This window comes from Pelecanus crispus, chromosome 2 (genome assembly GCF_030463565.1).
Source record: "Pelecanus crispus isolate bPelCri1 chromosome 2, bPelCri1.pri, whole genome shotgun sequence".
Lineage (NCBI taxonomy): Eukaryota > Metazoa > Chordata > Aves > Pelecaniformes > Pelecanidae > Pelecanus > Pelecanus crispus.
In genome coordinates this window covers 174,880,505-175,164,326 of record NC_134644.1, presented here as the reverse complement: position 1 = coordinate 175,164,326, position 283,822 = coordinate 174,880,505, and the positions used below count along the sequence as shown (strand labels likewise).

Below are 283,822 nucleotides of genomic sequence, written 5' to 3'. Positions count from 1 at the left end.
GATGAGGATTGGATGGGATGGATACAGGGATGGGATAGGGATGGGATGGAAATGGGATGGGTTTGGGATGAGGATGGGATGGGGATGGGATAGGGATTGGGCTGGGCTGCACAGCACCCTCCTCCCCTCCAGCGGGCGTGTGGGGGGCACCCGGCGTCACCCACCTCCCCGGCGGCCGGCTGGGTGGGTGTGTTGGGCAGCGGGGGCTCCACAGCCGCGTGCAGCATCACCTGCCCCAGGATGGGGGGGTACACGGACAGCCCCCACGCGTAGAAACACTTCAGGACGCTGGGGTCGATGTTCACCAGCTCGAAAAATCCTGCTCGGTACCTGCCCCTGGGAGAGCAGCGGGGTGGAGGCCCGGTGCCCGTGCTCACCACCACGGCCGCCGCGGGTGCCGCCGGCAGGGGGACGACGCAGCGGGGATCGCCGGCGACGCCGGTGTCCCTTCGCTCCAGGTACCGGGCCACCTTTTCGGCCACGGTATCCGTGACGTACTCCAGGTTGTACGCCCCTGGGGGACAGATCCGGCGTCACCGAAGCCGGCGAAGCCTCCGTGCCTCGCTCCCCACCCGTGAAGCTGGCGTCCCCCCCCCGCCGCCACGGCGTGCCCGTCCCCGCCGTACCTGGGCTGCCGCCCTGCAGGTGCCGCAGGATGCGGCCCGCATGCCGCTTGGCGTCCGCCGGCACGCATTCGGCGCTCAGCAGCTCGGGGTAGGCGCAGATGGTGGCCACCTGCGGGGATTTGGTCACCCCCATCCCGGTCACGGCCCCCCCTGGGGCACCCCCAGGGGCAGGATTCGGCCCCTTCACCCACCCCTGGTGCTGGGGGCGATGCTGTGGGTCATGGGAGCTGGCTGCGCCCCACGTCTGGTTTGGTGCTGCCCGGATTGACGCTCAATGGCCCCATGGTTGTGGGGTGGGGGGGTCTGGCTGTGGGGCAGCCCCCCCCCCCCCAAAGTGCCGGCAGCCGTGGGGCTCCCCGTTACCTGCCGGAGGAAGGCGGGGTGCTGGTAGCCAGTGGCAACCGCGTCCCCCGAATGGCAGTGGGTGACCTCCGTGAATGGCTTCTCCTTGCCCTTGGGGGGACACAAGACAGCTCGGGGGGGGGACACCGAACTGTCCCCCCTCCCATATCCCCCTCCTCGAATCCCTGGGGGACGTGGCCGTGGGGCTTGGGGGAGGGCACCCCTATGGATGTAGGGGGGGGACCCGTGGGGACCACGGGGGTCTGGAGATGTAGGGGGGGGACCTGTGGGGACACGGGGGTCTGGAGATGGAGGGGGGGGACTCGTGGGGACACGGGGGTCTGGAGATGTAGGGGGGGACCTGTGGGGACACGGGGTCTGGGGCAGGGGGACATAGTTGGCTTTGGGGACAGGGGTGGGTGGTTGTGGGGGGGCTGCAGGGGCACGGGTGGCCGTGGGGACCCCCCAGCCATGGGGGTCTGGGAGCATGGGGTGGCCGTGGGGGACCTTGGGTCCATGGGGGATCCCTGTGTGTCTGTGGGTCCTGTGGGGGTCTGGGTGGCCATGGGGACCCGTTGGTGGCCATGGGGGTCTGGGTGGCCATTGGGACCTGCGGGTGGCCATGGGGACCCATGGGAGTGTGGGACCATGGTTGGCAAAGGGGGTCTGGGTGGCCATAGGGACCTGCGGGTGCTCATGGGGGTCTGGGTGGCCATGGGGACCCGTGGGTGGCCATGGGGGTCTGGGTGGCCATGGGGACCCGTGGGTGGTCATGGGGGTCTGGGTGGCCATGGGGACCTGCGGGTAGTCATGGGGGTCTGGGTGGCCATTGGGACCTGTGGGTGCTCATGGGGGTCTTGGTGGCTATAGGGACCCGTTGGTGGTCATGGGGGTCTGGGTGGCCATAGGGACCTGCGGGTGGTCATGGGGGTCTGGGTGGCCATGGGGACCCGTGGGTGGTCATGGGGGTCTTGGTGGCTATAGGGACCCATTGGTGGTCATGGGGGTCTGGGTGGCCATAGGGACCTGCGGGTGGCCATGGGGGTCTGGGTGGCCATGGGGACCCGTGGGTGCTCATGGGGGTCTGGGTGGTCATGGGGACCCGTTGGTGGCCATGGGGTCTGGGTGGCCATAGGGACCTGTGGGCGGTCATGGGGGTCTGGGTGGCCATTGGGACCTGTGGGCGGTCATGGGGGTCTGGGTGGCCATAGGGACCCATTGGTGGTCATGGGGGTCTGGGTGGCCATTGGGACCTGTGGGTGCTCATGGGGGTCTTGGTGGCTATAGGGACCCGTTGGTGGTCCATGGGGGTCTGGGTGGCCATGGGGACCTGTGGGTGGTCATGGGGGGTCTGGGTGGCCATGGGGACCTGTAGGTGGCCATGGGGATCGGGGTGGCCGTGGGGACCCGTGGGTGCTCATGGGGGGTCTGGGTGGCCATGGGGACCTGTGGGTGGTCATGGGGGTCCTGGGTGGCCATGGGGACCCGTAGGTGGCCATGGGGATCGGGGTGGCCGTGGGGACCCGTGGGTGCTCATGGGGGTCCTGGGTGGCCCATGGGGACCCGTGGGTGGCCATGGGGGTCTGGGTGGCCATGGGGACCCGTGGGTGGCCATGGGGGTCTGGGTGGCCATGGGGACCTGTGGGTGGCCATGGGGGTCTGGGTGGCCGTGGGGACCTGTTGGTGGTCATGGGAGGGGTCCAGGTAGCCAGGGACACCCGCCAGTGGCCATGGGGGACCCATGGGGCTCTCACCTGGGCCAGCTCCTCCTCGATGGATGCCCCAGTGCCTGCCCCAGTGCCTGCCCCATTGCCTGCCCCACTGCCTGCCCCCTTACCCACCTCGTCGCCTGCCCCACTGCCTGCCTCGTTACTCTCCTCCCTACCTGCCCCCTTACCTGCCTCGTTACCCGCCTCATTACCCACCTCGTTACCCTCATTATCCACCCTGTTACCCGCCCCCTTACCTGCCTCGTTACCCTCTTCGTTACCCTCATTTCCTGCTTTGTTACCTGCCTCATTACCCACCCCGTTACCTGCTCCCTTACCTGCCTCGTTACCTGCCTCATTACCTGTCCCCTTACCTGCCTCATTACCCTCTTCGTTACCCCTCATTTCCTGCTTTGTTACCTGCCTCATTACCCACCCCGTTACCTGCTCCCTTACCTGCCTCGTTACCTGCCTCATTACCTGTCCCCTTACCTGCCTCATTATCCTCTTCGTTACCCTCATTACCTGCCTCGTTACCTGCCTCATACCCACCCCGTTACCTGCTCCCTTACCTGCCTCGTTACCTGCCTCATTACTGTCCCCTTACCTGCCTCATTACCCTCTTCGTTACCCTCATTACCTGCCTCGTTACCTGCCTCATTACCCGCCTCGTTACCTGCCCCCTTACCTGCCTCGTACCCTCGTTACCCTCATTGCCTGCCTTGTACCTGTCTTGTTACCCACCCTGTTACCTGCCTCGTTACCCTCCTCGTTACCTGCCCCCTTACCTGTCTCGTTACTCACCCTGTTACCTCCCTCATTATCCTCTTTGTTACCTCCCCCATTACCTGCCCCCTTACCTGCCTCGTTACTCTCTTTGTTACCCTCATTACCTGCCTCGTTACCTGCCTCATTACCCACCCCATTACCTGCCCCCTTACCTGCCTCATTACCCACCTTGTTACCCTGCCTCATTACCCTCTTCGTTACCTGCTCCCTTACCTGCCTCGTTACCTGCCCCCTTACCTGCCTCATTACCCTCTTCATTACCCTCATTGCCTGCCTTGTTACCTGTCTTGTTACCCGCCTCATTACCTGCCTCGTTACCCTCATTATCCACCCCATTACCTGCCCCCTTACCTACCTCATTAACCACCTCGTTACCTGCCTCATTATCCTCTTCGTTACCTGCCCCCTTACCTGCCCCCTTACCTGCCTCATTACCCACCTTGTTACCTGCCTCATTATCCTCTTCGTTACCTGCCCCCTTACCTGCCCCCTTACCTGCCTCATTACCCACCTTGTTACTGCCTCATTATCCTCTTCGTTACCTGCTCCCTTGCCTGTCCCCTTACCTGCCTCATTACCCACCTCGTTACCTGCCTCATTATCCTCTTCGTTACCTGCTCCCTTGCCTGCCCCCTTACCTGCCTCATTCCCCTTACCTGCCTCGTTCCCCTCCTCATTACCCACCTCGTTACCCGCCCCCTTACCCACCTCGTTACCTGCCCCCTTACCTGCCTCGTTACCCTCTTCGTTATCCTCATTGTCTGCCTTGTTACCTGTCTTGTTACCTGCCTCATTACCTGCCTCGTTACCCTCGTTACCCACCCCGTTACCTGCCTCGTTACCCTCTTTGTTACCTGCCCCCTTACCTGCCTCGTTACCCACCCCGTTACCTGCCTCGTTACCCTCTTTGTTACCTGCCCCCTTACCTGTCTCGTTACCCACCCTGTTACCTGCCTCATTATCCTCTTTGTTACTTCCCTCATTACCTGCCTCATTACCTGCCTCGTTACCCTCTTTGTTACCCTCATTACCTGCCTCGTTACCCTCATTACCCACCCCATTACCTGCCCCCTTACCTGCCTCGTTACCCACCCTGTTACCTGCCTCATTATCCTCTTCGTTACCTGCCCCCTTACCTGCCCCCTTACCTGCCTCGTTACCCACCTCGTTACCTGCCTCATTATCCTCTTCGTTACCTGCCCCCTTACCTGCCCCCTTACCTGCCTCGTTACCCACCTCGTTACCTGCCTCATTATCCTCTTCGTTACCTGCCCCCTTACCTGCCCCCTTACCTGCCTCGTTACCCACCTCGTTACCTGCCTCATTATCCTCTTCGTTACCTTACCTGCCCCCTTACCTGTCTCGTTACCCACCCTGTTACCTGCCTCATTATCCTCTTTGTTACTTCCCTCATTACCTGCCTCATTACCTGCCTCGTTACCCTCTTTGTTACCCTCATTACCTGCCTCGTTACCCTCTTTGTTACCCTCATTACCTGCCTCGTTACCCTCATTACCCACCCCATTAGCTGCCCCCTTACCTGCCTCATTACCCACCTCGTTACCTGCCTCATTATCCTCTTCGTTACCTGCCCCCTTACCTGCCCCCTTACCTGCCTCGTTACCCACCTCGTTACCTGCCTCATTATCCTCTTTGTTACCTGCCCCCTTACCTGCCCCCTTACCTGCCTCGTTACCTACCTTGTTACCTGCCTCATTATCCTCTTCGTTACCTTACCTGCCCCCTTACCTGCCTCGTTACCCACCTCGTTACCTGCCTGGCTACCTGCCTCATTCCCATTACCTGCCTCGTTACCCTCCTCATTACCCTCCTCGTTACCTGCCCCCTTACCCACCTCGTTACCCTCTTCGTTACCTGCCTCATTAGCTGCCTCGTCACCTGCCCCCTTACCCACCCCCTTACCCACCCCATCACCCGCCCCGTTGCCCTCCCAGATACCGGCCCCTTTACCGGCCCCGTTACCCACCTCATTAGCCACACTATTACCAGCCTCGTTACCCCGCCTCGTTAGCCACCCTATTACCCACCTCGTTACCCTCCCAAATCCTGGCCCCGTCACCGCCCCCCTCCTGGCATTTCCCCGCAGGGCGCCCGCAGCCACGGCCATGGGGGACGCCGGTGCCGACGCCGGTGCCTGGCGTCCCCGAGGACGCTCACGCCGTGGGACGCAGCCCGTCGGTCGTCCTGGTACCGGGAGTTGCCAAACGCCGGGTACCGGGGTTGGCACCGCCGACGTGGCACCGGGTGTCCCCACCGCGGTCCCCTGGGGACGGCCGGGCTCAGCCCTGCTTGCCATCCCCCACGACGTGGCTGCCGGCACCCAAGGGTGCCCAGCACCGGGCACGGTGTGTCCTGCGGGAGACGGACGCCGGCAACGTCGGTAAGGTGCGGCACGGCTCACCGGGTGCCCGGCGGCGTCAGTGTGGGGTGGTTGCTGTCACCCTCGGCATGGTTATAGGGTGCTTGGGGGTCCCATGGGTGCCCAGTATGGGTGGGGGGGTGGCTGGCATGGAGCGTAGGGTGCCCCAGTGCAGCCCATGGGTGCCTGCATCATCTATAGGGTCCCCGGTGCCATAGGGTGCCCCAGCGCAGCCCATGGGTGCCTGCATCATCTATAGGGTGTTCGGTACCATAGGGTGCCCCAGCGCAGCCCATGGGTGCCTGCATCGTCTATAGGGTGCCCCGGCGCAGCCCATGGGTGCCTGCGTCGTCTATAGGGTGCCCGGTGCCATAGGGTGCCCCGGCGCAGCCCATGGGTGCATCATCTATAGGGTGCCGGGGAGGTGGGTAACGCTGGGTGCCCCCCCATACCAGCTGGAGGGGAGGAGGGTGCTGTGCAGCCCAGCACCCCCCCCCCCCCCAATCTCATTCCCACCCCATCCCAGTCTCCATCCCATCCCTGTATCCATCTCCATCACCATCCCAGTCTCCATTCCAGCCCCATTCCCGTGTCCATCTCCATCCTGTCCCCATCCCAATCCCCATACCATCTCAGTCTCCATCCCCATCCCAATCCCAGTATCCATCCCCATCCATGTATCCATTTCCATCCTGTCCCCAACCCAGTCTCCTTCCCCATCTCCATCCCCATCCCCATATCCATTTTCATCCCATCCCCATCCCATCCCCCTATCTGTCTCCATCCCCATCCCAGTCTCCATCCCCATCCCAGTCTCCATCCCCATCCCAGTCTCCATCCCCATGTCCATCTTCATCCTGTCCCCATCCCAATCCCAGTATCCGTCCCCATCCATGTATCCATTTTCATCCTGTCCCCATCCCAGTCTCCATTCCCATCCCATCTCTGTATCCATCCCCATCTCCATCCCAATCCTCATCCCATCCTCATCCCTGTATCCATTTCCATCCTGTCCCCATCCCAATCTCCATCCTACCCCCATCCCAGTCTCTATCCCCATCCCCGTATCTATTTCTATCCCCATCCCATCTCCATCCCATCCTTCATCCTTGTATCCATCTCCATCCTGTCCCCATCCCATCCCCATATCAGTCTCCATCATCATCCCAGTCTCCATCCCGTCCCCATCCCTGTATCCATCTCCATCCCATCCCACCCCATCCCAGTCTCTATCCCTATCCCCATATCCACCTCCATCCCATCCTCATCCCCATATCCATCCCATCCCTGTATCCATCCCCATTCCCATCCCTGTATCCATCTCCATCCCATCCCCATATCCATCACCATCCCAGCCTCCATCCCAGCCCCATCCCTGTATCCATCTCCATCCCGTCCCCATCCCAGTTTCCATCCTACCCCATATCCATCTCCATCCCAGTCTCCATCCCGTCCCCATCCCAGTCTCTATCTCCATCCCTGTATCCATCTCCATCCTCATCCCAGTCTCCATCCCATCCTCATCTCCGTATCCATTTCCATCCTGTCCCCATCCCAGTCTCCTTCCCCATCCCCATATCCATCTCCCTCCCATCCTCATCCCCACATCCATCCCCATCCCAATCTCCATCCCCTCCCAACCCATCCAAGTCTCCATCCCCATCCCACCCCTGTATCCATCTCCATCCCAATCCACATCCCATCCCATCCCCATATCCATCTCCATCCCATCACGGTCTCTATCCCCATCCCATCCCTGTATCCATCCCCATCCCAGCCTCCATCCCATTTCCGTCCCAGACTCCATCCCCATCCCATCCCAGTCTCCATCTCATTCCCATCCCCATATCCATCCCCATCCCAACTCCCATAGGAATTCCCAATTTTCCCCCCTCACCCGCCCTCCCGCCCATCCCTGCTCCCTCCTCCTGCACCGGGGCACACGGCCGTGCCGCCACCCGCGCCGGCGGGATTCCGTGAACGGCACAAACGGCAGACGGGGGCCACGGCGGCGTTTATTGGGGCGGCCGCCGCGCCGAGGGGTGGCCGCGGGGACCCCATCCCGCTCCCAGGACCCCCCCGGCGGGGCCGGATCCTGCCCGGTGCCGAGGGGCCGCGGCGGGAAAGGGAAACGCGGAGGAGCCGGAGCTCCCGGTTGAACCCCGGCACCGCTCCCCGGCATGCCGGTGCCGTGGGGCGGCTTTGGGACGTGCGGCCGGCGCCCCTGGGCCCAGGGGGGGACGCGGTCACCTCGGCCCCCTCAGAATTCGTAGTGAGCCGGCAACCCGTTGCAGCAGACGGTGCTGGTAGAGCCGGGGCCGGTGTCCAAGATGGCTCCGCAGCCGCCGGGAAGGAACCGGTCACGGTTACGGCTGGTGCGAGAATCCCGCGCCGGGGCGGAAAATCGCGCCGAGGGCCCTACTCACACGGCGTTGCGCTTGCCGCGGTCGGCCAGGGAGTCCCCGACGTGGACCTGGGCGCCGAGGAGGCTGTCCCAGCAGCAGTCGCGGCGGTTGGTGACGGTGACAGCGTAGACGGCGTGCCGGCGGCCCAGGTCTACGCGCCACCACGGCTCCAGGTCCTTCCCGGTGTGGGCGCAGGAGCCGCGCTCCCAGTCGGCGTCGCCGCTCCCGTCTACGGCGTCGGCGGCCAGGCTGCCGGTGTTCAGCGTAGACGACTGGGCGACGGCGCGGCCCCGCGCCACGTTGGGAGCTGGAATTGCCGGAGGGAGCGTGGCACGACGCTGCCGGCTCCGGCTGCCGCCCCGCCGGCCCCTCGCCGTGAGCCCCTCACCTCCGGGCACGGGGAAGCAGCCCTGCAGCACCACCTCCGCCTCGCACAGCACCAGCGCGTCCTCCCGGCCGGGGATGAGGACGGAGACGTAGCGACCCGGCAGCCCGTGGCAGCAGACGGTGCTGAGCGTGCCGGGGCCGGCGTCGGTGATGGTGCCGCAGCTGCCGGGGAGGAAGAGACGGAGCTCAGGAGACAGCGGCACCGGTAACGACCCCGCCCCAAACACCCCGTTTTTGGCTCACAGGGTGTTGTCCCTGCCGCGCTCGGCCGGCGCGTCCCCGCCGTGGACCTGCGCTCGCCGCAGCCATCGCCAGCGGCAATCCTGCCGGTTCTGCGCCGCCACGGCCACCGCGGCGCGACGCCCGCCCAGGTCTACGCTCCACCACGGCTCCCGCTCCGTCAGCGTGCGGGCGCAGGAGCCGCGGTGCCAGACGCCGTCCCGGTTGCCATCCACCGCGTTGGCGGCGATGCTGATGTTGGGGAAGACGGAGGACCGGCTGGCCGGGCGCCCCAGCGCCGCGTTATAAGCCGCCAAAAAGCGGGGATCAGCACATCACCGGGGCGTCCCGGCGAGGCTTCGTCTCACCGGGAGCGCCTTTGCGGATTCTCCCACCGGCGAGGAACGGCGAAAGGTTGGGACTCACCAGCTGGCGGCAGGAAGCAGCCCTGGGCGGCCGCATCCTGTGCCAGGACCTCGCCGAGCAGCAGCAGAGCCCACGGCAGGGCCATGGCGCGGGGGCTGCGGCGGTCGGGGGACACCCAGATCGCCGGGGAGAGGGTCCCGCCATGGGGAGAAGGCGCCGATCCGCTCTCCAGCTGTATCCCGAGCTCCCGCGGGTCTCGCCGTCGGCGTTTACCACAAGACGCGCCGGCGAGGGGAGGCTGGAGAGTCCGCGCCGGCTCCTCTCCGATGCTCCGGCCACCGGCGTACCCTCACCGCCTCCCTGCTCCGGCACGCCGCCGGAAAAACCTAAAAAGAAGGGGATGAGGAGGAAAATTCCGGTGCCGCGGCCAGCCCTCGGCTTTTACCGCCTGTGCCGTGGGTTGTGCTGCGAGCCAGGGTCTCCTCCGGGGCTGGTGGAGGAGGAGGAGGGATGGAGGAGGCTGCATGGCGCCGGCGGCTCGCGGGGACGGCGCAGGCTCGGCACCCATCGCCACCGGTTAATGTTTAAAAGGGTTTTGGCAACGCGGGCGGGTGCTGCTTGCGGCGCGACATTCCCAAACCACGGATGAAACTGTGCCGGGAAGGGACGGCACGTCCCGCGGGAGCCCAGCGCCAGGAGGAAACTGGGGCGTGATGTTCTCCAGTTGGAAACCAGTTTTTACGCCAGCCCTGCCGGGATGGTTTCGGTTATCCGAGAGGTGCCGGTGGCAAAAACCAAACTGTTTTTTTGGGCGGGGGGGGCGAAGGGCTTCGGCCTCCCTGGGGCTCCCCGAGAGCTGGGTGCTGGGGGTAGAGCACCCAATTTTGGCTGGAAAGGGGGGAGGGAAGGAGGACGGCACGCCGGGGCTGGCTGCTCCGGCTCCTCGCCGGCGCCCTGAGCCGCTGCTCGCTGGGGCGGCGCGGGCAGGGTGCCAGAGCCGCGGCGGCGCCCGGCGATGCCGGTGAGTGCAGGGACATCGGTTCCCTCCCGGCACCGCGGCGATGGCCACGGTGACGGCTGCTCCCATTTCCACGGCAACGGACCGCCTACGTCACCACGGTGACAACCTGTTGCCACGGCGATGGACTCCCCCCCCCAGTTAGTACCACCTTCCCCGACGTCGGCGTAGTAACGACACCGCGACATCGCTACGGCAACGGCCTCCCCGATGCGGTGCGGGGGCCCGATTCGCTCCGCGGGCGCAGGCAGCAAAGTGTAGGCAAGGGTCGGGGGGGTAAAGGTCATGGCCTTTTATTAATTGCTTGATAAAATCCAGATAAAAATCCCTGCCGGCACAATAAAACGAGCCTGTGCTCGTTCCACCCCGCTTCTGGGCGTTAGGGTGGGCTCCGCGTGTTCCCCTTGCCCCGTGCCGGGGTCCTCGGGGGGCCGGCGCAACCCCCGGTGGCCACGGTGACGTCCCCCGTGGCCCAGCTGTCCCCGGAGCGGGGAGGTGGCCCCGGCGTTTCGCCTCCCGGCCTCACCTGCTGGCCAGGATCTCCTCGGTGGCCAGGCGGGCGAGGCGGTGGAAGTCGAAGGAGAGATATTTCCTCCAGAATCGGCGATCGCGGCCGTAGATCTGGGCAGGAAAACAGGGGCTGCCTGCGGGGAGCGGGCAGAGAAGCCCCCCGGTTAGGACGGGAACAGGCAGGGACGGGCAGGTGCCGGAGCGGAATAAACCCAATTCGGCACCCGATCCCCTCCTCTTACCGATGCCGTGAAATATCCTGGCGACGGCTCGGCCGGAAAACTTCTCGTCCTGGCGGATGGCGAGGAAATGGCGGATGTCGGCGCGGATCTGGCTTTCCCGCTCCCGCAACTGCGAAGGAAAAGACGTGGCTTGGGGGGGGCGGTGGGGTGGGTCGCGTCCCTCCTCTTCCTCACCCCCAAACCATCGGTCAGAGCCCGAAGCGGCTCCCAATAAAACGGGATTTGCTCACTTTAGCATCGCCGAGATCTTCCTCCTCCTCCTCTTCCTCCTCCTCGCAGGCAGGCTCAGCCTGCTCGCCAGCGGGCTCCTTCTCGAAGTAGTCGTTGAGCAGAGCCTTCAGGCAGGAGCTCTTCTCCTCCTCCTCCTCCTCAGGGTGAGGGCCGCAGGTCTGGAAGGCCACGCTGCGCCCCAGTGTCAACCTCCTCCCTTCCCAGTACCAAAACGGGCCCCAAACTGGGAGGGATGGGCAACCGTAGGGCCACCACGGAGAGGGCTGCAGGGGTTGGGTGGTTTTTTTCCACCCACGCTCACCTCCGGAAGGCCTGGAAGCAGGTGCGGAGTTGGCCAAGAGCCGTCTTTTCCCTGGCCACCACCCTTCGGTGGAGAAAATCACAGACGGAGTCCAGCTCCTGGTCGGTGAGATCACCGTAGGCGCGTAGGTGGAAGGACAGATCTCCAAATTCCACCAGGACCCCGCTCTTCCCCTCGCCGCGGCCGTCTGAAGGCACCAAAAGCTGGTTGAGCCGGCGCTCGCCGAGATCCGGCACCCACCGAGATGCGGCGGGCAGCGGCGCAGGAGGGATTTCTTGCCCTTATGAGAACGCCGGGGACGCCGGTACCTTGCCGCAAGCGCGGATCCCACTGGAGCTGGCGCAGGGCGCGTTTCACCAGCGCCACTTCCCAACCCATGGAGTCGCTCAGGGATACTACGTCGAATTCCAAGGAGCTGGCGTGGCTGTGGTCCCTCCCTGCCAGGCGCTCCCGGGCCAGGAAAACGGCGATGGGGGGAGAACTGAGGGCAAAAGACACCAGAAACCTGCTTGCCACCCGGCAGAGCCCACGCGGCGGGGGCTCTCCCCTGGCGCAGAGAACGCCGTGGCGTTCACACCGGTGCCTCGCGGCGCAGCTCGAACCTCCGCGCCACAGCCCGGAGCTGCCGGGGTCCCCCGTAGCACAGCAGCCGGCAGGAGGAGTAGGTGGGAGGCAGCAGATCCAGCCAACGTTGCGGGTGCAGCTCCAGGTAGCACAGGAGGGTCTCGATGCCTGCGAAAAAGGACGCCGGGGAGCTGCGGAAGGATCCCGATCTCCTTCGGGACCTTCGCCGGCCTCACTCGGCGCCGATTCCGCCCCCTCACCTTCCTCCCGTATGTCCAGGGACTCCACGGTTTGTTGGATGGGGATGGCTCGCTCGTGTTTGTAGCACACGCGACGCCGCTGCTCGCTCCACCTCGTCACGCCGCCATCCTCCTCCTCCTCCTCCTCCTCCTCCAAGAGCTTGGCCATTTCGGCGTCCTCCACCTCCTCGTCCTGCGAGGGATGCGTGACGCGGTGTGGCGTCAGCAGTCGGAGGACGGGCAGGCTCCCGCCTTCCTTTGGGAACATCCCGACTGCTCTCCCGCCCGTTTCCTGGCTAGATCCTACACCACGGCTCACCTCACCCCAGCTCTGGCGTTCTCTAAAATTCCTTCAACTGATTTAAGACGGCCACCCGACAATTAACGCGTTTTCTACCACGTTAGCTCGTTCCTTAACGAGTTAAGAAGCCGGGAAGGCCACGGGAGCGGGGTCCTCAGCCCCTTCCTCACCCTGACGACGTCCCGGTGTTTCTGATGCAGTTCCAGGCACTTGCAGGGAGAGAAAACCTTCTGCACCAGCTTCTTGATGGTGAAAAAATCCACCGTGTCGCCGTAAATGTGGCGTCGCAGCTCGTGGAGATCCCCGCCCTGGGGAGGCGACGGTAAGCCTTGGGGAAGATCCCCCCAAATTTAGGGGGAAATCCCCCCGCAAAACCCACGGGCAGGCCTTACCTCCGGGTCCAAAAAGAGATGGCAGTGAGCCGGCTCACCGTCTCGCCCCGCCCGGCCGATCTCCTGCACGTAACTCTCGAAATTCTTGGGCATGTTGTAATGCACGACGCCGTGGACGTCCGATTTATCCAACCCCATGCCGAAAGCCACCGTGGCCACCACCACGCGGAGTTGGCCGCTCATGAAGCTGTTCTGGACGCGGCGGCGTTCGGCGGCGGACAGGCCGGCGTGGTAAGCGTCCGCAATCCACTTCAGCGGGCGGCGGAGGTTTTTCTTTGCTGAAAGCAAGCGGGGAGAGAGGCTTTAGCGGCATTTAATTAGCGGTTTCTGTCGGTAAAAGCACAGCTGTTAATTAAATCGGGGATGGAAATGAGCAGCAAATGGTAGGAAACCCTGCCTGGGTGGAAATCAGCCCCGGGGAGGGGGATTTGTGGGCAGGAGCAGGGCTGCTGCTCCCCTGCAAAAAGGGGTGCGCGCTCCTCGTTAGCTGCCAAAAGTCGTCAAGCTCCGGCCGGTTTGGAAGCGGGATCGGCATGGGATCAGCACAAGCTCGCCCAGCTTCAACAAACATAAGCGGGCGAGGATCCCTCGGGGCCGAACGCCTTCCGGGCGCTCGCTAAGGCTCGGCCGCGGATCCACGTCGCGGATTCTTCGAGGGAGAATAAAGAATCCAAGCGGCAGCTACGCGGTTGGGAAAGAAAAACTCGGCGGGAGCCGTACGCCGAAGGCTGCCTGCGTGCTAAACGCGACACAGAGCTTTATTAACGACAGCTAATAAACATCTGTCGTTATCAGCTGTCGCTAGGAAAAAAAAAAAAACCCCAAAGCCTGGTTTTAAAGTCTCTGACGCAGGGCGGGGGAAGAGAAACGCTTTGCCGCTGTCAGGAGCTGCGCTCTGCGCCAGGGCAAAGCGGCCGATAGAGAAACCTCCGTGGCGAGTCCCACAAGCGCAGCTCATTCCCTAGGGATTCTCCGTTCCGGCGTGGATTCACCCAGACGGGATATTTTGGGCTCGCGCTCCGAGGCCGTACCGCTCACCCTTCGCTTTTTTCCTTTTGGCAGCGTCCTGCCCCGGCTCCTCGGCTCCGGCGGGCTCCTGGAGCGGGATTCCTTGGAGGCAGGTCCGGATGAGCGCCGCAACGCGAGCCGTCTCCTCCCGCCGCGTGCAGTAGACGATGATGGAATCCAGGCACCCAAAACGTTCGCCCCGCAGCAGGGAGATGAGGGCCTGTGGGCAGAGAAATTAGGGCGAGGGTCCCCCAAAAAGGGTCGGGGATCTTCCCTCCTACAAGATCCACCCCGACTCCAGTGTCGCGGCGATAAATCCCGTTTCTTTAGACCCGGTTCTTGTCCCTACCTGATCCCTGTCCCTGTCCATGGAAACAGAGAGGCGCAGGTTCGGGGGCACGGCGGCGGAGCGCACCGCTATCCCTTCCTCCGCCGGAATGCCGAGGTGTTGGGCCACGTCCCGCGCCGTGGCCGGGGTGGCGGTCGCCGTCAGCCCCAGGAAGCAGCGAACGCCCAGGCGATCCCGAAGAATCTGCCAAGAGGAAAGGGAAAAAATAATAATAGTAATAATAAAAGAGAAGCTGGAATGTTCCTTCTCATCCCGATGGGTTCCTTCCCCTCGGGATGCGCTTCCCGCTTCGCACCTGGCAGAGCCGGAGGTAGCAGGGACGGAAATTGTGGGACCACTCGGAGACGCAGTGAGCTTCGTCGATGCAGGCGAAGGCCACGGCCGGCAGGCGATCGGTGGAGGGCAGGCAGCTGGATCCCGATCCGCTTCCGCCAACCAGGGCCTCGGGGGACAGCAGCAGCACCTGCACCTCGCCCTGCCTCACCTGCACCGGGAACACCGGATTAGGGAGGAGAGAGGCACAAGGTTCAACAAGGCCAAGTGCCGGGTCCTGCACTTCGGGCACAACAACCCCACGCAACGCTCCAGGCTTGGGGAAGAGTGGCTGGAAAGCTGCCCGACAGCAAAGGACCTGGAGGTGTTGGTCAACAGTGGCTGAACATGAGCCAGCAGCGTGCCCAGGTGGCCAACAGCATCCTGGCTTGTGTCAGGAATAGTGTGGCCAGCGGGAGCAGGGCAGGGATCGTGCCCCCGTGCTCGGCGCTGGGGAGGCTGCACCTGGAATGCTGTGTCCAGTTTTGGGCCCCTCGCTCCAAGAAGGACACGGAGGGGTGGAGCGTGTCCAGGGAAGGGCAGCGGAGCTGGGGCAGGGTGTGGAGCACAGGGCTGGGAGCAGCGGCTGAGGGAGCTGGGGGTGTTCAGCCTGGAGAAGAGGAGGCTGAGGGGAGACCTGATCGCTCTGCAGCTCCTGGCAGGAGGGGGCAGGGAGGGGGGTCGGGCTCTGCTCCCAAGGAACAGCGATGGGACGAGAGGAGATGGGCTCAAGCTGCGCCAGGGGAGGTTTAGGTTGGATATTTGGAGAAATTTCTTCATGGAAAGAGTGGTCAAGCATTGGAACAGGCTGCCCAGAGAAGTGGGGGAGTCCCCAGCCCTGGAGGGGTTCAAAAAACGGGCAGAGGTGGCACTTGGGGCCATGGTTTAGTGGGCACGGGGGTGTTGGGTTGATGGTTGGGCTGATGACCTTAGAGATCCTTTCCAACCTTAATGATTCCTGGTTTTTACTTTCATTAAAAACTAATCCAGCCCCCAAGCCAGGAAACATGGAATTATTCCTCTCCCCTGAACTGGCTTAGTGGTGGAGTTGGCAGCGTTGGGTTAATGGTTGGACTGGATGATCTTAAAGGTGTTTTCCAACCTCAACAATTCCATGATTCTAAGGGATGCTTCACCTGCTTTCCCAGGGGAAAAACTGGCCAGAATTTGGCGCTGCAGCCATCCAGCGCTGCCCTCACCGGGATCACGCGACGGCACGGCAGCGCCGGGACACGCTGGCATGTACGGTTCTCCCTGGAGATTTTGCAGCCCCCATTCCCTCACCTTTTCCATCACCGCTTCCCGCTGGGCTTTGGTCATGTTGGAGTGGATGCAGACGGCTTTCAAGCACGGCGGCAGCCCTGAGACCTGGAAAGCGAATCCCGTCACGCGGCCAACGCTGGCCTCTAGGGACTTGGGGGGAATTTTTTTTGGATAGCCACCATTTTGGGCGCAGGCGAGCCTTTTACCGGCAGCGACGCGCGCCCGGCGGCGTCTTCGCAGGGGTTGGGGCGGGAGAAGCGGGACGCGCAAGCGGTACCTGGTCGTCCATCAGGGACACCAAAGGGGAGACGACCAAGGTGACGCATTTGGAGCGCTTGTGGTAGAGGTAAGCGGGGAGTTGGTAGCAGAGGGATTTCCCCATCCCCGTCGATAACACCACCAGCGTGGACAGGCCTGGCACAACGAGGGGTTGGGGACTTTGTTTGGGACAAACCGGCACGAGGCGGGATCACGGGTGGGGGAAATAAACCCACCTGAGAGGATCCGCATGACGGCCAGCTCCTGGCCCGGGCGAAAGGAGCTGTAACCCAGCGCTTTCAGAGCATCCAACACCTCCTCCGGGGTTTCTGAAAGGGAGGAAAGTGCCGTCAGGCGGGGAGCGGAGCGGCCAAACCCACCCGGAACGCTTCGGGGAGCCGTACCTCGCACCGTCCCCTCTGGCCCCGGGGCGTAGAGGGGCTCCACGGGCGCAGGGGGAGCGGGCGGCTCGTACGCCGGCCTCCGCACATCCAGGTAAGCTGCGGTCTCCGAAATCTTCTCGGATCTTTCCCGGTCGCTGCCTCCGCTCTCTGCCGGGGATGAAAGCAGCGGTTGGGACCCACAGGCAGCTTTGCTTCCCTTGCCTGGATGCCCACCGCGGCAGCAGGAGCGAGCGCGGTGAGCCTCGCCTGTATTTTAGGCCGGCGTTCCCGGAGGAGACGCATCCCGGCACAAACCCAGGCTGCCGACACCACCTTTTGAGCCCAAGCAAACCCTCCGGGGAGCGCAAAGAAACTTTCCCCACTGGGGCGGGGAAGGAAACAATTCCATGTCTCCAGGGAGTTCATCCCGGAGCCAGCCACAGCGTGTCAGCGGAGAGCGAGGCAAGCTGGGCAAGCCACGGGGCCTCACCGGAGAGCTCTCGGCAGACGGTGTTGGTCCTGCGAGCGACTTCTTCCAGCGTGGGCAGGGGAGCTTCCTCCTCTTCCTCGGCAGGGCCGCTCTCCTCCGGCAGCGGGCCGGCAGCCGTCTCTGCGGGCGAGAAGCGGATCCCTCCTCCACTTAAATCCGCGGCAAAGAAACAGCCTCAATCTTTTCACCCTCTTCCCGCAAAATTATCCCCCAAAATCCTTAAGCCAACAGCGGAGAGAAGCCACAGGGAGGTGGGAAAGCCCGACCGATGCGTCCCATCCTCCAGCCTCCGCTCCGGCGCAGCCGGATCCGTACCCAACCCACGGCTTTGCCAAACAAATCCCGGAATCTGGTGCTCAGAGCCTTACCTCGGCCCCGGCACGCCGTTGCCCAGTGCCCCGTCCCGCCGCACCTGAAGCAGACGTCCGAGCTCCGGTCGACGGATCCGCAGCCTCCTCCGAACCGCTCTGCTTTCTTCTGCCATTTCTGTTTCCACACCTGCGAAGCAGGACCGTCTCCAGTTATTTTTATACTTTTCTTTTTAGTAAAAGTCCGTTTTATTATGTTTTGCTTCGCCCCGGCGCCGGGCTTTTGCCAAAGCGCTGCATAAACACGCTGAGCTTGAAAAAAAAAAAAAATAAAGGCAAATTTCTTCCAGCTGATGTTTGCCTCCCCCAGAGACGATCCCAAAGGATTTCACATGAATTAAAGGGAAGATATTAAAAAAAGTTGAAGTTTTCGTTGCAGAGCTGAAGCTGAAAAGGCCGAGAAGTCAGGCAGCAGCGGGAAGGGCAGGGAGCGGAGCCGTGCCTCCTGCCTGCGCGGTGACAGAGCCGGGGACGACTCAAAAATAAAGATAAATTAAGTTAAAAGGTAAAATACGGAAATTCAAAGGACGCCGCGAATGCGAGAGAGAGCTGGAAGGGCTTTAAAATTCATCCTGGGCTGGATGAATTTAAATTTGACTGGAAACGGGTTCAGCGGTGAGAGCGGGCGAGCAGCGCGGTCCCGTCCGGCGGGAGCCTTTCGGTGACGCACCGGGAGACGCCGGCAGCGCCGAGGCAGCCACCGGGCAGGACGTTACCTGTTTGCGAAGGCGATTTCCCCGCAGGACGTAACGTCGGACGTGAGATTTTTTCTTCAGGTTAAGCCTGACGAAGTTGCCGTCTCTCTGCGGAGGTGCTCTGCGGGGTGAGAGGTCGGTCGCGTGCGGCGGCGGGCCGGGGAGCCGCGGGGCGTAATTACATAAGGAAATCAGGCGGAAAAAAACCCCCAAAATTACGCCTTCCCCCCACAAAATTCCTGACTTCACACAAAGAAGGAGGAATTAAGGCAAGAGCAGCTCGCCCTTTATAAAAATTAATAGGACAAAGCCCCCTTGGCTCCCTCAGCGTCCTTTTCTGACAGCGTTTCGGCACTTTTGAGCGCCACAAGGCATCGCCGCAGCCGGCGTTTGATTGAGTTTAATTACCAGCTTCGTTTCCGAGGACCCGAAAGGCTCCAGCAACCCCTCCGCGGGCTACGCCGAGGCAGGCGAACCTGCGGCAAAGCGCCCGGCAGCACCACCGGCATCGCCGGGAAGTCGGCAGGACCTACCTGGCAGCAGCGGTTCTGCGGGTGAATCCGGGCTTTTCCTCCTCCTCCGCCTCTCCCAGGAGGTTTTCCGAGGGATCCGACACCTTCGCCTTCTCCTTTTGGGCTGCCACACGCTCTTCCTCCTCCTCTTCCTCTTTGCTCTGTGTCAGCCCGCCGGCAGCGCCAAACGCTCGCTCAGTCGAGCCTCGGCGGCACCGCCTGAGCTTCACTGGAGCCGCCGCGCCATCTCCATCGTCTCCGCGTGGCCTTTTCCTCCCGGAATCTTCCACCGACGGTCTCCCAGCACCCTGCTCCGGCGGGGCGCATCCCACCTCTCCCTGCTCACCGTCCTGCGCGGCAGCCGGCATCGTCCCTTCGTCCCCGGGCGTCCCCTGGCACCTCCGCAGCCAGGCGGGATCCAGCGAGCCCAGTCTCTGCGCCACCGTCCGCTTCAGCTGCTGGAATTTATTCGGCGCCGGCGGAGGGGGCTTCAACCCCGCAGCGAGGATGATGGGGGCCAGCCCCGACACCGAGGGAGGAAGGAGGAGATCTCCCGTCTCGCCTCCCTCGCTCTGCGAAGCCTCCGCTGGTGGCAGGGATGTGGCTTTGTCACCGCTCTCCGAATTTGCCTGAAGTCTGCGGACAGTCGGGGTCCTTCTGGGAGTCAGGGTCCTCCTCGGGGTCAGGGGTGTCTCCTGCGGACAGGGGGAAGGACAGACGGGGGTCAGATCGTCCACCGAAACTCCGCACTCTCCCCCCCAAACCAAATGGGACCTTTGGTGGTGTTTGTGGGTGCTCCCCACACCCAGCTCCCCCCCTCTGCTAACAGCGGGGGGCTCTGGCAGGAGGGGGCCGCCATTTCGGGGGGGTCCGGCAAGAGGCAGCCGCCATTTGAGAGCGGCCAGAGAGGGAAAAAAAGGTCACAAGCAGCTTCGGAGAAGCTTCTTCCCGCGCCGCAGCGCTGATCCCCGGCCAGCCCTGACCTTCCCGGCAGCTCCCAAGTTGGATTTCAGCTTCATGCCGTAGTACTGCGCCGAGGCTTTCGGCACGGCGCGGTCGAGGCGGCTCAGCCCGGGGGTTTTCGGCTGCCGGTTCAAGTGCGCGCCCCAACAGCCAGAGTCCGGCACCTGCAACACCGCCGCAAACCATTAAATCCAAACCACGACATCCTAAACCCTGTTAAATCCAAACTTTTAAGTCCTAAACCTAAATTTCTGTCACGCAGACAATCTCCGATCCCTCCGAGAGGAGAAAGGAGCCGCAGAAAAGCATGATGTTATCGCACCACGGCGTCTTTCGGCCGCAGACAGAGCATCCCGCACGTTTCGGGGTGAAAACCGCAGCCCGAGGGGTTTTATCGCCTCGCCCCAAGCGCAGGGGTTGGCTCGATCGTTGCCTCGTTAACAGGCTGGTTAAAACGAGCCCGTGCTTTCAGCAGCCTGGATGCCGGCAAGGGGAAAGGAATTGCAGGCGTTCGATTTCCCAGCACCCTTATATGCGCTATTTGAGGCCAAATATAGGTGTTATACGCTGCTAATTAGAGAATTTTCCCCGCAAAAGTCAAATAAACCCCTTGATAAACAGGCGGGGTGAACCAGGCTTTGTCTGAAGGAAGGGACAAAGCAGAAACCCCCTGAAGCACTCGTAATAAAGCGAGTTTTGGGGTTCGAGGCTCCCGGAGACAAAACCCAAGGCCAAAGAGCGGGTTTCTCCGGTACCTGCTCCGCGGCTGGCGTCTCCGGCGTTGCCGGCTGGCAGGAGGGGCTGAGCCGGGAGAGATCCGACTCCTCGCTCTGCTGCTTGAGCATCTTATACTCCTTGTAGAGCCCTGCGACAGATGGTCGAGGCTGTTTTTTTGGCGTATCTGGTACTTACCGGGAAACCGCAGCAATACCCATGCCGGGAACCACCAACACGTGCCGCCAAAGACCGCCCGCCGCGACGCCAAACCACCCCGACGACGAGGGTCCGGCTCGGCGCGGGGGTTCCCCCCAACCGAGAAGCACCCACAGCTCCGGCCCAACGCTCCGGCTGCCCGCGACGGCGGGGGTCCAGCACCCAGGAACCTCAAATCCCCGCTCCCCGGATGGCACTCACGTCTGGTGTCCTCCGGAGCCGCCGCGATGTCGGCCTGCGAAGGCAAATGTGTTGGAGATGGTTATTTCAGGCTCCGGGGAAAACGAACGTTATTTTCTGCTACCGTAAGAGCGAGAGAGGGCTGCGATTTTTTGACGCTTTGGGTTTATTTTAAAGAAAAGCGCGGTCGGGGCGGCGGCACGCCTGTTTCTGACGGCTGGGCTCTCTGTTTCCCTGTGATTTCTTTGGGTGCGAGGGGTGCCTGACAGAAAAGCCTCCAGGCTCTGCCAAAGGGAGCCTCTCCTGGCTTTTAACCGTGTGGAAAAGGGGTCACGGAGGGCGGGTGCGGGGACCCCGGGGACCACCGGTGAACGGGCTCCCGCCTGAGGGAACGGCCCTCCCCCGGGGGGAAAACCCGCGAGGTTTCCCCGGTCCCAGGCCAGCCCCCACAGGGGCTGTGGGGGGGTTCCTGCGGTCCCAGGCTGGGGAAAGGGGCCCGATCCTGGGGACGGGGCTCCCCACTCCCATGGGCCTGCTCCCCCCGCCGCCACCGGGCACCTGGCTGGGCTTCCGCCGCCGCTCCCGGAGGAAGGCCGCTTCCCACCGCTTCAGCAGGGCCTTCACCTCCCGCTGCCGCTCCATGGAGCCCGGAGAGAGGCCCGGACCCCCCGGGGAACCGGCCCTGGGGCCCGGGCCCCACAGCGGCGGGGGGGACCCAGGCGCCCGGGCCTCAGAGCGGCGGGAGAGCGAACCTCCCGCTCCCGCCGCGCCTCAGCCAATGGGAAGGGGGGGAAAGCGGCGACGGACGGCGGTAAAAGCCAATAGGAGCGGCGTCACCGAGGCACGGCGTCGGCCCCGCCTCCCGCGGCGGGGGCTCGCTCGCTGATTGGCTGCGGGGCGGCGAGGGCGTTTCAGCGCGCATGCCCGGATGCGCGGCGGGAGCGGGGCGGCGGCGGGGCCCGGCGGGGAGCGGGGGGCTGCGGGCGCGCGGGTGAGTGGGCGGGGCCGGCGGGGGCCGCCATCTTGGGGGGGGCGGCTGGGGGGGGGACCCTGTGATGGGGGGGGACCCCGTGATGGGGCCTGTGGGGGGCGATGGGGGGGGTCCCCGTGGTGGGGGCCTGTGGGGGGCGATGGGGGGCCCCTGTGATGGGTCCCCGTGATGGGGGGCTGTGGGGGGGTCCCCGTGATGGGGGGGTCCCCGTGAGGGGGGGCTGCGGGGGGTGTAGGGGGTTGTAGGGGGCTCCCCGTGATGGGGGGCTCTGAGGGGGGTCCCTGTGATGGGGGGCCCCTGTGATGGGGGGCTGTGGGGGGTGTAGGGGGAGCCCCCCTGATGGGGGGCTCTGAGGGGGGGGTCCCCGTGATGGGGGGGTGCCCGTGATGGGGGGCTGTGGGGGGGTCCCCGTGATGGGGGGTCCCCGTGAGGGGGGGCTGCGGGGGGTGTAGGGGGTTGTAGGGGGCTCCCCGTGATGGGGGGCTCTGAGGGGGGTCCCTGTGATGGCGGGGGACCCTGTGATGGGGCCTGTGGGGGGTGTAGGGGGGCTGGGGGGGGGGTCCCTGTGATGGGGGGGCTGTGGGGTGCCCCTTTTGGGGGGGGTCTTCGTGATGGGGGGCTCTGAGGGGGGGGTCCCCGTGATGGCGGGGGACCCTGTGATGGGGCCTGTGGGGGTGTAGGGGGGGGCCCCTGTGATGGGGGGCTCTGAGGGGGGTCCCTGTGATGGGGGGGTGCCCGTGATGGGGGGCTGGGGGGGGGTGTAGGGGGCTGGGGGGGGTCCCTGTGATGGGGGGCTCTGAGGGGGGTCCTCGTGATGGGGGGGTCCCCTTGATGGGGGGCTGTGGGGGGTGTAGGGGCGGTCCCCCTGATGGGGGGCTCTGAGGGGGGTCCCCGTGATGGGGGGGTGCCCGTGATGGGGGGCTGGGGGGGGTGTAGGGGGCTGGGGGGGGTCCCTGTGATGGGGGGCTTTGAGGGGGGTCCTCGTGATGGGGGGATCCCCTTGATGGGGGGCTGTGGGGGGTGTAGGGGGCTCCCTGTGATGGGGGGCTCTGAGGGGGGTCCCCATGGTGGGGGGGTCCCCGTGATGGGGGGCTGGGGGGGTTGTAGGGGGCTCCCTGTGATGGGGGGCTCTGAGGGGGGGCTGTGGGGGGTGATGGGGGACTGAGGGGGATCCCCTTGATGGGGCGGTTCCCGTGATGGGGGGCTGTGGGGTGCCCCTTTTGGGGGGGGTCCCCGTGATGGTGGGGGACCCTGTGATGGGGGGCTGCGGGGGGCTCCCTGTGATGGGGGGGTCCCTGTGGTGGGGGCCTGGGGGGGTGTCCCCGTGATGGGGCACTGTGGGGGGTGTAGGGGGGCTGTGGGGGGGGGTCCCCATGATGGGGGGGCTGAGGTAGGGGGGCTGTGGGGGGGGTCCCTGTGGTGGGGGGGCTGGGGGTAGTGTGTGTGGGGGTCCCTTTGATGGGGGGGGTCCCCATGATGGGGGGCTGTGGGGGGGTGTAGGGGGCTGTGGGGGGGGTCCCTGTGATGGGAGGTCCCCATGATGGGGGGGCCTATGGGGGCTGTAGGGGGTCTATGGCGGGGGTGTCCGTGATGGGGGGCTGGGGGGGGGTCCCTGTGTTGGGGGGCTGGGGTGGGAACGCTGGGGGTTGCCCCTTTTGGGGGGGGTCCCCATGATGGGGGGCTGGCATGGGGGGGCTGGGGGGTGCCCCATTGATGGGGGCTGGGTATCGGGTGCCCCTTTTGGGGAGGGTCCCTGTGACAGGGTGCCATGGGGGGCTGGGCCAGGAGTGCTGGGGGGGGGGGGGGTCCTTGTGATGGGGGGCTGTGGGGTGCCGCTTTGGCGGGCGACTGGGTTAGGGGTCCCAACATGGGGTGCCTCTTTGGGGGGGGGGCTGGTTTAGGGGTGCTGTGGGGCACCTGGGATAGGGCTGCTTTTTGGGGAGGGGGGAGGTAGCGGCTGGCTCAGCGCTTCCCCCCCAAACCTCACCTGATGCCCGTGTCCCCCCGCCCTGCCCCCCAACTTCTGCCCGCAGCCCCTCGGCGCCGGGCGCCATGCACTCCCTCGTCTTCCTCTGCGCCCGCCGGCTGCTGAGCCACCGCCCCGGCGCCCGCCGCGCCCTGGATCTCCTCCCCGCCGAGCTTTATCCCGTCCTTTTCCAAGCCGCCTTCCTGGACGGGCGCACTTTGGCTCTTCGGGATCTGGTGGAGTCCTGGCCCTTCCCCGTCCTCAGCTTCCAGCAGCTTTTGGGCCACCGTGGCCGGCACCGTGGCCAGCACCCCTTCCTCGGCGAAAAACCCAGCAAATTGTGCGTCCAGGCCGTCATCCTGGCCGTCGTGGCGCATCTCCGCCGGGCGCTGGAGGACTCCTGCCACGACACGAGGTGGGTGCCGAGATGCCAAACTTCTCCCGGGACGAACACGAGCCGTTTTCCTTCCTCCTTGGGGAGACGGAGGTGACGATGCTCGTCCCGGCTCTGGGAGCTCCGGCCACGGTGGAGGAGGAAACCGCGGGTCGGTGCCGGGCTCGTTTAGCGCATCGGCAACGTGGGAAGGAAAGCGGGAGCGCGACCCTCACCCCGCCTCGGGGCTGGAGCGAGTTGCCGGATGGCTACGGTTATCCCGGGAGCCGGCTGCGCCGTTTTTTCCCTTCCCCAATTTCCCTGCTCGTTTATTCACCGTGGGTTGTTTTTGTTGTTTTCGCCTAGCGAGAGACGGTGCCGCTTGCGGGTGCTGGACATGACGGATCTGCAGGACGCCGACGCTGACCGCGGCCCGGAGGGGATGAGCCTGTGGTCCGGCACGGTGGCGTTGGCCAAAGCCTGCATTGAGGTTTCCAAACACCAAAGCGAGTGCCTGAAACGCGGTTCCAAACGGCGGAAAGGTCCCTCCGGCGCCTCGGCGGCCCCGCAACCCCTCGGCGTGGAAGTCCGCGCCGATCTCTTCGTCAACGGCACGTCCTTCGGCGTCTTGCGCGACGCCCTGCGGACCGGCGCCGCCGGCGCTTTGCGCCTCAAATGCCGGGATTTCCACGCTGAGGAGCTCTCCGTTGCCGGCACCGTGAGTTTACTGGAGTCCCTGGAACCCGCTGGCGTGCGGCGAGTGGATCTGCGCTTCAACAACCTGGGGCTGGCCGGTCTCTGCGCCGTTTTGCCGCACCTCGCCAGATTCACCGATCTCCTCAGCCTCAAACTGCCCTACAGCAACGTCGACGTCCGGCGCCTCGCGGCGGGGACGGATGCCGGCCTCCGGTGCCTCGCCGCGCAGCTGGGGAGGCTGCCTTGCCTCAAGGAGCTCAACTTGGGTTCCTCCAGGCTTTCGGGGAAACTGAGGCAACTTCTCGGGTAAGTTCCTGGCGGAGCAGGTCCCCAATTTTGCTCTTTTCACGCCTTGCAGGGGGGAATTCCCGGGTGCCGGCTCGCACGCTGGGGTTTGGGAGCTGGGTGGCTTCGCCGTCGTTCCCTAACGCGGTTCCTCCGGGAATCCGGGAACCGTCCCCGTGATCGTTCCGAGGGTTTAAGACACGGTTTAGTCCGGCGGCAGCTCCCTCCCGGCTCGCGCCCCGCGCGGTGACGGCCTCGGGGGGCTCACGGCTCGCTTTCCCCCCGCCCCGGCAGCGACCTCCAGGCTCCCCTGGAAAGTTTGGAGCTGGCTTTCTGCTACCTCCTTCCTGGCGACCTCGCCTTCCTTTGCCAAAGCTTCCACGCTCCGGCGCTGAGGAAATTGGATCTGAGCGGCCACGATTTTTCCGAGAATCTTCTCCAACCCCTCCGGCATCTTTTGGAGGAAACCTCAGCTTCTCTCTTCCACCTGGACCTCATGGAATGCCGGCTGACGGACGCTCGGCTGGAGGCTCTGCTGCCGGCGCTCTGCCGCTGCTCCCGCCTCCGTTGCCTGGGACTTTTTGGCAATCCCCTCTCCACATCAGGACTCAAAACCTTGTTATGGAAAACCGTGCTTCTCCCGGATTTACGCTTGGTCGTTTACCCTTATCCCGTGGATTGCTACAGCCGGGAGCTGCCCCGACCGCCCTCTGGCTGGCTTTTCGAGGACGCGGTGGACGAGGAACGTTTCGCCGCGGTGAACGCCGAGCTTTGCCGGATGCTGGTGAGCTCCGGCAGAGCCGACGCCGTCTGGACCACCAGCCTCTGCCGGCACGGCGCCCTCGACTACTTTGCTTTGTAGCTCGGGCGAAGCGCGGCGCCCGGTGAACCGCCGCGGCCTCGCCGCCGTCCCCCAACCCCTCCTTCCTCCCCAAATTTGGTGTTTCCTCCTCGTCCCGGTGCTCCTCCAGCCCCTTTTCCCTTTTATTGTCACCGCGCCACCAGCATCAGCCCCAACCGGGGGGACCCGGTGCCACCGGTAACACCGTGTCAGCGGGACAGCGTGCCGGCTATGGGCGGATCGGCGTCCAGGCTGTGCCGATTAATTAACGCCGGGAAACTTGGTTAATAAATCGCCGCCGTGTGGCAGCTGCCGAGGGAGCAGAGTCCCGGTAGAGACCGTAACCGCGGTGCTGTTTACAGGTAGACCCTACGATAACCCCGTGTTCCTACCTCGGCCCCCCAAGTTCCGGGGGGTGCTCGGGGTGAGGGAACGGCACAGCTCGGCCACGCGATTTAAATTTTTTATTTTTTAATAGTCGCAGGGGGTCCTGACTGCCGCGGCAGCACCCACCCTGCCGCGGTGAGCCGGCGCCGGGCTCCGCCGCCCCTTTTCCCATCGGCGTGAGGGTGCCAGGGACGACCGGGGGTCCCCGACTCAGCCCTGACGCGGGGTAACGGGGACAGCCGGCGATTCCCCGGCACGGCCTGCTCCGCCGGCGCGGAGCAGCGGCAACAATTCCTCGGTGAGCTGGTAGCGCCGCCCTTCCCAAATAAAATGAGTGGGGGGCTGTGCCGGCCCCCGACCGTACTCGAAGCAGGGGCTCCACTCAAAAGCCAGCGCCGAGCGCACCAAACCTACGCCGCCCGCTTTCGCCGGCGCCGGATGATAGAGCCGCCCGTTTTCCGGCAACATCGCCAAACTCTCCGGTTGGAACGGCACGGCCAGGCGCTCGCCGCCGCCGCAGTAGGAGAGGAGCCGGTTTTCGCCGGAGCCCGGCAGGAGTTGGGTGAAGACGATGGGACGATCGTCGCAACGCAGGAAATTCCGTTCCCGACCGCAGAGCGAAAGGAAAGGGAATTCCGTTTCGTACCGTCCGCTCCGGTTCGGTTCCAGCTGCTTGAAGAAGAAAGCGAGGAACCCTACGTCTGCCGGGACGGATGGACGGACGGACGTCAGCTCGCCCTTCCCCGGTAATTAACCCCCGGGGGGGGTAATTAGTCACGGGATAGGGGGTTGTTCGTTAATGGGACGCCATTTTGTGAGGGGGGAGATGGCGGAGGGAGGAGCAGTCGGCTCGGGAGGAATTACCGTGCCGGGAAGCGCAAACGGGAGCTATTAATAGCAAATGGGAGCTATTACTAGCCGGAGTTGCTTAATTAAAAGGTAATTAATATGCAAATAGTGCCCGGCGGCTGCTTCGCCACCCGTGAAGGCGCCAAAGCCGGGGGTCCCCCCTCCCCGACCCCGCTGCCGAGGGCTCGGCCCCCCCCGTTAAGGGTGAGACCCCCGTTAAGGGTGAGCTCCTGATTAAGGCTCGGATCCCAATTAAGGCTCGGATCCCAATTAAGGATCGGATCCCGATTAAGGATGATATGGGGAGAGCCGTGCCGGCGAGGCGAGGGGTTTCGGGGGGTCCCGGTACCTTTGAAGCAGGTGATGAAGTTTTTGACTTTGGTGTCATCCAGGAAAAGCTGTGGAAAAAGCGGGGAAAAAAATCCCTCAAAAAGCTGGCAGGTTCCAGGGTCTGTTTGGGATCTTTTTGGGATCTGTCCTGGGTCTGTCTGGCATTTGTCCTGGGTCTGTCTGGGCTCTGTCCAGAATCCATCTGGGATCTGTCTTGGATCCATGTGGGTTCTATTTGGGGATCTGCCCTGGGTCTGTCTGGGGTATGTCCAGGATCCATCTGGGATCTGTCTTAGATCCATGTGGGCTCTATTTGGGATCTGTCTTGGATCCATGAGTGTTCTATTTGGGATCTGCCCAGGATCTACCTGGGATCTATCTGGGATCTGTCCTGGGTCCATCTGGAGTCTGTCTGGGGTCTGTCCAGGATCCATCTGGGATCTGTCTTGGATCCCTGTGGGTTCTATTTGGGATCTGTCTGAGGTCCATCCAGGATCTGTCCTGAGCTCATCTATGGGTTTTTTTGGGATCTTTCTGGGGCCTGTCTGGGATCTGCCTGTCTTGGATTTGTTTGGGATCCATCCAGGGTGTGTCTTGGGTCTGCCCAGGACCTGTCTGGGATCTGTCTGGGGTCCATGTGGGTTCTATTCGGGCTCCATCTGGGATCTGACCAGGGTCCGTCCTGGGTCCATGTGGGATCTGTCTGGGGTTTGTTTTGGGTCTGCCCAGGATCTGTCCTGAGACCATCTGGGGTCTTTTGGGGGATCTGGCCTGGGTCCATGTGGGATCTGCCTGGGATCTGCCCTGGGTCCACCTGGGATCCATCTGGGATCTGCCCTGGGTCCACTTGAGATCTGCCTGGGATCTGCCCTGGCTCTGCCTGGGATCTGTCCGGGATCTGTCTGGGATGTGTCCTGGGTCCATCTGGGACCTGCCCTGGGTCCACCTGGGATCTGCCTGGGATCTGTCTTGGGACCACCTGAGATCCATCTGGGGTCTGCCCTGGGTCCGTCTGGGATCTGCCCTGGGTCTGTCTGGGATCTGTCCAGGATCTGTCCTGGGCCTATCGGGGATCTGTCTGGGACCTGCCCTGGGTCCACCTGGGATCTGTCTTGGGACCACCTGAGATCCATCTGGGATCTGTCCTGGGTCCATCTGGGATCTCCCCTGGGTCCATCTGGGATCTGCCCTGGGTCCACCTGGGATCTGCCTGGGATCTGTCTTGGGACCACCTGAGATCCATCTGGGATCTGCCCTGGGTCCGTCTGGGATCTCCCCTGGGTCCATCTGGGATCTGCCCGGGATCAGCCCTGGATCCATCTGGGTCTGTCTGGGATCTGCCCTGGGTCCGTCTGGGATCTGTCCAGGATCTGCCCTGGGTCCGCCTGGGATCTGGCTGGGATCTGCCTGGGATCAGCCCTGGATCCATCTGGGATCCACCCAGGATCCATCCGCGATCCACCCCGAAACCACCTTCGGGTCTTTTTGGGGATCCCTCTGGCATCTGCCCGGGGCCCACCTGCCATCTGTAACGGGGTCTGCCCGGGATCCGGCTGGGATCCGCCCGGGATCCGGTGCCGCCGCCCCCCCCAAGGACACCCCGTCCCCGTCCCCGCCCGGCCCGGCCCGGCCGAGCCCCGGTGCCGGTACCGGTACCTGTCCCTGGTGATCGAGGTAGTAGAAATACTCGCGGGTGCGGGGCCCCGGGCGCTGCCCCTGCCGGTACCCGGGCCCGGGCCCCGCCGCCCCGCTCGCCCCGGGACGGAGCCGCAGCCGCAGCGCCGGCGGCAGCCGCATCCCGGCCCCGACACCGGGACCGGTAACACCGACACCGACACCGGTAACCCCGGCCCCGACACCGGGACCGGAACCGCCGGGACCGGAACCGCCGGCCCCGCGCCTGACGCCGACACCGGAAGTGGCGCGGCCCGGCCCGGTCCGTCCGTGACACCGCTCCGGGCGGGGGCGGCCCCGGGGAGCGCGGGGGGGGGAACCCGGCCCTATGGGCGCCCGCAGCCCCTATGGGCGCCCCTATGGGCACCTGCAGCCCCTATAGGCACCCACGCACCCCTATAGGCACCCACGCACCCCTATGGGCACCCGCAGCCCTTATGGGCACCCACGCACCCCTATGGGCACCCGCAGCCCCTATGGGCACCTGCAGCCCCTATAGGCACCCACGCACCCCTATGGGCACCCGCAGCCCTTATGGGCACCCACGCACCCCTATGGGCACCCGCAGCCCCTATGGGCACCCACGCACCCCTATAGGCACCCGCAGCCCCTATGGGCACCCACGCACCCCTATAGGCACCCGCAGCCCCTACGGGCACCCGCAGCCCCTATGGGCACCTGCAGCCCCTATGGGCACCCACGCACCCCTATGGGCACCTGCAGCCCTTATGGGCACCCACGCACCCCTATGGGCACCTGCAGCCCCTATGGGCACCCACGCACCCCTATAGGCACCCGCAGCCCCTATGGGCACCCACGCACCCCTATAGGCACCCGCAGCCCCTATGGGCACCCGCAGCCCCTATGGGCACCTGCAGCCCCTATAGGCACCCACGCACCCCTATGGGCACCCACGCACCCCTATAGGCACCCGCAGCCCCTACGGGCACCTGCAGCCCCTATGGGCACCTGCAGCCCCTATAGGCACCCATGCACCCCTATAGGCACCCGCAGCCCCTATGGGCACCCACGCACCCCTATGGGCACCCGCAGCCCTTATGGGCACCCACGCACCCCTATAGGCACCTGCAGCCCCTATGGGCACCCACGCACCCCTATAGGCACCCGCAGCCCCTACGGGCACCCGCAGCCCCTATGGGCACCTGCAGCCCCTACGGGCACCCGCAGCCCCTATAGGCACCCACGTACCCCTACAGGCACCCACAGCCCCTATAGGCGCCCATGCACCCCTATAGGCACCCATTCACCCCTAGAGGCACCCATGCACCCCTAGAGGCACCCACAGCCCCTATGGGCACCCACGCACCCCTATGGGCACCTGCAGCCCCTATAGGCACCCACGCACTGCTACAGACACCCACAGCCCCATAGATACCTGTACTCCCTATAGATACCCAGCTGCCCTATAGGTACCCACGCCCCCATAGGCACCTGGGCCCCCCCAGGGACACCCTCACCCCCTATAGACACCCAGTCGCCCCTATAGACACCCACACCCTCTCTAGGCACCTGCCCGCCCCATGGACACCCACACCCCCTATAGGCAGCCACACCCCCTATAGATACCCATAGCCCCTATAGGCACCCACCCAGCCCTATAGACACTCATGTACCCCTACAGCCACCCATACATCCCTATATAGACACCCACACCCCCTATAGATACCCACCTGGTCCTACAGACACCCACAACCCCCCATAGACGCCCATGCACACCTGTAGGCACCTATACCCCCTATAGACACCTCATACTATCTATACACACCCACCCGCCCCTACAGACACCCATGACCCCCCCATGTACCTGTATACATGCCTATAGACATCCACACACCCCTATAGACACCCAGACCCCCTAAAGACACCCCTGCCCCAGACACCCGTGCACCCCTATACACACCCACCCCTATAGACACCCCATGTAGGCACACCCATGTGTCTGTATATACACCCATATCCTCCTGTGTGCCCCTATAGACACCTATGCACCCCTACAGACACCCACCCACCCCTACAGACACCCACGCACCCCCTGTGCACCCTATACACAACTGTACACCCCTATATACACCCCCTGTGCACCCTGTACACACCCCTATATACACCCACGGACCCCCTGTGCACCCTATATACACTCCTACATCCCTATATACACCCATGCACCCCCTGTGCACCCTGTACACACCCATATGTCCCTACATACACCCATGTAGCCCCCTGTACACACCCATACACCCACATCCCCCGTGCACCCTATATACATCCACGCACCCCCTGTATACACCCATACACCCCTATATACACCCCCGGGGATGTACATACACTGCCCCATGTATCCTATACTGCCCGGTACACCCTATAGTGCTTGTAGGGGGAGTCCCAGGCACCCATATACACCCTATAGGGCCTGAGTGTGGGGGGGGTCCCTATACAGCCTGGGCGGCGGTGGGCACCCGTATACACCCTATAGTGGCTGTATGTATGGGTGGGGGGTCCCTATACAGCCTGGGTGGTGGGCACCCATATACACCCTATAGTGGCTGTATGTATGGGTGGGGGGGGGTTCCTATACAGCCTGGGCAGTGGTGGGCACCCATATACACCCTAGAGTGGCTGTATGTACGGGTGGGGGGTCCCTATACAGCCTGGGCGGTGGTGGGCACCCATATACACCCTAGAGTGGCTGTATGTATGGGTGGGGGGTCCCTATGCAGCCTGGGCGGTGGTGGGCACCCATATACACCCTATAGCACCTATATGGTATGGGTGGGGTGTTCCTCCCTATGCAGCCTGGGTGGTGGTGGGCACCCATATACACCCTATAGTGGCTGTATGTATGGGTGGGGGGTCCCTATACAGCCTGGGCGGTGGTGGGCACCCATATACACCCTATAGTGGCTGTATGTATGGGTGGGGCGTCCCTATGCAGCCTGGGTGGTGGTGGGCACCCATATACACCCTATAGCACCCATAGGGCATGGGTGGGGTGTTCCTCCCTATGCAGCCTGGGCGGTGGTGGGCACCCATATACACCCTATAGTGGCTGTATGTATGGGTGGGGGGTCCCTATACAGCCTGGGCGGTGGTGGGCACCCATATACACCCTATAGTGGCTGTATGTATGGGTGGGGGGGGTTGCTATACAGCCTGGGCGGTGGTGGGCACCCATATACACCCTATAGTGGCTGTATGTATGGGTGGGGCGTCCCTATGCAGCCTGGGTGGTGGTGGGCACCCATATACACCCTATAGCACCCATAGGGCATGGGTGGGGTGTTCCTCCCTATGCAGCCTGGGCGGTGGTGGGCACCCATATACACCCTATAGTGGCTGTATGTATGGGTGGGGGGTCCCTATACAGCCTGGGCAGTGGTGGGCACCCATATACACCCTATAGTGGCTGTATGTATGGGTGGGGGGTCCCTATACAGCCTGGGCGGTGGTGGGCACCCATATACACCCTATAGTGGCTGTATGTATGGGTGGGGGGGGTTGCTATACAGCCTGGGCGGTGGTGGGCACCCATATACACCCTATAGTGGCTGTATGTATGGGTGGGGCGTCCCTATGCAGCCTGGGTGGTGGTGGGCACCCATATACACCCTATAGCACCCATAGGGCATGGGTGGGGTGTTCCTCCCTATGCAGCCTGGGCGGTGGTGGGCACCCATATACACCCTATAGTGGCTGTATGTATGGGTGGGGGGGTCCCTATACAGCCTGGGCAGTGGTGGGCACCCATATACACCCTATAGTGGCTGTATGTATGGGTGGGGGGGTCCCTATACAGCCTGGGCGGTGGTGGGCACCCATATACACCCTATAGTGGCTGTATGTATGGGTGGGGGGGGGTTGCTATACAGCCTGGGCGGTGGTGGGCACCCATATACACCCTATAGTGGCTGTATGTATGGGTGGGGCGTCCCTATGCAGCCTGGGCGGTGGTGGGCACCCATATACACCCTATAGCACCCATAGGGCATGGGTGGGGTGTTCCTCCCTATGCAGCCTGGGCGGTGGTGGGCACCCATATACACCCTATAGTGGCTGTATGTATGGGTGGGGGGTCCCTATACTACCTGGGCGGTGGTGGGCACCCATATACACCCTATAGTGGCTGTATGTATGGGTGGGGGGGGGTTGCTATACAGCCTGGGCAGTGGTGGGCACCCATATACACCTTATAGTGGCTGTATGTATGGGTGGGTGGGGTTCCTATACAGCCTGGGCGGTGGTGGGCACCCATATACACCCTAGAGTGGCTGTATGTATGGGTGGGGGGGTCCCTATACAGCCTGGGCAGTGGTGGGCACCCATATACACCCTATAGTGGCTGTATGTACGGGTGGGGGGTCCCTATACAGTCTGGGCAGTGGTGGGCACCCATATACACCCTATAGTGGCTGTATGTATGGGTGGGGGGTCCCTATACAGCCTGGGCGGTGGTGGGCACCCATATACACCCTATAGTGGCTGTATGTATGGGTGGGGGGTCCCTATAGAGACTGGGCATGGTGGGCACCCATATACACCCTATAGCACCCATAGGGCATGGGCGGGGCACCTATAGAACCCTACAGAGCTTGCGTGGGCCCCTACAGCCCCCGCGGGCTGCAGCCGGGCCCATACGGCCGCCCCTATGGCCCCTATGGCCCCTATAGGGCCCGCGTGCCCCCGCCCCCGCCCCCAGCCCTCACTCCGCTCCAGAGTGAACGAGCGGCGCCGCCGCGGTTTCCATACGTCGCTTTATTCACACGCCGGGGCGGCGCCGCTATACGGCCCCCGGCCCCGTTACACAGCTGGGACCCCCCCTCCCCCCGCCCCGGGGGGCCCCGACTCTGCGCCCCCTCCCCCCGCGCTCGGGGGAGGGGCCCGCAGCGGCCGGGCGGGGGGTGGGGGGTTGGGGTTTTAAATAATTTTCGCGGTTTTAATAATAAATAAAAGCTCGAGTCTAAAAATAAAAAAAAAAAAAAACGGAAAAAAGGCGGGGGGAGAAGAAAGGGAAATCAAGAAAAAAGGAAATTGTTTTTAGAAGGTAGTAAAAAAAAAAATTTTTTTAAGATCTAAAAGAAAATTTTTTTTGAAGATGAAAAAAAATTTCAAGATATAAACTTTTTTTTTACTGGAGATCTAAAAAAATTTTTTTAAAAGATCCATAAGATTGTTTTAAAGATCTATGAAAAAAATTTTTTAAGATAGAAAAAAATATTCTTATATCTTAAAATTTTTTTTAAAGATCAGAAAAAAAATTTTTTAAAGATCTAAACAATTTTTTTAAGATAGAGAATCTTTTTAATATCTTAAAATTTTTTTAAAGATCTAAAAAAAATTTTTTTAAACATCTACAAACTTTTTTTAAGATAGAGAAAATGTTTTTTATATCTTAAAATTTTTTTAAAGATTTAAAAAAAAATTTTTTAGAGATCTGAAAAACTTTAAGATAAAGTTTTTTTATATCTTAAAATTTTTTTTAAGATCTAAAAAAATTTTTTTTTAAAGCTCTAAAATTTTTTTTTAAGATATAAAAGAATGTTTTTAAAGATCTAAAATTTTTAAGATAGAGAAAAATTTTAAGATATAAAAGAATTCTTTTAAAGCTTTAAAAAAACTCCTTTTAAAATCTAAAAAAATTTTTTTTAAAGATCTATAAAACCATTTTTTTGAAGATCTATAAAAAATTTTTTTTAAAGATCTATAAAAAATGTTTTTAAAGATCTATAAAAAAATTTTTTTTAAAGATCTATAAAAAAATTTTTTTTAAAGATCTATAAAAAATTTTTTTAAAGATCTATAAAAATTTTTTTTTTAAAGATCTATAAAAAATTTTTTTTTAAAGATCTATAAAAAAATTTTTTTAAGGTAGAAAAAAAAATTTTTAAGATAGAAAAAAAATTGTTTTGGAAGATAGTTAAAAAAATTTTTGAACAACTAAAAAAAAAAAAAATTAAAAGATATAAAACCTGGAGGAAAACCAAAAATGAATTCAAGCTGCGGAAGGGGGGCCCCCCCGCCCCGCCCCCCCCGCGCCTGGCAGTGAGCAGAGCTGGGAGGTAGCGCTGGGTGCCCCCCCCACCCCGGGGACCCCCCCCCCCACCTCGGGCCCCCCCCACCCCGGGGACCCCCGCCCCCCCGTGAGATGCTTGGAGATGTGGGGTCCTGGCGAATAAATCCCTCCCTGGTCTGTGCACTCTGATGGGTGCCCCCCGGCGCCCCTGGGCGCCCCCCGCCCGTGGAGCCGAAGGCACTTGGGGGGCGCGGGGGGAGGGGGGCACCTCCCGCTGCCGGGGGGACCCTTCGGCTCCAGCGGTGGGGGGGAGATGGGGGCGTCGAGGGGGCGCAGGAGGAGCAGGGGAGGGTGGGCACCAAGATGGGTTGGCCAGCAGCAGGAGATGGTGGGCACCAAGATGGGTTGGGCAGCAGCAGGAGATGGTGGGCATCAAGATGGGTTGGCCAGCAGCAGGAGATGGTGGGCACCAAGATGGGTTGGGCAGCAGCTGGAGATGGTGGGCACCAAGATGGGTTGGGCAGGAGGAGCAGGAGATGGTGGGCACCAAGATGGACGCAGGAGGAGCAGGAGACGGTGGGCACCAAGATGGGTTGGCCAGCAGCTGGAGATGGTGGGCACCAAGATGGGTTGGGCAGGAGGAGCAGGAGATGGTGGGCACCAAGATGGGTTGGGCAGCAGCAGGAGATGGTGGGCACCAAGATGGGTTGGCCAGCAGCAGGAGATGGTGGGCATCAAGATGGGTTGGGCAGGAGGAGCAGGAGATGGTGGGCACCAAGATGGACGCAGGAGGAGCAGGAGACGGTGGACACCAAGATGGGTTGGCCAGCAGCTGGAGATGATGGGCACCAAGATGGGTTGGGCAGGAGGAGCAGGAGATGGTGGGCACCAAGATGGGTTGGGCAGCAGCTGGAGATGGTGGGCACCAAGATGGGTTGGGCAGCAGCAGGAGATGGTGGGCATCAAGATGGGTTGGCCAGCAGCAGGAGATGGTGGGCACCAAGATGGGTTGGGCAGCAGCAGGAGATGGTGGGCATCAAGATGGGTTGGCCAGCAGCAGGAGATGGTGGGCACCAAGATGGGTTGGGCAGCAGCTGGAGATGGTGGGCACCAAGATGGGTTGGGCAGGAGGAGCAGGAGATGGTGGGCACCAAGATGGACGCAGGAGGAGCAGGAGACGGTGGGCACCAAGATGGGTTGGCCAGCAGCTGGAGATGGTGGGCACCAAGATGGGTTGGGCAGGAGGAGCAGGAGATGGTGGGCACCAAGATGGGTTGGGCAGCAGCAGGAGATGGTGGGCACCAAGATGGGTTGGCCAGCAGCAGGAGATGGTGGGCATCAAGATGGGTTGGGCAGGAGGAGCAGGAGATGGTGGGCACCAAGATGGACGCAGGAGGAGCAGGAGACGGTGGACACCAAGATGGGTTGGCCAGCAGCTGGAGATGATGGGCACCAAGATGGGTTGGGCAGGAGGAGCAGGAGATGGTGGGCACCAAGATGGGTTGGGCAGCAGCTGGAGATGGTGGGCACCAAGATGGGTTGGCCAGCAGCAGGAGATGGTGGGCATCAAGATGGGTTGGCCAGCAGCAGGAGATGGTGGGCACCAAGATGGGTTGGGCAGCAGCAGGAGATGGTGGGCATCAAGATGGGTTGGCCAGCAGCAGGAGATGGTGGGCACCAAGATGGGTTGGGCAGCAGCTGGAGATGGTGGGCACCAAGATGGGTTGGGCAGGAGGAGCAGGAGATGGTGGGCACCAAGATGGACGCAGGAGGAGCAGGAGACGGTGGGCACCAAGATGGGTTGGCCAGCAGCTGGAGATGGTGGGCACCAAGATGGGTTGGGCAGGAGGAGCAGGAGATGGTGGGCACCAAGATGGGCTGGGCAGCAGCAGGAGATGGTGGGCACCAAGATGGGTTGGCCAGCAGCAGGAGATGGTGGGCATCAAGATGGGTTGGGCAGGAGGAGCAGGAGATGGTGGGCACCAAGATGGACGCAGGAGGAGCAGGAGACGGTGGACACCAAGATGGGTTGGCCAGCAGCTGGAGATGATGGGCACCAAGATGGGTTGGGCAGGAGGAGCAGGAGATGGTGGGCACCAAGATGGGTTGGGCAGCAGCTGGAGATGGTGGGCACCAAGATGGGTTGGCCAGCAGCAGGAGATGGTGGGCACCAAGATGGGTTGGGCAGGAGGAGCAGGAGATGGTGGGCACCAAGATGGGTTGGGCAGCAGCAGGAGATGGTGGGCACCAAGATGGGTTGGGCAGGAGGAGCAGGAGATGGTGGGCACCAAGATGGCTTGGCCAGCAGCAGGAGATGGTGGGCACCAAGATGGGTTGGGCAGCAGCTGGAGATGGTGGGCACCAAGATGGACGCAGGAGGAGCAGGAGATGGTGGGCACCAAGATGGGTTGGGCAGGAGGAGCAGGAGATGGTGGGCACCAAGATGGACGCAGGAGGAGCAGGAGATGGTGGGCACCAAGATGGGTTGGGCAGCAGCAGGAGATGGTGGGCACCAAGATGGGCGCAGGAGGAGCAGGAGATGGTGGGTGCCAAGATGGGCGCAGGAGGAGCAGGAGATGGTGGGCACCAAGATGGGCGCAGGAGGACCAGGAGATGATGGGCACCAAGTTGGTCGCAGGAGGAGCAGGAGATGATGGGCCCCAAGATGGGTTGGGCAGGAGCAGGAGGAGATGGTCGGCACCAAGATGGTTGCAGGAGGAGCAGGAGATGATGGGTGCCAAGATGGGTGCAGGAGGAGCAGGAGGAGATGATGGGCGCAGGAGGAGCAGATGATGGGTGCCAAGATGAGTTGGGCAGGTGCAGGAGGAGATGGTGGACACCAAGATGGGTGCAGGAGGACCAGGACATGATGGGTGCCAAGATGGGTTGGGCAGAACCACGAGGAGATGGTGGGCACCAAGATGGGCGCAGGAGGAGCAGGAGATGATGGGTGCCAAAATGGGTTGGCCAGCAGCAGGAGATGATGGGTACCAAGATGGATCCGGCAGGGTCAAGCAGAGATGATGGGTGCCAAGATCGGTTGGGCAGAACCAGGAGATGATGGATGCCAAGACGAGTGCAGGAGGACCAGGAGATGATGGGTGCCAAGATGGGTGCAGGATGACCAGGATGAGATGATGGGCACCAAGACGTGTCCAGCCCCGTCAAGCAGAGATGATGGGTGCCTAGACAGTTTTTGCAAGAGGAGGAGGAGATGCTGGGTGCCAAGATGGGTTGGGCAGGACCTGGAGGAGATGATGGACACCAAGATGGGTCCAGAAGCAGGAGATGATGGCTGCCAAGGTGGGTCCGGCAGGAGCACATGACAGGTGCCAAGATGTGTCCACCAGCGGCAAGCAGAGATGATGGGTGGCAAGATGAGTTGGACAGAACCAGGAGGAGATGATGGGCACCAAGACTAGTCCAGTAGGGTCAAGCAGGGATGACGGGCACCAAGATGGGTCCAGAGAAGCAGGAGGAGATGATGGGTGCCAAGATGTGTCCAGCTGGGCCAAGCAGAGATGATGGGTGCCAAGATGGTTTGTGCAGGACCAGGAGGAGATGATGGGCTCCAAGGTGGATCCAGGAGGAGCAGAAGGAGATGACGGATGCCAAGATGGGTCCAGGAGAACCAGGAGAAGATGATGGACATGAAGATGGTTCCAGGAGAACCAGGAGGACATGACAGATGCCAAGATGTGTCCAGGAGGACCAAGTAGAGATGACACGATGCCAGGATAGGTTGGGCAGGAGTAGCAGGAGACGATGGTCACCAAGATGGGTCCAGCAGAGATGATGGTCACCAAGATGAGTTTGGCAGGACCAGGAGGTGATGACAGGCACCAAGATGGATCCAGCAAGACCAGAAGGAGATGATGGGCACCAAGATGGGTCCAGCAGAGATGATGGTCACCAAGATGAGTTTGGCAGGACTCGGAGGTGATGACAGGCACCAAGATGGGTCCAGCAAGACCAGAAGGAGATGATGGGCACCAAGATGGGTCCAGGAGGACCAAGCAGAGATGCCGGGTGCCAAGATGGGTTGGGCAAGAGCAAGACCAGATGATGGGCACCAAGATGGGTCCAGGAGGACCAAGCAGAGATGCCAGGTGCCAAGATGGGTTGGGCAGGACCAGGACCAGATGATGGGCACCAAGATGGGTCCAGCAGCATCAAGCAGACGTGGCGGGTGCTGAGCTAGGTCCTTCGGGACCCGGCGGTGCCGACGTGCAGTGAGATGGGTCCGGCGCGCTGCCAGGGACGGGCACCGTGACGTGCGCGGGCAGCGACCTGCCTGCCCAGCTCCTCCAGCACCCTAGGGTGGGCAACCGGCCGCAACGAGCGACCCGGGGCACGGCAGCCCCCAAAGGGACCCCCGGCACCCACCCCTGGGTGCACCCAGCTCCGCCGCGAGCTGCGCCCCGGTCGTGCCCGCCGTCTCCTTGCCTACCGGCCGCGACTCTCCGGGCACTGGGACACTTGTCGCTCCGGTCCCCGATGCGCCACGTTCTCCGGGTGCTCGATGCCTGCTCAGCTCAACACCGGTGGCTTCTCCCGGCCCCGAAGGTGCTCCCTGCCCCACGGCTGCCCCATGGCTGCCCCACAGCTCTGCTCTCAGCCAGACACCCAACCCCAACGGTTGGCGGGGGACCCGTTCGACTCCCCCCATCCCTACCCAGCCTCCCCCGTCCCCCACGCCGTCACCCGCTCGCCCAGGTCCCCGCTGCCACCCACGGCCACGCAGGACACCCGGGCTGGAAACGCCGCCCATCCCCGGGGCGCTCCTCGCCTGCTCTTGGGGTGCTGCCGTCCTTGGGGACCCCCAAAAGCGGCCGATCCCTCCGGCCGGCGAAGAGGTGGGCAGTGAGATAGCCGGAAGGTCAGGCCGGGGTGTGGGGAACGGTTCCGTGTCCCCGCTGTAGGACGGGCGGGGTGGGCACGGAGCCGGGCAGGGTGCCGCGGCGCGGGGGACGAGCCACCCAGCACCCTCGTTCTGCGGGGTCCGGCTTTGTGCTCCTCGGCCGAGCGGGGTCGGAGGGGAGGGGGCTGAGGGGGGGGTGGTGGGGGTGGTGGGGGGGGGACTCGGTGGCGGCTGCTATAGGACGCCCTCCATGAAGCTGGTGTCAAGGTGCTGGATGAGCACCCGGATGAAGGACATCTCCTTGCGGGTGTTCTCGAAGATGATCCGCGGGTCGTCCGACTGGCAGCGCAGGCAGTTGGGGGCCATCACCATGGCCAGGTTATTGACGTCCATCTTGGTGACGGCCACGTTGGCCGGCTGCACGAAGACCTAGGGGTGGGAGGAGGAAGAAAGCGGCAGTGATGATGGCGTGGTGGGAGACGGGCGGAGGGACGGCGTGGACCTTCTGGTTCTTGGATGAGGTCGGGGCACCACGTGGGTAACCCCACAGCAAGTTGATCTTAAAGGTCTTTTCCAACCTAAACGATTCTAGGATTCTAGGATAAGTTGGGGAACCTGAAGCCACCTCAAGAGAGGCAACCAGGCTGGGTGGTAGCCCTGAGGTGGGACGTGGCGGGGGACACGGCAGGGGTCCCGGCTGTACCTGGAGGAAGCGGATGAGGTAGCACAGCACCGTTTTGTTGATCCTGGGCAGAGAGTGGACGACAGCGATGGCCGCCTCGGGGTTCTCGTAGTGGGTGATGCACTGCTCGTAAAATTCGTGGGGGATCAGCGGTTCCTCCAGCTCCCGGTACCAGAGCTTCAGCAGGGAGGCTGCGGAGGTGGGGACGGATGGACGGAAAAGATGGGGAGATGTGAGACCTTAGGGGTGGAGGGCCTGATTCTGCACCCCCACACACTGCCCTGGGCTCCTACCGGGAACGTGGGGGTCCTCCAAGCCGGTGGGGATCTTCCACTGGTCCACCTGCAGCTTGAGCGCGTTGACCTCGTCGATGTCACCGGGGACTCTGCGGGGGGAAGAGACGTCAGTCGCCAAGCAAGAGATGGGGACCCACCTGCCCAACCCCCACCTCGGGGTTTTGGGGGTCCCTCTGGGTGCATGCGGGGCTCAAGGAGAGCCATGAGGGCACATCAGCTGGTGATGGAGCCATTTTGGGACGTGGTTGCTGCCCCATAGGGATGTGGCATCCTGCTGCGACGTGGGGCTGCGTGCAGACCCCGACGTGACTTTGGTGGGCACCAGAGAACGGGCACGACCCTGCCGTGGAGAAATCCCTGTGGCCTTGGGGCATGGAGAAGTTGGGGGGCTGCTCTCTGCTTCGCGGGAGGAGAAAGGCACTCGTAGGGATGCGGGGAGGGGGGCAGCTGCCCCATAATGAGGTGACTCATTAGTTAGCGATAGGACGAGAGGAAATGGGCTCAAGCTGCGTCAGGGGAGGTTTAGACTGGACAGTAGGGAAAATTTCTTCACGGAAAGGGTGGTCAAGCATTGGAACAGGCTGCCCAGGGAGGTGGGGGAGTCCCCATCCCTGGAGGGGTTCAAAAAACGGGCAGAGGTGGCACTTTGGGACATGGTTTAGTGGGCATGGGGGTGTTGGGTTGATGGTTGGACTGATGATCTTAGAGATCCTTTCCAACCTTAATGATTCCTAGTTTTTACTGTCATTAAAAACTAATCCAGCCACCAAGTGAGGAAACATGAAATTATTCCTCTACCCTTAATTGGTCTAGTGGTGGACTTGGTAGTGTTAGGTTAATGGTTGGACTGGATGATCTTCAAGGTCTTGTCCAACCTCAACGGTTTGATGATTCTATGACTCATTATGGCTTCCCCCATGAGAAGGTCCAGGCTGCCACCCTCCTGGGGGTCTCCCTGCAGCCGTAGGTGGCTTTACCTGAAGATGCCCTCGGTCTGGTCCCCGTTGAGCGCCAGGACCTCCTCGGAGAGGCGGGTCTGCACCCAGGGCAGCTGCCGGTCGGGGTACCGCTCCTTCTGCATGTTGATGATGTCCTGCAGGGAGCTGCCGAACATGGAAGGGTTGAAGACGGCGTTCTTGGCGTGACGGATCTCCTCGATGTTTGGCTTCTTCAGGCCCTGTGAGAGACAAGAGAGGCCACCGGCGCCGTCAGGAGCTGCAGCCACGATGGGCATGCCGGGTCCTGCTCAACGCCAGCAACCCATGGCTGAGCTCCAGGGCTGGTTGCGATGCGTCCAGAGCCCATCACGTGGGAGATGGACATGGACATGGACAGTGGATGGAGCCATGGAAGAACTCCAGCCAACCTGGCCAAGGTCTCCAGTGGCACCACGTCCCAGAAACTCAGCACTGAAATGCAGCCGGTGGGCAGGTGCCTCCACCCGCCGTCTTCATTCAAAAGTGAATCCAGCCCTGGGGACTCTCTTTCCCCATGGTGCTTGGTAGGACCCCCACGCTCTGCCGTGGGGACATGGCCATGCCGGAGCATCTACGCCAATGAGCTGCAAAGGGATGAGGATGAGCCATGGCACTGGGAAGCTTCTGGAAAGCAGAGCACCGGCACCGTGGTTGGTTTCTCCGTGCCTGCTTGAAGCGCAGGCACCGGCATGGGACATGTGCGCGGCCATGGCGGGATGCAGAAGGGATGGACGCAGTGGACGTTGTGTGGTGGGATGCAGGGGATGGATGGAGTGGACATGTCCATGGTGGGGTGCAGAAGAGGAGGTGAATGCAGTGGACGTGTGCATGGTGGATGCAGAAGAGGAGATGGATGCAGTGGTTGTGTGCGTGGTGGGATGGGGAAGAGGAGATGGATGCAGTGGCCACAGGCATGGTGGGACACAGAAGGGATGGACACAGCAGCCCTGTCCATGGTGGGATGCAGAAGAGGAGACGGATGGAGCAGACGTGGGTGAGGTGGGATGCAGAAGAGATGGATGCAGTGGATGTGTGCGTGGTGGGATGAAAGGATGGATGGAGTGGTTGTGTGCATGGTGGGATGTGGGAGAGGAGATGGAGGCAGTGGTTGTGTGCATGGTAAGATGAAGGGATGGATGCCGTGGATGTGTCCATGGTGGGATGCAGAAGAGGAGATGGACACAGTGGACGTGTGCGTGGTGGGAAGCAGAAGGGATGGACACAGCAGCCATGTCCATGGTGGGATGCAGAAGAGGAGATGGATGCTGTGGGTGTGTGCGTGGTGGCATGAAGGGATGGATGCAGCCAACGTGTGTGTGGTGGGATGTGGAAGAGGAGATGGATGCAGTGGCCACAGGCATGGTGGGACGCAGAAGAGGAGATGGATGTAGTGGTTGTGTGTGTGGTGGATGCTGAAGAGAAGATGGATACAGTGGCCACATGCATGGTGGGAAGCAGAAGGGATGGACACAGCAGCCATGGGCATAGTGGGATGCAGAAGAGGAGATGAATGCAGTGGACATGTGCATGGTGGATGCAGAAGAGGAGATGGATGCCGTGGATGTGTGCGTGGTGGCATGAAGGGACGGATGCAGCCAACGTGTGCGTGGTGGGATGGGGAAGAGGAGATGGACAGAATGGATGTGTGCATGGTGGGATGCAGAAGAAGAGACAGACGCAGTGGCCACAGGCATGGTGGGATGCAGAAGAGATGGACACAGCAGCCCTGTCCGTGGTGGGATGCAGAAGAGGAGACGGATGGAGGAGATGTGGGTGTGGTGGGATGCAGAAGAGATGGATGCAGTGGATGCGTGTGTGGTGGGATGAAGGGATGGATGGAGTGGAGTGGACATGTGCATGGTGGGATGTGGAAGAGGAGATGGATGCAGTGGTTGTGTGCATGGTGGGACGAAGGGATGGATGGAGTGGACATGTGCATGGTGGGATGCAGAAGAGGAGATGGAGGCAGCAGCCCCATGCATGGTGCGAAGCAGAAGGGATGGACGCAGCAGCCATGTCCATGGTGGGATGCAGAAGAGGAGATGGACGCCGTGGATGTGTGCGTGGTGGCATGAAGGGATGGATGCAGCCAATGTGTGCATGGTGGATGCGGAAGAGGAGATGGACGCAGTGACCACAGGCATGGTGGGACGCAGAAGAGGGGATGGACGCAGTGGTTGTGTGCGTGGTGGATGCTGAAGAGAAGATGGACGCAGTGGTTGTGTGCGTGGTGGGACGCAGAAGAGGAGATGGCCACAGTGGCCACATGCATGGTGGACATGTCGTCCGGGTCCTCCATCATTCCTGTCTTTGCCTTCAAAGGTCAGCAGGATACGGCCATCGACGAGCCTTTGGTGAGCCTGGCGAGTGACGCGTCCCATCCCACCCACGGGAGACGTCGCCGGGACGTCCGCCGAGCCGCCACGGACTGAGGAGGGGTCCCGCCATCTCTCTTCTATCCCCACGGAATGAGGAGGGGGAAACTGAGGCAGCCGTGGCGACAGTGGGGCCACAAAGAGCCTCCCCCAGGTTGTTAATTAATCCTTCTCCGGGGTGTTTTATTAAATAAATCGGCCGCCGCCCTGACGGCAGCGATGGCCTTGGCGACGGACCCCGCTTGGCGAGCTGCCGCGGTGATGGAGAACTGGGAGGAGCGGGGGGTCCGATGGAAAAGTTCCCCCCCCCCCCCAAAAAAAAGCTGGGGAGATGGGAGCTGCTGGAGCATCCTTTTCAAATCCTTGGCATGCTTTTGCTGCCCAGATCAGTTCCTTAATCCTTGTTCAGTCCCCTGGGGATGGGTAGGCTTGGGAAGCACCTGGTGGACTCCAGAAGGTCCCCAGAGGGTCCCCAGAAGGTGCCCAGGGTGTCCCCAGAAGGTCCCCAGAAGGTCCCCATGGGGTCCCCAGAAGGTGCCCAGAAAGTGCCCAGAGGGTCCCCAGAAGGTGCCCAGAGGGTCCCCAGAAGGTCCCCAGGGGGTCCCCAGAGGGTCCCCAGAAGGTCCCCAGAGGGTCCCCAGAAGGTGCCCAGAGGGTCCGCAGAAGGAGCCCAGAAGGTCCCCAGAGGGTCCCCAGAGGGTGCCCAGAGGGTCCCCAGGTCCCCAGAAGGTGCCCAGAGGGTCCCCAGAGGGTCCCCAGAAGGTCCCCAGGTGGTCCCCAGAGGGTCCCCAGAGGGTCCCCAGAAGGTGCCCAGAAGGTCCCCAGAGGGTCTCCAGAAGGTCCCCAGAAGGTGCCCAGAGGGTGCCCAGAAGGTCCATAGAGGGTCCCCAGAGGGTGCCCAGAAGGTCACCAGAGGGTCCCCAGAAGGTGCCCAGGGTGTCCCCAGAAGGTCCCCAGAAGGTCCCCAGAAGGTCTGCAGCGATGGGCCAACCACGCTGGAGATACGCACAACACGCTCACCACGAGCGGCCGCGCGCTTCCCAGCGCTCTCCAGCTTCATCCCTCCTCCTCCTCCTCCTCCAGACCCCATCCCCAAACCCTTCGGCGGTCCCGGCTGGGGGGACGCTGCCCCCCATGCCCCACCACCCCACGCCCAACGCTTGGCCGGTACCTTCTTGGCTCCCGTCAGAGCTGCCTTCTGCAGCTTGTTGTAGCAGTACTTGGCGTAAGTGCTTATTGCCACCCCTGCAAGAGAAAACAGAGAGCGGGGCGCGGGGGTCAGCGCCGGCTCGCTGGGGGGGGGACATGGTGGGTGGGTGGGGGGGTGTTTGGCCCCTGCCAGGGTGGGGTGAAGCTCATCCCGGCTCCAGGAGGGGGTCAGGGTCCCCCCACCCCGCAGCCCCCGGGTGCGGGGCAGCGCCGGTGCTGCTCCGTCCCCGCTCCTTGGGGCGGGCGGGGTGGTTTGAGGAAGACGAGGTTTGCCCCCCCACCCCAACACCCCGCCTTGGCGAGTTGTCACCGCACCTTGCAGGGGGTGTCCCCGTAACTCAACCCGCTCCCCAAAGACCTTGGAGAAGCCCCGTAACTCAACCCGCTCCCCAAGACCTTGGAGAAGCCACTTGGAGAAGCCACATCCTCGTCCCCACCGAAGGCGGAGCCTCCTCGGCTCCGTCCGCCGGCTCTTGGGGTTGATTGGTCACCCCGCAGCCATCGCTTCCACCGCGTCCCCATCCCCGCCCCATCCATCCTCTCCTCCTGATGCCACCACGTCCACCCTCATCCCGCTCCGCGCCATCCATCCGCTCCTGATGCGCGTCAACAAGGAGATGGCACCCTCAACCCTTGGAGCATCCCCAAGCTGCCAACGGGCTCGTCCCAACGGAGACGCTCCGACATCCCGCCGCCGAGAAGACCCGGTGGTACCTTCTGGACCACCCCAGAAGATGCTGGCAGCCCCATAAATTCTTCCAAGAGCCTAAAAAATAGGCGAATTGAACAAAAAAAATGCCATCAGCTGGGATCTTCTCTCCTTCGGTAGCCTTGAAACCACGGCGCCAGCACCGGTCCTGCTGTCGGCGCAGCTTTTGCACCGCCGGAGATGCATCCTGAACCCGTCACACCGGTGAGAATGGTCCAGGAGCTAAAAATGTGCTTTTTTCTATTTAATATTGGTGCAAAAGAAGGGAAAAAAAGGGTTCTTGGAGAAGAGCCGGTGGCTGGCAGCTGCTCGCTGTCCCAACCGCCCCGATGGGCGCTTTTTGGTTAAAACCAGATTTGGAGAATCGCGATCATCTACTTTTCTCCTCCGTCCCAGATGCCGTTGTCTTCCAAGGGTTTCTCCGATGGTTTCTTTTGGCGCAGTAAATGCTTTGCAGGGGGCTGATGGATGCGTGTGGGGTGGGGTGGTCTTGAAGCCACCCCGAAGGAGGGGTCTTGGGGGATGTCCAGGACGAGGTGACCTCAAATTTGGTGCCCGTTCATCGAACCATGGAACGCTTTGGGTTGGGAAGGACTTTTGAAGGTCACCTAGTCCAACCCCCCGCCCCGCCATGGGCAGGGACATCTTCAACCAGAGCAGGTTGCTTCTTCGGATTGCAGCCCGGGAGACGATCGGCTTCCCGGGCTGCGAGCGCAGGTTGCCGCTTCGCGTCCCATTTGGCACCCACCAGTGTCCCCAGGTCCTTCTCCGCTCTCCATCCCTTCGTCGCCCGGCCGGTGTGGATACCGGGGGTTGTCCCCACCGCGGTGCAGGGCCTTGCCCTTGGCCTGGTTGAACCTCATGAGGGTCACACCAGCCCCGCTTCTCCGGCTTGTCCCACGTCCTTCAGGCGGGTCAACGCCACCGCTCAGCTTGGCGTCACCCCCAACTCGCTCCATCCCACCGCCTACGTCGTCGCTGAAGATATCAAGCAGCGACCGTCATTCGTGGATGCCATTAAAGCCGTTTCTGGGGGGGCCTCCGCGCGCGCGCCCCCGCCAGCTCCAGGTCCCAGCCCCACCATTGCTGGGAGCTCCCAGTTGAGGTCCCTCATCTTGCGCCAGGAACTTCTTGGTTTCATCCGGGATGCCGAGCCTTCACCGGCATCCCGCTCCGGTCAGCGAGTTCCCGGCAAATCTCCCCACCCCAAAACCCGGAGGGATTCCGGAAAAAGGGGCTCATCCCACGTCCCCCCCGCCCCGCCGGTGACGGCCGCGGCACCGAGGATGCTCGTGCCCGCCTCGGCGTCATCCACCGAACACCGAGAAGACCCGGCGGCATCTTCGGCGTGGCGCCGTCTCAGGGCGTTCCTACCTTCCCCTCTTGCCAATGACTATTAATTTTATAGATTTATATATCACGTTATTTATATGTAATATTACATATAGTCTTATATATTTACAGATAACATTATACATAACGCTATGTCTTTACAGCATTATAGATAATATTAGAAACTTGTACGTTACTTATATTATTTCTAGAATATATTTATAAAAATATTATCCATAATGTTACGCAGAATTATTTATAATGTTATCTGTATTTATGACACTGTAGATGATATTCTACATTTATACGCTATATTTCTTTATTATCTATTAGATTTACGTTACTCCTCTGCACGCTCAAGACTATATTATATATTTAATTTATAACTTTAACTACGTATTTAGAAATATAAGTTATAAATGTATAATATCTATTCATATCTAATACGGATCTAATATATATAAGCTCTGGAATGACTGTAAAGTGCATTTTAGCCGGTCTTGTCATGATATAAACTTTTCATTAGTCATATAATATATTAATCTAAAATATAAAATAGTCTATAGCCTATATTTGATAATATAGAATATTCTATATTCTATCATCTGTAATATATAATATATACTATGTATTAATATAAAATACTATATACTAATATACTATATACTATATACTAGATACTATATAACATATGGTATATATTATGGTATATAGTATATAGTATATTAGTATATAGTATATAGTATATAGTATATATTATATTAGTATATAGTATATAATATATAATATAGAATATGGAATATATAATATGGAATAGGAAACAGGAAATAGGAAACAGATAAGATGCAATATATAATGTATGCTATAATATAACACATAATATGAAATATGTAATATGAAATATATCATACTATATCATATATTATACCTTATTATGTATTATAAGATAGACACATTATAAGATGCCGTATCTTATATATCATACCTTATATAGCGTATCTTGTATATCATACCTTATATAGCGTATGTTGTATATGGTACCACGTATCGTATATCCTACAGCTTTCGCTGCGCCGTATCTGATACGCAATACGTACAGGGCGGATATCCCACGCTCCCAGGCCGGCTGGCGGGCACGGATGGACACGGGCGACAGGGCAGCCACGATCCGGTGCCGCCGGCCGCCCGCGGCCGTGCCTGTCCCCCCCTCTCTCCCGGGCGGCTCCGGCGCGGTCGGGCGCAGCCGACGCCGTTTCGGCACCCGGCCCCCTCCGCCCCGCGCCCCCGCCCCGGCCCCCGGCCCCCGCCGGCGGGGCCGCCAGGAAGGGCGGGCGACCGGGGCGCAGGGAAAGGAGCCCCAACGAGCGTGACACGGCCCCTACCATCGTGCTCTTCGATATAGGGCTTGGGTTTCTTTCTCAATTTGGATTTCTTCTTATTGGTCCTTTCCAGGATTTCTTTAATGTGCTGGGTCACTGGGAAACAAACAAAGCGATGAAGACACGGGAATGGAACGGGAGGGGACAATGAAAATAGGAGCGGCGAAATCAAATGCGAACGGAAATGAAAAAAATAAGGAAAAAAAACGACACGGGGACGGAAAAACGAAACGGGGACGGAAAAACGAAACGGGAACTGAAAAACGAAACGGAGACTAAAAAACGAAATGGGAACTAAAAAACGAAATGGGAACTAAAAAGTGAAACGGGAACTAAAAAATGAAACAGAAACTAAAAAATGAAACAGAAACTAAAAAATGAAACAGAAACTAAAAAGTGAAAACACTAATTCAACTAAAAAAGGGGTAAAAGAAAAGTGACTATGAAGATGGAAATGAAGATGGAAATGAAGATTGAATAAAATAAAAAGAAACGAAAGTGAAAGCAGAAAAGAAATAAAATAGAAATGCAAGTGAAGTGAAGCTGAAAAGAAAATTAAAAAGGAAAATGGAAACAAAAATGAAAATAGAAATGAAAATGAAAATGGGAATGGAAATGAAAATAGAAATGAAAATGAAAATGGAAATGAAAATGAAAATGGAAATAGGAATGAAAATGAAAATAAAAATGAAAATGCCACAGAAAAAAATTTAAAAATAAAAGTAAAAATAAAAAATAAGATGAAAATTAAGCTAGCAAGAAAAATAGAAATTAAATAAAATAAAAAGAAATGAAAATGAAAATAAAAATAAATAAAAAAGAAATGAAAATGAAAATGAAAATAAATGAAATGAAAATGAAATAAAACTGAAAATATAATTAAATATGAAAATGAAAAAAATTAAATAAAAAATAAATGAAAATGGAAATGAAATTGAAAAAAACAAAATGAAAATGAAAATAAAATTTAAAAAGAAAAAAGAAAAAATGAAAAGTGAAAAGAAAATTAAAAATACAAATGAAAACTGACAATAAAATTAAAAATACAAATGAAAACTGACAATAAAATTGGAAATCAAAATGGCAGTAAAGAATAAACCCCAGTCGGGCGACGGCTGGCGGGGCCGGGTGGCAGAGCACGGCTGGAGCAGAGCTGAGCGCAGGCACGCTGCTGGGGGCGCGGGGGGGACCCTCTCCCGGCGGTGCACCGCCTTTTGCCGCCGGCGCGCCGAATCCAGCGTGAGCGCGGCGCCGGCGCCGAAATGAGCTTGACACCTCCGCTGCGGGCAGGCTGGGGCGGGACACGGGCAGCCCCGGTTGTGCCGCCATGGCTGGGGGGGGTCTCCCCTACCCGGTGGTACCTACCCGTGTGCCGGCCCTGATCCGGCACGCCGGCACCGCAGCCGGCTGCCGGTCCTGCTCCGCCACCTTCGGGGATGCACACGGGGCTTTCTCAACCACCCTACGGCGTTCCCCGTCGACACCTCGCTTGGCTCCATCCCCTCCTGTCCCCAAGCTGGGCAGATCCACCACGGCTCCACGTGACACCGGTGTCGCCCAGACGTCCCTGCTTGGGTCGCTGGGGAGCTGGAGGGCCTCTGCCAAACCGGGTCCCGTCACCCGCGAGACGGCACCAGCGGTGAAGGAGCGGGGACGGCCGAGCCCAGGACTGGAGAGGAGCTCCTACAATTCCTACCCATTTTGGGGGCAAATAGCCAAAATTTGTGTCTTTTCTATCTGCCATGACCAAAAACCATCTCGGGAGCTGGGAATCAAGCTGGCTGCCCTTCCAACATGTTTTTTTTTTTGATCCGAAGCTACTCGAGAAGCCAAGAAGAAGCATCTGGAGATAGGGATGGTGATGGTGAAATCATAGAATGGTTTTGGTTGGAAGGGACCTCTAAAGGTGTCCTCACGGGCCAAGAGAAATTCCGGGAATTCTCTCGCTTACGGCCACCCCCAGTGGAGGTGACGCTGAGCCCACAGCAAAGGTGTCAAAGCTCATTTTGTCTCGGGTCTCACGCTGGATTTCCGTGCGCCGGGGAGGAAAGGCCGGCGGTAAAGGCACCACCGCGCTCGCTGCACCTCCGGAAGGGCTTTTGGATGAGCTCCTCGCCCACCTTTCAACAAGGAGACTCATGAATGCGAAGGGGGAAGGAACTAAATAATAAGAAATAAACGGGTTGCAACGTCAACGGGGGCAAAAGCCACCGGGCAGTGGTTTCTCTCTTACCTTTAGTGTCATTCACCGGATCCATGTGCCTGTAAATATATCCTTCTAGGTAGGAATGAAATTTGGGTGTGGGTGGGAAAAAGGCCAAACAAATGGCCATGAGCTCCCAGCCCCGGGCCAGGCTCTCGTAACGGAAGTTCTCGGTGGTCTGCCGGCACAGCTGGATGTAGAGCTCGTCTCTCAGACCCTGCATGCTCCAGCCTTTGGTGGCGATCTCCAAGGCCACGTTGAGTTGGTCCGTCTTGGCCCGCCGGTCCCCCATGTACATCTGAATCAGTTTAAATATCTCGCAGGCCTCTTTCTTGACGTTGCGGTCGTTGGTCATGATCATGGGTTTCTTGATGGACTCACTGCTCCAGGCCAGCATGTTGGCGATGGACACCTTCCTGCGGAAGAGCCCTTGGGTGTGCTTGTTGAAGTGCTTGGAGGCCCAGTTCTCAATGTCTGTCTCCGAGGAGGGCTTCCGCAGGTTGAAGGTGGGGAAGACACAGCTGGCGCTAGGCATCATGTTCCTGGTCTGTCTGCTGCTTTCGAACTGGGCACAGGCACCGAGATCCTCCGACTAGGAGACAACAGCCAGACAAGTCCATGTTACTAACAGCATGGCCACACCACCGAACCAACCAACCAACCAATCAACAAACCATCCAACCAACCAACCAATCAACCAACCAACCAACCAACCAACCAATCAACCCACCAACCAACCAACCAACCAACCAACCAACCAATCTACCAACCAACCAATCAACCAACTAGCCAACCAACAAATCAACCAACCCACCAACCAACCAACCAACCAGTCAACCAACCAAACCAACTAACCACCAAACCAACCAACCAACCAACAAACCAGTCAACCAACCAAACCAACTAATCAACCAACCAACAAACCAATCATCCAACCCACCACCGAACCAACCAATCAACCAACCAGCCAACAACCAACCAACAAACCAATCAACCAACCAACCAACCAAACCAACTAATCAACCAACCAACAAACCAACCAACCAACCAACCAACCAACCAACCAACCAACCAACCAACCAACCAACCATTGCAGCATTAAGGTCGCCCCATGCTTGCACCAAAAGCTACGTCCTGTCCAGGGAGCTGCTCCTCAATCCCATCACGGGCAAGCGGAGCTGGCCCGGTGCCAGCGGCCGAGGCGGGTCATGGCACTGGTCGGCATCAGGAGGGAGGGGACCAGCGGGGATAAGTGAAGCCACCCAAAAGCTGGCGTGCTGGACTCCCTTCACGCCTGGCACCTTGGTCACTCAGGCTTTGCAGTCCCGGACAGAAGCAGCTGGTGGCTTTTAGTAACGTGAGGGAAGCAAAGGGCTGGTGGCTTCGGGCTCCACCCATCCTTCGGGCACAGCGGGGAGGGGACCACCTGTAACCAGCCCCCAAATAATCCCCTCTCCCCAAAGTCACCTTCAAGCGTGGTTCTCCGGCAGTCACATGCGCAGGAGGAGGCTGGCGGCTCCTCCAAGCCATGAGCAACATGGATGGTGTTTCTTTACATCTCGCGTGCAGAGGGACGCAAGCTGCCCAGGATCTAACCTCACCTGCAGAGCACCCAGCTGGGAAGGACCTCTGCAGAGCAAACGGTACCCCTATGGACCAGTATCCTTCTACTACTGGAACCAGTACAACTTGCGGATATCACCCCAGGAGGTGGAGACACACCCAAACAGCTGATGACCAGCGTGGAGAAAGACAAACAAGGACCCTTGGGATGGACTGCTCCCTGGTCCTGCAGCCAGCCAACGTGGCTTCATCGTCTGTCAGCTCCCTCTTCTCCAAGTGCAAAGGCCGGCCCAGTGTCACCTGGGCTCGGTGGCCCTGGGGACGTGACCCGTGGGCAGGCAGGAGGCGAGCCCTTCCCTTGGCAGGAAAGGACATGCCACACCATCCAGAGGTGACGTTGCCGTCCCCACCATGTGTGGAGGAACCATGTTGGTGGCGCCGAGCAGGGACTGTGCAAGGTGACCACAACGGTGCTGCGGCCTTGGGGCTGGGGTTTAGATGAGGAACAGAAGAAGAAGAGCAGGAGGAGGAACCAAGGTGGAAAGAGCCAGGGCCACGTGGAGGTGGCAAGTCCAGGAGGGGACAAGGAAGCCACCCAAAGAGCCACCAGAGCTGCTGGTGGACGGCTGAGCCCCTGCTTCTTCAAACAAGCCAACTTTCTTGTCTCCTCAACTCAACAGCTCGTTCCTTCCTGTTGTTGAGGTCTCCTCTTTCCATTGATGTTGCTCAGCTCCCATCGTTGGTGACAACGGCAGGGACCTGGCCGTGGGGACACAGGAGCTTCACCCCCCAAGGGACCCAGCCGTGCCGTTCCTATGGAGGCCACATCACCCAAAAGGTCCTTCTGTGTCCTCCAACCTGCTGGTCAGCTGAAGGCACCTGGGGCTTTCTGGGTGGAAGGAGATGCAGCATCTCCTTCCATCTAAGGCTTCTCGCTCTGCAGCCATCGTTGCCGTGGCTCTTCCAAAAGCTGGACCACGAGCTGGGCCACCGCCACGCTGTTCATCCAGGGCACCCAAGGAGAAGCAAAGGACCACGTCTGCTGGGGACATCGGCCTTTTCCAGCCAAGTCCACTCCGGCAGCCAGTGCGGTCAAGCCAGGGAGTGACACAAGCAGCAAAACGTGATGAGACCTCTGCTGCTCGTGCCAATCTAAAATTAGCTTCAGCCCTAATTAACACAGTCCTAAATGAACTTGGGGGAAGCCTAGGGCTACAAAAAGGGGACAAGCAGCCGGACGTCGATGGCAGCTGGCCGTCACCTCCTGGGAAGGGGTGACCCTCCTTTCGGCTCGGGGATTAGGGGAACGCTCAAACCCAGAAGCAAACTCAAGCATGCTGTGGGGGAAGGAAGTCCTGGTGCCACGTGGATGGGGCTCGGACGCATCCCAGTGTGGGGATGCACAGTCGGTGACACTGGGCATGTCCCCATCGCTTGTGCCACCTCGTCACACCTCCGTGCGCTTCTCTCCTCTGCCAGGTCTCCGCATCTCCCCGCATGTCATCTTCAGTGTCATTTTGCTCTGGTTTTCTTCTCCGTTTCTGCCACATCTTGCTGTCATGGACAGCATGATAACCCTCCACACAAAGCTTCTTGCCAAGGCCGGCCGCAGGTCTGCGCCCACCACAAGAAGCTTCCACTTCAACCAATGTTGAAGGTTGCCCAGCCAATGGGGGCGTAGGAAACCAAATTAAAACCATGTGACAATCTTAGACATGATCATCGAATGGTTTGGGTTGGGAGGGACCTTCAAAGATCATCTAGTCCAACCCCCTTGCCATGGGCAGGGGCATCTTCCACTAGATCAGGTTGCTCAAAGCCCCGTCCAACCTGACCTTGAACACTTTCAATCCACAACTTCTCTGGGCAACTGGGTCCCACCACCTTGGCTGGAAATCTGCTCTTCCTGGAACGGGTGTCCCTGAGCTTGAGGACAACATCAGACAGGGTCAACCAGACAGAAATACCCGGGCAGAGGAGAAGAGTCCCACCACATCCTGAGCTCCATGCAGAAGGCACAGGATCACTAATGGTGGCAGCTATTCCTCCTGGCCAACGGGAGCATCCAAAGAGGATTTGGAGTTCTCCAGTTTGCTCTTTGAACCTCCTTGTGCAGCACCGAGTGTGCAGGGACACTCGTGCATGGGGGATTTTCTTCTGCTGCCTTTGGATGCGATGCCCCACCGATTTCCTTACACATTCCCATGGGCAAAAAAGCATTTACCAGATTATTTGCTGTTTCTTAAGTCCATGGCCAGGGTCCCTCTCCTCCTTGCTTGATACCAAGCTCCATCTTCCAGGCAGTTTCCCAGGTCGGATTGCTCTCACCCTGGCAACTATCCCCACACACGGCGTCATCATCCATTTTTAAAAAGCCATCGTAGCTTTTCCTAGCGTCCTTACGTCAACCCTCGATGCATCCAAAAGCAAATCAAGTGGTCTTCCTCTGGAAACCCTTGTCTTCACCTCCCCACCTCCGCAGCCCATCTCTGGGCTCCTCTGGCTGTGGGGACGTGGGCAGCGTTGCTGTCCTTGCCCAGAGCGGGGCACTCTAGGTCAGAGGGGCAGATTTTGGGTGTCGGATGCTGGAAGGGAAAGGACACGAGACCTGAAAGCCGGAAGCCAGGAGCTGCTGATGGGAAACATCTGACAGGCTGGAAGATGGGCACAGGGGATGCACAAGCTCCAGCAGATCCAGGTCAGAGCCCATGGGGGGGCTATCAGGAGCGGGAGGGCTACACCATCACAAGAATGGTCTATGGCAGCCCCAGGAGCTCCTCTGGGATGGGAGCTGGGGGCAGGAGGGGTCTCCAGGATCGGGGCAGCTCAGTCCCAGGGAGGGAACAGGCAGCTCAGAGCCCTGGGATGCAGATCCTGGAAAGCTGGTGTGCTTGTGGCTGTTTCATGCCAAGGTTTTGAGGGATCAGCTTGCCAAGGACCAACTTCTTTGAGGGACCAGCTTGCCAAGGACCAAATTCTTTGAGGGACCAGCTTGCTAAGGACCAACTTCTTTGAGGCACCAGCTTGCCAAGGACCAACTTCTTTGAGGGACCAGCTTGCTAAGGACCAACTTCCCTGAGGGACCAGGTTACTAAGGACCAGCTTCTCTGAGGGACCAGGTTACTAAGGACCAACTTCTTTGAAGGACCAGGTTACTAAGGACCAGCTTTGAGGGACCAGCTTGCCAAGGACCAAATTCTTTGAGGGACCAGCTTGCTAAGGACCAACTTCTTTGAGGGACCAGGTTACTAAGGACCAGCTTTGAGAGACCAACTTGCTATGGTGCAACTTCTTTGAGGGACCATCTTGCCAAGGACCAGCTTCTTTGAGGGACCAGGTTACTAAGGACAAACTTTAAGGGACCAGCTTGCTAAGGACCAACTTCTACGAGAAAACAAATCTGGCAGCCAGGTTGGCAGCGCTGTTGATCCCAATGTGCCTGGGAGGAGACTGAGGCAGGACCTGCGTGGGGTGCTGCCTGTGATCAGACAGGACAGCCTGCACTGGAGGGACGAAGCTCCTCAACTTACTTTCAGTCCACACTGGGAAAAACTCCTGGAAATTGCCTCGGAGTTACTGGTGGGTCCAGTGATGGGTTCAGCCACCGCTTGGATGGCTGGAGCTGGGGTGATGGGTCAAGACCCCAACTCAAACATGGCACTGCCTGTTCCTGCTCACCGTGAAAGCCAAGGGCCAGCGGCGCTGCTCCAGCACCTCGAACCGCTACGGCTGAGAACAATCTGGCGAGCAAACCCATTTCTGGCTGAGGACGCCTTTGAAAATGGAAGCAGGTGGAGAGAGCAGAAAGGGGCTGATCTTCTCGATGCCATTTACACACCCCGGCCACGTCCCCTCGCTCTGCAGAAGGGACATCCCTGCTCACATGTCTCCTCCAGCTGGATGGGGACCAGAGATGGCATTTTGGGCGTCTCCAGAATCCAGTGCTCTTGGAGGATGCTACGAAGCCTGGGCTGAGCCACCACAGGATTGCTAAGGGAAATCTCCTGCACTGCTGCCATCTGAAGCTGCTGTGATGTGAAATGCAAGGGGATCATAGAATCATCGAATCGTTGAGGTTGGAAAAGACCTTGAAGATCATCCAGTCCAACCATTAACCTACACTACCAAGTCCAACACTAAACAGTTAAGGGTAGAGGAATAATTTCATGTTTCCTGGCTTGGTGGCTGGATTATTTTTTAACGAAAGTAAAAACTAGGAATCATTGAATATGTCTGGGTTCTTCCTTTTCAGTTCACAGCTTTTAAAGAGGAATTTTAGACAGAGTTTTTTCCCCTTTCACAGAGAAAGCCGTGTTTCTCACCCACAAGTCAAGAACAGAAGATTTTAAGACACAAGTATCAAAGCAGAGTTTTGAATTGAAGGACTCGGTGCTCTGCACTCGGTGTTTCTCCCCCTCTCCCCCATCCTCACTAGGTCTCAGATAAGGCACTTGGGATTTCTCAGCGTCTTCCTAAAGTCTGAGGCTCTCCATGGTTTATCCTCACCAGCCTCACTGCAAAGCACCACCGTCCTGCTGAGTTATCGCAAAGCACATGAGCCCCGTGCGTGTGCCGGGAGCACCGAGCACAGCCGGGGATGGACATTCGGGGCTCCCCTGGGAGCCGGGTGGGTGCTTGGGGTCCAGGATCTGGCTCCCACCGAGCAGCAGCCAGACCGAGGGAGGAGAAGCAGCGCCTGAAGCCACGGCACAGGGCTCAGGCTGCCACGGTGCAGAGGTGCCTGTGCCGGTGCTCAGCGGTTACGAAGGTGCGGGATCGCCCGGCGACCATCCCGCTGGATCTGCAGCGGAGGCAGGGATTTAAAACGGCTTTACCAGAAGATGGAGCTTTAACTGGGAGGGTGGCGGGGACGCCGTGCTGCCGCGTGGTGTGGTCTGCCCAACCTGGCACGGCACCCAAGGCGGTGCCGTGCAGCGGGCGAGGGTTGGCGGCACGGGGCACACGCCGAAGCCCCCCAGCGCCGGGGATATCCCCGAGGACGTTACCTGAGATGGATGCAAGTAGGGCTCCGGGGAAGCCAGGTTGGTCTGCACGGAGACGCTCTTCTCCAGCAGGATCTGGGGGAAGCCCAGCTTCTCGAAGGTGTTCCTCTTCCAGTGCTTGTTCTCCTGCTGTGCCAACGCCTCGTCCTCGCTGAAGGCTCGCACCACCGGACCTGGCATGGGCAAAGGGAGGGCACCATCGCTCTCGTAGCCGGAACCGTCCTTTTGGGAATCCCAGCTGCTCCGTTGTTTCATGTGGTAGTGGGCTTGCTGGGCTTCCCAAGCCAGGCGTGCCTGTGCCAGGAAGGGCTCGGGGAAGCCCCGCGCCGCCTCCGCCTCCGCCGCCTTGCTCTCCGTGCGGTTCATGGGTGACCTGTTGGGTCCTGGGGTGGCTCGTTCCTCACCCAGCATCTGCTCGCCCAACACCTCCCGGTCCCCCGAGCCATCCGTGGAGGAGGCGTTGGGGTCGTGGGATAGGGAAGGCTTTCGGCTTTTCCTCTTTCTGGTGGAGGGCGAGTAGCCGGTGGAGGACAAGGTGTCCTGCTGGCTGGACCACGACATGGAGTCCTCGCCCTGGGCCACCTGGCCACCCGTTGGGCCAGGGCAGAAGTCGGGTCCCTCCATGCTGCTGTAGTCACCCGATTTGATCTCCAAGCGTTGGTCCCGGACCAGGCAGGGGCTGTGCTGCAGTGAGTAGGAGCCGCCGATGGGGTTGGGGGAATATTTGTGCCTCAACCCTGTCTTCATCTTGGGGCTGGAGCCTGACTGCTCGACGTAGACCAGTTGCCTGACATATTCCTTGCCGGCGGGGCTGTATTCCAGGCTCATGAACCGGTCGGGACACTTCTGTTTGGTGAGCACCAACTGCTGGTAGGGCGAGTTGGAGCCTTGCTTGGGCGATTGCAGGAAGGGGTGAGGTTTACGGATGGGCGATTTCTGCGGCGAGCCGGCTTTGTAACTCCCACTGGCTTCGTACTGCATGTCCACGGGGGGTTCGTCATAGATGGGAGCCTGGTACTCCATGGGGGGTTCCTCGTAGAGGGGGGGCTCGTAGGCGTAGCGGGGCGAGGAGGGTTGCGACTCGCTGGAGTGCTTGCGGTGCTGGGCTTGGAGAGGGGAGCAGAAGGAGTCCCCCCGGCCGAGCAGCGGTGAGCAGCTGCCCACGTGCTCAGCCCTCTTCAAGAAGGGCGACTGCTTCCTCTCCGGGAAGAAAACAGAGTTGTCGGTGTCGGGGGCGAAGGTTTGTAGGTTGGGTGACTGTTGGCCCCCCGAGGGTCGTCGCGAACGGGTGCCCGGTTGGTTTTCGGGCGCGTAGCCGTTGCCTTGGTGCATGAGGAAGCTGGGCTCGCGGTCGGTCACCTTGATCAGCATCCGCTCCTTGGTGCCGGCGTTCCATCGCAGGGACGACGTCCTGCGGGGAGAAACACAGCGCCGCCATCAGCGAGCGAAGGCCCCCATGCCCACAGGCGGACAGACGCCCCCGTACCGCTGCCCCGGGACCCCCCAGACCCTTGGCCGCAGCAGAGCCCAAAGGATGGACATGCCCAAGCACCCCAAACCTGTCCCATCAGGTGAAGAGCACGTTGGTGATGGAGAGACCAAGGTATCGCCACCATCCTAAATGCAGTGGCACCGGCCTGCAGCCCTCCCCAGCTCCCACAGACCTCAGCAACCCCCTGGTTGACTGGAAAGCCAAGCCCCGAAAAGTGATGACACCCCTTGGAGCAGGTGACAGCCCTGAATCAGCGCTCCCTGCTCGTGCCTTGGAACTCTTGGAGCCAAACGGCGACGGCGGAGCGAGCACGGCCATCCGCTCTGGGGCAGATGTACATTTGGGACAGTTTCATGGGTGTTTGGGCGCGCAGTCCTTGCAGGGAGCGGGGACTGATCCCACCATTGTCCCCACCTGGGACCGTCCCCTTGCTGGGTTCTCCCATCCCAGGGCGAGAGGGAGAAGGCGCCTACGCACAGCCGCATCTCCCCCACCTCTTCTTGCTTTCCATTCCTCGCAGCACCCAGGCTTAACCCATCTCACCCCTCCATCCAGCCCCCTGCCTGGGATTAACTCCTCTGGTACCCAGCTGGAGCTGAATTACATTAAAACCAGGAAAAAATAATAATCCCAAGCGTCGTTTCAATAGAAGTTGAAGGCAAAAACCTTCAGACTTTGCTCCCTCTGCCGCAGAGGGAGCCCACAGCGAGAGGACAGGGCAGGGGACGGAACCTCTGCCTGCAGTTTGGCTCCTGCGGGGATGCTAAATAGCTCAGGGGGGGCTTGAAAACAACCCCAAGCTGTGCAGAGATGTCCCGGCCCCACGAAATGTGAACCCCCATTGCCTTGTACCCCAAGGCCATGGGGCAGCTACTTCTGGCAGCGCTGGAGTACCGACACGCCGGGGCAGGGAGGGGAGGGACAGCTGAACCCACTGCCTAAACCCACGACACGTGGACACCTCGGTCTCCAAAGGGCTGGAGCAGAAGCACTGCAGGAGGTGAGAGCAGCAGCTGCCCTCCATCCCCTTCATCGCCGAAAAAAACATTAGGCCAGCCCTTGGATGGGATGAGCATCTCGGCACGGCTGCAAGGATGTGCACGATGCCCACGGAGAAGCAAGCAGGAGCCGGAACGGTGGTGGTGGATGCCCAGGGCTTCCTCTTCTTGATGCTCAAGCTCACTGCATCCCTCAGGCACTTTGCGTCCCGTGCGATGATGCCCTGCACACTTCCACTCAACGTCTTTCAACGTAGGACATCCTACAGCATCTTGCTGTTGCGTGACTTGCAGAGACTGTACCTGCACATCCCAAACCCATGCAGCATCGGGCTGGAAACTGCCTGGTGGAGCCTGCTTTGGTAGACACAATGTGCGCATGCGAACAAGTGCCAGTGGGGACCTTCTTAATTCTGAGATGTGAATAACCATCCCCAAATCGCCACCCGACAGGCAGCTTCTGCGGCAGTCCTGGTGCGAGCAGGGGTGAAAGCTCAGCCGGGCAACGTGCTGAGCGTGCCAGGAGCTCACCCAAGCAGGGCTCAGCAGAGACCAACTCATCCACAAGTGAAAAAATCCTGGAGCCTCCAACTAGAGCCAGGAGGAGACCTCCTTCACCTCTACCTGAAGTCCATCTTCTCGTTAAGGCATTTGATGGTCCTGGTGGGTAATATCTCCTCCAAACGACGATGCGTCCTGAAAAACTGGGTCTCCCTTCACTGATGCTCCAGCAGCTTGTCTACAGGTTCTCTGTTTCAACCCTAATTGCAATTTGCAATGAATCGAAGCTTTTTTTTTTCCTCTTTATTAATAATTCATGGGCAGAAATAATTACAATCTCAAGATAATGTCGGCCCTGCAGGATTAACTCCTCGGGACTGGGTTGCAGGGAGCTGTGCAAGCTGGGCAAGGCTGGCTGGGCTGGTCAAACCTTCCCCTCAGGGCTACTCCTGGGATGAGCAAGAAAGCCCAAGGGGTGAGGAGCAACTCAACCCTTCTCAAATGAATCCACCTCTCCTGGGGCAGCTCTGAGCTGGCAGATCATCCACCGCGGAAAAATGCCCCTCTATGGGAGGGCGGGCATCAAGGCTCGGACCAGCTCACTACCTCAAGTTACCACCTCCTCACAAAATAAAGTATCAAATACTCGGAGGAGCAAAACTTCAGCCAAGCTTGGGCTTCAGCCTTAGACATGTCTACGCGGCTCCAGCCTCAAAGGCAACGATCACTTCGTTTGGGACGTTGCCCACCACCTTGCCAGCGTGCTGCTGTCAGATGGGGAGTAGGAGAAAATAATTCCATAACATCATCATAAACTTGGGCAAGAGCCAGGAAACAAATCTCCCAGCAGTAGGATGTGACGTTGGAGCTGGACAGAGATGCCTCCATCCCCGTCACTCCCCCAAACTGCAGGCACACCAGGGATGTGGTTTGTACCTTGTTCTCCCCAAAATGTTGGGTGACCTTTGGGGACCAACCCTTGTCCTGTGCTCCATGGAGCCCATTGGTGGGAAATGTGCCCATTGGGAAGGGCAGGAGCCGGACACCACCGGCTGCAGCCTTGTCACCCATCTCAGGTTCGTTCTCCAGGGCTGTCCCAACCCACGGCATCTCCAATGAGGGACACCGTAACCTTACACCATGAAGAGTTGGTCCAAGAGTTGGCTCACGCTTCTGCTGCCATCCACATGAAGCAGTTGACAGTATGAGATTCTGAGTTACTGCCAACTCCATACCGGATCTCTTGAACCTGGTGACCCACCGCTTTCATCCATTGCAGGTTACCGGAGCCCCTTCTCATGATGAACTCCCAGAGATGAGGGAGATCGACGCCCAGCAGAAGAGGACCTTCCAACTCCTTTTTGGCAGCACAAACCATCTCCAGACGTCCCACTGCCACCACAGCTCTCAGAGGTCACGCTGAACAACGCGCCAGCCTTGGCTCCCGTTCTGGTGCCAAAACACCCCGTTTGACATCTTGCCCATTGCACACTTCTCACCACCCACCACTCTCAGTGGATCGCATGGATCCTGAGAGCTGGAGGCAGCTCTCTTTATGCCAAGTTACCACATTAAATAAGAATAAAACCTTCTCCCCTGCTTTTGTGGAAGCACATCTACAGCAAGATCATCTGCATCATGTCCTGAAGGCTGAAGATGGCTCCTTTTTTCTTCAAGAGGGCAGCAAAGCCACCAGCTCCGGCCAGCTCACGCTATCTTCCCCACTTCTACCTGCTTAAGACCGCGCTTTGATTTCCCTCTTTGCTACCCCAGTTTTCTCCAGCCTTTTCCACCTTGTCCAAAAGATTTCACGGCCACTGGTTGGGGGTGCAAGAAGAAGCTCTTCTGCCTCTGCATGACCCGGCGCAGCAGAGTGGCACATGGATCACCCCAGCTACCAGAGGTTTTTCATCTCCTCAATCCACGTTTCAAGTCCTTGGGAGATGCCATCCAGGCAGGGGACACTCAGGAGGAAGAGCAGAGGTGGTTTTTATGGAGGTGCTGAAAGCTTCGCCCATCTCGCAGGAGGGATCTGAGCTGGAGTTTGCTGCTGTCTCCAAAGCACAGGGAAGCACATTGTGTTATTAATTCCTCGCCGAGTCCCACGCTGGTACAGAAGATACCGGAGGCACCGTCTGCGACACGTCTGGGAGCACAGGCTGCTCTCCCAGTTCATTCCTCTCTCATTCTCAATTATTTTTTCACAGCCGCTTGTCCTTTCTGTCCTTCAGAAAAAGGTGGAGTGAGTCCAATTACCGTTTTTTTGCAGAAAAATGCCCACAAAGAGGCATATATAAATATCTCCCTTCATGAGGCTGTACCATGTCCTGGCACCCTGCTTGCTGCTTGCCCACGACTTTGTCTTCGCTCCACGGGATGTGGGGAACAATTTCTTCCTTCCCTTGCCTTAGCAGCCTTTTGAGTTCCTGAGGACTTGAGCCTCCTGCCAGCTTCTCGTCGTTGGAAGACCTGCGTGAGTTTGGGTCCCTCCAGACTGGTTGCTGGATCTCAACTACTCATCAAGCCCTTCCAGACCCCTGAAACTCCCTCCACAACTGTAGGGGCATGCCCTGAACAGCACAAACTACTGAGGCAGATGAAGGAAAGCCTTGCTAGGTCAGAAATGCCAAGAAACACTTGGCTGCATCACCCAGCATCAAGAAGCTAAAACAATGAGTGAAGTGAGAAGATACATCTGCTACGGAGAGCGCCAAGGACCGATTTCATCCCCCTCCTGCTCCCTCATTAACGGGCAGATTTCCCACCAGTGCTGGGGCGGCGAGTCTGGAGGCAGCGCGATGGGGGATTATGGCCCCACCAGCAATGAATCACTGTCCCGCTGCCTCATGGACATTAACCAAGGTTTCCTCTTCCTTCATTAATTATCTGACCACAGAGGACACTCATTTATGTTCACCATGGTTACTAACTGCGGTAATTACAGGTTGGATCACTTAACCTGCCCTGTGGTACCCAGCACATCCTCGTCACCTCCCCTCCGGTTCACGCCGCTGGCTAGGACCATGGTTGAGCAGCCACCAGGACAGACAGGGACTTGCATCTTGAGGATGATGAACTAGAAGAAGGGATGGATAATTGGACCAAGGCTGGGCAGGAGACAGGGAAATCAGCCCTGGAGAGATGCGGTGGAGCCGCCGGACCAGGACATTCCTGCTCAGCCCACGGGAGCTGCAGGGCACCAGTCCTGCGTTCCTCATATGCTTTTTGATGCTTTCAGTGCTGGCCTTCCCATTAAGCATAGGCATATACAGAATCATAAAATCGCTGAGGTTGGAAAAGACCTTGAAGATCACCCAGTCCAACCATTAACCTAACACTACCAAGTTCACACTAAACCAATCAAGGGCAGAGGAATAATTTCATGTTTTCTCACTTGGTGGCTGGATTAGTTTTTAATGAAAGTACAAACTAGGAATCATTAAGATTGGGAAGGACCTCTAAGATCATGAGTCCAACCATCACCCCAACACCCCCATGCCCACTAAACCATGTCCCCAAGTGCCACGTCTACCCATTTTTTGAACACTTCCAGGGATGGGGACTCCCCCACCTCTCTGGGCAGCTTGTTCCAGGGCTTGACCACTCTTTCTGTGAAGAAATTTTTCCTAATATCCAACCTAAACCTCCCCTGGCGCAGCTTGAGCCCATTTCCTCTCGTTCTATTGCTAACTACATGGGAGAAGAGGCCAACACCCACCTCACTGCAACCTCCTGTCAGGTAGCTGTAGAGAGCGATAAGGTCTCCCCTCAGCCTCCTCTTCTCCAGGCTAAACACCCCCAGCTCCCTCAGCCGCTGCTCCCAGCCCTGTGCTCCAGACCCTTCACCAGCTCCGTTGCCCTTCTCTGGACACGCTCAAAGGCCAGAGGATGATGGGGATGCGCAGCCATTCTCCCGCATTGGCAAAACTATTTGCAAAAGAGCAAGACTTCTCCAAAGCTACAAGAGATCAACCTGCTGGCGTTTCTTTGCCTATTCAGCTAAAAGGAGTGGATGCCAGCACCTGAGTAAAGGCACAAAACCAGGGAAAGATGGGGGGGTCATCTTCCCCCAACACCCTGAAACGTGGTGCTCCCCCAACGCCATCTGGGTCCCATCTGTGGTCTGGGTGACGTCTGGGTGACAGCGGGACCCACGTGGCAGCCGGAGCAGAGTCCTGGCCACGCTCAGGGATGCGGCAACACCGCAAAGCACGGTGCAAAGCACCGACCGCAGCACGGTTGGGGTTAGCCCTGCCTCGCGGGCAGCGAGTCCCACCGTTAACCTAGCACCGCCAAGTCCACCACTAAACCATGTCCCGTAGATGTGGGAGGTTTTGTATCCACGTCATTATGTTTTCCGGTGACTCCTCTTCTTGCGAGGACGCTCTCCCTGTCCTGCCACCGTCACCCGTGGGTTTTCAGCGTGCATCCTTGCCTGCAGACCTGGCAGCAGAGGAGCACTGGGGAGAAGGAGGGAGAGCTGCAAATCAAGAGCAGCTCCGTAAGGAAGAGCTGCCTGGTCTGATGCCCTTTTCCCACCCCAACAGCTTCCAAACTCCGAGCTAAAAACCCAGGTACCACAAAGCAGTAAGAGATGAGCACCAAGTGATGCTCTGCGCACCCCCAGGCTTCAGCTCTTCCACTGTCCCCAAATGGACAGGAATCCATCCCAAGGCCGGGTGTTTTAACTCAAACTTGGTGAAAGCACCTCTTAATTCCTGGATTTGCAGCTTGCGTTAATATTTCAGACAGCAGCCTGCATCTGGCAACAGCGGCTACGAATAAAAATCCCTGCGAAGCAGCCTTGCCCGTCAAATCATCTAGCCAAGGTAGAGCTTTCAATCAAAATATTAAGTAACAGCAACCAATAAACTTGAAAGCTCCATCGTACTGCCGTGGATTATTGCTAAACACTAGAAAGCATCGCTACAGACTAAATTGAATTTTCTGCCTGCAAAAGGGAACGTTGTGAAAGGCCTTTTTTGCAGCTAAATTGCCGCAGCCACCGTGCCCACGAGCAGCTCGGTTACTCCAATAAATGAGAAGCGATGCTGCCAGCGAGGAGAGCGAGCCCCGCCGAGGCTTAGCCACCCTCCTGGCACAGGAGCTCCTCCAAAAATTCCAAGTATTTCTGTTATCTCTGGCTTGGCACCGGGTTCCCTTTGCTATTTTCTCCTTGCGGGGAAGGCAAGCTTTTACTTACGACTCTGCGTACATTTCCATGACAAACTGCTTCCCAAATTCCTCTAATCTTCCATCACTGAAATCAATTTCTTTGCCAATTTGCATAATTTCCGCGGACTGAAACATTTCATTTATTTAGGGGAGGATTTTTTCCAAAGCACTCGAGCGACTTACGCTCTTAAATCTCCCCGCCTGCTCAAACACCCCCTCCCTGATCTTCTTCCAGCCTTTGGAAAGTCAATGACAGAGTTGAGAGGAGAAATCTCCGGCGCCGGGCTGCTGGACTCCGCGCGCTCCGTGCACGCTCCGTGAACAGCGTGCACGCTCCTTGCACACTCCTTGCACGCTCCCTTGCTCAGGAATTGCTTTGCTTCCAGCTGCTTTTGCTGGAGAGACACAAGCAATCCTCACCCTGCACCGTGTCTCTGCTGCAGGCAGGTAGACACCACCCCAGACGCTCAAATAGAATTATTTTGATGCCTGCGCTAATTAAGACCACCCACAGCTCTATTTACCTTAAAGACAGTCGTGACAACCACAACTATTTTTTTATGTCCTGATTTCTACCGCGATGCCTTTAACCTAGTCGACTGGCAGCTACACTAAATCGACACCGGACTAGTGAATAAATCACAGGTCACAGCTGGGCTTAAGTGCAATTATTTTAACAGCATCGTTCTGGCTTTTAAAGGAATGATATGACAACGCTTCTCCAAAGGAGATTTAAAAGCAAGAATATTCACAAAACCGACGTAAACACACACATTTTTTTCAAGATACGTTTGTTTCTCCCGGTGTTATTCAGACTTTGCAGATGAAGACTGTAATTTAGCGCTAAGGATTAAATGGGTTTTCCCCTCTCGCGGCAGAAAAAAGCCCTTAATTCGAATGATTAATTCAAATATATTGGTTTCCAATGTTCTGTTAAGGCATCGGGGCTCGCATCCACTGGAAAAGCACGGGATCCCTGGGCACCCCGCCACCGCCCCACCACGCAACCGTGTCCGGGCGCCGTCCCCAAGCTGTCCCCACCATCCCCGTGCCCTCGCTCTTCCTCACCTTCCTCCCCTGGCCACGGGAGCCGGGCGCATCTCCTCCCCGTGACTTTTCACCACCCTCCCGAGCTTAACGCCTTTAAGATCCCCCATCCGGTATTAAACTGGACCGACTGCAATTCCCCGGGGATGGGGATGAAGGACGCAGCGCAGCCCCCCCCCCCTTCCCAGCTGGGTACCGCCGCCGCAGCCGGTGATGGGCAGCCGCCGTGCCGATCGCATCCCGCTGCGAAGCCCGGGGTCAGCGATGAGCCGACGGCAGAAAACCTCCCTGTACCTGGCACGCTGCCCGGCGCCGCTCCGGCAGCACAAATATCTTCCTGCAAACACAGGCAAAGGTGGGAAGCTGGGAAGAGCCCGCCTGCTCTCCGCAGCAAGCCTCGAAGATATCCGCGCTCCAGATGGAAGCCTCCGATGATCCCTCCTAAACTTTCCAGCTAGGAAACTGTCCTTGGAAGAGCTGTCCAGCCTCTATAATTGTGCAAAAGCCACCAGAAAACTCAACTTTTTACTAATTTATAGCTAAATTAGAGAATAGGAAGACAGGATAAAATCCCCCATCCCTAAGACTTCATTGTTCTACATCTGCAAGTGTTGCTGTTCCCCAAAATTTGTACATTCAGAATCACACGCTTACAACCTATATGAATATCCCAGAGCTTAGATCGTACTTGAAATTTTAAATTCCTGCTCAAGCGCTCGTTGCTTACAGCTTTTATGAGATCAGGGGTCACTGCAGCTGTGCCCGCAACCCCACCGTGGTCTCTCCAATTGTTCTTCTACACTTGGAATCTCCGTTCCCATCTTTACCTTCATCCTCCTTGGACTTCATTTTTTAAGAAACCTGCAGATATGGTGAAAACCAATTCCTACAGAAAATGGTGTGAGTGAGATGAAATCTGCATCGTTGATCATAGAATCATCGAATCGTTGAGGTTGGAAAAGACCTTGAAGATCATCCAGTCCAACCATTAACCTAACACTACCAAGTCCACCAGTAAATCAATTAACGGGAGAGTCGCAATTTCATGTTTCCTGGCTTGGTGGGGCAGGACAGAGCTGAGCCATGGCTTGGGCTGAGCTCTCCTCGTTAGGCTGCACCCAGTACCCAAAGCCGGTGTAAAACCAGCCTGGCGCAGCAGGGAGCACCCTTGGGTTTGTGTTTTGTCGTGTGTTTCTCATCCTTTGACGTTCTTTCTCTCCTCCTTGACTTGACTTACTGCGCCTGCAAGGTCTCCCTCTCTTGTCCTCCTTCAGCTTTGGTTGGGATGGGCTGACACATCTCTCTGACGGGAAAAACCAAGAGGAACCGCAATTTGAACAGGTTTTATGCTTGTTGGAATCAGGAAATGGACTGATCTCGCTGCTCATATTCATGGACACCAGAAGTCACCCACCGCTCCCGGTGGGACAACGCGGGGGCTGACAGCTCTGGATGGAGCTGCACAGCAGGAAAACAGCTCCAGGACTTGTCAACCTCTTCCCAGGCTGAGCCGGGACTTGGTCTTTGCTCTGGACAGGATCACCCATCCGTGGAGGAGCCATGGAGAAGGTGCAGCTTTACCACCAACCAGACGGTGTCACAGCTACCCTCTGCTTTCTGTCTCCTGCTAAATAGCAGCGGTGGGATCATGAGGCCCAATCTGATGGATGCAACATAAGCCATGGGGTGTCCTGGAAGCCATATATCAAGCTTGGTCTTGCTGGGGGAAACTCAGAGTGATGGGAAGGCTGAAACCCAACCGTCAGCCCATCTCTGTTGACCGCAAAGCTTGGTTTGAAGGGTGTCTAAGCTCTCACAAGGCTCCGCCGCGTGTGACGATTTCATTCTCCAACTAAAATATTATTGAAGGATTTATACTTGTGACCAGGGCAAGGAAAAGCTACCTGGTCAAAATATTTTTTTTTTTTTAAATTCGTATTTTTTTTTAAAATGAAAAGAGAAGGCTGCAACGTTCAGGGATCGTCCAGTCCCTTGACTCTGGACGGCGCTATCAGATTGCTTTTAGCTTCAGAACCGCAACGCCAAATCTCTAAATGAAGTATCACCCACGTTCGCTGCCCGAGCGCTGCTAACTCCTCCTCTCTCAGAAAAGCTGCTCCCATGGCATCCATTCTAATTAGCAGCAGCGGAAGCTGAATCCAGACAAGAGGGAGATAACAAGTCTTCCCCCTGCCCCCACCTCATTCAATAGCACAGAATTTTTCAGACACCCTTTTTGCAGCAGCGAGGGGGAAAGCAGGGCTGTGAGACACCACCGAGATGACGAAAGCTCCCATTTTCCGGTGAAATAGCAGTGGTTTCTGAACATCACGTTGAGCGGAGCACGGTGTGGTGGACAGGTCTGCAGCCCACCCTGCAGACCTGATGTTGCAGGCCAAGAATCCATAGCAAAGGGATTTTGTGGGCTGTAGCTAATAAGGAAACGCTGAAATGAGCTTGGACGGCTGTCCCCAGCGAGCTGAGGGCTGGTAGCTCATTGCTGAAGGCCAGGTTGACCTTACTGAAGGTCTCATTAGCTTTGGTTACCTGCCACCCCCAGCCACGGCACCCACCTTGTCCTCTTGCTTTGTGATCGGTAAGATCTCATGCTACGCGGGGACAAGCCATGGTGGCTGGCGGGGTCTCCAGCAAGCCCCACGGGATCAAGCCTCATTAGGAACTGAGCAGGAGCAAGCACAAGATCAGGGTCTGCCAAGCCAACAGATCCGCAACGCAACGCGTCCTGGCAGGCGCGGCACGCCAGGCGCTGTGCATGGAGGGCACGGATGCCCGTGGGAAGCCGAACGCCAGGTCCCCAGGAGATAATCAGGGCTGCTCTCCCCATCTCAGCCATATGATTAAACCAATCGCCCAAAATAGCCTGTTTTCTGCAACCCAAATGTCACTGAAACAAGATGAGATTTTTCTTTTTTTTGAGAGGGAGGCGGGAACATGGAGAAGGGAACACAGAGAAGCCTTTATCATTAAGAGGAATTAGCTGCAAAGTACAAAGAGACCAGAAGTGACATTTCCTTAAATAGCAGATCAATAGGGGATCTGCTTTCTTTGTCTCCGTAAGCATGACAACAAGTTCCTACAATGGTGATTTTTTAGCTCTTGCCTATCCCGAGCAGATTTCACATGTCCCGGAGCGCAGCCCTCCCCGTTCGCTAAGCTGAAGCCCTTCATCCTCTTGGTATTTCCAAACCTGAATCATTCATCCCTGCTATGAACACCCCCCGGGCTCATTCTGCAGCCTCCTGCCACCTCCCCCCCAGCTCTTCCCCACCACAAGACCTCTCCTGTGTCTTTGACCAAGCTCTGGGACGTGATCAGCCACCTACCAAGGACTATGACAAGACCAATCTCCAAGCCCGGACGCTGGGTTTTGGGGTGATGTGCCAGACCATTCCTCCTCCCATGGGCTCACCTCCACCCAGCCCAAGAGATGGGTGACTTCAATTGCTACCATGGCTGTGGCAAGGCTGGTTGAGTAGCTTCTCCTCTTAGAGAAGAGCTTTTGGCCAGCTAGATCTGCTACCCCAGTTTGTCCGTGAACCACCAGATACTGCCATCAGCAGCACGCTGGCTTTGAAGAACAGGTCCTGGAAGCCAGAGCTTGGCTGTTTGCTGGAAGCCCTTCAGCAGGAAGGGTTGCTCTTGGCTCAGAGGGACACTAACAGGTCCATCGCTTGGGCACTACACACGCATGTTTGAGACGTTACCCAGCTCACGCTGAGGATGGTGGTTCACTTTTCAAAGCAAGACTGCAGTTCGGTGTTTGGCTGAGTGTAGAAAAAGCGCAAGGCTGTGGCAAAGAGCGTGGAGGAAACTGCTCCCAGCTCCACAGTTGGAGCTCCAAGTTATATTTGAGAAGGAAACACCAGCTGTTTCCTTCTGGGAAGTTATATTTGAGAAGGAAACACCAGCTGTTTCCTTCTGGAGAGGAAGGGAGAGACTGGGATTGCATCCCCTCTGCCCCACGGAGACTTGGGGCAGAAGTCCCAGCCCAGGAGGTTACAGCACAGCGGTACATCCAAGAACGGTGATGAACCCTCCAAGCCACTCTTCAGTTTTGCTCCAAAATACGGGATTTTAATCTCATGGCTCTCCAAGGAATCACTGGTATTAGGTCTGTGCCTCCTCATTACTTCTAAAGAAACCAGGCAACAGATTTACCTTTAAATATCAGGAACAGGCACATTTATTTACAGAGACGCCTTAAGCTGCGGTCTTAACTCACAGTCGTAAACGATGAAGCCTGAGCAGAACGAGGCGGCGGATAAATCGAGCAGCTGGCAACAGCACGTGTCCCTGCGCGGGACAGCTGGGATGGCCACCACGCCGCTTCTGCTGGGCAGGTGTCTCCTCGGCCAGCAAATGTCTGCCGGCACACTTGAGATGCGTCTTTGTTATCGTTGGAAGAGGAATGCGGTCTCGCAGCCGCCTTGGCTAAAATTGACACCGGCAGCGAAAGGAGCTTCGGCCCAGAGATGAGGAGCTCCTGTCCCCAGGATGGCTCTGGGTTGTGGGTTTCCTCGGGAAGCTGAGATGAATTCAGAGGTTGCAACCAGAAGGGATTGGAGACCTTCTCCTCCACGGTGTCGTGGCTGTATTTGTTCCCGCATACCCAGCGCACAGCCATGTGGCAGGAGCTGCATTCAAAGCCTGATGTGGTGGCTCCTCACCTCTGCCCCAGGCTTCTTCCAAGCTCCTACAAGTCTCCTTGGTTGTTGGCTGAGAGAGTTGGGGTTGTTCAGCCTGGAGAAGAGAAGGCTGCGGGGAGACCTTAGTGCGGCCTTTCAGTACTTAAAGGGGGCCTATAGGAAGGATGGGGACAATCTTTTTAGCAAGGCCTGTTGTGACAGGACAAGGAGTAATGGTTTTAAATTAAAGGAGGGGAGATTTAGACTGGATATAACGAAGAAATTTTTTACAATGAGGGTGGTGAAGCACTGGAAGGGGTTGCCCAGAGAGGTGGTAGAGGCCCCATCCCTGGAAACATTCCCGGTCAGGTTGGACGGGGCTCTGAGCACCCTGATCTGGTTAAAGCTGTCCCTGCTCACTGCAGGGGGGTTGGGTTAGATGACCTCTAAAGGTCCCTTGCAACCCAAAGCATTCTATGCTTCTGTGATTCTATGATTCGTCCCGAATTTGGTACCTGGCGTCACATAACCTCTTTGCCAACAGCACAAATTAAACCCGTTCCCTACATCCATGAGAAGGCACTATGGCACCAACAACCAGCTAGGCTGTGCCCAGATGGAGGAGGCCCTGTTTCACGGCCATGAACATGGTCAGTGGCAAGAGCTGGACACCAAACACTCCCATGGCTGGAGAATTAATCTAGCAACATCTGGAGCGCACAACCTGTGTGAGAGCCAAGAGATGAAGAGAACCATAGAAAGGTGGCAAACTGCAGCCATGTCTCAAAACAGAGGTCACCCAGAAGACAGACACACAACCAACTCCTAAACCTCAGGTGCCTGATGGGCCACACGAGGCTCTGCGGAGCTACGAGAGAGATGGTACCAGGTCTTTTAGAAGCCAACCCAAATTCTCTCCTCACTTCCATACTTGCTTTGCTAGACAGTCAGCCATGAAGTGACTCCTGTTGACCATGAGATGCTGAAAACCACGAGAAGATCAAAGGCCTCTTGAAACTCTCCTGGCTGGGAAGGTCCAGGACAAATTGAGGAAGACCACATCAAGAGCATTACAAGGATGCCATGCAGATGAAGCAGTTGCTGTCCTGCTCTCCTGACATGCCCCCAGCAGAAACAGGATCCACTCCTCCGAGCTCATGGGTTGGACATCCTACCTCTCTACCAAAGAGACAAAGCAAGAGGGCAGAGCTGGAGATACAACCAGGCACAGACACGAGTTGCAGTAGTGGCCACAGCTTCTCCAGCTCTGAAGCACAGAACAGGGGTTTCTCCACAGCTTCGAAGCGTGCACGTTGCCATCACTGCAGTTGGGAATAGAAACAAAGGGTGGACGGGCAGGGGCTCATGGGGCAGCAGCAAGCCCAGGGCCAGAGGAGCTGCTCCACCACTGGAGGACAGCCCACTGATCACCTCTGCTTCCACGTCTGACCTAAGAGTTATGGAACAAACAGAACAGCCAAGCCAAACTGGAAGTGTCCCTAAGAGCTGGACACTGTATACTCAAGTAAGCAGATTTCTCAACTTCTCCCAGAGCAGAGGAGCCTGCAGCAGGGGCCAGGGCACATTTGTAGATCTGGTTCTTCTGTTGGAAGTCTCCAAGAAATGAACCTCTCATTTCCCAGGGAGCAGAAAGGGAGAAGGTGGTCATTAATGGTTTGCTGCTGTGCTCCACGTCCAACACACTGCATTTCCCTCAAACAGAAAGCTCCAGCATCTTCCTGGTGGCCACAAAGCCCCCCCACCTGCACGTGGTACACGACATCCACCCGATCAGCAGTATGGAACAAAGAGGGTCACAGGAGCAGAGCAGCTGTGTGCTGGGAGAGAATCATAGAATCATAGAATCGCTTAGGTTGGAAAAGACCTTGAAGATCATCCAGTCCAACCATTAACCTAACACTACCAAGTCCACCACTAAACCAGTTCAGGGGAGAGGAATAATTTCATGTTTCCTGGCTTGGTGGCTGGATTAGTTTTTAATGAAAGTAAAAACTAGGAATCATTAAGATTGGGAAGGATCTCTAAGATCATCAGTCCAACCATCAACCCAACACCCCCATGCCCACTAAACTGTGTCCCAAAGTGCCACCTCTGCCCGTTTTTTTAACCCCTCCAGGGCTGGGGACTCCCGCACCTCTCTGGGCAGCCTGTTCCAATGCTTGACCACTCTTTCCGTAAAGAAAGTTTTCCTAATATCCAATCTAAACCTTCCCTGACGCAGCTTGAGCCCATTTCCTCTTGTCCTATTGCTTGTTACTTGGGAGAAGAGACCAACACCCACCTCACTACCCCCTCCTGTCAGGCAGTTGTAGAGAGCGATCAGGTCTCCCCTCAGCCTCCTCTTCTCCAGGCTAAACACCCCCAGCTCCCTCAGCCGCTGCTCCCAGGACTTGTGCTCCAGACCCTTCACCAGCTCCGTTGCCCTTCTCTGGACACGCTCCAGCCCCCTCAGTGTCCTTCTTGTACTGAGGCACCCAAAACTGGACACAGCATTCCAGGTGCGGCCTCACCAGCGCCGAGCACAGGGGGACGATCCCTGCCCTGCTCCCGCTGGCCACACTATTTCACCTCTGGCCACACCACTGCTGGCTCATGTTCTACCAATTGTTCTCTGGAGAGGAGACAAATTCAGAGGAGCAAGCTGAAGGTCTCTGATCTGAAGACCAGCTCTCGCAGCCTTGGACACTCCACCCCTTGACTGGCCAACACAGGGACAACAACAGAGACCTGGGATTTGTCCCACATGGGAAACAGAGTTATTGACAAAACCAACTGCATGGATTAGCAGAGTTCAACCCTCTCAACAGGACCATGGCAGGAAAAATGAGGACATTAAGCGACTGGGCTCCAGGGACCACCAACCAGAAGGAATAAAGAGGAAAGGGTTAAGAACAGTTATCGTAATTGCCTGTCTCGATGGGATTTGGATGCAAGGGCTTTCCTACAAAAGCGTTCGAGACAGACGGAGTAAGACGTCATCCTCTTAATGACACCCACTAATCTTCATTATATTAGAAAATCTCTCATAGCAATTGTTGGCCGGGAGCACCGAGCCAGCGCTGTCAAGGAAGCGGAAAAAAATCCCTGCCTGCTCCTGAGGATGCTGCTGGAGCTCCTGGGGCGACCCAGGCAGCTGAACCCCAAAGCTGCACTTGGGGATGACGACACCATGGATGAGGGTGGTTGCCCAGCTGAACCCCACGGGACCTCTCCCCCATCAGCCAACCTCCTGCTTCTCCGTCTGCCCGTACCCAGCCTTCATGCGAGGACAGCTGTCCTCTCACAAGCCACCTTGCTCCCACACTTTGTCCAAAAATCTGTAAGTCCTCCAGCTTCTCCCTTCCCAGCCAAAGGGGAGGAGGTGATGGAAGCAAGTGGACACATGCCCAGAAGGGAGCAAGCCACGGCCTAGGTCTCACCAAGCTTCCTCAGCCACGAGAGATCTACAGACACATTGTGTAACTCAATCCTCTGTCCATCTGCCATGTCCGCTGTCTGCCCGCCTCTTATCTTGGCCTTCAAAGGAGGCAACGTGCACTTACCAGGGCCTTGCGAAAAACCTGTGGGACTAACGCACGACTTGGTGAGGAGGAGAGGGTTGGAAGGACCTGAGAAGGCTGTTGGGCTGGAGACCTGATCTCCCACACGACTGTGAAGCCTCCAGGATCATTTCATGAACAGCATTTGGAAGCAGCTGGATTCCAGGGCTGGATCTGGAGGAGCTGGGGCAGCGTTGCTCTGATGGAAGCGCTTGAGGGCTCAGCCCACTCCACGATGGGAGTCTTTAAAGTGCTGGTTGGGTGCCAGCCCGTTTCGCAATCACCCCCTCAGCACCGGCATGAGCCCGTGGGAAGACCAGAGGTTCCCCATCCCTTTGCAACCTGGCCAAGGGTGCTGCAGCCTTTCCCGAAAACCTGTCCCTGAGCATCAGAAAGAGGTGTCTGGACTGCGGTCCCCCCATTTCAGGCAGAGGTACCTCAAGGGTCTTCCCATTTGCATGAGGGACCATGCGTCCATCCCTCTGAGCCATCCAGAGGTAGACGCCAACGTTGGGCTTCCAGGTGGCCTCCCCCGTGCCATGGGTGCTGCCCACCGTCGTCCCCTCAGCAACGCCCTTTGCACCTTCTGGGATCTGCCCAGCCTTTGTCCATCCAAAGAAGAGCTGCCAGCTAAGCTCTGGAGACGCTGACACCAAGATGCCTTTATGCAGGGTGGTTTTCAGAATGTACCATGCACCCTTCTCCTTAAACTTAACGTGGTTAATATGAAATCATCCCTGCCACGATGAGGTAGGTCTGGTGAGCTTTGACTTCTGCTTTTACGAGCGCCAGAGCAGCGTGCATGTGGCACTCACATGGTTAAAAAAAAAAAAAACACCCCAGGCTGTGTCAGTCTCGCTTGGCTGCCCCCAGACAGAGGGCACTTGAGAGCCCTTCTTCCAGAACAAGTCCACTCTCAACTAATTAAGCAAAGCTGCTAATTAGCTTCCTGGCTGGAAGGGATTGGGGGGGAGGGCGGCAAGGGCTGTCTGCGGTAAAGTTGGGGTTGGGAAGATGGAAGCATCTCCTGCAGCAAAGCACGTGCTGATGCAAACAGGTCATGTGTGCTAACCGCAGTGAAATTTAATCTTTTAATTGCTTGGGCAGCCACGGGCATCAACCAGCTGGTGGGTGGAGACCGTTGTCCCCAAAACCCGCCTCGTCCCTCGTTTCTGATTGCAGCCCGTCTCCGGCACCGCCACCCAGCTGGCGGCGGGTCAGAACCCATCAATAACCCCCTTCGCAGAAAAAAAAACTGCTCAGGATAGAGAGTGGCGCGTTCCTGTCACTGCTCCGTGACCCTGTCGCTGCCCCGTGTCCCTGCGTCCTGGTTTCTGCTGGGATAGAGTTAATTTTCTTCCTAGGAGCTGGCGTAGTGCTGTGTTTTGGATTTAGCATGAGAATAACGTTGGTAACACTGAGGCTGAGGGGAGACCTTCTCGCTCTCTACAACAGAGGGCCACAGAAATGATCCGAGGGCTGGAGCCCCTCTGCTCCGAGGCCAGGCTGGGGGAGTTGGGGGTGCTCAGCCTGGAGAGGAGGGGGCTGCGGGGGGACCTGAGTGCGGCCTTTCAGTACTTAAAGGGGGCCTACAGGAAAGATGGGGAGAATCTTTTTAGCAAGGCCTGTTGTGACAGAACAAGGAATAATGGATTTAAACTAAAGAAGAATAGATTTAGACTAGATATAAGAAAGAGATTTTTTACACTGAGGGTGGTGAAGCACTGGCCCAGGTTGCCCAGAGAGGTGGTCGATGCCCCATCCCTGGAAACATCCCAGGCCAGGTTGGACGGGGCTCTGAGCACCCTGATCTGGTTGAAGATGTCCCTGCTCATGGCAGGGGGGTTGGGCTAGATGACCTCTAAAGGTCCCTTCCAACCCAAAGCATTCCATGATTCTGTGATTCTATCTACCTGAAAGGAGGTTGTAGAGAGGTGGGTGTTGGTCTCTTCTCCCAAGTAACCAGCGACAGGACAAGAGGAAATGGCCTCAAGCTGCGCCAGGGGAGGTTTAGATTGGATATTAGGAAAAATTTCTTCATGGAAAGAGTGGTCAAGCATTGGAACAGGCTGCCCAGAGAGGTGGTGGAGTCCCCATCCCTGGAAGTGTTCAAAAAACAGGCAGACATGGCACTTGGGGACATGGTTTAGTGGGCATGGTGGTGTTGGGTTGACGTTGGACTGATGATCTTAGAGGCCCCTTCCAACCTTAATGATTCTATTCTATTCTATTCTATTCTATTCTATTCTATTCTATTCTATTCTATTCTATTCTATTCTATTCTATTCTAACACACTGATGTTTTAGTTGTTGCTCACTAGTGCTTATACTAAAGTCAAGGACTTTTCAGCTTCCCATGCTCTGCCAGGTGCACAAGAAGCTGGGAGGGGACCCAAAGTGGCCAAAGGGACATTCCATACCATACGACGTCATGCTCGATCTATAAACCGGGGGGAGTTGGCCGGAGGGCAGCGATTGCTGCTCGGGGACGGGCTGGGTGTCAGTCGGCGGGCGGTGAGTGGTTGCATCACTTGTTTTTCCTGGGTTTTGTTCCTTTCTTTTTTTGTCGTTGTTTTCCTTTTCACTACAATTTATTATTATTATTATTATTATTTTATTTCAGTTATGAAACTGTTCTTATCTCAACCCATGAGTTTTCTTACTTTTGCCCTCCCGATTCTCTCCCCCATCCCACCGGGGCGGACTGAGTGAGCGGCTGTGCGGTGCTTAGCTGCCGGCTGGGGTTAAACCACGACGGTCCTTTTTGGTACCCAACGTGGGGCTCGAAGGGTTTGAGATAACGACAGGTCTGACCAGAGCACGCTGAAATAAATTTGCTATAAGCATTCATGATATTAGTTTAATAGCCGCTGGTCACAATGCTGTTTTATTTGTCGGCACGGTTGTATTATGCAATTCCTCACTCGCGCTATGCATTCCCTGCGGTGCTGTTTATCACCTCTGGGAGATGGATCAGGATTATTTATGATTATTTACTATGCTGTGTAACATCGACTTACGATACGATAATATTACCAGTTAAAAAGCTCATTTGGTATTCGTATGCATCCACCCAGCACACAGAAGGGATGCTTTGGAGTAAAACCGGCCATGGGCAGGTTTCTCCGAGCTCACCCAGTGCTCCCGGAGAATATTCTGCTGGTGAGGATAAACACCAGATACCATTACCCTATTTGTTTCCCCTCCTAGAAAGCTTGTTTTTTCCCTCTCTTAAGTGGCAATTTATTCTGACACTCCTGGGAGGTCACTGCAGAAGCAGTGAATTACAGGGCAGGCAGGATGGCACACGGCCAGTGCTGTTGGGTGATTTTTCCGCTTGCGTGTGTCGCGAACCAGGACGGAGATGGCTGCAAACCACGCTGACGTGGACCGGCTGGCCAGCCCGTGCCGTCACGGAGCAGCGGGGAAGGGAACGCAGAGCATCGCGCTGGGGAAGGGAACGCAGAGTATCGTGGCCTCCCGGTCCCTGCTGCCAGCAAGGAAAGCAAAGCAAGAGCTAGAGGTGCTTCAACTCACCTGCACCTCCAAAAAAGCCCAGAAACTGGGGGTATTTGTCAAAGCCCAAAGCAACCAGGCAGGCATCAACTCCAAAACCCCCTAAATTTGACTGTAGTCAATAGATCTGCTGTCTTAAAGGTAGGAATTGGGATGAACGTGGTGTTAAAGACTTCAGGCCACCACTTGTTTGCAGGTCTGTATTAGTAAAAGCATCCAGTGCGGGCGTTTATCCTCCTTGGTCACACCTGATTTGATCTGGATGACGCAAGTAGGTACCAAAAACCCTACCTGCACAGGATGGGATGGGGTCAGGGTGAGACGGGTCTGTCTGGGTCTGTGGGGAGGCCCCAGAGTTTGCAGAACCTCACCACCACCTCCATTCTGGCAGGTGGTGACCAAGAGGGACATCTCCCAACTCACAGAATCATAGAATCGTTTAGGTTGGAAAAGGCCTTTAAGATCATCCAGTCCAACCATTAACCTAACACTACCAAGTCCACCACTAGACCAATTAAGGGTAGAGGAATAATTTCATGTTTCCTGGCTTGGTGGCTGGATTAGTTTTTAATGAAAAAAAACTAGGAATCATTAAGGTTGGAAAGGATCTCTAAGATCATCAGCCCAACCATCAACCCAACACCACCATGCCCACTAAACCATGTCCCCAAGTGCCACCTCTGCCCATTTTTTGAACATTTCCAGGGATGGGGACTCCCCCACCTCTCTGGGCAGCCTGTTCCAATGCTTGACCACTCTTTCCGTGAAGAAATTTTTCCTAATATCCAATCTAAACCTTCCCTGATGCAACTTGAGGCCATTTCCTCTTGTCCTATGCTCTGGGGCAGGAGGAGGTGGGTCAGCTAAGCTGCCTCCTTTGGCCACTGAGAAAAGGTGGCCAAGGAGCCATCTGGGCTGTATCAAAAGCAATTTCTCAGCCCCCCTAAATCCATCCCTGCTTGGGTTTTGAAGGCAAAAAGCTTGTTTTGAAAGCGGTGATGCATGTGCTGGGCCAGGCTCCAGGAGCCCAGTATACAATCGTTCTCCACCTCTGATCATCTACTCAGACATCATCAATTCTGCTGCTTTTTGCCCATGTCCAAGGCATTTGTGCACATCAGTACTAGTGAGAAGTCATGGTGTTCGTACACCTGAACCACCTGTGCAAACTCTAATAGGGGCATTTTGAGCTGTAACGAAGACAAGCACGACGCCGTATTCTTTCCTAGCAACATAAATCCATGAAAGCTGGAGGTGGTTGTTCGCTTTAGCACCTGAAATCCTGATCTGAGCAAGAGAAAGCACATATCTGTCTTACCAACAGATTCTGAAAAGCAGTTGGACCCACAGGCTGGAAGACATAGCTTCGTTTCTCAGGAGGCTTTCCCACCTCCTGGGCTCTACGGAGACAGCAGACTGAATCAGCTGGGCTCGCTGCGGCAACAGATTAAATCCATACCCACACAAACCTGCTTATATTCAATGCAAAAATCCTAGGAAAGAGCCTAGAAACCAGTTTGAAACCAGCCTAGAAACCTGTGGAGAGACGTTCAAGCCACCACCCCACTGTGATGGCAGGCGTTGGGGTGGACCAGCAGCACCGGGTGAGTCCTGCCCCTTCCCGAACCGATGGTGGAGCCTAATGAAACCCCACAGACCAGGAGCTCATCCTGAGGTGTGACCCCACCACCGGACAGCCCTGGTGCTCCTCCCGTCCTGCTCTAGTTTCTGGTCATGGGTAGGAGCCACTCAAACGAGGACCACCGCATAAAGGGGATGGATGGTTCCGAAGAACCATCGAAATATATCTTAAGGTTTATTTAAGGGTAGTAGTAAAGCTAAAAAAGGTAACACGTGAAGGGAAGGGGATGGGGAGGAGGAAGAGCACAAAAAACCCACCGGTGTCACTCGCTGCCCCATCCCCGCAGGTCAGCTGGTAGCACACGGGCTGTCCCACACCCCCACCGCACCGCCGAGGCCATGTTGCAGACCCCAACCCCGGTATCAGAGGGAAATTTCGGCTACCTGTAGTGGAGGAGTTGACCTTCCGCACTGTAATCCCGATAAATGTCATATTCTTTCTCAAACACTCCAGAAGGCGACGAACTGCAATACAGTAATAGTGAACAAGGAGTTACCAACGGTGACTGCGACGCGCGCATGCCCTTATTAAAGTCTCCCTTCACTTTAGGATTAATGCAGATGCACCCAGAGATGACCTCCTGGTGCCCACCGGTCTGGGTTCTGCACCTGGGACCTACTCCCACCTCCTCGCATCAAGCTTTGAGTCATTCATCAGTTGTTTAGCAGATGATGACCAAGCCCTCCATGGCTGCGGTCTCCAGCTTCATTTCAAACCCTGCAAACACTACATTCTCCTTTAAACTACGCTTATTTGTGAAGAACAGCTGTAGACACGCCTGGACAGATCCTACGCATCTCATAGCTTTGTCCCACCCATGGTCCTTTACAAGTGCAGCCCTTCCTCGTGCCTCGAGCACCGCTCTCGCTCCTCTCAGATGGTCAAAGCCAACACAGGCAGAGGCGACGAGGACCAGAAAAGCCCTTTTTGGCACATTTTCGTCTACCACATTGCAGTCGGTTACATCTGAACCTGCAGATCCCTCACTCCCAGAAGACGGAATAGGTCACAGCACCAACAGCTACCAAACTATTCCAAGAGACACCTTACCTGAGCACACTTGGTGGAGAAACACGGAAAAAAGCACCTGGAGGTGCAGGATGGCATTTACATGCTGTTTTTTGGACTAGCACCAGCTTAAAGCCTCTACTAGCAGAGCAAACCCACTCTTGCTCCACGTTCCCTTTGGCTTCATGCTTGCCCAGCAGCCTAGCATCCACGCCGAGACCCTCCAACACCTCCCAACGAGGCACATGACCAGTATTAGCCTTTGTCTAAGGGCAACGCTTTCCAATATTGTTTGAACTCCTTGCCAATATTTGCTTAATGAGCACAGGAAAGGTCTTTTTCTGCCTTAACAGTCCTTCACTGCGGGGATGTGCAAATAATCAGGCTCGTGCAGAAAACAAATGGCACTGAGCAAATTATTAGCCATTCGCTCCACAGCGAAACATAACAGCAAACATCTGGAGAAATAACTTCGTTTCGAGCAGTTTTCGAAGAAACAGCATTAAACCCCCGCTATGTACACATTAAGACGCTTGCGTTAATAGAATCCAGATCAGATGTTGGTTTCAGAAAAAGAAAAAGAAACAAATCTTCTTAATAGGATAGACCTCAAAAATTTTATTCAAGCAAGAGGCAATAAAATTAAGCTTCTGTCAAAGCTAGTTTTAATGAGACTTCTGAGCCCTGAAATTATGACTGTGTTGAATGGCTTAATCCCTTTTTCCTCTCGAGTGCACGTGAATGAGAGCACCTCCTCCCCCATGACGCCCAGTGTCTTCTCAAGAGAAAGGCATCAGCTCTCACGCCTGACGCTGTACCCAGATCCATGGTTACCAGATCTCCTCCCCCAGGGGCAAAGCCCTGGCTGGAAGGGAATTAATGATAAGGAAGCTTCCTAACGAAGAGCCCCGTTGCTGAAGGAGGAATACCTAACGTTTACTGCAGAGAAAGGCAATGGATGCTGGGAGAAGACCTCAAGGGTCTGCTTCAGGCAAGTTCCTGTGATCAAAGCTGAGCAAGGGAAAGACCCTCATGGCAAACAGGTTTCTCTTCTGGTGGTAGCATCCCTGCCCAACCATGACCCGGAGAACCTTCAAGTACTGTGTCATCTGTGCAAATCCCTGGTGCTGCGGGAGCTGAAAGGAGACTCCCCTTTTCTCCAGGTTTCCCCAAGAACCAAAGACTTTAGGACCACCTTAGCTTCCCTACGCAAAATCTGTCCATTTGCCCTACTTCATGGACCTTTTGGAAAGATCTGCAAGGTAAGAAAGGTCCTCCTGGGTCAGAGCAATGGTGTCTCCAGCCCAGTATTCTGCTTCAAACCATGGCAGCAAGAGATGCTGTTTATGGTCATGCTGCTCATGACCCTGGGTTGCTGCCTGCGGCCCATGCCCTTGTGCCCCCCCAGCACCCAGTCCCTGCGGTAGGGGTGACAGCAGGGAGGTGTCCTCCAAGGCACCCACTTCAGAGATGTTTATGGACCGGTTGTCTTGAATTTGTTTAATCCCTTCCTGAACATGCAGCAATATCAGCCTCCACAGCTTCCCACTGCAACAACTTCCAGAAGTTTTCTACCCTCTGTGCACCTCACTTCTTCCTCTCCCTTCTAAAAAAAATAATAAAAAAATTCACCTGATCATCAGCTCTTCCTTCTGGCCTCCTATTTTTCAAAACACTTGCAAATAAAGGCACCCAGCACATCTCCTTGCATCTCAGGGCAAACCTTCCTTGCTAAAGGCAATGAGAATCTGGGAGCAAAGAGGGGGATGAAGTCTCCTCTGGGCACTGGCTCCCAAAATCTCCGTCTCTTCTCACGCTCACCTGACAGGAAGATCTGAGGAGCACACAGCAGCACTGCAAACATCTGGCCAACCAGTTACCAGAAAATGAGCCGACCGTAAATTCCCAGTAACGACGTCAGCTGCTCCTTGACCAACGCGCAGCTGCTGGAATTTCAGACGCTTTCCAATCAGTTGGTGCAAAGGTTCTTCCAAACACAGCAAAGGCTGTTGAAGTGGCCGCAGAGTTATGCGGCTTTTAATATTCTGGCCGTGCCAGCTGGATGCAGGAGGTGAGGGATGTGTGGGCTCATAGGTGAATGGAGGTTATTCACATCTGGCTTCAAAACCTGGATGAAATATCTAAGGAGGGAGATTCTGCTCCCAATTCGGGATTTCGTGCAGCACATGGTACAGTAAAACCCTTGTCTTAACGCAACTCCTTCTGCGCTTTCTATCCCAATACGAATTTGAAACTGGAGCCCCAAAATGTGCCCAGGAGCAGGGACAGCCCATGAGACTGGTGAGATGAAACAGCTTAACATGGTTTGCTCTCAAACACACATGCTGACTTGACATACATTAACACCTCGTAATCTTTAAAGAAAGTTCTCTTTGGCTGCCACCTCCTCCTTTTGAGATAAATTGATTAAAACCTATGAGCAAGGCCTCACTGACATAGAATCCATGCTTTGAGCTACTGCGTGGTCCAAAAATGCCAGGCAAAGCAGTAAGATCGAGATCAGCTGGAGATCTTCGAATCCGTCCCACCAGCAGAGCCAGATCAGGAGTAAAATTGCTGGCAGCACGCTGTGGATGGCCTTGCTCCTCGTTCAGGTACTGATGAGTCAGACTTGGCTTCGTTATCGTCGCAATCAGCTCTTACCAGTGAAACTGCAAACGAGCTTGATGGCAAGGATCGCATCCATCTGCAACAGCACGAGCTGCAGGCTTCAAGGTCAGGATGAACACAGGAACGTAACTCCCGGGACATCCCCTCTGCAATTCTGCATCTTACAGGAGATGAAAACTTGCCCTTCTGCTGCCACCGCTAAGGTCCCACTTGCCATTTTTGGGGTGATTTTAGCAAGTTCTGAACAAAAAGATGCCACGAGGTCACAGCACGTAGACGGCCAAGACCAAAAAAAGAGCTGGCTAGCCGACCTGTGCCCCTAGAACTGGGGGTCTGGCTCATGTTGGAAAGAAATATCGTGCCACAAGTGTGACAATCAGGGAACTGGTGACAGGCTTCCATCACATAACCCATTCTGGAGGACAAAGGTGCTGAGGGATGCTGAAGTTCAGAGACATCAAATTGTAATGTTTTGTTTCATCTTTGATAATTGGAAGACATTTTGGAAGACCCATATTTGTGTTCTGGGTCTCAAGGTTACTGATGTTTGAGATGCAGAGATCTGCTCCATCTCTACTGAGAACCATGGTCAGGATGGATCAGGCATCTCCACACCTCCTGTGTTGAACAGAACAGGCAAGTAGGGTCGCTACACCTTCAAGGGGAGATTTTGGGGGTGAGAGGGCATTTAAAAGAAGCTTTCCTGAACAAAAAGCCATCTCAAGCATTGGAACAGGCTGCCCAGAGAGGTGCGGGAGTCCCCATCCCTGGAAGTGTTCAAAAAACGGGCAGATGTGGCACTTTGGGACACGGTTTAGTAGGCATGGTGGTGTTGGGTTGATGGTTGGACTGATGATCTTAGAGATCCTTTCCAACCTTAATGATTCCTAGTTTTTACTTTCATTAAAAACTAATCCAGCCACCAAGCCAGGAAACATGAAATTTTACTCTACCCTTAATTGGTCTAGTGGTGGACTTGGTAGTGTTAGGTTAATGGTTGGACTGGATGATCTTCAAGGTCTTTTCCAACCTCTACAATTCTGTGATTCTATGATTCTGTGATTCTATGGTTCTGTCTCCAAGGTATTACAGCATGCACCGTCCTCGTTTGTCTTGAGGCCAGGAGGGGAAGCAGCTGGTGCACATGGTCTACCCAGACCAGATCCTGCCTGGAAATGTGGAAGCTCAGCGTGAAGATGGTCAGGGAGCTGCCAACGGCTACGCTGTGTTAGTTGCGGAAATGATGAAGCGTCAAGGTAAGCACGATGTGTGCTGCCATCAAAAGCACAGAGACAACAGGCTGTGACATTAGTATGTCATTTCACGTTTGCTGAAGGTGCCTCTCCCTGAAGCTGTGATGTCTCGAGGGAGAAAGGGGTCAAAGATGCCACCACCCCACCTGGGGCTGGGTGAGGGAGGGGATTCACTCTGCAGAGAGGGCCCGTGTCCCCACGAGGTGGAAGAGGGACGGATCAAGGAGCAGCCCCCCATCCTGGTTGGACTCAACACACTAAGCCTTGGCCGTGTAGAGCCAAGATTTAATCCTTGGTCTTGCCAATAAATACAACCAGTCTCTTTTGCCTGGTCATTTTCCTGCTGAAACCTGGAGCCTGGTGTGGAGAAGGATCTCTGCAAGAAGCTGAGGGTGCTGCCTGGAGCAGGTTGGAGTGCTGCAAAATCCACCCAGCCTACAAAACCAACAGTAGCTCAAGAGTTGCCCTGCTTCCCCACCAGGCCAGGGGCTGGTTAGCTGGCAAGAGTTGGCTCAGATTTGGGAAACAGCTTAACTACAGGCAGCGAATCCCTCTGGGGAAGCAAGTGCTTCTGTCCAAACTGAGCAAAAATACCTCTTCCACTGCAGGAGCGTGGAAACTTGTCAAATCACGCAGACTCTCGGCAATCAGACTCACAAAAGCAAAGATCTTCATGGTTTCAGAAAGGGGCAGTCATGGGGGCTTAAAGCTTGCAGACCTTGAAGCTTGTAGACCTGAAAGCTTGTAGATATTAAACCTTGTAGACCTTGAAGCTTGTAGACCTTAAAGCTTGCAGACCTTAAAGCTTGCAGACCTTAAAGCTTGTAGATATTAAAGCTTGCAGACCTTAAAGTTTGTAGACCTTAAAGCTTGTAGATATTAAAGCTTGCAGACCATAAAGCTTGTAGACCATAAAGCTTGCACACCTGAAAGCTTGCAGACCTTAAAGCTTGTAGACATTAAAGCTTGCAGACCTTAAAGCTTGCAGACCTTAAAGCTTGTAGATATTAAAGCTTGCAGACCTTAAAGTTTGTAGACCTTAAAGCTTGTAGATATTAAAGCTTGCAGACCATAAAGCTTGTAGACCATAAAGCTTGCACACCTGAAAGCTTGCAGACCTTAAAGCTTGTAGACATTAAAGCTTGCAGACCTTAAAGCTTGCAGACCTTAAAGCTTGCAGACCTTAAAGCTTATAGATATAAAAGCTTGTAGATCTTCAAGCAGCACCACCAGGGCGATGTCTCTGCAGACAACGGTCCTCCTGGTGACCTAGACTTGGATGTACCATCAGCTATGGGCATGAAAGCCCCATGAGCATGATATGGCATGTGAAGAACGGCACAGATTGCTACCCAGACTTTGCTCAGGCCTTGCTTTAGCCCCATCAAATCATCATTTCAGTCTAATCGTGGGAAATACTTACTGGTGCGGAGCCTGGAAGAGCCCTGCTAGAAGATACAAACCCCACAGCTTGGGTTCAGAGGCACAGCACAGCGTGGAGGGCGCAGGCAGACCGATGCTCTCAGGAGGCGAAGAGGCTGTTGGCCTTCTCAGTGTAACTAAGGACTTTTGATCATCCCACCAACTTCAGCAAAACCAACAGCAAAAACCACCCTACAATTGATGCCCATGCATGCTGCGCTGCATTCGAGCACGGGTCAGATTTGTGCCGTCTGCAAAGTCCCACCAGCAAAACCCTTTTGCTGCTTCGTTCCCGCAACAGCGGGGTCACTGCATAGAAGAACTCATCAGCTCTGCTCCACCATCTCCATGTCGCTAACAGGCATGAAAAGCAGCAGCCCTAAGTCACTGGATGGAGACGGGTATCGCAGAAAGCACCTTAATCATAGAATCATCGAATGGTTTGGGTTGGAAGGAACCTTTCAAGGTCATCCAGCCCAACCCCCCTGCCATGAGCAGGGACATCTTCAACCAGATCAGGGTGCTCACAGCCCCGTCCAACCTGGCCTGGAATGTTTCTGGGGATGGGGCATCCACCACCTCTTTGGGCAACCTGTGCCAGTGTTTCACCACCCTCAGCGTAAAAAACGTCTTCCTTTTAATCCAGTGGCTCTGTTAGTTTGACCTTTGTCAAGCACAGTTCATAAGGCGCTGGCTTAAAAACTTTGAAGAAATAGTTTACTGCGGGGGCAGGCAAAGGGTAGGGGACAAATGTTCCATTACATCGCTGCCATGGGAAGCCGGGCTAGCAAGAATCTAACAATGCTGCTGCTTAAATATTAAATAGCTGGCAAGCCTGCCGCTGGCTCTCCAGCAAGCTCCACACCTGCTGCTTTCAGCAGCTATTCATTTATGCTGAAATCTTAGTTGAGTGACTTTTAATGACGCCCCTGAAATTCAGCTTGTCTTGGAGAAGCAAGCGCAGCCGGCTCGGCCACCCCCGGCTTTGTGCAACCACTGCCCCGTCCTCCCGCAGATCCCTGTGGAGATCCCCCACTTGGCTCCCACCGCGCTGCCTCTGGGCATCAGCAGCGGCTCCAGACTGAATCTTTGCCCTCCCTGCATCTCGACGGGCGTTTGGTGGGATGCACTCGCTCAGCCGTCGATTCCGGCGGAGACGGTCCGGCTGTGCCAGAGGATGCTGAGTTAGTGTGGACAGGGATAATTACTGCTGATGGGAAATAAAACCCATTTGATTCCAGATGAAGGCAGGTTATGAAATGGAAGTTGGATGGGAGTGGGGGACTGCTGCTCTCCCCAGCTGTGCTCACCCCCTCCCACGAGCGGCGCGATGCTGGGCACGGTGGATGTGTCACACCGGAGAGATGCAGATGCCTTAGCCCACGCTGTTCGCATGGAAAACGAATTGATCCCTCACCCATCTAACCTACCCATGGAAACAAAAAACTGGGGAGAAAGCGTGAAGGAAAGAGCCTCGCAAGTATTTGGGGGCTTGACAGTGGAAAAGCACCTCTGCCCAAATACTCCAAGGACGTTGGCCGCAAGGGAGCTGGAGCATCTCTGAAAGCTCTTCCGGATCACCCCACTTACACCCAAATACACTACAAGAACATCTTTAAACAGCTCACTGCGTCTAAACGTGGGCTGAGATCAGCATTAACACCCAACGGCTTGAAGCTCACCACTTTGGTCTTTCTCGGTGGTGAAGGTTACCCTAAACATCCATCCCGCTGGGAGAAGAGCGATCACCACTCCCACAGTGTGCACCCAAGGTATATTTGGGTATATCCCACCGCAGCTGGGGCAAAAGAGGAACCAAGAGTCTACTCCACCCTCGGAAGTGTTCAAGGTCAGGTTGGACGGGGCTCTGAGCAACCTGATCTGGTTGAAGATGTCCTTGCTTATTGCAGGGGGGTTGGGCTAGATGTTCTTCAAAGATGATCTTCCAAGATGATCTTCCAACCCAAACCATTTGATGATTTGATGAAAATGCACACTTTTCCGAGGTTAAAATACCTTTCCTCTATTGAGGGGTCCTCCTGATGCCTGAACAGCCTGTCTCCATCTCCGCTGGATGCCAGCATCTCCAGCACTCCCCGTGGTGGTGGGGACAGACAGACAGACAACACTGATCTTTTTTAAATTTTTTTTTGGAAAAAAAACACCTTCCAAATCTTGGCGTTGGCTAAACAAGGCTCTGTAAGGCCAGATGTGAACCTGGGTGCAGCTTGGCACAGGTCGGTGCTGCCCGCTGAGCCATAGCTGGTCCTTCAAAGCCTTCTGCTTGCAGCAACATCCGAGGAGGAGGAGGAAGGATGGTAGGAAAGCAAGCAACGGCTCTGCCTGGAGCACACCTCCAGGTACGTCGTGGGACAAGGGGGAAGGTCGGAAATAGCGCAGGGGAGCATAAATGCCACATCTGCATGGGCGGCACAAAACGCACGTGCTTCAAGAAAGACTCGGGGAAATAATAAGCCACGCAACTGCTGTGAATCGCCGTCCTCAACACGACCGTACGCAGAGTTTTTATGGGCAAAGCTGGCACCTATTTATCGTTTTGCCGGCTCCCCGGGCTCCGAGCGGGGCTCAGCATCAGACCGGCGTTGGGAACTGATTGGAGGCTGTTTTTGGCAAGATCTCTGTAGCAACAGCTCCATCAGCTGCGGCTGCAAACAGCTCTCGGGTGCTTTTCGCCTGGCACGGGCGCGTTGCCAAAACCGCCCGTCCTCGGAGTCTGCCAAAATAACCGAAGAGATGGAGGAGCATCCGAAAAGAGGCACGTGGAGCTTGATCCTGGCACCTGGAACAGAGGGAATGAGCTGGCAGCAATTGCCGCCCGACGTCTTCAGCTTCTTTGGTGCTTGATGGGAGTGAGTGGGTGTCTGGAGGATGATGCAGGAGGGAAGGGGATGCGTCGGAGGGGTTGGCGGTCCCCAAGCTGCAATTTGCCGATGCACGCCCCTTCCCTGCCTCCTGCTGCTCTGCTGACATCCCAAGCACAGCCCTGCTGATGCTGCAAGTCCGAATCCTCCCCGAGCAGAGCACCACGCCTGCTTGCCACGAACCAGGCAGCTGGAAACCATCGAGCATCCCTGGAAGGCATCTGCTCGCTCCCAGAGCAGAGGCCGAGTGCACCACGGCACCGCGTGGAAATGCTGCTGGCGCTGCCGGCAGGCTCAGCTGGAAATTTTTTTTTTTTTTCATAGAATCATAGAATAGAATCATAGAATCGTTTAGGTTGGAAAAGACCTTTAAGATCATCCAGTCCAACCATTAACCTACACTACCAAGTCCACTCTAAACCAATCAAGGGTAGACTAGACAAAACCATGTCCCAAAGTGCCACATCTACACGTTTTTTGAACACTTCCAGGGATGGGGACTCCACCACCTCTCTGGGCAGCCTGTTCCAATGCTTGACCACCCTTTCCGTGAAGAAATTTTTCCTAATTTCCAACCTAAACCTCCCCTGGCGCAGCTTGAGCCCATTTCCTCTCGTCCTATCACTAACTACTTGGGAGAAGAGACCAACACCCACCTCACTACAACCTCCTTTCAGGCAGTTGTGGAGAGCGATAAGGTCTCCCCTCAGCCTCCTCTTCTCCAAGCTAAACTGTCCCAGCTCCCTCAGCTGCTCCTCATAAGGTCTGTGCTCCAGACCCTTCACCAGCTCCGTTGCCCTTCTCTGGACACGCTCCAGCACCTCAATGTCTTTCTTGTATTGAGGGGCCCAAAACTGGACACAGTGTTCCAGGTGTGGCCTCACCAGCGCAGTCATATTTTCAGTCATATTCACTCCCTCCCAGGAGACCTGATGTATTCCTGGAGCTCCCTGGGTGCAGAGTCAGACCGAAGCGCAGGACCATGCCTGGCCCAGGAAGGCTCTCTGAGCATCCCTGCCTTTGCAACTTTACAAACTATAAGCACGTTACCCCTTGAATAAACCCCGAGTGTGGGAGCACACTCCTTACGAGGAGATAAATTGGAAGATTAAGGATTTTTCTTCCTTCTATTTCTGCCCCGATGCCATCAGTGCCCTGCCCAGAGCGGGTGCAGCGGTACCATCTGTCCTGGGGGGTTGAGGATGTGCAGAAGACATTACGGGCACTGGTTTTAGCAGTCCCAAAGCCCAGGACAGGCAGCAGTCCCACACTTCTGCCTTCACAGCAGGCTTACTCCAATGATTTCATAGAATCATAGAATTGTTTAGGTTGGAAAAGCTCTTTAAGATCATCCAGTCCAACAATTAACCTAACATTACCAAGTCCACTGCTAAACCAATTAAGAGCAGAGTCATAACTTCATGTTTCCTGGCTTGGTGGCTAGATTATTTTCAATAAAAGTAAAAACTAGGAATCATTAAGATTGGAAAGGACCTCTAAGGTCATCAGTCCAACCATCAACCCAACACCCCCATGCCCACTAAACCATGTCCCCAAGTGCCACGTCTACCCATTTTTTGAACCCCTCCAGGGATGGGGACTCCCGCACCTCTCTGGGCAGCCTGTTCCAATGCTTGACCACTCTTTCCGTGAAGAAATTTTTCCTAATATCCAATCTAAACCTCCCCTAGCACAACTTGAGCCCATTTCCTCTCGTCCTATCGCTTGTTCCTTGGGAGAAGAGCCTGACCCCCCTCACTACACCCTCCCGTCAGGAGCTGCAGAGCGATAAGGTCTCCCCTCAGCCTCCTTTTCTCCAGGCTAAACAACCCCAGCTCCCTCAGCCGCTCCTCACAGGATTTGTGCTCTACACCCTCCACCAGCTTCGCTGCCCTTCTCTGCACACGCTCCAGCACCTCAGCGTCCCTCTGGTAGTGAGGGGCCCAAAACTGAACACCATAGTCGAGCTGCGGCCTCACCAGTGCCGAGTACAGGGGAACAATCACTGCCCCAGTCCTGCTGCCCGCACTGTTTCTGACACAAGCCAGGGTGCTGTTGGCCGCCTTGCTCACCTGGGCACACTGCTGACTTTTTATAAAAAAATCACAACAAAAAACCCCACCAATGCTGCAAGCACCGAACCCCGGCACCCCCGCACCCCTGCGCCCTTGGACCCAGCTGGCGCACTGGTGCACCTACAATCGAGTTTGCATCAAAGAGACCAAAGCCCTCAGAGCAATTTTGTCAGGCTTCAAGGAGCTGACCCACTGCTGTCTTTACTCCTCCCAGCCTAACCTTCTCTGCAGAAGGAAAATTGGCATTGCTACAGCCCGGCTGCATCGAAGAGACCTCTGCAGATAAGCAAATGATCCTGTGAGTTCGTCATTACCGTCGCCTGCCTTTACGTCGCACAAATGGGACGCAAACAGGGTTTTTTTCCCAGCAAAAGCCCCTACGAATGCCTGCGCTTACCCTGGCTTATCTTGCCCCGGCTTATCAGAAGGCTCTGTGCTGATTTTGGGAAGAGGACAAACATTTCTCCAAGCTGACATCTTGCCTTCAGTGCTACGGCGTTTGCGCTGGCTGTCACGGCGCTCGCCAGCCTGCGGTTTCCCAAGGAGATGGTCTTCTCCTTGGTTTACAGCACCTCTGCGCATAGGAACAGCCTCCTCTGCAGTGGCAGGGCATTGCAGAGATGTACAGCAGCATCCCCGGGGAAAATCCGGTAGGAACATAGGAGCTTCCTTCTAAAAATTCAACTGGAGTCAGGTCACTGCCAAAACAGGACCATCAGACCCAACAGGTGAAGGCTGAATTCCCTGCAGCCCTGTGTGATGGACAAACAGCTTCTTCCACTGCTGTCAGGGAGGTCTACACACCTCCAGAAGTTAAGTCCCATTCCTCCAGATCCCAGGTTTTATGGATATGGAGGGTTTTCAGCTCTGTGTGACTTCTCTGGGACTGGGGGTCACAGCAGCAATGTCCATCACGCCCCAAACCCAGAAGCCAGGCTGCTGCTGCAACAGCAGCACCAGATCTGGACCACACATGTCCCAGCTGTGAACAGACCTTCAGCTATTTTTTCATAGCTGATATCCACCAAGCAATCCACAGCTGTGTAAAACAGATGAAGAGATGCCTGGTTGGCCATCGTAGGGTAGAGCATAGCTGACAAACCAAAGTGAGTGTCTGTGAAGACACAGTCTGAAGATGCAAGAGATGAGAAGGAAAACTGCAATGGCAACGCTGGAGCAAAGTCTCCTCCTTCCACTGCTTCCAACAGCAACAACGAGAAAGTGAGAGCACACAAAAAAGCAAGACTTTGTTGGGCCACCACAATGGGCACTCAACCCCCAAAACTACATACCCAATGGGATGTGTCATGTTCAAGCCACCACCAAGGCGCCCAGTACCGGTACAACCAGCTGCCCTTGTTCAGAGGAACATCTCCATGCTCACTCCGGCAATCCTTCCAAGAAAATAACTTGGGGAACTAGACACTTGGAGGCTGCTACCCTGGCCAGAAAGGAAACAGAAGGTTGCCCTTGCTGCAGATTTTAACATCTGGATTCACATGGGATGCCCGCAGCATGGAAGCGAAGTGACGGTAATGAAGTTGCTGCGTCACCTGGTGAAGCCACAGGTATCTTGACAGCTGTAGGACAACCTACATCAAAATAGTCACGTAAGTAGTTGTACTGACAGCACCTCTCACTGTTGGGTGCAAAGAGGAAGCGAAGAGGTCCTCCTCCTCCTTCACTGGTTTAGTTAACATAGTACCAAAGGCCTGTTATTCTGCTTTAAAGGAGCCTAAATCAATGATCGGTCAGTTTGAGTGAAAACCGAAGCAAGGCAGGTAGGTTTCCTATGATGTTCCCACCAGGCTTCACCGGGGTGGACTGAGAGCTTCAACCAGCCTCAGCCAAAGGCTGCTGTCCTCCCCCGAAAAAGGATGGAGCAGGAGGGAACGCGCACTCGTTCCTCAGCAGCCCCTGATTGCTTACACATCTCGAGACAGCTCGCCATTTAAACCAAGACTCATCCAGCCGCAAACCAAGCTGCAAGCACAGGTACAAGTTGCTCTTCTGCCCCGTCTGCAGAGAGACGTAGGTACCGAACCATCGCCATGGGTTTCCCATGAACGTCTGCAGAAGTGCTACAAAAGCAGCACCTTAACTCCTGAACTCTGCCGGTATGGGGATAATCTAGAAAGCTCAACCCAAATTAGTTTCTGAAATGGAGGAGGGCGATGGCATTGAGGGCTTGCATAGACATGGATCTACGGGGACTGAATCGCATGCCAGAAGTCCTGACAGGTAAAATCATACCTAGAAATTTTCAGAAAGCAAAACCTGCTCTAACCGAAAGGCTGACTGGTCCTGCTATGGCAGTGCTGCAGTCGTGCTGCTTCGGTATTGGAAGGGTGCCCTGAGGTCTCCCCAAAAACCTTCTCTTCTCCAGGCAAAGTTAGCCCAGCTCCCTCATCTTCTGCTCAGACATCATGTGCTCCAGCTCCTGACCATCCTGGTGGCTCTCCACTGGACTTGCTTGATCAAGTTTTTCTTGTCCTATAGAGCCCAAAACTACACGCAGTTGCCCAGCTGTGGTCTAATGAAGAATAATTGCTTCCCTTGATCTACTGGCTATGGGTCTGGTCCTACAGCCCAGGATGCTACCAGCTTCCCCTGCTACCAGTGCATACTGCTCACCCGCGTTTAGCATAGAGCTGCCCAGGATTCCTGGGTCCTCAGCAGAGCTGTTACCCAGCCAGCCACTGCCCACAGAGGGTTAATCCATCCTGGCTGCTACATCTGGCTTTGCTGAGCTTCAGGAGGGTCTTGCCAGCCTTTCCTTGCTCCTCCAGCCTGGTCCCTCTGAACATCAGCCCTGCCCTCAAGCAGAGCAGCTTGTCTACAGACTTGATGAGGGTGACTTCTGTCTCCTCCGCAGGTTATCGATAAGGATATGGAACAGGATAGGACCCAGGATGGGCCTGGGAGGAGCTCCCCTTGCAGCCAACCATCAAGTTGGGTATGAACTATTAACCACCACCCTCTGAGCCTGATGATCCAGTTTTTTACCCACCTAGTAGTGTCCCTGTCCCAACTTGGACACAAGGATGCCATGTGAGATACATCAAAAGCCTTGCTAGAGTCAACGCAGACGCTCCCACCATCCAGATACGTAGTCAGATCATCACAGATGGCAATCGGGTTGGTCAAGCATGATTCACCCTTCGTAAATCCATGCTGGCCATTCCCAACCACCTTTGTGTCACCCATGTCCACAGAAATGGCTTTCAAGGGGACTTGCTCCACAACCAAAGTAATGCTGACCAACCTTTAATTCCCGAGGGCTGTGTGCTGGTTGCTTTTTCCTCGGCTGCCACCCTTGCAGATGCCACCATACTCCTGCTAATGCCACCCTCAGCATGGCACGCCCTTGAGTAACCTCTTCCTTCCCAACCCAACCATTTCTTGCCTACCCCCTCACTTGCCTTCTATTTAAAAACCTGGCCAACATGGCCAAAGCCTGCACCTCTGCAAGAACCAATCTGAAGACCATAAGAGGCATTGGGAGACATATTTAAATCAAGATGAGCACTAGTTCGTCACAACTTAAGACAATCGGCAAGACTATATGGAGCCCATCTCTCCACAGCAGCAAAGTTGTACATCGTCTGTACCAGAGATGCACACTACATCTTCCTCCATGTGCTCCTCCTTCCATGAAAAGGAAAAAAAAATGATGATGGGGTTGGTGCAACCATAACTTTAGCAATATCCCTTTCTTTTTTGTAGGTGGACGAACAGCAAACAGCTGAAGCAAAATCCTAACTTAAGGTGTTTAATGCAGTCCAACCAATGATTCCAAATCAGTGCTGAGCATCTTCACATTCATGCAGATGATGAAATTATTGCACGTATGCCAAGACACCCTCACGGCACGCCAGCTGCTTGGCAGGAGCTGCCTGTGCACATCTCACCCCACCATGTGCCTTTGATATTGTGAATCCTCGGGCTTTGTGACATTTAGAGGCAGCAGTACTGCTGTACAGGAGCACTGTGTCCAGCTCTGGGGTCCCCAGCACAGGACAGACATGGACCTCTTGGAGCGCGTCCAGAGGAGGCCACGGAAATGGTCCGAGGGCTGGAGCACCTCTGGTATGGAGAAAGGCTGAGAGAGTTGGGGTTGTTCAGCCTGGAGAAGAGAAGGCTGCAGGGAGACCTTATTGTGGCCTTTCAATACTTAAAGGGGGCTTGTAAGAAAGATGGGGACAGACTTTTGAGTAGGCTTTGTAATGATAGGACAAGAGATAATGGTTTTAAACTAAAAGAGGGTAAATTCAGACTAGATCTAAGGAAGAAATGTTTTACGCTGAGGGTGGTGAGACACTGGCGCAGGTTGCCCAGAGAGGTGGTAGATGCTCCATCCCTGGAAACATTCCAGGTCAGGTTGGACGGGGCTCTGAGCACCCTGATTGAGGTGAAGATGTCCCTGCTCATGGCAGGGGGGTTGGGCTGGATGATCTTGAAAGGTCCCTTCCAACCCAAACCATTCTGTGATTCTATGATTCTGTGATTTGCATTTGTGGTGGGTTGACCCTGGCTGGACACCAGGTGCCCACCAAAGCCACTCTATCACTCCACCTCCTCAGCTGGACAGGGGAGAGAAAATATAACGAAGGGAGAGATCACTCACCAACTACCTTCATGGGCAAAACAGACTCAACTTGGGGAAATCAGTTTAATTTATTACCAAGCAAATCAGAGTAGGATAACGAGACCCCCCCCCAAATCTTAAAAACACTTTCCCCCCACCCCTCCCTTCTTCCCAGGCTTAACTTCACTCCCAATTTTCTTCACCTCCTCCCCACCAGTGGCGCAGGGGGATGGGGAATGGGGGTTGCAGTCAGTCCTAGCAGCTTCTCACAGAAGCCACACCTGTAGCCCCCCCCACCACTACCAAAACCTTGCCACACAAACCCAACACAGCATTAGACTAAGATGCAACAAAAATGCTATATACATTACGCTAAATGCAAACAAAATGGTTATGCCTCAATAAATGTGAATCGGAATGTTTATTCCAGAAAAAGGAGGCCTTGTAACACGTTAGTCTACTTTGAGAGACAATAAACATCAACACGGTCTTCTTACTGCAATGGGAAGAGATTGCCCCACTAACCCCAGATCTCTGTGGCTCTTCAAGGGAGCCTGAGGCTGCAGCTCAGAAATCTTGAATTTCAGATGCTGGAGCTATTCCAGAAAAATCCCGTGCACCAACAAACCTGGCACTTGTGCCAGAATAGTCTTCAGAAAAACAAGTTCAGCTCTTGCAGCTCCAGCCCATGTTGCCTGCACCAGGCAGATGATGCAGCTGTACCCTCACCACGGACATCAAGAGCTGGAGGGATTCTCACAGCCTGAGAGTTACTCTTGAGCCCTACGCTGCCCTGACCAAGGCAATTAAGACAGCTTAATAAGGTGTGTGTGTGGGGGAATCAAATTAAAATGCCACAAGATGAGTGGCTCCAATCCTCCTGCATCAACCCCGACATCAAGGACAAGGAAGGACATGGAACACAAGAAGGACATGGACCTGTTGGAGCGGGTCCAGAGGAGGCCACAAAAATGGTCTGAGGGCTGGAGCACCTCTGGTACGAGGCCAGGCTGAGGGAGTTGGGGTTGTTCAGCCTGGAGAAGAGAAGGCTGCGAGGAGACCTTAGTGCCGCCTTCCAGTACTTAAAGGGGGCCTACAGGAAGGATGGGGGCAATCTTTTTAGCAAGGCCTGTTGTGACAGGAGAAGGAGTAATGGATTTAAACTGAAAGAGGGGAGATTCAGACTAGATCTAAGGAAGAAGTGTTTTATGCTGAGGGTGGTGAGACACTGGCCCAGGTTGCCCAGAGAGGTGGTCGATGCCCCATCCCAGAAACATCCCAGGTCAGGTTGGACGGGGCTCTGAGCACCCTGATCTGGTTAAAGCTGTCCCTGCTCACTGCAGGGGTTGGGCTGGATGACCTTGAAAGGTCCCTTCCAACCCAAAGCATTCTATGATTCTGTGATCACCTGCCCAAATGCAGTTGGGATGCAGGACTCTGGGCTAATCCCCTCTTTGACTAATGGGATCTTGTATGAGCCTAATTATACCGGAGCCAGATTCCAAAACCGACTGCCAAATGCCTTTTATGACAATCGCTAAGTCAGATGCCTGGGCGAGGTTTTCAACGTGCTACTGAGATACAGCAGATGCTAAAAACTCCCATCATTTGCCATCTGGTGAGGCTGCACTACTTCATCTCAGCACACGCAGGGCACGTGCACTGCAAGGTCCATCGGCTCCGGTACTTGCAAAGCCCACGTTTCCCTGGCACGATGCTGATGCAACCCTCGGTGGACACAAAATGGAGCAGTGAACCTCAAAATTGCAGAGAGCATCAGGAGCACCAACACCAACCCTAAAGCATGAAATGCCAGTAGCTGCCTCTGTACCGCAGTGACGTACAAGAAGGAGCAGCACATCTGGAGGAGCGGCACAGCTGGAGGAGCGGCACAGCTGGAGCTGCCTCTCACCTCTCACCTCACTCGGAGCCGGCGGCGTTTGCAAAAGGCAGCTCGTCATTTTTTTCCTGGTGGGAGCCCTCTCCCAGTGTGGACCTTCACGCAGCTGGGGTGGAGGACACTTCGAAGGTGATTTTCCATTAATACCCTAAACTGTGGATTGCAAAGGCTCCAGTATAGACGCGAGTTTGCTTCTGCTTTAGCATGGGAACCTCTGGTAGAACAGCAAACATGTAATAACTTAAAAAAAAAAAAAATTAAGCATTTTTTTTCCCCCTAGGATAGGAAGTGGCACCATTTCACAGCGGCTCGGAGAGCAGTATTGCTTTTCTTTTTAAAATAAGGGAAAGTGGCTTGACTGAAATAGCACAGCTCGATGGCAAAGCCAGGAATAGAAATGAAATCCCAGCGCCTAATCCTCTGTTCTAATCACTGGCCTGCAAGGCTTCATACTCTTAATTACAGCCACTGCTTCTAATAAAAGTTAGAAGATGTTTTTCTTTGCAGTTATGTAAACTGTATTTTGGGTCTGACGATCTACGTAAGCACTTGGCTGCATTAGACAAATAGCCATCTAATCCAGAGTCCTGTTTTGCAGCGGGCAGGGGAGCATTCAAGGAGAGGATATTAAAAAGAAACAAGACCGAGGGCTTCGTCCCCGATTTCATCTTCCACCCTGGCTTAGAGCAAGAAATGCAAGATATGAACATTTTTCTCTAAAATATTTGAGAATGGTATGAGGAAGGAGGTTAAATCTTGAGATGTTGTTAGCTTTATACTGAAAATGCATTTTCCGCTCACCGTCGTCTCCAAATATCCGTGTACTTTTTCAGAAGGTTCATCACCTAAGAGCTTGGCTCGCGTTGTTATCGTTTTGACTGCAATAAGCGCGCAGGACTGGAGCACGGTGAGAGAATGGAAATTCATGAAGGAGCCCGTGAGACCTGTCGAGCCCAGAAGATGGGTTTCTGAACAGCACCATGTTAAACTTCTCATCTGGTGCAAAACCCACCCAGCCAGGTGGGGTAAGACCCGGCACGGCCGGCACTCGAACACCTGCGGCACTGGCAAGGGGTAAAGAAAACTGAAGTCAAAAGAAGTCGAGTGAGGCGGTCTCCTAGCTGGGGGAAGTCAAATACCCTGACAAAATGGGGATACTGAGAGATCACAACTGGAGAAGAGGGATGTCCTGAAAAGATGTCTAGATGTCATAGAATTCTCTAGAATTCTATGATTCTATGTCCATCATGCTCCGGCTGACCAAGGGCTTGACTGCTCCCTGCAAGGCAACACCCCATCCCTGGAAGCATTCCAGGTCAGGTTGGACGGGGTTCTGAGCAACCTGATCTAGTTGAAGATGTCCCTGCTCATTGCAGGGGTTGGGCTGGATGACCTCTAAAGGTTCCTTCCAACCCAAACCATTCTATGATTCTATAAACTTCTCTAGACCCCTGGCCAATGGAGCCAACACCAACCACAAAGTCCACTGGTTCAATACTTGAGTTTCTCTAACAAGGTGAGCAGAAGCAAGGTGGGTGTTGGTCTCTTCTCCCAAGTAACAAGTGATAGAACAAGAGGAAATGGCCTCAAGTTGCGCCAGGGGAGGTTTAGATGAGATATTAGGAAACATTTGTTCACTGAAAGGGTTGTCAAGCATTGGAACGGGCTGCCCAGGGAGGCGGTTGAGTCCCCATCCCTGGGGGTATTTAAAAGACCTGTAGACATGGCCCTAGGGACATGGTTTAGTGGTGGACTTGGTCGTGTTATGTTAATGGTTGGACTAGATGATCTTCCAACCTAAATGATTCAATGATTCTATGATTCTAAGCATCTGTGAAACCATTAAATATTCTCTCAATAGTTAAGAGAAGGCGGCAATTGTTGGCAACCTGGAGTAGGTGATCACAAGAGGTCACTCACCTACAAGGGCTCAAGACCCACCATCCACATGGATACCCAGCAGCAGAAATGGAGGTTAACCCAATTGACTTCCATGATCCTCATGACCTGCTTCACTGAGAGAAACGTAAATAAAGGCACGAATAGAATAGAGTATTTCAGTTGAAAGGGACCTACAACAATCATCTAGTCTGAGTTGCTCTTTGACCATCTATGCTCATTAGGAGAAATCCACGGTGATGCCAAGCATCAGCAGATGAGAATCACAACTGGAGAGCGAGAGGGCCGGGCTTTTGTCATGATGTGGGTGGGAATGACCCTGGCTAAGTTGATACCACGGGATAACACAAGACAAAAAGATGTTGGAAGACAGCGAATGTGGGAGCTTGGCTTTGTGTGCAGCCTCTGTGCAACGCGCAATCTGCTTGCAGCGTGTGAAAGCGATGGAGAAAGACGCATGACCTGGAAAGTGATTTCCTGCAGAGAGCTTTAATTACCGTCCAGAGCCCATTCCCACCCTGCCTCCCATGCTGCAGATGAAGCTGCCTGTCTCCCCCCATTCCCGATGGTTCTAATTAGCATCTTTCCCAGCATCATGTCTGACAAGGTTTGTGAGATTTAGGATCTCACGGAACCAGCAGAAGAGTATGAAGTGGGCGGGCTGCCTGGTAATCATTAAACCTTCAGAGCAACTCAGCTGTGATGGATGCAGCTCTTTGAAATGGGCTGCCTGAAGGCTGTTGGGTGGAAAAAGGAGTTTGAGCCCCAGCCCTGCCCACTCAGATGCTGGACTATCCCATGTCCTGAGGGCATGAATCCTTTTATTGGGCAAGGTGTGTCCAACAGAAGGTGAAAATGGGAAGCGAGAGAACACAGGAGAGCAAGGCGAACATGTGCTGCACCGAGTAGTAAAACCATATCAACCTTCTTCCACACTCCGTTGTGGAGGCCAAAGCAACAGCAGTTTGGAGCAGGTCTATATAGTTTAATTTATTACCAAGCAAATCAGAGTAGGATAATGAGAAAAAAAGCCCAAATCTTAAAGACACTTTCCCCTCACCCCTCCCTTCTTCCCAGGCTTAACTTCACTCCCAATTTTCTCCACCTCCTCCCCGCCAGCCCTCGAGGTGGCCCTGGAAGCCCATGCTGTGGTCTGGTGGTGCACCCCTGGCAGCGGGTGAAGGCTGTGGTCAAAGCATCGTCCATTAAAGGTCACCAGCTCGGATCTTGCTGGGTTTGTTTGATAAGGTGGAATCTCATGTCTGCTGAAAAATAACCCAGTGACCTCCTCTGCAAGGCTTACGGGGGCGGAGGGCAGACAGACATGAGCACGGCAAGGGGAACAGCAGGGATGTGGCTGTTCTGCTACAGGCAGCACATAAGAGGGGAAAAAAAAAAAAAACCATTTCAATAATACCTATAATTTCCTCAAATGTTCCCTTCTCCAGGCTGGCAGCATCCCTGTAGCAGCGAGCAGGGCTCCTCTGAGCCTGCTCCGAGGGCAGGCAGAGCCCGTGCTGGATCTCCTGGCCACCAGAACCAGGGGGGACCTTGGTGCCCTGACCTCCTGCTCTGCCCACTGGCTGTACGCACAAACGCTTGCACAAAACACCGCACGGATAAGACACCAGGAAGAAAAGGATTTGCAGTGGTATACTGTGGGTTGGGTATGGGATGATGTCCCTGCAGCGCTGGGGACTGGCAGGTGGAGGGCTTCCGGACCATCCTCTTCGCCCTTCAGTGATGGGAGGGATGATGCAGCTATTTACAGCTGATCTAGAACAGCGTAACGCAGACTATCAGATGCGGTAACAGCAGCCGGGGAGCAGACTCCAGGCTTCAACAATTTCCTCCTATTTTTTTGTTCCTGTAGTGGAGCAAAAACTTCATCAAATCATCGAATGGTTTGGGTTGGAAGGGACCTTCAGTGATCATCTACTCCAACCCCCCTGCCATGGGCAGGAACATCTGCCACTAGATCAGGTTGCTCAAAGCCCTATCTAACCTGACCTTGAACACTTCCAACGATGGGGCATCCGCAACTTCTCAGGGCAAGCCGGTCCAGTTTCTCACCACCCTCGTCGTAAAAATATCTTCCTTATGTCCCATCTAAACCTACCCTCTTTCAGTTTAAAACCATTGCTTCTTGTCCTGGCAAAAAGTCTCTGTCCATCCTTCTTATAAGCCCCTTTTAAGTATGAAAGGCCACAAGAAGGTGTCCCCAGAGCCTTCTCTTCTCCAGGCTGAACAACCCCAACCCTCTCAGCCTTTCTCCATAGCAGAAATGTTCCAGCCCTCTGACCTTGACCCAGAAGAAGCTCTTGACTCCAGGCCTTCACTCCAAGAGTCAGTCGGGGGAGCACATAGCAGAAAGGGGCGGGTCGATACAGCCGTCGAGAACCCAGCACATCCTTTGGAAAACTCTTCCCATGGTTAGTCGTCTCAGCATTAAATATTGACCAAGCTTTATGGACTTAACCCATAAAAACATTGTTTAAGCCATGGGTGGCCCTGTTCCAACCTCGGGATGTTGGCAGTACCAAGACACCCATTTCTAGATGAGCACGCCACGGAGGTGTAAAGGACACTAAATGCTGTTTCAGAACAAGTCCGTCCACGGCAGGCATGCAGAGGAGAAGGCTGCGCTTGCAGAAGTCACCTCAGCTGCTTGCGGAGGGTTTTCTAGACCTCACGAGCGGCTGCTCAGGAAGCAGAAACGTTCAGTCCTCTGGTACCAACAGATGGAGAAGGCAACAAGGAGCAGAGCTTATTTATTGCCGCTTTCAGAAATGCCAAAGTGGTGTTCACGAGCTACGTAGGTTTTATATGTATCCTCCACACTCTTCCTCTGCGGGAAGCCCTTAGCACTTGGGTTCATCAGCTGGAAGGGGACAAGTGGCACCCAAGCTGCCCGCTCCAGCAGTGATGGTCACACCCCTCCTCTGTCCAAGCTGCCCATGCCAATGCCTCGAAATACCCCTTCTCCGACCTCAAGGCAGGACAATTTGGCGTGTTGTGGTTTTTAAGAGATGGCAATCCAGAAGGAAGCCCGTCCTACAAACCTTGCCTGAACCTGCGCTGAGGCCAGGTCCACATGAGGGCTCACAGCCTGTGGAACCACTGGCAGCTTTCTGTCCCGGGTGGAGTGCTCCTAAATTGAGGAGAATCACTTGATCTTGGCACAGGGATGCAGCAGGCTCGTGCTCCCCCTCCCACCACGTAGCCGGTCTGCTGGTGTGATGTAGACCCAGCTGCAGAAGAGCTCCTTGACACTCAAGCCCTGAGATGGAAAGGAACATGCCCCACGTAGCCAGCACCTGCAGCATCCTCGTGAACCAACCTGCCGCCAGGCATGGAGATGTCATCCAACTGGGAAAATCCAACCTTCGGGTGAAGAAATGCTCTGGATTTCATGCATTACGCTACTGCTGGAGGCAAGATGTTGGGAAGGAAGGTCTTTGGCATCTGCTCGATGCTACAACCCTGCCGTATGGCTTTGTGAAGGCACCCCACGTCCTTCCTCGGTTTCTCCTCACAGCGGAGGCTTGTTTCGGAGGAGGGCTGAGAATCCCTGCAGGGACCTGGAAAATCCCTGTGCAGCAGATGCTGCAGAGACTTAGGTCATTGATCCACCTGCGCTCCAAACCCGAGCACGGCAGGTCTTCCCAATGCCTTCAGAAAAAGGATATAAATTGAGAGAATTGTGAACAAAATTGTGGTTTTGTTCACATGAAGCACAGCGAAACAGCTCCCCAGACACTCAAACCACGCATTTTCTAGGTTTGAGCCATCTTTTAAATTGCAGAACTGCTTTTTTTGGGCTCTTGCAGTCAGAAAATGGCTGCTGCCTGCACCAGGGAGAAGAGTTTGTGTTTTAAAGCCATGCATTTACCTGCAGCCACCCCGCTCTGCCCCAGACACCTGACAGGACCGATTACCATCACGCTTCGACCCCAAACACCTCTGCCGCATCCCGGGGATTGGTTTGTAAGGGAATACCCCTCAGCTATTTCAGCTCAGCTACACTTAATCCAGGAAGATTTAAGTGCTGCATTTTATCTTCTCTGATATCACGCCAGGCTTCAGAATCGGGGAGAGACCTGCAAGAAAAGTGAGTCTTGAGAAATAACTTGGGCACAATTTCACAGCAGATGGGACTTTGGTAAAGACCCCCTATTCTCAAAAAGTCCCGTGGGGTGGTCCAAGGAAAGCTCTCCTGATGGTCAGAGAAGGTCCACGTGCTTGTCCTTCAAGCCTCCACTTGTCACTCCTCCCTGGTGAAACCGGGGCAGAGATGCTGCCTGCTGGCGGCACAACCAAGTCCTCCGTGTGTGACTGCACGAGCTCCTCCGAGCAGGTCCTCTCTGCCCCCCCCGAAGCCTTCTCCAAGGATTTCAAGCAATGGGAAGATTCTACATGGACCAATAACCACAGACACTTTCAGACAGCGTAGAAAAACCCAGTGACCTGGCATAAAACTCAGCCGACATGCCGGCTGCAGCCTGCTTAGAGATTTCACAGCTGTCATGTTATGCTTTGTAGAAAAGTTACCTTTTTCGCCACTTTGCAAGGCAAAGTCTAGGGCAAGATAGCATAAGCAAGAAATTCCTGCTGGGAAGCGCTCTACCTTTGCTGACCACCAAGGCAGAGCTGCTACTGAGGTCCTGAAGATGAGCAGATGCCAGCTCACCGAGTTGAGACAACACAGCAGTGCTTCCTACCGCTGTCTCCGGAGCCAGATCCAGCTCCAGCTCCTAATTATAGCTACGTGCAAAACCCATCTCACTACAGCAGTGTAAGGCGAGTCCAGCGAGACCCAAGCGCTTGGCAACAGCACATTCCCTGCGGATGCAGGGGCCGACGGCATCTCCGACCTGCACACGTGTGATGGGACCGGCCCCAACTTGGTCCACTGCTGCACCGAGGACATGAGGAACGGACTCGGAGCAGCCTCCACCGTCTCCTACCAAACCAGGTGCTCTGGTTCCTAAATCCTCCCGTCACCGCAGGGTGTGGGGCACCTCTGAGTGCAAACTCCAATGAGATCAGTTGCTCAAGACTTGCCCACTTCCCCTGACCTCCTGTTTAAGACCAGACAAGTTCAGGAGGGAAACGCTTAGCCAGAAACCTTGTGGAAATGACTCTAAGACTTAATGTTATGAAACTGGAAGCAAGAGGTTCCACCAGATGACCTCCAGCGCTCCCTTCCACCCTTAGTTCTTCTTGGAAACAAAACCAAGCGCTGGAAAAACATCTTTTTAAATTGTCCTGCCAAGGAGACTTCAACCATGTCCCTGGTTGAAGGTGATTACTCAACCTGCCCCACACCACCCCGTTTTCTAGATCCACTCCCTCCGCAGCCTCACAAATAATCCCCTCCCGTTTCCTCCTTTTGATGCAAATGAGGTATTTCCAGTCATCCAAGACACCACGTGATGCCCACATCCGTCCTCATCTCAGACTTGTTAGGGTTGAGGCTCAGAAACACCAACCGCCCCACGCAGAGGTGACCCCGAATAATTGCTCCCAGCCCCGATATTGCACATACCTACCTCAGGGTCCCTCCTTGGCTGCCCACAGACAGCAAAGCTCAGATGCAGCCCTGGGTGCTGAGACATCAGTGGTCCCAGGAAGGATCTCCAACACCCTTGAGCCCTGCAAGCGCTTGAGCAGTACCCAGCAGGTCTGGCCTTGCCAAAATCAGTGCTCTAAGGTCATCCCATCCCTGGAAACATTCAAGGTCAGGTTGGATGGGGCTCTGAGCAACCTGCTCTAGTTGAAGATGTCCCTGCTCATTGCAGGGTTGGGACTAGATGACCTTGAAAGGTCCCTTCCAACCCAAACCATTCGATGATTCTTTGGTCCCTACAGCAAAGGGCTGCAGCAGTGCTCTTCATCGAGGAAGACTGAAAGCAAGCAGTTTGACCCTCACCTCCCATGGCTAGCTTTTATACACCCACCAGGTCAAAGCCATCGCTTCGGTGGGCAGCCAGCCACGCAGCATCAGAGATGTCACCGAAAGCAAGGCTAGAGGGATCTTGAAAGATCATGTAAGTTCAAGATCTGGCTCACTATCAGTCAAAATTTCACCTCTGCTCACCCAGGGCATCCATGGTGGTATACGTTCTAATGCTTACAAGAAAAAGATGAGGGTAAAATAAAAAAAGCTTCATCCACAGGGTCACTGAGAGCCAGCAACTGTCTGACCTCCATGGAGTGGCTTCCTACTCGTGCCTCAGGAATAGAGAGGCATGGTATTTACTGCTTCCTTCTACAGAAGCTTTCACATCTTCAGGTATTTAAGCCCCACAAGAAACGCCTGGCTCGTCTGTGCTGTAACACTCCTTGCCTGAAGCAGCTTTCCTAAGTTTTAAGACTCAGACAGGTACAGAAATGAATATATTGTATAGAAATACATTTTTTTTTTTTTTGGCTTGTGCCTGGAAGTCGCTCATGGTCAGAAACCAACGCTAAAATGCAGAGATACCCTGAATACTGAGAAGCCCGAGGCACAAACGCCTGAACTGGCTCTGCCCTTTGTAGCTGCTATCGCCGGAATCAAAAATCAATTTTTAATTTGCACAGCTCATGTTTGGCTTATCTGTCCTGGGCCTGAGAGCATCCGCCACTTCTGGAGATGAAATCTCTGCATCCATGCAAGCTTTCTTGCAGATCGGCATAAGCAAGCCCTCCTTCTTCATCTGCGCTTCGCTGTAGAAATCAGAGCTGGATAAAAGCCCGCGGTTGTCCAGCTACAGCCCATCCCCGGGGCCGTGGAGCCAACACCCCACCACAGCATCCCTGGCAGCTGCCTGCAGCAGCGTGCAGAGCCTGTGCATCAGCCTGTGCTTTACGCACTTCCACACCCATTCCACGTGGATTTAACCGTTCAGCTGCCCGCGCTACGCTGGCGCTTACGCCGATGTTTCTGCAGCTTCCCATCCACCCCATACCTGCTGGAAGTGCTGCATCTGCCAGGCTCAACCAGGCTCAACCACATTCTCCCCTTTCAACCCACAGCATCTCTCCTTCCCTTGAGGCAGCTGCAGCAAAGACCATGCCATTTCTGGTGGGAATAAGGTTATTTTTGCAGGCAGACCTCCCTCGTGGCAAGAGCTGCGAGGATGCGCGGTAGCGACAGACCACGCTGCAGCATCCTCACGCCCTCCAAGGGTTACCTCTGCATTTGGAAATCACTCCCTTAATATCTCCTGGTGACCTTGAGGTCTCAGCAAAGCTTTCCAGGCTTTCCAGCACGCCCAGTCCAGTTGCTCGGAGGGGAAGGCCAACGAGGGAATGTCATTTTTTCCAGCCAGGACATGAGGGTCAAGCGACTTTAATGCGCTTCCATGGGAGTGGGATGTTCAGCTGAGCTGAAGGGACAAGACCGTTGTGTCATCTCTAGGGATGCAGGTGAAATCTGTCCACTGAGCGGGAATATCTGCTCCCTCTAGTGGCATCTGTTTTTTAATTTTTATTTTAGTTTTAAAGCTAGGAGACCTGGTATCCGCTCTGTGCCAGCCCCCAGCAAGGCCAAGGCTATAAATTGCCCGGGCTGAAAGGACACGCAGCCCTCCAGCAGCCAGGAGCAAATCCACCCCATGGCTGGCTTGCTCTCCTCCACCAGCAAAGCCAGCAGAAGGTTTCCACAGGTTAAGCCTTTCTATTTGAGAGCCCAGGTGCAGTCTTCCCTCCTCCCACCCTACCCAGCAGCTTTGCATCCCATAATACACCTGCCCAAGCACTGGAAAAGGAGAGAGAACGTGTGGGTGGAGGACAGGAAGGATTAGTGACCTGCAGTGGCCACACTAGCTTCTGCGGTCCAGCACGCAAGCGCTTTGCGGAATGGACCCTCCCCCAGGAAGCCACTGATCCTGCACGTGTTCCTGCAGCAAAGCCCAGGCAGATTAAAACCCACCCACACGGTCCCTGTTAACCTTTCACGCTGCTTCGGGAACCAGCTCCTGCTTCACCGACCGCCTCCATGGCTGCATCCAAAGCAGCGTGGCCAGCAGGTCGAGGGAGGGGATTCTCCCCCTCTACTCCGCTGTCCTGAGACCCCCCTGGAGCACTGCGTCCAGCTCTGGGGTCCCCAGCACAGGACAGACATGGACCTCTTGGAGCGCGTCCAGAGGAGGCCACGGAAATGGTCCGAGGGCTGGAGCACCTCTGGTATGGAGAAAGGCTGAGAGAGTTGGGGTTGTTCAGCCTGGAGAAGAGAAGGCTGCGGGGAGACCTTCTTGCGGCCTTTCGGTACTTAATGGGGGCTTGTAAGAAAGATGGGGACAGACTTTGGAGTAGGCTTTGTAACGACAGGACAAGAGATAATGGTTTTAAACTAAAAGAGGGTAAATTCAGACTAGATCTAAGGAAGAAGTGTTTTACGCTGAGGGTGGTGAGACACTGGCCCAGGTTGCCCAGAGAGGTGGTAGATGCCCCATCCCTGGAAACATTCCAGGCCAGGTTGGACGGGGCTCTGAGCACCCTGATTGAGGTGAAGATGTCCCTGCTCATGGCAGGGGGGTTGGGCTGGATGATCTTCAAAGGTCCCTTCCAACCCAAAGCATTCTGTGCTTCTATGTTTCTATGGCTCACAAAGCTCTGGAGCGGGTGCAATGGGCTGCTACTGCCCATGGGAGCACTGCGGACCATGCCTTTCACCGACCTCCAGGTTCCTCCTGCCACGAGGTCTGGAGAAGGCTTAGTGATGGGGAGTTTAAAAAAAGACAGAGAAAACAATGTTCTCATGGACAGCTGGGACCAGTTCAGCCCAAGGGCTGGGAGCACCGAGCAGCTCGTTTGCCAGCTGTGAGATGACCTGTTGGCCAACCCCACCAGGGAGAGGTGGAAAGTCCATCCTTGGTGCTCGCTGCATAAAAAAATATGGAGCTGCAGGAGTAAATACCTGAGAAAGAAACAGTCCCTGAGCCCAGCCTGCTGCAACACGGAGCGCTCCCCCGAGGGGAGCCCGTTATGAAACAGCAACTGCAATCCTAGAAACAAAACCCAATGATTCCGGTCTGCACACCCCAAAACAGCCTCCCAACAGTGGTCGCCCTCGTTCCTTGTGCCCAGGATGACTTCCCCTGCCCATCCAAACCCAGGCATGGGAGATCCAAGCGCATCGGATCCCTCCAAGCGAGGGCAAGTGCCCAGAACCCCTGGGCAGATGCAGGCAGCACCTCATTTATTTCTCTTGATGCTTGGCATCATCTACGCTGCTTGCAAGAAGGACACGTGCCAGGACAGGTCACGTGCAGGAAGGCAATAAACCACCTGCAGCTCAGCAGCGTCGAGCTGGGTGGAAGAAGGAGGAATTGGGCGACCCAGAAGATGCTGGGAAGGTGAACCCAGGTGGGATGGAGGTGTAGGGCAGCGAAGCAGATTTACAGATCTGGGCAAGAAAAGTGTTTGGCACTAGGAGGGAGGAGATGGGAGGGAGAGGAGATCTTTGCTCACACGTGGGTCAGCCAGCATGACAATAGGGCCCTGGGAGAAAGGACGAGCAGTTTCGGCACAACTCCTGGAGTCCCTTGGTCTTTATCCCGAAACTCTTCAAGAAAGGCATTATTCTGCCATACCTGTGCAACGCCCAGCGCAGAGGGGTGGGAGAAATATATTCTCCATCTCAGCTACAGTCAAACGAAGCAAGACATGGGGTGGGCAGGAGGGTTATGGCCATTCTGGATGCTAGTACTTTCATTTGACAAAGCATTCCCACTCCAGAGGGAATCTGTATTCGCCACGGCTGAGGATTTAGTGTTACCAGACGCATCCTGCACAAGCAGTCTCTGATGGATGACGTTACCTGAGGCCAGAAGCTAGAAGTAGGGGTGAGAGGCAGGGTGCAGTAGGCTGCTGCCTGTAGCTGGTCATAGAATCATCGAATCATTGAATGGTTTGGGTTGGGAGGGACCTTTCAAGGTCATCCAGTCCAACCCCCCTGCCATGAGCAGGGACATCTTCAACCAGATCAGGGTGCTCAGAGCCCCGTCCAACCTGACCTTGAATCTTTCCAGGGATGGGGCATCTACAGCCTCTCTGGGCAACCTGGGCCAGTGTTTCACCACCCTCAGCGTAAAAAATTTCTTCCTTAGATCTAGTCGGGATTTACCCTCTTTTGGTTTAAAACCATCACCCCTTGGCAGGGCTTGGTATTTTTGGGGATGGGCAAGCAAAGACTGACTTAAATAGCCAGCAGCGTACCCTGAATGACCCAGCTGGACCTGGCCGCTGTGGGCAGCCGTGTCTGCCACCCAACATCCTTATAATTGAACATCAAAACCGTCTACCTCTCCCAACAGCACCTGCCTTGCGAGGAAAGATGCCATCCCCACACTCAGCGATTTTATCAGAGGATCTCCCAAAAGCTCGGCGAGATTAAGCCTACCCTCATGGGCTAGACACGCGGAGGCAAGGCTGTGTCTGAGGTCCCACATGAAAGCACTTGCTGAGCTGGGAGTTCCTGTTCCCGTCCTGCGTGGCCATGAGATCACCCAGCCGCAGTTTCTGTGCGCCAGCTGTAAGGAAGCAGAACTAGTTTGCGAGCAGAAATCGCGCTGCTGATTGCTCGCCAGTGACGCTCTTCGGTTATTAACGTTGTAAGAGGCGTCACTGAAGAGAATACAAATATATTTAAGTAATGAACCGCCTGATTTGCAGCTCGCAAGCCATAAAAGCATGAAACAAAGAGCAGCAACGCAGATGTCTCAGGACGTTGTCCATATGCAGCTGGACCTTAGAAACTGAGCACTAACTCACTGTTCAGTTCGAAGCTTCTCCTTTATAAGAGAAATAATCTCTGCCAGGAGCTCCGCAGACCACTGGATCAACCCATGGCTGCGGCATGAATCATGCTGCCTTAGTAGGGAGATCTTATCCAGGGAAATCATGTAAAATGACGCCACTCTCTAAAACCACGAATTTCAGAGGACAAGAAATTATTTCTCTAACGTACCTTTCCGGAGGGAACATCTAAGGTGCCCGTAACAAGGAGCAACACCTTTCACAGGTGTTTATACCTCTTCCTCCTATGATCGTTTTATGGATGAGCAAATGTGCTCTCTAAGACTTGGTGCACAGACCCATGAGCAATCTAGCTAGAGGAGCCCGCCGTAAAATACCCCTACGCAACAGAAATAAGGAGCTGCAGGACAAGGGCTCTGCTCTCTGCTCTTCCACAGCGCTGGGAGGCTATCAGGGTACCCGAACTTGCAATTTTATTGCACCAACCCGTCACTGAGCTCAGTCGCACGCGCTTTTGATACGCCGGCAGAGCCAGCCTTGCTTTTACCTTTCCGTTTCTTCTTTCACTATGGCATACTGGGTTGACTGACGGCTCGACCTCTGCTCCTGCACCTTCTCGCTGCCCTCCAGCTCCTGCTCCAGGGAGGAGCTGGTGCTGCCCTCCCTGCTGACATTGCTGCTTCTCCCGGGGCTGTTCTCCGTGGAAGCCCTCGGCGACTCCGTGTTCTGCTTCAGGGTCTGCAGCTTGGCCAGAGGGATGATATCGCAGTTCTGTGGCCGGTGCCACACCGTCCTCTGTGTGGTGGCATTGTAGTAGTAGAAACGGGAGGTGTTGGGGTCGAAGAGCTCCCACCACTGGTTTTCATTCGTGCGTTTGATCCGCACCCCAGCGGGAGGGTCCCACACGCACTCCCCCGTGATGAGGTTGGCGTACATGCGCTCCCGGGTTCGAGGCTCGATGATTTCCACCCATTCCAGCCTGAAGGAGAACAAACAGAGAGAGAGAGAGACTTCAGCTAGATGATCTTTAAAGGTCCCTTCCAACCCAAACCGTTCTGATTCTATGATTCAATGCTTGCAGCAAGCGCTCGCAGCATCTGGGGAGGCGGGATGGAGAAGAAGAACGGCTTGGGTGAGGACAGCAACTCTTTCTTCCTCCCCCGACAACGCTGAGTCCCGCAGCAATATTTACACTAAAATAGAGTATTTGCAAAGGGCTGCAAACCAGTCCCCGCTTTTCAGCTCCCAGGGGAATTCAGCAAGCCTGCAAGCCAGCTAAAATAAACGCCTGGGTTACAGCACCCCAGCATTGCCCCGGCTCACGGCTTCCACCCCGAGCCCTCTGCGTTTCACAGTCTGAACTCTTCGGGGCACAGACCCGGCGGCTGCAGCGTGCCCGGCACGACGTTGGCAGTGAAAGGCAGGGGGGAGGCGAGAAACCGGAGAGACAGAGCCCAGCCGGAGGCACCAACCTGGCGATCAACGCACTTCTTCTGCAAGGCCACCCCGCAGCTCTGTGCTGCCGCCCAGACAACCAAGCCCGGCAGCATTTGTCCATGCAAGACCTGCAGACGATGGCTTCAACCCCCTGCAGCCCAGCTGGAGCGGCGCTGCTCCCTGGCATGAACCCCGGTGTGCCGGCGTCGGGCTCCCGCACGGCTCTGCCAACGCCCCTTCCCTCCGTCTCGATTTCAACACTCGGCAAAGGCGCCAGCTCTCCGGCACGCGTGTCCCACCTCCGGCATCTTCCCCGAAGCACCCGCCCCGACACACCTCGACTCAGCGATTACCACAGGCTGCTTCAACACCGAAACCCAGCGGTGGGAGGGACGGAGCCAGCGAGGAACAAACAGACCCAATCATGTCCTGGGCTCAGAGGAATGGAATGGAATGGCATGGAATGGCATGGAATGGAATGGAATGGAATGGAATAGAATAGAATAGAATAGAATAGAATAGAATAGAATAGAATAGAATAGAATAGAATAGAATGGAATGGAATGGAATAGAATAGAATAGAATAGAATGAAATCGAATCGAATCGAATCGAATAGAATAGAACGGCATGGAATGTAATAGAACGGCATGGAATGGAATAGAATGGCATGGAACGGCATGGAACGGAACGGAATGGAATGGAATGGAATGGAATGGAATGGAATAGAACAGAATGGAATGGAATAGAATGGAATGGAACGGAATGGAACAGAATGGAATAGCATGGAATGGAATGGAATGGAATGGAATGGAATAGAACAGAACGGAACGGAACGGAACGGAACGGAATAGAATAGAATAGAATAGAATAGCATAGCATAGAATGGAATGGAATGGAATGGAATGGAATGGAATGGAATGGAATGGAATAGAACAGAATGGAATAGAACAGAATGGAATGGAATAGAATGGAATGGAATAAAATGGAATAGAATGGAATGGAACAGAATGGAATAGCATGGAATGGAATGGAATAGAATGGAATGGAATAAAATGGAATAGAATGGAATGGAACAGAATGGAATAGCATGGAATGGAATGGAATGGAATAAAATGGAATAGAATGGAATGGAACGGAATGGAACAGAATGGAATAGCATGGAATGGAATGGAATGGAATAAAATGGAATAGAATGGAATGGAACGGAATGGAACAGAATGGAATAGCATGGAATGGAATGGAATGGAATGGAATGGAATGGAATGGAATGGAATAGAATAGAATACAGTAGAATACAGTAGAATAGAACAGAACAGAACAGAACAGAACGGAATGGAATGGAATAGAATAGAATACAGTAGAATAGAACAGAATGGAACAGAATGGAATAGAATGGAACAGAACAGAATAGAATAGAACAGACAGAATAGTTCCAGCTGGAAAGGACCTACAGCGATCATCTCGTCCAAACGCCTGACCACTTCAGGGCTGACCAAAAGTTAACGCGTGTTATTAAGGACATTGTCCAAATGCCTCTTCAACACTGACAGCCTTGGGGCATCGGCCACCTCCCTAGGAAGCCTGTTCCAGTGTCTGACCACCCTCTTGGTATAGAAATGCTTCCCAATGTCCAGTCTAAACCTCCCCTGGCGCAGCTTTGAACCATTCCCACGCGTCCTACCATGATACCGGGGAGAAGAGATCACCTACACGCTGCTCAGTGCCCACCCCGTGCACATTTATTGAATCAGGAGTCGGCCTCACGTTGGTGCCTGCATAGAGTATGGAGCTCATCACCAACATATGGAGCAGAAAATGAGGTTTAACCTTCCTCCCATCGCCCCATCCCCTGCTGAGCTAAGGACCAGGCACCGTCAGCCCAACACGGTGACCCAGCTCACTCAAACACAGCAAAGGCGGGTATTGAAATCATAAAGCGGTAAACGGAGCTTAGAAATGCAAAAGAGGATTAAAAGGCGGTGTAATCCCAAAGAACAGACAATTTAGCTGATTTTTCAGATTACCCCAAACACTGCAGGTGTCACCTTTTGCTAATCCGGGGGATACCCGAGGCTTACAGGCAGCCGCACCTTACTCAAATTCTTCATTTTTGTGTGGGCTTATGTAAAAAGATACAAGGGATGTTCGTAGTAACTAAAATTTCTTACTTGGAATTTGTCCTTGTCTGCATTTACAAGTCCGTTAAGAAAGGTATAGAAATAGATAAGGAAAAAAGAAAGCCCCCTGCGTGCTAAGCGAAGCTTATCAAACTAGGTGGCATTTAAAACTGACACATTCGGTGAGTCAGACGAGTGACAGATCGCATCTCGCCACCTTTTACTGGGAGCGAGTTCCCTGCGGGGTTTTCAGAAATGCCCAATTTGCTCAAGCACTTGCAAGAAAATAAGTTCTCAGGGGGGCACTTACCTGCCCCCAGGTAGCCAGAGACGCTGGCAGCCTGGCCCCAAGCCCTCTGGCTGGTCCAGCTCATCTTCCAACTCGATTTAAACCACTGGATTGAAAAAAAGGAGTGGGCTTTTCAGGTGCCAGAGGTTCCCAGCTTTGCACAAACATATCTAAATGACAGAAACGTCCCCACCTCTTCTTGGCACAGAGAGAAGAAGTTGCAGTTAAGCTTTTCATAGAATAGAATCCTAGAATCGTTTAGGTTGGAAAAGACCTTTAAGATCATCCAGTCCAACCATTAACCTACACTACCAAGTCCACACTAAACCAATCAAGGGCAGACCAGACTGAACCATGTCCCCAAGTGCCACCTCTGCCCGTTTTTTGAACGCTTCCAGGGATGGTGACTCCCCCACCTCTCTGGGCAGCCTGTTCCAATGCTTGACCACCCTTTCCATGAAGAAATTTTTCCTAATTTCCAACCTAAACCTCCCCTGGCGCAGCTTGAGCCCATTTCCTCTCGTCCTATCGCTAACTGCTTGGGAGAAGTCTCTTTGCAGAACAGAGACTAAAAGCACTCGGAGAAGCGCAAATCCTATACCATGCCTCGTCTCATTCTGCAAAACCTAACAAGTAGCTTTAATGCGGCATGACAGTACAGCTGGAGGCCAGCTCAAGCTTTGCAGAGGTAAATATTTTCTCCAGGTTTCCACTGAAGGCTTTAATGCGGGTCTGAGCGTGATGCACTGACCCAGCATTTTCCATTGAAATGATTTTGGCCCTAGATCGACGTCAGCGCTTGGCTCCCAATTTTAACGCTTCTCTTTGACCACCTCGGTTTCAACCGATCTCCACGGGGTTAAGGGCAGCTGCTTCAGCAGGGCTTTGGATCTTCGTACCAAGAAGATATTGGACTATCTGCATCAGGGAGGAATAAAAAGTCCTTCATCCAGTGTCCCTCCAGGGTGAAACGAGAGCTCAAGTGCTCCACAGTTATCACAGGGAAGCAAAAATAAAGTAGACTAGACTACGATAGGCTAGGACAGGATAGACTGGGATAGGATAGGATAGAATCATGGAATCGTCCAGGTTGGAAAAGACCTTTAAGATCATCCAGTCCAACCTAACATTACCAAGCCCACCACTAAACCAGTTACGGGTCGAGTAGCAATTTTGTGTTTCCTAGTAAAAACTAGGAAAGGATAGGATAAAAAAAAAAAAGCTGCGTCAGGGGAGGTTTCGATTGGATATTAGGGAGAACTTCTTTACTGAAAGAGTGGTCAAGCATTGGACCAGGCTGCCCAGAGAGGTGCGGGAGTCCCCATCCCTGGGGGGGGTTCAAAAAATGGGTAGACGTGGCACTTGGGGACATGGTTTAGTGGGCATGGGGGTATTGGGTTGATGGTTGGGCTGATGATCTTAGAGGTCCTTTCCAACCTTAATGATTCCTAGTTTGTACTTTCATTAAAAACTAATCCAGCCACCAAGCCAGGAAACATGAAATTATGACTCTCCCCTGAACTGGTTTAGTGGTGGCCTTGGTAGTGTTAAGTTAATGGTTGGACTGGATGATCTTCAAGGTCTTTTCCAACCTCAACAATTCTATGATTCTATGATTCTAAATAGGATAGGATAGGATAGGATAGGATAGGATAGGATAGGATAGGATAGGATAGGATAGGATAGGATAGGATAGGATAGGATAGGATAAAAATAGCCCCCTGGGGCTTGAAAAAGATGAAGCTCTCTTTGGACCCAACAGAACTGGATCATCATGGGCTATAAATCAGCCAGCGTAAAAGCCTGCAGCATGCCAAAAGAAAAAGTTAGTACATTAAGGAAACGTAGGACCTTTTGTCCTAGAGCCCTTAATTTCCTCTTGGTTTTCAGCGTGAATTATCAGCTTAATAACGTCGGGCAGTGTCTGGGCTACAGGTCCTCTCTCTCCACGTCATTATTTTCCCTCCCTGTTGGAGAAGAAGAAATTTAGCATTCACATTTCTCCTTTCTCCCCAGTCTTTTAATTTACTGGGGTAATTCATCAACTCAAACAGCTCAATATGCTGCACCTTCACAAAGCAGAGGATCAATAGCCAAGGGCCACCCTCCTCAGTCCTGTGCTGGGCAGCAGAAAGAGAGAACAAAAATCTTCCATCAGATACACAAATCTGAGATTCATCTGCCTGAAAGTCAAACAAAATCCACGTGTCTGGAGCGGCTGGACCTGTGGCACAGACAGAGAAGCTGATGTACCTATGTGATAGCAAATTTGGAGAAGAAAACCCACAGGATTAGGAGACAGGGCTCCGATAAAGGCATATTTTATTCCAAACCCTATCTTATTTTTGCAAAAAACCTCTCATGTTGCATTTTTTTTCCTCAGAAGCACAAACCTCAGGGCTAAAATTCCTGAGTATTTGCCCAAAATAGGGTCCATGCACAGTATTTCCCAGGTATAAGGCCAGCAGTGGGGATAACAGGTAGGGGTGCAACGTGCCGCTGCTGTAGGTTCAGCACAACTAATCTGGGTACCAGATGCAGTCTTGGCCCAGAATTACCATCGTTATTTACTGCCTCAGCCAAAAAACCCTCCTCGATGGGTAGTAGAGAAGTCTGCTGCGAGCTCCGGTAGCCAAATTGACTCAAGACCTATCTCACCATAGCACTGTGCAGCGCAGTAATCTAAATTTAAATAGCCTGTTAATTATGGTCCAAGACAGTGCAGACCTTATTGCTGTTGGGTTAAAGGGATTTATAACCGATGCAGGAGAGTGGAAGGTGCCCAGGGAGCCTCAGACTGACGGTGCTGTCTAGAAAACCTCCGCCTCATTGTAAAGGAAAGGCTCCAAAAAGCCTCAAGACTTACCCAAAATCCATTTTTTTCCCTGCACTGTCCAGAAAAGGAGCCCAGCTGATGCTTGGATTAGATTTCTGAAAATGCAAAGCCAGCTGAAATGAACCCTGGACTTAGTTTAACTTCGTAACTTTATTCAAAAGCCCACGAAAATCAACTGAACTTCAAGTCGCAGATGCCTTATTTTGCTGTTTAAGGAGAAGATCCTCACCCTGAGCTTCCCCAGGAAGGAGATTCGGTCCTACAGCGATGATGTTGTGTATTTTCTCCTCCACCCCAGAGCAATTCGGGATCGGAGACACAGTGAGAAAACCGGGAGAGAACAAATACCCCGCCTCGCCTCGTTGCTGTACAAACCCTGCAAGGACATCCCGCTGTTCACGTCCTCCGACTCATTTTTTTCAGTTGTTTCCACCACGCGCCCCATTGGTTTAATTGTTGTGGCATCAGTTGCTGCGTACTTAATGCACGGCAATGCCATCTCCTTGGAAAACCCTTTTTGGTTTTTTGGGGCTGAATAATGCCGAAGGATGCTCGGGGGATGCTGACGGTCACCTCCGCATGCAATGAGCGCAAGAGCATCCTCCTGATGGACCACAGGCGTGTGCGGGATGATGAACATCCCATGCCCGTGAGGTTGTGGCTGTGATGATGAACGATGGTTCATAACCACAACCCCGAGGCACGGGGGCCATCAGAGGGCTTCCAGCGCTCGTATTGGGATAGAAGTTGGGTTTTAACGAGCCAGAATCTGTATCTTGATGGTTAACGTGGCCTCAGAGAGCCACGGAGGCTCTTGGGTGACTTGGGTGTTGCTTGCTGAGTGACCCACTGATCAATACCACCCATGCCTCGTCCAGACATCATTCCAAAAAGCTACCTCTGCATCCCTCCTGACACCACAGCAATTAATGCCATGAGCCAATCCGATTAGGAGAAGTTGAAATTTCTAAGTATTTTACACTTAAAACGACTTGGAATTTATTGGTAAGTGCAGTTACAAGGGGAAAAATAGCTGAGCAAGCATCTTTCTGTATCAGAGAGTAATGGGGTCAGAAGCCTGCATCGATTCGGCAGGCATCTCGGTCAAAAGGAAACGGCTCAGAGCAAGGACCTCCCGTGTAACTGGAGGGGGAAGAAGCTGGAGGGTGGGTTTTTTTTAACTCTTAAACCCTCCAAGAAGGAGCAAAGTATGCCCAGGAGGATCAAGCAGCACCAGCTTTACACAGACCTGAGGCTTCAGCTTAACACAGCAACAGCAATTCAAATTCCCACTCCTTGGTGAGGTTTTGGAGGCCTGGCCCAAGCCTACCCTAGAAGGGTGAGAGCAAGGCACTTGGAAGCAGCTCTACAGCACTTGGGGTGCTCTGCTCCCCAAGTCTCTCACCCCTGGGTGATGGCTTTGGCATGGTGGTGTTCCAGATCCAAAGACGTCCAAGAACCAAAATCCCCCCGGTTAGTGCACAATCCCACAAAGATGACGATCCCCATCTCATTCCCACCCTGAAAATTAAAATAAAAATTAAATTAATCATAGAATCATCAAATGGTTTAGGTTGGAAGGGATCTTTCAAGGTCATCTAGCCCAACCTCCCTGCAATGAGCAGGGACAGCTTCAACCAGACCAGGTTGCTCAGAGCCCCATCCAACCTGACCTGGAATGTTTCCAGGGATGATCTATAACCTATACTACAATCTATACTATGTTGCTTTGATTCTTAAATGCCCTGGCTCTCAGCAGGACAATTAGGTTTATTATGCGCATGTTATTTTGCAGGAATATTTTATTTAAAAAAAATTCTTTAAGCCACCAGGAAAACGTAGTTCCTTGGTGCCAAGCCTTAGAAAGTCCAGGCTGATGAACGCAGGCACAGCGCAGACACAGAATTGCTGAGCGTCAGCAATAACACTATATTAACTGTAGGTAGGTTATAGTCAGCAGAGTATCAAAGTGTTTGGGAGCTGGGACTTGTTTCTGCACTAGTAATTTCAGTGCCAATGAACATTTTTACGAAAATACATCATTAACCCAAAAGGTGTAATACTTCCTCGCTAACTGGCCTGACAGATGCAGGCAGCTTGAAAAAATATCAGGGCAGGCTACCAAAGGAGCAGAGCTTCTTGCTACGGCAGCTGGAGCTGGCAGAAAAGCTTTGAGTGGGATGGAGTTACCAAAAAAAATCCAGCCTTTCCCACCGAGCAGGAGTTACCTGCTTAGGGTGCAGGTGCTGAACCAGGGAGTTGGTAAATGAGGATGCAACGTGCCATGAGGGTTGGCCAACGCGTGGATCCTTAGCAAGCCCTCAGAGACCAGGCAAACAGCTTCTGCTTCTCCACTGTTTGCTCCCCCGGAAAGCCAAACCACAAAATGGCTGTGCTGCCTACGCACACTGGTCCTCACCCTCCCTCCTCCTGCCAAGGGAGTCATGCTGATAGATGAACCCCAAAATTGGTCATGCTCCCCCCAAAATCCCAAGCCAACCGTGGTATAGCTTGACTCCAGTTGTCCTGCATCCACCACATCACAGTAATGGTCCCTGGGCAAATCTCTTCTGGGATGGTCACAAAATCATTTCAGTTCCCCTCCCTTGTAGGGAACTAGGTTGAACCACACCACCACATCTTCTACGTGGGGGTAGAAGAGCAGATGCTGTAGTTCAGTGGGCACAGAATCATTGAATTGTGGTTTGGGTTGGGAGGGACCTTCAAAGATCATCCAGTCCAACCCCCCCTGGTATGAGCAGGGACGTCTTCAACCAGATCAGGGTGCTCAGAGCCCCGTCCAACCTGACCTGGAATGTTTCCAGGGATGGGGCATCTACAGCCTCTCTGGGCAACCTGGGCCAGTGTCTCACCACCCTCAGCGTAAAAAATGTCTTCTTATCACTCCTGGAAATCGCGAGTGCATCAGCCAGCAGGAGAGCCTCGCAGCCAGCATCTCCGCTCCGTTTCCCTGCCACTCCCTACTGAATGGAAGTTTTGTTTCTCTTTTTCCAAGCTCTAGGGTTCGAGATCCCGCTCTCCCGCCGCGGGAACGGACCCCCGGCTACCCGCAAAACCAACGCTTATTAACTTCTGACAGCCTCATCGTGCACCCCACGCCATAATATTCCTGCCGTCGCCTGGCGCTGCGATGGTTACATCATGTCTAATCTTCGCCGCGTCAGCCCGCTAACCTTCCCCTGACATTGCAAAGTCAGTCAGATCCCTTCCCCATCAAAGCAGCGCGGCGTTAATACACGCAGCCGACGGCTCTTGCCTGCCGGAGCAGGATTTTCCTTTTTTTATTTTATTTGAAAGGGATGAGCAAAGACTCAGGCCAACAGACAACTGATTCGTTTTGATAGAAAAGTTTATTATTTCCTAAGGTGGCTTGAGAGTTCAATCTCTGCCTTGTCAGCACTTTCCTCCTCACTGAAATTACTGCAGATACATGTCAAGACGGAGCAGAGGTCTTTCTTTGTTTTCTCCCACTGTCCTGAAATAGCTATTGCCTAGCAGGGGATGCAGCGCTGCTGGCAGTCACGTGCTGGATTTCTTTCCAGATCCTTACAAGCTGCAAGGTTCGGGGTATTTATGTAGTTACGGATCAAGGCCAGGAGCTGCCGGAGTATCAGGCTGGATCCGGAGCTCTGATTTTGCCCGACATTCCCCCCGCTCCCCATATAGATGGATGAAAAATGGGACATGAGCCGGCAATGTGCGCTCGTAGCCCAGAAAGCCAACCATCTCCATGGCTGCATCCAAAGCAGCGTGGCCAGCAGGTCGAGGGAGGGGATTCTCCCCCTCTACTCCGCTGTCCTGAGACCCCCCTGGAGCACTGCGTCCAGCTCTGGGGTCCCCAGCACAGGACAGACATGGACCTCTTGGAGCGCGTCCAGAGGAGGCCACGGAAATGGTCCGAGGGCTGGAGCACCTCTGGTATGGAGAAAGGCTGAGAGAGTTGGGGTTGTTCAGCCTGGAGAAGAGAAGGCTGCGGGGAGACCTTCTTGTGGCCTTTCAATACTTAAAGGGGGCTTGTAGGAAAGATGGGGACAGAGTTTTTAGGAGGGCCTGTAGCAATAGGACAAGGAGTAATGGTTTTAAACTAAAAGAGGGTAAATTCAGACTAGCTCTAAGGAAAAAATTTTTTACGCTGAGGGTGGTGAGACACTGGCCCAGGTTGCCCAGAGAGGTGGTAGATGCCCCATCCCTGGAAACATTCCAGGTCAGGTTGGACGGGGCTCTGAGCACCCTGATCGAGGTGAAGATGTCCCTGCTCATGGCAGGGGGGTTGGACTGGATGACCTTGAAAGGTCCCTTCCAACCCAAACCACTCTATGATTCTATGATTTTATGGGTAGACTAAAACGTACCCGCCGTATCCAGAGATCTCCACCAGTTCAAAAGGCAGCAGCACAACCTACGTGTTGATGTCTGAAGAGATGCAGGAGCGGTGGGTAAGTGCAGCTGGAGATGACTGCTCTCACCTCACCGGCTTTGTGCATCAAACAAGTTCAAAAGCTGTGTGCTTTCGAATTCATGGAATCAAACCGCTGCTTTTAGAGGATTGATTTTTGTTTTAAAAACATCGATTATACAGAAACACTTTCCTAAACTTACAGCTTTGTCACCTCAGAGATGGCTCTCAAAAAGCCAAAGTGTCTTTTTCAGATCAGTCCTCATCAGTAAATCTCAAAATTTCAAACTTTTTGCATGCAACCATGTCCTCAAGCGCTCACTGACTGCTCACAGCACCTCCAGATTCAAACCATATTCTTTTTTAGGAAAAACCATTTGTAATTTGCCTGAGTAGGTAGGATGGAAAGGAACCATGGAGGAAAAAAAAAAAACCATAAAAGCAAAGTGCCAGAAATTTCAATCTCATTTAAGAAACCAGGAAAAGCGGTGAAGAACCAAGATCACAAGGACGTGACGGGGATGCAGAGCTTGCTCTAGGGTGCTGTTGAGTGTTGAAGGCCACCACAAAGACAAGGATGCTCAGGAGCTCCTAAGGGCGAGCAGGGGCTCAGATCTACCCTTAATTTAGTGGTGGACTTGGTAGTGTAGGTTGATGGTTGGACTGGATGATCTTCAAGGTCTTTTCCAACCTCAACGATTCCATGATTCTATGATTCTACATAATCTCGGACTAACTCTATCATCCATAACCATGGCCAAACATGGTCCCAAGCCATACTGTCACCGCTCTACCTCCAGTCGTACCCGTTTTGTAGGATAAAGACTGGCACAAACTAGACTTTCCCAGAGCAAGCCTCTCCTACCCTCCCAGCAGACCACTGCAAGCAGGAGGTTGATCACCCTCCTCCCTACCGCTTACCATTTCCTTCTAGACCAGATGATGAGCTCCAGGGGAAAACACTAAGGAAGCCTTTCTACAAGTGCCAAAGTCTGTCCTACTCAGCGCGATCCTCAGACATTTTGTATTTATTAGATTGGAAGTCAGATCGGTTTTAAGTTTTTTAGAGTTAGATAGGAGCTACGCTGCCCTGAAGTTAACAGAGTATTTCATTATTGCGTTCTCCGACAAGTTTGGGCTCTGCAGGGCATCGTGCCCATCCACTGGAGTTGTCATCTTCAGTCTCGCAGATATCGGGACCCAACTACCCCAAATTACTTCTTGCCTTTGGGAGAGCGCCAGTTTTTACACCAAGAAATGCTGAGCCTCACCGAGAAGCATCCCCCTCCATGCGCACACACCCTTCACCTGCAGAGGAAGCTTCAAGTAATTAGTGCCACGACAGAAAGCTCATTAATGAGAGTGACACAGTGAGTCCTGATCCTGCCTACAGGTTTTTGGGACTGTTTGTATGAAGGAGAGGAGTTCCTCGAGCAGTAGGACGCCGTGGATAAGACCGCTTTGTGTGCCAACCTCCACAAACCCCAAGTCTCCTACGTCTCCAGCAGTCTGCACACCCCTGCTGAAAAATTACTGCCCTAGAAGATATTTTTGGGTCCAAAGCCAGAATGATCAATGTCTTGGAAAGACGTGAAAGAGAAGATGAAACTCTTGCCCCCAGGCTTGTAAGTCTAACTCGGTACCTCCAGCTTCTGTTTCTGGTAATAAAATGAACAAAAAAGACATTCCAGGAAGAAATGGAGCTGCAGTTTGCTGCCCACGGCCGCGCTGGAGGAGGAAAGCACACTGCAAGATAGGGACAGAGTAAAGAAATGTATAAATAACTTCTCTGAGTTGCACAACAACCACCTACTCTGTTCAGAAATTTAAAAAAAAAAAAAAAAGAGAACAAAAATCTCATACTGCCTCTCTGGCAGTGCGGTTCAACTTGCAGCAGAAAAAAGGACTGGGAAAATGAGCATAAATAAATGATCCCCAGCAAGCCTGGACTTTTTCTCCTTCATGCCCTCCAGCGAACGAGGGCAGCTCGAGGGACCGAAGGAAGCAAGGCAGAGCCGGGGAGCCCAAGCGACTCGCTTGGGAAAAGACGAGATGCCACCTAGCAAGGCTGCGAAAAAGCACTGAATCACTATGTTTCATAGAGTGGTTTGGGTTGGAAGGGACCTTTGAAGATCATCCAGTCCAACCCCCCCTGCCATGAGCAGGGACATCTTCAACCAGATCAGGGTGCTCAGAGCCCCGTCCAACCTGGCCTGGGATGTTTCCAGGGATGGGGCATCTACAGCCTCTCTGGGCAACCTGGGCCAGTGTCTCACCACCCTCAGCGTAAAAAATGTCTGCCTTGTATCTAGTCTGAACCTACCCCCTTCCAGTTTGAAAGTTTAAACCTTTAAACAAGCGGGATCTTTTTCTTTTCGACACCAGCCTGCCACACCATAGGTTGAAAGAGCTTTGAGGGTCCTTTTTCCTGCTGCATGGGGGGGGCTTAAAGGCATCCCAGACACCTTTTGCTCAGTGCTGCACCATCCCTGCCATCCCCTTTGCCGTTTAAAGCCTGATGACAGCACTGAGCGGAAAACCGTCGTGTATTTTAGTCGTTTGGAGGGAGTTTGGCAGCTGAAAAACGAGCGGCAGGACGCTGCGGATCGCTCGCCCTTCTGTAAGACCACCAGCGAGCCAGGTTTGAGAGACGCCGTTTTGGACACCCCTGCTCACACAGCTGCTCTGGAAGAGGTACACATGCACGTAGGGGCAACGCGGCATGGCAGAACCGACGGCTTCTGCTCTAAACCTCCCCCAAGTCCTCTGGTGCCTTTTATTTGCTGGAGATATGAACATGAGATTTGCAGTTCCGGAGTAATTTGCAAACTAAATTACAGACACTAAGTAATTCCTGGCCCCGGTTAAACTGGGGCAACACGTATTTAGATAATGCCATCGCTGCAGGCGGTTCACTTGAAATGCTTTCTGAGAAAGCTCCTGGGCCGCTTGCTCCCAGCTAGCCAGGCTCTTCTTCAGCACTTCTGGAAGCCAAACCATGGAGGAGTATTTTTGCATAGGGCTAAACCTCCCAGCTCTCTCTGCCACCTTGACACCGGGAACTACAGCTCTTGCCAGCTCCTTTCTTTTCTGAAGAAACAGATATCTGGATAACCTGGAACGTTGCTTTTAAATATTAATATCACAATCACTATGGGAACTGCAGAGATCTTGCCTAAGCCTTTGCTTCTTCGCAAAGGTGTGCTCAAGCAACAAAGGGCGAGTACAAAGGAAATTAGTCTTCCCTAATCATGGGCGAGCTGTGAGGAAAAACCTTGTAAAAGGCAGAAGGAGCAAACCCAAGCGCTGCCGTTTGTTCCAGGTTTGCTTCATGCGCAGAGGCTGCCTCGCCCACGCAGGGCAGGGGAACGTGCAGCTCCCTCTGATCCAGGGAGAGCATCATTCCAACATGCCGCCTCCTCCCCACCGTCAGCCGGCTCCACTCAGGAGCTGAGACCCAAGAGGGACGTCTGATGGTCTCCAGCGTTGGACCGAGCACCACCTCAGGGCTTCCAAACCAGAAAACCCATCCCCGCTGCAATACCTGACTTCCACTGGGAATCAAGATCCCTGAGATTTGGGATGAGATTCACCACCGGAATGGATTCACCACCGGAACAGGCTGCCCAGAGAGGTGGTGGAGTCACCATCCCTGGGAGCGTTCAAAAAACGGGTAGACGCGGCACTTTGGGACATGGTTTAGCCTAGTCTACCCTTGATTGGTTTAGTGTGGACTTGGTAGTGTTAGGTTAATGGTTGGACTGGATGATCTTAAAGGTCTTTTCCAACCTAAACGATTCGATGATTCTATGATTCTATGATCCCAGGCTTAAGAGCAAGGAACAGTCCCCAGGAGGGCAGGAGGCTGCCTCGCAAGTATTTCTACTCGCAGACACTCCCGCAGAGGTTTCCCAGCTCTTTTTTGCCCCGAGCGTAGATAAAGCAGCATATAACAACTTTATGTTGTAACCCGCCGCCTGATCTAACCCCACCGCTCGCTCACACAAGACCAACAGTTGGATGAAGCCAAGCAGCCTCCTGAACTTCAGCCTCTCTCAGCTACTGCGCTGTATATACAAAAGATGTGTCCCGGTAGGAAGACAAGAGGAGGTAGTTTGCATTTCTATCTTTTTCCCTGTTCCCATAGAAACTAAACTAAAATGCAGTTGGTAAAAGAAAATTAAAGCTTCAATAAAGGAATCTGCTAGGAAATGGCATGTGAGCGGGTGTGGGGAATAGCTGATGGATAAACAAGGAGAGAAAAAAGCAACCAAAACCAACGCCATAGCAGGAAGACGAAATTTAAATACGAGGGGCGTTCCCACATTAAAGTCTTTCTTATTTGAGGATAAAGCTGAATGAATAAACTATGTCAAGCTGAGAGGTCGGAAAAAAAAGCTTGAAGATGTCACAGATGAAATGAACTGTAATGAGATGGTGTCTGGTCATGAGTTTTGGGTCTCCATGCCTTAGTGGTAAGACGGTGCTGAGGGTCAGCAGGGATCCCAGAGGAATCCCAAAGAGCTGTCACACGTCACCTTCCCTATCCCGGGTGTCAGGAATTACTGGAAGGGAATAAACAGGACAGGGAGCACATCACTGGGAATGTCCACCAAGAAGTGCTCACATCTTGCACGACAGTCTGGAATGCAAAAGTCCCAAAGGAGCGTAAAACATGGCCAAAGATTATTTTAGATCGGCCCAGACATTGCTGAAAATCCAGTTTCACATTATACCTAAAAAGTAATGCAGAGAAGAGGACTAGAAAATGATTACTCTTTTTTTTTTTTTTTTTTCCAGGATGCCTTTTACTGGTTGCTCTGGAGTTATCAGGCAGTAGGTTTAAAAGACAACTAAAGGAAATTACTTTTCATAGCACATAATTAAGCTGCGGAATGTATTCAGCAATGCAGCCAAAACCCATAAATAGGTTCAAAGGAGAATTAGACGAGTTCAAGGAGGACAAGCCCATTGGTAGCTATTAAATCGGATATTCCAAGGTTAGGAAATCCCCAGAAGCAGCAAGGTACTGGCGGGAAGGATCACCCTGCTCTGCCCCGGACATTTTTCCCCCTTCCCGGGGAAATCTTTGCCGTGGAGAGTGGAGTTGAAGCCGAGTGAAGCTTTTCTACCCCTCCCGTCGCCCACCATCCCATTTTGGATCGATGACTTTGGCTTCGTTACATCCCTTCTGGCCTAGAGGACACAGGGATAAGACATCAGCTCACACAGAAAAAACCCCGCGGCTTCAAAGGACAGCTTCAGAAAGAGGATAGGATGGATCCAATTTCTTTCCCTCTTATCAGAGCAAGTTCGACTGCTTTCTGGCGAGTACCGGTGCTCCCAATCCGAACTTCACAGCGCAAGCGTTAGCTATGCATTATCTCCTTTAAACTCAAAAAAAAAGAGTCTAGAAAGCTGCCAGAAAGCAGATAACACAAACAGGCAGAGATGAATCAAGTATCTGCATGAAAGCAGCAAATTCGCCGGGCTGACCTCAAGCTTCTCAAAGCAGCTCCAGCATTTTAGCTGGAGGCTTATGTGATCCTCTATCTCTCCATACACCAACTAATAACTTTTTTAGCTTGTCGGCTTGTTTCAACCAAGTTGGAGAGGTCAAGGTCTTGAGGATATCAGCCTCTAAGAAGTTGTTTTTTTTTTTTAAAGGAAAGAGGATGGCTGAGGACAGAAGGACGCAGATTGTCTCTTTGCTGAGGGCTGGAGAGCTCAGCCCGAGCGATGTGGGAGAGGCAGCAGCACCAGGCTGAGCCGGCCGAGTCGTTTGCTGCCATTGCCCGTTCAGAAAGGGTGGCAAAGAGAGCTGGAGGGTGCCGAGGGATGAGCTAGAGAGGGAAAAAGCAGGAGCAGTTCCCAGAGAAGGGGCTGGGACACATAGGATACCCACCTGTGCTCCCAGGTATGCAGCCAGCATCATCTCCAGGATGCTAAGGTTGCATTCCAAAAGCAACCGTGCATTGCTTTATAACAACCTTTTCATTTACCGAAGGCATTTCCATTCATCATAGACCTGCACCGAACACCCAGAAGATCCGCCAGCCCAGCAGAAAAAATTTATTATCAAGTATCCATGCCTTTTTTTTATTTTACATCTCTAAGACCACACGGGTTTCCAGCCAAACCAGATCCAAACCAGTGGATCCACACCACATCTTTCCAGCCAAACCAACTAGCAAGACGCCTTACGCTAACTTCTCTTACACCTTAGTCACTTGGAGATGCCCCAGCGCCAGGGTTTGCGGGGCAGTTTTGGGACAGGCAGAGTTGGTTTTCCAGGGTGGCTCTCGCCCAGCCTCCGAGGTGGGACCGAGGTGGGTGCTGGGTGAAGCTGCATCTCCTCAAACCAACGTCGCAGATGGTTTCCACCTTGAAGATGGATCATTTTGGATGGTGGCTTCATCTGTGCTGGCACTGTAAGAACATGCCATATGTGTCTCCCCAAATCAGGTCTAGACATTAGTACAACTTTAGCGTCAGTGTTGTATTCACAAATCCAAATTTTCAGGGCTGAAGTTTCTAAAAATCAGACTGAAGATTACTCGAGCACTGGGACTTGCCAACACTGTCTCTAATGCTTCTTAAAAAGAAAAAAAACCTTATTTTGTTTTTCCAATCAAAGTCTTCAGAGGAAAGATGATTAATGTGTTATTAATAGTAATAATCTCTTTGCGATATTGGAAGTGTGAAATATTGAGTGGAATGCTTTGAACTTTAAGCCGTTTGCCAAAAGCCTATGAACAAGCAACAACCTGTAGCAATTAACAAAAAATCAGGAGTGATCAGAACTGAAGGCAGAAACTTACCCCCCCGCCCCCAAATTTCTGCAAAAAGAAATTCTGCAAATCTCAGGAGCCCCCATTTCAATTCCGAGATCATGAAAACAAGCACATCAGGGGCCGTATAGCAAACACCACAAAGCTGAGCTCTCAGCCAGCAAAGTCTGTAAAAATATTGGCAAGCATGTTATTTCTTTTTTCCCCCCCCAAATTCCCCGTGGCTCTGCGCCCAGCTGCGCCGCTGCCCTGGCAGAGAGACTCGTGCAGGCAGAGCCGAGTCCTTGCTGCGGCTCAGCTAAGCTGGGTCTTTTTTTCTCGCCTGTTTTTGCACGGCTTGCTCCACGCTGACGCTTTCTACGTGCTACCAAAGCACAGGCGCTAAAGCTGGGACGTCCCTTGTTTGTGATGGTTTGATCCCAGGGGACAGTGATCCTGTCCTGGGTATTTTCTTAACCCTGCAAGACCTGCTACCCTAAAAGTAAAAGTTCTTTTTTAAAGGGAGGGGAAAAAAAAAAAACAAACCAACCTAAAACCTTCTTCAGGACAAATAGAAAGGGACATGCTCCAAGATACACAATGCGGATGGAGGACTGATAAGGAAGAAATTGTTTTATGATGAGGGTGGTGAGACACTGGCCCAGGTTGCCCAGAGAGGCTGTAGATGTCCCATCCCCGAAAACATTCAAGGTCAGGTTGGACGGGGCTCTGAGCAACCTGATCTGGTTGAAGATGTCCCTGCTCATGGCAGGGGGGTTGGGCTGGATGACCTTGAAAGGTCCCTCCCAACCCAAAGCGTTCGATGATTCCAGGACTGATACCCTTGAGCACAAATGCAGGAGGCAGCTCCGGGGCCAGGAGGATCAGCATCCCTAAAGACGGGGGCTGAACAGATTTAGGGGGGAAAAAAAGCCGAGTTGGGGCAGCGGCAGAGCTCTCGCCTGGCAGCTGGGCAGGCAGCGGCAGGGCAGCGAGGGAGAGGAGCAGGCAGGCATTCCAGCACGGGCGGTCGCAGCTGCTGAATCCCGACCCTCCTCACCACGTGTGTGCAAGGCACGCTTTCCTTGAACTGCTTTTTTCTTTTTTTTTTTTTAACTTGGCGATTAAGAAAAACTTCATTTCGATGCAGCTGTAATTTCAACTGGACCCAATCCTGAAAGACAAAGACTTGATTTACTGCTTCAAAACTAAACAAGGTAAAGCCTTGATGGAAAAAAGCCCAAGTGTGGGTGGGGATAGCAAGCCCAAGTGACGGTCTTACACCGGTGACAACGTGAGAGACCTTAAATGAGCAGGAAATTTATGACCGCAAGCGCTGCCCAGCCTGCTGTAAGGTGTCGCACGGCGATGTCAGTGCCACTGCAAGAGCAGGGTCCCCAAAGTCATCGGGGACTGAAAGCAGCAGGAAAAGGACAAAAATTCCCCCCAAGCAGTAAAACGTCACTTTTTCCTCCTTGCTAATTCAAGCGGTGTCAGAGCACAAGAGGTTAATACCGTTGTACAGATTTAACGTGGGGAAATGAAAGCTGTTTCCAGCATAGGATTGCAAGCCTGTAAATACACACCCTTAAATATTTAACTTGCAGCTGTGGTACAGCAGGTTGCCCCCCCCCCGTGCCAAGTTTGTCCTTTCACAAGAGTCCCCATGACAAGAACAAGAGCTCCCGGGAGGAAAAGGAGAATATTTGATAATGCCGGAGAACAAGGAATAATCCGCAATCAACTAATTTTCTCTCTAGCACTAACTAGCCTTGCACGGGTGTCTGGAAAAAGATTGTTTTCATGGATTTGCTAAACCAAACCGCACGTTGCGGAGAGCAAGTCTGAAAGCACACCCTGTGCTTTTGAACTCCGAGATATTTCAGAAACTGGAGGTCTGCGAACGACTGACTTAGGGGAACTACGAACAGCAGATCTGACATACAGAGAAAAATATGCATCCTCCCTGCGGGCTTGCCAGAGCAAGATTAAACATTGGCACAGCTCAGCTGGGGTCAAGTGCCTGCCTCGCAAATACCAAGCAAGGTCTTTGGGGGGTTTTTGCTTAGGGCAAGGCAGAAAGACCTCATCCTAACTCACGCATGAGCCTGGGCAGTCGGAGAGCAGGGCTGGAAGAAGCAGCAGCTGCTTGCGAGCAGGTGATTCGCCCCGTTTTGAGGCCAAAAAGCGGCCACCTGTCATAGCCCTGACATCATTTGATTTCCCATCGCGGCTGGGCTCGGGACAACGGGAAGAACCGAGGAGGAGGAGGAGGAGGAGGAGGAGGGACGGTGATTTGGGATGACTCACGCCAAGTGGGGCTGCAGAAAGCCCGGGGATAAAAAAAAAAAAAAAACCAAGCAATCCTTGTTCCCAGGACGTCAACTCAAATTTAACCGTTGCAGTTGCTGCATCCTGCAAACGCAGAGTTGGACCCTGAAAATCCCTGCGATGATTGGAGCAATTAGAGCCTGTAAGACAAGATGCCCTTTCTGAACGACGCAGAGAGATTACCAGCAAGAGCCTGCTCCCACCTAAATATCAGATAACCTCTCGGTCCTACTCTGATAGGAAGAAAACATTAGGAAGCAGCGCTCCCCCTCTTCCCGACAGTGATGCGGTGATATTTATAGGACTAGGAGATAACGCTGTAAACCATGAAGTCCTCGTTGCTTCAAAGCACCAAGACGGTAGCCCTAGACAGTAAATCTCATTTAGCAAAAGAAACGCAGCAGAGAGAAGCTTGCTGCACGCAGGTTGACCCAGCGCAAAATCCCTCCATCCTTTGCAGACAGGCAGGAGCAAATTCACAACCGTGCACTGGATCCGTGCGACGGTCGGGGTTGCTGCTCCTCAGCACCCATCTGCCCAAGCCCCTTCCCTAACCCCGCCATGCACCGTTATTTCGCTACCAGAACAAGCGGTAGAAAACATCATGCCTCGATCGTTCCTCCAAACACAAGCACAGACAAAAACCAGAGGCAAAACGGAGGGGAAATGCCTGTTACCCGCACTGAAACCTGGCCATATGTTCTGCTGTTATAAATCACTCCGAGAGCATGCCTCGTGCCCGGGCGCAGAATCCAATTGCTCGGCACAGTTGGTGTGAAATCTGTCATTTAGGCTGCCAGGATGATTTAAAAGTGAGTTAGAAAAAAGCAGGTTGCCCCCCATCTCCCCCTTCCCCCAAACCTTCTCCCCATCTAGGAGAAATACGGGTCCACACCACCTCAGCGGAGCCGTCATTCCTTACATTACCCCTTCCCCTGCCCTCCTCCAGGACCATTCCTGCTCCCAAGGGGATACAAATGCCTTGCATTTCAAGAGTTCAGTTTAAAATTCTCCCGGTGTTTGCACGCACTTTGCGACCACTTGAAGGAGATACCCTGTGAGATTGGCTTCTCCTCCGTGCCGTCACTGTGCCAGCTGGAGTTAATGCAGCGGCCGAAGGGCACCCCAAAACCAAGAGCACCCATGCTACGCAAGGCAGAAAAGCCCAGACAGTGAGAAGAAAGACATTTCATAAAAAAGAAATTTTTTATGATGAGGGTGGTGAGACACTGGCGCAGGTTGCCCAGAGAGGTGGTGGATGCCCCATCCCTGGAAACATTCCAGGTCAGGTTGGACGGGGCTCTGAGCAACCTGATCTGGTTGAAGATGTCCCTGCTCATGGCGGGGGGGTTGGGCTGGATGACCTTGAAAGGTCCCTCCCAACCCAAACCATTCGATGATTCCATGACTCTATGATTCTATGCCGCTGGTAAATCAGCAGTTTGAGCATCCAGAGCGCCCAGAGCATCGTGCTTTGAGAGCCACTGACGGATCTATCCTCCATGAACGCATGCTGCATGTTGAGCCGGTTCCCCCCAGGATGCTGCAGAAACCACCCCTCTAAATATCAACTGCGGTGCTCAAAGGGTTCACACAGGCACTAATGACAGCTTCTTCCCAAGTTTTAAAGGCTCTTCCAATACGCCTAGTCCAGGACTAGGCCGGTTTATAATCTAAGAAGGAGATGCCACGGATGCACATGGGAGGGAAGAGAATGGCATCAGGAAGAATCAATGAAACCAAGCGTTCCTGCCCAATCTGGAAATCCAGTTTGTTATTTCTGATATGATAAAAGCATAGAAGAAAAGCAGTCCAACTTAGAACATGATTAAGCTGTTTGGATGAAAGATGGTACTAAAGGGTGCTGGATTCCTACCTCCAGTGCACGCACCTTCTCATGCTGTATCCTAAAGCCCCTGCATGAGGAAATAACTCAGCGTCACACCGTGAAACTATTTTATTCCTTATACAACAAGCTGAAAAGCAAGGGTACCCTTCTGCACCATGTTTTCCAATCTTCTCCCCCTTTCTATCAGCCTCACGCGCAATCACTCTGCTTCGAGATAATGTAAACTACCCCAAAAAAGTGCCAGAGCAAAGCGGACTGGCCATTTTCAGAGACTTTCCACGAGCGCTCTTGGATGAGATGACAAAGTCAATTTTTATGAAGTGTACGCAGCAAAGCCTGTGAGCAAAATTGCATTCTCCTTTCTCTCTCTTAGGGGAAAAAAAAACCCCGCAGCTGACCTTAAGGATAAACTGAATGCTTGCAAGACAGGCCTGAATAACCTTGCAACTTAAAAAAATAGAATGCCAGAAATAAAAGTGCGGTTTGCTGGTCCTAAAACTTGGATATTTAACTTTGAGACATAAATCAGGGATGTCACTAAATAACATTTCACCTAAAATCGCTACTTTTATACACAAATCACGCTAAATCAATGCAATGAAATGAAATGGCTTTCATGTTTCGCCAGTCCTTGGAACAAACTTTGTAAAAGGAAACCTGCCCGAAGAGCAAAACCCCATCCCAAACTAAACAACCCACCACGAGAGAGTGACTTGGCAGGTGCGAGAGCATTTGCTGTTTCCAGAGTCGCCTCTGGCAGAAGCAGCGGATTCCTGAGGCTCACACCCTTCGGCAGGCAAACGTGACAACTACAGGATAGCCCTCAAAACTTGGCCTGGACGGTCAGCGAGGACGAGGAAGGCTGCTCCCTGCTATAAATCTCAGACGCTTGTATTACGGTAGCTTCCCAGAGGCCCCTATATCCAAGAGAAAAGGAAACCTCTGCCGTCCCAACAGGAGCAAGGCCGTGCAAAAAAGAAGGAAGAAATTTAAGCCAAGAATGCAGCGAGTTTTCTGCAACTAGGGAAAATCGTGTGCGTCTTCCAAAAAAAAAAAACCCAAATAAAACCCCCAAAAGAGCAAGAACACCCCTCTTCCCTGCTTCTCAAGGTCTCAGTCCTTATTCTAGGTGGGAGATGGAAAGCTTGCAGCACGGGAGTTACAACCCAACGTCATGTTTCCCTGTTTTTATAATATTTTAGGCTGGAGTGGACCTCTGGAGGTCACTTGGGCCACCTTCCCTTCCCCCCCCAAGCACAGGTGACTTCAAAGTTATCCTACTCAGGATCTTTTTCAGTCAAATTCTGAAATCTCCAAGGACGGACATCTCACAGACTTTCTAGGTGACCACTCGCAGGTGCAAATGACCAAATTGCACGGTGCAGCTGTGCATTGCCTCCCAACCTTCTCCTGCACACCGTCCATGGAAGACCCTCATCCTCTTTTCACTACCACCCCATTAGGTAGGGTGATGACAGTTGGATCCGCTCTCAGCCTCCTCTCCAGGCTGAAGAAGCCCAGCGCTCGTTAAAAGCTCACATTAACGCGGTGCCCTCTAAGAAGATGCAGCAGACCCATCTGGTCCTCAGCGAGGAAGAGGCTTCTCCCCCACACCAATTATTCAACGCTTGGGACGACGTTCCTGGAATGATCAGGCTGCAGCACCATCTGTTCAGCTACGCTGGTGCAGGGGTAAAGCTTCGCTTGTGCACGACAGCGCTTTCCTGAGCTTGGTCTGATGCTGCTTGCAGAAGCTGGGAGATCTCAAAGATCTCGTTGCTTTTCCGTTCCAAGCGCCGCAGGTACCTTTCCGTGCTATATTTGTTAAGAACCAGCAGTACCGCATAGATCTCTGCTATCCAAAGATGTCCATATGTAGTTACGTTGTCCCAACCCACTCCAGCAGAGAGAAAAGGAAGAAAAAACCAGCAGCGACATCACTTCACAGAGCCTTGGAAAGCACCCAGATTGCACAACACGTGATGCGGCACAGGAAGCCCGACCAAACACGCAAACAGCTCCGGCATGCTTCACGCTCTTGGTTTCATGTCTTAGCCTTCTTTCCCATTGCACCGAGCACTTTGTGGGCAAGAATCCCATTTTGAAGATTAGAGCTGTCCTCTGCTGTTTCCAGCCCAGACAAATTTGGCTTCCCCCCGCGCCTCCCTTCTCCAGCCCTTAAAATGGTTTCTGGCTGGCCAACTGGAGAAGAGTTGAGAAGGCTTGCCATGGGCACAGCCGCCAAGGACTGCATGAGGTTGGATGAGCTCATTTTAGTTATCACAGTGAATCATAGAATGGTTTGGGTTGGAAGGAACCTTAAAGATCATTGAGTCCAACCCCCCGCCTGCCATGGGCAGGGACATCTTCCACTAGGTCATCTTGCTCAAAGCCTCATCCAACCTGGCCTTGAACACTTCCAGGGAGGGGGCATCCATGGCCTCTCTGGGCAACCTCTTCCACTCTCTCACCACCCTCACAGGAAAGAATTTCTTCCTAATATCTAACCTAAATCAACCCTCTTTCAATTTAAAACTGTCACCTCCCTGATAAAGAGTCCCTCCCCATCTTCCCTGTAGGCCCCCTTGAAGTACTGCAAGGCCGCTGGAAGGGCTCTCTGGAGCCTTCTCTTCTCTAGGAGGAACAACCCCAACTCTCTCAGCGTGTCCTCAGAGGAGAGCTGCGCCAGGTCCTGATCATCTTCATGGCCTCCTCTGGACCCGCTCCAAGAGGTCCATGTCTGTCCTGTGCTGAGGACCCCAGAGCTTGACGCAGTGCTCCAGGGGGGTCTCAGGACAGTGGAGTAGAAGGGGAGAATCCCCTCCCTCGACCTGCTGGCCATGCTGCTTTGGATGCAGCCATGGAGATGGTTGGCTTTCTGGGCTGCAAGTGCACATTGCCAGCTCGTGTCCAGTTTTTCACCTACCAGTACCCCCAAGCCCTTCTCTGCAGGGCTGCTCTCAATCCACTCATCGCCCAGCCTGTATCCAGGAAGGAGAGGAACAGCTCCTACAGCGGCAAGCAAGACGACTCTTCCATGCATCCCTCTGTCCTGTCTTCATAGACATGGGAGTATCTTCTTGTCAAACATCAAGCCTCCAGCCGTGCAGAGGAAATAACAAAACCTTCGCCTCCAAGAGATGCTCTGCAGCTTCTGGAGCAAGGCAGGAGGAGAGGTTAATGCCTTCCAGTTCTGACTACCTTAATACTCATGCATCCATGAAGTCTCAAGACCCGAGAAGGTGGCTGCGGCCTCCTTGGGTGAGTGCAGAAGTACGTATTTCATAAGAGCTGTGCCCTCAATCCCAGCTGTTTATGCCATTTATGGAGATTTTGTGTTCATCCTATTCAAAAGCGTTGCCTGAATCTACAGGGCACATAAAACATTTAGTGTTTGACAGCTCTAAGGATCAAAATTCTTCAGAGGACTCGCTGCATTATTTCCAATCGGGGAAAAGTGCAGAAACCTGCCATTAAATCCTGTTCTCTGGGGCCTGAAGGTGGGCTGTGCATTACCATAACTACATGCCTATTTGTCAACAGCCACATACTGGTTTCAAAATGATATATTGTTAGCGGCTTGCTTTTGTTCCTCCTCCTCCCCCAAATTCTAGAAGAGCTACAGCCGTGCACAGAAATAAAAGAGGGCCGTTTGCTAATTTGGTACTAAAACAAAAGGCAAAAAAAAAAAAAAAAAAAATACAGAGGCCTCAAACCTCCCAGTTTTTTCATTCAGCTTGAGCTATTCAAGGCTTTTAGTACACTGCCAGCTCTGCCTGCTGCTGGGCACCCTCAGAGAAAGCCCTCCCCATATGCTACCGAGCAAAACCGATGCCTACATCATTGCAGCCCCAAAAATTAGCGCTGCGGCTACTGGTGCATGGAGTGGCGGGGTACCCTCCTTTGCTATCGCATCTCCCACTCCTGCTCACGCTCATGCTCCTGCTGGGGCTGTCCTGGCTGCACAAGAACTGCTTTTGGTTTTCTTTTTATAAGATGGATGATACCTCTGATTTCTTCCAAGAGGGGATCAGCAGCACTTGGTGAATTGCAGCGACCCTAAATGTGAAAAAAAAAAAAAAAACCCAAAAAACCAAAACCCCCTACAAAATCCTGACTCCATGCTACAGCATTAAAGGCAAATGCTTCTGAAATAGAAAAGCTGGGGTTTTGATCCTACAGTAGCACTAAAGGGCTAAAAAACTACGTCACGCCGCCTCTACGACGATAATCATCATCTTTGGTGGGCCCCGATCTGTTGCAGTGAGGTGGCAGATAAGAAGGGCCCTGTGGCAGGGCACGTTATCACGTAAGCTATTAACGATAACAATGTTTAATTACCTTAATCCACTTAATAACACATTTTACTAAAATTAGCCAGATAAATTGCTCCGATAGTACTGTTTGAGCTGAATTATGCTCAGATTCCTGGTATTTAACCCCCTTCTCTGGGCATCTGAATAGAGAGCATAGCTGTTCGGGGTGGGAATGCGGAGGAATGCTTCTTCCGCAGCATCTGTAGATCGGTGAGGCACTCCTCTAATCTCCTGCAAACTGTTCCAAACATTCCCTGGTCACTAACAACTGGTTTTGTCCTTTGGAAAGACAAAACGAGAAGAGTAAGCCCATGCCAAGTTTCATTTGCTCGGGACTAGGAGCTAAACAAGCGTTGATGAAGTGCCACACAACAACAGTTCCTGCTTTTGTTTATACAGCACATACTGGCCAGTCCGCAGTAATAGATGAAGCGTCTGCGCGCGGTTTCCAGCGGGAACAGATTGGTCTGGAAAACACTCCAGCACTGCGTTTTCATTCGCCAGCGAAGAATCCTGAAGCACATGGCGTGGAGGTTGGCCAGCTCCCCCAGACAGACGACCTGGGCAGCTGCCAGAGCATCACTCAACATCCCATCGCTGGTATTCTGTTTTTTTCCCGGGTCATTCCCCAAACGCTACGCTGCACCTCGTTGGGGTCGCTTCGTGGTTTTTACCTAGGCTGCACCCAAAGAGACGCACGCGGAGGTCTGCGGCAAGATAAAGAACGTCAATCCGCTTTCCCTCTGCTGTTGCACAGATGGGGAGCAACAAAAAACAAGCCTGAAAACCCAGCTTAAATCTTTGCAGCTTCATGAAATTTCCATATCTTATCAGGCTAAGCCTAGGTCCTAGCAGCAAGGACTCTCTCTGCCATGCAGGAGATCCTGGTTTCATCACCTGGAAGCTAGACCAAAGAGGGCATTAAGCTCTTAAACAGACCTCACATCGTTGCGAGTCTGTTTTCTTGGCCATAAGGCAGAGAATTGAGGACATTAAGCGAGGAAGTAACCCAGAAGATGATCAGTGTGACAAGATCTGGCTGAACACCCGCTCTTGGTCACTGTGAGAAGAGCCAAAGCTGCCGAAGCCCCGGATATTTTCAGCCTCCGGAGCTATTCGCAGGCAGGCACAGCTCCCGGCTTGAACTCAGCCCGTGCCCAGCAGGCAGGCAGTCCAAAGAGCTGAAACACCGTGTCCTACTGCCTGTTCCCAGCATCTTGTACCGACTTGTAAGGCTTCCCCCACAATTTATGCACGCTCTTCGCCATCACGTCAAAGCCACAGTCTTCCAGTTCACATTTAACCCTTTAGGAATCATACGATGAAGTACGCAAATGGGCATACAGCTACATTTCGGAAGGATCTTTCTAGCAAAGTGATGCTGAACTTTAACACTCAAAGTCAGCAGAGTTTTCCCTCAGACTCCTCATTTGGAAATAAGTCCCGTATTCCCGTCGCACCCTTCCCTGCAGCATCTTTTTCAGAGAGTCCGTGGGAAGGCAGCTTAGCTCTGACAAAGGTCTTGCCAGGAAGGCACACTTCCCTGCTCTGCTTTCCCCATATCCCATGGTTACTTCGCTGAATTTTTCAGCTAGTATCATCATTTTATTGTGCATTTGTCCTAGCCCTACAACAGCAGGCACAAATCTGCAGCCAGGCGGTCAAGTTCATAGAATCATTGAACGGTTTGGGTTGGGAGGGACCTTTCAAGGTCATCCAGTCCAACCCCCCCGCCATGAGCAGGGACATCTTCAACCAGATCAGGGTGCTCACAGCCCCGTCCAACCTGACCTGGGATGTTTCTGGGGATGGGGCATCCACCACCTCTCTGGGCAACCTGGGCCAGTGTCTCACCACCCTCAGCGTAAAAAATTTCTTCCTTAGATCTAGTCTGAATCTCCCCTCTTTCAGTTTAAAACCATGACCCCTTGTCCTATTGCTACAGGCCCTACTCAAAAGTCTGTCCCCATCTTTCCTACAAGCCCCCCTTCAGCACTGAAAGGCCACAAGAAGGTCTCCCCGCAGCCTTCTCTTCTCCAGGCTGAACAACCCCAACTCTCTCAGCCTTTCTCCATAGTAGAGATGTTCCAGCCCTCCGATCATTTTTGTGGCCAAATAACCCCATCCCTGCACCTATCCTAGGAAAAAAAAAAGACGGAATCAGCTGGCAGAGTTGTCATGCACATGTAGCGACACTTATTCACCCAGAAGTTATCAGGACTGGAATCATATCATCAAAACTCACGTGTTGTATAGAAAGAGCTCCCACACCTCCCAGCACCCAAAAGCACGAGTGGAATTACATAGGCGCAGAAGAGAGCAAGCTGTCCCCTGTCTATCAGGAGGCTGAACTGACCCAAGTGCAAACCAGATTGTATACATTTTTCTCGGAGAATTCCAACACGGGGAGGAAAAACAGGTGACACAAAGACATGCAAGGAAAGCGGTAATGGTAGCTGAAGGTACAGTGTTTTACTGTAATTGTATTACAAAAATAACTATATCCAACCACCCTGATTGCCATAGGACAAAAACACAGAAGATGGAGAATGAAGTGGTTTATTCAAATGCTGGGGAAAAAAAAAAAAAAAATCTGTTGCATAGGAATGCAAACCGGTACAAACCAAGTCTTTCCCACTTATATGAAGAGCCATTTCTCCCTGGCGGAATGAGAATGGAAAAATACTTTCATAATTCACAAAGAAACATTTTTCATGATAACAGCCAAGCATTGCAACAGGGGCCCCCGCGAGGCTGCAGAATCTATGTTTGGAGGTTTTCAAGACCCAACTGTACAAAGCCCGGACGAATTCAACACTGACCCTGCTTTGAGCAGAGGTTCAGCCTGTCCAACCTGAACAATTTTGAGTCCACAACACACCAGACAGTCTTTGTAAGGAGAAACAAGCCACCACTTAGGATAGCAGGAGAGCACAGCAGCAGCTGCAGGTGAAGACTATGTTCAAGAAGGAAGGGTTGAGGGTAAGGAACTGTAGAATCATAGAAGGGTTTGGTTTGGAAGGGACCTTCAAAGATAATCTAGTTCCAACCCCCCTGCCATGGGCAGGGACATCTCCCACTAGATCATCTTGCTCAAAGCCCCTTCCAACCTGACCTTGAACACTTCCAGGGAGGGGGCATCCACAGCTTCTCAGGCAACCTGGTTAGGCAGAAAGCATGATCTGTCTCTGGGAAGGAGCCTCTGAACTGGCAGCGTTGAGTGCTACGGCATGCCAGCAAGCATTATGGTAACCAGCGTTTCCTTTTGGAGCCTTTGGATCATGGGAGCTCTCATACTCTGGTAAACTTCCAGGTCTCTCAGTGTTGTTTAATCCCTAATCTTCTGCAGCTTCATTATGCAACCACATGCAAAACACTTCCCTTTTTGTCTCCGTTTCCCTCTGCTTTTTGTGGTTTAGCCATTCCAGAAAAAGGCAGGAAGCGTAGTGAAGACCTGACCAGGCTCATGCCCTGGTCTCTGCCAGCTACATGGCCATGGAAAGCCCGTTCACCTCTGTGTCAAGGCCAGGCATGAAATAATCCTCCCAAATTAATTTACAATGCCACTTAAGACACCTGCTCATCTTCAGGGTGCATAGTTTATTATAATAAACTGCTGAGTTATTTCTAGTTATGTCAGGTATATCTGAAATACTGAAATACTCAGAAACCAGAGGAAGACTGGGTGTGCTCATGACCCCCTTTTATTCAACTGCTCTTTATTCTGTGGCTGCAACGGGGATGCAAAGCAACACGCTTAGAAGCAGCCAGAGAAAGTTGAAGCCCACAACAAGGGTTTTAGCCATGGTTTCCTGCCGGGAAAGGCAACACAAAGCCAGAGTCCTTCCCACGATGGTCCTTCAGCTACCCAGATTCAAAACAGCCAAGCCAAGAAGTCTCGCCTTCGAAAAAAACCATGCGCCTCACTGGGTACAACAATTAATTGCAGAGCAGCATTTTTATGGAGATGCAGCTACGGCAGCAGTCATCGGGTACTTGAGAACAAACAAGTCTCCCCGTAGTTGCAAGCCTTTCAAGTTGTCCTTTGGGGTTTTTTAGCTTACACATCCCACAAGCTGCATGTTCTGGTTGGGCACAGCATGTGTAAGAGGACAGAAGTTAGGTAAAACATAACTTCTGGAGAAGATGACAGCAGAGCACAGATGTAAGTGAAGGTTGGCTAGACGTGATCATTTATTCCTGCGACCCCAAGGCCTGAACCAGAGGTGGGGAAGAAGCAGCTACAGGGACAATGTATAGAGTCCTTGCTGCAACTTGGAGGAACCAGTTCCTGTCCTTCACTTCTCCCCACTAGCGGGATGACGTCCATTAGCACGGCACTAACTACTTCAGAATAGACCTATTAAGGGATCTCAACATGTCTTAAGGCAGTACAACACCTCTTCCCATTCCCATGTAGCTTTTCTGACACAGTTAATTGGGTTTGACACTGCTTTCTACAGTGCTTGAGGTTGTCAGGGCACTTTGGTCCACCTATGCAAAGCCGAATCTGCTCCCAGACGCTTCAGCAGCCAATATACCCAAATAGAAAGGGACCACCCCATTGCTGGGGTTCCCCCAGCTTTGCCACGTCACTTAAGGCACATCAACCCTCACGGGACCTACTCTGCCTTGTCTAAATAGACGAAAGCCACTCACTATGTCTGCACTGCACCAAGCACGGCAGAGGTCCAGGCTCAAGCTGTGCACCCCAGACGCTGTCAAGCAGGAGACGTTGCAGCCAAATTTCGATCTAGCACAGGAGCCAGCAAGCAGAGGAGGGACACGGTGGCAGCAGCAGGTATATCTCATGTCCCTTGTTTCCCTTCCGTCGTTCCTCACTGGTCCTATAGCGAAGCCACAACACCGCATGTCGCAGCGACGTGCCGGGTACCAGACTGAAGTCTATCTCCTTACTGCAGACACTGCAGGAGGAGAAACTGGGTTAACCAGATCTCAAAGGAAAACAGCCAGCAGCTGCCAGTGAAATGAATATTTAAAAAAAAGGGATCTCACATGCCACAACCGAAAACTTCAAACTTATCTCTTAGTCCGACCTTTTGCATAGCTTAGGCCTTCAGACTTCCCTGAACTAGTTTTAACTTCAAAATAGAAATACTACCGCTTAAAGGGCTTTTCTTACGGAAGTATTTCTTCCCTTTTAGAATTTGCTAATGGAAAGCTTGGGAAAAAAAAAAAATCTGACCTCCATCCCAAAATTTGAGTCTAATTCCTAGTTCAGAGAATCTAGTCTGAAAATTTGGACCTGGTTGTCCATCAGGTCAGCACAGCAGAGAGCCACGGGCATCGGACAACCATCAGCTGCGGGTGTCTGGATGCTGGCAAGCAGTGAACCCCGATTCGGAGCGTGAGGCACAGAAAGTCATGAAAAAACAGCTCACAGAAGAGAAATCACTTCTCCGGGTCCCCAAGTCCTGCCACCAGCAGCAGCAGTTTACCACGTAATCCAGGTCCAGTTTGTTCCCTCGATTATTCACCACTTGTCTTCAATCCTCCCAGAATTAAAGCAATAGCAGATCAACTTTCCCTGTATCTGCCAGAATCGGAGGTCAACGTGACCCATAATCCTCATGCTCATGCTAATGGACCCCACGGTGCCATTAAATCTTTATTAATCATTTGCTATCAGCCAATACATTGCTTTTGCCCAAACACCAGGTTGCCAGGACAAGTTACCTGGATCCTTCTGTTTGCCCATTTAATACCTTGGCACAATATTAGCTTTTATATAGACCTTCTGCTTTCCTCAATTTCCAAGACTCACTGAAAAATGCTGGTCTGAAGAGCTATTCCTACAGTTATATGGTCCCAGAAAAGGTTGGACCAGTGATCTTTTGAGGTCCCCTCCAACCTGGGCTATTCTATGACTCTATTTGCCATAAATTATCCAATTTTTTTTAAACGCATCTAAACTTCACCTCTGTCTCCGTCTTCCAAACAACACCAGGCTAAATTACATTAGAAGGAGGCCGAGCTCTTCTGCATCTTCTGCGTTACCACCAAGTATATCCCTCGCATCAAATAATAGGCCCGTACCGCGGTTAAGAACAAGTTTTGTACACGTTGGCTAGCCACAAAGCTAACTTCTCAGCACTAATTTCTCCCTCTGCCATTCTGATCTCTTGAGTCAGTAGCTAATTGATAATTCTGCCCTATCATTTCTCCCTTCTTCCTCATCGCTGCATTTACCACCTTAATTAACGTGGCTATTTTCCTTCTACACCGGACTGTCTTTAATTGCTGCAGCCTTCTCTTTGAAAGCTTTAAAAAACATTTTTTCTGTTCAAACCGTCGTAGGCAGCCGACTGAAACCAGACCTGCTGCCAGGTGGGTTTGTTCACCAAATACCTGAGCAGCTCTTGATCACCTGGCACCCAAGCAACTACTCGTTAACTGATCAGTTCCTGCCTCATTATCCATCCAGACGAAGTCTTACAGGATTCCCAGGGACTAACAGGGTAATTTAGCTATAATTTAGATATTCTAAGGATAGCGAGATGCCTTCAGCACATCCTCGGGGATGTGGCAACCGAGGCTTTTTACCTGTGTGCCGTGGATAGAAGAGGCGTCTTCCGAGGCACCGAATCTCACGTTAAGGCAACAGTCTGGCAGACAAACAAATGCTCTGTTAGGACACTCGCCCGTCTGTAGATGCCAACCACTGCAGTCAGGTGAACCATCCCCCTTTTCAACATTTGCTATGAGTTGTCTTAAATTTGCTACTGCAATTAAAAGCAGCAATCACTACCCCCAGGGGGAACGAATGACGGAGGCGATTTAAACTCATTTAGCAAAACCAGCTACTAAAGAAAGTTGCAGCCAACTCCTGAAAGCGGTTTGCTTCATTTTTGTTTGCTTATTTGTTTTTAAAGGAGGAGGTTGGGGATACCCATCCTCCCCCAATAAACTTTGCTCCCTGCCGCTTGCTGTCTCCCATGCTTAGCTCAGCAGGCAGCTTCTTCTCTCACCACCCCTGAACTCCCACTGGGGAATAGGGGCGGAGGCAGCATTTTTCTGGCTCCCCAGCCTCACCCATGGGGCTAATTAATATTCCTTAAGCACCACACCCCTAATTACAATAGACTAAGTGAGCACAAAAGTGCTTTGGTCTCAAAAGTTTGACTTGGATTTTTCCTGTGAATTTACATTCCGCAGAATACCCATTAAGTCCGAGTTTTTAATTACGGCATCCAAACCTCTTGATTAGAGTACAAAAAACCATCGACTCTGAAATTAGAGCACAAAAACCTCATTCCCCTAGTCCTGCAGCGGAGCAGTTCACCAAGACAACATTTCTATCCGAAGGAAAGGATGCCACTTCCCAGACAGTGACACACACTCAGCCCGGCAGTGAAAGAGCTTGTATACGAGATGAAAGCTCGCCTTATTAGAATAAATTAGGATGGAGCAGATTTAGCAATGCTAGGGAGGACCTGGGGCAGCTCTCGATGTTACAGGCTGCAATATAATAGCTGGCCAGAGCTGTATAGCCCTTTTCAGAAGATCACGTGTGATGGGCTTACGCGGTGCAATGCCTCCAGGACCGTCCCGTGCGCCCTGCGCTTGCACAGACCGTGGCCCTTGACCGCATCCGCCGTCTACGCAGGGCATGGGATGGGAACAGAGCCGGCAGTGTTTCTCCGAGCCCTTTTGAGTGCTTCCATGCAGTCGCAGCAAGCGAGGATGGAAAAGAGCAATAAAGGGCAAGGCTGTCCCTCTGCCAGGGAATGCTTTCAATAGTCCTTAACCACTTCTTAAGCTCGCCTTTGCCGTCGATAGCTGTTGTATATAGGAGTTGGCCACGTGAGCGCAAGCTTTTAATGGGGAGCAAGGCGTACGAAGGAGTATTTGACATTCTGTTACTTCACTTTAAGCACAAAAACCCAAACTGTGAACCTAATCAAAATACCAAAAAAAGAAAAAAACCCATGGAAACCAGATAATCAGCAACAGCAGGCAACTTTTGCTCTGCGAGAGTTTAAGCACGGCAGCGAAGCTCAGTCCAGAAGCCCATCAGCCTCCGCTGTCAAAACTGCTGACAGATCTCCATCTGCCCAGGAAAGGAGACTCTGGATGTCCCCTCCCTCCATCGTCCCCGCTCTCCCCAAGGCTTTACAGCTCGGTTGTTGACAGCTTCAAAGAGGGAAGCCCGTGAATTACAGCCTGCTCTTGCTACAAGCCGCATGGCACCAGGTAGCCTTTGGGGCAGCACAAAACCAAGAGAAGACGAGTTTCAATAGGATATTTTATTATCTAAGTTTTCGCATCCAGAAGCGTGACTGAGCCCGGCAAAGCAAAAGAAAGTCACATGCACGAAACGCACTCGCGTCAAACCTGCTATTAGCGCCATCAGCGACGTAAGGCTGTTGTATCTATAAGCCTGATGCCCACCTCCTTCCGTAGAGACGTTCCGTCATCCCCTCATCTGCCATCTCGCAGCATCCCTCCGGGCTACTCAGGAGACGAGTCTTCAGGGCGACCTTCTTCTTCCTTTTGGTTGACGACGCATCCACCTGAAGGGTCTAATTTGGGGTGCTTTGCAGACAGGCTGCGAAAGCAAGTCGTTGCGTGCCTCCCCGAGGAGAGCGAGTGGGCAGGCTATCTCCAGAGGGCCTGGCAGAGAGCCCTCCCCTCCGAAGCCGTGTGGGTGATGGCACTGCCCTCCCAATCCAGCCTCCCCCGGGGTTTTGCAACAGAAAGAACCACGGAGAAGCTGTTTGCTGGAGCCAGACGGCTCTTTCAGAAGAGCTTAATTAGTTGGGTTCCTAAATACGTGACGCTTAGACGGGAAACAAGGGGTTGCTTTTTTTTTTTTTCTTTGATTGGGCTTTTCTTTCTTTTTTTTTTTTTTCCCCAGAAAGTTTGCAATCTACCCACTTCAGAGCCCATTCACAATACGCCTGCTACAAGAACCTGAACAGAGTAATTATAAACAGGAGGAGACCGCCCAGCAGCCACATGAGTTATTTCCCATACACTTACAGAGCCCTAATCCTGATGCTTTCACACAACAGGACCTGCCTCAGATCTGCTTTTTTTCAGAAAAAAAAAAGGAAGTTAGAAAAAAAAGAAAAGGGAAGCCTGACCTCACCGTATATTAGTTTTGAACTCGCAGCTGTAGCAGATGGCTTGCAAAGGGGATGAAGAATAGTCCCCGATTATAAAAGGAAGAGAAAAAGAGGCCTGACACGGGAAGAGGTCCTCCTGCCAAGCCAGAAACTTAACTCTGGAGAAGGCAAAACCCCATTTTGCTCAAGCAGAAGCAGTTTGGAGAAGAACCTAGACAGCCTCAGAGCCATGGTGTAATCAACACAAGATCTGGGCTTTAAATCCTACATATTTAATATCTCAGGCAAGTAGTCAAGAAATGGCACTGTACAATCCATTTTTAATGCTCCATACTCTTCTCCCCGATGTCATCTTCCGCCTAAAAAATTTCCCAAGTAACAATTTATCCTGAGTAGTTTAATATTAAAGTAAAATTACAATAGAGGAGGGATTCTGAGCGTAATGATTCTCCCAGCTAGAAGTGCACATTTCATAAATGAGTTATTTTCTATTGATTGCTTTAGGACTGCTGAAAGTGGCTCTTTCATTCTTTGAAGTCAGAGGCATGCCGGGGCGTTGATACTAGCCCGGGTTGGACACCATGGCCTGGCAGCTACTCCTTAAAAGCCACCGCTTTTTTCTCCCCGTCCCACTCAAGGACATCCCTCCATCCTACCTCACCCCCACTCTGTCCCCATCAGACCGAACGATGACCACCGACCGCTGTCATTCAAACCAACCTCCTCCTCCTTCTACATTCAATCCATTTCAATCATTATTTTAACAGGGCCTGTAGCGATAGGACGAGGGGTAATGGTTTTAAACTGAAAGAGGGGAGATTCAGACTAGCTCTAAGGAAGAAATTTTTTACGCTGAGGGTGGTGAGACACTGGCACAGGTTGCCCAGAGAGGCTGTAGATGCCCCATCCCTGGAAACATCCCAGGTCAGGTTGGATGGGGCTCTGAGCACCCTGAACGAGGTGAAGATGTCCCTGCTCATGGCAGGGGGGTTGGGCTGGATGACCTTCAAGTGTCCCTTCCAACCCAAACCATTTTATGATTATCCATACACCACAATCCCCTAAGTTAATGCTGTAAAGAGCAGCTTATTAGCTCTTCTGAGCCTAAAGTTTGATATCACACAGACACCATGGTGATCCTCCTGCCTTGCTGTTTTTTTCCACTGTGATCAGGCAAAAAAACCCGCAACCCAACAGCGGCAGCACAACCACTACAGCTTTTTCGCTTATTTCCTCCCATGGGAAGCACCAGGTGGCATTTTCAACAGCTTAAGATGCCAGGAGGTAAGTTTGTCTCATTTTATGCAGCACCAGTTGCCCACCCTTTACTTCTTTAGGACCATATCTCAGATCCTGCAGCTTCTCCTGCATTGCAGAATTCAGGAATGTGCCATTTACTTTGCCAGGTTTTGCCAAGATTTATTTTAATCATGCTCTGATTAGGCCAAATGACTTACTATCACTCAAAGACTAGTCTTGAACTAATGCTTGAAACTACTATTGCGGTTCCATTTGTCTTCAACTCACCAAACAGCTTGGAGAAAGTCGCTCTGAGTAATGTCTCCGTTTCCCAAACCGTAACAACTGGGAAAACCCTGACCTAGTTGGCAGGAGTGTGGAGAGCCTGCGCTCTTTTTTTCTTTTTAATGATTTAAGACAACCCAAATGCAAGGCACTGGAGAGATGGGAATTCCACAAAGTCATTAAGAGATTACCAGAGGGACACCTTGAAAGCTACTTATCAGTATTTTTCCTGTAATCCAAAATCCCTCTATCAATTTACCAAAAGCCTAATCAAACAAACTTTACATCATGCTTTGACAGTTGCCAAACTGAGGTTTGTAGACAAGGAGAGGGCTCTGAATGAAAGGGGCTCCTGCAACCAACAGCAAAGGCAAGATGAATATTGACTACCCAACATGGCACAAACGTAGAGGAAAGCGGCTGTCTTTTTAGATGAAGGTCTCAGATCCTGAATTTAATTGTGCTGGGAAATGCAGATGGAGCCTCATGCCTCTCCTCTCACCATGGGCTTCCACATCCCAAACTAGCTGAAGTGTCCAGACACCTTCAAGTGCGATAAATACAGATTGTACCTTGACGGAGCTAGACAAAGAGTGCACGAGCGCAGCAGACTGCCCCAGGGTAAGAAAAAAGACAGACCTGGAGGCTGTTCTTTTTAGGTCCTTCCTAAACCACTAAGGGGAATCAGGGGAAAAAAAGAGTAGGATAGGATAGGATAGGATAGGATAGGATAGGATAGGATAGGACAGGACAGGACATTTTCAGTTGGAAGGGACCTACAGTGATCATCTAGTCCAAATAAATCACGACTGAAGAGTAGCAGTGAATTTGTGCAGTGAAGCCTGTTCCTACCATAACGATGTAGGACGTCATGAGGGTCTGCTGCCCTTTTGCCAAAAGCAGAGCTCAGCCTGCTCACTCCCTGCATGGGCATTTAGTTTTGCTCCATTCTCATCTGCCACCGAATGCAGTGGCGAGGCTTGCAGCGCGTTATCGCTACCTCTCCCCCTTGTCCCACACACTGGGATGCTTGAGCCCTCCGCCGGCCACGTTGAAAAGACTTCTCTCCCTTTGAAAAAAGGGCTGTTTGTTCCCACATGGTGATGGCATTCGGCTTCAGGGCTGGACCCTCTCCGCAGCGGCTTCGGCAGACAAAGGCTGAGCCAAAGCTCCCAGCTCGTCACCAGTGCCCACGTAACCATGTTACAGACCGACCTTGTTCTGGGGAACGGCAGCAAGTTCATGCTCTCGTGACTCGGAAAGTTTGCTGGGCTGAACATCTGCCTGATGTACACTGACACTTTCAGGGGGGGAAGGGGGGAAAAAAAGAAAACAACCAAGTGGGAGGATTTCAGGCATCCAGCTCTGACTCGCGTTCGACCTTCTTCATCCTTCCAGAAAATATGAAAGCTCTGGGGACAAGGAGTCCCACCATAGGTTTGTCAACACCTACTGCAAGGGATTTCATCCTCTACTGGTACCTACTAATTGCTGAAGAGTAATGGACGCGTTAAAGTGCGTTTGGAGAGAGCTTTACTGTCTGAGCTTTGCAATGGGAAGAGCTGCTGCATTTGTTTGCCACAGTTTATTCATCTGTAAAATAACAATATCCCCTACGGCATAGAAGACCATGACAGACAGTCATAAAATCCTCTAGCTGAAGGTCAGAAAAATGGTCCAGAATGTCTCGGTGCTGAAAAGCTGAAGCAAGGAGCATCAGAGCTGAGGGACAAAGCCTTCGCTGATGAACAAAGCCAAGCCAGGCTGTCCAGGTTCACTGGCCCTCCCAAGAAAGGTCAGCTGTCACTTGATTTTCCCATCCTGCCCCATTCCACTCAAGGCTACATCCTCCACAGCGGAGCTGGGAAGGAACTCCCATCCTGACCTCAACCCCTACCACCCCGAGCCTGAGGTGGCTTGAACCAAGAAGGGCAGGGAGGATTTGGGCAAAGACACCAAGTTGTGAATTAGCTGTTAGCGAGCTGAGACCCAGGTACCCCTTCCCTCCTGAAAACTGTTTTAAAGCAAGGTAAAGCAACATCTCAGAGATTACCAGCTCCTAGCTGTGTTGGTCACACGTCATCTGGACCTTATGTGGTGCCTCTTATCTCCCTTGCACTAATGTCCATTCAACAGCCTCTCCACCCACCTTCACGGGGTCTGGTAGCATGTCTAAGACATTGTAGAGCAGTAGACGGCTCCTGCTCTGAAGGGCTTGAATAGACAGGATCAAGCAAGTGGAGATAAACTAAGTAAAATGATTAACACGGTTATAGCTATTGTTTTCTCTGGGATGCTCGCCTTGGTAAATCCACCTGGTAGAGTCCACCCACCTTCACAGAGCCTGGGATGAGTCACGGTGTCCACACAGTGCCCTGGTAAATCGGAGAGCTGAAGAACGGGTAACAACTTTGCCCCTTTGCAGATGGAAGTGGACCAGGGACTTGGCCACTGACCGGCAGTGGAGTTTTGGCAAGTCGGGCACATGCTGCCTTCCAGCTCCTTGACCCATTTCTAGCCCTGCTAGGATTGCTGCTGCCTCACTTACCTTTACATTTCCCTCAGCAGCTTACAGTACGGCCACCAGAAGAAAAGCATGGGCCAGCACCCCAGCAACCCCACAAATAAATGTGCTGTTCTTTGAGGGATTTTTATTTTTATTTTTTTGGTTTTTAATAGAGACATTTTCCAAGCAATGTTCTACAATCTTAAATCCAGCTGACAAATTCAAAACTCCCTGACATCTCTGTAATTAGCTGCAGACTGCTGACTTACAGTTTGACAAACAGTGCTATATTTGCTCTGAACGGCTGTGTTCTGCATTGCTATTTAGTGTTATTCACTTTGAAGTACTATCCTTCACCCCGGAAGCTCAAGCCGTGCAGACACCAAAAAAAATTCTGCACCGTGCAGGATGGGGGTCAGCACTTTGCAATTTCCTGATCTTTTCTTTCCTTATCTTTTATTTTATTTACATTCACATGCAAGCGAGAGACAACAGGATCCAAATCTCTCCCTAACCATTTACGATTCTGAAGCCAAGGACTGCATTGTATGAGTAGTTTACTGGAGGAAACCAGTTTCCCAGGAGGCATTTGACTGCAAGAAACCAAATTCTCCAGGGAGAAGAGCAGATTCTTGTTTAAGCACCTCTGTTTATCCCTGTGCACACTGCATCCCTGTTCACCAGGCAGTGGTGCACTGATCACCCCCTCCCTTCCCATTCACAATTAAGAAGTACTGCATCATTTCTATGACCTATTTGCGTGCCAAAACTGTATCTCGGTATTATAGCTGTATGTGATCAGTAACGGGCCCTGATCTTGTTTTTACAGATAACCAGGATGGGGTTACTTCTTTCCCCCTGCTCCACGTGAATGTCACGGTGTCAGCAAGGGGAGGGATGTGGTGGGATCATTGAATCATCAAATGGTTTGGGTTGGAAGGGACCTTTTAAAGGTCATCCAGTCCAACCCCCTGCCATAAGCAGGGACATCTTCAACCAGATCAGGTTGCTCACAGCCCCGTCCAACCTGGCCTGGGATGTTTCCAGGAATGGGGCATCTACCACCTCTCTGGGCAACCTGCGCCAGTGTCTCACCACCCTCAGTGTAAAGAATTTTTTCCTTAGATCTAGTCTGAATCTCCCCTCTTTTAGTTTAAAACCATTACCCCTTGTCCTATTGCTACAGACCCTACTAAAAAGTCTGTCCCCACCTTTTTTATCAGCCCCCTTTAACCACTGAAAGGCCGCAAGAAGGTCTCCCTGCAGCCTTCTCTTCTCCAGGCTGAACAACCCCAACTCTCTCAGCCTTTCTCCACACCAGAGGTGCTCCAGCCCTCGGACCATTTCCGTGGCCTCCTCTGGACGCGCTCCAAGAGGTCCATGTGTGTCCTGTGCTGGGGACCCCAGAGCTGGACACAGTGCTCCAGGGGGGTCTCAGGACAGCGGAGTAGAGGGGGAGAATCCCCTCCCTCGACCTGCTGGCCACGCTGCTTTGGATGCAAATGCTCTGCCCTACCACCTGGATGACAGCAAATAACAGCTGGACCTCCAACTACCCAGGATCTATCACTAATGAATCAAACACCGCGAATGTCAGTGCTTGGTATTACTTGCAGAAGCAACATGAGACCAGGAACAGCAATAAATCAAAAGTCTAGTGTTTTATTTCTATCAATACTTACTGACTAAATGTTCAGGGTCACGATGCCAGCCCACTTAAGCGTGGACTAAAATATTAAAGCACAGCTGAGTCTGCACCTGAATCCTCATGACCTTCCTCCCATCTATCCATTCATTTAGATCACTTAGACTATTTCATGCTTCTGCTTGATTGCCAGAGAAGATATTTGCTGCATAACCTACGCTTTCAAATCCAAAGCACTGAGCACAGATTTGGGTCAGAGATATGCCAAACTTCCCTCTACTCTCCAGGTACAGCCATTACCCAGCTGGCCAGCAGCCATGTGAGCAACGTGCATTTTCTTCCCATATGCAAACATCAGGTGCTACTGGAAAAGTCCACCAGAAATCATAGATTAATAGGAAAAAAAGAAAACCAGACAAACTTTTTGATATAAGAGAAACTGGGTATCCATGTAGAGATTCCCCCTGCTTGCCAAATGCCAACTACAAAAGATGTGACTTGCTGGTGGCGCAAGTTTTCCCAGTCCAACTATGCCACTCATAGAATGGTTTGGGTTGGAAGGGACCTTTCAAGGTCATCCAGTCCAACCCCATGCCATGAGCAGGGACATCTTCAACTCAGTCAGGTTGCTCAGAGCCCCGTCCAACCTGACCTTGAACGTTCCCAAGGATGGAGCATCTACCACCTCTCTGGGCCACTCAGACTTACTGGATCAAAGAAAGGGTCAGAATCGCTTCTGAAACTTTTATATAATGATTTTAATGAAGGCAATAAACATTCTCAAGAGTATGCAAAGATCCAATCCATTTTTTGAGAAGATCAGGATTTTTTTCAAAAGCCTGAAAATACTTTCTAGCAACAAAGCCCATGAGCTTTCCTGATACATTCAGCATGCCTAAATCAACACACCTTAAAGGGATTTTGCTCCTGAACCAGCTTGTCCTTGGTGTAGCATGTTTGAACTCAACCATTAAAAAAAGTGAGAGCTGTTCCGAACAGCTTCTTCCCTTTTACATAATATTTACAGTGCAGGACTGGAAGTGGGAGAGGTCAGAAAGCGCTGGGCCACCCAAACAGAGAATATTTTATTCATGCCCATTACATGACATACTTCAGACTTTGGTGGTTGCAGAGCATCATCCCCTGCAGAAGTTCTGAGGAAAAACTGTATTCACAGATGGCGTAGCCCCTGAGGAAAAGAATCTTTTATTAACACCCATAACAGCATCAGTGAGCGTATCTTTTAAGTTTTATTATGCAAAAACGCATCCTACTCTAATACCACAGGGGTTAGGTTCTCCATGGCAGAGTTTACTGGTTTCATAATTTTATTTCCACTTCAGCAGCAGGAATAAAAGAAATACCGTACGTGAAGCGCGAAGAATCAGAAGGGCAGAGAGTTGAAAGAAATCAGGTTTTAGAGGAACCCAAACAGAAACTAAGCACTAGGTCTGAGGAACCCCAAGTTTCTTCTGCAAGTCAGCGTGACTTTCCTGCAGCACAGCAAGCCCAGCCCAGCCGCCAGCAGCAGGGTTATCAGGTCATCAATATATATAGAGGTATGTTCTCCATACAGTGTTGTGAATACACACGTGACGTTTTTTTTTTTTCCTGGATTTGCTGTTTCTAGATCCTAAGGAAACCCCGGCTTCGTTGGATGATACAAAGAGGGAGGAAATAGCGCCAGCTACGCTCCTGGCACACAGCCCCGCACACTTTGGCTTCTTAGTGGTACATAACAGCATTTATTGTAGAATAGCTACGCTGACATTAGGTTTAATATTGAGGTGAGATGGCTCCCCTCCAGATTAACAAAGCCAGCAAGCAGCTCAGACCCCAGGCTAGCCAAGCGAGCAGGAGATTTCCTAAAAACAGGGCTGTTCTCGACAAAACTGGGTGCTTTATGTTGACCTCAGCATTCAAAGAAAGCAGCCGACAAACAAGGCACTGCCCTGCTAAAAGCAGGAGAGTCTCCTTAGTGGCACTTCCGACCACGCACCTCCAGTTGCGAGCGGCAGCTCCCCTGCTATTTCAACAGGTCACGAAGCTATCAGGGATTCAAATCTCTACAGAGGGTTTGCGCTATCCTGATTTCTTTCTCTGGATTTGGTCTGGCAGGGCAATTATAGGCATCTTGCAAAGGCTTAATCCTTAAATGAACTCAACTCTGGTTTTAGTTTCCCGCAGAGCCTGGCGGGTGCCTCTCAAAGAAGTGCTCCCTGTTAGAGCAATCAGCAGAGGAGCCGGTCGTATCACTTCGTGCCAGCGATGCCGAGATGTAGACAAGCGCTCAGTTAAAAAAAAAAAAAAAAAAAAAAAAGCTGATGCCATCAAGCTATCACTGCTCAACGCGATCCGAAGCCAGGAATACAAAATGGAAGTGTTGTTGCACGGTCTCACCTCTCTCGCAGGCAGGTGATTATCAAACCTGAAGCTGCCAGACAGGAACCAGGTCCTGGTTCCAGTCTTAATGAAGAGGCGAGGAGGGCTAAAGCAACCACATCCCATTTTCTAGTGGCTCAGCAGGTCATTACTAGTCCAAGTACATAAGCGTGGCAGTTTCAGCACTGCAGTAAGTCACAGACTTATTCTGATGCAATAAATCCCTTGAAAGAAAGAAAAAACAACTTTGGCTGGGAACTAATCTTCTTTGATAAGAATCAGCGTGAGAACTGGAAGCTCCAGTAACAACTAGTCGACGTCTATTTATACAAGACATCCGTGCCAGAGATCTATAGGGGAACTGTCATTTGAAAGTATGCACAGAGAAAATCTCCACTAATACGCTCATTTCAGTAAATGAAGATTTGGAAAATACAGTTTCAGCAGTTTCATGAACCTCTGTCTAGAAATTGTTACCGCATACTATGTTTTTATCATCGAACTATGGCTTTCAGGTTATAACGATCTCTGCGACGCTGAGGCTACCATCCGATTATTTGGAAACAGGATGAGTTTTGCAGCCAAGGCCAGGTCTCGCACTGGGCGTCCATCCAAGGCTCTACCATGGGCTTGGGTGAACTCCAGGCACTCACTACTTCATCTTCATTTCCACAGCTGTAAAGCAATGACATCCACCCTCCCATCACCCTTCAGACAGGGGCTCAGGTTGGAAACCCAGCTGATCAGGCCTTTCAAATGAAAACCAAAGGCAGACTATGAATTACCAGGAGCTGGAAGACAGAACCCTCATAGTAGGCTCATTTAGGACACAGAAAACCAGCAAGATAAGAGTATAAGCATCTTTGACTCAGTTGATTAGGCACAGGTTTGTAGGTTGACCATTAAAAAAGAAAAGCAGAGATAGGTTTGAGTTTCTACATGAAATAGTTGGGAGCTTGCTTCCAAAACTTGATTTTGCCGTGACCATGGAAGTGGAGCAAGAAATCCTCAACACCTTTCCAGCCAGCACATGCAGGACTATGGCCTTCAACCTTGCGCCAGCATGTTCTCTACTCTAACCATGGCTTTATCCTCCTGCATCTCTAACACCATGGGGACCACCTCCATTCCCAGCACACACCATCTCCAGCCACGCATCTGCCAGGCACGGCGGTGCGTGCCCCCGCTGCTGTCCTACACGCTCTCACAGAGCTTTCTGAAATGAGAAAAGCCACCCAGAAACTCCATCCAGTTGGACCAGCCACAAGAATTGCCTCAAGAGTCTTGCCTTTGGCTTTAGAGAACTGCCTGCTGCTTTGATTAGGCTTCCTCTGCCCACACTAATCCCTTTCTCCCATCATTTCTTCTTCCTTCAGGTAGATTTACCAAGGCGAGCATCCCAGAGAACACAATAATTACAACTGCATTAAACATTGTGCTTAGTTTATCCCCACTTTCTTGACCCTCTCTATTCAAGCCATAAGTTCTTCAGAGCAGAAGCCATCTACTGCTCTACAATGTCTTAGATGTGCTACACTGAGCTCCACACCCAGACACATCCATCGCCGACACAGTTAACAGCAGTTACCCTCCGCTGCAGCTCTTTGAATATTATGAATAATAATTCAGATCATTCCTGAGGCAGACAATAATATTCCAGCTCTACCACCTGCAGCTGCACGATGTATTTCATTAGTAACTCAAAACATCACCCGCCTCTGAGCCAATTACTTTATTGTCCGCATTAGCTTCATATCCCTGCTTGGAGCCGAGCGTACTTCAGGAGAATAGTCAAAGTCAAATGGGTTCTTCAGTGCTACTATTTTCCCCTTTTAGAAGCAGATCACCTCAAATTAAGATACTGGACCTGACAAGACAAAGTCATCCACTGAAGAGTTGAGAGAATTGGGGTTGTTCAGCTTGGAGAAGATTCTGGGGAGATCTTCTTGCAGCCTTTCAATACTTAAAGGGGGCTTGTAAGGAAGATGGGGATAGACATTTTAGTAGGGCCTGTAGCGATAGGACGAGGGGTAATGGTTTTAAACTGAAAGAGGGGAGATTCAGACTAGATCTAAGGAAGAAATGTTTTATGCTGAGGTGGTGAGACACTGGCCCAGGTTGCCCAGAGAGGCTGTAGATGCCCCATTCCTGGAAACATCCCAGGCCAGGTTGGACGGGGCTCTGAGCAACCTGATCTGGTTGAAGATGTCCCTACTCATGGCAGGGGGGTTGGACTGGATGACCTTGAAAGGTCCCTTCCAACCCAAACCTTTCTATGATTCTATAAGTGACCCTTGGTACCTGGAATCTTTTGGGAATCCCTGGAGTTCACCACCAGCTTTCAAGTGTAATTACTGAGAGCACCAAGCTAGCCTGGGAACGGATTTCCATCACTCAGAAAAATCAGCATAGGACAGGATTTCCAGCAGTTTGGTCAACAGAACTGAAAAGACTGAAGGCAGCAAGGGGACACGGGTGTGCTCAGGCTGCAGAAGGCAGCGATTCCCCCAACAGACCACGCTTTCCAGAAATGCTGACATAGCCAAGCAGGCATTACAGTACAAACGCTCCCTTTGAATGACTTTTCTACTTAGAAGACGACAGCAGCCCAGGTTAGAGATGTTAGCTGCAGAGGGCTTTCAGTCTGGACGCCACAGCTGAGCTTTCATACCATCCATGTGGGTTTGCGACTACTGCAAGGGATGGGGCACCGGAGAAATCCTCTATACAAAGAGAAGAGACTTTTATAAATTGCAAAGGTGAGGTGGAACAGCCACAGCCATTGTTTCTGAACGCTTTTTGATTCTTTCCCACTGAAAAGTGGACAGAAGAATTACCTTTTATGACACATGAGCATACAGGGTCTACACTCAAAAAATGACTGATCTCCATCTGAAACGTGGGTATTTTTGACGAGAGCTCTGCACTGTCGTAAATCAATCCCAGCTAGTAATGATTCATCTTGCTATCCAGTAGCTACACCTTTGATGTTTTGTTATTCCCTATAAGCCTCACCACTCTCCTCCTGCGAAGCCATAACCTTTTGATCAACAAATATATCAGAGGCGAGATCATGTGCTTCTGGCACAGAAGCGCCCTCAGGTCTAAAATAAGAGTTGTATTTTTAAAGTCAAAAATATGTTGAAAGTCCTAGATAATTTCAGGAGTCTCCAGCATCAGGTAGGTGTTGGAAAAAAAAAAAAAAAAGTGCTTCAGATTCCTACTCTGCATTTAGGCTTTTAGACTTAAAGTAAGATCCTACTTTTAGGCGTATTTTGATTTGGTGTTTTGGCCAGGGATGAGAAGACAGAGGAATCGGACCACTGAGATCCAGGTTCCCCTGCACGCTTTATTAGCTGTATTCATAATTCTCCCGAGCGAGGCTGGATCGAGCAGCTCCGCCGTATATATTGCTGTTTATTTCCCTGTTAAGTTATGAATTCATAAACACTTCTTCCACTCTACCCCGACGCCGTGAATGGCAAGGGAGCTCCAAGGAATTAACAGGAAATGGGGTTTAGGTTCAATAATAAAACTCAAATAATCAAATAGGAGTTATGCGCCAACATTTATCGTTAACTTAAAATTACCCTAGACATTCCCAAGCAATTGCTATTTCAGTGCTGCAGCATTTTCATCCTTGCAACAGGAAAATAAGCTCCCTGCAGCGCTACGCTTTTCATCCCGAATATGAATTGCCTCCTCTCCCTCACCTGCTGCCCAGGTGCTTACCATTGTATTTATGACAATCCATTCTCTGTATGTGCCTGGCGTTCAACAAGGACCTCAAGTATCTCCGTACAGCCAAATAGATTGTATCCAGGTCCCAAAAGAGGCAAAAAAGTTGCCGCATAACTGTGTCAAAGCACTACAGGACCCAAATTTAGATTTTTTCTGTAAATGAGGGGTTTTGGGGGGTTTTGTTTGTTTGGTTGGTTGGTTTTTTTGGGCAGTTTTTTATTTTTATATATAGAATAATTAGGTAGGATGAAACGATGAAGCAATTTTGAAAATTCTCTTACTAAAACTATAATGAAAAATATTGAAGAACTGTAACGTGACTATAGAAATGACTAGATCCTTTAACTCTATTCTTACAGTTCAACAGCTGAACACAGCATAAATAATTTTCTTATTTTAAAGCTAACTTCATTTTTAAGGGTAGCCTTTTTTACAATTGTTTCTTTTTACCTTGACGGTTTCCAGCGTTATTGGATATTAGCTGCTGAGTTGAGAGACCACTTCATCTCACCATTCACCGTAAGAAATCACACAATAGTTCTCGGAGAGCGTGATAAAACATACAACCAATTTTGCAAGGTGAATAGTCCACTCAACGTTTCCACTCTAGCAGATATTCAGCAGCTGCATCTCCTACAAACAAGGACAGCACCATCCCGTAAAGGAAGGCTGGAAGAAAACCAAGGTGAAGCATGCCAGCATTGCACACATGCTCAGTACACACTACTGTGGTCCTCGGACTACTCAAGAGGAGTCACCGGAAGAAAAGCTGACCCCAGATGTGCAATCAGGAAGAGAAGCCCACAAGACAAGCTTAAATAGTATCAACTTACACATTTATGAAATGCCTAGGAAGGGGAAAGAAAGGAAGAAGTCACCCCAAAAATCCTATTTAATTTCCCGGTAACTTTAGTGCAAGAAATGGATGCTCCAAGCACCTGGGGGCTCTGGGGCTCTGAGCAACCTTACCACAAAGAAGCAGCAACCAAAGCCCTCCAGATACATATATACCATCTGATGCACTAAATATTTTTTCAACCCAATCGTTCCAAGCATCCTTCTGGCTTGCACGGATCCTGAGGGTCACCCCTGGCTCAGTCTATTCTGGAAACTGTTAACTCAAGTATCCACGTGGCCTCTCAAACGTCTTCATGTTCTTCACAGAAATGGAAACAAGAAATAAAACTAAGAAATGCAAGACAGCAATTTGAGCACTAACGGGTGCTGGACAGATCTGGCACATCCAAATGACGGATTTCACTGGTGTATTGGTGAAGATGGGGTACACTCTGATGAGCCAGAACAGCGGTCCTGCTAGCCCCGTACTTTCCCAACGGTGGCATCGGGAGATGCTATTTAAGCACGGCTTGGTCACCATCTCCATCCCCTTGTACTCCCCTCAGTCATTGCAAGGTTTGAGCAGACATCCTCACCTGTTCCCACTGTCTCTGAATTAAAAAAAATCCATTTTGAAGCTCCTGATACTGTCTCCACAGCCTTCTGTGGCGATAAAGGTCTAGAAATGCACTACCCACTCTAAAGGAAGTCCTCTCACCCACGCCAAACGTGTCTCCTACTAATTCATGTGAGGTACCCCTGGTTCCAGTGCCGTGGGGCTTCGAGCAGCTCTGCATTCACCTTACCACCACCCTCCTGAGCCCCAAAACACCCTATTCCCCCCCACTACCACCCAACTTCTCCATAAGGGGAGGAGCCCCAGCCTTTTCACAGCCTCTTAAGAGAGCTGCTTTACCCCCTCGGTCATTCTCATCACCTTCCTCTGTACAGACGGATCTCTAGTAATTTGCTAAAAAAAGTGCAATTAAGCCTTTACTCAGATTGTTTATTGCGTTAACATCCAATACCTAAATGCATCTATCTTGTATTTGATTTCTTCTCTATTTCAGCGAGAAACTGAATGTCATAAATAAATTTTAAACTCTGTCCAAAAGTCAGGTCCAGATAATTCCTTTCGGTGGATGCACACGTGATGCACCGGGCACTTTCCAGAATACAGAACAGGAGAACTCCTCCCCAGGGTAAGATCAATCTGAAGAGTTCATACACCCAAAAAGTAGACTCCTGCACCCTAGAAGAGCTTTTTCATAGAATCACAGAACAGCTGAGGTTAGCAGGCACCTCTGGAGGTCACCTAGTCCAACTCCCCTACTGAAAGCAGGGGCAACCAGAGCAGATTGCCCAGGATTGTGTTCAGTTGGGTTTTGAACATCTCTAAGGATGGAGACTCCACGGCCTCCCCGAATTATTGGTGAACACCTTCTACCAGTTTCCCTACTGATGAATAACACAGATAGGGATTCTATGACTTTACATCTGAAACCTTAAGCTTCAAAGCACCCATAACAGCTTCACAGACAGACCTTCAAGACAAGTTATTTAAGTTTGTGGGAAGGAGCGAATTGTTGTATTATGGGGCACCCCTTTCACAGGTGTAGAACGATGAAAGCTGGAGCAAACTTATGAAATAAATTCAGCTATGAAAATCTGAGACCAGACTCGGTATGAAATGAACATTTGATACAAATACCAGCTTTTAAGGGTCTCGGAAATCCAATCCGTGTTACAATTACCCCCAAGTGTCACAAAGATAACTGAAGTTAGAACTAGCTTTCCCTTCTTCTAGCCTCCACCTTGCACTTCTGACAGATTCAGGATATTGTTTCCCTCTTCCAGAGCGGTTCCACAGTTCAGAGACAGCCTCCAGCCACCTCCTTTTGTCCTGTTCTGGGACATTCACTCCACCGACGAGCCTCCTGTCCCAGGCGGCAGCCACATCGATCACCACGAGCCTCCCTCCTTGCAGAGTGGTGCTGGGTTTTGATAGGATCTTGGGTGCAGGAAATGAAAGGGCTATTGTCAAAGGTCCCCGAAAACATCTGTCTGAGCACCCACTCCTTCAATGACCCTCTTGTTTAATCCACCACGTCGTGCTCTGCGGTCCAGGCTGCATTACGAGACATTCCAAGGGGGTGAGGCAATATCTCAGAGGTTCACAAGTTTCTGCTTCTGTGCCCTTCAGCCCTGCTTCCTTCTCGCCTCTCATCCGAGAAAGGCTTCTAAGCTTTCATTCTGCGAACTAAGACTTGAGATATATTTTGAGACACTCACTCAAGCGAGATCACAGCTAACATTTGAGCTGCAAATTTTAACCTTTCTACAGTGCCTCCCAGAGAGTCTGAAAAGGCTCTCAAGTAACGCAGCTTCCTCAGCCCAAGTTTCCTATTTGTTTTTGATCTCCACTTAACCTTTCGGTTATAACAACTGGAATGTCGAGAGGACAAGGAATCAAATATTCAGGAGTGCCTTTTGTCTCCTCCCTCCCGTCACTAATCACTGTTAATCATCACCGCACCAGTAAACATTTAAGGAAGTCGGCATGGTCTCGTCTGTCCGCCAGCTGAGAAATACCAGTTATATAAAAGGAGAGCAGTACCTTGGGCACGCTGGGGCTAGAGTTACTGCTGTTGCTTGGCACCATGTCTTTATTTTGAGATAAACTAATTCAGACCTTTGTTTAAACACATAGATGCATGGCAGGGGGGGGCACGGGAATTAAAGCAGCACGCTGCTCTCTGATGTCGCCCAACTCCACCAGTTGGCAGTGAGAACATGGGTTGATGGTTGGACTGATGACCTTAGAGGTCCTTTCCAACCTTAGTGATTCCTAGTTTTACTTCATTAAAAAATAATCCGGCCACCAAACCAGGAACATGAAATTAATTATCACTCGACCCTTAATTGGTTTAGTAGTGGACTTGGTAGTGTTAGGTTAATGGTTGGACTGGATGATCTTAAAGGTCTTTTCCAACCCAAATGATTCTATGATTCTATGCCTCTCGTTGGCTGGTGCCTCCAAATTCCTTCTGCACTGCTCTCGTGTTTTGCTTCCTGGAGCTCCTCAACTGAGCCTCCGCGCTCTGTGGCAGGTACCATCCGTTGTGATGCTGGTTAAAACAAAGCGATTCAAAGAAATATAGTGCGGCCTTGGAACCAAATCCAACTGCTTTGTGTCCAAAGCTCACGCTTTAATCAAAAGCCTGCTCTCCCAGCAAGACCTCAACATCCTTTGGTCTTGCACCAGCCTTCTCATCCCGTTAGACCAGTACTGCCATATGTGAAGGGTGGAAGGTGAAGGTAGCCAAATGCCAACCACTGAAGAAAGAGGAGATGCTACATGAATTTTCAGGCTGAATTTGATGATACCGCACACAGACCCGTGCCAGCTTTGGTCACCAGCAACAGGGCTGACAGGATATAGCAGACAGAGCTCAGCAGCAGGGATTATTTATCACCTGGCTATTCCTACCAGTAAATTTCAGAGGCACCACCCAGCATCTCAGATACACGGATCATTAGGTTAGGAAACCTATTCAATTCCTTTCAACTTCTACTATATCTAAGTGCCACAGAACGCATACGCACGCAGTAAATACCCAAGAGTGGGGCTTCGTCGTTAAAACCAAGGTCAGTCTGCATTGCGCGTGCTTGGGGCGCGGATCTGGAGCAGAAGGGTTTAGTGATGCCAGGGCTGAGAGCTAGTCACCATTTGAGACGTGTCCCCGTCTCTCTGAAGGATTCCTTCCTCCTTCCAACTTACTGACTTTAAATATCTGCCGCGCAGCACCATTACATCATCTTGGCAGGTCACCGGCTAAGCACCCGCTCTCCGTCCAGCAAGCAGCGCTCCCATACCACTTTAGAGAACTGAAGCGGAAAGGGAAGGGTAATAAAACCATAGAGGATCGTTTCTGCTACTCCACACTGATGATGAGGACCGCCTCTCAGCTGCATAGGCCACTGCAAGTCGAAAGCAGCGTTTGCAAGCCAAGGACAAATAAGGCTAGCGAATCTGTTCACAAGAACAGATATTTTTTGGCTTTCAAGAATAATTTGCAAAGGTGCAATTTAGATACCAAAGGACTGAGGTAAGGGTGTGTCTCTGGGAAAGTGCATGGCGCTTTCACCACTGCTGATACCCAGTTTTTACCTAGGCTCATTCAACAGGGTTCTCAATTTTCAGCATCACCACAAGCCAGCAAGGATGAAAAGGAGGTTTCCACAGAAAGGAGGGTTCCACTTCTAAAACAGCGGCAACCGAAATAATTCTTTGAGTTGAAGGCATCTTTCAGAAAATAAGCAAGGTGGACTCACAGCTTTTTGGATTATATCTAGTTTTCCCTGTGGTCCAGATACCTTTACTCCACTGGGTTGCTTGCACAGGGGGAACTACTATGCAAAAAAATAATAATAAAAAAGTAATAATCCTCAGTATTGACCCACTCCTTAGGTATGTTTGTGACCATAAAGCAAATTTCCAACCTGAAGAGTTTCTCACAAAATAGCAGGTCATGGGAACCATGACAGCTTGCAGATGACAAATCCTTTTTCAGACATGTTCCTTCAGCTGTGCCCGCTTGCCTCCTTGCAAAACTGTGATGCCAATGACAAGAGTTTAACTATGCTAATACTGTACACAGGAAAGTGTGCTCGTATTTTTAGAAAGCACACGAGGACGTCAACACTTTCTTTTTTTTTTTTTTTTTAATTTTATTTTAAACTTTAGTTCACCCAACTGGAGGCACAGCTAAGAGATGCTACTCCATAGAAGTTTATATGCACGCAGTATGGCAAGGGCGGGTTGTGAAAGCATTATTGCGAGCACCACAGATTTACAGCATTACTCACAAAGGACAGAAACCCAAGTGATTCATGCTTGTCTTTCTAGAAAAGCAGCTTAAGTCTCCTTCCCATTCTCGCATATCTAGGACAACATGTTCATGAAGATCTCATTGCTTAACTCGTCCTGCACTGCTCATCATAACTTCCGTCCAAGATGTTGGACTGTATTTGCTGGTAGAGATACGAGTTCCTCAAAGTAAGAATCAGCCTCAAAAAAAAAAAAAAATTAGATGCTACTGAAGAATAGGTCAATCACAGCAGAAAAGCAGCCTCATATTCCCGTTGTTCTTCTAAGCAAAGGCTCTGAACTTCATTTTGCAAGATGTTGAGCTCTTACTGAATCACCAACCCCACAAGAGCAGCCCCAGTGTTGAAGAGAGGGATGCTGGCAGATTTTCAGTGCTGTGGGTCTTCCCATTAAGACACCCACCTTCATTCCAGTCCTCACAACATTTGTTTGTTACCCTGCAGTGTTTAAGCTTCTCCGACATCATACTGTGGGACGTACGTCACAGGGAAAGAAAGGCAGCGTGACAAAGGGAATATTCATCTCCGAAGGTTGACAGGGAAGGAAACCCACTTGTCTGGTTGGTTCTGGGAAAGCATAGGACAGCAGTGAAAATGTTAAAGTTTACATTCATGAATTTCACATTTGGAGCCTGCTCCCTCTATAACAATAACATCTTGTCACGTTGCTTTTTAAAATTCATTGACCACTTCCCAGACTCAACCGACTTATTCTGGGTGAAGGTGGTAATTTTAATAAAAAGAAACTCAAAAAAGCCAAACCAAAATGCTTAAGATAAATTAACTGAGAAGTCAACAGGAGATGACTCCATGACATTCCACTAGCCCTTTTCTCTGTCATCCTCTGGGAGGGACGGCTTTGTAAGTAAACTCTTAGTCAGAAAGACACACAAGTGCTTCACAAAACAGTATTACAAAAACCATATTACAAAACCTCCCAAGAAACAGGGAGGGGAGTAAGGCCCAGTCCACAGGCAGAAGGGCTACCATGACTTCACTTACTCTGAGAGCAGAGATTATTGTAAACCCTTCTTAATTAGGGCTTTAGTCTGCTAATTCTATTTAATAAAATCAGAGTTTATATTTGGTTCTGTACCTCATAAAAAGGGTATTGGGAGAAGTTCTTTCCATCTGTGCAGGATCAAAATGGACATGCAACTTCTGTGCTGAGAGCACAGCAGCTGTCCAGGTGTTTTGTGCACACAACTGGCTTCAGCAGTTGAGTTTTTCCTTAAAATCAAGGACAACCCATCAGGATGCGGAAGTCCATGACAAAGACTTCTGCCACTGCCAGAAGATTCAGCAAAGGCGTCCTCAATCATTACACTTCAGTATCATCAGAAGAGACTTTACCCAGTCCTGAGATCTGTGATTTCCAGTCGTCACTTCAAGTCAATAAATGCCAGCCTACAGAAGAGCAGCCTTACGATCGTCGTCTTCCTTCCTCCCTGTATTCTCTTCCTCACCAGGAGCCCCTTCTTACCCTGTCTCACGGGAGCATTAACAGTTTTTGTCTGCTGATTTTTCAGCTGAATCAGGTCCCCAGCAGATATACCGCTTCCTACACTAACACGAGCACAAGGGACTCCTCTTTGCCAACCTCTGTAGGCTGGCTTCAAGACATCTTGAGGCTGCAGCTTGTGGAAAATCAGGTCGAGGAGATCAAAACTTCCAGTGAGCCAAGCTTGTATCACTGGTGTTGGTATCTTCAGTGGCGAGCCAAGCTTGTATCACTGGTACTGGTATCTTCAACAGAAAAAGTAAGCCCCAAACCAAAACCCAAACTGTTTTGTAGCCTCTGAGGTCTGCAGTCAAGAGCAAGTGTCTCCAAGTGACTAAATGTGTTTAGTATCTGCCCTCTTTCTGCTATCCTTCCAGAACAAGAAAAAAATCCCAGACTCCAGTGGCCCCAGCCTCCCATCCACCATCATCAGCATCACCAGATGCCCACTCACAGCCACACTGTCCCTCCCAGTAGGGTTGGCCATCACCAAGGCAAAGAAGTTACAACCAAAATCACAGAATCATAGAATGCTTTGAGTTGGAAGGGACCTTTAGAGGCCATCCAGCCCAACCCCCCTGCAGTGAGCAGGGACACCTTCCACCAGATCAGGGTGCTCAGAGCCCCGTCCAACCTGACCTGGAATGTTTCTAGGGGTGGGGCCTCCACCACCTCTCTGGGCAACCTGGGCCAGAGTTTCACCACCCTCAGCGTAAAAAACTTCTTCCTTATGTCTAGTCTAAATCTATCCTCCTTTAGTTTAAAACCATTATTCCTTGTCCTGTCACAACAGGCCTTGCTAAAAATATTGCCCCCATCTTTCCTATAGGCCCCCTGTAAGTACTGAAAGGCCACAAGAAGGTCTCCCCGCACCCTTCTCTTCTCCAGGCTGAACAACCCCAACTCTCTCAGCCTTTCTCCATACCAGAGGTGCTCCAGCCCTCGGACCATTTTCGTGGCCTCCTCTGGACCTGCTCCAAGAGGTCCATGTCTGTCCTGTGCTGGGGACCCCAGAGCTGGACACAGTGCTCCAGGGGGGTCTCACCAGAGCAAAGAGGGGCAGAATCACCTCCCTCGACTGGCTACTGGGGAGTCTGGTGCAGTTACTGGCTATTTTGGTTAAAGCCTGCCATACAGGTTGCTCGCTACTGAGGTTGTGCCTCTTTGAAGCTAAACGAAGCATCAGAACTCGTCAAGCTCTGATGGCCCGACTGTGCAAAACCCAACAGATGTGGAGACAAATGCCCAATCCACCAGCAGACAGCCAGGAGGCCTCACTCTACCAGACCTCTTCTGCTTATGACACAGCTGCTGTCTCTCAAGCAGCAAACAAACACAAGGGATGATTACAAGCTGCTGAAGAGTAATTTTAATTATCTCCTAGTAATCTATTAGCAGTACATTAGGACAGCTGAACAACCTCTTTTCGTTTCAGGGCCAACTAGAGTCCTACTAGTTGAAGAAAAGCTCAGACAACCCAGCCCAGGTTTCTTGTCCCAAGCTTCAAAACAAATAGATGCTTGTTTGCCCAAGGCAGAAAACTATTACCTGCCCACCTTAAATATTAGCTAGAAAGTATGCTGACCTTTACAGTTGCCATGACAGCTATGTATTGAGAGTTAGGTCATATGCCGTGATGGGGACAGTTGCTAGAAATAGTTTAATATCATCAGTATGTTAGACGCCCATTGCAGTTCTGCCACTTTGCTCGGCACACAGGAGCCTGTCACCGTGCGTCAAGCTGCCTTGGCCATTGACTGCGTTTTAAATACAGGAAACGTAGCACAGCGGTTCAGCTGTCCACAATGCCGTCCTAACACCAGCTCCGTGTAATTTGCAGAGGGTCACTGCTGCAGTGCTCCTCCCAACCTTGAATCTTGCAGAGAGATGATGTTCAGCAAAAGCAGCAGCAATTATTTTGGTTTTGCGACAGTTTGGCATCGTTATCCCCCAACACAAGACATCACCTAGCTTTTCCTCCCTCCACGGTCATTTAACTCCTCCAAAAAGGCACCGAGTTCAAGAGGAGCCCTCAGTAAAATGCTGCTGTTGCAATTTAAGAGCAGTTTTTCATAGAATCATAGAATCATTTAGGTTGGAAAAGACCTTTAAGATCATCCAGTCCAACCATTAACCTACACTACCAAGTCCACACTAAACCAATCAAGGGTAGACTAGACTAAACCATGTCCCCGAGTGCCACATCTACCCGTTTTTTAAATACTTCCAGGGATAGGGACTCCACCACCTCTCTGGGCAGCCTGTTCCAATGCTTGACTACTCTTTCCATGAAGAAATTTTTCCTAATTTCCAACCTAAACATCCCCTGGCGCAGCTTGAGCCCACTTCCTCTCGTCCTATCGCTAACTATGTGGGAGAAGAGACCAACACCTACCTCAGTACACCCTCCTTTCAGGCAGCTGTAGAGAGCGATAAGGTCTTCCCTCAGCCTCCTCTTCTCCAGGCTAAACAACCCCAGTTCCCTCAGCCGCTCCTCATAAGGCCTGTGCTCCAGGTTTGAATTTTGTTCAAATCAAACTTTTCGCAGAAAACACAAACACTCCAGCAGGAAGCAAGTCTGTCGGTCACATTGCTTCACTCCCTGGTTGCATCGTCAAAAGCCCGTTGCTGCTGGGGGACCGCATCTCACCCCGAGGGGAGGGAGCCCAGGGTCCACCACACTGGAGGAACCTCAGCAGAAGGGATGGCAAGTTGTCATCTTTGCCTCAACCAAATCCCAAGGCCACAAGACTTCAGCTTTTTAGAGAAAGGCTGCCAGAATGAAGAGACTGCGATAACGATTTAAGAGCACAGCCTGTTAACCTTAACAGAATGACTTTTTACGGGGAGTCCTACAGGTTTCTTCTCTGTGCCTCATTTGTCCAACTATACAACGCAGGATACGCCGTGCCTTGTTTTTCTCCCCCAATTTCTATTATTACCTAGGAAGACTGCTTAAGAAACTGAGTTGAGAACCAGCGGAGGATTTAAATGCATGCTCTCAATGGCATAAATTATCTTTTCATTTTCCTAAATTCAGTATTACACAAGATGACTTTTTGAAGAGTGGCTGAACTCCTACGGTTACTGCTTAGAGGTGGAAAAACAACAACATTGCACAATTTCACAGTTAGACAGGGTCACCTTTCTAAGAAGCCACGCAAACACAAATTAAGATATTATGTGCAGTTAGATACCTATTCAGCATTGCGTGCAACATCAGGAGAGCCAGTAAAACAACTTCACTGATGCGGGGGAAAAAAATTAATCCCCCAAGGAAGTGCTATCCAGTCCACAACGAGTCTTGTTTTCCATCTTCCTTCTTTAAGGTCAGATTTGCAACAGGCTAGGAGGGACAGAAAGGAAGCAGCATGCCGAATGGCGACATTAAAATGTAAGCGCTCAAAAATTTGGACGGCGGAGACACGGTCGAATATGCAGTATTCGTTTTTTTATACCCTGTATGTGTAGCAAACAAGAAAGAAAAAAAAAGCATAGCATCACATAAAAGACCACAGCAGAACAAACAGTTTAGACTGCATTAGAAGCCACAATGGACGCTTGCCAAACCTAGCTTGCTCGATCGTAGCTAGCCATCCCCGAGCGGAGGGTGGTGGTGGTGGGATTGCGTTTCCCTTCATTTACAAGGTCAAGGGGATTCTGCCCAACCAACCATGCTCCGCGCGTGATCTCAGAAGGGCTTGAACCCTGATTATCAGCGCTGCCGTGCAGACCTGCAGGGAGTCACCCAACCGGCTACATCGGCTGGCAGCAGCAGACAGCGGGTTTCCAAAGCAGAGGACGTTGACGGCCATCTCCTACCACTCCAAGTCAGCAGGAAGCTTCCTGGCTGGTGACAACCCGAAGGAAGAGAGAGGATGCTGGGATCATGCCAAGACAAACCAAGCATGGTTGCAGGGGGTTGCTTGGAAACCTCTGAAAACTGCATTGAAAATTCAGATTTTGATAAAGCACATCACAGTAAAACAAGCAGACGTTTTGCTTTAAATCAGGCTTTCCCAGAGCCAAGGCACACTGTCGCCGCTGTCTTCCCATTCCCCTCCACTCCTGCTGCTTCGCAGGTCACCTTTGGGCCTGAATGCTTCAAGGTTTTCACAAGTTCAGTCGGCAAGCAGACAGCTGGGTACCTGCCTACAGTGGCAAGTCTTTCTAGATGGTCAAAACCACCCAGCAGAATAATATTTCAATAAAAGATGGTGATATATGAAAGGTACAGGCTGAAAAGAAAAAGAACGAAGTTACTGCGGCACAGCGCAGCCCTGGCATCTAATCAGGGAGACAGATGAAGGCAGCAATCTGTCTCCTTAAGATATGCACATTTTATTTATTTTTTTTTTTTACTGCTGCATAACTGTGTTTGAAGATGCTCGTAAAATGGCTGCAGCACGAGGGGGCTGCACCAGGAGCGTCCCTCTGCAATCGCGAGGGAAGTAATGAGAAATTCCATCATTAGCAGTGTTTAATTGCCAGTAGCCAGAACACTCCTTAACATCCATTATTAACTTTGTAACATACCTGTGAACCAGGATCATAAACCAGGTTTTGCTTCAGAGCTTAAAATCCCGCTGCAGCTGTCATTGAGGGTAAGCTCAGTAAGTCACCTGAAATGTCACGCACGGATCTGCTGCCGTGCACGGTTTGTGCGCTCCCCAAAACACAGTCGACCGTGTGGGATCACACGCACGAGCCCATTTTAGCCCACCCCTCACAAACCTTCAGGTTACCTTCTACACCAGATCATTCCTCTTGGCTTGCAGTTGCACTAGAGACTCTCCAAAAATAAGTTTATATAGAGATCGGTAGCAGGGCAAAACAACGCTGCCCATCGACATACCAGAAGCAAACGGGCAACTCCTCTCCCCATTCAGTGCAAGAATCCAGGTTAAATTCCTCCCATCTTCAAGGCTCAAAGCGACTCCACGCCAGCCTACACCAGTCTTCGTTCCCTACCACATCAAAATCTGTCTCCTCCTACTCCATCCTATTTATTTTGGTTTCCCAGCTAGCCCATCGGCTACCCTACACACATCATGTTCCCATCTCCATCGCATGGAGCCATGCCTTCCCCGTATTAAAAGTCAAGTTACAAGGAGCTGAATTACTCAAGTCTGCTCCATCCTACTTCTTCCCTCAAAACACCTCTTGAATGGTGAATTCCTCCATGGAGGGATTACGACAGTATTTTTCCTCAAGGCAAACGGGATGGGCAACCACAGACAGGAGTCGTTTGCAACCATTCTAAGAGCCAGGGGAACAGATATTCAATAATGACTTTTGCATGCGTGACTCAAAAAAAAATCTAATTGCGGATGGAATAGCAGAGCAGCGGTGAAAAGCTCATGTTTTTAAGAAATCAAGAAACCTTCACCTTCCACCCTACCACCAACATGCACATATAGCCTCACAGCTGAGAGAAAGCCTTCAAAATCCCCGCTTTGAAGGCACCTCACCCAGCAGGGACAGAGCCTCAAACCACCCTCCCAAGAGGCTCAGCACTGTATTATTCTCGAGGAAGCAAGCTTACAGCAATCAAGGATTTTATCATTTAATCACAATTTGACAGAACCGAGAAGTCGTTTCACTGTGGCTCGAATGACGATCGGAGGACATTCTTTGCATAGCTTATGTTTTCACTGTGTTTTTCCAAATCCCACACCCTGGATTTTCATTTCAGCCTCTTGTTAACGCGTGGTTACAGCTCACAGTGGTCAAACAACTTCCCCCACCCACTAAAATAGCCAGAAATTAATGCTTTTTTTTTTTTTTTAAACAGGGATTAGCTGCTAGCAGTAGTCTCTCAGCACGATGGTTAATTCCCATCAGGATACAGCAGAGCTCTATCAACAATACGCTGCCTGAAAGACTCAGCAAGGTACCAGCAGTACAAAGAAGATGTAAATAAGTTTGCATATGCAAGCATCAAAGACTCCACGAGATCCTGAAGCGTGAAAACATCTTTTCCCTGCAAGATACCAAAGGAATGGTCGCGAGACCAACGGGGGTGGGAGGACAGGAGAAGAGTGGGGGGAAATGGAAAACAAAACAAAACAAAAAGTGTGACTGTAGCAGCAGCTCAACAGTTGGAGAAAAATCAAGGTAAGAGAACAGTAGGAACAGCAACTTGGGCACAAGGAAAGCAGGCAGGCCAAGAGCATTGGGAAGAGGAATACTCAGAAAAACCAAGGTAAGAGGAGCATCGGGACGAGGATTATTCAGAAAAATCAAGGTAAGAGAACAGTAGAAACAGCAGCTTGGGCACAAGGAAAGCAGTCAAGCCAAGAGCATCGGGACGAGGAATATTCAGAAAAATCAAGGTAAGAGAACAGTAGAAACAGCAGCTTGGGCACAAGGAAAGCAGGCAGGCCAAGAGCATCGGGAAGAGGAATATTCAGAAAAATCAAGGTAAGGGAACAGTAGAAACAGCAGCTTGGGCACAAGGAAAGCAGGCAGACCAAGAGCATCGGGAAGAGGAATATTCAGAAAAATCAAGGTAAGGGAACAGTAGAAACAGCAGCTTGGGCACAAGGAAAGCAGGCAGGCCAAGAGCATCGAGAAGAGGAATATTCAAGCACCCACAGCGAGATGCAAGACAGCTCGTGCAGAGAACGACCCAAAAAATGGTGGGAGGAGAAGCAAACCCACAAGGCTGTTCCCAGAGGAACGGGACAGAGGGACCTGGCACTGCAAAATGAGAGGCAGCTTCACGAAGGTCCTCATCTGCAGATCGAGTTAGCACACCTCTGCAGTGCCACTGGACTCCAGCGGCTGCAGGAAAAGCGGTCAGGAAGGTTTCTTTTTGTTTCTGCAGCTTTCTGCCAGAACACCACGTCTCTTGTCCCAGGGATGAAGGCAGTCGAGGGGGGTTTCTGCTAGAGCTGAGAAGAAGGACGCAAAAGGTGTGAAAAAGCAAGAGAGTAGAAATGGAGCAGAAGAAAGAAGTGGGAAATAAAGGCAGAAGGGGGCAAATTTTCCAACAAATCCCACACAGCTGCCGACTACACTTCCCAGACCTCCCTGGCCTGTTACAACTACAGGGACAGCCCAGCAAAGCCTGGCTTAGCGGCCGCATATACAACAGGCAGGAGCAGAAACAAAGGTTGAGTGGAACGCTGTATTTTAAAGCCTCAGAAGGGGTAAGATGAAGAGAGGGAAAAAAAAAAAAAAGGCGGCAGAACAAGGTCTTCAGGGAGAAGGAGCCCAGCAACTGTAATGAGTTTAAGAAAATTGCATCACTGGTGGTATTTGTAATGTCTGCTGCTGGAGCAAGGCTGAGCCAACAACCTAGAGAAATATGTATCCCTAGGAGCGTAATCCTGCACAGCGGCCAGATGCGACAGTTTATCCATTAGGCATTTTCCACTCAACGTTGACATTCAAGATGAGGGTCTGGTTCTACGGCATTATAGGTAGCAAAACCATGTCATGATAGATCTGCCAAGGTGGGAGGTTACCAAGGGTAAGAGAGACTCAAAAACCTTCCAAGAAAAGAGGATATCAAACCAGCAGACTTGGGTCTAGTAATCTGCTGGGCTTTTTACGCCAGAGGTAGACACAGACTGAACTTGAAGAACGTACAACCTTGAGAGTTTTACTGCAGTGGATCGCGTCAAAACATGCTAACGAAGCTGCAGGCAGGTTAACGGGTTGAGAACGGGGACTGAGGGAGTCACGGTAGAGTAGCTGACGCACCATGCGCTTTATGTTCAACTCGCTCTGCACAAGAGGCCCCGTGCATTGCTACGGGCACATTTGCACGAGTACACACCACGGAGCACTGACCTGCTAGACCCTCGGTCTAGCTTGCCATCCCTTAAATGCTTTTTAGGGCTATATCCCAACAGACATGAACAGGTCTATGCTATAGAAAGACGCTGGCTAGAATCCAGCATTAAAGTTACAGCTGTACACACACAAGCCAGCTATGAAAGAGCCTACACCTCAACGAGAACATGTTAAAACTTGGGTTAGTAGAGGCCGCATGGGTAGACAGAGGGTCAAAGGAGTCTGTATCGGGTTTGCACGGCACGGTTTTTGAGAGCTGGGGGGGGGGCTACAGGGGTGGCTTCTGTGAGAAGCTGCTAGAAGCTTCCCCTGTGTCTGATACAGCCAATGCCAGCCCGCTCCAAGATGGACCCACTGATGGCCAAGGCTGAGCCCATCAGCAACGGTGGTAGCACCTCTAGGACAACAGATTTAAGTGGAAAAACTGCTGCACAACAGCAGCAGGGAGAGAGGAGTGAGAATGTGCGAGAGGAAGGACTCTGCAGACACCCAGGTCAGTGCAGAAGGAGGGCAGGAGGTGCTCCAGGCACCGGAGCAGATTCCCCTGCACCCCTGGTGCAGCCCACGGTGAGGCAGCTGTGCCCCTGCACCCATGGAGGATAATGGTGGAGCAGAGATCCACCCGCATCCGGGGAGGAGCCCACGCCGGAGCAGGGGGATGTGCCCGGAGGAGGCTGTGACCCCATGGGAAGCCTGTGCTGGAGCAGGCTCCTGGCAGGAGCTGTGGCCCCGTGGAGAGAGGAGCCCACACCGGAGCAGGTTTGCTGGCAGGAATTGGGACCTCATTGGAGACCCACGCTGGAGCAGGCTGCTCCTGAAGGGCTGCACCCCGTGGAGGGACCCACGCTGGAGCTGTTCGTGAAGAACTGCAGCCCGTGGGAAGGACCCACGTTGGAGAAGTTCGTGGAGGACTGTCTGCTGTGGGAGGGACCCCATGCTGGAGCAGGGGAGGAGTGTGAGGAGTCCTCCCCTGAGGAGGAAGGAGCAGCAGAGACGACGTGTGATGAACTGACCCCATCCCCCACTCCTCACCACCCTGCACCGCTGGTGGGGAGGAGGTAGAGAGAAATTGGGAGTGAAGTTGAGCCTGGGAAGAAGGGAGGGGTGGGGGGAAGGTGTTTTAAGATTTAGCTTTTATTTCTCATTATCCTACTCCAATTTGCTTGGTAATAAATTAAACTAATTTCCCCAAGTCGAGCCTGTTTTGCCCGTGACGGTAATTGGCGAGTGATCTCTCCCTGTCCTTATCTTGACCCACAAGCTTTTCGTCATATTTTCTCTCCCCTGTCCAGTTGAGGAGGGGGAGTGATAGAGCGGCTTTGGTGGGCACTTGGCGTCCAGCCAGGGTCAACCCACCGCAGAGTTTTAACCCTTCTCCCGGGTGAAACCACAGCTCTAGCTCTGCTGGTCCAGCAAGGCAGCCTGGTACCTCAGCACTTTTGAAAGTGTGGATTTACTGATCAAGTGTAGCACCCACACACCAGGCAGCTAAAACACGCCAAGAGACCCAGCGAGTCTCCAGCTTTATGAATGTGCAGATGAGTAACGCATACACAAACACTTCCAAGATGCGTCCAAGGAAAGCTTGAGACCTAAAAAACATAGCCCAACCATCATGGGACGCGGGCGTTTTTTATGTCAGGGCTTTACCCACTCCTGGGCAATGGAAAAAAAAAAAAAAGAAAAAAAAAAAAAAGAGATCACCAGTGGTGTAACCTCACAGAAAGGTATGAGATATGGAAGACTAGTTGCACTTACAAACACATCCCCATCCCCAGGCATCCATCTGAACTTGTTGAGATGTCAAGTCACTAGAAGAATAGCTTTGGTCTGGCCAGAAGCCCGTCTAGCCTGGCACCCTACCACCAAAAGCAGATGTCTACACGCTAGTAAGACTAGTGCAAGCACATAGCAATTCTTTAACATATTAGTACTACGCTAATGCAACAGGAAAACCTGTGGATAGGACAAAGTTTACGGTACATGAACAGTAAAGGAAAGGAGGAAGAACAGCTGACTGTCTAAGGTAGACAGAGTAAAATAAGATTTGGTCTTATACCATGTAATAGTAGGTGCCCTGGAAGTCATCACATAGCTGTCAGTACAATTAATTGCTATTTATTCAGTGCCAGAGCAGGTAATGATTGCTGCGCTGGCAAGTGGGTAAGCCAAGTGATGAAGAGTTGTGGCGGGGGAGAAATACTCCGGAGCCAGCAGAGATGAGGAGCTGACTCAAAACTTTGGGATTTGTGGTTAAGAGTTACAGACTGGAAGCTAGACTGCAAGAGAGGCTGCTGTGGGATAACCAAGCTGTAAAGCAAGGCTAGTCATTGAAATACCTGCAGTACCAGTCAAGTCAGGAACTTCATTTTGCATAAGGCATATTTAAATAGTTATTTTTAAGTCTTTAGGACTCAAAGCAGATTTTTTTAAGCTAGGCCACCACATTATTTTAAGACGGCTCATCAGAGCAGAAAACTGAGCAGGACCAGCAGATCGCAAATTCAAGACAGTATCAACAGAGGCGGTTAAGTCGGTTCTTTGAGGGAAACAGGCTGACACAGAAGCTGGAGTGGTCTCGGGTGCTCATAAAGAAGATCCATTAGATAAAACGTTTTTAGCAACTCAGGTAGTGATGAGCTCCTCCACAGCAAAGCCACCGATCAGCTTCCTAGTAGAGAGTCCACTTCCCTCGCGGCCACTCCATTTAAAATGGAGTTACTCCCAACCCAAAAGTCAGTAGCTTGATTTTAAGGGAAAGTCATTCCTGGCCCATTTTCCCCCCAAACTTTCTTAAACTCTTAACGCCCCAAAACAAACACTCAAAGATACAGAAGGCCAAGCTCCACCACTCTGGAGAACAAAAAAACCCCAGCCAAACAGGAGAGAAGCTGCTCTTGAACTGGAAGAGTTTCAGACAGTGCACCCATCACTCACATCTTTGAAGATCTGGAGCTCTGGACTAGAGAAACAGGGAAATTATTGTTACACAAGTGATTAATTTTCTATATTGTCATTTTTGGAACGACAGTATTGAAAATTGTTACCTGTTACAGCAATTTTGGTATAACATAGCCAAGGACTGCTAGCAATTAGGATCCGTTTTCATTACGTAGGACTGACAAATGACCCGAGCCTCAACTCCCACATATTATACGTGGTGAGAAAGAAAGGACTACAGGCTACCAAATCCTTCTTCTGAACCTGCTACCTTTTTATTCAATCCTTCCTAGTTCTTTGTAAGAGTCCTCAGCGATTCACAGCATCCTCCTCTTTCAATAATAGGTGCCTAGAACAAAGAACCAGAAAGGCTTGATTATATGAGCGATGCCTTATGTGAGCAAATCAGGCTTCTGTCCCTGTGGGAAAGCAAAAATTTCTCTTCTATCCGTGTCATCCTTGCAACCAACATGGCCAGGGAAAATAGGGCAGAGGAAATGAAAGGATCCCTTTGAAAGGCTGCAGAAAAACAGGTAACCAGGTTAAAAGGATGCTATGTAATGGAATTTTTCAGAATGACAAGAGAATTTGGACAGAATGGCTATATTTATCATGGTTATCGGTGCAGCGGTGATTCAAGCTGGATGTTACTACGCAGCGGCTGAGTCACAGGGACTCTCCGTGGAAAGGCTCTTAACCTGCCGCACCACCGCGGCAATTCAAAGAGCCCAACAAGCTTCCTGCGGTTAAACAAAGTCGCAGTACTTTGCTGACAGAAAGCCTGGGTGCACACAGCCGCAGCGCAGCTTTTACGGAGAAGCTACTTAAACCGGCAGCTATTGTGTGCCCGAGCCTTACGGTTAAAGCCTTTAATCCAGTAATACCACCCTAAAAAAGTTTGGGAGCTTGCTTTAAAATGACAAAAGCCAAGCAGGTCCCTCGAACCCGAACAGCGAGACAGTAAGATAAGGCAAGGTCTGCGGAATCAGCCAGACCTGCAATTTGCTCGCTGATTAGATCCCTTGAGCAGAGCACTGCAGCAGGAAAATTAGTCAAATCATCGCCCAGACGCTACTTAGCGACTTGAAGGAAACGCTGCCTGTTCGTTGCCTTTCAGGATAAGCGATCTTACCGCAATGTTTTCTGGAGCTTGAGGGACGACAGTTGTTATTTAGGCATGAACAAGATGTCGTCGTCTTCAGAACTTGCTTCGCCCGTCTTGCACGGTACGGGTTTCAGACGACGCTCGCAACGCACAGTATCAAAGCGCTCTTTGCGTACACCTCTCGCACAGTGCAGTGGAAACATTTACCACCAGAAACCATCAGGACTTGCAAAGTCTGAACTGCTCTGGGTGTTCTCCAAGGGAGTAAAGCAAGTTTATGTAAGTGTCAACAGAGAAGGTCTGTAGTCAGCTTGCATTGGCTACAAAAATGCCAAGGTTTTGGTATCGAGATGTTTGAGAGGAAGTTTATCTAATGTGGACGCGATCAAAGAACATACTGCTTCGAAAAACAATAAAATGGAAAAAGAATAGGTGCTGCTAGCCAACAATGAAAAGCAAAATGAATAACTCTGTAGATTCGAAAGGCTATTCTGGAAAAAATCCAACAAAAAAACCCCTTTTGAAGCCATGACACAGTCAGAAGTCCCTACTACTCTGCTGTATTTTCATGAAAGCCTTGTACCACCTGGGCCTCCAGATGAGATCCTCAGCTCCTTTTATCGACTTGTTTCTCAACACCTAGAAGAGCAGACCACCACCAGTTCTGGGCCCCTCAGTACAAGAAGGACACTGAGGGGCTGGAGCGTGTCCAGAGAAGGGCAACGGAGCTGGGGAAGGGTCTGGAGCACAGGGCTGGGAGCAGCGGCTGAGGGAGCTGGGGGTGTTCAGCCTGGAGAAGAGGAGGCTGAGGGGAGACTTTATCATGCTCTACAACTGCCTGAAAGGAGGGGGTAGCGAGGCGGGGGTTGGTCTCTTCTCCCAAGTAACTTGCGATAGGATGAGAGGAAATGGGCTCAAGCTGCGCCAGGGCAGGTTTAGATTGGATATTCAGGAAAATTTCTTTACTGAAAGAGTGGTCAAGCATTGGAACAGGCTGCCCAGAGAGGTGCGGGAGTCCCCATCCCTGGAAGTGTTCAAAAAATGGGTAGATGTGGCACTTTGGGACATGGTTTAGTGGGCATGGTGGTGTTGGGTTGACGGTTGGACTGCTGATCTTAGAGGTCCTTTCCAATCTTAATGATTCCTAGTTTTACTTTCATTAAAAAATAATCCAGCCACCAAGCCAGGAAACATGAAGTTATTATTCTACCCTTAACTGGTTTAGTGTGGACTTGGTAGTGTTAGGTTAACGGTTGGACTGGATGATCTTAAAGGCCTTTTCCAACCTCAATGATTCTATGATTCTAAATGGGACTACAAGTTAAACTGAGCATTCAGTTTGCAGTAAATCTAGTTATCTGCGCTCCACCAGCAGCAGAAGCGTCAGCAGCGTCAACAGCCTGACCAGTCACTAAGGATAACTTCTTCAAAAGTGGCAGCAGCAGGAGACAATCATAGAATCATAGAATGGTTTGGTTTGGAAGGGACCTTAAAAATCATCTAGCTCCAACCCCCCCTGCCATGGGCAGGGACATCTTCCACTAGGTCATCTTGCTCAAAGCCTCATCCAACCTGGCCTTGAACATTTCCAGGGAGGGGGCATCCACGGCTTCTCTGGGCAACCTCTTCCACTCTCTCACCACCCTCACAGGAAAGAATTTCTTCCTAATACCTAATCCAAATTGACCCTCTTTCAGTTTAAAACAGTTACCCTTCATCCTGTCATTATACTCCCTGATAAAGAGTCCCAGAATCTGCAGAAACAGGAGAACCAGACGGTAAAGTTACATGCCAGGGGACCTAAAAGTTGATGAGGAGCCAGAAGCATTAGCACGTCTAAAGGGAGATCTGCTCTCGATACGGCGGCACTGCTGCCCAAGACAGACCAACTTTAATCAATGAAAAGTCCTTCTGTTGGTTGAAGGGACTGGCTCTGTCAAGAGCTGATGTCTACTTCTGTCTGCCTACAAGGAGACCGACTCCCTGGCCCAATTTAGGGGACAAACACCCCCGCCCAAAGGCACATTTAAGCGAGCAGAATGCAGATGCAGTGAACAGGCTGCATCTACCCACTGATACAGGCCTAAGAGGAAATTTTGCCTCTCTGCAGTCCGCCCCGAATGGAACTTTTAGTCCCCCCCAACGCCACTTAACACCACACACGTGTGCCGAAAAAGGGGAAAATTGCATTTTACCTGCAGTCCCAGAAGGGAAACCAATGAAAGCTTCATTGCCAAGCAGTAACAAGCTACTAAGTGGCATCAGCTGCATTGGCTTTCAGAAACTGGACCTCCCAGGCCTTGCACCTTTGCTAGACAACACCACAGACTGCTCTGTGCGTCTTCTACAAGCACATTGAACATTTTGGCTGTGCCCTCTACCCCCATAGACTCTTTCAACACAGTCCAGTGTTTTGAGGGAGAGGAAAACTAGTCTCAACCCTCAACACCATCACAACTGAGATACCATAAACCCAAATGCTTGTGCTGAAAAGAACAGAAACTCATCAAGAACCAGGCAAGTCCCTGCTCACAAGTTGAGGCTAAGACTGACGGATGGCATGGCACCCCAAGCACGCAGAAGAGCTCTGCCCAAAGACAGATACCCCGGCAGTCCTATCTCTACTGAATAAGAGATCTCCAGTCCTAAAAAAAAAAAAACAAAAAAACCAAAACTACTTCAGCTCGCTGGGCATTAAATTTCAAAGGAGAAATAGGTACTGCCAGAAACGCTGAACATGGGTCAAGCGCGCTTTCTGCACAGCTCTAAGCAATACCTTCACCGCAGTCGGTACCAGCATCGTTTCACCCAACGTGCCTGCTCAGCTCAATTCAGCCTTTCCAGACATTAATTGCTCAGAGCAACATCCGAGCTGGAAGGAAGCTTGCCTGCCAATCTGAACGTCAACGACCTGTGGTCTTAAAAGCCACGGTCACGTGGCCTAAATTGTAGCTAAAAATGAGGTGAGATGATGAGTAAAGAAGAGGAAGAAAACTTCTTAAACATCAAGGGTTTTTTCTTAGCACATTTATAATTTATTGTTGCTTAGGCTGATAAATGGCACTAGTACCAAGTACCACAACCAGAGGGGAGTGTGGTTGACATGTTTAGTATAAAACGTCCTTGTTCCCTGATAATTGGGCAAGGCTAGAATTTGAGGTGGGGAGACAGGTAGACATCCACCGAGATGTATCCTAAAGCAGGGGCCCCAAAGAGATCCCGCCCACTCCTCTGTTTTTCTCTTTGCACTTGAAACATGAAAAAAATAAGTCCCACGGTGGCTTTAAATAGAAATAAAATTTACACACTGTTAACAGCCAAAGCACAATGTGAGAGCCAATAAGCAACTCTACTATGGTCCAGCCATTACTCCAAGTGTACTCTGTATATTCTCAGAAATTTATTTATAAAGCATTTTCTCTTTCCTCCCTCCTTGTACAATGGACACAGAGCATGACAGTTTTTAAATGACAAATCAATACAGAGAGCTCTAAAAACCAAATCATATTACAGTTGCATTAGAAATTTTCTTGGACTGTGGCTCATGAAGTATTGAATATTTTCAATTACTCTTCTTTCTCCTTCTCCAGCTGACATAAGAGTTCCTGAGTCAGATGTAAAAATCTGCTCCAAATGTTTTCACCCTGTGGAGCAGTTTAAAGCCTTTTCTTTTTTTAGCACATAAAAGAAAATTGGCGAACAATAAGGGAATCTAAACCAGTGGTTGCAGTAAGTGCATCACACAACACTGGTAGACCAGGTTGGAAGAGTTTCCATTTAACAACATCTGTAGTCCATTTATCTCCAGGATTGTGAAGGCATCCCTTCGAAATATACTTCAGTACAGTGGATTAAAGGATTAGAAGCTAGAACAATAGTACAGCTAAACTGGAGCTCCTTCCTCCAATTTAAGAGCTGATCTGAGCTTAGGGAAGAGAGTTTCTTGACACCATCAAGGACCATGGCTTAGGAAGGCAACCTTGGGCTCATCTCCCCAGGAACCATAAAAGCACTAGTCAGAAGGCACAGGTCAGACTCCACCACCAAAGCAATTTGAGCTGTAGGTCACGATGCAAGTGCCTCCTCTTCCTCCATCCCATATCTCGCATTAGTAGTCACCTCAGCAAGCCGGACACCCACAAGCGGGTCTTTCCTCTCCCTGGAAGCCTACCAGGTTTCTAAGCTTTAGGCTCTGAAAAGTATGAGAAGATATTTCAAAGTACCAATAAATTGGTTTTGGTGGTTTGTTTGGTTTTTTTTTTTTTTTAAATGTACAGAGGTTCCTCAGAACCCTTCCCACCCCTTTTCTCATTTAAGAGATGTGCTTCGAGCTGTCCTGCCATCTCACCTCCCAGGCCCTAGAACAAAGGGGTGCTTAGGAGAAGATGGCTAGGAGATCCCACGCACTTTGTCATTTCTATTTCCGTGTCCTGCCACACTTGGATTTTAACTCAAGTTCTTTATGTCTTTTGATCTTCTGTATCAAACGGCTTGCTGCACTAAGACTTCATTATCTTTCCTAGCCAAAAATACCCCGAGTATCTCAACAGCTCTGCTATGAAAGGCAGCATTTAGTCTTCAGGAGAACAGACTTTCAAGGGAAGAAAGTAGCGTATAGCTTCAGCTACAAGCAACATCAGGAGAGCTTTGTTTTAATCTTCCTCCCCCACTGATATCGATCCGGATCTACAATCAAGGTAGCAAGCGCAGAGCCCAACTCGTAACGAGTTCTACTTTGTCTATTTAAGTTTTATTCATTTCGCCTTTGCAATGGTGCAATCACTGTAGGTTCAGTCTGATGGCTTTTCTAAAGCAACAGAGATACTTAACCTTCAAATAATTCCCTTCACATTACAGCCTTTTATTTTTCCCCTCCTTGTTCATCCTTGCAAACTCTTCAGTCAATGCTGGGGGGGGAAAAAAAAAAGCAATAAATTGGACAGTGCTGTGCGTTACTTCCAAGCATTCAATAGACAGATGCTGCTTGATACTCTCTTTAAAATAATACCCCCCAACTGCAGCTAGCATCCAATTTTTATCACTGAATACCAGCACTGGACTTTTTGCCGTGGCTGGATACCAAGACTTTGTTGCTTCCAGCTTTGAACGTATACGAAACATTTCCAGGCAAAGCGTTGGTCTACAGTACAAAATTCCGTTCATTGAGAAGGATCAGGAACATCTGCCTCTGTTCTGGGGCATCCTCAGACTATTTTTCTGGACTTCAGTATGACCGGCCTCTCCCTTCGGCCTCTTGCCCGTTAACGCACAGTTCGCTTCTCTCTCAACTCTTCAGGATGAATGACAATACCTCTTCCCCGACCTCAAGTTTTTCCTTTTGAGTTTTTGATTCTATGAAGTAGACGGAACAAGAGCTACAGGATCCTCAAATACTAACGCCAACTAGACGGTTAATAGCAGCTCAGAAAGAGCGAGGGAAATGCTGAGAGCACAGCTACTTCCAGCAAAATAACCCGCCACGCAGCAAAGCGGAGATGAGCACACAGGAGTAACCCTGGGCATTTCACCCTGAGAATCGGAGTAGAGTTGGCCACGTTATTTCCACTCCCTTGAGTAGAAAATCGCAACCGCACAGAAGGCGGCTAGCAGCGATGTCGATTTGTTAACCTGTACTACTCCCTGCTCAGACAGCTCTTCTTCCTATGTGACATATGGAAACCTTCTAACATTCACCTGAAGTCCTCCACTGTTCTTAGTTTTTGCTTATAAAGCAATCATCCTTCGCATTATTTCTAAGCTGAGAGGATGTTATCTTTCATACGATTGACTGCATGAGCAGATGGAAAGAGCGTTTGCTAAACAGTTTAAATGGCGCTTCGTGCAAGTCAAATTACTCCAAGTCACAGTTAACTCCAATCATCCGGTTACCCACGCCAGGCTTCAGCTGGAGCCTGTCTGCAGACCTCTGGGGCAAGACAGAAAATTATTTTTCAATAATTTTTTCCTCCTACACCACCCCTGCTCACCCTTCTAGTTTTGACAGTGCTTGTACCGAGGTATATGCTGTTCTTGCTCCAGTAGTTTCTACTGTATACCTTACTGACGCAAAAAGGGGTATTATACATTTACGTTACCAGAGCCAATATTTGCCTCTGCTCCAAAAGACCCATACAAGATTCTCGCTTACAAAGTTTGTCCGGTCCACTCTAGATCCTACCACTTCAGGCAAATCTCCAGGGTAGCAAGTCTTAAGCTCATATATTTCTGCGCTGCCTAACCAAATACCTCAAAGGCATTCCTAATTGCATGACTTTCCAGGACAAGAATGGCTTAAAAAAAAAAAAAAACAACCAACCCACCAAAAAAAAAAAAACAACCAAACCCCAGAAGAGACATTAACTCTACCTATATTCGTCCTGAATTAAGTTCTGCTTGAATATTTTTACGTTCCCTGCTTTCACTATTGTACCCAAATGATTTCTCTCAGAGTTGCATTAAAGAGGTAAAGACAATGCATTAAATTCAAGTATCATTTAGGAACCCAGCAGCCACTTCGGAACTGAAGTGCTGCCCGCGTCCTCATCGCAACCACGTTGAACTTCACCGTGTTTCCCGAGCCTGCACTCCGCTTCATTCCTCATCACTATCAAAAAGCCTCTATGTTCCCTCTCGCTGCACGCAACTTTGATGCGTAGCCTGGAGCATCCTCTCCCTCCTTCACATCCATTTTTCTTCATGCTAGTTTATGTCCCTCTGTATTAACGCTACGGTTATGCTGGTTTCCCCCCGCATCTTCACTGTGCCAATCAATCCTGTCTCCCTGATACACCACCTTGTCCCTACTACTTATTACCTCTATAGGGCTTAAGTAATTTATTGCTCATTTCTTTCTTATCTTGTACTTGCTGACCCCTGTTCTTTGACAGGCCTTTGCAGGTTTTCGCAGCCCTCTTGGACATTTGCTCCCTTCTATGCCTAAAGAGAAGGGAGCAAAATAGAGTCTAAACACCTAAATAGTCTCTAAACACCTCTTAGGGATGTATTAGAAAGAAAAATATGATTACACAACCCTGAAATGGGTAGGTCACTCAGTAAGGACGCTGCCCGAGTCAAAACAGGCTTAAAATTTCACATAGCCTTAAGTTTTTACTGAGCTAAAACCAGTTAAGTTAAAAGGTAGCATCAGAAAACTAGCTCAAACAGTCATGTCTTGCCTTAAAGGGCGCTATGGAGAGACGTTCTTACAGTTTCATAGTCCAGGGAGCGCAGTTTTTAATTGATTGCCATTGATCGCTGCAGTTAATTGGATCTTGCCTTCCAGCAGCCAATTCCTCGCCTTCCTGGCAAGAGGGTTCATTTTATAACATGGCTGGGATATTTACTAGTACAAAACACTCTCTGGATATACAGTTGAATGCTACGGACCACGTTACCTTGTCCATAACTCCTAGTTTGTGTCCACACTAGAGGGCTAATGGGAAAGGGAAGGTCTCCTTCTACCTCCTGGAGGGAGCTGTGCCTTTGCCTCCCACAAAGGCTGCCTTTAAAAAAAAAAAAATTACAGGCGATAACCAGCCTTTGCATAGCTCCAGGATAAAGATCTTCCAAGAGTCTACTCACAGAAGAGCGTGGCAATTATATTTCAGCAAACTGTAGGATTAAAATATCACTTAGGGAATGGGAAAATAAAGGATACTTAGTAATATTTAAGATCCAGATATTTAAACCATTAGGAGATATTCACCTCAAAGATATTTAAGTTCACGGGCTCCCAACACAGTCGAGATATGTACTAGAGCTTTGTTAAGAGGACACTAGGATCACCAAAAGTGCTAGCTTTTCCTTTGCGCCATCCTGCCAGAGTCCAGTCCCCTTAAAATCTCTATTGTTGCTCACAAAACCCTTTGCAGCTACGTAAAGTCACGGACCCAGAGCTGTGGTTGCTGCGTACCGATCTCCCAGGACCACAGAAGATGAAGACAAGGTCCGCTGTCAGGAGACAGGATACTGGGCTAGTAAACCTTTGCTCCGAGTTGGTGTAAACAATCCTATTTCAGCTCCTTTCCCTCCGGAATTCATGCCTAGGGCATTCCATCTCAGACATTGCTCCCAAACACGTAAAGAGGGTTCATGCTGGATTCCCAGCTGAAGTCAATCTCCATCGTGGCTCGGCGTTGACACCGTACGATACCGCGGTCCCTCACACCTACCGTCCCGCCAAGAGGTGTGGGAATCTGCAGCTAAAAAGCAGGGCAGCTGATACTACCCAAAACGCCACTTCATTCCTCGTTGCGGGGTGCAGGGACTGCGCCCCGTCTAGGGCAGGTGGTTGGCCTTCAGGGTACCAAACTTCAGGGTTTTAAGGCCTCCGTGATGCAATTCTGCAACAGCACAAGTCCCACCTGAGGCAGTTTTGGTTTTTAGGGTTTAGCCACGATATACTGCAATAGGAGCAAGCTGCGTACCATAATCATACAAATGCACTGGAGGAGCACACTAACAAACGTGGGAGACATTAATTTCAATTTTGTTATCTTAATGTGGTATTAGTACCTCTTTTAGTAATTTCAGTCAACAGATTACCAGAAAGCTTCTAGCCTTTCAAATCTCTGGCTAAAAATCATTTAATCTCTCTTTGTAAAACAATCAGCACAGCGAGACAGAGCTAGAACTCACCCCAAATATTCTTAATTTCAGCGCCACATCCTCAAGATGAACACAAGTCTCTCATCACTTTGGGATAAATCCCTCGCCTGTATTCAGAACTGTAGGTCAGCACTTTGAGCGCTGACTTTAAGTTGTCAATATACTGAAGGATCAAGGGGGGAAAAAAAAAATATTCTAGAGCTAAGGCAGTATTTTGTTAAAAAAAAGATCCCACTGCTAGGCAAGATCCCACGCAAAATTGAGTTGAATGGCTGGGGACCAGATGAAAGTAGTTACGTGACGGCTGCTTTCCTGCCATGCAGACACTTAAGCCGAAGGCCCACCTTGGGATGGGACCCGAAAACACCGAGATAATCCCGAGGGTTAAATGATTTCTACCATACAGGATAGTCTGAAATGCATTACAAAAAGAGAAAGCAAGCACTCGTATCACAGTTACGTGGGTGGAGGGAGATACACGAGTTATGGATCACCTTTAATTACTTGGATGTGCAGATCTGCAGCCTCCTCCGGTAGCCTCCGTAGGTCCCTTTTCCAAGCTCACAAGTTCTCCAGAATGAAACCAACTCCAGGACATCTGTTCATGGCATTAGCATATTAAATACACTGCTCTAGCCTCAATTTTCCCCATTTGGGTATTCTGCATCTTTCCTTTCGGTGAAAGGGAGCAAAGAAGGGAATGAGAATTCAAGTCTTAGCAGTGCGATCCGAAACAGAGAAGGACTACTCTTAAGCTCAGTCTATTTAGCTTTGAAACTAGCTTGTAGCATCTAACCCCAGGGTGCCAAAATGCAGTATTTTTGTTTTGGTTTTGACTGTACGGGCAGCTACGCATCACATTCGCAGTTCTCCACGCTAATGCAAAACAAGCATGCTTCCGTTCCGAAGGCTTGCCTTGTCATCAGTCACTGGTAGGGTGCTTCAAAGCATGCCATTATACTACGAGATACAAGACTTATCTGTAGGGCCCGAGCAGACTTGCTTTATATGTAGGTATTCCTGCAAAATCATACCCCAAAAAAGGTTGCTTTCTCCCTATTTAAAAGTCTTAACGAAAGATATTTGCACTGCACAGGGGGAAAATTTATACAGTGTTATCTGCAAGTGTGTTTTTAGCCATGTTATCCGCATGCTCTAAGTGCAGATGGAGACACATATGCCAGGAGTATCCAAAAGTACCTATAGAGATTTTTATATCTTCCCTGTTGCTAAAAGGATAAGGCACCTCAAGATTCAAATGGCGACGGACCCCTCCATTTCATTATAAGACACATTGATTCACTAAAGTAACGTGCTTGAGGAACAGTCAGATAACGCCCGCAGCGGCGCACGGGCAAGAGCCGATGGAAAGCTCATCCGTATTCAGGCAAGATCAAGCAAGACTGCTTACGATACCACAGCCCATGAACTCCAGCCAAACTTCCCTTCGTGTTTTTGGAGCACTATCTCTAACCATCTTTGATCCACTTCTGGAGCAACTTTCAACAGATTCCCGTTTAATAGACGGGAACGTTCACAAGCACGCCTATCGGTACCAGCCACGGCGAGACGAATATAACCTGTGGCTTACAGGACCGGATCAGAGGCTTCTACGTAGAGGAGCATCCGACAACAGAGGGTTCTGCTGCCAAACCTGTTCCTCCTGCACACCAACCTTGGTTTCTACCAAGGGTTTGTATTAGCCTCCTGTTTGGAGTGTCATCTTTCCAGAATACAGTCTGGGGGATTGTGGAGATGACAAAACAAGCCCTGGTTTCCCCCCCCCCACTGCATTATCCTGTGTTCCTCCTATAGTCTTCTCCACACAAGGCCTCCTCACCCTCATTCCATGCTCTGCTTTTAGTAGTGAACGGTCAACCTTGTTCCCAGACCTGACTTTTCATTCTCCAGCACAAGGCCCTACTGTTGGACACCGTTAAGACAATTCATAGAAGAGTTACTTTTGTTAGGAGTCTTGCCTCAGCTTGGAAGCCATGGCAGTGAAACGGAACGGTGGGGAACATCAGCATTAGACGCAGAGGTGACGGAGAGGTACAGGGATTTGCCAAGAAATCATTTCTTCTTAAGAAAAGGCTACAACAATCAAGTCATTGAATTTCTAGAACACATTTTGAGTAAGGCAGACATTGCAGCTGCTCGGTCCAGGTGGCTTTAAAACCCTGATCAATACATTCAGAGCAAGGCTCTTCGCCTATTCCCACTTCTATTTGTAATGAAAAACCCCGTCCACGCACCTTCTCCCTTCCAGCTGAAGAAGAAAGGTACATTGCTTAGGCGAGCTCAACTTTGACAGAAAAATAATTACTGCAGAGGCACTTGTCATGGTTTGAAGTTCTAGGCACATTACTTACCTTGAACAAAACCCTAGAGAACTTCCTACTAAAAAAAAAAAGTCTAAACCAGAAAATGTGCTAAGGTGTTCTCTAAATCACTGGTTTGTTGGTTTTTGGTTTTGTGGTTTTTTTTTTTTTTTTTTTTTTTTTTTAGGAGGGATCTTTTTTGAGCACATGCTCCACCTACTTCCACACATACGATCCGCTGCGCTGAACAGTCACACTACAGTATAGATTCCTCAAGGTGACATTAAGGAGACGTGCGATATGCGGAACTAGAAGGGGAGAAGAAAGGGCTTCTAAATGAAAGCAGCGGTGATGTATTCATTTGCAATTTTTTCCTTACAGCAGCGCTGTTGGGAGATCTGACAGATTCAACAGCATCTCTTGAAAATGGCACAGAAGGTGGAAGTAGGGAACCAAACGCTCTCTGCAGCCTTGGGTGGGGTGGGGGGGTGGTGTAATGAAAGCCCTTTTAACCTGAAGTTTAAAAAAACCCAAAGAGCTTCCTGTACGCTTTTGCTACCCCACTGCTGAATTTCATCAAGCCACACTCAATTAGGGAAACACTCATCATGATGCAAGCTACTCCGGTCCTGGCATCATCCGCAGAGGAGACTGCAAGTCAGCAACGCGAGACCTCCACCCCAGCTGAGCCTGAGCAAGCAGAACAGAGCCTGCGTCAGGAAGCTCTGTCAGGAAGCTTCGTCAAGGTCTGGCACCTCACTGGCAGTGCTGCACAACTTCTGAGGAGCAGCTGGATTGCCATCAAGGCAGCTCGGAGCACAAGGAGAGCAAATGTCGGCCTGCAGCCTTCTCCAGAAACGTACCTTTGGTGGCCACTGCTCAGCCAGCCCCAGTGCAGAGCTCCGGATGGAGATCCTTCTAAATTGCATCCCTTCGATACTTAAAGGGGGCTTCTACAAAAGATCATAGAATCATTTAGGTTGGAAAAGACCTCTAAGATAATCCAGTCCAACCATTAACCTAACATTGGCAAGTCCACACTAAACCAGTTAAGGGTAGACTAGACTAAACCATGTCCCAAAGTGCCACGTCTACCCGTTTTTTGAACCCCTCCAGGGATGGTGACTCCACCACCTCTCTGGGCAGCGTGTTCCAATGCTTGACTACCCTTTCCGTGAAGAAATTTTTCCTAATATCCAACCTAAACCTCCCCTGGTGCAGCTTGAGCCCATTTCCTCTTCTCCCAAGTAGTTAGCAATAGGACAAGAGACCAACACCCACCTCACTACAACCTCCTTTCAGGTGGGGACAGACTTTTTAGTAGGGCCTGTAGCAATAGGACAAGGGGTAATGGTTTTCAACTAAAAGAGGGTAGCGTTAGACCGGACATAAGGAAGAAATTTTTTTATGAGGAGGGCGGTGAGGCACTGGCCCAGGTTGCCCAGAGAGGTGGTGGATGCCCCATCCCTGGAAACATTCCAGGTCAGGTTGGACGGGGCTCTGAGCACCCTGATCTGGTTGAAGATGTCCTTGCCCATGGCAGGGGGGTTGGACTGGATGACCTTGAAAGGTCCCTTTCAACCCAAACCATTTGACGATTCTAAAGGGCAAGTCCCAACGCATAATTCTGGATGAAAATCCTTCTAAATGGCAAATCCTGCCTAGTGCAAGGAAGCAAAGAAGCACCTTCCTGCTCTCTCCAAAGCCAGACAGAGGGAAAAAAAATAAAAAACACCTGAGCTCAAACAATCCTAGTGCTTTGATATTAATCCTGGATGTAGACTGAGATTATGCCTGCTCTTATTTGCCAGAGCAGGCCTTAGGTAGAGGTCAAAAAGTCAAAGGGAAGGTTTCTTAGGAACTGGAGAGGCAGAAGAAGCATCGCCTTTCAAATAAGCATTGAGATGCATTGCCGCAAAGGAGAAAGGCAAGCAACCCACCGGGGATGTTGCAAAGGGGACGGGTTTCAAATCACTCAGACCTCAGTCTCCTTCCCACCTTGGAAAGGAAAACCGCATAAAAAAAAGAAAAAGCAAGCTTGCCGCGTGAACGGCTCCTCTAGGCGTTCAGCTGCCAGCGCTGCAGATGTCCTTGAGAGACAACCACCAGAAGGCCAAGGTAGCTACTGCGACTTGAGCAATCTCTTGTCCTCCTCCCCATGCTCCCTTTTTGCGGGCTGCGAGGGACCGTGGGGGGCCAGCCTGCTCCCTTCTCCGTACAGCCACTGGATTTAACTCCAGGAAGGGCTGAAAAGATGACCTCTACTCCAAAAAAACCCAAACCCGAAGCAGCAAGTAGCAGAAGTCACGCTTAGTCAAGAGGATGCAAAGCAGGGAATCAGAGTCCAGCAGCCTCAGCAAACAACCTCCTCCGTGCTCATTTCACCCAAATCCCACTACTTTTCTGGGAAGTGGAAGAAAACCACACGCCTTGCCGAGAGCCTGCTGATCTGGTCAGAGATGCATGCACACAGATCCCTCAACTCCTCCGCTCCAAACAGTGATTTTTCTGCCTGGTGGTTTGGGTTTGTTTTTTTTTTTTTTCCCCCTTCCCCCTAATTCTTCCCAAATGTTCCTGACCACATTAAATGTTGCCAGAATAAGAGGCGTTTGTGTTTTTGTTACATTCTCTTTTTTTTTAAAGCCTCAGCCACCGCCACGCACCAGGCACGCGGAGAAGGCTCTACAGGATTTCTCCTGCCCCTGCCTTTGAGGGGACGCGGATTCACAGATGCACACGTTAGATTAAAGGGAGCAAAGAAGCTTATGAAGCAGCACAACAGCATCCAGAAAGAAAACTTCAGGTCGGCAACAGGATTCAGAAAGTATTTAAGAGACAGCTTAATTACTAATAAACCCGATGATACATCCGTAGCGCCTCCAAAGTCTCGCGTGCATGCTCGGTGTGCTGCTTGGCCAGCTTGAGACGCGTTCCTCAACGTGAGTAATTTAACAGATGGACACAAAAAAAAAAAAAAACCCACCCTCCACCCCCAGCATCCTGAAAGGAAGCAAGACAGGCTCTTCAAGAAGCAGCATTTTTCCCTTTCGAGTCCATGTGTAACTCTGCATCTCAGCACGCTGCCAGGGAGAGCGCGTTGCTGTTTCATTTGTAGTCTTTTAAAGGATTTAGACTTCAAAAGAGGGACTGTTTGTCTAAACATCGCAGACAGATGGTGGGTTGACTCTAGTAACCTGCGTTCCACCATTATTTAAACACACCCTATTGTCCATCCTTCTCTTCTAGAAAGCAAACCGCCCCATTGCAGTCAATAAGCGATTGCACTTTTCCGTCTAGCGCAATGATCTCTCCCGTGCGCAAAGTGCTCTCAGGCTTGCGAGAAGCGCCACAGAAAGATCAATAAAAATCATAATACTATAGCTTCAATTCGCAGAGTAAGTAACGTTTCTGGATGGCAAAAAGCTTGGGTTTCCAAACACGTTGCCCGTGGAAGTCATTTACATTCAAGCAGAGCGCAGAACAGAGAGGGAAGATCAATAAAAATGCAGCGAGGCAGACAGAGAAATGTCATCACCTCGGGAAGAGGCAGCCCAGAAACCGCGTGCATCTGACAGGAGCACAAACGGACCAGACACGTGTGTTTTCTGTAGGGGCTACACCATAAGGAAGGCGTCTAGCTTCAACGCAGAGATTTTTCTATACTCCTCAGCGGTAAAGAGGAAGGGGACTGCACGGTCAAAACCGGTCGCGGCCCCGAGAGCTGAGATCCCAGGCTCCAGTATCACTTTACTGCACGACTTTCGACACATCGAGGTCTCTTTTCATCTGTAGAACGGGAACAGCATGTCACATGCTTATTTTTTGAAATATATATACGTGTGTATATGCATATAAGCAGATGCAGAATATGCCCGTCCTCAGCACTACGGCAAGGTCAGAAATCCTGAGTTTCCATACGCGACGCTGCATTTTTATCCAACGTTTGCTGCGGTTTTTACTCTATTTTATAATCCCAGTCCCTACGCGCAGCACTGTTAGAAGAGAAGAGCAGCCTGCGAGCCACCTTTAGGTCGGGTATCGACTGATCCAGGGCTGGCTAAGTCACCGGTGGCCCAAACACCAGCAAGCCCCCAGGCACCCTTCCTCTACGCCACATCCAAGCCCAGATATCGCTAATCCCCTGCTCCTTACACCCCTCCTTCCCTTCCAGCAAGGCCTTTCTTCCCAGTCAAACCGTGTTTTAAAAAGTCAGCACTAACGAGCAAACTTTAACATTAACCAGGAGTCAAAAAGCTCTGCTCCGTACCAGAAACATAACTTACAATCAACGTTCAATCCAGGAACAAAACCTTCTAGGATCACGCTGTCGGTAAAATACAATAAGCAAAGCCTTCTCCCTCTGACAGTCTATTTCAGGCCTCATTTGCTGCAAGTTTTACGAGATGTTAATCAACAATCAAAAATTTCCACATCTTTCACCGCAGGAAGAGTGGTTTCTGCTCTCTAAACTACACCATCGGGTTACTACTACACGTCACAGTTAATGAGCCCTCTCTGCCCGTTTCCATCTCCTTCCCATTTATTCTTTAGAAATACTTTACCAATTTGAAAACATTTTTTTTTTTTTTTTTTTCATTTTCATTTGAGAGCGCAGAGATGAGGATACCCAGTTGCCTGCCAACCAGCCGGGACAGTACCAAAAGTCAGAGCGATGCATTTGGCTCCCTAAAAATTGGGCATCCACAAGGACCGCCTCTCGCAGAGCTGTTTGCGAGGATGCTTTTAAAGGGCAGGAGCAGCCCCAGCAGCAAGAGGAGGAAAATAAATACAATCACCAGATCTATTAAGGCCAGAGAAACAGGCGAGGGATGCAGAATTTGAGAATCGAGGCACCTTAGAATCATAAAATCATAGAATCGTTTAGGCTGGAAAAGACCTTTAAGATCATCCAGTCCAACCATTAACCTACACTACCAAGTCTACTCTAAGTCAGTCAAGGGTAGACCAGACTAAACCATGTCCCAGAGTGCCACCTCTGCCCGTTTTTTGAACACTTGCAGGGATGAGGACTCCACCACCTCTCTGGGCAGCCTGTTCCAATGCTTGACCACCCTTTCCATGAAGAAATTTTTCCTAATATCCAACCTAAACCTCCCCTGGCACAGCTTAAGCCCATTTCCTCTCGTCCTATCGCTAACTACTTGGGAGAAGAGACCAACACCCACCTCACTACACCCTCCTTTCAGGTAGTTGTAGAGAGCGATAAGGTCTCCCCTCAGCCTCCTCTTCTCCAGGCTAAACAAACCCAGTTCCCTCAGCCGCTCCTCATCAGCCCTGTGCTCCAGACCCTTCACCAGCTTCGTTGCCCTTCTCTGGACACGCTCCAGCACCTCAATGTCTTTCTTGTATTGAGGGGCCCAAAACTGGACACAGTATTCCAGGTGCAGCCTCACCAGCGCCGAGTACAGGGGGACAATCACCTCCCTGCTCCTGCTGGCCACACTATTCCTGATACAAGCCAGGATGCTGTTGGCCTTCTTGGCCACCTGGGCACACTGCTGGCTCATGTTCAGCTGGCTGTCGACCAACACCCCCAGGTCCTTTTCTGCCAGGCAGCTTCCCAGCCACTCTTCCCCAAGCCTGGAGCGTTGCATGGGGTTGTTGTGACCCAAGCACAGGACCCGGCACTTGGCCTTCGATTCTACCAGCACAATGTGGCTCTTTCACCGCTAGCCAGGAGCTGGTAAATGGAGAAAGCCAGCTTTGAGGGTTCCTGCGAACAATTTTAAGGAATAACGACTGGTTCCAAGGGCACAGTGCAGATGCTGTCTAGGGAGAGTGCTCCGCTGCTTCTCCTCAGCACCTGGAGCGCATTTATCCCTCGCTTGCTTCTTGGCAACTGGAATTAAAAATAGCCAGCCTGGATTAGTTGCAAAGTGAAAAAAGTATTGCAGCAGAAATGTTTATTGTTGAGACAGAGGAGGAAGAGGAAAGGTCTAGGTTCAATGCGTTATCTAGAGCATGTAAGGAAATAATCACTGAAGCAAAAAGGCAGGAGGGAGAGCATGGCTGCCAAAGACAGGAACAAGAAATTATTTTTTAAAGCTACTGGAAGGAGGAGGTCATCGTAACACGTGCGGTGATCTTAATCAGTAGCCAAGATGAAGTTCCTGCTGATACTTATTATCTGGGGCAAACACGTCCAAACAAGCAAACCATAAAAACGCTGTGGTACAGCAACAGTGGCTACAGTCAAGCCTAAAAATCCTGCCCCTGATGATTTACGATCCGTCCCCCAGAGCCAGTCCCCTCCGCGGCTCTGCCGCACCGTCGGGGAACTTGCGGCCCTACCGGATTATTCATCAATTTTTACTCCTGGAATCAGCCCAGTCCCCACAGACTTCTCAGTTGTATTTAGTGGTTTCATTTGGGTTTGTGGCTTTTTGCTTAAAGGTTGTCAGTTAGGGGTTTTGTTTGTTTGTTTTAAATAGTGTCTATTCACAAGTTACCAGAGGTGAGCTTCTAAAACCTTCATCTTTCAGAAGAGGAACAACACACCACAAGTCTTTGGTCTTAATACGAGTTGATTGCCAGAATGGTTTGAGGATTGAGCCTTGCCCAAACCGGTCTTAAACCAAGATACCTACTCATGAGACGTGATGTCTGCTATCTAAATTATAGTTTACCTAGAAACTTACCCAGAAAAACCTGCCCTGGATCTTCAGCTTCACCGGCCTAAATGCAGATTGAGCAGTCAGAGCAGGCTGACCCAGGAGAAATAATGGTCAGGTCAGTTGACCTGAAGAAGAAGCCACACCAGGACTCTGCTGGAAGAGGGATTTGGGAAGCCGCTCCTATCTAAAGCGATTACTTTGCAGGGGGGAAGTGGTCTACACCAACACGCTGCATGTTTCTATGGCTCAAGACTTCAACCCCACGAATGTTTCCCGGTTGACAACCCCCATGTGGCAGCAGGAGCTGACGGCATGCAGCTGAAGGACTTCGTTCAAGACCAAAGTACCTTCTGTACCTTCAAATCCAGGTACAAGAACCTGGTGGATTCACCTAATCCTCCAGGACAGCTCCTCGTAAGGCTTTAACCAAGCACAAAGTTGAGACAACTCCTTCCCTGGAGCTCTGCCCAAGAATGTCAAGGCTTTATCCTTAGAGAGGACCCACATGATGCAACAGGCCACCTCCACCTTCCTGCTAAAGAAGGGTCACGTTGGTCCACATGAGAAGATCTTCTGATGCTTTGCCCAGTCTAAGCTGAAATATTTCAGCAAACAAGACTCCGTCGTTTCTCTAGGAAGAAAGGTTTCACAGCAAAGTTGAGTCTGTCAGGAGGAGCCCAACATGCAGCCTGGACATCCCTTATCCCTCCCTGGAAGCGTTCAAGGTCAGGTTGGACGAGGCTCTGAGCAACCTGGTCTAGCAGATGTCCCTGCCCATGGCAGGGGGGTTGGAACTAGATGAGCTTTAAGGTCCCTTCCAACCCAAAAACCCTTCTATGATCCTGCCAGGACAGGCTTAAGGATTTTGGAGACTTGGAGTCCTAACTGAGAGATGAGTTGTACATATCACAACCACAGGCAATAAAGGCAGCTTTCAACTGCTGAAAGCCACGGCTCTAAAGATAAGAGCTAGGTACAGACAGGCTGCTGAGATTGTCCCAGATTTGACTGTTTTTGGTTTTTTTCTGGTTTGGGTTTTTTTTTTTTTTTTTTAATATTAAAGAGGTGGAGGAGCAGCTCTGTAAACCGGCAAGCAAAACAAACATGCACCAGATCTACGACCGGCGGCACGGCGCTACCGAGCGGCTCTGCCCTTGCGCGGGGCTGTTTGACAACACACGCCCAGGAGGTCTGATGTCAAACCGATCGCGCACGCGCAGCTGTTATTCTCCTATTTTTCAGAAGCCGGGCATGCAGAAAAAGCAAGCATTTTCCTTAAGAATAATTTTTTTTAAAAGAATTATTTGTATTTTAGACAGGATCTGGGCTTCGACTACTTTATCTAAAGCATCCGGAAACCCTAGAACTAGCTTCTCCAACCCATCATCTTTCTCTACCATCAGGTCTAAGCCCTATATCCTTGCTTCCAGATGATGCTATCTTACCACCCATATAGTTATAACCCACAATCACAAGTCCAAAATGCCCAATATAGGCTAGGAAGAAGGAGACAGAAGGGATATACTTTTAAATCAGAATAAAAAGCTGGCCTCGCTATCCACACAACCTACATCGTCTCACTGCTCTTATGTTGCCAGGTTCGTTAGCGTACATAAACAGATCTTCATTAATCTTCATAAAGCTGGTCAAGAGTAGCTCCAGCATCACTGTCAAGTTTAACCGCTGCAGCAGCTGTCTAGGACTAACCATAAAAACCACTTTGTGGTTGCAACCAGGGTAGAAAGCGCGTCCCGTCCCAACAGGACGGGAGCAGCAAAAGTATTTCCCCAAAATCAAAATAAAAACTGCACACCCACCAACCACACACTCACCAACCTGTGTATGAGGAAAATTCTTTGTGAAACGCAATGTCAGTCAGGATTTGGACAACCTTCAACAGTCCAGACTCAAGCAGTCTCTTTCTTCTTCTCCGACCCCTCCTCGCTCCCACCACCGCAACGCAATGCACCGGCAGCAAGTCCCACGGCACGTGACGGCGGGACCCTGCCAGCACAGACACAGCTGGCACCCAATTTAACCACATTTATCCTCCTGTGTCTGTTCACCCACCTTTTATTCAGCTGCAAGCTACGGAGCTCTGGGCTCTTGGCCAACCGGCTGCACCTCCCCTCCCTCAGAGCTGCAGGTTACAGGGGACTAGGGCATTTCTGCTTCTCTTATTAGGATAGTTAATGACCTAATTTAAGCTATGGAGAGTATAACCAGGAATTAGTTACAGGCTCCTCCAACTGAAGTTCACAATAAATCACAGAAATTCAGCTGCAAGCTCTTCTCGGGCACCTTTGTATCAGCAATATTCATTTTACCCATTTTATCAGGACAGCAAGTTTGCTCCCTCCCCTCTTTTTAAGCCACTGACGATTCCTGACGTCTTGCTAGCAGCCTCCTTTGAAAAGCTCCTTTGAACCCATCTCCAGCTCCTTTGGAAGAGAGCTACACGAAGACATCTGGCTCGCAGACAGGCTAGACCTTGGTTTTGTCTTGATCTGCAGCACGAAGAATACAGCAACCATAGATTTCAGCGGGAAATACCCCGCCAGCGGCTCCTGTAGCATCAGTGCAAAGACTTCCCTAGAGATCGAGGGCCTCGACATACGCCTTTCTTCCCAAAGGAAGAGCACTGAAATTATCTCTCCCAAGGGTATTAGCGTAACTCAAGTCATTGGGATTCACATTAAAAAGAGCCATTTAGACTTGAAAGCCATCCCAAGCACTGGCGGAATGAGGTGCGCTGCCATCAGCGATTCAAGAACTCCAGCACAGAGTTAGATTAATCCAAATTTTAAGGCTGGGAAGATGCTCCTGATAGTACATACCGTCCAAGACACACAGAAAGGAAGTTACTGGTTGCCGATGGGCAAAAGATCTACAAAACCCCACGGGAGATGTCTGCGTTTCCCTTTGACCGGAGGAAGGGTAACGGCGCTGGACATCTTGAGCCCTCCCTCTTGCACCTTCCCTAAGCGATGGGGAAGAAATATATAGCTGTGCCCTTCCAAAAAAAAAAAAAAAAGTGTACGGCACGGAATGATACGCAGTAACAGAATTACCGGGGCATTTATCAGCCAACGTAAGATCGCATCTTGCAAGCGTAAGCCAAGATCTCACATCCACAAGCACCAAATACCAAGTCCTGCCAGTCTCCCCCTCCCCAAAGCCGGCAGCGAGGCGGTTTGCAGCAGCCAGACGACGGAATCACGAGGGTGTTGGTTCCCCCCTCGCGCCAAAGCAATCAGCTCTCAACGTCGCCGCAAACGAAGGCAACAGATTTTTTTTTTTTTTTTTTTTCCCCTTCCTCCTTTCCAGCAAGGTGCAATCACGCTGTTTTTAACGATCATGTGGTATATTAACATTCAGCCGCAGCTACCGCCTGGGCAGACGCTTCATGGAAGGAGATCAACCAACCATCCATGGACGGCAGCGGCAACGGCACGGCCGCCCACGCCGGCCAGGCAGCACGAAGCACAGCGTCACACCTTGCCTACCACCGGACAGGATACACCCAGCCGGAATCACACCCCTGTCCAAGCCACCTGCTGCTTGCAGGTACCCCAGAGCTCACACCAAGCTCCTTAATTTAATTTATTTTCTTTTAAAAACTATTTTTTTTTTTTTTTCTTCCCCTCCTTAAGCCCACCCAGCTGCGTGTGCCAGGTGAGGTACTGGAGCGCAGCAGCTGCGGGTTTATCTGTAGAGGTCACCCAAGGGTTGATTAAACTGCTATCGCCAAGGAAGGAGGGAAAAAAAAAAAAAAATTTCCCATCCTGCAGTTTTTGCAGCCGGAGAATGCAGGTCTGGGGAAGCAGCAGAGCAGCGCAGAGAGGAAAAAAAAAAAAAAAAAAAAAAAAACAAACCCAAAAAACCAAACCCATCCAGCGGCTTGCCATCCACCGCACATGTGAAATAAATAAACCCCATTCCAGCACAAACACCACAACTCGGCCATTTCTCCCCTCGTCCAAGACCAGTGCATCCCCCCCAGCCCCCCAAAATCTCTGCAGGCAGCCGGATCCCTGCGCGCACCCCTTCCCAGCGCATCCCTGCATCCACACCCACTCCCACGCCACCCTCTGTGTGTGTCCCCCCCCGGGCACCCCCCTTCACCCTGCCACACCTTACACCCCCGTAAAAATACCTCCCGTGGCTGCACCCCGCGGGGTGGGATCCAGCCCGTTCTGTAACCCCCCCGCAGAGCGGCCACGGGGACCAGGGTGGGATCCAGCCCCTCCACAGGGAGCAGGGTGGGATCCAGCCCCTCCAGATCCCCTCCACGGGGAGCAGGGTGGGATCCAGCCCCTCCACAGGGAGCAGGGTGGGATCCAGCCCCTCCAGACCCCCTCCACGGGGAGCAGGGTGGGATCCAGCCCCTCCAGACCCCCTCCACAGGGAGCAGGGTGGGATCCAGCCCCTCCAGATCCCCTCCACGGGGAGCAGGGTGGGATCCAGCCCCTCCACAGGGAGCAGGGTGGGATCCAGCCCCTCCAGATCCCCTCCACGGGGAGCAGGGTGGGATCCAGCCCCTCCACAGGGAGCAGGGTGGGATCCAGCCCCTCCAGACCCCCTCCACGGGGAGCAGGGTGGGATCCAGCCCCTCCAGACCCCCTCCATGGGGAGCAGGGTGGGATCCAGCCCCTCCATAACATCCGTATGGGCAGCAGGGTGGGATCCAGCCCCCCCACGGGGAGCAGGGTGGGATCCAGCCCCTCCAGACCCCCTCCACGGGGAGGAGCAGGGTGGGATCCAGCCCCCCCCATGGGGAGCAGGGTGGGATCCAGCCCCCCCCCCTTTGCCAGCGCACCCCTGGAAATCAGGGTGGGGTTGGGATCCTCCCCCCCATCTTCTTTCTGCAACCACAGGGAACCAGGTGGGTGCATCCACCCCCCCCCCCGCCCATACCCCAAAAGGGGAAGGGGTGCAGAGTGGGTTTGGGACTCCCCCCCTCCCCAAACCCCACGCCCCCACAGAGAGCGGGGTGGGGTCAGGATCCAAACCAACACCACGCAGAGCAGGTGGGGACGGCCCCCCTCCCCCAGAACCAAGGCGATGCTGGCACCCATCACCCCAAATTAAGCCACCACCCCCCCCCCCCCCCAAAATACACTTAGAAGGATGAGGAGGAAACACCTCTTCCCCAAAAAGGGGCACAGATACCCCCAAGGTGGTGGTGTGGGGGGCAAACACCCCTCAGGGAACCCCAAAGAGGTGGGGGCACCCCCATAAGCCCTATGTAGATCTATATGGAGGGGGGGGGGGCGGGGAAGGACCGCCCCAGGGGTAATAAAAAAGGGTCCAGACCCCCCTCAGCGCTCCCGGGGGGGCCTTGGCCCCCCCGGGAGCGCTGAGGGGGGTCTGGACCCCTTAGGAAAGGGGGAGCAGCCCCCCAAATGGCCCCCTCCGTAGGCCTCAGGCCCCTCAGAGGGCTCAAGCCCCCCCTCAGAGCCACTCCCCCCCCCCCCCACCCCCCGCTCCGCGGTGCCGGTTCTCACCTCTCCGCCATGTTCCCGGCGGCCCTACCGCTCGGCGGCAGCCCCGGCGCCGGTTGGGTCTCCCATAACCCCGGTTGGGCCTCCCATAGCCCCGGTGAAGCGAGCGACGGAGGGAGCGACCCCTCCACCCCCCCGCCCGGCGGCCGCCCCGCCGCCGACTGAGGCCGGCGCTCACGCCGCGGCCCCGCCGCGTCCCGCCGTCACCAGCGACAACGGCGGCGCCGCCAATGGGGAGAGGCGGAGGGGGCGGAGCCGGCGGGCTTGAGCCACGCCCCCTCCGCCGCCGCCTCGCCCCGCGCGGGGAGGGCGGGGCCAGCCGCGGGGGCTGACGGGAGCTGTAGTTCGGCGGCGGCGGCGAGCGGGGGCGCAGCGGACCCCGCGGTGGCCCCCCCCCCCCATAGCCCCCCCTGCACCCCACAGCCCCCCCTGCACCCCCTGCACCCCACAGTGACCCCCTGCACCCCATAGCCCCCCCTGCACCCCATAGCCCCCCCTGCACCCCACAGTGACCCCTGCACCCCATAGCCCCCCTGCACCCCACAGTGACCCCCTGCACCCCATAGCCCCCCCTGCACCCCACAGTGACCCCTGCACCCCATAGCCCCCCTGCACCCCACAGTGACCCCCTGCACCCCATAGCCCCCCCTGCACCCCATAGCCCCCCCTGCACCCCACAGTGACCCCTGCACCCCATAGCCCCCCTGCACCCCACAGTGACCCCCTGCACCCCATAGCCCCCCCTGCACCCCATAGCCCCCCCTGCACCCCACAGCCCCCCCTGCACCCCCTGCACCCCACAGTGACCCCCTGCACCCCATAGCCCCCCTGCACCCCCCTGAACCCCACTGTGACCCCCTGCACCCCATAGCCCCCCCTGCACCCCATAGCCCCCCCTGCACCCCACAGTGACCCCTGCACCCCATAGCCCCCCTGCACTCCCCTGCACCCCACAGTGACCCCTGCACCCCATAGCCCCCCTGCACCCCCTGCACCCCACAGTGACCCCCTGTACCCCATAGCCCCCCCTGCACCCCACAGTGACCCCCTGCACCCCATAGCCCCTCCCACACCCCATAGCCCCCCCCGCATCTCTCCCTGCAACCCACAGTGACCCCCTGCTCCCACTGCACCCCCCTGCACCCCACAGCACCCCACATTGACCCCCTCTGCTCCATAGCCCCCCCTGCACCCCCTGCACCCCCTGCACCCCACAGTGACCCCCTGCACCTCATAGCCCCCCCTTGCACCCCACACTAACCCCCTGCACTCCACAGCCCCCCCTGCACCCTCCCTGCACCCCCCTACACCCCCTGCACTCCACAGCCCCCCCTGCACCCTCCCTGCACCCCCCTACACCCCCTGCACCCTATAGCCCCCCTACACCCCACAGTGACCCCCCTGCACCCCACAGTAACCCTCTGCACTCCACAGCCCCCCCTGCACCCCTCTGCACCCTCCTGCACCCCACAGTGACCCCCTGCACTCCACAGCCCCCCCTGCACCCCCCTGCACCCCCCTGCACCCCACAGTGACCCTCTGCACTCCACAGCCCCCCCTGCACCCCACAGCACCCCCCTGCACCCCACAGCCCCCGTGTCCCCACGCCCCCCCCAACCTCCACCCGTACATACGTGCCCAGTCCCTCCCTGACCAGGGACCCCAGACCAGGGTGGGAGGGGGGGACACACCAGCCCCCTGGGGCCATGCCAGCGCTGCCCGGTCTCCCCAATTTGGGGGTCCTGGCTGCATTTTGTCCCCTCCAGTTTAAACTCTTCTCTTACCAGCCTGGTTTCACCTCGTTTAATCCACCTCCCACCACCTCGCTCCTCCATCAGAGGTTTCCTCACCCTGACGCCCACCGGCACCCCTCCACGCCGTCCCCCCTGTTCCTGCAAAACGGGGCGGCACCCCGATGGCGTGAGCACCCCAAAGACGAAGCCCAAAAATGGTTGGGGACACACGCACACACATCCAAAGAGGGACACCTGGGTCGAGGACACCAGGAGAGCTTGGAGCAGCTTTTGCCCCACACCCAAATATTTGGGGATTGAATTATTAAACCAATTGGGAGAAGCAGCTCATTGACTTCAATTTGTCGGGAGGGGACGAGTTCGGTCGCGGTACAAAACCACCCACAAAACCTTTTATTACCTTTCAAGCCTCAGCGTAATTCCTGACTGGCAAATTTGAAGGGATTTGGCCGACTGGCCTCCTGGGTGTCTCACCACGATGGCGTTGGCACCGGCGTCTCCAGCGCAGGGGTGCCCAGGCCTCCTGGGTGCTCATCTAATGCTCTTTGCCATGGCCGTGACACCTTGCCGACGTTCAACCGGTGGTTTTTTGGAGAAGAGAGACCCAAGAACATCATATTTTCTCCGCCAACTCCGTTGTGATGTCCACGGTGCAGGACAGAACCTAGGAAATGGTGAGTTATCAACCTTTTGGTGTTTTCCTGGTGGCTTCTTTCTCCTGCTGCTTCAGATTGACATTGCTCTTTTGGTTTTTTTTTTTTTTTTTGTTGGGAAACATTTAGTTTTCGGTGCTTGTTTTTTTTTTTTTTTCAATTTTGTCTGATTTATACAGAGTAAAAAAGCAGTTACCTCCTTCCCCTCGGGCACCCTCATCCAAGAAAGACCATTGCCGTCATCCTTGCTTATGCCAAGGAGAAATCATAGAATCATAGAATCATAGAATCGTTGAAGTTGGAAAAGACCTTTAAGATCATCCAGTCCAACCATTAACCTAACATTACCAAGTCCACACTAAACCAATTAAGGGTAGACCAGACTAAACCATGTCCCCAAGTGCCACCTCTGCCCGTTTTTTGAACCCCTCCAGGGATGGTGACTCCACCACCTCTCTGGGCAGCCTGTTCCAATGCTTGACCACCCTTTCCATGAAGAAGTATTCCCTAATATCCAATCTAAACCTCCCCTGGCGCAGCTTGAGCCCATTTCCTCTCGCCCTATCGCTAACTACTTGGGAGAAGAGACCAACACCCACCTCACTACAACCTCCTTTCAGGCAGTTGTAGAGAGCAATAAGGTCTCCCCTCAGCCTCCTCTTCTCCAGGCTAAACAACCCCAGTTCCCTCAGCCGCTCCTCATCAGCCCTGTGCTCCAGACCCTTCACCAGCTCCGTTGCCCTTCTCTGGACACGCTCCAGCCCCTCAATGTCTTTCTTGTATTGAGGGGCCCAAAACTGGGCACAGTATTCCAGGTGCGGCCTCACCAGTGCCCAGTACAGGGGCACAATCACCTCCCTGCTCCTGCTGGCCACACTATTCCTGACACAAGCCAGGGTGCTGTTGGCCTTCTTGGCCACCTGGGCACACTGCTGCCTCATGTTCAGCTGGCTGTCGACCAACACCCCCAGGTCCTTTTCTGCCAGGCAGCTTTCCAGCCACTCTTCCCCAAGCCTGTAGCGTTGCATGGGGTTGTTGTGACCCAAGCGCAGGACCCGGCACTTGGCCTTGTTGAACCTCATACAGTTGGCCTCGGCCCATCGGTCCAGCCTGTATGTGCACCTGGAAACCAAGGTGATTTGGTCCACGTGCTCTTCATCGCAACCTCAGAAGAGATCTGGTGAAGGAACTGGATTAAAACCAGCCCCGAAACACGTGCCTGGATGTGCTCAACGTGAACGTCTGTGTGATGGGATGGGCCATGGAGCAGTTTTGTGGTACATCCAAGACAAGGCTCTGCTCTCAAATAACAGCTTTACTGGGGGACACCATCCCCTGCTTCAGCAGGGTCACCTTGTGTGACCTCAAGGATCTGACCTCAGTGGTGAATGACCTCAGCAGCGACTGGATCAGCCTCAGTTACTCCAGGCTCTGCCCCAGTAACCACCAGTTTGCAGGGCATCCGCTGCCGTTCCTTGGAGGACCCGCGTGGGCTTGGCAATGCATGCAAGGAAAACAAACTCGAAGACCAGAAGGACCTAACACAACTTTTCCCCACCCAATGCCATTCCTCCCATTCCTGGACCACAAAGTTGTCCAGGACCCTTGCCCCCAACCCTTTGGAGCTGAGGGTCTAACCGCAGCTCCATGACTCCCACCCAAAACGTTGGGACAGCAGAGCAGAGCTCGTCACAGGCGGCGGAGCTCCTCTTCTCCACATTCCCGCTTACATCCTTGGGGAAGGATAACGGCACCATGATGCACGTGATGATCACGCAAGCCCATCTGCAAATCGGTCTTCTTCCTAACAAAGCAGCAATGGGTGGAGGGTTTAGCCAGGTTGTCCCCAGCCAGGGTTGACTCCTGCTCCCAGGACCGCTGACCCATGGCACCGTGCACAACCTACCTTTGGTTTAGTTTCATCTCTACATCCACGCTTTCTGAGAAAAAGGATGGAGAAGGTAAAAATGGCTTGGAGGGACAGAATCGCGTGACTGTGCCACCCGTTGCTCCAGGGACCAGCTCAAAACACTCGTTTGCAGTTAGGAGCTGGACGGCCGCAAACTGAGTCTCCTTCAGCCCACCTTGCTCCCCTGGCTTCGAGCAGGTTTCTCTGCCTAGCGTGGCTCAGCAGATGCATCCCACGGCAGGTCCTACAGAGAACATTGTTTCTCCTTCAACTCTACTTTTTCCAACAACTGCTGCGGAGCCTGCCTCCTGCTTCCTGACGGATCTTGCAGGCATCGGGGAAAGGGCTTCACCGGCATCCCCATAGCTGGTACATGAGGTGAGTCTGCGGGATGAACCGGAAATTTCCCATTTTGCTCTTCTACTTTTCACAAGCCGCTTCTTCACCCCGCCACCTACCTCGAGCTGGAGAGGGGACTTCTGGCTCCCACACCCAAACATGGACAATTTAACAGCACCAAGAGGGAGCAGCTAGAGATGGAGACAGCCACTCTGGGGGCATGCTGTGGTCCCAGCAGCCACTTGCTAAGAACTCAGAGGATCACAGAACGGTTGAAATTGGAAGGGACCTCTGAAGATCATCTGGTCTGAGCCCCCTGCTCAAGCAGGGCCACCTAGAGCCACTTGCCCAGGACCGTGTCCACACAGCTTTTGAATGTCCCCAAGGATGGAGACTCCACAGCCTCTCTGGGCAACCTGTGCCAGCGCTTGTCACCCGCAGAGTAAAAAAGTGTTTTCTGGTGTTCAGAGGGAACCTCCCGTTTTTTGGTTTGTGCCCATGGCCTCTGATCCTGGCACTGGGCACCACTGGGGAGACCCCGGCTCTGTCCTCTATGCACCCTCCCTTCAGGTGTTTATAGACATTGCTGAGATCCCCCTGAGCCCTTGGAGCACAAATCCTGTGAGGAGCGGCTGAGGGAACTGGGGGTGTTCAGCCTGGAGAAGAGGAGGCTGAGGGGAGACCTTATCGCTCTCTACAACTGCCTGAAAGGAGGGTGTGCTGAGGTGCGGGTCGGTCTCTTCTCCCAAGTAACTTGCAATAGGATGAGAGGAAATGGCCTCAAGCTGCGCCAGGGGAGGTTTAGATTGGATATTAGGAAACATTTCTTCACAGAAAGGGTGGTCAAGCATTGGAACAGGCTGCCCAGAGAGGTGGTGGAGTCCCCATCCCTGGAAGTGTTCAAAAAACAGGTAGACGTGGCACTTTGGGGCATGGTTAAGTGGGCATGGTGGTGTTGGGTTGATGGTTGGACTGATGGTCTTAGAGATCCTTCCCAATCTTAATGATTCCTAGTTTTTACTTTCATTAAACACTAATCCAGCTACCAAGCCAGGAAACATGAAATTAACTATTCCTCTCCCCTGAATTGGTTTAGTGGTGGACTTGGTAGTGTTAGGTTAATGGTTGGACTGGATGATCTTAAGGGTCTTTTCCAACCTAAATGATTCTATGATTCTATGAGCCTTCTCTTCTCCAGGCTGAACAGTCCCAGCTCTCTCAGCCTTTCCATAGGAGAGGTGCTCCAGACCCTCATCATTCTTGTGGCCCTTCGTTGGACCCTCTCCAGTATGTCCATGTCTCTCTTGTACTGGGGAGCCCAGGACTCGACACTGTGCTCCAGGTGTGGCCTCACCAGTGCTGAGATGTGCTGGCAATGCTCCTCCCGATGCAGCCAAGGACACCCCGTTAGCTTGCTTTGCTGCAACGGCACATTACTGCCTTGTGTTCAACTTGGTGTTCACCAGGACCCTCAGAGCCTTTGTTGCAGAGCTGCTTTCCAGCTGGGTGACCCCCAGCATGTCCTGGTGCCTGGAGATTCCTCCCCAGGTACAGGATTTTGCACTTCCCCTTGTTGAACTGCATGAAGTTAGTTAGCGATAGGATGAGAGGAAATGGGCTTAAGCTGCACCAGGGGAGGTTTAGGTTGGAAATTAGGAAAAATTTCTTTACGGAAAGGGTGGTCAAGAATTGGAACAGGCTGCCCAGAGAGGTGGTGGAGTCACCATCCCTGGAAGTGTTCAAAAAATGGGTAGATGTGGCACTTGGGGACATGGTTTAGTCTAGTCTACCCTTGATTGGTTTAGTGTGGACTTGGTAGTGTAGGTTAATGGTTGGACGGGATGATCTTAAAGGTCTTTTCCAACCTAAACGATTCTATGATTCTATGATTCTAAGTTCCCATCAGCCCATTTCTCCAGCCTGGCCAGGTCACCTCTGGATGCCAGCACAACCCTCTGGCCTATCAGCCACTCCTCCCAGCTTGGCGTCACCAGCAAACTTGCTGAGGGTACGCTCTGCCCCATCATCCAGATCATTAATGACGATGTTGAACTGGACCAGCCTGCAGCCGAGGCCATTCTGCACCCTGCGTACCAACACTGCCACGGCTCCAATGAGCCAGCTTTCCAGCACTGGAGCAGGTCCAAAGCCCTGCGGCACGCTCTTCTGTGTCCACCCAGCAGTGATGGGCTTTGCTGTGTGTTTGCAGAGCGGCCGTGCATGGCGTGAGATTGATTCTGCTCCATGCAACATCCTGTGCCAGTGCTGGGAGTCACCTTCTGCTAAGGCCAGCAGAGGCCACCCAGTCCACAGACCATGTCTAACCCGGGAAACTGGGTCCCCCAGAGTAGGCTGGGGAGATGTCATGCTGGGAACAGAGATGGTTGAGCAGCTCTGGGGTCAATGCAATGGAGAGCAACGTTCTACCGATGCAAACAGCCCGGACCCACACGGATACACCTGGAGCCATTAAGGTATGAAAGAAGTTTCTAAATAAGGGTTTCTGAATATGAAGCGGACAGACTGAACATGGACAGTCATCAGATATTTATAGAATCATCAAATGCTTTGGGTTGGAAGGGTCCTTTCAAGGTCATCCAGTCCAACCCCCCTGCAGTGACAGGGACATCTTCAACCAGATCAGGGTGCTCAGAGCCCCGTCCAACCTGGCCTGGAATGTTTCCAGGGATGGGGCATCTACAGCCTCTCTGGGCAACCTGTGCCAGTGTCTCACCACCCTCAGCGTAAAAAATTTCAGCCCCTCTTCCTCAAATAGTGGGATTTTGTCTAAAAAGTAAGAAGATATGGGTCCTATTTCCTAGCCTTCTGGGTTTTGATTACCACTTTTTACCCATCTTTATTTTGCAAGCTGAAAGCAGGAGATTTATCGGTTTCCCACAACCTCAGATGCTGGAGCTCTGCAGCAAACAGCAAACACCTGGGGACACAGTCACAGCAGAAGATGCAGGTGACCTGCACGTTTTAACCCAATGGAAATGTGAGTATCTGGACACATTTTGAATAGTGAGAACTGTGTTGAATTTTAAAGCTTTCCTGTAATTAAATAACATACCTTCAGTCCCTGCAGCATCACTTGAACATGATCAAACACACTTTAGGTGCCCAGGGAATGGCAGTTGTTAGAATTTTACTTACAAAAAAAAAAAAAAAAAGCTTGCTTGTTCTCCATAAAAAGTTGTATCACAGAGGAAGAACAGATGCATCAATACATCCCTGGGGCTTGCAGGTAAAGTGATGAGCTCTGAAGAGCTGGGTAGGGCAGGCAAGACGCCTAGCTGAGGATACCAGAACCCAATGTCATGGGGATGGGAAGCACGGAGCTGTCGGTTCAGACTGGTTGTAAAGCACCCAGCGTGCTGGTGGCGTGGAGACACTGCCCAGGATGCCCTCGTTACTTGAGGCGAGAGGATTTGAAACCCCGGTACAGGATGGTGGTGGACCCAGCAAGTGAGCTGCAAGTACCAAGGAGGGGGAAAGAAGGAGGGGAAGGTTGGAGGCATGTACAATAGCTGAGAAACTAGGACACATCTGGAGAGAAGATGGGGCTTGGAGTCCTGCTTGCACTTCCAGCCCCGTGCTCAGGGTTTCTGCAGGGTTTCTTCTGGCTTGGTGCCTCAGCGTCGCTTGGGACGGCTGGAAGAGTAGATCTCATGGGAGAAGCATCCACTCGCTCACTGATAACCAACACTGAAGATGTTAAAGATGTCCCCACTCATTGCAGGGGGGGCTGGACTAGATGACCTTTAAAGGTCTCTTCCAACCCAAACCATTCTATGATCCTATGAACACGCATAAGCAAGAGAGGTGGGCCAAGCTCAGGCAGGCTGCACCTGCCTGCTCCTGCTATTCAGGCTGGATGGTTCTGGCATGTCTGCATGGGCCCAGGATGATGCTGGAGATCAGCTTTCCCAGGGAGGGGGAAAGTAACTGCAGGGACGTGGCTGCCTCCGTGTAGCTGCAATACCCTGCACCGCCCTTGCCGGGGAGAACGGCAGAGCGGTGTCCGCAGTCCCAGGATAATCCTCTTGAGTTTCCAAGGAGAACACACCTGAGCAAGGAATGGCTTTGTCTTCTCTTCTAGTTTCATCCTGCACCACTGGGAGACCCTGGAGACACCACAACCTGTTGCCCAGTGCTGGCCCCCTTTCCCCAGTGCGCCACAGCGCACAGCCCCTGCTCGCCGACCAGCCCCCCGAGATGCCGATCCCTCAGCTGCAAGCTGCAGCTCCCCCAAGCTCATGACCCTGAGCCCTGGCTCTGGGTTTTGGCCTCTGCTCGTCCCTTCCAGGCCACGGCTTCTCTTCTCTCTGTGTTGGTGCTTTCTGGGAACCTCGAAGCAAATTGCTCTGTCTTTAAAACCTTGTGACGAATGCAAGATGCCAACATCTCAGGCCCATGCCTATCCGCTGTCTCCGTTCCCATGGAAACAGAAGACTATTATGTTTTAATATTTTTAAGCTATATAAAGACTCGAAACATCTTTCAAACCCCCAACGATTAAACAAGAGAAGCACCCTTCCATCAAGGTACATTTGCAAAAGCTGCAGCAGCACCAAGCCCCCCGCCCCCCCTTAACAGCTCCACCCCAATTACATTTATATCCACATCTCCTTGTCACATGCAGTGTCAAAATATTCTGCATGCGCTGGGAGAGGGAGGCTCTGGGATCAGCCAGGGGCTGCGGGACGTGAAGATGTGGGCATGCCCTTGAAGGCAAGCACAGGGACAGCTTTCTCCACCTCTAACCCGGCCAACGGGATGGCTGCTCCCTGCCCAGGAGGGTTCAGAAGGAGCATCCTCGTGGTGCCCAGATCTACCTTGTCAGACGTAAATGCAGCTCACTGGTGTCATTCACATCTGCATGTCCCTGCACCCAGCTCCTGGCTTTATCTTGATGGGCTTTACCTCTTCTGGACCCAGCTTGCTTACCCCAAGCCCAAACCAAGGCGGGATGCAAGCAGCAAAAAGTTGTGCCCATGGTAGGACAAAGGGAGAGGGGCTGAGGAGGTCCAGGATGTCCTGCCATCCCAAATGGTCCATCAAAGGGCCTCCAAGCACCACATCGATGTCAAAGATGTGACCCTCGCAGTGTGCTCAGGAGCCTGGGACGTGTCTGCTCAGAGCAAGGGGCAGCCGAGAAAACAGCACAACCCCCCATGCCTTGTGACTCGCTGCCACCCACGGTCACTGCCATCGCCACGCAAGAGGACATCGCAGAGGGGGACTGGAGGTGAGCATGCTGCACGGGGCTGCAGGCCTGAGGCTGTTGTGGCCTTGTGGGCGGTGGAAAGGTCTGATAAATGCAAGGCTTCACAGATTCAGCTGAGGTGGGTGCTGGACTCCATAGGAAGGTGGGGCAGTCTTCTGGGAACCCCTATGTAGACCAAATGGGGAACATACAGATAGGGGTAAAGTGGCCCATGGACCTCCCATGTGGGTCAGCTGGGGACCCTACGTCAAGGTGACCTGGGCACCCTGCATCGGTTGACCCGAAACCTTACATCAAGTTGGGGACAGGGACACAGGACCCTGTGTGGGTGGCCCTGGGACCCCGTAGTGAGGGAAGATGTTTTCATGGGGACTGCCCGGCGATTGGGCTGGGGACCATCGCAAGGGGGGGACCATGACAGGGGACCCTGCATGGGGTGTCCTAGGGACCTTGCAGCATGGATGGAAGGTGACGTGGACACGGGAAGTGGTGGGGGCAGTGGCTTTGGGATGCCTCAGCAAGTGGGGGAAGATGCCAGGACCCTGCATGGTTGGTCCAAGGTCCCTGTGCATGAGGAACGGTGACATGCGATGGGCACAGGATGTTTGTGCTGAGCGGTCTGTGGCACCCAGCAGCACAGTTGTTTGCTTTTGAGAGTTTTGGGTTTTGTTGTTGCTGTCATCACCATTTTTTAGCAGCATTTTGTCTTTGTGTGTCCCCTGCCCCCCCTTCTCCCCCCCCCCACTTTATGTTTGGTGTTTCCTTGCCTTTTTTTTTTTTTTTTTTTTTTTTGAATTGATTCTTTTCTCTCTTTCCCCTCTATTTTTGGCAGTTTTTTGTGGGCTCATTCGTTGATCTTAACAAATTGATTAGGCAGGGCTTTCTAACCAGCTTGTTTTTTTATCTTGTTTTAGCAGCCTTTTTCCCCTAGAAGGGCTTTGCGGGGTGGTTTTCTTGTTGGCTTTTATGCCACTGGAGTTTTATGTATTTACTCGAAGTGGTATGATGTGTGGGGGTTTTTGTGCCTTTGGTGGGTTACTTTTCCATCTCCAGCAGTTGCTGGCAGGGTCTGTCGACATATTTATTGATTGCAGCTTTTTTTGGGGCGGTGTTATTTAATCAGGGCATTTTCCCTCCATCTTACCCCTCTCAGTCCCCTAAGTGCTTTCGTGTCAGGAGCAAGGAAGACTTATCCTGGGTGGAAGGGGATGAGGTTAGACAATACTTTACCAAAGTGGACATAAATAAGTCTGTGGGTCATGATGGGAAGCACCCATGAATGCTGATGTCACTGGCTGATGTCACTGGCAGATGTCATTGTGATGCCACACTCAATAATGTCCTAGGGAGTGGGAAGGTGCCTGAGGACTGGAGGAAAGCAAATGGCACTTTCTATCTTGAAGAAGGGCAGGAAGGAGGACGTAGGGAACTGCAGGCCAGTCAGCCTCACCTGTATCCCTGGGAAGATGGTGGAGCAGGTGAAACCATTTCCAGGCATATGAAGGACAAGAAAGTCTTCAGGAGTAGTCATCATGGCTTCATTAAGGGAAAGTCATGATTAACCAACCTGATAACCTTCTGTGATGAAATGACTGGCTTGGTAGGTGAGGGGAGAGCTGTAGACATTGTCTCCCTAGACTTTAGTAAGGCTTTCAACACTGTCTCATAAGATCATACGATCCTCATACAGAAGCTGATGAAGTATGGGCTCATTGGTGAGTGAGGTGGGTTGAAAACCATCTGAATGTCTGGACCTGGGGTCTAGTCTGAGGCCAGTAATTAGAGGTGTACCCAAGGGCTCAATGCTGTGTCAAATCATAGAATCATAGAATGTTTTGGGTTGGAAAGGACCTTAAAGATCATCTAGTTCCAACCCCCCCTGCCATGGGCAGGGACATCTTCCACTAGGTCATCTTGCTCAAAGCCTCATCCAACCTGGCCTTGAACACTTCCAGGGAGGGGGCATCCATGGCTTCTCTGGGCAACCTCTTCCACTCTCTCACCACCCTCACAGGAAAGAATTTCTCCCTAATATCTAACCTAAATCGACTCTCTTTTACTTTAAAACTGTTACCCCTCATCCTATCGCTATACTCCCTGTTAAAGAGTCCCTCCCCATCTTTTCTGTAGGCCCCCTTGAAGTACTGCAAGGCTGCTATAAGGTCTCCCCGGAGCCTTCTCTTCTCCAGGCTGAACAACCCCAACTCTCTCAGCCTGTCCTCATAGAGGAGGTGCTCCAGCCTTCTGATAACCTCTATGGGCCTCCTCTGGACCTGCTACAGCATGTCCATGTCTTTCTTGTGCTGGGGGTCCCAGAGCCGAGCGCAGTACTCCTGTTTAACATCTTCATGTGCTTAAGCTGTGCCAGGGGAGGTTTCGGTTGGATATTAGGAAAAATTTCTTTACGGAAAGGGTGGCCGAGAATTGGAACAGGCTGCCCAGAGAGGTGGTGGAGTCACCATCCCTGGGAGTGTTCAAAAAATGGGTAGATGTGGCACTCTGGGACATGGTTTAGCCTAGTCTACCCTTGACTGGCTTAGAGTAGACTTGGTAGTGTAGGTTAATGGTTGGACTGGATGATCTTAAAGGTCTTTTCCAACCTAAATGATTCTATGATTCATTAGTGGTCTGGATGATGGAGCAGAGCGTACCCTCAGCAAGTTTGCTGGTGACACCAAGCTGGGAGGAGTGGCTGATAGGCCAGAGGGTTGTGCTGGCATCCAGAGGGACCTGGCCAGGCTGGAGAAATGGGCTGATGGGCACCTCATGCAGTTCAACAATCACAGAATCATAGAATCATTTAGGTTGGAAAAGGTCTTTAAGATCATTGAGTACAACTGCCAAGTCCACCACTAAATCATGTCCCTAAGCACCACATGTATATGTCTTTTAAACACTTCCGGGGGTGGGGGCTCAACCACTTCCCTGGGCAACCTGTTCTGTCAATGCTTGACAACCATTTTGGTGAAAAAATTTTTCATAGTATCCAATCTAAACCTCCCCTGGTGCAACTTGAGGCCATTTCCTCTCATCCTATCACTCGTTACTTGGGAGAAGAGACTTACACCCACCTTTCTGGTAGTTGTAGAGAGCGATAAGGTCTCCCCTCAGCCTCCTTTTCTCCAGACTAAACAACTGCGGTTCTGTCAGCTGCTACTCATAAGTCTTGTTCTCTTGACCCTTCACCAGCTTTGTTGCTCCTCTTTGGACATCCTCCAGCACCTCAATGTCTTTCTTGTGAGGGGCCCAAAACTGAACACAGAATTCGAGACGTGGCCTCACCAGTGCGGACTACAAAGGCACGATCACTTTCCAAGTTCTGCTGGCCACGCTATTTCTGGGGAATTGCAAAGTCCTGTACCTGGAGAGGAACCACCCCAGGCACCAGGACATGCTGGGGGTCACCCAGGTGGAAAGCAGCTCTGCAGAAAAGGCTCTGGCGGTCCTGGAGAACACCAAGTTGAACATGAAGGAGCAATGTGCCATTGCAGCAAAGGGGCTTAATAGTGTCCTGGGCTGTATCCTGCTGGAGAAATGTTGCCATCAGGTTGAGGGAGGGGAACCTTCCTCTCTGCTCAGCACTGGTGAGGCCACACCTGGAGCACAGTGTCGAGTCCTGGGCTCCCCAGTACAAGAGAGACATGGACATACTGGAGAGGGTCCAACGAAGGGCCACAAGAATGATGAGGGTCTGGAGCACCTCTCCTATGGAAAGGCTGAGAGAGCTGGGACTGTTCAGCCTGGAGAAGAGAAGGCTCAGGGGGATCTCAGCAATGTCTATAAACACCTGAAGGGAGGGTGCGTAGAGGACAGAGCCAGGGTCTCCCCAGTGGTGCCCAGTGCCAGGACCAGAGGCCATGGGCACAAACCAAAAAACGGGAGGTTCCCTCTGAACACCAGAAAACACTTTTTTACTCTGCGGGTGACAAGCACTGGCACAGGTTGCCCAGAGAGGCTGTGGAGTCTCCATCCTTGGGGACATTCAAAAGCTGTGTGGACACGGTCCTGGGCAAGTGGCTCTAGGTGGCCCTGCTTGAGCAGGGGGCTCAGACCAGATGATCTTCAGAGGTCCCTTCCAACTTCAGCCATGCCATGGCACTGTAAAATCAGGAGAGGAAGTCCGTAAGCTGGTTCTGTTGGAGATGATGACTGTAGCTGGCAGATAATTGAGGAAACAGAGGCTGGGGTCATCAGAGCAAGGGTGGAGGTAATGGGAGCAAGAGAAGTCTTTGGAAGGACAAAGACGGAGTCAGCAAAGGGTCGACCTGAGGCACCTGCAGGCAAAAGAGCAGAACCTGGGAAGTAAGCAGGAGGAGCAGGAGCTCTGTGTCAGGTCACAGAACTATGGCATCATGGGACTACTGGTGGGACAGCTGATGTGACTGGAGTGCTGTGATACACGCATACGGGCTCCGCAGGATAGACATGCAGGGGGCTGGCTGTTGTGTGAAGGAGCAACTAACCCGTCTGGAGATGTTCAACGGGACAGATGAGTCGCTGTCTGGTCTGCCTAAAGGCAGCTCAAGTGCATGTTTTGTGGTTTGTTCCCCAGGCGAGCAGTACTTGTTTCTGCTGGGGCTCTTGTGCCTACTCTCCTGCCTGAGCATCGTTGTGGCCATGAGGTTTCCTGCACACCATCGTTCCTGGTGCATGGAGTTGCCCTTAGTGGGGAAGGACTTGGAAAAGGGTGGTGTGGACTTGGAGGGCTGCAGGTTGCGCTCTGTGGAGATTTCAGTGTGAGACAGCGAGCAGAAGAGCGTGTTGTGTTTTCTCAAGGATTCCCTTGCTGCCTGTTGCAAACTCTTCTTCAGAGAAATGTGTGGGAGCCCTAAAAGCTGGTGCAGATGAATAGTTGTGGAGTGGGAGAGTGGTTGGACGAGGGATGCGATGCTTTCTGCAGCCCCTTCCTTGCCTTTGTGTGTGCAGAGTACAGGGGAGATGCCTCGGGCAGTGGTGGTTCCCGTGGGGAAGGCAGCTGAGCCCTTTGTGTCGGTGTGCTTCAGGTTATGGAATGGGGACATGGAGGTCAATGTTAAATGCCTGTTAGGAAATCACACATTGTTCCTTCTCCTTCCCTTCCTCCTTCCTTTCTTTATGTTTTGCTAATTCCAGCTTTCCTTTCTGCTTCACAGAGACTATTCCTTGTCAGGGCTGGAGAGTGGTGCTGGGGAAGGGAGTTGGTTAAGAGTGTGCTGAAAGGGGAAGATTGCATCAGAGGAATGGCTAGATGAGTATTATTTTACCCAAGCCTTTGTTTGGGCAAGTGAATGGCTTGCATCAAGTGGTGGAAGGCAAAAATGTGCCAATCTCTGTTGGTGGTGACGTATTTCCCAGGAGGCGTCTTGGCACCTTGGGGCACTCATGCACAGCCGTCTCCAGTGATCCCTCTGCTTGTATTGCGATGGGAATGCTTTGCAGGTTTGAAAGAGGCTGAGCACTGCACCATAGGGCACCCATGCTGATGGCCTCTTGAGCCCTGGACCTGGAGGGTCACACTCAGAGTTGCGGTCAAAAGCTCGATGTCCCGGTGGAGACCAGTGACGAGTGGTGGCCATCAGGGGTCCTTTTTGGGCCCAGTGTTATTCAAAATCTTTGCCAGGCCCACGGACAGTGGGATTGAGTGCACCCTCAGCAAGTTTGTGGATGCCACGAAGCTGAGTGGTGTGGCTAATGCTCTAGAAGGAAGGGATGCCGTGCAGAGGGACCTTGACAGGCTAGGGAGGTGGGCCTGTGCGGACCTTATGAAGTTGAACAAGGCCAAGTGCAAGGTGCTGCTCCTGGGTTGGGACAATCGCAATCATGGATACAGGCTGTGCGATGAGTGGATTGAGAGCAGCCTTGCAGAGAAGGACTTGGGAGGGTATTGGTGGATGAAAAAGTGAATGTGAGCCAGCAATGCATGCTCGCAGCCCAGAAAGCCAATTGTGTCGTGGGCCACATGAAAAGAGGCATGGCCAGCAGGTCGAGGGAGGGGATTCTGCCCCTCTACTCCACTCTCGTGAGACTGGAGTAGTGTGTTCAGCTCTGGGGCCCCCAGCACAAGAAAGACACGGACCTTCTCGAGGGGGTCCAGAGGAGGCCACGAAGATGATGAGGAGCTGGAGCAGCTCTCCTCTGAGGACACGCTGAGAGAGTTGGGGTTGTTCCTCCTAGAGAAGAGAAGGCTTCAGGGAGCCCTTCTAGCGGCCTTGCAATACTTCAAGGGGGCCTACAGGAAAGATGGGGAGGGACCCTTGATCAGGGACTGTAGCAATACGATGAGGGGTAACGGTTTTAAACTGAAAGAGTGTCGCTTTAGGTCAGATATTGGGAGCAATTCTTTCCTGTGAGGGTGGTGAGAGAGTGGAAGAGGTTGCCCAGAGAAGCCATGGACGCCCCCTCCCTGGAAGTGTTCAAGGCCAGGTTGAATGAGGCTTTGAGCAAGATGACCTAGTGGAAGATGTCCCTGCCCATGGCAGGGGGGGTTGGAACTAGACGATCTTTAAGGTCCCTTCCAAACCAAACCATTCTATGATTCTATGATTCTATGCTCTCCCTTTCCTTATCTCAACCCATGAGCCTTTTGTGGTATTTTTTCTCCCCTTTCCAGTTGAGGAGGGGGAGCCATAGCGATAGAGCGGCTTGGTGGGCACCTGGCGTCCAGCCAAAGTTAACCCAGCACACATGAGTAAATTGCGTTGGAGGCATGGGTAGAAGTGCATTAGCGTGTCCAAGCCTTTGTGTAGGCAAGTGAAGGGCTTGTGTCACGGGCTGAAAGGCCACTGGGTGCCAGTGGGTGGTGGTGCTGAGGACATACTTCCTAAGAGAGGTCTTGTAACACTTTCCCACCCACCCTGATGGACTACTGAGCCCTGACCTTGTGCTGGGGGAGGCTGGATGAGCCTTGGGAGAAGAAAAGCAGAAGAGGTGTCCCAAATGAGCTGAAGCTAATGTTTTGTAGACTGTGTGTCAGGTGAGCAGTGCTTGTGCTGAGGAAGATGAAACAAGGCAATAAGGAGTGCTGTGCGACTGGGTGTACGGAAGTCCCCAGGGCCTGACAGGTCGCATCCATGAATGGGGAGGGAGCAGATTGATGTCTTTGTGAGGTTGCTCTCCATTAGTTTGGAAAGGTCATGGTGCCTGTGGGCAGTTCCTAAAGACTGGAAGAAAGCTCATACCCCTCATATCTTGAAGAAGATGAAGAGGGAGGATCTGGGAAAGCAGAGGTTGCCTACTGTGACCTTGTTTCCAGGTAAGGTGATGGAGGAAATGCTCCTGGAAAACACTGCGAATCCCAGGAAGGACAAGCAGGTGATGGGGAGTGGTCCACATTGATTTACGAAGGGGAAATCATGCTTGACAGACCTCCGTGTCTTCCACGTTGAGGTGAGTGGGTGTTGGGACGAGGGGAGAGCAGTGGCTGTTGTTGAGCTGTACTTGAATGAAGCCTTTGTCAGTGTCTCCCATTACATGCTCCTGGACAAACTGTGAAAATATGGGTTGCATAAGTGGGACAAGAGGCCATGGGCACAAGCGAAAGCAGATGGAATGCCATGGGTAAAGAATGCAAGCCTTTTTCAGCGTGAGGGTGGTCAAAGAGTGGAGGGGGTGGTGGAGTCTCTGTCCTGGGAGATACTGAAAAGGTGACTGGCCATGGTCATGGAGAGCCTGCTCGAGCTGACCCTGCTTGAGGAGGTTGCATTGAACTAGGTGATCTCCAGCGTTTCCTTGTTATCTAAATGATTCTGTTTGTTGTGATTGTGCTTGCTGTGCTGGCCAGCGAGTTGTGCTGGGAAGAGAGTTGTTGAGGTGTGTGCTGCTGTGGGGATCTTGCGTCAGAGGCCTGGGTAGACGTGCATTAGCGTATGCAAGGCTTTGTTTGAGCAAGTGAAGGGCTTGTGTGGTGGGCAGGCAGCCCTGCTTTGCTGGTCTGTGCTGTTGTTGTTGCTGGGGTCATACTTCCTAAGGGAGGTCTAGTGTCCCTTTTGCACGCATTGCAATGGCCTGTTGAGCCCTGGCTTTGTGCCGGGTGAGGCTGGAAGAGCGTTGGGAGAAGAAAGGAAGAGGAGGCATCTGAGGCTGGCATGCAGAACATCTTTATTGAGGCAAAAGAGTGAAAAGGCAGGAGCGCCGAGTGGGGCAGAGCCAGTCTGAGGTGCAAGTAGGGCAACCATAAGACAAAATCCTTTGCGTGAGTGGATTGTGCCAGATCGCCGAGGTCTTCCTGCCCCGCAGTGGGAGCGGCACAGCAGAGGTCCCCGGTGGTCTTTGTCTTGTGAGAAGGTGTTTGCAGCAGAGAGTAGTTAACGCAGCAGAAGGGGCGACGCCACGAAGGAAGTGGGAGAAGAGGAGGATGTACACGGGCCGTGTTTCCAGGCAGCCCGTGCTGGCCCCTTCCCTGCTTCCTTGCTTGGTGCCTGAAGAGGAAGAGGTGTGGACGGCAGGTCCGCGTGCGAGCAAGAGCGCGTCGGTGCGTCCTCAGTCCATGAAGTGGCTCCCAGGGGGTGGGTGGCTGGTGTCAGGGGTGGTGGCGAGGGCCCTTAGCAGGGGTAGCAGGCTCTTCTGGCGCCGAAGCAGCCCAGGCCTCCGAAGCCGTAGCCGTAGCCGAAGCCGCCGGAGATGGGCACTCCCTGGGCGCTGAGAGCGCTGCCCACGGCAGCCGATGTGGAGGATCCGACGGCGGTGTTCTGGGGGAAGGAGCTGAGGATGGGCCCTGGCAGGGTGACCAGCACGGCGGGAGGCTGGATGACAACGCGGGAGTCCTCGCACTGCCTGACGCAGGGCTCGTTGCAGCTGTTAGCCAGCGGGGTGGGTCCGCAGGGGTTGCAGAGGTCGTAGCAGGCCATGTCTGTGGTGCGGGGGGTCCCTGGAAGAGAGGGTGTTGAGGAAGCGGAGGGGCGTGGGGGTGCGAGGAGCGGTGCTGCAGGAGGGCAGGGGAGCGTGGAGGCGTGTTGTGGGGCTGTGGGGAGCGTGGCGGTGGGGAGGCTTTGTGGCTGGTGAAGGTGTGGGCAGAGGGTGGTGGGAGAGAGGGGCCAGGTGGGGCAGGAGAAAGGAGGAGAAGGGGGTTGGGGCTCACCTTGTTGACGTTGGAGGAGAAGGGGTGAGGAGAAGTGTGTGAGGGAGAGAGGCGCTGGTGCGTCTTTTATGCTGGTCCGGGAGGGGCGGGCCAGGCTTTGCGCATGAGAGCCTTTTGCAGCAAGCAGCTTTTGCGTGCCACAGCCTGGGGAGTAATGAGGTGGGGCGTGTCTTTGTTGCCGCAGTTCTGCAATTTCATGTTCTCCTCTTGAGGATGCGTCCACTTGAGCCTGTCGGCAGCTTTTAAGTGCGAGTATTAGAGGGCAAAGGCTTGGTGTTGATGGTGCGTGTCAGGGCGGGCAGAAGACCTGACCAAAGCATAGGAGAGGTGGGGTGTCGTCTTGTCAGTGAGGTCATGTCATGGCATTTGTGTGGTGTGGTTTGTGGGTGCGTTGTGAAGAGGGGCCCCATTTTGTCGCAGGCCTGTCAGGCTGGTGTGGGCTCTGGAGGTGTGTGGGGCGTGAGGGGCTGCCTCTTCCATGGCGTTCGGTCCCGCTCCACCTTCCTGCCAGCTCACTAAGCCTGTCTTTAGGCTTGGCCTTTCCCAGTCGTTGGGTGTGCCGTGTGGGTGCCCTAGTGGCCCTGTTGCTTGTAAGGTTGTAGGTGGGAGAAAGGAGCGTGCCTGTTTGGGCTTGTGCGCGTGTGGGGCCTTCCGTGGGGGTGGCAGCGCAATGAATCTGGTGAAGGATCTAGAGAACAAGACTTTTTAGGAGTGGTTCAGCAAACCTGGGGTGTTTATTTTGCAGCAAAAGAAGGCTGAGGGGAGCCTTATCGCTCTGTACAAGTTCCTAACAGGAGGTTGTAGCGAGGTGGGTGTCAGTCTCTTATCCCTAGTAACAAGCTATAGGACCATAGGAAATGGCCTCCAGTTGCACCCGGGGAAGATTAGATTGGATGTCAGGAAAATGTTTGTCACCAAAAGGGTTATGAAGCACTGGAACCAGCTGCCCAGGGAAGTGGTTGAGTCAGCATCATGGGAGGTATCAAAAAGATGTGTAGACATGCTGCTTAAGGCCATGATTTAGTGGTGGACTTGGTCGTGTTAGGTTAATCATAGAATCATAGAATCATAGAATTGTTTAGGTTGGAAAAGACCTTTAAGATCATCCAGTCCAACCATTAACCTACACTACCAAGTCCACACTAAGCCAATCAAGGGTAGACTAGACTAAACCATTTCCCAGAGTGCCATGTCAACCCGTTTTTTGAACACTTCCAGGGATGGGGACTCCACCACCTCTCTGGGCAGCCTGTTCCAATGCTTGACCACCCTTTCCATGAAGAAATTTTTCCTAATATCCAACCTAAACCTCCCCTGGCACAGCTTGAGCCCATTTCCTCTCATCCTATAACTAACCACATGGGAGAAGTGACCAACACCCACCTCACTACAACCTCCTTTCAGGTAGTTGTGGAGAGCGATAAGGTCTCCCCTCAGCCTCCTCTTCTCCAGGCTAAACAACCCCAGTTCCCTCAGCCACTCCTCATAAGCCCTGTGCTCCAGACCCTTCACCAGCTCCGTTGCCATTCTCTGGACACGCTCCAGCACCTCAATGTCTTTCTTGTATTGAGGGGCCCAAAACTGGGCACAGTATTCCAGGTGCGGCCTCACCAGTGCCCAGTACAGGGGAACAATCACCTCCCTGCTCCTGCTGGCCACACTATTCCTGACACAAGCCAGGGTGCTGTTGGCCTTCTTGGCCACCTGGGCACACTGCTGCCTCATGTTCAGCTGGCTGTCGACCAACACCCCCAGGTCCTTTTCTGCCAGGCAGCTTTCCAGCCACTCTTCCCCAAGCCTGGAGCGTTGCATGGGGTTGTTGTGACCCAAGCGCAGGACCCGGCACTTGGCCTTGTTGAACCTCATACCGTTGGCCTCGGCCCATCGGTCCAGCCTGTCCAGGTCCCTCTGCAGGGCCATCCTACCCTCCAGCAGATTGACACTCCCACCCAACTTGGTGTCATCTGCGAACGTACTGAGGGTGCACTCAATCCCCTCATCCAGATCATTGATAAAGATATTAAACAAGGCTGGACCCAAAACAGAGCCTGGGGAACACCGCTCGTGACCGGCTGCCAACTGGACTTAACTCCATTTACAACTACTCTCTGGGCTCGGCCACCCAACCAGTTTTCTACCCAGCAAAGACTATGCCCATCTAAGCCGTGAGCTGCCAGCTTCCCAAGGAGAATATTGTGGGAGACGGTGTCAAAAGCTTTGCTAAAGTCCAGGGAAATGACATCCACAGCCTTTCCATCATCTACCAGGTGGGTCACCAGGTCATAGAAGGAGATCAGGCTGGTCAAGCAGGACCTGCCTTTCATGAACCCATGCTGGCTGGGCCTGATCCCCTGGTTGACCTGCACTTGCCTGTTGAGTTCACTCAAGATGAACCTCTCCATAATCTTCCCCGGCACCGAGGTCAGGCTGACAGGCCTGTAGTTCCCCAGGTCCTCCTTGCGGCCCTTCCTGTAGATGGGTGTCACGTTGGCAAGCCTCCAGTCATTAGGGACCTCCCCTGTTAACCAGGACTGCTGACAGATGATGGAAAGTGGCTTGGCAAGCTCCTCCGCCAGCTCCCTCAGTACTCTCGGGTGGATCCCATCTGGCCCCATAGACTTGTGAGTGTCCAGGTGCCATAGCAGGTCATTAACTGCTTCCTCCTGGACTATGAGGGCTCCATTCTGCTCCCCATCCCTATCCTCTAGCTCAGGGACCTGAGTACCCTGGGGATGGCCGGTCCGGCTGTTAAACACAGAGTCAAAGAAGGCGTTAAGTACCTCAGCCTTTTCCTTGTCCTCAGTGACAATGTTCCCCCCCGCATCCAGCAAAGGATGGAGATCCTCCTTGGCTCTCCTTTTATTGCTAACGTACTTGTAAAAGCATTTTTTTATTATCTTTTACAGCATTGGCCAGATTGAGTTCTAGCTGGGCTTTTGCCTTTCTAATTTCCTCCCTGCAGGACCTGACAAGATCCCTGTACTCCTCCTGAGTTGCCCGCCCCTTCTTCCAAAGGTGGTAGACTCTCCTTTTTTCCCTGAGTCCCGGCAAAAGCTCCCTATTCAGCCAGGCCGGTCGTTTTCCCTGCCGGTTGGTCTTACGGCACGTGGGGACAGCCCGCTCCTGCACCCTTAAGACTTCCTTCTTGAGGAAGGCCCAGCCTTCCTGGACCCCTTTGCCTTTCAGGACTGCCTCCCAAGGGACTTTCCCAACCAGGGTCCTGAAGAGGCCAAAGTCTGCCCTCTGGAAGTCCATCATAACAGTTTTGCTGCCCCTCCGCTTGGCATCACCCAGAATCGAGAACTTTATCATATTGTGGTCGCTAAGCCCGAGACGGCCTCTGACCTCGACATTTCCCACAAGCCCTTCTCTATTAGTAAACAGCAGGTCAAGCGAGGCACCTCCCCTGGGAGGCTCGCTTACCAGCTGCATCAGGAAGTTATCCCCCACATGCTCTAGGAACTTTTGGGACTGCTGCCTCTCTGCTGTATGGTATTTCAGGAAGATGTCTGGCAAGTTGAAGTCGCCCACAAGAACAAGGGCTAGCGATTGCGAGACTTCTGCCAGCTGCTTATAGAATGCCTCATCTACCTCTACATCCTGGTTGGGTGGTCTATAGCAGACTCCCAACAGGACATCCGCCTTGCTGGCCTTCCCCCTCATCCTCACCCATAAGCACTCAACCTTGTCATCACCACTGTCGAGCTCTATGCAGTCAAAACACTCCCTAACATACAGAGCCACCCCACCGCCTCTCCTTCCTTGCCTATCCCTTCTGAAGAGCTGATAGCCCTCCAGTGCAGCACTCCAGTCATGCGAGTCGTCCCACCACGTTTCTGTGATGGCGACTATGTCATAGCCATCCTGCTGCACAAGGGCTTCCAGCTCCTCCTGTTTGTTGCCCATGCTACGTGCATTGGTGTAGATGCACTTGAGCCGAGCTATCGATTTCGCCCCCAATGTTGCCATGCTGCCCCTGGGCTCCTCACTAGCGGGCCCGTTTATATCCCCTTCCCCTTCCCCCTTCAAACCTAGTTTAAAGCCCTCTCAATGAGTCCCGTCAACTCATGGGCGAGAATCCTTTTCCCCTTTGGAGACAGCAGATCTCCATCTGCCGCCAGCAGGCCCGGTGCCGTGTAAACCTCCCCATGATCGAAAAACCCAAAGTTCCACCGACAGCAATATCCTCTGAGTCACCTGTTAATCAGGTGAGTTTTCCCGTTGCTTTCAGCACTCCTAGCTGCCACTGACGGGATAGAGGAAAAAACTACCTGCGCTCCCAATCCTGCGACCAATCGCCCCAGTGCCCTGAAGTCCCTCTTCATTGCCTTAGGACTTCTATGTGCAATCTCGTCACTGCCCACCTGTACAACCAGCAATGGGTAATAATCGGAGGGCCTCACGAGGTCAGGCAGTTTCCTAGTAACATCCCTAACCCGGGCCCCAGGGAGGCAGCAGACTCCTTGTCGTGTGAGTCTTGTTTCTTGTGATTCTGCTTGCTGTGATGGCCAGGGAGTCATGCGGAGAAAGACAGTTGGTCAAAGGGGAGCAGAATGAAGCCCTCATAATCCAGATGCAATGGTTAGCGACCAGCTGCCCCACTCTAGACACACACAAGTCTATGGGGCTGGATGGGATCCCCCCAAGGGTACTGAGGGAGCTGCCACAAGTGCTCACCAAGCCACTTTCCATCATTTCTCAGCAGTCCTGGCTAACCGGGGAGGTCCCAGTTGACTGGAAGGTAGCAAATGTGATGGCCATCTATAAGAAGGGCCGGAAGGAGGACTGGGGGAACTACAGGCCTGCCAGCCTGACCTCGGTGCCAGGGAAGGTCACGGAGCAGATCATCTTGAGCGTCATCAGGTGGCACATAGAGGACAAGCAGGTGATCAGGCCTGGTCAGCATGGGTTTATGAAAGGCACGTCCTGCTTGACTAACCTGATCTCCTTCTATGACACGATGACCCGCTTAGTGGATGAGGGAGGAGCTGTGGATGTTGTCTGCGTGGACTTTAGTAAAGCCCTTGACACCGTTTCCCACAGCGTTCTCCTGGAGAAACTGTCTGCTCATGGCTCGGATGGGCGCACTCTTTGCTGGGTAAATACTGTCTGGATGGCCAGGCCTAAAGCGTTGTGGTGAATGGAGTGAAATGTGGTTGGCAGCCGGTCACAAGTGGTGATCCCCAGGGCTGAGTATTGGTGCCAGTTCTGTTTACTATCTTTATCCATGATCTGGGTGAGAGGATCGAGTGTGTAGCCTCAGTAAGTTTGCAGATGACGCCAAGTTGGGCGGGAGTGTTGATCTGCTCGAGGGCAGAAAGGCTGTACAGAGGGATGCGGACAGGCTGGATCGATGGTCCGAGTCCAGCTGTATGAGATTTAACAAGGCCAAGTGGTGGGTCCTGCACTCGAGTCACAACAACCGCATGCAACACTAGAGGCTTGGGGAAGAGCAGCTGGAAAGCTGCCCGACGGCAAAGGACGTGGGGGTGTTGGCTGACAGGCGGCTGGTATTTAAAAGCCATGTACAGGTGGTGTTTAGTGGTGGACTTGGTAGTGCTGGGTTAATGGTTGGAGTACATGATCTTAAGGGTCTTTTCCACGCTTTTGCGTGCCACAGCCTGGCGAGTAATGAGGTGAGGCGTTACTTCCTTGGCACAGTTTTGCCATTTCATGTCCTCCTCTTGAGGACGTGTCCACTTGGTCTTGGCGGCAGCTTTTAAGTTAGAGTTGGTATTTGGCAGGATTTTCATGGAAGGTGCGTGTCAGGGCGGGCAGAAGATGCAAACCAAGCCTAGGAGAGGTGTGGTGTTGTCACTGAGGTCATGCCATGGCACTCGTGTCTTGTGGTTTGCAGGTGCATTGTGAAGTGGGGGCCCCATTTCGTCGCAGGCCTGGCTGGCTGGTGTGGGCTCTGGAGGGGTGTGGGGCGTGAGGGGCTGCCCCTTCCATGGTGTTTGGTCTCAGTGTTGCAAGAGCAGGACGTTGTCCTGGCAGCGCTACTGTAGAGCTCGCAAGTCCTGTGATGTTGCAACACTTGCACACTCCCCAAAGGCTCGTGTTGGCCTCTCTGTAGCACTGCCCTCAGCTAGGGTTGTCATGTTTGCAACCTTGGCTCTGGCGTGACGCAGTGCTTGGTTTCTGCATGATGCCTCCAAGGAAGAGCAATGAAGCCGGTGAAGGATCTAGAGAAGAAGACTTCTGAGAGCCTTTGAGGGAACTGGGTGTGTTTATTTTGCAGCAAAAGAAGGCTGAGGGCAGCCCTTATCGCTCTGTACGAGTAACGTAAAAGAGGTTGTACCAGGGTGGGTGTCAGTCTCTTATCCCTAGTTACAAGCTATAGGACCAGAGGAAATGGCTTCAAGGTGCACCAGGGGAAGTTTAGACTGGATGTCAGGCAAAATTTCTCCACCGAAAGGCTAATCAAGCCCTGGGACTGGCTGCCCAGGGAAGTGGTTGAGTCACCATCATGGGAGGTATCGAAAAGAGGTGTAGAAATGGTGCTTAGGGCCATGGTTTAGTGGTGGACTTGGTCGTGTTAGGTTGACGGTGGGGCTCGATAATGTTAAGGGTCTTTTCCAACCCAAATGACTCTCTGATTGTACACGGGGCACCCTGCAAGGGCAGGTGAGTTTCTGGAGAGCCCGTGAGTGTGGCGAGAAGCAGAGGGCGAGTGGGAGCGTCAGGCGGGGAAGGCTGTTGAAGGCAGGGTTTTTGTTGTGGTGTTGGGGTGAGCTCTGAGGGGTGAGGCCATTTCTCTGCACAGCGTGTGACAGGCAGAAAGAGGATTTGGAGATTGGCGAGGGGAGTTGGAGGCGAGCATGCAGCACGTGGCTGCAGAGCCGAGGCCCTGGTGGTGATGGATGGATGCGGAAGGGTTGATGAATGGCAAGGCGTGCCCCAGTTGAGCCGAGGTGAGCGTTTGCAGGCTGTTTGTCAGGCGAGCAGTGCTTGTTGCTGAGGTAGGTGAGGGGAGTTAATTAAGGAGTGCTGTGTGACTGGGTGTACGTAAGTCCCCGGGGCCTGCTGGGTTTCACCTATGAATGCAGAGGGAGCTGTCTGATGTCCTTGGGAGGCCACCCTCCATCATCCTGTGAAGGTGACGGTGCCTGGGAGTGGTTTCTGAAGGCTGGAAGAGAGCTCATAGCCCTCCTATCTTGAAGAAGATCAGGAAGGAAGATCTCGGAAAGTAGAGTCTGGTGGGCCTGACGTTGTTCCAAGGGAAGGTAATGGCGAAAATCCTCCCAGAACGCACTGCCAAGCCCAGGAATGGCAAGTTGATGGGGAGTTGTCAGCGTGGATTTACGAAGGGGAAATAGTCCTTGCTCCACCTCTGTGTCTTCTATGTTGAAGTGGCTATAGCTTTGTGGACGAGGAGAGAGCCGTGGCTGGTGTTTAGCTCGACGTTGTAGTAAAGCCTTTGACGTTTTCTCCCACTGCATGTTCACAAACAAGCTGACAAAGTAGCTCATGTGTAAGCGAAGAGTGAGGTGGACTGCAAAGTGGCTGAAGGTCTGGGCCCAGAGGCTTGTGATGAGTGGTAAAAGGTGGAGAGCCTTGTGATGAGTAGCACAAGATCATGGAGCAGATCCTTCTGGAAAGCATGCTGAGGCACATGGGTAACCGAAAGGTGACTGCTGCCAGCCAGCATGGCTTCATGAAGGGCAAATTGTGCCTGACAAATCTGGTGGCCTTCTACGATGGGGTTACAGCATTGGTGGATAAGGGAAGAGCGACTGACGTCATCTCCCTGGGCTTGTGCAAAGCATGTGATACTGTCCCGCACAACACCCTTGTCTCTAAAATGGAGAGGCGTGGATTTGATGGGTGGAGCAGTGGGCGGATAAGGAATTGTCTGGATAGTCGCACTCAAAGAGTTGCGGTCAAAGGCTCGACGTCCCGGTGGAGACCAGTGACGAGCGATGCCCGTCAGGGGTCCTTTTTGGGCCCAGTGTTATTTAACATCTTTGCCAGGCCCACGGACAGTGGGATTGAGTGCACCCTCAGCAAGTTTGTGGATGCCACGAAGCTGAGTGGTGTGGCTGATGCTCTAGAAGGAAGGGATGCCGTGCAGAGGGACCTTGACAGGCTAGGGAGGTGGGCCTGTGCGGACCTTATGAAGTTGAACAAGGCCAAGTGCAAGGTGCTGCTCCTGGGTTGGGACAATCGCAATCATGGATACAGGCTGTGCGATGAGTGGATTGAGAGCAGCCTTGCAGAGAAGGACTTGGGAGGGTATTGGTGGATGAAAAAGTGAATGTGAAGATCAAGCGGGAGGATCTGGGAAAGTAGAGGTTGCCTAGTGTGACCTTGTTTCCAGGTAAGGTGATGGAGGAAATGCTCCTGGAAAACACTGCGAATCCCAGGAAGGACAAGCAGGTGATGGGGAGTGGTCCACATTGATTTACGAAGGGGAAATCATGCTTGACAGACCTCCATGTCTTCCACGTTGAGGTGAGTGGGTGTTGGGACGAGGGGAGAGCAGTGGCTGTTGTTGAGCTGTACTTGAATGAAGCCTTTGTCAGTGTCTCCCATTACATGCTCCTGGACAAGCTGAGAAAATATGGGTTGCATAAGTGGGACAAGAGGCCATGGGCACAAGCGAAAGCAGATGGAATGCCATGGGTAAAGAATGCAAGCCTTTTTCAGCGTGAGGGTGGTCAAAGAGTGGAGGGGGTGGTGGAGTCTCTGTCCTGGGAGATACTGAAAAGCTGACTGGCCATGGTCACGGAGATCCTACTTGAGCTGACCCTGCTTGAGGAGGTTGCATTGAACTAGGTGATCTCTAGAGGTTCCTTGCGCACTCAATGTTTGTTGTGATTCTGCTTGCTGTGATGGCCAGAGAGTCCTACTGAGAGAGAGAGTTGTTGAGGTGTGTGCTGCTGTGGGGATCTTGCGTCAGAAGCCTGGGTAGACGTGCATTAGCGTATCCAAGCATAGCCAGGACTGCTGAGAAATGATGGAAAGTGGCTTGGTGAGCACTTGTGGCAGCTCCCTCAGTACCCTTGGGGGGATCCCATCCAGCCCCATAGACTTGTGTGTGTCTAGAGTGGGGCAGCTGGTCGCTAACCATTGCATCTGGATTATGAGGGCTTCATTCTGCTCCCCTTTGACCAACTTTCTTCCACAGAATGACTCTCTGGCCATCACAGCAAGCACAATCACAACAAACAGAATCATTTAGATAACAAAAAAACCTCTGGAGATCACCCAGTTCAATGCAACCTCATCAAGCAGGGTCAGCTCGAGCAGGCTCTCCACGACCATGGCCAGTCAGCTTTTCAGTCTCTCCAAGCATGGACACTCCCAACACCTCTCTGCACAACCGCTTCCACTGCTTCACCACCCTCGCACTGAAAAACCCTTGCCTTCTCTGCCAAGGCAATGCCATGTCTTTGCAGCTTTCTCCATTCACTAGCATGGCCTGTTGCCCAGCGCCATTCCTCCCAAGAGGCAGGACTTTGCCTTTCCCCCTCTTCAACTTCAGCAGATTCCTCTCTGCCCTGTTCTCCAGAACCTCCAGCTCCCTGGGAGAAGTGGCACAAATATCCGGTGCCTCAGCATCTTTTCCAGTTTTTCCATCATCTCCCAGCTTACTGAGGGGGCACTCTGTCGCACTTCCCACGTCACTAAAGAGGATGTTGAACAGTGTTGGCCCCACATCCTATGACCATGCAATGCGATAAAGCAACAAAGGCTTCACAAGGATGTTGCGGTAAACACCAGCCACAGCTCTCTCCTCGTCCACAGAGCTAGTCACTTCAAAGTACAACACATGGAGGCTGGTGAAGCACTATTTCGCCTTTGTAAATCCAGGCTGACAACTCCCCATCAACTTGCCATTCCTGGGCTTGGCAGTGCGTTCTGGGAGGATTTTCGCCATTACCTTCCCTTGGAACAACATCAGGCTCACCAGACTCTACTTTCCGAGATCTTCCTTCCTGATCTTCTTCAAGATAGGAGGGCTATGAGCTCTCTTCCAGCCTTCAGAAACCACTCCCAGGCACCGTCACCTTCACACGCCTTCAACAGCCTTCCCCGCCTGATGCTGCCACTCGCCCTCTGCTTCTCGCCACACTCACGGGCTCTCCAGAAACTCACCTGCCCTTGCAGGGTGCCCCGTGTACAATCAGAGAGTCATTTGGGTTGGAAAAGACCCTTAACATTATCGTGCCTCACCGTCAACCTAACACAACCATGTCCACCACTAAACCATAGCCCTAAGTCCCATGTCTACACCTCTTTTCGATACCTCCCATGATGGTGACTCAACCACTTCCCTGGGCAGCCAGTCCCAGGGCTTGATTAGCCTTTCGGTGGAGAAATTTTGCCTGACATCCTGCCTAAACTTCCCCTGGTGCAACTTGAGGCCGTTTCCTCTTGTCCTATAGCTTGTTACTATAAGACTTACTATAAGATAAGAGACTGACACCCACCTTGCTACAACCTCCTTTCCGGTACTCATACAGAGCGATAAGGTCTCCCCCCAGACTCCCTTTCTTGCAAAATAAACACACCCAGCTCCCTGCAACGCTTCTCATTAGTCTTCTTCTCTAGATCTTTCACCACATTCATTGCTCTTCATTGGACATGTCAAACCAGGGAACAAGCACCGTGTCACGCCACAGCATTACGCTGCAAACATGATGGCCCGAGCTAAGGGGAGTGCTACGGAGGGACCAACACAAGACTTTGGGGAGCATGGCAGGGCTCCCCACATCACAGGGCTGCTGAGCACGCAACCAGGGCTGCCAGGACAGCGTCCTGCCCTCGTAAGCAGCCCTCCTCTGCCTGCTTGCGCTGCCGCCCCCACGGAAGGCCCCACACGCGCACAAGCCCAAACAGGCACGCTCCTTTCTCCCACCTACAACCTTACAAGCAACAGGGCCACTAGGGCACCCACACGGCACACCCAACGACTGGGAAAGGCCAAGCCTAAAGACAGGCTTAGTGAGCTGGCAGGAAGGTGGAGCGGGACCGAACGCCATGGAAGAGGCAGCCCCTCACGCCCCACACACCTCCAGAGCCCACACCAGCCTGACAGGCCTGCGACAAAATGGGGCCCCTCTTCACAACGCACCCACAAACCACACCACACAAATGCCATGACATGACCTCACTGACAAGACGACACCCCACCTCTCCTATGCTTTGGTCAGGTCTTCTGCCCGCCCTGACACGCACCATCAACACCAAGCCTTTGCCCTCTAATACTCGCACTTAAAAGCTGCCGACAGGCTCAAGTGGACGCATCCTCAAGAGGAGAACATGAAATTGCAGAACTGCGGCAACAAAGACACGCCCCACCTCATTACTCCCCAGGCTGTGGCACGCAAAAGCTGCTTGCTGCAAAAGGCTCTCATGCGCAAAGCCTGGCCCGCCCCTCCCGGACCAGCATAAAAGACGCACCAGCGCGCCTCTCCCTCACACACTTCTCCTCACCCCTTCTCCTCCAACGTCAACAAGGTGAGCCCCAACCCCCTTCTCCTCCTTTCTCCTGCCCCACCTGGCCCCTCTCTCCCACCACCCTCTGCCCACACCTTCACCAGCCACAAAGCCTCCCCACCGCCACGCTCCCCACAGCCCCACAACACGCCTCCACGCTCCCCTGCCCTCCTGCAGCACCGCTCCTCGCACCCCCACGCCCCTCCGCTTCCTCAACACCCTCTCTTCCAGGGACCCTCCGCACCACAGACATGGCCTGCTACGACCTCTGCAACCCCTGCGGACCCACCCCGCTGGCTAACAGCTGCAACGAGCCCTGCGTCAGGCAGTGCGAGGACTCCCGCGTCGTCATCCAGCCTTCCACCGTGCTGGTCACCCTGCCAGGGCCCATCCTCAGCTCCTTCCCCCAGAACACCGCCGTCGGATCCTCCACATCGGCTGCCGTGGGCAGCGCTCTCAGCGCCCAGGGAGTGCCCATCTCCGGCGGCTTCGGCTACGGCTACGGCTTCGGAGGCCTGGGCTGCTTCGGCGCCAGAAGAGCCTGCTACCCCTGCTAAGGGCCCTCGCCACCACCCCTGACACCAGCCACCCACCCCCTGGGAGCCACTTCATGGACTGAGGACGCACCGACGCGCTCTTGCTCGCACGCGGACCTGCCGTCCACACCTCTTCCTCTTCAGGCACCAAGCAAGGAAGCAGGGAAGGGGCCAGCACGGGCTGCCTGGAAACATGGCCCGTGTACCTCCTCCTCTTCTCCCACTTCTCGCAAGACAAAGACCACCAGGAACCTCTGGCACGCTGCTCCCACTGCGGGGCAGGAACACCTCGGTCCGCTGGCAAAATCTACTGCATGCAAGGCACCTCAGTTGATGGTCGCCCTACTTGCACCTAAGATTGCCTCCCTCCCACTTGGTGCTCCTGCCTTTTCACTCTTTCTTCACCTCAATAAAGTTCTCCTGCATGCCAGCCTCAGACGCCTCTTCTTCCTTTCTTCTGCCAAGGCTCTTCCAACCTCACCTGGCACAAAGCCAGGGCTCAACAGGCCGTTGCGCTGCGTGGGAAGGGGCTACAAGGCCTCTCTTAGGAAGTGGGTCCCCAGCAACAACAACACCACAAAGACTGGCACATGAGGGCTGCAAGCCTCTGACACAAGCCCTTCACTTGCCCAAACAAAGCCTTGGACACGGAAATGAACTTTTACCCAGGTCTCTGACGCAAGCTCCCCATGGCAGAACGCGCTCAGCATCATAGAATCCTTCAGGTTGGAAAAGACCCTTAAGATCATGTACTCCAACCGTTAACCCAGCACTACCAAGTCCACCACTAAACACCACCTGTACATGGCTTTTAAATACCTCCAGGGCTGCTGACTCAGCCACCTCTAGGGCAGCCTGGTCCAATGGTTCACAACCTTGTCCGTGAAGAAATTTCCCCTAATAGCCAAGCTAAACCTCCCCTGGCACAACTCGGCGCCATTTCCTTTTCTCCTATTGCTTGTTACTTGGCAGACGAGACCAACTCCTACCTCGCTACAACCTCCTTTCCGGTAGTTGTACAGAGCGATAAGGTCTCCCCTCAGCCTCCTTTTCTCCAGGCTAAACAACCCCAGCTCCCTCAGCCGCTCCTCACAGGATTTGTGCTCTACACCCTCCACCAGCTTCGCTGCCCTTCTCTGCACACACTCCAGCACCTCAGCGTCCCTCTGGTAGTGAGGGGCCCAAAACTGAACACCATAGTCGAGCTGCGGCCTCACCAGTGCCGAGTACAGGGGAACAATCACTGCCCCAGTCCTGCTGCCCGCACTGTTTCTGACACAAGCCAGGGTGCTGTTGGCCGCCTTGCTCACCTGGGCACACTGCTGCCTCATATTCAGCCGCCTGTCAGCCAACACCCCCACGTCCCTTGCCGCCGGGCAGCTTTCCAGCTGCTCTTCCCCAAGCCTCTAGCGTTGCATGCGGTTGTTGTGACTCGAGTGCAGGACCCACCACTTGGCCTTGTTAAATCTCATACAGCTGGACTCGGACCATCGATCCAGCCTGTCCGCATCCCTCTGTACAGCCTTTCTGCCCTCGAGCAGATCAACACTCCCGCCCAACTTGGCGTCATCTGCAAACTTACTGAGGCTACACACTCGATCCTCTCACCCAGATCATGGATAAAGATAGTAAACAGAACTGGCACCAATACTCAGCCCTGGGGATCACCACTTGTGACCGGCTGCCAACCACATTTCACTCCATTCACCACAACGCTTTAGGCCTGGCCATCCAGACAGTATTTACCCAGCAAAGAGTGCGCCCATCCGAGCCATGAGCAGACAGTTTCTCCAGGAGAATGCTGTGGGAAACGGTGTCAAGGGCTTTACTAAAGTCCACGCAGACAACATCCACAGCTCTTCCCTCATCCACTAAGCAGGTCATCGTGTCATAGAAGGAGATCAGGTTAGTCAAGCAGGACGTGCCTTTCATAAACCCATGCTGACCAGGCCTGATCACCTGCTTGTCCTCTATGTGCCACCTGATGACGCTCAAGATGATCTGCTCCGTGACCTTCCCTGGCACCGAGGTCAGGCTGGCAGGCCTGTAGTTCCCCCAGTCCTCCTTCCGGCCCTTCTTATAGATGGCCATCACATTTGCTACCTTCCAGTCAACTGGGACCTCCCCGGTTAGTCAGGACTGCTGAGAAATGATGGAAAGTGGCTTGGTGAGCACTTGTGGCAGCTCCCTCAGTACCCTTGGGAGGATCCCATCCAGCTCCATAGACTTGTGTGTGTCTAGTGTCGTGGTTTAACCCCAGCCAGCAGCTCAGCACCACACAGCCACTCGCTCACTCCCCCTACCCCGATGGGATGGGGGAGAGAATTGGAGGAGTAAGAGTGACAAACACTCCTGGGTTGAGATAAGAACAGTTTAATAATTGAAATAAAGTAAAATAGTAATGCTAATAGTAACAGTATAATAATGATAATAATAATAATGATATACAAAGCAAGTGATGCACAACGCAATTGCTCACCACCTGCCGACCGATACCCAGACAGTTCCCGAGCAGCGATTGCTGCTCCCCGGCCAACCCCTCCCCCAGTTTATATACTGAGCATGACGTCATATGGTATGGAATAGCCCTTTGGTCAGTTTGGATCAACTGTTCTGGCTGTGCCCCCTCCCAGTTTCTTGTGCGCCTGGCAGAGCATGGGAAGCTGAAAAGTCCTTGACTAGCATAAGCAGTACTCAGCAACAACTAAAACATCAGCATGTTATCAACATTCTTCTCCTACTAAATCCAAAACACAGCACTATGCCTGCTACTAGGAAGAAAATTAATTCTATCCCAGCCGAAACCAGGACACTAGAGTAGGGCAGCTGGTTGCTAACCATTTTGTTTGGATTATGAGGGATTCATTCTGCTCCCCTTTGACCAACTGTCTTTCTCCGCATCACTCCCTGGCCATCACAGCAAGCACAATCACAACAAACAGAATCATTTAGATAACAAGGAAACGCTGGAGATCACCTAGTTCAATGCAACCTCCTCAAGCAGGGTCAGCTCGAGCAGGCTCTCCATGACCATGGCCAGTCACCTTTTCAGTATCTCCCAGGACAGAGACTCCACCACCCCCTCCACTCTTTGACCACCCTCACGCTGAAAAAGGCTTGCATTCTTTACCCATGGCATTCCATCTGCTTTCGCTTGTGCCCATGGCCTCTTGTCCCACTTATGCAACCCATATTTTCACAGTTTGTCCAGGAGCATGTAATGGGAGACACTGACAAAGGCTTCATTCAAGTACAGCTCAACAACAGCCACTGCTCTCCCCTCGTCCCAACACCCACTCACCTCAACGTGGAAGACACGGAGGTCTGTCAAGCATGATTTCCCCTTCGTAAATCAATGTGGACCACTCCCCATCACCTGCTTGTCCTTCCTGGGATTCGCAGTGTTTTCCAGGAGCATTTCCTCCATCACCTTACCTGGAAACAAGGTCACAGTAGGCAACCTCTGCTTTCCCAGATCCTCCCTCTTCATCTTCTTCAAGATATGAGGGGTATGAGCTTTCTTCCAGTCTTTAGGAACTGCCCACAGGCACCATGACCTTTCCAAACTAATGGAGAGCAACCTCACAAAGACATCAATCTGCTCCCTCCCCATTCATGGATGCGACCTGTCAGGCCCTGGGGACTTCCGTACACCCAGTCGCACAGCACTCCTTATTGCCTTGTTTCATCTTCCTCAGCACAAGCACTGCTCACCTGACACACAGTCTACAAAACATTAGCTTCAGCTCATTTGGGACACCTCTTCTGCTTTTCTTCTCCCAAGGCTCATCCAGCCTCCCCCAGCACAAGGTCAGGGCTCAGTAGTCCATCAGGGTGGGTGGGAAAGTGTTACAAGACCTCTCTTAGGAAGTATGTCCTCAGCACCACCACCCACTGGCACCCAGTGGCCTTTCAGCCCGTGACACAAGCCCTTCACTTGCCTACACAAAGGCTTGGACACGCTAATGCACTTCTACCCATGCCTCCAACGCAATTTACTCATGTGTGCTGGGTTAACTTTGGCTGGACGCCAGGTGCCCACCAAGCCGCTCTATCGCTATGGCTCCCCCTCCTCAACTGGAAAGGGGAGAAAAAATACCACAAAAGGCTCATGGGTTGAGATAAGGAAAGGGAGAGCATAGAATCATAGAATCATAGAATGGTTTGGTTTGGAAGGGACCTTAAAGATCGTCTAGTTCCAACCCCCCCTGCCATGGGCAGGGACATCTTCCACTAGGTCATCTTGCTCAAAGCCTCATTCAACCTGGCCTTGAACACTTCCAGGGAGGGGGGCGTCCATGGCTTCTCTGGGCAACCTCTTCCACTCTCTCACCACCCTCACAGGAAAGAATTGCTCCCAATATCTGACCTAAAGCGACACTCTTTCAGTTTAAAACCGTTACCCCTCATCGTATTGCTACAGTCCCTGATCAAGGGTCCCTCCCCATCTTTCCTGTAGGCCCCCTTGAAGTATTGCAAGGCCGCTAGAAGGGCTCCCTGAAGCCTTCTCTTCTCTAGGAGGAACAACCCCAACTCTCTCAGCGTGTCCTCAGAGGAGAGCTGCTCCAGCTCCTCATCATCTTCGTGGCCTCCTCTGGACCCCCTCGAGAAGGTCCGTGTCTTTCTTGTGCTGGGGGCCCCAGAGCTGAACACACTACTCCAGTCTCACGAGAGTGGAGTAGAGGGGCAGAATCCCCTCCCTCGACCTGCTGGCCATGCCTCTTTTCATGTGGCCCACGACACAATTGGCTTTCTGGGCTGCGAGCATGCATTGCTGGCTCACATTCACTTTTTCATCCACCAATACCCTCCCAAGTCCTTCTCTGCAAGGCTGCTCTCAATCCACTCATCGCACAGCCTGTATCCATGATTGCGATTGTCCCAACCCAGGAGCAGCACCTTGCACTTGGCCTTGTTCAACTTCATAAGGTCCGCACAGGCCCACCTCCCTAGCCTGTCAAGGTCCCTCTGCACGGCATCCCTTCCTTCTAGAGCATCAGCCACACCACTCAGCTTCGTGGCATCCACAAACTTGCTGAGGGTGCACTCAATCCCACTGTCCGTGGGCCTGGCAAAGATGTTAAATAACACTGGGCCCAAAAAGGACCCCTGACGGGCATCGCTCGTCACTGGTCTCCACCGGGACGTCGAGCCTTTGACCGCAACTCTTTGAGTGCGACTATCCAGACAATTCCTTATCTGCCCACTGCTCCACCCATCAAATCCACGCCTCTCCATTTTAGAGACAAGGGTGTTGTGCGGGACAGTATCACATGCTTTGCACAAGCCCAGGGAGATGACGTCAGTCGCTCTTCCCTTATCCACCAATGCTGTAACCCCATCGTAGAAGGCCACCAGATTTGTCAGGCACAATTTGCCCTTCATGAAGCCATGCTGGCTGGCAGCAGTCACCTTTCGGTTACCCATGTGCCTCAGCATGCTTTCCAGAAGGATCTGCTCCATGATCTTGTGCTACTCATCACAAGGCTCTCCACCTTTTACCACTCATCACAAGCCTCTGGGCCCAGACCTTCAGCCACTTTGCAGTCCACCTCACTCTTCGCTTACACATGAGCTACTTTGTCAGCTTGTTTGTGAACATGCAGTGGGAGAAAACGTCAAAGGCTTTACTACAACGTCGAGCTAAACACCAGCCACGGCTCTCTCCTCGTCCACAAAGCTATAGCCACTTCAACATAGAAGACACAGAGGTGGAGCAAGGACTATTTCCCCTTCGTAAATCCACGCTGACAACTCCCCATCAACTTGCCATTCCTGGGCTTGGCAGTGCGTTCTGGGAGGATTTTCGCCATTACCTTCCCTTGGAACAACGTCAGGCTCACCAGACTCTACTTTCCGAGATCTTCCTTCCTGATCTTCTTCAAGATAGGAGGGCTATGAGCTCTCTTCCAGCCTTCAGAAACCACTCCCAGGCACCGTCACCTTCACAGGATGATGGAGGGTGGCCTCCCAAGGACATCAGACAGCTCCCTCTGCATTCATAGGTGAAACCCAGCAGGCCCCGGGGACTTACGTACACCCAGTCACACAGCACTCCTTAATTAACTCCCCTCACCTACCTCAGCAACAAGCACTGCTCGCCTGACAAACAGCCTGCAAACGCTCACCTCGGCTCAACTGGGGCACGCCTTGCCATTCATCAACCCTTCCGCATCCATCCATCACCACCAGGGCCTCGGCTCTGCAGCCACGTGCTGCATGCTTGCCTCCAACTCCCCTCGCCAATCTCCAAATCCTCTTTCTGCCTGTCACACGCTGTGCAGAGAAATGGCCTCACCCCTCAGAGCTCACCCCAACACCACAACAAAAACCCTGCCTTCAACAGCCTTCCCCGCCTGACGCTCCCACTCGCCCTCTGCTTCTCGCCACACTCACGGGCTCTCCAGAAACTCACCTGCCCTTGCAGGGTGCCCCGTGTACAATCAGAGAGTCATTTGGGTTGGAAAAGACCCTTAACATTATCGAGCCCCACCGTCAACCTAACACGACCAAGTCCACCACTAAACCATGGCCCTAAGCACCATTTCTACACCTCTTTTCGATACCTCCCATGATGGTGACTCAACCACTTCCCTGGGCAGCCAGTCCCAGGGCTTGATTAGCCTTTCGGTGGAGAAATTTTGCCTGACATCCAGTCTAAACTTCCCCTGGTGCACCTTGAAGCCATTTCCTCTGGTCCTATAGCTTGTAACTAGGGATAAGAGACTGACACCCACCCTGGTACAACCTCTTTTACGTTACTCGTACAGAGCGATAAGGGCTGCCCTCAGCCTTCTTTTGCTGCAAAATAAACACACCCAGTTCCCTCAAAGGCTCTCAGAAGTCTTCTTCTCTAGATCCTTCACCGGCTTCATTGCTCTTCCTTGGAGGCATCATGCAGAAACCAAGCACTGCGTCACGCCAGAGCCAAGGTTGCAAACATGACAACCCTAGCTGAGGGCAGTGCTACAGAGAGGCCAACACGAGCCTTTGGGGAGTGTGCAAGTGTTGCAACATCACAGGACTTGCGAGCTCTACAGTAGCGCTGCCAGGACAACGTCCTGCTCTTGCAACACTGAGACCAAACACCATGGAAGGGGCAGCCCCTCACGCCCCACACCCCTCCAGAGCCCACACCAGCCAGCCAGGCCTGCGACGAAATGGGGCCCCCACTTCACAATGCACCTGCAAACCACAAGACACGAGTGCCATGGCATGACCTCAGTGACAACACCACACCTCTCCTAGGCTTGGTTTGCATCTTCTGCCCGCCCTGACACGCACCTTCCATGAAAATCCTGCCAAATACCAACTCTAACTTAAAAGCTGCCGCCAAGACCAAGTGGACACGTCCTCAAGAGGAGGACATGAAATGGCAAAACTGTGCCAAGGAAGTAACGCCTCACCTCATTACTCGCCAGGCTGTGGCACGCAAAAGCGTGGAAAAGACCCTTAAGATCATGTACTCCAACCATTAACCCAGCACTACCAAGTCCACCACTAAACACCACCTGTACATGGCTTTTAAATACCAGCCGCCTGTCAGCCAACACCCCCACGTCCTTTGCCGTCGGGCAGCTTTCCAGCTGCTCTTCCCCAAGCCTCTAGTGTTGCATGCGGTTGTTGTGACTCGAGTGCAGGACCCACCACTTGGCCTTGTTAAATCTCATACAGCTGGACTCGGACCATCGATCCAGCCTGTCCGCATCCCTCTGTACAGCCTTTCTGCCCTCGAGCAGATCAACACTCCCGCCCAACTTGGCGTCATCTGCAAACTTACTGAGGCTACACACTCGATCCTCTCACCCAGATCATGGATAAAGATAGTAAACAGAACTGGCACCAATACTCAGCCCTGGGGATCACCACTTGTGACCGGCTGCCAACCACATTTCACTCCATTCACCACAACGCTTTAGGCCTGGCCATCCAGACAGTATTTACCCAGCAAAGAGTGCGCCCATCCGAGCCATGAGCAGACAGTTTCTCCAGGAGAACGCTGTGGGAAACGGTGTCAAGGGCTTTACTAAAGTCCACGCAGACAACATCCACAGCTCCTCCCTCATCCACTAAGCGGGTCATCGTGTCATAGAAGGAGATCAGGTTAGTCAAGCAGGACGTGCCTTTCATAAACCCATGCTGACCAGGCCTGATCACCTGCTTGTCCTCTATGTGCCACCTGATGACGCTCAAGATGATCTGCTCCGTGACCTTCCCTGGCACCGAGGTCAGGCTGGCAGGCCTGTAGTTCCCCCAGTCCTCCTTCCGGCCCTTCTTATAGATGGCCATCACATTTGCTACCTTCCAGTCAACTGGGACCTCCCCGGTTAGCCAGGACTGCTGAGAAATGATGGAAAGTGGCTTGGTGAGCACTTGTGGCAGCTCCCTCAGTACCCTTGGGGGGATCCCATCCAGCCCCATAGACTTGTGTGTGTCTAGAGTGGGGCAGCTGGTCGCTAACCATTGCATCTGGATTATGAGGGCTTCATTCTGCTCCCCTTTGACCAACTGTCTTTCTCCGCATGACTCCCTGGCCATCACAGCAAGCAGAATCACAAGAAACAAGACTCACACGACAAGGAGTCTGCTGCCTCCCTGGGGCCCGGGTTAGGGATGTTACTAGGAAACTGCCTGACCTCGTGAGGCCCTCCGATTATTACCCATTGCTGGTTGTACAGGTGGGCAGTGACGAGATTGCACATAGAAGTCCTAAGGCAATGAAGAGGGACTTCAGGGCACTGGGGCGATTGGTCGCAGGATTGGGAGCGCAGGTAGTTTTTTCCTCTATCCCGTCAGTGGCAGCTAGGAGTGCTGAAAGCAACGGGAAAACTCACCTGATTAACAGGTGACTCAGAGGATATTGCTGTCGGTGGAACTTTGGGTTTTTCGATCATGGGGAGGTTTACACGGCACCGGGCCTGCTGGCGGCAGATGGAGATCTGCTGTCTCCAAAGGGGAAAAGGATTCTCGCCCATGAGTTGACGGGACTCATTGAGAGGGCTTTAAACTAGGTTTGAAGGGGGAAGGGGAAGGGGATATAAACGGGCCCGCTAGTGAGGAGCCCAGGGGCAGCATGGCAACATTGGGGGCGAAATCGATAGCTCGGCTCAAGTGCATCTACACCAATGCACGTAGCATGGGCAACAAACAGGAGGAGCTGGAAGCCCTTGTGCAGCAGGATGGCTATGACATAGTCGCCATCACAGAAACGTGGTGGGACGACTCGCATGACTGGAGTGCTGCACTGGAGGGCTATCAGCTCTTCAGAAGGGATAGGCAAGGAAGGAGAGGCGGTGGGGTGGCTCTGTATGTTAGGGAGTGTTTTGACTGCATAGAGCTCGACAGTGGTGATGACAAGGTTGAGTGCTTATGGGTGAGGATGAGGGGGAAGGCCAGCAAGGCGGATGTCCTGTTGGGAGTCTGCTATAGACCACCCAACCAGGATGTAGAGGTAGATGAGGCATTCTATAAGCAGCTGGCAGAAGTCTCGCAATCGCTAGCCCTTGTTCTTGTGGGCGACTTCAACTTGCCAGACATCTTCCTGAAATACCATACAGCAGAGAGGCAGCAGTCCCAAAAGTTCCTAGAGCATGTGGGGGATAACTTCCTGATGCAGCTGGTAAGCGAGCCTCCCAGGGGAGGTGCCTCGCTTGACCTGCTGTTTACTAATAGAGAAGGGCTTGTGGGAAATGTCGAGGTCAGAGGCCGTCTCGGGCTTAGCGACCACAATATGATAAAGTTCTCGATTCTGGGTGATGCCAAGCGGAGGGGCAGCAAAACTGTTATGATGGACTTCCAGAGGGCAGACTTTGGCCTCTTCAGGACCCTGGTTGGGAAAGTCCCTTGGGAGGCAGTCCTGAAAGGCAAAGGGGTCCAGGAAGGCTGGGCCTTCCTCAAGAAGGAAGTCTTAAGGGTGCAGGAGCGGGCTGTCCCCACGTGCCGTAAGACCAACCGGCAGGGAAAACGACCGGCCTGGCTGAATAGGGAGCTTTTGCCGGGACTCAGGGAAAAAAGGAGAGTCTACCACCTTTGGAAGAAGGGGCGGGCAACTCAGGAGGAGTACAGGGATCTTGTCAGGTCCTGCAGGGAGGAAATTAGAAAGGCAAAAGCCCAGCTAGAACTCAATCTGGCCAATGCTGTAAAAGATAATAAAAAAATGCTTTTACAAGTACGTTAGCAATAAAAGGAGAGCCAAGGAGGATCTCCATCCTTTGCTGGATGCGGGGGGGAACATTGTCACTGAGGACAAGGAAAAGGCTGAGGTACTTAACGCCTTCTTTGACTCTGTGTTTAACAGCCGGACCGGCCATCCCCAGGGTACTCAGGTCCCTGAGCTAGAGGATAGGGATGGGGAGCAGAATGGAGCCCTCATAGTCCAGGAGGAAGCAGTTAATGACCTGCTATGGCACCTGGACACTCACAAGTCTATGGGGCCAGATGGGATCCACCCGAGAGTACTGAGGGAGCTGGCGGAGGAGCTTGCCAAGCCACTTTCCATCATCTGTCAGCAGTCCTGGTTAACAGGGGAGGTCCCTAATGACTGGAGGCTTGCCAACGTGACACCCATCTACAGGAAGGGCCGCAAGGAGGACCTGGGGAACTACAGGCCTGTCAGCCTGACCTCGGTGCCGGGGAAGATTATGGAGAGGTTCATCTTGAGTGAACTCAACAGGCAAGTGCAGGTCAACCAGGGGATCAGGCCCAGCCAGCATGGGTTCATGAAAGGCAGGTCCTGCTTGACCAGCCTGATCTCCTTCTATGACCTGGTGACCCACCTGGTAGATGATGGAAAGGCTGTGGATGTCATTTCCCTGGACTTTAGCAAAGCTTTTGACACCGTCTCCCACAATATTCTCCTTGGGAAGCTGGCAGCTCACGGCTTAGATGGGCATAGTCTTTGCTGGGTAGAAAACTGGTTGGGTGGCCGAGCCCAGAGAGTAGTTGTAAATGGAGTTAAGTCCAGTTGGCAGCCGGTCACGAGCGGTGTTCCCCAGGCTCTGTTTTGGGTCCAGCCTTGTTTAATATCTTTATCAATGATCTGGATGAGGGGATTGAGTGCACCCTCAGTACGTTCGCAGATGACACCAAGTTGGGTGGGAGTGTCAATCTGCTGGAGGGTAGGATGGCCCTGCAGAGGGACCTGGACAGGCTGGACCGATGGGCCGAGGCCAACGGTATGAGGTTCAACAAGGCCAAGTGCCGGGTCCTGCGCTTGGGTCACAACAACCCCATGCAACGCTCCAGGCTTGGGGAAGAGTGGCTGGAAAGCTGCCTGGCAGAAAAGGACCTGGGGGTGTTGGTCGACAGCCAGCTGAACATGAGGCAGCAGTGTGCCCAGGTGGCCAAGAAGGCCAACAGCACCCTGGCTTGTGTCAGGAATAGTGTGGCCAGCAGGAGCAGGGAGGTGATTGTTCCCCTGTACTGGGCACTGGTGAGGCCGCACCTGGAATACTGTGCCCAGTTTTGGGCCCCTCAATACAAGAAAGACATTGAGGTGCTGGAGCGTGTCCAGAGAATGGCAACGGAGCTGGTGAAGGGTCTGGAGCACAGGGCTTATGAGGAGTGGCTGAGGGAACTGGGGTTGTTTAGCCTGGAGAAGAGGAGGCTGAGGGGAGACCTTATCGCTCTCCACAACTACCTGAAAGGAGGTTGTAGTGAGGTGGGTGTTGGTCACTTCTCCCATGTGGTTAGTTATAGGATGAGAGGAAATGGGCTCAAGCTGTGCCAGGGGAGGTTTAGGTTGGATATTAGGAAAAATTTCTTCATGGAAAGGGTGGTCAAGCATTGGAACAGGCTGCCCAGAGAGGTGGTGGAGTCCCCATCCCTGGAAGTGTTCAAAAAACGGGTTGACATGGCACTCTGGGAAATGGTTTAGTCTAGTCTACCCTTGATTGGCTTAGTGTGGACTTGGTAGTGTAGGTTAATGGTTGGACTGGATGATCTTAAAGGTCTTTTCCAACCTAAACAATTCTATGATTCTATGATTCTATGATTAACCTAACACGACCAAGTCCACCACTAAATCATGGCCTTAAGCAGCATGTCTACACATCTTTTTGATACCTCCCATGATGCTGACTCAACCACTTCCCTGGGCAGCTGGTTCCAGTGCTTCATAACCCTTTTGGTGACAAACATTTTCCTGACATCCAATCTAATCTTCCCCGGGTGCAACTGGAGGCCATTTCCTATGGTCCTATAGCTTGTTACTAGGGATAAGAGACTGACACCCACCTCGCTACAACCTCCTGTTAGGAACTTGTACAGAGCGATAAGGCTCCCCTCAGCCTTCTTTTGCTGCAAAATAAACACCCCAGGTTTGCTGAACCACTCCTAAAAAGTCTTGTTCTCTAGATCCTTCACCAGATTCATTGCGCTGCCACCCCCACGGAAGGCCCCACACGCGCACAAGCCCAAACAGGCACGCTCCTTTCTCCCACCTACAACCTTACAAGCAACAGGGCCACTAGGGCACCCACACGGCACACCCAACGACTGGGAAAGGCCAAGCCTAAAGACAGGCTTAGTGAGCTGGCAGGAAGGTGGAGCGGGACCGAACGCCATGGAAGAGGCAGCCCCTCACGCCCCACACACCTCCAGAGCCCACACCAGCCTGACAGGCCTGCGACAAAATGGGGCCCCTCTTCACAACGCACCCACAAACCACACCACACAAATGCCATGACATGACCTCACTGACAAGACGACACCCCACCTCTCCTATGCTTTGGTCAGGTCTTCTGCCCGCCCTGACACGCACCATCAACACCAAGCCTTTGCCCTCTAATACTCGCACTTAAAAGCTGCCGACAGGCTCAAGTGGACGCATCCTCAAGAGGAGAACATGAAATTGCAGAACTGCGGCAACAAAGACACGCCCCACCTCATTACTCCCCAGGCTGTGGCACGCAAAAGCTGCTTGCTGCAAAAGGCTCTCATGCGCAAAGCCTGGCCCGCCCCTCCCGGACCAGCATAAAAGACGCACCAGCGCCTCTCTCCCTCACACACTTCTCCTCACCCCTTCTCCTCCAACGTCAACAAGGTGAGCCCCAACCCCCTTCTCCTCCTTTCTCCTGCCCCACCTGGCCCCTCTCTCCCACCACCCTCTGCCCACACCTTCACCAGCCACAAAGCCTCCCCACCGCCACGCTCCCCACCGCCACACAACACGCCTCCACGCTCCCCTGCCCTCCTGCAGCACCGCTCCTCGCACCCCCACGCCCCTCCGCTTCCTCAACACCCTCTCTTCCAGGGACCCCCCGCACCACAGACATGGCCTGCTACGACCTCTGCAACCCCTGCGGACCCACCCCGCTGGCTAACAGCTGCAACGAGCCCTGCGTCAGGCAGTGCGAGGACTCCCGCGTCGTCATCCAGCCTTCCACCGTGCTGGTCACCCTGCCAGGGCCCATCCTCAGCTCCTTCCCCCAGAACACCGCCGTCGGATCCTCCACATCGGCTGCCGTGGGCAGCGCTCTCAGCGCCCAGGGAGTGCCCATCTCCGGCGGCTTCGGCTACGGCTACGGCTTCGGAGGCCTGGGCTGCTTCGGCGCCAGAAGAGCCTGCTACCCCTGCTAAGGGCCCTCGCCACCACCCCTGACACCAGCCACCCACCCCCTGGGAGCCACTTCATGGACTGAGGACGCACCGACGCGCTCTTGCTCGCACGCGGACCTGCCGTCCACACCTCTTCCTCTTCAGGCACCAAGCAAGGAAGCAGGGAAGGGGCTAGCACGGGCTGCCTGGAAACATGGCCCGTGTACATCCTCCTCCTCTTCTCCCACTTCCTTCGTGGCGTCGCCCCTTCTGCTGCGTTAACTACTCTCTGCTGCAAACACCTTCTCACAAGACAAAGACCACCGGGGACCTCTGCTGTGCCGCTCCCACTGCGGGGCAGGAAGACCTCGGCGATCTGGCACAATCCACTCACGCAAAGGATTTTGTCTTATGGTTGCCCTACTTGCACCTCAGACTGGCTCTGCCCCACTCGGCGCTCCTGCCTTTTCACTCTTTTGCCTCAATAAAGATGTTCTGCATGCCAGCCTCAGACGCCTCCTCTTCCTTTCTTCTCCCAACGCTCTTCCAGCCTCACCTGGCACAAAGCCAGGGCTCAACAGGCCATTGCAATGCGTGCAAAAGGGACACTAGACCTCCCTTAGGAAGTATGACCCCAGCAACAACAACAGCACAGACCAGCAAAGCAGGGCTGCCAGCCCACCACACAAGCCCTTCACTTGCTCAAACAAAGCCTTGCATACGCTAATGCACGTCTACCCAGGCCTCTGACGCAAGATCCCCACAGCAGCACACACCTCAACAACTCTCTTCCCAGCACAACTCGCTGGCCAGCACAGCAAGCACAATCACAACAAACAGAATCATTTAGATAACAAGGAAACGCCGGAGATCACCCAGTTCAATGCAACCTGCTCAAGCAGGGTCAGCTCGAGCAGGCTCTCCACGACCATGGCCAGTCAGCTTTTCAGTCTCTCCAAGCATGGAGACTCCCAACACCTCTCTGCACAACCGCTTCCACTGCTTCACCACCCTCGCACTGAAAAACCCTTGCCTTCGCTGCCAAGGAAATGCCACGTCTTTGCAGCTTTCTCCATTCCCCCTTGCCCTGGCCGTGGGCACCCATCAGAAGGGCCTGACGCCCCTCAAATCATTCCCTCCCATCCCAGATTTAGACCTATCGATGACATCTCCCCGGCGCAGCCCTGCCTCCTGCCTGAAAAGCCTCCCAGCTCTCTCAGCTTCTCCTCGTGGGAAGGATGCTCCACTCCTTTCAGCGTCTTGGCGGCCCTGCACCAAACGCGCTCCAACAAGTCCATGTCCTTCTTCCACCTGGGAGCCTTCAACGGGACACGGGATTCCACACGGGGCCTCACCAGCGCTGAAGAGAGAGCAAGATCACCTCCTCCAACCTGCTGGCAACGCTCTTCCCAACGCCACCATCGAGACTCCGGGACTCTTCTGCCGCAAGGGTGCACGGCTGCCTCGCACTCACCTTGTTCTCCACCAGCACCACAAAGTCGTGCTCAGCAAAGCTGCTGTCCAGGCTATCGGCCCCCAGCATGGCCTGCTGCCCAGCGCCATTCCTCCCCAGAGGCAGGACTTTGCCTTTCCCCCTCTTCAACTTCAGCAGATTCCTCTCCCTCCCGGTCTCCAGAACCTCCACATCCCTGTCAATGCTGGCACAACCAGACGGTGCCTCAGACACTCCTCCACATTTTGCATCCTCTCACAACTTGCTGACGGGGGCACTCCGTCCCACTGACCATGTCACCGAGGACGATGTTGAACAGTGTTGGCCGCAACGATCCAAAACCGGGGCCACACCACTTGAGAATTGCCTCCAGATGCACTTTGGGCCACTCATCACAAGCCTCTGGGACCAGACCTTCAGCCACTTTGCACTCCACCTCACTGGCACCTTACGCACCCACTACTCTCCTGGCTTGTCTAGCAGCACGCAAGGGGAGGAAGCATCAAAGGCTTCAGTAAAAGCTTGAGGTAAACACCAGACATGGCGCTCTCCTCCCCCACAAAGCGACTCACGTCAACGTAGGGAGACACGGAGGTCAGAAAGCACGATTTCCCCTTCGTAAATGCATGCCGACAAGGCCCCATCACCTCCTTGTCCTTCCTGGCCTTGGCAGCTCTTTCCGGGTGCATTTCCTCCATCAGCTTCACATGAAACAGGGGCAGCATCTCCAGCCTCTACTGTCCCAGAGCCTCCCTCTTCAGCTTCTTCAAGATACAAGGGGTATGAGCTTTCTTCCAGGAACTGCCCACAGGCACCATGACCTTTCCAAGCTAGTGGAGAGCGATACCCCAAGGACAGCACTCAGCACCCTCCGCTTTCGGGCATGCAACCCATCAGGCCCTGGGGACTTACGTGCACCCAGTCACACAGCACTCCTTCTTACCTCTTCTCATCTTCCTCGCCAACAAGCACTGCTCGCCTGACAAACAGCCTGCAAACGCTCACCTCGGCTCAACTGGGGCACGCCTTGCCATTCATCAACCCTTCCGCAACCATCCATCACCACCAGGGCCTCGGCTCTGCAGCCACGTGCTGCATGCTTGCCTCCAACTCCCCTCGCCAATCTCCAAATCCTCTTTCTGCCCGTCACACGCTGCGCAGAGAAATGGCCTCACCCCTCAGAGCTCACCCCAACACCACAACAAAAACCCTGCCTTCAACAGCCTTCCCCGCCTGACGCTCCCACTCGCCCTCTGCTTCTCGCCACACTCACGGGCTCTCCAGAAACTCACCTGCCCTTGCAGGGTGCCCCGTGTACAATCAGAGAGTCATTTGGGTTGGAAAACACCTTTAACATAATCGACCGCCACCGTTAACCTAACACAACCAAGTCCAACACTAAACCATGGCCCTAAGCCCCATGCCTCCACGTCTTTTCGATACCTCCCGCAATGATGACTCAACCACTTCCCTGGGCAGCCTGTTCCAGTGCTTCATAACCCTCTCAGTGAAGACATTTTTTGTAACAACCAAACTAAACCTCCCCTGGCGCAACTTGAGGCTCTTGCCTCTCGTCCTATCACTTCTTACTAGGGATAACAGACTGACACCCACCTCGCTACAACCTCCTGTCCGGTACTTGTACAGAGCGATAAGGTCTCCCTCAGCCGCCTTTTCCAGCAAAATAAACACACCCACTTCTCCCAACCACTCTTCCTAAGTCTTGAGGCTCTACATCCTTCACTGGCTTTGTTGCTCTTCTTTGGACGCATCACCCAGAGACCAAGCACCGCGTCACGCCAGAGCTCACGCCGCAAACATGACAAACCCAGCTAAGGGGAGTGCTACGGAAGGGCCAACACAAGCCTTTGGGGACTGCGGCAGGCCTCACCACAGCACAGGGCTGCCGAGCGCTCAACCAGGGCTGCCAGGACAGCCTCCTGCTCTCGTAAGCAGCCCTCCTCTGCCTGCTTGCGCTGCCACCCCCACGGAAGGCCCCACACGCGCACAAGCCCAAACAGGCACGCTCCTTTCTCCCACCTACAACCTTACAAGCAACAGGGCCACTAGGGCACCCACACGGCACACCCAACGACTGGGAAAGGCCAAGCCTAAAGACAGGCTTAGTGAGCTGGCAGGAAGGTGGAGCGGGACCGAACGCCATGGAAGAGGCAGCCCCTCACGCCCCACACACCTCCAGAGCCCACACCAGCCTGACAGGCCTGCGACAAAATGGGGCCCCTCTTCACAACGCACCCACAAACCACACCACACAAATGCCATGACATGACCTCACTGACAAGACGACACCCCACCTCTCCTATGCTTTGGTCAGGTCTTCTGCCCGCCCTGACACGCACCATCAACACCAAGCCTTTGCCCTCTAATACTCGCACTTAAAAGCTGCCGACAGGCTCAAGTGGACGCATCCTCAAGAGGAGAACATGAAATTGCAGAACTGCGGCAACAAAGACACGCCCCACCTCATTACTCCCCAGGCTGTGGCACGCAAAAGCTGCTTGCTGCAAAAGGCTCTCATGCGCAAAGCCTGGCCCGCCCCTCCCGGACCAGCATAAAAGACGCACCAGCGCCTCTCTCCCTCACACACTTCTCCTCACCCCTTCTCCTCCAACGTCAACAAGGTGAGCCCCAACCCCCTTCTCCTCCTTTCTCCTGCCCCACCTGGCCCCTCTCTCCCACCACCCTCTGCCCACACCTTCACCAGCCACAAAGCCTCCCCACCGCCACGCTCCCCACCGCCACACAACACGCCTCCACGCTCCCCTGCCCTCCTGCAGCACCGCTCCTCGCACCCCCACGCCCCTCCGCTTCCTCAACACCCTCTCTTCCAGGGACCCTCCGCACCACAGACATGGCCTGCTACGACCTCTGCAACCCCTGCGGACCCACCCCGCTGGCTAACAGCTGCAACGAGCCCTGCGTCAGGCAGTGCGAGGACTCCCGCGTCGTCATCCAGCCTTCCACCGTGGTGGTCACCCTGCCAGGGCCCATCCTCACCTCCTTCCCCCAGAACACCGCCGTCGGATCCTCCACATCGGCTGCCGTGGGCAGCGCTCTCAGCGCCCAGGGAGTGCCCATCTCCGGCGGCTTCGGCTACGGCTACGGCTTCGGAGGCCTGGGCTGCTTCGGCGCCAGAAGAGCCTGCTACCCCTGCTAAGGGCCCTCGCCACCACCCCTGACACCAGCCACCCACCCCCTGGGAGCCACTTCATGGACTGAGGACGCACCGACGCGCTCTTGCTCGCACGCGGACCTGCCGTCCACACCTCTTCCTCTTCAGGCACCAAGCAAGGAAGCAGGGAAGGGGCTAGCACGGGCTGCCTGGAAACATGGCCCGTGTACATCCTCCTCTTCTCCCACTTCCTTCGTGGCGTCGCCCCTTCTGCTGCGTTAACTACTCTCTGCTGCAAACACCTTCTCACAAGACAAAGACCACCGGGGACCTCTGCTGTGCCGCTCCCACTGCGGGGCAGGAAGACCTCGGCGATCTGGCACAATCCACTCACGCAAAGGATTTTGTCTTATGGTTGCCCTACTTGCACCTCAGACTGGCTCTGCCCCACTCGGCGCTCCTGCCTTTTCACTCTTTTGCCTCAATAAAGATGTTCTGCATGCCAGCCTCAGACGCCTCCTCTTCCTTTCTTCTCCCAACGCTCTTCCAGCCTCACCCGGCACAAAGCCAGGGCTCAACAGGCCATTGCAATGCGTGCAAAAGGGACACTAGACCTCCCTTAGGAAGTATGACCCCAGCAACAACAACAGCACAGACCAGCAAAGCAGGGCTGCCAGCCCACCACACAAGCCCTTCACTTGCTCAAACAAAGCCTTGCATACGCTAATGCACGTCTACCCAGGCCTCTGACGCAAGATCCCCACAGCAGCACACACCTCAACAACTCTCTTCCCAGCACAACTCGCTGGCCAGCACAGCAAGCACAATCACAACAAACAGAATCATTTAGATAACAAGGAAACGCCGGAGATCACCTAGTTCAATGCAACCTGCTCAAGCAGGGTCAGCTCGAGCAGGCTCTCCATGACCATGGCCAGTCAGCTTTTCAGTCTCTCCAAGCATGGAGACTCCCAATACCTCTCTGCACAACCGCTTCCACTGCTTCACCACCCTCGCACTGAAAAACCCTTGCCTTCGCTGCCAAGGAAATGCCACGTCTTTGCAGCTTTCTCCATTCCCCCTTGCCCTGGCCGTGGGCACCCATCAGAAGGGCCTGACGCCCCTCAAATCATTCCCTCCCATCCCAGATTTAGACCTATCGATGACATCTCCCCGGCGCAGCCCTGCCTCCTGCCTGAAAAGCCTCCCAGCTCTCTCAGCTTCTCCTCGTGGGAAGGATGCTCCACTCCTTTCAGCGTCTTGGCGGCCCTGCACCAAACGCGCTCCAACAAGTCCATGTCCTTCTTCCACCTGGGAGCCTTCAACGGGACACGGGATTCCACACGGGGCCTCACCAGCGCTGAAGAGAGAGCAAGATCACCTCCTCCAACCTGCTGGCAACGCTCTTCCCAACGCCACCATCGAGACTCCGGGACTCTTCTGCCGCAAGGGTGCACGGCTGCCTCGCACTCACCTTGTTCTCCACCAGCACCACAAAGTCGTGCTCAGCAAAGCTGCTGTCCAGGCTATCGGCCCCCAGCATGGCCTGCTGCCCAGCGCCATTCCTCCCCAGAGGCAGGACTTTGCCTTTCCCCCACTTCAACTTCAGCAGATTCCTCTCCCTCCCGGTCTCCAGAACCTCCACATCCCTGTCAATGCTGGCACAACCAGACGGTGCATCAGACACTCCTCCACATTTTGCATCCTCTCACAACTTGCTGACGGGGGCACTCCGTCCCACTGACCATGTCACCGAGGACGATGTTGAACAGTGTTGGCCGCAACGATCCAAAACCGGGGCCACACCACTTGAGAATTGCCTCCAGATGCACTTTGGGCCACTCATCACAAGCCTCTGGGACCAGACCTTCAGCCACTTTGCACTCCACCTCACTGGCACCTTACGCACCCCCTACTCTCCTGGCTTGTCTAGCAGCACGCAAGGGGAGGAAGCATCAAAGGCTTCAGTAAAAGCTTGAGGTAAACACCAGACGTGGCGCTCTCCTCCCCCACAAAGCGACTCACGTCAACGTAGGGAGACACGGAGGTCAGAAAGCACGATTTCCCCTTCGTAAATGCATGCCGACAAGGCCCCATCACCTCCTTGTCCTTCCTGGCCTTGGCAGCTCTTTCCGGGTGCATTTCCTCCATCAGCTTCACATGAAACAGGGGCAGCATCTCCAGCCTCTACTGTCCCAGAGCCTCCCTCTTCAGCTTCTTCAAGATACAAGGGGTATGAGCTTTCTTCCAGGAACTGCCCACAGGCACCATGACCTTTCCAAGCTAGTGGAGAGCGATACCCCAAGGACAGCAGTCAGCACCCTCCGCTTTCGGGCATGCAACCCATCAGGCCCTGGGGACTTACGTGCACCCAGTCACACAGCACTCCTTCTTACCTCTTCTCATCTTCCTCGCCAACAAGCACTGCTCGCCTGACAAACAGCCTGCAAACGCTCACCTCGGCTCAACTGGGGCACGCCTTGCCATTCATCAACCCTTCCGCATCCATCCATCACCACCAGGGCCTCGGCTCTGCAGCCACGTGCTGCATGCTTGCCTCCAACTCCCCTCGCCAATCTCCAAATCCTCTTTCTGCCCGTCACACGCTGCGCAGAGAAATGGCCTCACCCCTCAGAGCTCACCCCAACACCACAACAAAAACCCTGCCTTCAACAGCCTTCCCCGCCTGACGCTCCCACTCGCCCTCTGCTTCTCGCCACACTCACGGGCTCTCCAGAAACTCACCTGCCCTTGCAGGGTGCCCCGTGTACAATCAGAGAGTCATTTGGGTTGGAAAACACCTTTAACATAATCGACCGCCACCGTTAACCTAACACAACCAAGTCCAACACTAAACCATGGCCCTAAGCCCCATGCCTCCACGTCTTTTCGATACCTCCCGCAATGATGACTCAACCACTTCCCTGGGCAGCCTGTTCCAGTGCTTCATAACCCTCTCAGTGAAGACATTTTTTGTAACAACCAAACTAAACCTCCCCTGGCGCAACTTGAGGCTCTTGCCTCTCGTCCTATCACTTCTTACTAGGGATAACAGACTGACACCCACCTCGCTACAACCTCCTGTCCGGTACTTGTACAGAGCGATAAGGTCTCCCTCAGCCGCCTTTTCCAGCAAAATAAACACACCCACTTCTCCCAACCACTCTTCCTAAGTCTTGAGGCTCTACATCCTTCACTGGCTTTGTTGCTCTTCTTTGGACGCATCACCCAGAGACCAAGCACCGCGTCACGCCAGAGCTCACGCCGCAAACATGACAAACCCAGCTAAGGGGAGTGCTACGGAAGGGCCAACACAAGCCTTTGGGGACTGCGGCAGGCCTCACCACAGCACAGGGCTGCCGAGCGCTCAACCAGGGCTGCCAGGACAGCCTCCTGCTCTCGTAAGCAGCCCTCCTCTGCCTGCTTGCGCTGCCACCCCCACGGAAGGCCCCACACGCGCACAAGCCCAAACAGGCACGCTCCTTTCTCCCACCTACAACCTTACAAGCAACAGGGCCACTAGGGCACCCACACGGCACACCCAACGACTGGGAAAGGCCAAGCCTAAAGACAGGCTTAGTGAGCTGGCAGGAAGGTGGAGCGGGACTGAACGCCATGGAAGAGGCAGCCCCTCACGCCCCACACACCTCCAGAGCCCACACCAGCCTGACAGGCCTGCGACAAAATGGGGCCCCTCTTCACAACGCACCCACAAACCACACCACACAAATGCCATGACATGACCTCACTGACAAGACGACACCCCACCTCTCCTATGCTTTGGTCAGGTCTTCTGCCCGCCCTGACACGCACCATCAACACCAAGCCTTTGCCCTCTAATACTCGCACTTAAAAGCTGCCGACAGGCTCAAGTGGACGCATCCTCAAGAGGAGAACATGAAATTGCAGAACTGCGGCAACAAAGACACGCCCCACCTCATTACTCCCCAGGCTGTGGCACGCAAAAGCTGCTTGCTGCAAAAGGCTCTCATGCGCAAAGCCTGGCCCGCCCCTCCCGGACCAGCATAAAAGACGCACCAGCGCCTCTCTCCCTCACACACTTCTCCTCACCCCTTCTCCTCCAACGTCAACAAGGTGAGCCCCAACCCCCTTCTCCTCCTTTCTCCTGCCCCACCTGGCCCCTCTCTCCCACCACCCTCTGCCCACACCTTCACCAGCCACAAAGCCTCCCCACCGCCACGCTCCCCACCGCCACACAACACGCCTCCACGCTCCCCTGCCCTCCTGCAGCACCGCTCCTCGCACCCCCACGCCCCTCCGCTTCCTCAACACCCTCTCTTCCAGGGACCCTCCGCACCACAGACATGGCCTGCTACGACCTCTGCAACCCCTGCGGACCCACCCCGCTGGCTAACAGCTGCAACGAGCCCTGCGTCAGGCAGTGCGAGGACTCCCGCGTCGTCATCCAGCCTCCCGCCGTGCTGGTCACCCTGCCAGGGCCCATCCTCAGCTCCTTCCCCCAGAACACCGCCGTCGGATCCTCCACATCGGCTGCCGTGGGCAGCGCTCTCAGCGCCCAGGGAGTGCCCATCTCCGGCGGCTTCGGCTACGGCTACGGCTTCGGAGGCCTGGGCTGCTTCGGCGCCAGAAGAGCCTGCTACCCCTGCTAAGGGCCCTCGCCACCACCCCTGACACCAGCCACCCACCCCCTGGGAGCCACTTCATGGACTGAGGACGCACCGACGCGCTCTTGCTCGCACGCGGACCTGCCGTCCACACCTCTTCCTCTTCAGGCACCAAGCAAGGAAGCAGGGAAGGGGCTAGCACGGGCTGCCTGGAAACATGGCCCGTGTACATCCTCCTCTTCTCCCACTTCCTTCGTGGCGTCGCCCCTTCTGCTGCGTTAACTACTCTCTGCTGCAAACACCTTCTCACAAGACAAAGACCACCGGGGACCTCTGCTGTGCCGCTCCCACTGCGGGGCAGGAAGACCTCGGCGATCTGGCACAATCCACTCACGCAAAGGATTTTGTCTTATGGTTGCCCTACTTGCACCTCAGACTGGCTCTGCCCCACTCGGCGCTCCTGCCTTTTCACTCTTTTGCCTCAATAAAGATGTTCTGCATGCCAGCCTCAGACGCCTCCTCTTCCTTTCTTCTCCCAACGCTCTTCCAGCCTCACCCGGCACAAAGCCAGGGCTCAACAGGCCATTGCAATGCGTGCAAAAGGGACACTAGACCTCCCTTAGGAAGTATGACCCCAGCAACAACAACAGCACAGACCAGCAAAGCAGGGCTGCCAGCCCACCACACAAGCCCTTCACTTGCTCAAACAAAGCCTTGCATACGCTAATGCACGTCTACCCAGGCCTCTGACGCAAGATCCCCACAGCAGCACACACCTCAACAACTCTCTTCCCAGCACAACTCGCTGGCCAGCACAGCAAGCACAATCACAACAAACAGAATCATTTAGATAACAAGGAAACGCCGGAGATCACCTAGTTCAATGCAACCTCCTCAAGCAGGGTCAGCTCGAGCAGGCTCTCCATGACCATGGCCAGTCAGCTTTTCAGTCTCTCCAAGCATGGAGACTCCCAATACCTCTCTGCACAACCGCTTCCACTGCTTCACCACCCTCGCACTGAAAAACCCTTGCCTTCGCTGCCAAGGAAATGCCACGTCTTTGCAGCTTTCTCCATTCCCCCTTGCCCTGGCCGTGGGCACCCATCAGAAGGGCCTGACGCCCCTCAAATCATTCCCTCCCATCCCAGATTTAGACCTATCGATGACATCTCCCCGGCGCAGCCCTGCCTCCTGCCTGAAAAGCCTCCCAGCTCTCTCAGCTTCTCCTCGTGGGAAGGATGCTCCACTCCTTTCAGCGTCTTGGCGGCCCTGCACCAAACGCGCTCCAACAAGTCCATGTCCTTCTTCCACCTGGGAGCCTTCAACGGGACACGGGATTCCACACGGGGCCTCACCAGCGCTGAAGAGAGAGCAAGATCACCTCCTCCAACCTGCTGGCAACGCTCTTCCCAACGCCACCATCGAGACTCCGGGACTCTTCTGCCGCAAGGGTGCACGGCTGCCTCGCACTCACCTTGTTCTCCACCAGCACCACAAAGTCGTGCTCAGCAAAGCTGCTGTCCAGGCTATCGGCCCCCAGCATGGCCTGCTGCCCAGCGCCATTCCTCCCCAGAGGCAGGACTTTGCCTTTCCCCCACTTCAACTTCAGCAGATTCCTCTCCCTCCCGGTCTCCAGAACCTCCACATCCCTGTCAATGCTGGCACAACCAGACGGTGCATCAGACACTCCTCCACATTTTGCATCCTCTCACAACTTGCTGACGGGGGCACTCCGTCCCACTGACCATGTCACCGAGGACGATGTTGAACAGTGTTGGCCGCAACGATCCAAAACCGGGGCCACACCACTTGAGAATTGCCTCCAGATGCACTTTGGGCCACTCATCACAAGCCTCTGGGACCAGACCTTCAGCCACTTTGCACTCCACCTCACTGGCACCTTACGCACCCCCTACTCTCCTGGCTTGTCTAGCAGCACGCAAGGGGAGGAAGCATCAAAGGCTTCAGTAAAAGCTTGAGGTAAACACCAGACGTGGCGCTCTCCTCCCCCACAAAGCGACTCACGTCAACGTAGGGAGACACGGAGGTCAGAAAGCACGATTTCCCCTTCGTAAATGCATGCCGACAAGGCCCCATCACCTCCTTGTCCTTCCTGGCCTTGGCAGCTCTTTCCGGGTGCATTTCCTCCATCAGCTTCACATGAAACAGGGGCAGCATCTCCAGCCTCTACTGTCCCAGAGCCTCCCTCTTCAGCTTCTTCAAGATACAAGGGGTATGAGCTTTCTTCCAGGAACTGCCCACAGGCACCATGACCTTTCCAAGCTAGTGGAGAGCGATACCCCAAGGACAGCAGTCAGCACCCTCCGCTTTCGGGCATGCAACCCATCAGGCCCTGGGGACTTACGTGCACCCAGTCACACAGCACTCCTTCTTACCTCTTCTCATCTTCCTCGCCAACAAGCACTGCTCGCCTGACAAACAGCCTGCAAACGCTCACCTCGGCTCAACTGGGGCACGCCTTGCCATTCATCAACCCTTCCGCATCCATCCATCACCACCAGGGCCTCGGCTCTGCAGCCACGTGCTGCATGCTTGCCTCCAACTCCCCTCGCCAATCTCCAAATCCTCTTTCTGCCCGTCACACGCTGCGCAGAGAAATGGCCTCACCCCTCAGAGCTCACCCCAACACCACAACAAAAACCCTGCCTTCAACAGCCTTCCCCGCCTGACGCTCCCACTCGCCCTCTGCTTCTCGCCACACTCACGGGCTCTCCAGAAACTCACCTGCCCTTGCAGGGTGCCCCGTGTACAATCAGAGAGTCATTTGGGTTGGAAAACACCTTTAACATAATCGACCGCCACCGTTAACCTAACACAACCAAGTCCAACACTAAACCATGGCCCTAAGCCCCATGCCTCCACGTCTTTTCGATACCTCCCGCAATGATGACTCAACCACTTCCCTGGGCAGCCTGTTCCAGTGCTTCATAACCCTCTCAGTGAAGACATTTTTTGTAACAACCAAACTAAACCTCCCCTGGCGCAACTTGAGGCTCTTGCCTCTCGTCCTATCACTTCTTACTAGGGATAACAGACTGACACCCACCTCGCTACAACCTCCTGTCCGGTACTTGTACAGAGCGATAAGGTCTCCCTCAGCCGCCTTTTCCAGCAAAATAAACACACCCACTTCTCCCAACCACTCTTCCTAAGTCTTGAGGCTCTACATCCTTCACTGGCTTTGTTGCTCTTCTTTGGACGCATCACCCAGAGACCAAGCACCGCGTCACGCCAGAGCTCACGCCGCAAACATGACAAACCCAGCTAAGGGGAGTGCTACGGAAGGGCCAACACAAGCCTTTGGGGACTGCGGCAGGCCTCACCACAGCACAGGGCTGCCGAGCGCTCAACCAGGGCTGCCAGGACAGCCTCCTGCTCTCGTAAGCAGCCCTCCTCTGCCTGCTTGCGCTGCCACCCCCACGGAAGGCCCCACACGCGCACAAGCCCAAACAGGCACGCTCCTTTCTCCCACCTACAACCTTACAAGCAACAGGGCCACTAGGGCACCCACACGGCACACCCAACGACTGGGAAAGGCCAAGCCTAAAGACAGGCTTAGTGAGCTGGCAGGAAGGTGGAGCGGGACTGAACGCCATGGAAGAGGCAGCCCCTCACGCCCCACACACCTCCAGAGCCCACACCAGCCTGACAGGCCTGCGACAAAATGGGGCCCCTCTTCACAACGCACCCACAAACCACACCACACAAATGCCATGACATGACCTCACTGACAAGACGACACCCCACCTCTCCTATGCTTTGGTCAGGTCTTCTGCCCGCCCTGACACGCACCATCAACACCAAGCCTTTGCCCTCTAATACTCGCACTTAAAAGCTGCCGACAGGCTCAAGTGGACGCATCCTCAAGAGGAGAACATGAAATTGCAGAACTGCGGCAACAAAGACACGCCCCACCTCATTACTCCCCAGGCTGTGGCACGCAAAAGCTGCTTGCTGCAAAAGGCTCTCATGCGCAAAGCCTGGCCCGCCCCTCCCGGACCAGCATAAAAGACGCACCAGCGCCTCTCTCCCTCACACACTTCTCCTCACCCCTTCTCCTCCAACGTCAACAAGGTGAGCCCCAACCCCCTTCTCCTCCTTTCTCCTGCCCCACCTGGCCCCTCTCTCCCACCACCCTCTGCCCACACCTTCACCAGCCACAAAGCCTCCCCACCGCCACGCTCCCCACCGCCACACAACACGCCTCCACGCTCCCCTGCCCTCCTGCAGCACCGCTCCTCGCACCCCCACGCCCCTCCGCTTCCTCAACACCCTCTCTTCCAGGGACCCTCCGCACCACAGACATGGCCTGCTACGACCTCTGCAACCCCTGCGGACCCACCCCGCTGGCTAACAGCTGCAACGAGCCCTGCGTCAGGCAGTGCGAGGACTCCCGCGTCGTCATCCAGCCTCCCGCCGTGCTGGTCACCCTGCCAGGGCCCATCCTCAGCTCCTTCCCCCAGAACACCGCCGTCGGATCCTCCACATCGGCTGCCGTGGGCAGCGCTCTCAGCGCCCAGGGAGTGCCCATCTCCGGCGGCTTCGGCTACGGCTACGGCTTCGGAGGCCTGGGCTGCTTCGGCGCCAGAAGAGCCTGCTACCCCTGCTAAGGGCCCTCGCCACCACCCCTGACACCAGCCACCCACCCCCTGGGAGCCACTTCATGGACTGAGGACGCACCGACGCGCTCTTGCTCGCACGCGGACCTGCCGTCCACACCTCTTCCTCTTCAGGCACCAAGCAAGGAAGCAGGGAAGGGGCTAGCACGGGCTGCCTGGAAACATGGCCCGTGTACATCCTCCTCTTCTCCCACTTCCTTCGTGGCGTCGCCCCTTCTGCTGCGTTAACTACTCTCTGCTGCAAACACCTTCTCACAAGACAAAGACCACCGGGGACCTCTGCTGTGCCGCTCCCACTGCGGGGCAGGAAGACCTCGGCGATCTGGCACAATCCACTCACGCAAAGGATTTTGTCTTATGGTTGCCCTACTTGCACCTCAGACTGGCTCTGCCCCACTCGGCGCTCCTGCCTTTTCACTCTTTTGCCTCAATAAAGATGTTCTGCATGCCAGCCTCAGACGCCTCCTCTTCCTTTCTTCTCCCAACGCTCTTCCAGCCTCACCTGGCACAAAGCCAGGGCTCAACAGGCCATTGCAATGCGTGCAAAAGGGACACTAGACCTCCCTTAGGAAGTATGACCCCAGCAACAACAACAGCACAGACCAGCAAAGCAGGGCTGCCAGCCCACCACACAAGCCCTTCACTTGCTCAAACAAAGCCTTGCATACGCTAATGCACGTCTACCCAGGCCTCTGACGCAAGATCCCCACAGCAGCACACACCTCAACAACTCTCTTCCCAGCACAACTCGCTGGCCAGCACAGCAAGCACAATCACAACAAACAGAATCATTTAGATAACAAGGAAACGCTGGAGATCACCTAGTTCAATGCAACCTGCTCAAGCAGGGTCAGCTCGAGCAGGCTCTCCACGACCATGGCCAGTCAGCTTTTCAGTCTCTCCAAGCATGGAGACTCCCAACACCTCTCTGCACAACCGCTTCCACTGCTTCACCACCCTCGCACTGAAAAACCCTTGCCTTCGCTGCCAAGGAAATGCCACGTCTTTGCAGCTTTCTCCATTCCCCCTTGCCCTGGCCGTGGGCACCCATCAGAAGGGCCTGACGCCCCTCAAATCATTCCCTCCCATCCCAGATTTAGACCTATCGATGACATCTCCCCGGCGCAGCCCTGCCTCCTGCCTGAAAAGCCTCCCAGCTCTCTCAGCTTCTCCTCGTGGGAAGGATGCTCCACTCCTTTCAGCGTCTTGGCGGCCCTGCACCAAACGCGCTCCAACAAGTCCATGTCCTTCTTCCACCTGGGAGCCTTCAACGGGACACGGGATTCCACACGGGGCCTCACCAGCGCTGAAGAGAGAGCAAGATCACCTCCTCCAACCTGCTGGCAACGCTCTTCCCAACGCCACCATCGAGACTCCGGGGCTCTTCTGCCGCAAGGGTGCACGGCTGCCTCGCACTCACCTTGTTCTCCACCAGCACCACAAAGTCGTGCTCAGCAAAGCTGCTGTCCAGGCTATCGGCCCCCAGCATGGCCTGCTGCCCAGCGCCATTCCTCCCCAGAGGCAGGACTTTGCCTTTCCCCCTCTTCAACTTCAGCAGATTCCTCTCCCTCCCGGTCTCCAGAACCTCCACATCCCTGTCAATGCTGGCACAACCAGACGGTGCATCAGACACTCCTCCACATTTTGCATCCTCTCACAACTTGCTGACAGGGGCACTCCGTCCCACTGACCGTGTCACTGAGGACGATGTTGAACAGTGTTGGCCACAACGATCCAAGTCCTGGGCTACACCACTTGAGAATTGCCTCCAGATGCACTTTGGGCCACTCATCACAAGCCTCTGGGACCAGACCTTCAGCCACTTTGCACTCCACCTCACTGGCACCTTACGCACCCCCTACTCTCCTGGCTTGTCTAGCAGCACGCAAGGGGAGGAAGCATCAAAGGCTTCAGTAAAAGCTTGAGGTAAACACCAGACGTGGCGCTCTCCTCCCCCACAAAGCGACTCACGTCAACGTAGGGAGACACGGAGGTCAGAAAGCACGATTTCCCCTTCGTAAATGCATGCCGACAAGGCCCCATCACCTCCTTGTCCTTCCTGGCCTTGGCAGCTCTTTCCGGGTGCATTTCCTCCATCAGCTTCACATGAAACAGGGGCAGCATCTCCAGCCTCTACTGTCCCAGAGCCTCCCTCTTCAGCTTCTTCAAGATACAAGGGGTATGAGCTTTCTTCCAGGAACTGCCCACAGGCACCATGACCTTTCCAAGCTAGTGGAGAGCGATACCCCAAGGACAGCACTCAGCACCCTCCGCATTCGGGCATGCAACCCATCAGGCCCTGGGGACTTACGTGCACCCAGTCACACAGCACTCCTTCTTACCTCTTCTCATCTTCCTCGCCAACAAGCACTGCTCGCCTGACAAACAGCCTGCAAACGCTCACCTCGGCTCAACTGGGGCACGCCTTGCCATTCATCAACCCTTCCGCAACCATCCATCACCACCAGGGCCTCGGCTCTGCAGCCACGTGCTGCATGCTTGCCTCCAACTCCCCTCGCCAATCTCCAAATCCTCTTTCTGCCCGTCACACGCTGCGCAGAGAAATGGCCTCACCCCTCAGAGCTCACCCCAACACCACAACAAAAACCCTGCCTTCAACAGCCTTCCCCGCCTGACGCTCCCACTCACCCTCTGCTTCTCGCCACACTCACGGGCTCTCCAGAAACTCACCTGCCCTTGCAGGGTGCCCCGTGTACAATCAGAGAGTCATTTGGGTTGGAAAACACCTTTAACATAATCGACCGCCACCGTTAACCTAACACAACCAAGTCCAACACTAAACCATGGCCCTAAGCCCCATGCCTCCACGTCTTTTCGATACCTCCCGCAATGATGACTCAACCACTTCCCTGGGCAGCCTGTTCCAGTGCTTCATAACCCTCTCAGTGAAGACATTTTTTGTAACAACCAAACTAAACCTCCCCTGGCGCAACTTGAGGCTCTTGCCTCTCGTCCTATCACTTCTTACTAGGGATAACAGACTGACACCCACCTCGCTACAACCTCCTGTCCGGTACTTGTACAGAGCGATAAGGTCTCCCTCAGCCGCCTTTTCCAGCAAAATAAACACACCCACTTCTCCCAACCACTCTTCCTAAGTCTTGAGGCTCTACATCCTTCACTGGCTTTGTTGCTCTTCTTTGGACGCATCACCCAGAGACCAAGCACCGCGTCACGCCAGAGCTCACGCCGCAAACATGACAAACCCAGCTAAGGGGAGTGCTACGGAAGGGCCAACACAAGCCTTTGGGGACTGCGGCAGGCCTCACCACAGCACAGGGCTGCCGAGCGCTCAACCAGGGCTGCCAGGACAGCCTCCTGCTCTCGTAAGCAGCCCTCCTCTGCCTGCTTGCGCTGCCACCCCCACGGAAGGCCCCACACGCGCACAAGCCCAAACAGGCACGCTCCTTTCTCCCACCTACAACCTTACAAGCAACAGGGCCACTAGGGCACCCACACGGCACACCCAACGACTGGGAAAGGCCAAGCCTAAAGACAGGCTTAGTGAGCTGGCAGGAAGGTGGAGCGGGACTGAACGCCATGGAAGAGGCAGCCCCTCACGCCCCACACACCTCCAGAGCCCACACCAGCCTGACAGGCCTGCGACAAAATGGGGCCCCTCTTCACAACGCACCCACAAACCACACCACACAAATGCCATGACATGACCTCACTGACAAGACGACACCCCACCTCTCCTATGCTTTGGTCAGGTCTTCTGCCCGCCCTGACACGCACCATCAACACCAAGCCTTTGCCCTCTAATACTCGCACTTAAAAGCTGCCGACAGGCTCAAGTGGACGCATCCTCAAGAGGAGAACATGAAATTGCAGAACTGCGGCAACAAAGACACGCCCCACCTCATTACTCCCCAGGCTGTGGCACGCAAAAGCTGCTTGCTGCAAAAGGCTCTCATGCGCAAAGCCTGGCCCGCCCCTCCCGGACCAGCATAAAAGACGCACCAGCGCCTCTCTCCCTCACACACTTCTCCTCACCCCTTCTCCTCCAACGTCAACAAGGTGAGCCCCAACCCCCTTCTCCTCCTTTCTCCTGCCCCACCTGGCCCCTCTCTCCCACCACCCTCTGCCCACACCTTCACCAGCCACAAAGCCTCCCCACCGCCACGCTCCCCACCGCCACACAACACGCCTCCACGCTCCCCTGCCCTCCTGCAGCACCGCTCCTCGCACCCCCACGCCCCTCCGCTTCCTCAACACCCTCTCTTCCAGGGACCCTCCGCACCACAGACATGGCCTGCTACGACCTCTGCAACCCCTGCGGACCCACCCCGCTGGCTAACAGCTGCAACGAGCCCTGCGTCAGGCAGTGCGAGGACTCCCGCGTCGTCATCCAGCCTTCCACCGTGGTGGTCACCCTGCCAGGGCCCATCCTCAGCTCCTTCCCCCAGAACACCGCCGTCGGATCCTCCACATCGGCTGCCGTGGGCAGCGCTCTCAGCGCCCAGGGAGTGCCCATCTCCGGCGGCTTCGGCTACGGCTACGGCTTCGGAGGCCTGGGCTGCTTCGGCGCCAGAAGAGCCTGCTACCCCTGCTAAGGGCCCTCACCACCACCCCTGACACCAGCCACCCACCCCCTGGGAGCCACTTCATGGACTGAGGACGCACCGACGCGCTCTTGCTCGCACGCGGACCTGCCGTCCACACCTCTTCCTCTTCAGGCACCAAGCAAGGAAGCAGGGAAGGGGCTAGCACGGGCTGCCTGGAAACATGGCCCGTGTACATCCTCCTCTTCTCCCACTTCCTTCGTGGCGTCGCCCCTTCTGCTGCGTTAACTACTCTCTGCTGCAAACACCTTCTCACAAGACAAAGACCACCGGGGACCTCTGCTGTGCCGCTCCCACTGCGGGGCAGGAAGACCTCGGCGATCTGGCACAATCCACTCACGCAAAGGATTTTGTCTTATGGTTGCCCTACTTGCACCTCAGACTGGCTCTGCCCCACTCGGCGCTCCTGCCTTTTCACTCTTTTGCCTCAATAAAGATGTTCTGCATGCCAGCCTCAGACGCCTCCTCTTCCTTTCTTCTCCCAACGCTCTTCCAGCCTCACCCGGCACAAAGCCAGGGCTCAACAGGCCATTGCAATGCGTGCAAAAGGGACACTAGACCTCCCTTAGGAAGTATGACCCCAGCAACAACAACAGCACAGACCAGCAAAGCAGGGCTGCCAGCCCACCACACAAGCCCTTCACTTGCTCAAACAAAGCCTTGCATACGCTAATGCACGTCTACCCAGGCCTCTGACGCAAGATCCCCACAGCAGCACACACCTCAACAACTCTCTTCCCAGCACAACTCGCTGGCCAGCACAGCAAGCACAATCACAACAAACAGAATCATTTAGATAACAAGGAAACGCCGGAGATCACCTAGTTCAATGCAACCTCCTCAAGCAGGGTCAGCTCGAGCAGGCTCTCCACGACCATGGCCAGTCAGCTTTTCAGTCTCTCCAAGCATGGAGACTCCCAATACCTCTCTGCACAACCGCTTCCACTGCTTCACCACCCTCGCACTGAAAAACCCTTGCCTTCGCTGCCAAGGAAATGCCACGTCTTTGCAGCTTTCTCCATTCCCCCTTGCCCTGGCCGTGGGCACCCATCAGAAGGGCCTGACGCCCCTCAAATCATTCCCTCCCATCCCAGATTTAGACCTATCGATGACATCTCCCCGGCGCAGCCCTGCCTCCTGCCTGAAAAGCCTCCCAGCTCTCTCAGCTTCTCCTCGTGGGAAGGATGCTCCACTCCTTTCAGCGTCTTGGCGGCCCTGCACCAAACGCGCTCCAACAAGTCCATGTCCTTCTTCCACCTGGGAGCCTTCAACGGGACACGGGATTCCACACGGGGCCTCACCAGCGCTGAAGAGAGAGCAAGATCACCTCCTCCAACCTGCTGGCAACGCTCTTCCCAACGCCACCATCGAGACTCCGGGGCTCTTCTGCCGCAAGGGTGCACGGCTGCCTCGCACTCACCTTGTTCTCCACCAGCACCACAAAGTCGTGCTCAGCAAAGCTGCTGTCCAGGCTATCGGCCCCCAGCATGGCCTGCTGCCCAGCGCCATTCCTCCCCAGAGGCAGGACTTTGCCTTTCCCCCTCTTCAACTTCAGCAGATTCCTCTCCCTCCCGGTCTCCAGAACCTCCACATCCCTGTCAATGCTGGCACAACCAGACGGTGCCTCAGACACTCCTCCACATTTTGCATCCTCTCACAACTTGCTGACGGGGGCACTCCGTCCCACTGACCATGTCACCGAGGACGATGTTGAACAGTGTTGGCCGCAACGATCCAAAACCGGGGCCACACCACTTGAGAATTGCCTCCAGATGCACTTTGGGCCACTCATCACAAGCCTCTGGGACCAGACCTTCAGCCACTTTGCACTCCACCTCACTGGCACCTTACGCACCCCCTACTCTCCTGGCTTGTCTAGCAGCACGCAAGGGGAGGAAGCATCAAAGGCTTCAGTAAAAGCTTGAGGTAAACACCAGACGTGGCGCTCTCCTCCCCCACAAAGCGACTCACGTCAACGTAGGGAGACACGGAGGTCAGAAAGCACGATTTCCCCTTCATAAATGCATGCCGACAAGGCCCCATCACCTCCTTGTCCTTCCTGGCCTTGGCAGCTCTTTCCGGGTGCATTTCCTCCATCAGCTTCACATGAAACAGGGGCAGCATCTCCAGCCTCTACTGTCCCAGAGCCTCCCTCTTCAGCTTCTTCAAGATACAAGGGGTATGAGCTTTCTTCCAGGAACTGCCCACAGGCACCATGACCTTTCCAAGCTAGTGGAGAGCGATACCCCAAGGACAGCACTCAGCACCCTCCGCATTCGGGCATGCAACCCATCAGGCCCTGGGGACTTACGTGCACCCAGTCACACAGCACTCCTTCTTACCTCTTCTCATCTTCCTCGCCAACAAGCACTGCTCGCCTGACAAACAGCCTGCAAACGCTCACCTCGGCTCAACTGGGGCACGCCTTGCCATTCATCAACCCTTCCGCATCCATCCATCACCACCAGGGCCTCGGCTCTGCAGCCACGTGCTGCATGCTTGCCTCCAACTCCCCTCGCCAATCTCCAAATCCTCTTTCTGCCCGTCACACGCTGCGCAGAGAAATGGCCTCACCCCTCAGAGCTCACCCCAACACCACAACAAAAACCCTGCCTTCAACAGCCTTCCCCGCCTGACGCTCCCACTCACCCTCTGCTTCTCGCCACACTCACGGGCTCTCCAGAAACTCACCTGCCCTTGCAGGGTGCCCCGTGTACAATCAGAGAGTCATTTGGGTTGGAAAACACCTTTAACATAATCGACCGCCACCGTTAACCTAACACAACCAAGTCCAACACTAAACCATGGCCCTAAGCCCCATGCCTCCACGTCTTTTCGATACCTCCCGCAATGATGACTCAACCACTTCCCTGGGCAGCCTGTTCCAGTGCTTCATAACCCTCTCAGTGAAGACATTTTTTGTAACAACCAAACTAAACCTCCCCTGGCGCAACTTGAGGCTCTTGCCTCTCGTCCTATCACTTCTTACTAGGGATAACAGACTGACACCCACCTCGCTACAACCTCCTGTCCGGTACTTGTACAGAGCGATAAGGTCTCCCTCAGCCGCCTTTTCCAGCAAAATAAACACACCCACTTCTCCCAACCACTCTTCCTAAGTCTTGAGGCTCTACATCCTTCACTGGCTTTGTTGCTCTTCTTTGGACGCATCACCCAGAGACCAAGCACCGCGTCACGCCAGAGCTCACGCCGCAAACATGACAAACCCAGCTAAGGGGAGTGCTACGGAAGGGCCAACACAAGCCTTTGGGGACTGCGGCAGGCCTCACCACAGCACAGGGCTGCCGAGCGCTCAACCAGGGCTGCCAGGACAGCCTCCTGCTCTCGTAAGCAGCCCTCCTCTGCCTGCTTGCGCTGCCACCCCCACGGAAGGCCCCACACGCGCACAAGCCCAAACAGGCACGCTCCTTTCTCCCACCTACAACCTTACAAGCAACAGGGCCACTAGGGCACCCACACGGCACACCCAACGACTGGGAAAGGCCAAGCCTAAAGACAGGCTTAGTGAGCTGGCAGGAAGGTGGAGCGGGACCGAACGCCATGGAAGAGGCAGCCCCTCACGCCCCACACACCTCCAGAGCCCACACCAGCCTGACAGGCCTGCGACAAAATGGGGCCCCTCTTCACAACGCACCCACAAACCACACCACACAAATGCCATGACATGACCTCACTGACAAGACGACACCCCACCTCTCCTATGCTTTGGTCAGGTCTTCTGCCCGCCCTGACACGCACCATCAACACCAAGCCTTTGCCCTCTAATACTCGCACTTAAAAGCTGCCGACAGGCTCAAGTGGACGCATCCTCAAGAGGAGAACATGAAATTGCAGAACTGCGGCAACAAAGACACGCCCCACCTCATTACTCCCCAGGCTGTGGCACGCAAAAGCTGCTTGCTGCAAAAGGCTCTCATGCGCAAAGCCTGGCCCGCCCCTCCCGGACCAGCATAAAAGACGCACCAGCGCCTCTCTCCCTCACACACTTCTCCTCACCCCTTCTCCTCCAACGTCAACAAGGTGAGCCCCAACCCCCTTCTCCTCCTTTCTCCTGCCCCACCTGGCCCCTCTCTCCCACCACCCTCTGCCCACACCTTCACCAGCCACAAAGCCTCCCCACCGCCACGCTCCCCACCGCCACACAACACGCCTCCACGCTCCCCTGCCCTCCTGCAGCACCGCTCCTCGCACCCCCACGCCCCTCCGCTTCCTCAACACCCTCTCTTCCAGGGACCCTCCGCACCACAGACATGGCCTGCTACGACCTCTGCAACCCCTGCGGACCCACCCCGCTGGCTAACAGCTGCAACGAGCCCTGCGTCAGGCAGTGCGAGGACTCCCGCGTCGTCATCCAGCCTTCCACCGTGGTGGTCACCCTGCCAGGGCCCATCCTCAGCTCCTTCCCCCAGAACACCGCCGTCGGATCCTCCACATCGGCTGCCGTGGGCAGCGCTCTCAGCGCCCAGGGAGTGCCCATCTCCGGCGGCTTCGGCTACGGCTACGGCTTCGGAGGCCTGGGCTGCTTCGGCGCCAGAAGAGCCTGCTACCCCTGCTAAGGGCCCTCGCCACCACCCCTGACACCAGCCACCCACCCCCTGGGAGCCACTTCATGGACTGAGGACGCACCGACGCGCTCTTGCTCGCACGCGGACCTGCCGTCCACACCTCTTCCTCTTCAGGCACCAAGCAAGGAAGCAGGGAAGGGGCTAGCACGGGCTGCCTGGAAACATGGCCCGTGTACATCCTCCTCTTCTCCCACTTCCTTCGTGGCGTCGCCCCTTCTGCTGCGTTAACTACTCTCTGCTGCAAACACCTTCTCACAAGACAAAGACCACCGGGGACCTCTGCTGTGCCGCTCCCACTGCGGGGCAGGAAGACCTCGGCGATCTGGCACAATCCACTCACGCAAAGGATTTTGTCTTATGGTTGCCCTACTTGCACCTCAGACTGGCTCTGCCCCACTCGGCGCTCCTGCCTTTTCACTCTTTTGCCTCAATAAAGATGTTCTGCATGCCAGCCTCAGACGCCTCCTCTTCCTTTCTTCTCCCAACGCTCTTCCAGCCTCACCTGGCACAAAGCCAGGGCTCAACAGGCCATTGCAATGCGTGCAAAAGGGACACTAGACCTCCCTTAGGAAGTATGACCCCAGCAACAACAACAGCACAGACCAGCAAAGCAGGGCTGCCAGCCCACCACACAAGCCCTTCACTTGCTCAAACAAAGCCTTGCATACGCTAATGCACGTCTACCCAGGCCTCTGACGCAAGATCCCCACAGCAGCACACACCTCAACAACTCTCTTCCCAGCACAACTCGCTGGCCAGCACAGCAAGCACAATCACAACAAACAGAATCATTTAGATAACAAGGAAACGCCGGAGATCACCTAGTTCAATGCAACCTCCTCAAGCAGGGTCAGCTCGAGCAGGCTCTCCACGACCATGGCCAGTCAGCTTTTCAGTCTCTCCAAGCATGGAGACTCCCAATACCTCTCTGCACAACCGCTTCCACTGCTTCACCACCCTCGCACTGAAAAACCCTTGCCTTCGCTGCCAAGGAAATGCCACGTCTTTGCAGCTTTCTCCATTCCCCCTTGCCCTGGCCGTGGGCACCCATCAGAAGGGCCTGACGCCCCTCAAATCATTCCCTCCCATCCCAGATTTAGACCTATCGATGACATCTCCCCGGCGCAGCCCTGCCTCCTGCCTGAAAAGCCTCCCAGCTCTCTCAGCTTCTCCTCGTGGGAAGGATGCTCCACTCCTTTCAGCGTCTTGGCGGCCCTGCACCAAACGCGCTCCAACAAGTCCATGTCCTTCTTCCACCTGGGAGCCTTCAACGGGACACGGGATTCCACACGGGGCCTCACCAGCGCTGAAGAGAGAGCAAGATCACCTCCTCCAACCTGCTGGCAACGCTCTTCCCAACGCCACCATCGAGACTCCGGGGCTCTTCTGCCGCAAGGGTGCACGGCTGCCTCGCACTCACCTTGTTCTCCACCAGCACCACAAAGTCGTGCTCAGCAAAGCTGCTGTCCAGGCTATCGGCCCCCAGCATGGCCTGCTGCCCAGCGCCATTCCTCCCCAGAGGCAGGACTTTGCCTTTCCCCCTCTTCAACTTCAGCAGATTCCTCTCCCTCCCGGTCTCCAGAACCTCCACATCCCTGTCAATGCTGGCACAACCAGACGGTGCCTCAGACACTCCTCCACATTTTGCATCCTCTCACAACTTGCTGACGGGGGCACTCCGTCCCACTGACCATGTCACCGAGGACGATGTTGAACAGTGTTGGCCGCAACGATCCAAAACCGGGGCCACACCACTTGAGAATTGCCTCCAGATGCACTTTGGGCCACTCATCACAAGCCTCTGGGACCAGACCTTCAGCCACTTTGCACTCCACCTCACTGGCACCTTACGCACCCCCTACTCTCCTGGCTTGTCTAGCAGCACGCAAGGGGAGGAAGCATCAAAGGCTTCAGTAAAAGCTTGAGGTAAACACCAGACGTGGCGCTCTCCTCCCCCACAAAGCGACTCACGTCAACGTAGGGAGACACGGAGGTCAGAAAGCACGATTTCCCCTTCATAAATGCATGCCGACAAGGCCCCATCACCTCCTTGTCCTTCCTGGCCTTGGCAGCTCTTTCCGGGTGCATTTCCTCCATCAGCTTCACATGAAACAGGGGCAGCATCTCCAGCCTCTACTGTCCCAGAGCCTCCCTCTTCAGCTTCTTCAAGATACAAGGGGTATGAGCTTTCTTCCAGGAACTGCCCACAGGCACCATGACCTTTCCAAGCTAGTGGAGAGCGATACCCCAAGGACAGCACTCAGCACCCTCCGCATTCGGGCATGCAACCCATCAGGCCCTGGGGACTTACGTGCACCCAGTCACACAGCACTCCTTCTTACCTCTTCTCATCTTCCTCGCCAACAAGCACTGCTCGCCTGACAAACAGCCTGCAAACGCTCACCTCGGCTCAACTGGGGCACGCCTTGCCATTCATCAACCCTTCCGCATCCATCCATCACCACCAGGGCCTCGGCTCTGCAGCCACGTGCTGCATGCTTGCCTCCAACTCCCCTCGCCAATCTCCAAATCCTCTTTCTGCCCGTCACACGCTGCGCAGAGAAATGGCCTCACCCCTCAGAGCTCACCCCAACACCACAACAAAAACCCTGCCTTCAACAGCCTTCCCCGCCTGACGCTCCCACTCACCCTCTGCTTCTCGCCACACTCACGGGCTCTCCAGAAACTCACCTGCCCTTGCAGGGTGCCCCGTGTACAATCAGAGAGTCATTTGGGTTGGAAAACACCTTTAACATAATCGACCGCCACCGTTAACCTAACACAACCAAGTCCAACACTAAACCATGGCCCTAAGCCCCATGCCTCCACGTCTTTTCGATACCTCCCGCAATGATGACTCAACCACTTCCCTGGGCAGCCTGTTCCAGTGCTTCATAACCCTCTCAGTGAAGACATTTTTTGTAACAACCAAACTAAACCTCCCCTGGCGCAACTTGAGGCTCTTGCCTCTCGTCCTATCACTTCTTACTAGGGATAACAGACTGACACCCACCTCGCTACAACCTCCTGTCCGGTACTTGTACAGAGCGATAAGGTCTCCCTCAGCCGCCTTTTCCAGCAAAATAAACACACCCACTTCTCCCAACCACTCTTCCTAAGTCTTGAGGCTCTACATCCTTCACTGGCTTTGTTGCTCTTCTTTGGACGCATCACCCAGAGACCAAGCACCGCGTCACGCCAGAGCTCACGCCGCAAACATGACAAACCCAGCTAAGGGGAGTGCTACGGAAGGGCCAACACAAGCCTTTGGGGACTGCGGCAGGCCTCACCACAGCACAGGGCTGCCGAGCGCTCAACCAGGGCTGCCAGGACAGCCTCCTGCTCTCGTAAGCAGCCCTCCTCTGCCTGCTTGCGCTGCCACCCCCACGGAAGGCCCCACACGCGCACAAGCCCAAACAGGCACGCTCCTTTCTCCCACCTACAACCTTACAAGCAACAGGGCCACTAGGGCACCCACACGGCACACCCAACGACTGGGAAAGGCCAAGCCTAAAGACAGGCTTAGTGAGCTGGCAGGAAGGTGGAGCGGGACCGAACGCCATGGAAGAGGCAGCCCCTCACGCCCCACACACCTCCAGAGCCCACACCAGCCTGACAGGCCTGCGACAAAATGGGGCCCCTCTTCACAACGCACCCACAAACCACACCACACAAATGCCATGACATGACCTCACTGACAAGACGACACCCCACCTCTCCTATGCTTTGGTCAGGTCTTCTGCCCGCCCTGACACGCACCATCAACACCAAGCCTTTGCCCTCTAATACTCGCACTTAAAAGCTGCCGACAGGCTCAAGTGGACGCATCCTCAAGAGGAGAACATGAAATTGCAGAACTGCGGCAACAAAGACACGCCCCACCTCATTACTCCCCAGGCTGTGGCACGCAAAAGCTGCTTGCTGCAAAAGGCTCTCATGCGCAAAGCCTGGCCCGCCCCTCCCGGACCAGCATAAAAGACGCACCAGCGCCTCTCTCCCTCACACACTTCTCCTCACCCCTTCTCCTCCAACGTCAACAAGGTGAGCCCCAACCCCCTTCTCCTCCTTTCTCCTGCCCCACCTGGCCCCTCTCTCCCACCACCCTCTGCCCACACCTTCACCAGCCACAAAGCCTCCCCACCGCCACGCTCCCCACCGCCACACAACACGCCTCCACGCTCCCCTGCCCTCCTGCAGCACCGCTCCTCGCACCCCCACGCCCCTCCGCTTCCTCAACACCCTCTCTTCCAGGGACCCTCCGCACCACAGACATGGCCTGCTACGACCTCTGCAACCCCTGCGGACCCACCCCGCTGGCTAACAGCTGCAACGAGCCCTGCGTCAGGCAGTGCGAGGACTCCCGCGTCGTCATCCAGCCTTCCACCGTGGTGGTCACCCTGCCAGGGCCCATCCTCAGCTCCTTCCCCCAGAACACCGCCGTCGGATCCTCCACATCGGCTGCCGTGGGCAGCGCTCTCAGCGCCCAGGGAGTGCCCATCTCCGGCGGCTTCGGCTACGGCTACGGCTTCGGAGGCCTGGGCTGCTTCGGCGCCAGAAGAGCCTGCTACCCCTGCTAAGGGCCCTCGCCACCACCCCTGACACCAGCCACCCACCCCCTGGGAGCCACTTCATGGACTGAGGACGCACCGACGCGCTCTTGCTCGCACGCGGACCTGCCGTCCACACCTCTTCCTCTTCAGGCACCAAGCAAGGAAGCAGGGAAGGGGCTAGCACGGGCTGCCTGGAAACATGGCCCGTGTACATCCTCCTCTTCTCCCACTTCCTTCGTGGCGTCGCCCCTTCTGCTGCGTTAACTACTCTCTGCTGCAAACACCTTCTCACAAGACAAAGACCACCGGGGACCTCTGCTGTGCCGCTCCCACTGCGGGGCAGGAAGACCTCGGCGATCTGGCACAATCCACTCACGCAAAGGATTTTGTCTTATGGTTGCCCTACTTGCACCTCAGACTGGCTCTGCCCCACTCGGCGCTCCTGCCTTTTCACTCTTTTGCCTCAATAAAGATGTTCTGCATGCCAGCCTCAGACGCCTCCTCTTCCTTTCTTCTCCCAACGCTCTTCCAGCCTCACCTGGCACAAAGCCAGGGCTCAACAGGCCATTGCAATGCGTGCAAAAGGGACACTAGACCTCCCTTAGGAAGTATGACCCCAGCAACAACAACAGCACAGACCAGCAAAGCAGGGCTGCCAGCCCACCACACAAGCCCTTCACTTGCTCAAACAAAGCCTTGCATACGCTAATGCACGTCTACCCAGGCCTCTGACGCAAGATCCCCACAGCAGCACACACCTCAACAACTCTCTTCCCAGCACAACTCGCTGGCCAGCACAGCAAGCACAATCACAACAAACAGAATCATTTAGATAACAAGGAAACGCTGGAGATCACCTAGTTCAATGCAACCTGCTCAAGCAGGGTCAGCTCGAGCAGGCTCTCCACGACCATGGCCAGTCAGCTTTTCAGTCTCTCCAAGCATGGAGACTCCCAACACCTCTCTGCACAACCGCTTCCACTGCTTCACCACCCTCGCACTGAAAAACCCTTGCCTTCGCTGCCAAGGAAATGCCACGTCTTTGCAGCTTTCTCCATTCCCCCTTGCCCTGGCCGTGGGCACCCATCAGAAGGGCCTGACGCCCCTCAAATCATTCCCTCCCATCCCAGATTTAGACCTATCGATGACATCTCCCCGGCGCAGCCCTGCCTCCTGCCTGAAAAGCCTCCCAGCTCTCTCAGCTTCTCCTCGTGGGAAGGATGCTCCACTCCTTTCAGCGTCTTGGCGGCCCTGCACCAAACGCGCTCCAACAAGTCCATGTCCTTCTTCCACCTGGGAGCCTTCAACGGGACACGGGATTCCACACGGGGCCTCACCAGCGCTGAAGAGAGAGCAAGATCACCTCCTCCAACCTGCTGGCAACGCTCTTCCCAACGCCACCATCGAGACTCCGGGGCTCTTCTGCCGCAAGGGTGCACGGCTGCCTCGCACTCACCTTGTTCTCCACCAGCACCACAAAGTCGTGCTCAGCAAAGCTGCTGTCCAGGCTATCGGCCCCCAGCATGGCCTGCTGCCCAGCGCCATTCCTCCCCAGAGGCAGGACTTTGCCTTTCCCCCTCTTCAACTTCAGCAGATTCCTCTCCCTCCCGGTCTCCAGAACCTCCACATCCCTGTCAATGCTGGCACAACCAGACGGTGCATCAGACACTCCTCCACATTTTGCATCCTCTCACAACTTGCTGACAGGGGCACTCCGTCCCACTGACCGTGTCACTGAGGACGATGTTGAACAGTGTTGGCCACAACGATCCAAGTCCTGGGCTACACCACTTGAGAATTGCCTCCAGATGCACTTTGGGCCACTCATCACAAGCCTCTGGGACCAGACCTTCAGCCACTTTGCACTCCACCTCACTGGCACCTTACGCACCCCCTACTCTCCTGGCTTGTCTAGCAGCACGCAAGGGGAGGAAGCATCAAAGGCTTCAGTAAAAGCTTGAGGTAAACACCAGACGTGGCGCTCTCCTCCCCCACAAAGCGACTCACGTCAACGTAGGGAGACACGGAGGTCAGAAAGCACGATTTCCCCTTCGTAAATGCATGCCGACAAGGCCCCATCACCTCCTTGTCCTTCCTGGCCTTGGCAGCTCTTTCCGGGTGCATTTCCTCCATCAGCTTCACATGAAACAGGGGCAGCATCTCCAGCCTCTACTGTCCCAGAGCCTCCCTCTTCAGCTTCTTCAAGATACAAGGGGTATGAGCTTTCTTCCAGGAACTGCCCACAGGCACCATGACCTTTCCAAGCTAGTGGAGAGCGATACCCCAAGGACAGCACTCAGCACCCTCCGCATTCGGGCATGCAACCCATCAGGCCCTGGGGACTTACGTGCACCCAGTCACACAGCACTCCTTCTTACCTCTTCTCATCTTCCTCGCCAACAAGCACTGCTCGCCTGACAAACAGCCTGCAAACGCTCACCTCGGCTCAACTGGGGCACGCCTTGCCATTCATCAACCCTTCCGCAACCATCCATCACCACCAGGGCCTCGGCTCTGCAGCCACGTGCTGCATGCTTGCCTCCAACTCCCCTCGCCAATCTCCAAATCCTCTTTCTGCCCGTCACACGCTGCGCAGAGAAATGGCCTCACCCCTCAGAGCTCACCCCAACACCACAACAAAAACCCTGCCTTCAACAGCCTTCCCCGCCTGACGCTCCCACTCACCCTCTGCTTCTCGCCACACTCACGGGCTCTCCAGAAACTCACCTGCCCTTGCAGGGTGCCCCGTGTACAATCAGAGAGTCATTTGGGTTGGAAAACACCTTTAACATAATCGACCGCCACCGTTAACCTAACACAACCAAGTCCAACACTAAACCATGGCCCTAAGCCCCATGCCTCCACGTCTTTTCGATACCTCCCGCAATGATGACTCAACCACTTCCCTGGGCAGCCTGTTCCAGTGCTTCATAACCCTCTCAGTGAAGACATTTTTTGTAACAACCAAACTAAACCTCCCCTGGCGCAACTTGAGGCTCTTGCCTCTCGTCCTATCACTTCTTACTAGGGATAACAGACTGACACCCACCTCGCTACAACCTCCTGTCCGGTACTTGTACAGAGCGATAAGGTCTCCCTCAGCCGCCTTTTCCAGCAAAATAAACACACCCACTTCTCCCAACCACTCTTCCTAAGTCTTGAGGCTCTACATCCTTCACTGGCTTTGTTGCTCTTCTTTGGACGCATCACCCAGAGACCAAGCACCGCGTCACGCCAGAGCTCACGCCGCAAACATGACAAACCCAGCTAAGGGGAGTGCTACGGAAGGGCCAACACAAGCCTTTGGGGACTGCGGCAGGCCTCACCACAGCACAGGGCTGCCGAGCGCTCAACCAGGGCTGCCAGGACAGCCTCCTGCTCTCGTAAGCAGCCCTCCTCTGCCTGCTTGCGCTGCCACCCCCACGGAAGGCCCCACACGCGCACAAGCCCAAACAGGCACGCTCCTTTCTCCCACCTACAACCTTACAAGCAACAGGGCCACTAGGGCACCCACACGGCACACCCAACGACTGGGAAAGGCCAAGCCTAAAGACAGGCTTAGTGAGCTGGCAGGAAGGTGGAGCGGGACTGAACGCCATGGAAGAGGCAGCCCCTCACGCCCCACACACCTCCAGAGCCCACACCAGCCTGACAGGCCTGCGACAAAATGGGGCCCCTCTTCACAACGCACCCACAAACCACACCACACAAATGCCATGACATGACCTCACTGACAAGACGACACCCCACCTCTCCTATGCTTTGGTCAGGTCTTCTGCCCGCCCTGACACGCACCATCAACACCAAGCCTTTGCCCTCTAATACTCGCACTTAAAAGCTGCCGACAGGCTCAAGTGGACGCATCCTCAAGAGGAGAACATGAAATTGCAGAACTGCGGCAACAAAGACACGCCCCACCTCATTACTCCCCAGGCTGTGGCACGCAAAAGCTGCTTGCTGCAAAAGGCTCTCATGCGCAAAGCCTGGCCCGCCCCTCCCGGACCAGCATAAAAGACGCACCAGCGCCTCTCTCCCTCACACACTTCTCCTCACCCCTTCTCCTCCAACGTCAACAAGGTGAGCCCCAACCCCCTTCTCCTCCTTTCTCCTGCCCCACCTGGCCCCTCTCTCCCACCACCCTCTGCCCACACCTTCACCAGCCACAAAGCCTCCCCACCGCCACGCTCCCCACCGCCACACAACACGCCTCCACGCTCCCCTGCCCTCCTGCAGCACCGCTCCTCGCACCCCCACGCCCCTCCGCTTCCTCAACACCCTCTCTTCCAGGGACCCTCCGCACCACAGACATGGCCTGCTACGACCTCTGCAACCCCTGCGGACCCACCCCGCTGGCTAACAGCTGCAACGAGCCCTGCGTCAGGCAGTGCGAGGACTCCCGCGTCGTCATCCAGCCTTCCACCGTGGTGGTCACCCTGCCAGGGCCCATCCTCAGCTCCTTCCCCCAGAACACCGCCGTCGGATCCTCCACATCGGCTGCCGTGGGCAGCGCTCTCAGCGCCCAGGGAGTGCCCATCTCCGGCGGCTTCGGCTACGGCTACGGCTTCGGAGGCCTGGGCTGCTTCGGCGCCAGAAGAGCCTGCTACCCCTGCTAAGGGCCCTCACCACCACCCCTGACACCAGCCACCCACCCCCTGGGAGCCACTTCATGGACTGAGGACGCACCGACGCGCTCTTGCTCGCACGCGGACCTGCCGTCCACACCTCTTCCTCTTCAGGCACCAAGCAAGGAAGCAGGGAAGGGGCTAGCACGGGCTGCCTGGAAACATGGCCCGTGTACATCCTCCTCTTCTCCCACTTCCTTCGTGGCGTCGCCCCTTCTGCTGCGTTAACTACTCTCTGCTGCAAACACCTTCTCACAAGACAAAGACCACCGGGGACCTCTGCTGTGCCGCTCCCACTGCGGGGCAGGAAGACCTCGGCGATCTGGCACAATCCACTCACGCAAAGGATTTTGTCTTATGGTTGCCCTACTTGCACCTCAGACTGGCTCTGCCCCACTCGGCGCTCCTGCCTTTTCACTCTTTTGCCTCAATAAAGATGTTCTGCATGCCAGCCTCAGACGCCTCCTCTTCCTTTCTTCTCCCAACGCTCTTCCAGCCTCACCCGGCACAAAGCCAGGGCTCAACAGGCCATTGCAATGCGTGCAAAAGGGACACTAGACCTCCCTTAGGAAGTATGACCCCAGCAACAACAACAGCACAGACCAGCAAAGCAGGGCTGCCAGCCCACCACACAAGCCCTTCACTTGCTCAAACAAAGCCTTGCATACGCTAATGCACGTCTACCCAGGCCTCTGACGCAAGATCCCCACAGCAGCACACACCTCAACAACTCTCTTCCCAGCACAACTCGCTGGCCAGCACAGCAAGCACAATCACAACAAACAGAATCATTTAGATAACAAGGAAACGCTGGAGATCACCTAGTTCAATGCAACCTGCTCAAGCAGGGTCAGCTCGAGCAGGCTCTCCACGACCATGGCCAGTCAGCTTTTCAGTCTCTCCAAGCATGGAGACTCCCAACACCTCTCTGCACAACCGCTTCCACTGCTTCACCACCCTCGCACTGAAAAACCCTTGCCTTCACTGCCAAGGAAATGCCACGTCTTTGCAGCTTTCTCCATTCCCCCTTGCCCTGGCCGTGGGCACCCATCAGAAGGGCCTGACGCCCCTCAAATCATTCCCTCCCATCCCAGATTTAGACCTATCGATGACATCTCCCCGGCGCAGCCCTGCCTCCTGCCTGAAAAGCCTCCCAGCTCTCTCAGCTTCTCCTCGTGGGAAGGATGCTCCACTCCTTTCAGCGTCTTGGCGGCCCTGCACCAAACGCGCTCCAACAAGTCCATGTCCTTCTTCCACCTGGGAGCCTTCAACGGGACACGGGATTCCACACGGGGCCTCACCAGCGCTGAAGAGAGAGCAAGATCACCTCCTCCAACCTGCTGGCAACGCTCTTCCCAACGCCACCATCGAGACTCCGGGGCTCTTCTGCCGCAAGGGTGCACGGCTGCCTCGCACTCACCTTGTTCTCCACCAGCACCACAAAGTCGTGCTCAGCAAAGCTGCTGTCCAGGCTATCGGCCCCCAGCATGGCCTGCTGCCCAGCGCCATTCCTCCCCAGAGGCAGGACTTTGCCTTTCCCCCTCTTCAACTTCAGCAGATTCCTCTCCCTCCCGGTCTCCAGAACCTCCACATCCCTGTCAATGCTGGCACAACCAGACGGTGCCTCAGACACTCCTCCACATTTTGCATCCTCTCACAACTTGCTGACGGGGGCACTCCGTCCCACTGACCGTGTCACTGAGGACGATGTTGAACAGTGTTGGCCACAACGATCCAAGTCCTGGGCTACACCACTTGAGAATTGCCTCCAGATGCACTTTGGGCCACTCATCACAAGCCTCTGGGACCAGACCTTCAGCCACTTTGCACTCCACCTCACTGGCACCTTACGCACCCCCTACTCTCCTGGCTTGTCTAGCAGCACGCAAGGGGAGGAAGCATCAAAGGCTTCAGTAAAAGCTTGAGGTAAACACCAGACGTGGCGCTCTCCTCCCCCACAAAGCGACTCACGTCAACGTAGGGAGACACGGAGGTCAGAAAGCACGATTTCCCCTTCATAAATGCATGCCGACAAGGCCCCATCACCTCCTTGTCCTTCCTGGCCTTGGCAGCTCTTTCCGGGTGCATTTCCTCCATCAGCTTCACATGAAACAGGGGCAGCATCTCCAGCCTCTACTGTCCCAGAGCCTCCCTCTTCAGCTTCTTCAAGATACAAGGGGTATGAGCTTTCTTCCAGGAACTGCCCACAGGCACCATGACCTTTCCAAGCTAGTGGAGAGCGATACCCCAAGGACAGCACTCAGCACCCTCCGCATTCGGGCATGCAACCCATCAGGCCCTGGGGACTTACGTGCACCCAGTCACACAGCACTCCTTCTTACCTCTTCTCATCTTCCTCGCCAACAAGCACTGCTCGCCTGACAAACAGCCTGCAAACGCTCACCTCGGCTCAACTGGGGCACGCCTTGCCATTCATCAACCCTTCCGCATCCATCCATCACCACCAGGGCCTCGGCTCTGCAGCCACGTGCTGCATGCTTGCCTCCAACTCCCCTTGCCAATCTCCAAATCCTCTTTCTGCCCGTCACACGCTGCGCAGAGAAATGGCCTCACCCCTCAGAGCTCACCCCAACACCACAACAAAAACCCTGCCTTCAACAGCCTTCCCCGCCTGACGCTCCCACTCACCCTCTGCTTCTCGCCACACTCACGGGCTCTCCAGAAACTCACCTGCCCTTGCAGGGTGCCCCGTGTACAATCAGAGAGTCATTTGGGTTGGAAAACACCTTTAACATAATCGACCGCCACCGTTAACCTAACACAACCAAGTCCAACACTAAACCATGGCCCTAAGCCCCATGCCTCCACGTCTTTTCGATACCTCCCGCAATGATGACTCAACCACTTCCCTGGGCAGCCTGTTCCAGTGCTTCATAACCCTCTCAGTGAAGACATTTTTTGTAACAACCAAACTAAACCTCCCCTGGCGCAACTTGAGGCTCTTGCCTCTCGTCCTATCACTTCTTACTAGGGATAACAGACTGACACCCACCTCGCTACAACCTCCTGTCCGGTACTTGTACAGAGCGATAAGGTCTCCCTCAGCCGCCTTTTCCAGCAAAATAAACACACCCACTTCTCCCAACCACTCTTCCTAAGTCTTGAGGCTCTACATCCTTCACTGGCTTTGTTGCTCTTCTTTGGACGCATCACCCAGAGACCAAGCACCGCGTCACGCCAGAGCTCACGCCGCAAACATGACAAACCCAGCTAAGGGGAGTGCTACGGAAGGGCCAACACAAGCCTTTGGGGACTGCGGCAGGCCTCACCACAGCACAGGGCTGCCGAGCGCTCAACCAGGGCTGCCAGGACAGCCTCCTGCTCTCGTAAGCAGCCCTCCTCTGCCTGCTTGCGCTGCCACCCCCACGGAAGGCCCCACACGCGCACAAGCCCAAACAGGCACGCTCCTTTCTCCCACCTACAACCTTACAAGCAACAGGGCCACTAGGGCACCCACACGGCACACCCAACGACTGGGAAAGGCCAAGCCTAAAGACAGGCTTAGTGAGCTGGCAGGAAGGTGGAGCGGGACCGAACGCCATGGAAGAGGCAGCCCCTCACGCCCCACACACCTCCAGAGCCCACACCAGCCTGACAGGCCTGCGACAAAATGGGGCCCCTCTTCACAACGCACCCACAAACCACACCACACAAATGCCATGACATGACCTCACTGACAAGACGACACCCCACCTCTCCTATGCTTTGGTCAGGTCTTCTGCCCGCCCTGACACGCACCATCAACACCAAGCCTTTGCCCTCTAATACTCGCACTTAAAAGCTGCCGACAGGCTCAAGTGGACGCATCCTCAAGAGGAGAACATGAAATTGCAGAACTGCGGCAACAAAGACACGCCCCACCTCATTACTCCCCAGGCTGTGGCACGCAAAAGCTGCTTGCTGCAAAAGGCTCTCATGCGCAAAGCCTGGCCCGCCCCTCCCGGACCAGCATAAAAGACGCACCAGCGCCTCTCTCCCTCACACACTTCTCCTCACCCCTTCTCCTCCAACGTCAACAAGGTGAGCCCCAACCCCCTTCTCCTCCTTTCTCCTGCCCCACCTGGCCCCTCTCTCCCACCACCCTCTGCCCACACCTTCACCAGCCACAAAGCCTCCCCACCGCCACGCTCCCCACCGCCACACAACACGCCTCCACGCTCCCCTGCCCTCCTGCAGCACCGCTCCTCGCACCCCCACGCCCCTCCGCTTCCTCAACACCCTCTCTTCCAGGGACCCTCCGCACCACAGACATGGCCTGCTACGACCTCTGCAACCCCTGCGGACCCACCCCGCTGGCTAACAGCTGCAACGAGCCCTGCGTCAGGCAGTGTGAGGACTCCCGCGTCGTCATCCAGCCTTCCACCGTGGTGGTCACCCTGCCAGGGCCCATCCTCAGCTCCTTCCCCCAGAACACCGCCGTCGGATCCTCCACATCGGCTGCCGTGGGCAGCGCTCTCAGCGCCCAGGGAGTGCCCATCTCCGGCGGCTTCGGCTACGGCTACGGCTTCGGAGGCCTGGGCTGCTTCGGCGCCAGAAGAGCCTGCTACCCCTGCTAAGGGCCCTCGCCACCACCCCTGACACCAGCCACCCACCCCCTGGGAGCCACTTCATGGACTGAGGACGCACCGACGCGCTCTTGCTCGCACGCGGACCTGCCGTCCACACCTCTTCCTCTTCAGGCACCAAGCAAGGAAGCAGGGAAGGGGCTAGCACGGGCTGCCTGGAAACATGGCCCGTGTACATCCTCCTCTTCTCCCACTTCCTTCGTGGCGTCGCCCCTTCTGCTGCGTTAACTACTCTCTGCTGCAAACACCTTCTCACAAGACAAAGACCACCGGGGACCTCTGCTGTGCCGCTCCCACTGCGGGGCAGGAAGACCTCGGCGATCTGGCACAATCCACTCACGCAAAGGATTTTGTCTTATGGTTGCCCTACTTGCACCTCAGACTGGCTCTGCCCCACTCGGCGCTCCTGCCTTTTCACTCTTTTGCCTCAATAAAGATGTTCTGCATGCCAGCCTCAGACGCCTCCTCTTCCTTTCTTCTCCCAACGCTCTTCCAGCCTCACCCGGCACAAAGCCAGGGCTCAACAGGCCATTGCAATGCGTGCAAAAGGGACACTAGACCTCCCTTAGGAAGTATGACCCCAGCAACAACAACAGCACAGACCAGCAAAGCAGGGCTGCCAGCCCACCACACAAGCCCTTCACTTGCTCAAACAAAGCCTTGCATACGCTAATGCACGTCTACCCAGGCCTCTGACGCAAGATCCCCACAGCAGCACACACCTCAACAACTCTCTTCCCAGCACAACTCGCTGGCCAGCACAGCAAGCACAATCACAACAAACAGAATCATTTAGATAACAAGGAAACGCTGGAGATCACCTAGTTCAATGCAACCTGCTCAAGCAGGGTCAGCTCGAGCAGGCTCTCCACGACCATGGCCAGTCAGCTTTTCAGTCTCTCCAAGCATGGAGACTCCCAACACCTCTCTGCACAACCGCTTCCACTGCTTCACCACCCTCGCACTGAAAAACCCTTGCCTTCGCTGCCAAGGAAATGCCACGTCTTTGCAGCTTTCTCCATTCCCCCTTGCCCTGGCCGTGGGCACCCATCAGAAGGGCCTGACGCCCCTCAAATCATTCCCTCCCATCCCAGATTTAGACCTATCGATGACATCTCCCCGGCGCAGCCCTGCCTCCTGCCTGAAAAGCCTCCCAGCTCTCTCAGCTTCTCCTCGTGGGAAGGATGCTCCACTCCTTTCAGCGTCTTGGCGGCCCTGCACCAAACGCGCTCCAACAAGTCCATGTCCTTCTTCCACCTGGGAGCCTTCAACGGGACACGGGATTCCACACGGGGCCTCACCAGCGCTGAAGAGAGAGCAAGATCACCTCCTCCAACCTGCTGGCAACGCTCTTCCCAACGCCACCATCGAGACTCCGGGGCTCTTCTGCCGCAAGGGTGCACGGCTGCCTCGCACTCACCTTGTTCTCCACCAGCACCACAAAGTCGTGCTCAGCAAAGCTGCTGTCCAGGCTATCGGCCCCCAGCATGGCCTGCTGCCCAGCGCCATTCCTCCCCAGAGGCAGGACTTTGCCTTTCCCCCTCTTCAACTTCAGCAGATTCCTCTCCCTCCCGGTCTCCAGAACCTCCACATCCCTGTCAATGCTGGCACAACCAGACGGTGCCTCAGACACTCCTCCACATTTTGCATCCTCTCACAACTTGCTGACGGGGGCACTCCGTCCCACTGACCGTGTCACTGAGGACGATGTTGAACAGTGTTGGCCACAACGATCCAAGTCCTGGGCTACACCACTTGAGAATTGCCTCCAGATGCACTTTGGGCCACTCATCACAAGCCTCTGGGACCAGACCTTCAGCCACTTTGCACTCCACCTCACTGGCACCTTACGCACCCCCTACTCTCCTGGCTTGTCTAGCAGCACGCAAGGGGAGGAAGCATCAAAGGCTTCAGTAAAAGCTTGAGGTAAACACCAGACGTGGCGCTCTCCTCCCCCACAAAGCGACTCACGTCAACGTAGGGAGACACGGAGGTCAGAAAGCACGATTTCCCCTTCATAAATGCATGCCGACAAGGCCCCATCACCTCCTTGTCCTTCCTGGCCTTGGCAGCTCTTTCCGGGTGCATTTCCTCCATCAGCTTCACATGAAACAGGGGCAGCATCTCCAGCCTCTACTGTCCCAGAGCCTCCCTCTTCAGCTTCTTCAAGATACAAGGGGTATGAGCTTTCTTCCAGGAACTGCCCACAGGCACCATGACCTTTCCAAGCTAGTGGAGAGCGATACCCCAAGGACAGCACTCAGCACCCTCCGCATTCGGGCATGCAACCCATCAGGCCCTGGGGACTTACGTGCACCCAGTCACACAGCACTCCTTCTTACCTCTTCTCATCTTCCTCGCCAACAAGCACTGCTCGCCTGACAAACAGCCTGCAAACGCTCACCTCGGCTCAACTGGGGCACGCCTTGCCATTCATCAACCCTTCCGCAACCATCCATCACCACCAGGGCCTCGGCTCTGCAGCCACGTGCTGCATGCTTGCCTCCA

General features: G+C 53.6%; 14 protein-coding genes and 1 pseudogene across 14 annotated transcripts; 9 read left to right on the top strand and 6 right to left on the bottom strand.

Moving 5' to 3' along the window:
* LOC142592900 (alanine aminotransferase 1-like) overlaps positions 1–3,338 on the bottom strand; it is an 11,341-nt pseudogene extending 8,003 nt beyond the window's left edge.
* Positions 3,339–8,268: 4,930 nt separating this feature from the next.
* On the bottom strand, positions 8,269–9,368 carry LOC142592899 (uncharacterized). Its single transcript, XM_075705094.1, has 4 exons — positions 9,226–9,368; positions 8,882–9,136; positions 8,640–8,800; positions 8,269–8,558 (listed from the first exon to the last, which is right to left on the bottom strand). The coding sequence occupies exons 1-4, from the start codon at positions 9,366–9,368 to the stop codon at positions 8,269–8,271; spliced, it is 849 nt and encodes a 282-aa protein (XP_075561209.1).
* Positions 9,369–10,763: 1,395 nt separating this feature from the next.
* RECQL4 (RecQ like helicase 4) lies at positions 10,764–16,532 on the bottom strand. The gene is given in 17 exon segments (XM_075704789.1): positions 10,764–10,885; positions 10,994–11,102; positions 11,224–11,395; positions 11,526–11,698; positions 11,826–12,006; positions 12,128–12,257; positions 12,350–12,479; positions 12,771–12,833; positions 12,836–12,937; positions 13,022–13,299; positions 13,653–13,666; positions 14,134–14,249; positions 14,379–14,561; positions 14,674–14,862; positions 15,975–16,058; positions 16,231–16,367; positions 16,448–16,532. Coding segments are annotated over 17 exon segments (2,199 nt in total). The 5' UTR covers positions 16,464–16,532.
* A 7,246-nt stretch (positions 16,533–23,778) lies between these two features.
* Positions 23,779–25,908, top strand: LRRC14 (leucine rich repeat containing 14). Its single transcript, XM_075706205.1, has 3 exons — positions 23,779–24,107; positions 24,432–25,067; positions 25,341–25,908. Exons 1-3 carry the CDS (start codon positions 23,779–23,781, stop codon positions 25,906–25,908), a joined length of 1,533 nt encoding a protein of 510 aa, XP_075562320.1.
* Positions 25,909–26,484: 576 nt separating this feature from the next.
* C2H8orf82 (chromosome 2 C8orf82 homolog) lies at positions 26,485–29,250 on the bottom strand. The gene is made up of 3 exons (XM_075705843.1): positions 29,110–29,250; positions 27,473–27,521; positions 26,485–26,975 (listed from the first exon to the last, which is right to left on the bottom strand). Exons 1-3 carry the CDS (start codon positions 29,248–29,250, stop codon positions 26,485–26,487), a joined length of 681 nt encoding a protein of 226 aa, XP_075561958.1.
* Positions 29,251–40,247: 10,997 nt separating this feature from the next.
* On the bottom strand, positions 40,248–171,938 carry ARHGAP39 (Rho GTPase activating protein 39). The gene is given in 13 exon segments (XM_075704545.1): positions 40,248–40,442; positions 40,717–40,886; positions 40,989–41,080; positions 41,969–42,168; positions 45,515–45,588; positions 48,976–49,068; positions 51,206–51,767; positions 57,745–59,152; positions 80,702–80,782; positions 111,270–111,701; positions 171,794–171,831; positions 171,833–171,895; positions 171,897–171,938. Coding segments are annotated over 13 exon segments (3,450 nt in total).
* Positions 171,939–218,519: 46,581 nt separating this feature from the next.
* LOC142592964 (feather keratin 2-like) lies at positions 218,520–218,825 on the bottom strand. The gene has a single exon (XM_075705809.1). The coding sequence runs from the start codon at positions 218,823–218,825 to the stop codon at positions 218,520–218,522; it is 306 nt and encodes a 101-aa protein (XP_075561924.1).
* Positions 218,826–248,897: 30,072 nt separating this feature from the next.
* LOC142592866 (feather keratin 2-like) lies at positions 248,898–249,203 on the top strand. The gene has a single exon (XM_075704913.1). The coding sequence runs from the start codon at positions 248,898–248,900 to the stop codon at positions 249,201–249,203; it is 306 nt and encodes a 101-aa protein (XP_075561028.1).
* Positions 249,204–253,483: 4,280 nt separating this feature from the next.
* Positions 253,484–253,789, top strand: LOC142592966 (feather keratin 2-like). The gene has a single exon (XM_075705811.1). The coding sequence runs from the start codon at positions 253,484–253,486 to the stop codon at positions 253,787–253,789; it is 306 nt and encodes a 101-aa protein (XP_075561926.1).
* Positions 253,790–258,069: 4,280 nt separating this feature from the next.
* Positions 258,070–258,375, top strand: LOC142592965 (feather keratin 2-like). The gene has a single exon (XM_075705810.1). The coding sequence runs from the start codon at positions 258,070–258,072 to the stop codon at positions 258,373–258,375; it is 306 nt and encodes a 101-aa protein (XP_075561925.1).
* Positions 258,376–262,655: 4,280 nt separating this feature from the next.
* Positions 262,656–262,961, top strand: LOC142592946 (feather keratin 2-like). Its single transcript, XM_075705701.1, has one exon. The coding sequence runs from the start codon at positions 262,656–262,658 to the stop codon at positions 262,959–262,961; it is 306 nt and encodes a 101-aa protein (XP_075561816.1).
* A 4,280-nt stretch (positions 262,962–267,241) lies between these two features.
* Positions 267,242–267,547, top strand: LOC142592945 (feather keratin 2-like). Its single transcript, XM_075705700.1, has one exon. It carries the CDS (start codon positions 267,242–267,244, stop codon positions 267,545–267,547), a length of 306 nt encoding a protein of 101 aa, XP_075561815.1.
* Positions 267,548–271,827: 4,280 nt separating this feature from the next.
* Positions 271,828–272,133, top strand: LOC142592943 (feather keratin 2-like). The gene has a single exon (XM_075705662.1). The coding sequence runs from the start codon at positions 271,828–271,830 to the stop codon at positions 272,131–272,133; it is 306 nt and encodes a 101-aa protein (XP_075561777.1).
* Positions 272,134–276,413: 4,280 nt separating this feature from the next.
* On the top strand, positions 276,414–276,719 carry LOC142592929 (feather keratin 2-like). The gene has a single exon (XM_075705499.1). The coding sequence runs from the start codon at positions 276,414–276,416 to the stop codon at positions 276,717–276,719; it is 306 nt and encodes a 101-aa protein (XP_075561614.1).
* A 4,280-nt stretch (positions 276,720–280,999) lies between these two features.
* Positions 281,000–281,305, top strand: LOC142592924 (feather keratin 2-like). The gene has a single exon (XM_075705411.1). It carries the CDS (start codon positions 281,000–281,002, stop codon positions 281,303–281,305), a length of 306 nt encoding a protein of 101 aa, XP_075561526.1.
* The last annotated feature ends 2,517 nt before the right edge of the window (positions 281,306–283,822 follow it).

Bases quoted from the DNA above. Each gene is read 5' to 3' on its own strand.
- LOC142592899 (XM_075705094.1), bottom strand. From the start codon at position 9,368: ATGGCCCTGCCGTGGGCTCTGCTGCTGCTCGGCGAGGTCCTGGCACAG. The intron at 8,801-8,881 runs GTGAGCCAAAAA...CCTCCCCGGCAG, and splicing joins CGCGGCAGGGACAACACCCT to CTGCGGCACCATCACCGACG. The intron at 8,559-8,639 runs GTGAGGGGCTCA...CGGCAATTCCAG, and splicing joins CTGCTTCCCCGTGCCCGGAG to CTCCCAACGTGGCGCGGGGC.
- LRRC14 (XM_075706205.1), top strand. From the start codon at position 23,779: ATGCACTCCCTCGTCTTCCTCTGCGCCCGCCGGCTGCTGAGCCACCGC. The intron at 24,108-24,431 runs GTGGGTGCCGAG...GTTTTCGCCTAG, and splicing joins GACTCCTGCCACGACACGAG to CGAGAGACGGTGCCGCTTGC. The intron at 25,068-25,340 runs GTAAGTTCCTGG...CCGCCCCGGCAG, and splicing joins AAACTGAGGCAACTTCTCGG to CGACCTCCAGGCTCCCCTGG.
- C2H8orf82 (XM_075705843.1), bottom strand. From the start codon at position 29,250: ATGCGGCTGCCGCCGGCGCTGCGGCTGCGGCTCCGTCCCGGGGCGAGC. The intron at 27,522-29,109 runs GTACCGGTACCG...CTTTTTCCACAG, and splicing joins ACCTCGATCACCAGGGACAG to CTTTTCCTGGATGACACCAA. The intron at 26,976-27,472 runs GTACCGGGACCC...CCGTCCCGGCAG, and splicing joins CTTCATCACCTGCTTCAAAG to ACGTAGGGTTCCTCGCTTTC.
- LOC142592964 (XM_075705809.1), bottom strand. From the start codon at position 218,825: ATGGCCTGCTACGACCTCTGCAACCCCTGCGGACCCACCCCGCTGGCT.
- LOC142592866 (XM_075704913.1), top strand. From the start codon at position 248,898: ATGGCCTGCTACGACCTCTGCAACCCCTGCGGACCCACCCCGCTGGCT.
- LOC142592966 (XM_075705811.1), top strand. From the start codon at position 253,484: ATGGCCTGCTACGACCTCTGCAACCCCTGCGGACCCACCCCGCTGGCT.
- LOC142592965 (XM_075705810.1), top strand. From the start codon at position 258,070: ATGGCCTGCTACGACCTCTGCAACCCCTGCGGACCCACCCCGCTGGCT.
- LOC142592946 (XM_075705701.1), top strand. From the start codon at position 262,656: ATGGCCTGCTACGACCTCTGCAACCCCTGCGGACCCACCCCGCTGGCT.
- LOC142592945 (XM_075705700.1), top strand. From the start codon at position 267,242: ATGGCCTGCTACGACCTCTGCAACCCCTGCGGACCCACCCCGCTGGCT.
- LOC142592943 (XM_075705662.1), top strand. From the start codon at position 271,828: ATGGCCTGCTACGACCTCTGCAACCCCTGCGGACCCACCCCGCTGGCT.
- LOC142592929 (XM_075705499.1), top strand. From the start codon at position 276,414: ATGGCCTGCTACGACCTCTGCAACCCCTGCGGACCCACCCCGCTGGCT.
- LOC142592924 (XM_075705411.1), top strand. From the start codon at position 281,000: ATGGCCTGCTACGACCTCTGCAACCCCTGCGGACCCACCCCGCTGGCT.